The sequence below is a fragment of the Lampris incognitus genome, chromosome 4, assembly GCF_029633865.1.
Source record: "Lampris incognitus isolate fLamInc1 chromosome 4, fLamInc1.hap2, whole genome shotgun sequence".
Classification (NCBI taxonomy): Eukaryota; Metazoa; Chordata; class Actinopteri; order Lampriformes; family Lampridae; genus Lampris; species Lampris incognitus.
In genome coordinates this window covers 52307720-52576306 of record NC_079214.1, presented here as the reverse complement: position 1 = coordinate 52576306, position 268587 = coordinate 52307720, and the positions used below count along the sequence as shown (strand labels likewise).

Below are 268587 nucleotides of genomic sequence, written 5' to 3'. Positions count from 1 at the left end.
CTGTCTGTCTCCCTCTCTAAATCACACATACATACACACACAGTCACACACGTGTGCACACACACACAGTCACACACACACACATACACACGTGTGCTTCAACAGAAATCATGGCAGTAAAATAATAATGATTTAATTTGACAAATTTTGTGTATTTAGACCACAACATAAAGATACTGAACCACAAATACACACAGAACAACTGCAAATCAGTCAAAACACTCTGTGATGTTCTGTGTCTCCTTTTGAGATCATATGCTAATGAGATGTATGCATTAATGCATGACACTATGAGAATAATAAATGAGCCTTGAGGTGCAAAAGCAGGTGCCATTATTAGTTTTGCTGAAAGTGGCAGGGAGAGAAATTAGTGTGCTTCTCTGTTTTTCCAGATGTAATATGAAGATTTTAAAGCCTTTTCTACTTCCCCTGAAATACATCAAGTTGATTAAGTGTTATCTTTTGCTTTGGACACGTAGCTGTGATAATGCGCGATGCCTCTGGGCAGTGAGAGGAGAACAGAGTGTAACTATGACCTCCAGTCAGTCATTATCATACGGCAAGCATTCATCAACATAAAGAAGTATCAATTTTATTTTCAGAAAAGGCCCTTTGCTTTTCCTTAGTGACTTAATTCTCATATAACTTGCTTCAGTGTGTTGCTACTTACTGCTACACGGAAATTGCATGATGAACACTTAACACGATTATATACTAAATATTCGCAGAGGTTTGAGTCAAGCTGAAGAGGTGGCAAACTGCATTATGCAACGTTTGCCATCCACTGCACCCCTGCACCTGAGACAACCCATGGTGGTTGTCTACTCCAGACCAGGCCTTTGTGCAGATGTCATATTTACACTGTTTCCATCACTAAACAAAGCAAGCCACTTCATTTTGTCATTGCACAGTTGTTTGGCCACAGTGAATATGTCTTCTGCATTTAACCCATCCTATTGTATAGGAGCAGTGGGCAGCTGCAGCACCCGGGGACCAACTCCAGCTCTTCTTTCCATTGCCTTGGTGAGGGACACAGAAAGGAGTATTAACCCTAACATGCATGTCTTTTTGATGGCGGGAGGGAAACCCACGTAGACATGGGGAGAACATGCAAACTCCACACAGAAAGGACCTGGGACGGCCTGAGGTTCGAACCCAGGACCTTCTTGCTGGGAGGCAACAATGCTGGGCCATCATGCCGCCAACGAAACTTGTCCAGATTGTGCATTCAAGGGTAGTTGTCATTTAATAGAGTTTTAACTTTTAACAAATCCAGTATCACAACTGGAAAAAAACAGCTCTTTACCGTCGCACGGAAACCCTCCTGAAATCCTGTTAGATGACTCTGAACAGGATTATCTGAGACAGACAGCTGATAGTCATAACATAGTTTATTAAACATCTTAGCAGAGCTTAAAACGTTTTGGTCGTGTGTCCCATGGTGTAATTTTTGGGGCGATGAAACCCCGTATACAACTAGATCAGGGACATCCTTAACACACTGCGATCTCCAGGTCAAAGCGTGGTTGGGGGGGGGGGGGTTAGAGCATAAAAGCATCCCCTGCAAAGAACATATCATTTGTTATATCTTTGGGGGTCAGATATAAATAAACACGGGGTCCTTTATTTGATTCTGTCTCATGACATTTCACCCCCCCTCCCTCCAACTGACAGCATATGTCCTGTATCCACTGTTGTCTGCTGATTTTTTTTTGATGATCCACATTTCCTGTCAGTCTCATCCATCTTCTTCATCAATTTCCGTTTGATTGCTACTCTCGTCAAAGTATTTCGTTTCGCGAAAGAAATGTGCCCATTTGATGTCTTTGCATTGTAGGCTAAATCAACCAGGTCACTTTGGCACTGCATACACACTTGAGGTGAATACAACAATACAGTTGCAAACATCCTGCCAAATGCTGGCATTCGCAAGAACCTCTTTCAAGCACTTCGCATCACATCAACACCCCCTATTTTCCCCCTCCGGCAAATAGAGAAAGTTTGAAAAGAACATTCAGAACTTGGTTTTGGTAATCTGCATGCCTTGTGGAGCCCGATTGCTGTCAATCGCTGCCTTCTCCCAGCCATTTGACATTCTGCTTGATGTCAGCGTGTGTCTGAGGTAGAGCAGTGACAGTTATTGTTCATTATTTCGGAGAGCGAGAGAGAGAGAGAGAGAGAGAGAGCGAGCGAGCGAGAGAGAGAGAGAGAGACAGAGAGAGAGGGAGAGAGAGAGAGAGGGAGGGAGCAGGGTGTCAGTTTATTAATAGAATGTGTGGGGTTGGGTTGCACACAAACACCTAACAAGCACAGCTTCCCCCTCAAGTGTCTTAATGCCAGCAATTAAGTTTTTGAGAGAGCCGAGCACAAAGAAGAGCCTGCACATGTGAGATCCCCCTGTTTTTTTGTTAAAAGTCAATCCCAGTTTGACAGGTACAACCGCTGGGACCCCACCTCGGTCACATTAAGACAATTTGGGTACTGACACAACAGTGATCAAATTCTGCCTCTTTTTTTTCTTCGTTTGAACATGCAGTGGAAATTTGTACACAGGGATATTGTTTTGAACAATAGCCAACTAATCACCAAGATGGGGTAGTTCACACTGGACTGATCCATTTATTGAAATGCGTAGTTTGGAGTCAATCTCCGCTTGATTTCTCACTTTCGCTCCATGAAAATACACCCGAAGATGCTGAGATTTGACTGCAGAATCTGTTTTGCTGCCATCATGTGGTCCGAGGCTCCAATCACAGAACATGTACAAGGCTTAAGCTTATCTCCCACACATACCTGTGTGTAGGACGGCTGGTCTTAGGGAGAAAAAGACCCCTTTCATAGAATGATAGGGGTGCAGCAACGAGCGCTTACCATCGCTGCTCCATGCCGTGTCCAACTCCCAGTCAAAAAGACAGAGCGGACCGTTTTTACATCATTTAAAACACAACTCCACACAGAAATTCAACTTTTTTTTTCATTTTTGTCACGGAGAAAGAGGTGATAACTTAACAGTCTTTGCTTTCTCGTCACTCCCGAACCTCAGAGGCATACCCCCTCGTAAGAACTGGTAACCGCTTTTCCAAACAATGTGACACACTTGCTGCTGGGACCGAAGTGGCCTTACAGACTTCAAATGAAAACGCCTTGAATGTGCGAACAGAGACAGGGGGGGAAAAATGATATTTTGCTGCTGCTGCTGCTACTGTTTGGTTTGCAATAACAACATGAACAGTGTGATGTGTCTCCGATCATATCTGCTGTGCATCACATCCTATTCCCCCTGTTCACATGCCTGCAGGGGAGACCCTGACAGAGAGCACCCACAGTCCTCATTAGAGTGTATGTGTCATGATGGCATCAACCCCCAACCCCGACCTATGCTTTATATGTACGATCATTCGTCTCAACACTGTCATCACAATAGTCGGGATATGCAGATCTTGTCTAGAGCTGTTTGAAGGGATTGCTGAGCTGATCCAGCTTGTGTTTGTACCTTGTGGTGCACGCCGTATCCTTAAGGGCCTGCCTTTGTCTGTAGCTGTGTTGTTGAGACTAGTAATGGCCCTGGACTGGAACCGGAGTCCCTGTCCTTTTGTTGAGCGCAGAGCTCCCTAAAAGCACAGAAAAGGGGCTGGGTTTGATGTGTCTTCTGAAGGGCCTGCTGCTTTGTCAACATTGAGGCCTCCTCACTGACACTGTGGAAGCTGAGCGCCCCGGGGTGTCGGGGAGGGGAGGGGTCACTGCAGCCTGGTAAAAAAAAAGAGACAGAGAGAAGGGCAGAGGCAGGGAGAGATTGAAAAAAAGGGGGGAAGGGTGCCTAGCGAGTGTGGCCACTGCCCAAGGCTAGAGGAGAGTGCTCTGTGCAGCAGACTGCCTGATAGGGACTGAGGCTGCTGGCTGATGACATTTTTGGTCCCACCATGCAATCCTACCAACTTTAGAATGTGAAAACATATCGTATGCAGAGAGGGCTGTGTTTCTGTTTTTTATTTTTTTGTTTTTTTTTGTTTCACCCACACAAAAGCTGACACACTGTTGTATGTCATCATATCTACTTACAGTTTACAGCAACCAGGACACAGGGGTGGTAAAGTCACATCTTAACTCAACACCACGTAGAGGAACGGCATGCTCCTCTTTAAATTACTGTCGCAAGCATGCACCATTAGCAGATAAGTGCTTAGAAAGACAGCACGAGTGGACTGATAAGGGAAGCTTGTCATTTATACTGCTTTGCTTGTGATGTTAGTGAGTTAAGATTTGACGCTTATTTTGGCTGTTGCCTGTGTGCGCGGCTCTAGATACGAGGATCAGCTGAATACGCTGGATGTGAGCGCAATGTGATCTTCGGTGGTTGGTATAGGATTTCGCCTTCATAGGACAATGGCAGATCAGCATCTCTCTGCAGCACAATCGGCGCTAACTACACCCAAAGCCTGGCCTAATTGTTGGCTATGGTGTTTTGACCCCTGCAACCCAGATAGATAGATAGATAGATAGATAGATAGATAGATAGATAGATAGATAGATAGATAGATAGATAGATAGATAGATAGATAGATAGATAGATAGATAGATAGATAGATAGATAGATAGATAGATAGATAGATAGATAGAGTCAGGCTGTGGGGAGTGCAGGTGTAGCAGCTTGTTTCCAGAGGGAAAGATTCAAGTGAAGTTTATTTATAAAGCCCTACATCACAGTTACAGTCTCAGAGGGCTTTATACTCACACAGTGAGAAACAGGTAGCTACAGCAAACGACAGCCTACAACACCCCCTTATCTTTAAACCTTCAATTTGGATGCAGAAAAACGTCCTGCACCAGAAAAATTTTGCCGGGGGTGGGGAAAAGGGGGGTGGGGTGGGGGTGGGGGTGTAAAACTTCATGATGGATAGGTGTACATCAGGTTCAGAATGGACAAGGCAGGCAGTAACAGATTTCCAAGGGTCACAAGCTGTGGTGAAATGAAATGACAGATGGTCTCACGTGAAGTGAATGCAACCAATTTTATTGACTCCATTAGCACATACACCCTGACCATTCACTGGCCGTTATAACAGCTGTTTCTCCGATTGCAAACCAATTCAGGCTTGATTCCAATACTACCTATTGTCATTTGTCTCTATGTCCTGCTGTGCCCAGTGCAAGTCAGGTATCGGTCTCATTGCAGGGAGAAACCTATACAGAGGGTCAATCGTTTACAGTACTCTGCTGTGTATGACTGCTGACCCCCTGCAGGTGTACTATGGATGTGACACGACTACTCCAGGTTCTCCGCCTCTAGCCAACACACAAACCACACCCCTCACACAACTTGATATCCATACAAAACAAAATGCACTTTGGAAAAATAGTCAATCCCGGAATAGCATGCATGCAGATGCACCTGCATTTGGCATCAACATGCTACATTACATAGTCATTAGTTCAAATGATTTCCATTATGTGTGTGACCACATAGTGTGTTAATTTGCCCTGTCATAATGGTCCACTCATTTACGATCTCAGTGTTCCTGTTTCCACTTTGAATTCATGGTATTTCTGGATATACTACTATACTACAGGGCACAACTCTTCTCGGTTTGAAATCCATACAGGCTGAGCAAAAGAGAGTAGAGGGAAGCAGTCACCATTAGTTTCAGCTGAAATATAATAATGGTGGCACTGTGGTTAGCGCGGTCACCTCACAGCAAGAGGGCCCTGGGTTCGAGCCTTGAGGTAATCCAAACTTGGGGGTCATCCCAGGTCGTCCTCTGTGTGGGTTTCCTCTGGGTGCTCCGGTTTCCTCCCACAGTCCAGAGACATGTAGGTCAGGTGAATCGGCCGTACTAAGTTGTCCCTAGGCGTGACTGTGTGTGTGTGTGTGTGTGTGTGGGGGGGGGGGGGGGTTGTGATGGACTGGTGGCCTGTCCAGGGTGTCTCCCCGCCTGCTGCCAAATGACTGCTGGAATAGGCTCCAGCATCCCCACGACCCTGAGAGCAGGATAAGCGGTTCAGATAATGGGTGGATGGATGGATGGATAATGGATGGATGGATGAATTATATACTGGAGTGGTTGATGAAATGCATTAAGTCTACTACAGTTCATCTAGAAATCTAGATTTGACATATGACTTTCCAGTTAGTGTCGTGTCTTATAGACAGTCAATCCCCCCCCCCCCCTGTCTTTCGCTAGGTCTCCTTGAAAGGAAAGGTTTGGACTTTTTCCCATTTTCTGCTAATCACAAAATTTGTGATTAGCAGATCTCATTTTCACTTTCATCCATCCTGATAGTGTACTGCAAGTAAGCAGGGACAATTCATTTCCAAAAAGTCCACATGGTTCACCCAAAGCCAACATAATGCAGAAGTCTATCATGAATTCAAGTGGTTATTTTTAAAGTGTTAGTCATTTTATTGCCAAATCCTTTAGTATTTGCTGGACCTAGTTTCTTTGCTGTGGGTGGCAGAGTAATACTTACTGATGATACCTGTTGGTAGACTGTGTTGCTGGAGGTGTAAAGAGAAGAATATTACAACAAATATTAAGGATTATACTTCATTTGAACTGAATATAACATACATATCCTCTGGGAGAAATGTTGCTGTTTCATAAACATAAATGCTTCTGTATTCAAAAGCATGACATTTTTGCAAGTAGACATCTTTAAATGACTCAACTTCATTAGTAATGGATTACTGAGTTTTACTGTATGGGTTAATGAGTTAATGGGTTAATGAGTTTTACTGTACTTTCATGTTAGCAATCATCAGCACCAATTTCTAAAAGTCAAAACCTATTATTTTTGATCCCTCACCAGAGTCAAATGGATAACATTGCTGCCGTATCCTTTCCTCTGAAATGGACTGTTATGAGTCGGCGTGGTGCACCTGCTTTCCGCCAGGCAGCCGCAGTGCTGCAAAAAAAGCGAGCCAGCCTACAGGCACTCCTAGATAACTCCTGTCTGATTAGCTCCTTAGGAGGACATTGTTCCAAAAGCAATTCACTAGACTCCCAGTATTAATTTAGTCCTGAGAGAAAGGCCCATCCATCCTTGGTAGGATGGGCCGTGCTCAGGGCCTGCCCCACGGCCTGCTAATAGCATGGCACCTCCTGGCCTGTCACTATAAGTGATAGTCTTGGCGAGTTTGTTGCCTTGTTGCGCTTTTTCCCATCAGGCTTTGAACTCCTACCTCCCTCCAATCTCTCTTAGTCTCTCTTCCTCTCTGTTGGCAGTGGTTCAGGGCAGGCATCGTCTCTGTCACTTCCATCACTTACCCCGCTTGACGGAGGGGAGACTGACAATTCAACACATGGTAGGAGTAGGGGGTACATCAATGAAAGCTCACCTCTCTCCTTTAAAGGACACAGAACACTCTTTTGAGTGTTTCTTAGAACTATGAGCTCCTGAAAGGGCTTGTTGAAGCGTCAAGGTTTATTCATAAGTGAATAAAACTTCTCTTAGATGTGAGAGATTACTGCATACTCTGATATGTGACACACTTTGATTGACACAGAATCCAGTCTCTGTTGAAGTGGCAGGAGATTCAATCATGCAGCACCAAAACGCATGTTTGCTGTTTGTGCTTGGGAAGTATTACTGGGAACAAGTGAGGAAGACTGTTGTAGTTTAGTTGTGTTCAGGTTGTGTTGATACGACACATAAAAACTAGAGGCCTTTTAGAGAAGGTGTTGGGTACACATTAGGGACATGAAAATGGATTTGTTTGTATGTTGTATGTGTTATTATCTGTTAATAATCTATATTGTGATGTGTGTGTGTGTGTGTTTATATATATACATATACATATATATACATACACACACAAACATATATATATACATATACATATACATACACACACACACATATATATATAGAGAGAGAGAGAGAGAGAGAGAGAGAGAGAGAGAGAGAGAGAGAGAGAGAGAGAGAGAGAGAGAGAGAGAGAGCCATCCATCCATTATCCAAACCGCTTATCCTTCTCTCAGGGTCGTGAGGATGCTGGAGCGTATCCCAGCAGCCACTGGGCGGCAGGCGGGGAGACACTATGGACAGGCCACCAGGCCATCACACAGGGCCGACACACACACAAACCCACACCCACACACACACCCACACCCGCACCCGCACACGCACACACACACACACACACACACACACACACACACACACACACACACACACACACACACACACACACACACACACACACATTCATACCTAGGGACAATTTAGTATGGCCAATCCACCTAACCTACATGTCACTGGACTGTGGGAGGAAACCGGAGCCCCCGGCGGAAACCCACGCAGACACGGGGAGAACATACAAACTCCACACAGAGGACGACCTGGAATGACCCCCCCCCCCGAAGCTTGGATAACCCCGGGGTTCGAACCCAGGACCTTCTTGCTGTGAGGCGACTGCGCTTACCACTGCACACAATAGCGGCTGATGAGTGCGCAATGCACAAAACAAGTTTGTACTGCTATATATTAAAAGTTTTTTTCCTACATCTATGCACACACACACACACACACACACACACACACACACACACACACACACACACACACACACACACACACAGATGGCTGGTATAAATGGGCTAACAGGGCTAAGCCCCCCCTATCTTTTACAATATAGATGAGAAAATTATTGTTAAAAAAAACTTAGAACAGATTGATTATTTTACATTTTGGTGGAACCTAAGAGCAGCAACAGCACTAAATAGTCACAAGAAACACACAAAATACATCTAAAAGGGCTACTTTTTTACAGCCCAAACACAATTGACCTTTCGCAAAGTACCGCCCCAGAACGGTGCTTGTCCAATCCTACCTTAGCAACAGTTTCTATGTGAGGGAGGTCCGTCAAGCTTTCAAACACACAGCAAAATGCTGAAACGGTGTGCCTATGGGATCTGCAAATCGGATACTAGCTATCTGAAAAGTTTGGAGGGGGTGTCATTTTCTTTCCCTTCCCGGAACCCAGAACGCAAGAAGCGAAATGTCGGCAATAGATTTCGCAGTATAGCAGACCCCATGGCCAGCTTAATCCATCCAAAATCAACAAAAATACCTGCCTGCTCCAAGCTAAGCTGGCTACTAGCTATTATTGATAGCTAATACAGCTAACGTATTATTACTGTTACTTTTACCCACACAATGATTATTACCATTATCAACATATCAACGTATTATTAACAAAATAACATTATTAATGTACCTGATGAACGTAACCAGCTTAGTCTGTGTCCAGAGATACCTAATTTAATGATAGCTAATGATAGCTAGCCCACTAACATAACTTTGTTATGCTAGTCACAGGTTAGCCAGGTTCCACCTTTCATTTCAAAGCATAAAGACCCGCGGGGAGGGTCGGCTGGGATGGTCTCTGGCCAATCTGACCTCCTCATATCCGGCCTATTTTAAACTTTTCTCCCCCTCTGTGAGCTCCAGGTGGGGGCCGGCCGTTCGGAAAAGTAATCCCGCCCGCGGGGGCATCTCGTTTGCCCTATTTTGTTGAAAATACCGGTTCTGGTCCGAAGGTAAAAAAATAAATAATGGGGCGGTTCCCCCGGCCCCGGGGCATGTCCCTGGCCACCCTGCGACCCCCAGGAGCCCATACAGTACCCCCGAAAAAGCCTGGATAAAAGAACGCTATGGGGAACCTTGGCCAAAATCAACACTATAATACGGTGATGTTGACAATGGATTATCAAAACTATACCAATAATAGCTGAAATATGCAACTTACCCTACAGTGCAAGAGCACAATTGGTCCACAATGTGTTTCAGAATTAGTTGATGGGGTTTCTCATTCTTTGATTGTGACCGGTAAGCTTTACTCTCAATTACAGTCGCACCCGGCAGCCCGGAGCCCACGCAAGTCAGTTTTACTTTTAATATTCTGAATGTATCCCGCCACCGCATACTATAGCCCCTTCTGCCTTTCACGGGATGATATTAAGGATGAATTACTCCAAAATACATCACTTATTTTCTCTGAGAATGCGCTGATTTCTTCCTTCATGTGTTGGTGTTTTCCGGCTACTTCCTGGGTGGTTCTGAAATGCTTGAAGGGCATAGCAACAGTAACTAAGGGGGGCGGGACTTTGCGAAAGGTCAATCGCATCAGCTTCCATTCATCTTCGTGTTGCGTGAGTGACAGGTGTCTTGGCACGCCCCCCTCGATTTGCTCTTCATTTGGGCTAAATTCGATCAGCCACAGCCACTGACTTCTGACCAATGACAGCACAGGCAGTACATACAGCGACACGCTACGTGAGAATGGAGAGGGAGTAAAGTGAGCGACTGTGGCAATGGCGGCCGCGGGCGTTAGCATGAACGAGGTGGATTATTTACTTTCTCATCCATTGTCTTTAATGTCTTTGGAGGAAAAATTAGAAGTGAAGAGACTGGGGACACATCGTCCAAACGATGTTCAAATAACACAAAAAGACAAACGACAAAATCACAAGTTTTGTGTTACTTGGTTTCAACGAAAGGACTGGCTAACGGCGAGTGTAGCTAGGAATTCACTTTTCTGTTCCCCATGCGTGCTTTTTAGGGGAGAACCGGCTTGAACCCAACAAGGAATTGTGGATTTGAAGCATTAGTCCGACAAAATTAGGAAACATGAATGCAGCACAAGTCACAATGAAAATAGCGTAAAGCTAGCAATGCTGGCTAAAGTTAACGTCGCCTGTCAACTTGACGAGGGCCGCCGCATTCCTATACAGAGACACAACGAGCTGGTAAAGAAACACAGCCGTTCATCATCACGGATTGTGGACTGTATTACATGTTGCGGGGCACGTGAGCTAGCTCTGCGGGGGTCCGACGAATCTCCGCCTTCACTCCAGCGGGGCGTGTTTCTGGACCTCGTTGACCAGTTCCCTTTTTGGAGAGCCAGCTAGCCGATCACCTGTCAAACACACAGGTTGCCAAGTACACGTCTAAGACGAGCCAAAATGAGTTGACTGAATGTATGTTAGCTGTTTATGGACAAAAATTGGCTGATGAAATATCGCAGGCACCATTTGTGGCCCTGCAATCTGAATAGACAACCGACGTGGCACATGTAAACCAGTGCGTGATTGTGCTCAGGGAACAATCTGAGAACAATCTTCAGAGCACTTTTTCTGCAAAACTGAAATTAACACAACTAGCCACCACAAACCCCCATGACATCCGCAGAGTCAGAGATGTGTTTCAGTACACTTAATAAGAGGATCAAGTTATTCCTCCGAAGTATTATGGGACAGGATAGGCTGAACGCCCTGGCTATGCTGTCTACTGAGCGGGACTTCATCAAAAAAAATCACCGAACTTCAATGACATGGTGATTAACCTGTTTGCATCCCTGAAAGGTCGTCGATGTGAGCGTCTCTTCAAATAAGGTAGGCCCATATACCTCTTAAAAGACCATCAGACACGTCTAGCTTTCCTGTCTACATAATGCTTGACTCTTCTATAATGACCGTCATTTTTGCTGTGCTTACCAAATTGTTTCATTCGGGACACGTTTGACACAATGTGTTGCAAAACAGTTGTGATAAAAACAGTTGCAGTATTTATTGGCAGTCGTTTCAGTTGGGACACGTTTTGTTGTGCATCCTTAGGTGAGCCCTTTTCTGACATTGTAGGCTACATGATTCTGCATCCTGTTCTATCATGTAGCATATCATTCCATCATTGTTGCATATGTCGTTCTTGTTAAAATGGCATGTGCTAATGTGTACAGAGAAAAATAGTCAAATGGTGTGTGTGTGTGTGTGTGTGTGTGTGTGTGTGTGTGTGCGCGTGTGTGAGAGAGAGTTGTTTAGCATCAGGCCATTCTTATACTTCTCTATAGTGTTGTAGAGCACTTGCTATAACAAGGTATATAGTGTTGTTGCTCTAACTTGGTATCTCAGATGTTATGTTGCTGTTGTTGTGTGAATTATAGATGGGTATAGTATATTTATTAGCTCACCCACCCAATATCAACACCAGCCGTCACTGTATGTATATATATATATAGCGTTTTTTTTGGAAACCGTCAGTGGTGTTAATAAAAGTGTGCGCGCACACACACGCGCTATATGGACAAAAGTATTGGGACACAACTCTTGATCATTGAATTCATGTCTTTCATTCAGACCCATTGCCACAGGTGTATAAAATCAAGCAGCCAGCCATGCAGTTTGTATTTACAAACATTTGTGAAAGAATTGGTTGTTCTGAGGAGCTCAGTGAAGTAAAGCTTGGTACTGTCATAGGATGCCACCTTTGCAATACGTCAGTTAGTAAATTTCTTCCCTGCTAGATAGTCCATGGTCAACTGTAAGTGGTATTACTGAAAGGTGAAAGCGTTTAGGAACAACGGCAACTCAGCCACGAAGTGGCAGACCATGTAAAATCACACAGCGGGGTCAACGAGTGCTGACGCGCATAGTGCGTAAAAGTCGCCAATGCTCTGTTGACTCAGTAACTGCAGAGTTCCAAACTTCCTCTGGCATTAAAATCGGCACAAAAACTGTGCGCCAGGAGTTTCATGGAAGGGTTTCCATGGCCGAGCAGCTGCATGCAAGCCTTACATCACCAACCACAATGCCAAGCGCCAGATGGAGTGGTGTAAAGCACGCTGCTACTGGACTCTGGAGCAGTAGAAACATGTTCTGTGGAGTGACGACTCATGCTTCTCTGTCTGGCAGTCTGATGTCTGAGCCTGGGTTTGGTGGATGCCAGGAGAACGTTACCTGTCTGACTGCATTGTGCCAACTGTATAGTTTGGTGGAGGAGGGATAATTGTATGGGGTTGTTTTTCAGGGGTTGGGCTAGGCCTCTTAGTTCCAGTGAAGGGAAATCTTAATGCTTCAGCATACCAAGACATTTTGGATAATTCTATGCTTCCAACTTTGTGGGAACAGTTTGGGGAGGGCCCTTTTCTGTTCCAGCATGACTGTGCTCCAGTGCACAAAGCAAGGTCCATTAAGACATGGTTGGGTGAGTTTGGTGTGGAAGAACCTGACTGGCCTGCACAGAGCCCTGACCTCAACCCCATTGAACACCATTGGGATGAACTAGAAGGGGGATTGTGAGCCAGGTCTTCTCATCCGACATCAGTGCCTGACCTAACAAATGCTCTTCTGGATGAATGGGCACAAATTCCCACAGGCACACTCCAAAATCTTGTGTAAAGCCTTCCAAGAAGAGTGGAAAATTTTTATAGCTGCAGGGGGGGGGGGCACCAACTCCATATTAATGTCTATGGATTTAGAATGGGATGTCATAAAAGCTCCTGTAGGTGGAATAGTCGGGTGTCCTAATACTTTTGTCCATATAGACTATATGGACAAACGTATTGGCACACACCTCTTAATCATTGAACTAAGGTGTTTCATTCAGACCCATTGCCATAGGTGTATAAAATCCAGCAGCTAGCCATGCAGTCTGCATTTACAAACATTTATGAAAGAATGGGTCGTTCTGAAGAGCTCAGTGAATTCAAGTGTGGTACTCACTGTCATAGGATGCCATCTTTGCAATAAGTCAGTTCATGAAATTTCTTCCCTGCTAGATATTCCATGGTCAACTGTAAGTGCTATTATTGAAAAGTGGAAGCGTTTAGGAACAGCAGCAACTCAGCCATGAAGTGGCAGACCACGAAAAGTCACACAGCGGGGTCAATGAGTGCTGAGGCGCATAGTGCATAAAAGTCACCAACTCTCTGTTGATTCAATAACTGCAGAGGTCCAAACTTCCTCTGGCATTAACATCAGCACAAAAACTGTGCACCGGGAGCTTCATGGAATCGGTTTCCATGACCGGGCAGGTGCATGCAAGCCTTACATCACCAAGTGCAATGCCAAGCTTCGGATTGAGTGGTGTAAAGCATGCTGCCACTGGACTCTGGAGAGTGGAAACATTTTCTGTGGAGTGACGAATCATACTTCTCTGTCTGGCAGTCTGATGGATGAGTCTGGGTTTAGCGGGTGCCAGGAGAACGTTACCTAACTGACTGCATTGTGCCAACTGTATAGTTTGGTGGAGGAGGAATAATGGTATGGGGTTGTTTTTCAGGGTTTGGGCTAGGCCCCTTAGTTGCAGCGAAGGGAAATCTTAATGCTTCAGCATACCAAGACATTTTGGACAATTCTATGGTTCCAACTTTTTGGGAACAATTTGGGGAGGGCCTTTTTCTGTTCCAGCATGACTGTGCCCCAGTACACAAAGCAAGGTCCATTAAGACATGGTTGGGTGAGTTTGGTGTGGAAGAACCTGACTGGCCCGCACAGCCCTGACCTCAACCCCATCGAACACCTTTGGGTTGAACTAGAACAGAGACTGCAAGCCAGGTCTTCTTGTCCAACATCAGTGCCTGACCTCACAAATGCTCTTCTGGTTCACCGGTTGTCCTTCCTTGTACCACTTTTGGTAGGTACTGAGCACTGCATACCGGGAACACCCCACAAGTCCTGCCGTTTTGGAGATGCTGTGATCCAGTCATCTAGCCATCATAATTTGGCCAGAACTGGACCATGGAGCAATGGAAGAAAGTGGCCTGGTCTGATGAGTCAGGTTTACATCATGTGGTCAGCCGGGTGCGTGTGCATAGTTTACCTGGGGAAGAGATGGCACCAAGATGCTCTATGGGAAGAGGGCAAGCCAGCGGAGGCAGTATGATGCTTTGGGTAATGTTCTGCAGGGAAACCTTGTCTCCTGGTATTCATGTGTATGTTACTTTGACACACCCCTTCATGGCAAAGGTATTCCCTGATGACAATGCCCTCGGGTGGTTTTAATGTTTTGGCTGATCGGTGTTATGTATGCATGTATGTAAGTTGGTCAATTTGTCAGCGTGTCATTCTGTAATTTTTGTATGTATATATATCTATCTAAATGATAATAACTGATGAGTTTTGAAGGAGGATATAACATATATTTGTGGCATAAAGACATTGCAGAGGGGTGCTTGCCCAAAAACCCAAAAACAAACACATTTATTTGACTGACATGTAAGCTCATCATAAACCGCTGAGACTGAAAATAGAAAAACTGGTAAGTAGCTCAGATGAAGGTTGTGGATCATGAAACCAAATGTTGGGTGGCCTCATAGTTAAATCAGCTAAATGCAAAAAAATAAACACACTATTTAGAATTTCCTTCAGCTATTTTTTCTCACTTCATGGGGACAGGGGCATTATTCTACATATCGATGTCTAGTTTTCCATACTGCAAGTGCAGTACATTATTTACATCACGGTACTTGTCAGAGCTCCTTATGTCAGAAATGGGCCCCATGGTTTCAGCGGGAATTCGCGCTAATTTCAACAGAACTAATTCTAACATGCTAACAGAACTTGCCCTTCAGTGTAACAGGTGTCTCCTAAAGAGAAATTACCAAATAAAACACAAATTTGATAGACATAGCCTCAAGGTCAAAGTACCTCGCCTTTCCGACCAGCTTGCCTGACTAGCTTAACATCTGTGAACAGACTATTGTGGTATCAAAGCTGTGCTCATATAATTACTTTGCACTTCAGTGCACTGCTATATCCTCTTGTTATCTCTTGGGTCTTTATCCACAGACTTCATCTCGATAAACCTCTTCCTTCCTCCTGACCATTCTCATCACAGCACAGATGTTTGCCCCGGTCCTAGATGTTCTTCTACATTAAAAATACATCTCCAATATGCTGTCATTAAGGGAGAAACAAAGATCCTGTAGATATCAAAAGGCAAACTGGAGCATCACTTGAACAGCTTTGTTGGCCCAGTAGAAGACATAGCCTCAAGGTTAAAGCACCGCTCTTTGCCTACCAGCTTGCGTGACTAGCTTAATTATACATCCTGTTTATTGAATCAAGTTCATTAAAGCTGTTGCATAATTTATGTCAGTGCCAGTGTATGGCTTAATTAGAATTGTTGAACACATCTCATGGCCATTTTAGTGTCAAAACAGAGACAGGACAGGCGGTGACAGAAAACTGGGTATCATAGTAAACACAAAGTACTCTGTGTGACAGCAGTGTGGAGCGGTGGTTTTAGAAAACATTTGGCTTTATTCTACTTAGTATGCGGTGCTGCCACCGTGTGGCTATTTGGGATATGTCTCTGAATCCAGGAATATACAGAAGGAGTTTTCCTAATTTTTCCATTTCAAGTCCCTATGGATGAAACACTTTAGACCAAACCCGGCAAAGCTTTTGTCCTCAAGGACGCACTGCAGGGATTTCTGGTTGCCTGTCCTGTAGAAAGGGGAGAAAACAGCCCTTCTGATGAGTGCCACAATAGAAAGCCACAGCACGGCCATGATATACATGTAACACCATGACATAATCACATTTAAACAATCCTAGTGTGGAAAAAAAAAACAAAAAAAAAACCAAATTATGTACAATTGTACGTTTTTGTTTTTTTTTTTGCAATGAAGTTGACTGAGTGAAACATCTGTTTAGAATAAACCTTCTCTCACAGCGCCAATACAATGAAGTTAATAGTGACATGTTCAAATTGTTGATTGTTTTTGGGGGCACCCTTATGAACCCCAGTTTCCCAATGGTAAACAGGACTGTTCCAGTGGAGGTGATGCGGGACTTTGAATATCAGTACTAATATATGTACTAGGGCACAGAGGAAAAAAGAATTGATTATGCTTAATGAAATGCCTTAACGACTTCATTTTTAAAACCTGCCAAATGATTCTCATGATTCAAATGATTCTTTCTTTCTTTCTTTTTTTTTACATAAACAATTATCACTAACTCATCATTTTACTTTGCTTGATGAGTAATGGGGCGCTTGCAGATCCTTTTAATGAGCTCTCTCAAACATCTCAGTGCAGAGTGTCTTGTGTGGGCTCCAACACGTTGCCAAAACAAACAAGAATTTCAGATGAAAGTGAGAAACTCAACCTGGCAGGCCAATGGATCACAGGAGCTCACGGCTATCAACATTTGATGAAATAGCAGCTGGAGTTTGAATTTGGGCCATTAAATTAGAAAAGTCAAAGCCTCAAATTGATTTTGTTATGCTATTAAAAGAGATTGTGTAAAGGCAATATTAATGGGCCTCATTCATCAATTGTTCGTACGTACTAATTTTTTTTTACACACCCATGGGATTTTTTTAGCCCTGAGATTTGTCGTGGAGGTCATATAGAACCTGGGTAACCCCTGAATTTAGACACCAATTGGCTAACACTGATGTCTTTGAAGGCCTGGGGGATTTCTCGTTGTAAGAGGTAGACAATAGATGTTAGGGGGAAGGAATTAAAATAACCATCAGGCTTTGTTACTGTCTGTCAGACAAATTTCAGGGCTAAAAATTTCCATGGCCGTGTAAGAACACATTTGTACATATGAACGATTGACGAACGAGGCCCGTTGACGTAATTCTGGTCCTCGTGGTGTCACACAGCATGTGTGCATGTGCGTGTTGATATTTCACATCAGACCTCTGTCATTAGAGCGGCATCGTATTTCCAGTTATCTTAATGCTGCCTTTGGGGCAAACCAAGATTAGCTTACGAACTTGGATGAATAATACTTGAAACGCAGAGTAGGTACTCTTTTAACAGTTCTCTCAACTTAGGTAAGATTGATTTTCCCTGTAGGAAGATGTCTGCTTGCCACCCTTTGTATGTCTGTTCTGGGCCCTCAAGATGACTTAACTACGCACACTCGTTGGCTTCAAAGCATGTCAGGATTTTCCACACACGCTAATGAGGTAAATGGATGGCTTTTGTTTCCTCCACAGTTTTAACTTCCCCCAAAGTGCTCTCATGACTCATACAAAAGCCATTGTGGAAATAAGCCTTGAGCTTTTAATCAAATTTCTAACTGCAGAGTGATCAATTTAAGCTGTAATATTCGGATGCCACGCACACTCTCGCATACATATATACACACACACACACATGATGGGAAGGGGACTGGTACTACAAAAATAATTTTATATATCTCTATGTATATAAATTGTTACTGAAAATGCTAATAAGACAGAAGAGGTATTTAAAAAAAAGTTTCCCTATTTTAAATGTAGGGAGAGTATTTGGTAATCAAGACCATTTGTTGTGTTTGTGTCCCCCCAGAACACAATTAAAGCCAAATCTCCCCCATGGCAAACCAAACAGGTGGTCAGGTGGTTAGAGATGCCTCCCTGTGACTGTAACAGGAGATGCTAACTCCCCACTACAGCCCGTTTCTTTAGCCATCAATATCCACCTAATGACGCCATCCAGCTTACACATTTCAAGTTGCTCCGGATAAGAACATCAGCTAAACACCGTTAACAATTAGAAGAAGTAGAAGAAAGAAAGCCACTTTATTTTGTCATTGTACAGTTACAATTAATTGGTTCTCTGCATTTAACATATCCTATTGTATAGGAGCAGTGGGCAGCTGGAGTACCCGGGGACCAACTCCAGTTCTTCTTTTCATTGCCTTGCTCAGGGGCACAGACTGTATTAACCCTAACATGCATGTCTTTTTGATGGTGGGAGGAAACCCATGCGGACACGGGGGGAACATGCAAACTCCACACAGAAAGGACCTGGGGCGGCCTGGGGTTTGAACCCAGGACCTTCTTGCTGTGAGGCAACAGTACTAACCACTGGGCCACTGTGCCGCCGCTGTTAGTTAAGGCTGGCTGTGAGATGTATGTTTAGGACAAGTAAGACACAAAATGCCCTCAACTAATTGCAGCGATGACGTGGGTTCAGTGATGAAGAAACTGTTTTTTTATGCATTGATGCAAGCTGGCTTGAATGAGAAATAATCATTTGCTTGTTTTTCGTAGTACTTCTATGTTTGCACCTGCAGGGTTCAACTAGTCGTGGCTTGTTGAATACATGTACATTTAATCATAGGGATTACATCTTCATCTGTGTTGCATTTGTCACCTTTACCAAGGAGAGACGTCTTTCCTGAAACACTCGAAAATAAAGTTAACATATTCAAGTTAGGATATATTCAAGTTAGGATATATTACAAGTGCTGTCCTGGATTTTTCATGCACATTTAGTACAAGTGCTCAGGTAAAGGTGTATTCTGCTATATTTTTGTTAAATGTATTTTACCTGTGACGGTAGTATAGTGAGCATGCGTGCACTTTTTCGGCAAAGCTCATCTTTACTTGCACACAACTAGGAGCTGTCATATACAACCTCTGCCCCAGGTTTTATAAAACGGACAGGATTTTGAATCCTCACCTTCTACAGCGACAGCCTAGAGGCCTGCCTCACTAACCTCTGGGCTACCAGTGCCCACCTGTAATCTGATGAGCGATGTTGTTCCTGCAGTGGAGAATCTGGCTGGTCTAATGATGATTGTTATATACAACGTCTGCAGTTCGTGTTTGTTCTCGTAGTTCTTGGTGTCTGCAGGGTCTTGTTGATGCACTGTGCAGGTGTCTAACAATTTTGAGGGCATTTCCCTGCACCATTGACATCAAGACAATTACTTACCTTACACAAAATCCGCTGTTTTAGTGTTCTTGAGGCTTTGCCCATTTTATTTTTTGTAGCTGTCCTTGGGCTGTGGTCCATGTGCAATTTTGCATAAACAGTTCTTAAAGAGATACTTTCATGCTGTTTCTGAGCACATTTTCAACACGGGTAGTTTGAATTACAACCGAAAGGTAGGTGTGGTTTTACGATTTCATAGCTATAAGGTTGTTTGCATATGACGTCACGAACTAAAGATGGAGGGCAGGGAGTGATTTTCTACATAGGAAGCACTATCATGAACTTTCGAAATGCCTATGTTGGCGTCACTAACTGAGAAACCACAAGGAGTTTTTATTGAGTACCAGAAGTTGTTGCTCATGGGGGGGGGGGGGTGCAAGAAATTGACCGAAAACGCCGGAAAAAATGGCTTGCGAACCGTCGTCTGCGGTCGGGAGGAGCGGAGTCGGATAACGCACGTGTGCAGTGACCACTTCGTCAAAAAACAACTCTTCATAACATAAGGAACATGTCCAACATATCTTACTTTCTGATCATACCTTTCTCTCATAATATCGTCTAATCTAGCGCAGTTCGTGCTAAACTAGCGCCATCTCGTCCATTCTGGTTTTCACTTCCTGCCCTCCATCTGAATCTTGCGCGTCATCTGAATCACGTGACTGCCAGGGCGGCCGTGTGGCACCGACAGCAGCTTGGAGGTTGAGGATGCGGAAGTGAAAGGCGAGTCCTCTCCGTGGAAGTCGACTGCTTGCCTCACGAATAATTTGCTAAGCCATATTCATTCGAGCCAAAAGGGTGCGTCTCCGCTTTTATAGCGCCCGATATGCTAATGATAAGTCGTGACGCGGCAAGGTACCACATTTTCGCCAACTGGAAATCAGTTACTTGGCCGCCGATGTCTCTCGTCTGGCCATACATGTGATTTTAGGGTTACCATTTGTCTCATCGATCACATCCACACTCCTTACATCGATTAACAACAGGAAAAGTCGGATTCTGATGCAAGTATCTCTTGCATCAGAATCCGAAATCTCAAGGACCAGACGTCCTTGAGCAAGGCAACTAACCTCCAATTTCTCAGCTGGAGTTACTCAGTGTCCAAAGGTAGAGGGCAACATTTGTACCAGGTGGCTTCCTTTAGGAATATGTGTACCAGTACACAAATGCAAACATATCTAACACATGGACCAGCAAACAATGAATGCAAAAAAATGCAAGACTTGTACTGCTGACTCACAGATGTTTCAAAAAGTTTGAAATCATATTTGGGGAAAAATTCCCACAATAATAATAAAGGAGGTGGTGCAGTGGTTAGTGCGGTTGCCTCGCAGCAGGAGGGTCCTGGGTTCGAGCCCCTGGGTAGTCCAACCTTGGGGGTCGTTCTGGGTCGTCCTCTATGTGGAGTTTGCATGTTCTGCCCGTGTCTGCATGGGTTTCCTCCCACAGCCCAAACACATGTAGGTCAGGCCAATCGGCCGTACTAAATTGTCCCTAGGTGTGTGTGTGAGTGGGCCCTGTGATGGCCTGGCGGCCTTGTCCAGGGTGTCTCCCCGCCTGCCGCCCAATGACTGCTGGGATAGGCTCCAGCATCCCGCGACCCAGAGAGCAGGATAAGCAGCTTGGATAATGGAATGGAATGGGAACAATAAAAGAAAAAAAGAAGACGGCACAAAGAAAATGCTAAAGACAATTTATTAGTAGACACTTCTCTAAAAGAAAATTACCCACCTGAAGAATATCTTCCTGAAATACACCGTTTGATTGGCAGTGTAAAATAAGGCAAAGGGCTTGAGATCGCATTTTATACACTTTTGCACCAACAATAAAACAGTTATACATTCAATTGTTACTGTAAATATACTTTTTGATATATCTCTGTACTTTCCATACACCCATATACTTAAAAAACAAAACAAAAACTTAATCACGGGGGAGGGACTTGTAGAATTTTGCAAGAGCAACACTCATTACTGTGCTATGGACTTTTGGCCAGAGGCTGGCTACACCTACGTAGATACCGTCATCTGGAGAAGGAGGAGGTCTTCGACCTGCAGAAGCTAACACACCACAGTGACTGGATTTCATACAACTGCAATTACCGTGTAAGCGCAATACTGTCAACACGATCAAATTCTTTCATTTGGAAAAAGAATATAGTGTGTGTATACATAATTTAAATGTGCATTTCTGTTCAGTCACAGACAAATACTTTCCTTTATAATATCTTATGTCATCTAGAGCCGTACTCCAGTGAGCTGCACAGAGGACGACAAATGATTCATCTTTAGAAAAAGTTCATTTTTCATCAACTTGCAATTACACTAAGATGACCTTCCTTCCAACATGCATTTGTATCAGCCAATTTCAGTCAGTTTGAGGTTTCCTCATATTTAAATCTTACTGTGTTGTGTTGTGCTGTGTTGTGTGTAAAGTTTAAAAAGGTTATAGCACATCAAAAACTCGATGCTTTGAAAATGTCTGGCTTTCTGCTGAGAAAGTCAGACAATTGAGCCCAGATGATGGCATAGAATAGGTCCAAGGATTGGACATTCTTGGACTCATCCAAGGACATCATCTAGGCTATGCATTTGTACTCATTGTGGTTAGATCTGCATGAAAAGTATTTTATAACACGTTTTTTAGAGTTTGTTTTAATCTACTGCAATCATATTGAGTCCTATAGTGTTCTAGTAGTGTGCATGTGTACATGCTCCATACCGATCCAACGATCATGGCAGCTCCCCTGATGTTCTCATACACTCCCACTCTCTTTTTTCATCATTTACTTCCTTACTCACATCATCCGCATTGCACATCCCCACACCCACATATAGGTGGTGGACTATGTGGGGCAAGCAGGCGTGTCTTAGCGTGTGTGTGTGTGTGTGTGTGTGTGTACCAGGTTTTTCTATCCTAATAGGGACCAAATGTCTCCATCAGGATACAAAAACCTGAAATCATCTACCTTGTGGGGACATTGTATGGGTCCCCATGAGGAAAAGGGTCTATTTTAGGGTTAGGACTTGGGTTTTAGGGTCAATGTTAGAATCAGGATTAGGTTAAGGTTAAGGTTAGGCATGCAGTTATGATGGTTAAGGTTAAGGTTAAGGGCTAGGGAATGACTGTAGTCAATGAGGGGTCCCCACAAGTCACAAGTATAGAGTGATGTGTGTGTGTGTGTGTGTGTGAGTAACACAGAGACACCAAGGTCAGTATGTGCCCCTTTCCTACCAATGCAGAATTTTCACAAGAGCTGAACAGGTTTGCTATAGATACAAAAGTCTTTAGCCTTGGTTGGGAACTAGGCAAAATGCAGCTCATCTGTACAGGGTCTGTTGTCCTTGTGAGACCAAACAGATCTAAGGATAAGTTACTGAAGAGTTTATTTCAAAAACACTTAATATCCATTCAGGGAAAAAGCTATTACCTGGCATTCATTGTTCACCATCTCTGAGGCACAGAGGACCCAGCATTATTAATATTGTCAACCAATGATTTAAGACGGTCTTAACAAGTGCAATTTGATTTTAATTAAATTTCAACATTTGTGCTATCAATCATTTCATATCAGTAGGTGCCAAGTTTTTTTTTCGTTATTTTTTCCAGATGGTAGATATTGTGTTTTGGAAGAAAACTCTTTAGGATATTACTCAAAGAACAATTAGTGACATCAAAAATGAAAAAGAAAAGAAAAAAAAATTCACAAAAAGCACTAAATATAGCCATTATAGAAATACATAGAAAAATATATATAGTTATCTGAATGCCCATTGAACAGTTTTGCACATTTGTGTCAGAAAAAGCCTCTATGACAGTGCAGAATGGATATGGTTTATATATATATATATATATATATATATATGTGTGTGTGTGTGTGTGTATGTATGCATGTATGTATATAAAGGGTTGTGGGTATTGACAGTGTGACGTGTGAAATGGCCTGATCCACTCAGGAATACTAACTGTCTCTCAGTGTCTGGCCCAGTAGATGAACACAGAGGAGCAAAGCATAGCGGGTGAAACATGCCAGTGGGCAGCCCAATCGTCTGCCGTTTGTAGATTTCCATCCGAATCACACACCTTTAGACAGTCGATAAAGCAAAATCTCGTCATCTATTTTCTCATTTTGTTGAACTGTCTCTCCCGTAAGTACGCTGTTGGGATCGCTAACGGGCGTGAAAAAGACAGCCTTGCAGCAATAGTAATTATACCCCTTTTACAGTGGACCATTAATCTGGGCAATGTGCATGTCAACGGCCGGCGTGAAAGACGGTCTAACTCAGCTCTGCTTTGTGTGACGTTTCAGTGCTTACTGAGATCACTGTGTTTTAGATGCCACGATGAGCACAAAACGGTAAACACACCTGCTTTTGATGGCGTTATAAACTGACAGCCTATAGGAACTTACAGTGTACAAGGTCCAGCGTGAGCCGCCCTCTACAAGGACCAGATCTGCGTACCGTAGTGTTCCTGGGCTGCATGTGTTAAAGGGGTTTGAGTTAGGTTTCCCCTGCACGCACCTAGCTGGCCCATATTTGTCTGCAGTCGCCAAACTACACAATCCTAGGTGTGGGAGACCTAATATGTCAGACTAAAGCTCAGCCTCGTCCGATGTACTATATATTTGGAGGTACTAAAATGCTACTATAAGTGCAATAAAGATTCAAAATAGGCAGCACAAAACATAGTTTCTTAGGTTACTGTTTATGCAGACTGAACTCTTACACTTGAATGAAACTTAACGATGTTTAAATGTGCGTTGATACTAAGAGGTGTAGAGCTACCCAGGCTGAATGATAGTTGTAATGCAAAGAGTTGGTCTCCAAATCACTACGGATCCATTTGAAGGGAAGAACTGTTGCAGTCTGCAAAAATTTGGACAAATTATTTTTTGTTGTTGTCTTGCAGCAGTTTAAATTATTTTCTGTTATTTGAAAAGTATCATGATTATTTCATTTCAGTTGTGTGCTTTCAGTCATTATTAAGAGAGTTCTTTCTTTTTTAATCAAATCATAGTGCTATTCTTTCTCTTAACCCTTCAAATGAAACATCATTCTTAAGTTTTTGTTTCAGCCCGCAGCAGGTTCCAGGTGAGTGGGCTTTATGCCGTCAGAACATTTAAAAAAGTGTCAAACGAGAGGGGAATCACAGAAATAGGCAAACCTAACTCTCGAATCATACATGTGATTCGCCCGTCATTGTGGCACGCTTTTAATTTTTCATACACGGCAACTCCCACCCATATGGCACCCAACACAAAGCTAAAAGAAAGGTATTTGGAAATATTATTCAGCCCACGAGTAAGTCAAAAGCATAAAATTGCTAAGTTTAAAAATCTACTTTTCCTTCAGTAGGCAGTATGTATTAAAGGGCGTATTATACCTTTAGTATGGAACCACATGACACTTTTCACCATACAGTTTTGTACAAAAACAAAGGGAGGATGAAGACACTTGGGATACAATTGAAGACGGGCATTTGTATATCCTTACTATAGATCTGTCTGAGGATCACACACATCTATAGTAAAGATATATAGTCTTCCTTACTATAGATGGATAACAGGATTGTGACTTGATACTCAGATATTTTTTTGACCCGGGTATGATTTCTCTAAAGAAACTCTGCACATTTGTTTAAATGCTTGTGTGATTGTTGGGGGACTGTCATGGTGAAGGTATAGATGAAAGGAATGTTGCTTTAGTTGGAAAATAGTCTTCATAGGAGTCAATACAAATCTTTAAAAGGCTTGGAGTAGTTAAACATCAGATAGTCCATGTAGTAAAAGTCATAGATCCGTTGCTTCTCCCACATGCTGACCTTGGCAAAGTATTTCTGTGTGATCTGCATGGAGGTCCTCTCAGCGCTAGGGTTCCTATCTTTGAAACTGGGCAGCGTGAGGTTACGCGGTGCACCGGCCCGTCGCAGGAGGTAATTGGATTCCTCCTCCATGTTCTCAAACTTGCCAATGAAGTCGTAATCCAACAGACAAGGGTTGCAAAGCTGGTTTGCTGGTTCCCAGTGGATGTCCATTCCCACTGGCCGGTGGACATCCAGCAGGTACTGGATGAACTCCTGGAACGTGACCCCGTTTCCAGTGCTCAGAGCCGCCTTGGAGGCGTTTACTCTATACTTGGAGATAATGGGTTTCCCAAACAGGGAGTGGTAGTAGTTGTTTGGGTTCTCGAATTTGTCCCTGTAGGCCGACACCAGCCTCTGCAGGGGCTCACGGACGAAGACAACTTTGGTGTACGACTCCAGACGGCGCATGATGCCTTGGCGGTCAAAGCTGTCCAGCCTCTTGAGATGGTTGCCGTAGTGGACCGTGTCATGTTTGATGCTCTGGGTGTCTGAGGCCTGACCCGCCAGCACCATCAGTGTCCTCTTCCAGTTTGAGCACCCCGCCTTGGGCACCTGGCAGTACAGCAGCTTGTACTTGTCCTCAACGTAGATGTGGGCCACATGATGACGTGTGATTGTCCTGGAGATGCTGCTTTTGTACTTGGCACACATCTCCTTCATAAGTCGCCGTCGTGCCTCCACAACATGGGCAAGCCTGCTCCAGCTCTGTGTGGGGAGAGAGTGTGAGGTGGCGGAAGAAGAAGCTAAAGAAAATGAAGAAGAAGCAGCGGAAGAAGAAGAAGAAGAAGAAGAAGAAGAAGAAGAAGAAGAAGAAGAAGAAGAAAAGGAAGTTGAAGTGTTGTTGGGGTGGTGGATAACCGGGCTGGTTTTCAACAGCTTCCGGTGCCTTTTGGTGACACGAAGGGAACCTATGTCTTGCTCCCGTGACCCGGGAGTGGCTGTCTGTCTGCTCCTCTCAAAGTCAGGGAACTGCATGGGAGGGATGGGGCTGGATAAAACACCTGTTGACAGCTGCTGGTCCTGATATGGATAAGACCTGGAGCCCTCGCCATCCTGGGTGCATAGAGTCTGTGAAATATACAAGAGACAGAAATATAGAAAGGTACATAGATCTGTCATTTATATAGATAGATAGATAGATAGATAGATAATTTCTCCAATTTTTCCCTGTTGAAGTGTTTAACTCAAATCAGGAGGCTAAGAAAAATAAAACTGTAATAAAATATTTCTCCTCTCCTCTCGCTCTCTCTCAAGATATCAACTGATATCATTTACGCGTTGTTATTATAACAAAGCTTTTTGTTAAACAACTAACGCATGTCCACTATATTTACAGTACAACCAAATGTTGACTGCAGTACTGAAACGAACCACTTGGAGCTGCTGTTTCACCATACCTAAGACGATGCTTTAGCTTTGCTTAACTCAAATGTCACACCCTGCCCAATGACTCTCATGACCTATCAATAAACTGAGCTGTAATATCCTATAAATGTCTTATAAACACTTAATGGCAGATCTAAATTAGAATCATCTACTGCCTGATCGCCATCAGTTGATGCCGAGGGCCATCATGCATTCTGACATTTTATTTCAATTAAAAGCCATTATGGTATCATAAAGCCAATGGACTGGATGTATAATTTTAATTTTACAAGGGAAAAGGTGATGAGACCATCATGAATCTTGGCTCATCCTCCTCCCGACTCAAATAGAGATATTCTCTCATCCTAGGGGACATCTGTGGAAGTATAAAAAAAAGAAGGGAGTTCTTCCTGCCCGACTCTTTCATGTGCTGATGCCAGCACGGAGCAGCCTCCTGCAAATCAGGAGCCGATGTAACTTTGAATTTGCACCAGTGCAGTCTCTCATCTGTATTACCAATCACAACGTAAACGAGAGCAAACTGAGGTCGGCTGAGAGACACGAAGCGGAGTGAAACGTGCTTGACATTGTAACTATGTTTTGTGGTCCCTCACAGGATCTATCGTCCCATTACTCCCACTGTCTGCACCTTGTAGTCAATAGTCTGGCAGCACCAATGCTCTAATCCTCCATGCAGGCTTTACTTCCATGCCTCTGCCCTCACAAAGACACGGGGGGGATTTAGGGCAAGGCTGAGCTCAACAGGGGCTGTTTAGCCAGTCCGTCTTCCTGAGCGCACAGTGGGAGGTCAGCCTACTTACACAGATGCTATCAGAAACACTGAGAGGTACAAGCCTGACAATCACTTTGCGATAGATAACCGGCAGTAGCAGCCTGGGTATCTCCATGTCTTGGGGCGAGTGGAGTCAACACGTACCTCCCTGGACTGTCGTGGAGTCCCTCTGAGCTTCGTGCCAGCGAGCTTTGCACCTGGGGAGGGAAACAAGAAGAGAGTCAGAAAAAATCCCCTCCTAAGGAAACGTCATGTTTTTACCCGAGTAAGGAAGAGAGCTGGAAACCTAGATGCACCAGACCCCCCACCCCATAATTTAGTCGTTTCTATTGAGTAGCACGTATACTGTTGAGCCCTGGCGCCTACGCTGCTCTGCTGGTACATTGAGGGGAGGCAGGGAGCTCCATCTGCGCAATGAGCTGCCACAAGCTGGAAAAGTTGCTAAATGAGTTGTTTTCCCAATAATCAGCACTGGATAAGGGAAAGAGAGAACGAGGGAGTCACCGTTTAATTTGGGCTGGAAGTAAAGAAAGAAAGAAGTGATGCAGAAAAAAAAAGCAGTTTGAAGCCAGAGAGAGAAAGTGAGAACTCGAATAGAGAAAGGGCGAGTTTGGTTTTATTTCGGAATGGGACCAGAAGAGCGATAGTGACAAATGGATTGGTTTTGCAGCATCTTCGGAGATGGGGTCTGGAGGACAGGAGGTGAGTCTATTGGCAGATCTGAGGTAGCAGGAAAGGCTGTGTGTTTAGCAGTCTGTCTCCTGCTGGACATCTTTCCTTAGATCCTCCTGTCCCACTGATGTATAATCTGACTGACAGCTCTGAGCGCGGCTGCATGGGGACTGATGGAGGAGGGGGGGGGGCAGACACCTCTACCTGAGTGGCCTGTCACTTCCAAATTGGGAATGGAAGTGATAGGAACCTGCTGGGGTGGGGTGTAGGGGGGTGGCTAGGGGAACCATGCTGCAACCTAGTCTTAAGTGATGCGATCTACAGGGCCCCATCTCTCATTTAAACATGTCTGGGCAGAGATAGGGAAAAAAAACTAGCGGCTGAGGTACAGTGTTTTTTTTAGATTAGATTAGTATGCAAGTAGAGATTTCTGGCTAAGAGTGTGTCTGGCCCTCTGCATTGATTCTTTACCTGCCTCGATTCTTCTGGAAGAGACTTAAGGGGAGGAGGAGGTGGTGTTTGCGGCCGCGCTGCGTGACATTTTCTAATCTTGTTCGGGTGCTGCTTCGCTATTTGATCTCCTAACCCTAATGATAGCTCATGCTGGATGTGCATCTTTGATGTCAGCTTGCATTGGCGGATGTAATACACATGAATATTTATCGTGACACATCGGTGCCATTGTCAGGCAAACACATCCAAGGACTACAATAACAATGCTTTTTCTTTTTCTGCCACTCTTAGTCAGTGAAGCAGCACAGTCCCCTCCTAGCCAAGGCCATCTTGTCAAGATACATGCTCCGTTATTGAGCCAGGAAACCCCATCAAGGTGGTAATTGGAATCTCCGACGCTCTAATTGGTTCCTGCCGACAGGTGTTTTTGTTAGGTAGTTTCAAGGCTGTTGTCACACATTTATGTTGGGGACTGTCAATATTGTAGCACTTCCCATTCACTTGACACATCCGGGCAGAGTAATTAGCCCTCATTGTGCCTGTCCTGTCAGTATGTCAAGCTATCTGGAGCAATCTGGACAAAACATGTGATGGAGTAGTTGGGTGAGGGGTTGGATTTAAAAAAAAAAAAGAATTTGGCTTTGAATCTGGCTTTAGAAATGAATCCAATTTGACTTGATGCATGCTCAATAATCCAGGTAAGAAAATCAAAGAAGGTTGAATCAGTTCATCTGGACACAACGTTTATTGACAGATACGTTTAATCACTCATCTAAGTGACCTCTTCAGTCTATACTGACTGCAGGTATCCCCACCCTTATAAACAATACAGTTGCATAACGACCGAAACCAACGACCAGTTTCATATGCAGATATGGGCGTGGCCATTACTAGTCATTATGCACCTGTATTGTTTATAAGGGTGGGGATACCTGTAGTCAGTTTAGTCTGAAGAGGTCACTTAGATGAGTGATAAAGCATAATTGTCAATAGACGTTGTACCCAGATGAACTGATTCAACCTTTGACTGAATCCAGTTTGAGTTTATCAAAGCAGTCCAATAAAGTGATTCACACAGGTTTGGCAATCTGGTCCTGAAAATGCAATATTCATTGAAGAAGGGAATCAAAATACCTTCTTTCGGATATTTTTTAAACATAGATGATAAATAAAATATGTTACGTAACAATGTAAGATGAATGTCATTTTGGGAGTTGTGTAAACAACATTTATCGACGTAGTATCTATTGGTCTGAGGCTAGTATTTGTTGTTTGATTGCAATTTCACACTTACTCATTTCCGCTCCAAATAACTATGCAACTGATTTTTATTGCTGTGTGGTGACACAGTGATGAATTGTTAAGATTGAGGTTTTGCCCTGCAAGATTCAGCACCTTCCTCGAAGCAATTTAACATACAGATGTAGCCATAGTAGATCTCCCACTATTAACTGCGTGTTTGTTGGCCTTGTGCTGTGTTTTTTGCAGTCTCCGGCCTTTGGACAGTTATTTTTGTATTCATTTTTTTGCCATTTTAAGTTAGAGGCGCACTAGCGGAAAGTCGATAATAGTGATACACTTGAGTTTTGCATTTAACTTTGGTTGGCAGTGTGTATGGCACGTTTGGTTCTGAATCAGAATCAGAATACTTTATTCATCCCCGAGGGGAAACTGGGTTTGCTGCAGAAACTTCAAGAAAGGATTATCTGTTGTACTTCGTATGACAGTTGCAGGGTGGAAATATGGGAAGACAATGTGCACTACTACATTATCAGGAAAACAGGCATTCAGAAAATGTCTGGTGGGATCTGCCTCAGCTTCTTCTTTTAAATGCCCAAATGCATTCATCTAAACGTGTGCAAATACACAATCCATTATTTGCTGCCAAGCTTTCGATTGAGGGAACAATTATGGGAAGATTTTCTTTGAGTCGCTGGTTTTATATTGTATTTTTACTAACACTGGAATCTAAATGGAAAGCAGAATGAGCTGTCCTCACCTAACCTCAACCCCCAACCTTGAGCTTCCACCTTTCCTTTTGAGACCAAGTGTGTGAATTTCCATGCAGGGGACTCCATGTTATGGCTATAAAAGCAAGGGCCATATCATTAGCAGATCTATTATCATCTCTCCCTCTCAAAGACCCTCATACAACTCTCTCAACATAGAAACATCAAACACAATTTTCCTTGCCTCCGTCGGCGAGAAGGAGCACAGGACAAAAAAAAAACTATGGGAAATAATGAGCTTGTTAAGCGAGGGATTGTAGCCCCCTGCTTTCTGGGAGGACTTGTTCAATGCTTATTCTTACCCGAGGCAGCCCAGATGGGTGCCAGCTGCCAGACAATGCATGTCATCCTCCAAGACAACAACTAACCTTCTTAAGTTAGATAACGGAACGCCAACCAGTTGCATCCCCCTCCTGCTCCCACAACCACCCACACTGGATCCCGCTTGATGGCCCTGAGGGGGACTAACTTGATTCTGTGTGAGAATTATTGTCGGCATTATGGGCGGGCCTTGGGGGTCCAGGCCCGTCCAATAAGGTCACTATACTCCCTCAGCTGAAATCGCTCCCTGACAAAATAAATAAAACTGAAATACTTTTAAGTCAAATTAAGTCATATAATTTCGTCATGGAAGATTTACGCTGTAATGCAAAATAAAGCATAAAACGGTGATAATTTGCATTTAGGAAACAATTTCTTATTAAAAAAAAACACAACCCCCTGCCTTGCCAATTAAAAACAACTATCATATCCACGTTGTGTAACCAGCCAATCAATTATATTACAAGGTTGAACTTATAGTTACATAGAGATGTAGTATAGGTGGGTGGCACTAATTAGGCATTTTTTGGGCGGCACGGTGGCCTAGTGGTTCGAGCTGTCGCCTCACAGCAAGAAGGTCCTGGGATCAAACCTTGGGGTTGTCCAACCTTGGGGATCATCCCAGGTCATCCTCTGTGTAGAGTTTGTGTGTTCTCCCTGTGTCTGGGGTGGGTTTTCTCTGGGTCCTCCGGTTTCCCCCACCATCAAAAAGACATGCATGTTAGGGTTTATACTCCTGTCTGTGCCCCTGACTGAGGCATGGCAAGACGAACTGGAGTTGGTCCCCGGGTGTTGCATGGCGGCTGCCCACTGCTCCTAGCTACACAGCTAGGATGGGTTAAGTGCAGAGAAGAACGTCCACACGGGGATTAATAAAGTATATTCTTGGTGGTAAACAAAGCTAAAACTTAGTGATGTGCAAAACGTGGACTCCAGCTGTTGTCGTGGTGAGTTTATAAATCCACTTATGCACCTTGGGAAAATGTCTCCCCTGCTTTGTACACTGTGCTATTTAAGAGTGGTACTGTTTGCACTTTTGTAATTGTAGCTACGTTTCTGGATGAGCATGCATATGCATGTATAATTATGCACACCAGTTCTTGATGTGGCCTGAAGGATGTTGTTTATCCTTTAAATTGTTGTGTAACCTGTGAAGGTGGTGGCCCAATGTAAAGGTTTATTCATGATGTAGAATTACCTCTTGCAGTACTGTATTAAATGCAAAATATTTCACGGATGTCCCTGTTCATCTTAGTTTATTACCTCTGGTTTTGTGGACGTAGTGCATGCACCTCTGTCATAGTTTATTTCTTTCATGGAACATAATAAAGTTAATTATACACTTAAGAAAAGTGATGCGAGGTGAACAAAATGCCCCCGTCAAAGTTGATTGCCTGTCCATTCCTTATGCTCTGGTGCCGACCCTGGCAAGAATACACAGATTTGGTGTGCTGGTGTGTTTTAGCAGCAGGAAAAAAAAAACAACCCTAAAAAACACAACAGCAGAGTTCACAGTTATTAGGCTTTAAAGTGTGGTCTTATAAAGTTCGACATTATTGTGGAAAGAGATGAGACAACGCTATGGCATACAGGTGTTGGTAGTGAAATGCTTCCATATGGGGAGAGAGGGAGAGATGCAGTCCAGAGGAAACTTGACCATTCGACAATTTTGGGTGTATTCACATATCTTCTAAAGGAGTCTTGATGAATGCTCAGTAAAGGTTGAATCGGTTCATCTGGATACAATGTTTATTGACAGATACGTTTCATCACTCATCTAATGCCCCTTTTCCACTACATGGTACCGGCTCAACTCGACTTGACTTTTTCGTTTTCCATTACTGGAAAGTACCGGCATTTTGGTAACTGTTACCACTTTTCTGGTACCGCCTTTGTCGAGGTTCCAAAAAACTGGTGCGGATACCAAAATCAGTGCAGACTACACTGAGGGGGTGCTGTTACAGTAATGGAAAATGACACTCTGCAAGTCGAGTCGAGCTGGTATCATGTAGTGGAAAAGGGGCATAAGTGACTTCTAAAGTCTCAACTGACTGCAGGTATCCCCACCCTTATAAACAATAGTTGCATAACGACCAATTTCATATGCGAATGTAGGCGTGGCCATTAACTAGAGTTAAGAGGGGATGACCATTTCTGAAGCGGGCGGGGGGGTCTAAGAGTACATCTGTCGCCATCTTACAATGCTGTGATTGCAAACATTCCCAAATCCTCTGTGCATAGTACACATGGCCATTGAAACTCCAGTTAATGGTAACGCCCATATTTGCATTGAAACAGGTCATTGGTTTCGTTCGTTATGAAACTGTATTGTTTATAAGGGTGGGGATACCTGCAGTCAGTTGGGACTGAAGAGGTCACTTAGATGATGATGAAACATTTCTGTCAATAAACGTTGTATCCAGATGAACTGATTCAACCTTCCTTGGATCTTCTGGAGTTCAACTTGCACGTGAGAGGGAAGCTGTGGAACCTCCTCAGTGGATATATGTTGCTGTGCATTTTGTTCCAGGGTCTACGAACACTACAGACACATACAGATTGTACAAGTAAAGCTCATATTTCACTGTCACATGCTTCAAGTATGTGTATAAAAAAAAACTCTGTAAAAAAAAAAATCAAATCACTAGATTAGTGAAGCCAACATTGGGGCAACTTGCTTCAACTGCTCCATACTTCTGGCGACTGTCTTAGAATCTGCTGAAGCATCTTTTAAGCTCATATTTTGCTCATTTTCCATGAGACACACCCATTAATGATGAGGTACTCTAGCCATATAGCACATTATGCAGTCGTAGCACCCCACAGGTTACCTTATCCTCTATATTGTTTTAATGAGTGACTGATAAAGGATTATCGACAGCAGTCATGTCATGATGTGCAGGCGGCGCCGTATGACTTTGCAATCAAAAGATGGATTACCACTGTCAGGCATCAAACCCCCCTCTGAGCCCTTGACACAAAACTCTACCCAAACCCCCTTTATAACATTTATGCGACCTTGTGATGATGCCAGAACAACATTTATATGACCTTGTGAGGACGGCAGTGCACAGTTCCACTTCTAAGCGCATCAGAGGCAACGCATGAGGACAGACACAGTGGGGGGGGGGGGCATAAATCACATCATATTCATGGTGCTGCAGCATATGGGCTTTCCTCCCACCTCTGACCCCATCTGAGGATCTAGCATCAGCTGGACTCATAAACTGTCAGGGTAGCATTGCGTTATTAGTTTAAACTCAAAGGAGAGCGAGGACAATTCCCGCTTCCCTGCCACGAAATTAAATCGGCGTGCCTACATTGCAACATAAACGCTGCAGCACGGTTAATCGCAGTTAATTATTCTCCGCAGCAAACAACAGACCAAGGATACAAAAGCGCCATCAGTGTTTGGAGAGATAGAATCTGAGGGTGGTGATAGCGGTGGGTGATGTGATGCGCGGAGCTGCGTTCCCACCTCAGCACTGTTTTCAGATGGCTCAGCTCTCCTGCTCTGAGGCACGGCGTCTGTTGAGCTTTACGTCACGACGGCGCCCCCGCTTATCGTCGTATAACGGGTGTAAAGATGCTGCATGATAAATGAAGTGATATGCATGCAACGCGTATCTGAAGGGTTTGACAAACTAGGTGGCTGTCCAAATGAATGTGCCAGCGTCTCCCATTGACCGAGATGAGACGACTGCATTCAAGTTATTTTCAAACAGCAAAATTCTGCTTTGTGCTCTTACTCACTGTTAACAGAAATTTAGAGGTTTTTCTTTTCTTTTTTTTTTTCCTGTGAAAGCTTCCAAATCTTCCCTCAAGCTTGGTAAACCTGTCAGGACACACAGGTGGAAATAAAATACAAAAAATATGGAGGCTTTTATAAAAAGGTGGCATTGACTATTAACTCTGCGATTGAGTTTAAAAATGACATGTTCTTGGAGTCAATCCCACATCGGTCACCCTCACAGTGAGAAGATGCAAACATTTCCTTTTCAGCAGATTTCCATGGAAACTGAAATACAGATACAGCGTAAGCGGGGCTGTGATAGGAGGTGGGTTGTTATGATAAAATGCACAAGAAGAAGCCCCGGCGTCTTGTATCTTGTTAACAAATGCTACCTGACAGACATGATCCGGGGGTAAAGTGAATTATTATGAATAAAACAAAGCAGGGGAGATTTTAATTGGCGCATATCTTATATAGATGCTGCAGCACCCGTGAACTAAGGCAGCGCTCACACTGCGGCATTTTTTTTCTACGAGACACCCTCTTGCCGATGACAGCGTTTGACAGGGGCGCTGTGAGGTTGGAATACAAGCCCAGGGTGCAGAGGAGTTTGTGAAAGTTTGGGTGGTTAGAAGTTGGGAGTGTGAAAGAGCCGGCGCTCACAGCGGCGTCTGAGGGTAGAGTGGCTGTCTGGTATTGTGGAGTCTGCAGAGGTGTGCTGCTCAGTAGAGATGAGGACTCAAAGGAACTGATATTGACGCCAGACGATTTATGAGAGAAGCTCATAAGATGTGCTGTGCTGTCACGTGTCGACAGCTGGGGCACTGCATGAATCAGGAGCTCAGAAGCAAAAAAAAAAAGAAGAAAGGAACAAGCCGCAGCAAAGAGTGTCGCAATGCTAACAAACTTTTAAGATACAAGTATGGACAAAGTGCTGTGTGAAATGCCTGCATGTGTAACGATTACAGATGACTAGACTCGCTAGCCCTTGGATAACGGGTCGGACCCTTTAGTTGATTGCTTAGCGCAGTCGCCCGTGGTGCAGGGGACCCAGGTTCGATTCCCGGCTGCCCCCTGAATTCTCGCTACATCGGTGGCAGCGGCGGGGTGAATATGCGCTCAGAGGTGTGAGGGAGCTGGTATGATGAAGCGAAGCAGAGGGGTAGTGTAATGACCACAGATGTGTAGACTTGCTAGCCCTTGGCTAATGGGTTGGGCCGTTTAGTTGACTGGCTAAGCACGGTCGGCCATGGTCTGGGTTACCTGGGTTCGGTTCCCGGCTGCGGCGGATTCCCGGCTGCCCCCTGAATTGCGAATTAGAGTCAGAAGTGGGATGGTGGGAGCGTGTGCGCCCAGAGGCGTGAGGGAGCTGATATGCTGAAGCGCGGGGACGTGCTTCCCAAAGGCGGTGGTGGTGGTGGGGGGGCGGGTTGGTAGTGTAACGACACTGGATGACTGCACTCGCTAGCCCTTGGCTAACAGGTCGGACCCTTTGGTTGACTGGTTAGTGCAGTCGTCCGTGGTGCGGGGAACACAGGTTCGATTCCTGGCTGCCCCCGGAATTCTCGCTACATATGTAAATGTTGATAGATGCTGAAGGTTTGGCAATGGCATACATTTTGGAATTGAATAAAAAAACACACACACACACCCAAAGTGCAAGAAGTTGTAACATTGAGCAGTATCCAAGCAATCCCAAGGCAGAAAAGAAAAGCTGCTGAAGGAACTAAAAGAGATTTAGAGATTGTTTTGCCAGTAATTTCATAAAAGGGCTTTTTGATATTATGTGCAAGTTGATCTGGAGGGATTAAACCGATTGTGTAAGGCCCCCTCCTTCTTTTTTTTTCAACTGATTTTTCATAGTTTTCCCTTTCGGTAAAGATAAAAGGCGCCACCGAATCCTTTTATCAGGACCTGTTGGTGTACTGGGGGTTCACTGGGGTGCTGCGATCGGAGAGATATTCCGCTGCACTACGCCTTCGTTAAGCATCTATGCTGTCCTGTTCACCCCGATTTGCAGGAAGATTGGGGAAATGGAATTCTCCCCTTCGCTGTTTATCCAGGCCTCTCATCCAAGGAAGCTACGTCTTCTCTCACACACTCTTTGTGTTGTTAGCCCGGTTCCACTGATGACAGCGGCGCCTGATGAGCCCAGACGTGTGAGTAAAACATGGCTACCACGGCTGAATGCTAAGTGAATTCTGAGGGGACCGACCACCCCTCACATGCATCTGCATTTGTGGATCAGCGGCGTCAATACTCGGCCATTCGCCAGGTTCGGGTCATTAAACACACGGTAAACACAGAATTGTGGGGGAGCCAAGGGCTGTTTTGGAAGAGGATTGACGAAGGACATTTTCATCTTGCTCCAAACATGGCGGACGAAGAGAGAGAGGGATCTCACTGTAGCGCCGTTTCTGGGCGCCACACATCACTGCAAAGTGCAGCAGTGGGGAAAGTTGATGGGAAAGCTGAAATATATGTCCAACTGCTTTATTTTCTTTAGTTAAAAACATCTAGTGTTCTGGGCGTCTGGGTAGTGTAGTGGTCTAGTTCTTGCCTACCAACACAGCGATCGCCAGTTTGAATCCCTGTGTTAGCTCCGGCTTGGTCGGGCATCTCTACAGACACAATTGGCCGTGTCTGCGGGTGGGGGTATGTGTCCTGGTCGCTGCACTAGCGCCTCCTCTGGTCGGTCAGGGCATCTGTTCAGGGGCGAGGGGGAACTGGGGGGAATACAGAGAGATCCTCCCATGCGCTATGTCCCCCTGGCGAAACTCCTCACTGTCAGGTGAAAAGAAGCGGCTGGCGACTCCACATGTATCGGAGGAGACATGTGGTACTCTTCAGCCTTCCCCCGATCGGCAGAGGGGGTGGAGCAGCGACCGGGATGCCTCGGAAGAGTGGGGTAATTGGCCGGATACAATTGGGGAGAAAAAGGGGGGACCCCCCCCCCAAAAGAAAAATCTAACGCTCATTTGCACCGAGTGACACACCAACCGAGGGTGTTGTGCTGCGGTATGTAAGTGAAGGACAAGAGCCAGCACTTTCCAACTTTAGCATATGCAATTTTTTGGCACAGCATCACCAACTTTTCAACAGAAAATGGATTACGGAGGATGTAAAGCCCAAACCTCAGATCACATTGCTCCTTGACACTGAACTGTGAACCGGAAAGGGTTTAGATTGATTAGCTGTCAAAAGCAAACCTTGGAAGCGGCCTCTATTAGTGCCATGCAAGAGAGAATAACAGGACCGCCGGCTTGAATGGTCCAAACACCATTTGTTGTTTCTCTGCAGATGCTAAGCAATGCATCCACAATATGGCCGGCAGCTGACCTCCGGGCTCCAACTAACCCGCAGACAAGACCACTCCACACGCCCATAGCATCTATTTAATCCTCAAGTTCTTTCTCATTTTCTTCTTCCTTGCCTCTGGACTCACGCCATTTTGCTCTTCATTACCTCTGCCACACCCCCACCCCCGAGCCGCTGGTCTTTTACTCCACCCCCCCCTGAGCATCTTATCTTTCCTCTACTCTCCATTTCTCTCGAGCGCCTCACCTTTCAGCCCTTGGGCTCCAACCTATAATTTCCTTTCATTCCCCTCTGTAACCCCTCCTCCATCCTTGATAAAAAAAACAAACGCAATAAAAATAGCAGAAAAACAATAAAAACAACAGCGGCAATTTCGCTCCCGGTACTGCTCCAGACTCTCTCGTTGCCTTCGTCTTGATGATGACGGAAATAACGGTGAAAGTTTTCTCTTCTCTTCTTTCCGCAGTGCCTGTTATGACTTGGTACTAAAAGGCACTGAAGTGTGTGTGAACGTCTCAGCCGAACAGCGCTTACTCAACCCCTCTGGAACTCTGTGCTAATGAGAGCACGCATGTGTGTGTGTGTGTGTGTGTGTGTGTGTGTGTAACAGAGTGTGTGCACATGTGCATATGCATGTGTGTATGCTATATTCTGTCGTTCTGACTGACACTCCTTTATGCCTGAAATAACTCTCGCACACATCAGGTAGCTGTTGCCCAGAGGTCCCCAGAGCTGTGGTGTCATTTAAGAAACACAGCTTGCTTGTTGTGGTGCCTTGTTTTTGCTGGGGCTTAACTACATGGTTCTGATTGCCAGCCCTCTGCTGAGCTTATTCGGGAGAAAACAAAAACAACTAAACCTAAAAAAAAAAGTGGTAATGCTGTAGCGGATATAGACAGTGAGTATGGGCAAAACCAATCTGCAGCATAGTTCTTGCAACTGTAGTGTCCTTTTGCCCTCCGTGTTATTTATAATGTGTATTTAGCCGGAAAGGTGTTTACAGAGCACACACACTTTTTTTTTAGCACTGCGTCACACCGTATATCCATTCACACCTGGTAACAACACTATGCTACAGATGGCCAATGTGTAGCTCCACTCGAGGAAGTAAGGGTTACATGTCTTGAGCAAAGGGTAGCTTAAGGATTGCATCCATCCATTATCCAAACCGCTTATCCTGCTCTCAGGGTCGCGGGGATGCTGGCGGGGAGACACCCTGGACAGGCCGCCAGGCCATCACAGCCCACCACCACCACCACCACCACCACCACACACCACACACACACACACACACACACACACACACACACACACACATTCACATCTAGGGACAATTTAGTACGGCCGATTCACCTGACCTACATGTCTTTAGACTGTGGGAGGAAACCAGAACCTCCGGAGGAAACCCACACAGACACGGGCAAAACATGCAAACGCCACACAGAGGACGACCCGGGACGAACCCCAAGGTTGGACTACCCCAGGGCTCGAACCCAGGACCTTCTTGCTGTGAGGCGACTGCACTAACCACTGCACCACCGTGCCGCCAACCTTAAGGATTATGTTACACAAAGCAATTTTCACACAACATCGGCTGCAGTAACAAGTTGCATGATGTCATGTTAAGCAACTCCACTGTTACACAGAGTGACTTTGTTGCAATTTTAATCACACTCAGTTACAAATCCAAACGGACTACGTAGTCCCATCCAATATTGTTATACTAGCTAGCAGGACAGATTTTTAATGAAAGGCAACAGTTAACACAAACTATACCAGAATGGCAGTTGTTTAAGGGCGGAGTTGCCGACTCATGATTTTGGCACGAGATTCACAATTGGGTCTCATGTAGTCATGCTCCGCAAACAGATCTCACGCCACTAAATGAGGCTGTAAAACACAGTCTCAACCAACCAATGCTCAGAACATACTTCCAATCAACTGTTCATTTCCCATCTGCATAACAGCATGTGACCGAGTCATTACAAGCTAAACTTTGCTGACACATTCCATTACTGCTCATGTGTTTCTACTTTTTATAAGTGACAGCATCCATAATCATAGTGGAGTGGTGATGGGATGTTGGTGACATTGTGGCGATGTTGATCAGATCATAAAATGCTGAATTATAAACTGGTCTTTAGTCTGTCCATGTCAGTGAAGTCACCCAAAGACTTCTCCAAAACAGCCACAATATTCTGCAGGCTATCAGAGCAATTTTAATATTTGCACTCCGGAAAAATACACAAAAAAAAAGGCCTATACTGTATCCGATAGTGGTCAAAACAAATTTGTGAAAAAGAAATAATTAATGAAACACATAGGTTTCAGTCTGGACGGCACACATTTTTTAGAGTATTACATTTAAATTAAATTGAATTTGATGACAAAGAGTGGGTAATTTGCTGTGTGATTTTTTTTTTTTTTTTGCTGAGCTCATGCTTGCGAAACACAGACACAGCCAATCTGGACGGGATCAGAAATCATCTGTGAGACACATAAAAACCTGACCTTCCCTGGAATAAGGAATCCTGCCCAAACAGGGCTTAGGATAAGGTTTACAGTTTCACATCTTATCATTCTTAATGAGCTGGAGAGATTGTGAGAATGATCCTGGATCAGCACTCCTACTAACTTGATTAATACAGGTCATGTGTGCTCCACATTTTCTGTTTTGCATAAATGCTGCATTGAGCCAATTTTCGAGCGGAATAAAATACTGACTGCATGGAGCAGAGGAGGCCTGGGATGAACAGCCGGGACCTGACAGCCTCTATAAAGTCTTGACTAAAAATAGTTTAGCCTATCAGATAAGATTGCTTGGTAATGCTTTACATTAAGTGTTAGTTAATAGGGAGTAAGGCTCTTATAAGTCCTTATAACATGCTTATTAACATTAGTGAGTATGTAAGTGTTAATAATAGCATCATGTTTCTGGCCACTAGGTGGCCCTTGCAAAATATGTAAAACCTACTTTTTCATCTTTGTCTTGTTATAATCTGCATAAAACTTTGCACGTAGCATATCAATACCCTCGTGATTAAGTTATTGAAAACATTGATAGTCCACAAAATGCAAGTCTTGTAGAGCCGAAGGAACGAAGAAGACCGTAGGTTCACACTTTAGCCGTGTAGGCAACTTTCTTTAATCCACGGTAAATCAGAGAGACAACAAAACCCAGCTCGACTGAGCGGAGGTGGCAAGAATAACCAGAAAACTGGCTGGACAACCATAACTTAACCCTGCGTTAACCTGCCAGGGCAACCATGACTTAACCCTTAGTTCCTGGGTTGAATTCTGTCCCCAATACGTGTCCACCACATGAGCCCCCCCAGAATTCGCCCTAGTAATCGAAGTCAGGCAGGCGCGGGGGGTCGACAGGCCGTCCGCGGCGGCTCCGGATAACAGGGGCCGGAGTGTCTCTGGGAGGCATTGACGCGGGCCTGTGGAGGTCGGCCTGAGGAGCAGAAGAGGCAGCTCGGGCCTCCACGGGGGGAGGAGGCGGAGCCGGGGGACGACCGCGACGAGGAGGTTGGGCTAACTCCAACGGCTGCGTCAAGTCCAGGTGTGCGGGTTTAACTCGGTCCACTGAAACATGCTCGGCCGTGCCCCCAAAATCCACCACCAGGTGCTTAGTTCCCCGTTCCAGGACGCGGAAGGGGCCGTCATAAGGGGGTTGCAGAGGGGGGCGGTGTGCGTCGTGACGGATGAACACGTAGTCCGCTGACGGCAGACCTGGGGGCACCTGGGACACCGGAGCGCCGTGTTGGGCGGTAGGGACGGGTGTGAAAGCTCTGACCCCGTCCAGCAAGGAGGCTCGTTGGTCCACAGCTGACCAGGGACGCATTGCATTGGGCATGAAATCGCCTGGGACTCGCAGCGGCGTGCCGTACACCAGCTCCGCAGAGGAGGCTTGTAGGTCTTCCTTCGGGGCGGTCCGCAGGCCCAGCATGACCCATGGGAGCTTGTCGACCCAGTTGCAGTCCTTGAGAGTAGCCCGAAGCGCAGCCTTCATGGACCGGTGGAAGCGCTCACATAGGCCGTTCGCCTGAGGGTGGTAGGCGGTAGTGCGATGAAGCTTGACGCCCAGAGCCTCACCCACAGCATTCCATAGCTCTGAGGTAAACTGTGGCCCGCGGTCAGATGAAAGGTCGGAAGGCGTACCGAAACGTGAGACCCACGACCCAATAAAAGCCCGGGCCACATCAGCAGACGTCGTGGATGCCAGGGGAACAGCTTCAGGCCAGCGCGTAGTCCTGTCCACCACAGTGAAGAGGTAGGTGAACCCATGGGAGGGGGGTAGGGGACCAACCAGGTCGACGTGGACATGGTCAAATCGTCTCTCCGGCACTGCGAAGCGTTCCAGGGGCGCCTTAATGTGGCGGTGTATCTTAGCCCGCTGACAGGCAACACACGAGTCGGCCCATGCTTTCACGTCTCTCTTAAGTCCCTCCCACACAAACTTAGCAGAGGTCAGGCGCACGGATGGCTTACCGCCTGGATGAGAGAGGCCGTGCACAGCTTCAAATACGGGGCGTCTCCAGCTGTGCGGGACGATGGGCCTGGGCTGTCCTGTGGAGACGTGTCGCTGAAAGGAACGTCCTGCAGGCGGAGCCCCGTGTCGGAGGCCCGGAGACGGAGGATGCTCGGGTCCGTGGCCTGGTCAGCAGCCATCTGTGCATAGTCAAGGCCTAGGTGGACCGCTCCAATCACTGCCCTAGAGAGGCAGTCAGCTACCTGGTTAGACCTACCAGCGACGTGCTGGATGTCGGTAGTGAATTCCGAAATGTAGGAGAGTTGTCGTTGCTGGCGAGCGGACCATGGCTCGGCCGTCTTGGACATGGCAAACGTGAGGGGCTTGTGGTCCACGTACGCAGTAAACTCGCGGCCCTCTAGCAGGAAACGGAAATGCCGGACGGCGAGCCAGAGACCGAGGAGTTCCCTGTCAAAAGTACTATATTTGCGCTCTCGGGGTGTAAGCTGGCGACGGAAAAAGGCCAAAGGCTGCCAAGCCCCCCCCCCCCCCACCCACTGTTCGTGAACCGCACCATCAGCATAGTCCGATGCATCCGTGGTTATGGAAATAGGCGCTGTAGGTGAAGGATGCGCTAGCAGGGTAGCCTGGGAGAGCGCAGCTTTAGTCTCGGTGAACGCACGGTCCCGCTCTGCTGTCCAGTCGACCGCCTGGTTGGGGGACATGCCTTTCAGCGCCTCGTACAGCGGCCGGATGATAAAGGCGGCTCAGGGAATGAAGCGGTGGTAGAATGTCACCATCCCGATGAACTCCCTGAGCGCACGAGCTGTTTGGGGGCGCGGAAAGGCCGCCACCGCTTCCACCTTTGAGGGCAGGGGGACTGCCCCGTCCCCAGTGATGCGGTGCCCGAGGAAATCAATGGCTGTCAGCCCGAACCGGCACTTCGCCGGGTTGACGATCAGCCCATGCTGGCTGAGGCGTGTGAAGAGGGCGTGAAGATGGGACAGGTGTTCTTCCTCGGAGGCGCTGGCGATGAGTATGTCGTCCAAATAGACGAAGATGAAAGGAAGGCCACGGAGCACTGAATCCATCAGCCGCTGAAAGGACTGGGCCGCGTTTTTGAGTCCAAATGGCATTCGTAGGAATTCAAATAGGCCGAATGGGGTAGTCACCGCTGTCTTGGGGATGTCTGAGGGGTGCACGGGAACTTGATGATAACCACGGACCAGGTCGACTTTTGAGAAGACGCATTTGCCAGACAGGTTTGCAGAAAAGTCCTGGATATGCGGGACAGGATAGTGGTCGGGCGTGGTGGCGTCATTTAGTCGGCGGTAGTCCCCGCATGGGCGCCAACCTCCATCAGGCTTAGCGACGATGTGGAGTGGGGACGCCCACGGGCTGTCAGAGCGGCGGATGATCCCCATGCGTTCCAGGTGCTCGAACTCAGACTTGGCAATGGCGAGTTTGGCGGGGTCAAGACGCCTGGCTCTGGCGTAGACCGGGGGCCCCTTCGTAGCAATGTGATGCTCCACCCCATGCTTAGCGGTGGGTGCAGAGAAGGTAGGCTGGGTGAGGTCAGGGAACTCAGCGAGGAGGCGGTTGAACTTGTCTGCCTCTGAGAGAGAGTTGGCTAGACCTGCATAGGCCGCTTCCCTCCGCGTACATGCGAAGGAGGAGAAGGTTAAGGCATCGACCAGACGGCTGTTCTGAATGTCCACTAGCAAACCGTAAGCGCACAAAAAATCAGCTCCGAGGAGGGGAAGCGTTACATTGGCCATGACGAACTCCCACGTGAAACGTTGTCCACCAAAACACAGTTCTACAGACCGCACGCCGTAGGTGTGGATAGGGCTGCCGTCAGCCGTCGCCAACTGGGGGCCCCGCTCCCCGCCCATGATGTCGACGTCAGTAGCAGGGAGCACGCTTCTCTGTGCGCCCGTGTCACAAAGAAATCGCCGACCGGAGATGGTGTCGAGGATGAAGAGTAGCCTGCTCGTATCGCCAACACTCATGGCCACTACTCAGTGTTGGCCCTCTCGTTTCCCGTCGGCCTGTAGTTGCAGGGGGAACGGCACCGTTTAGCTTTCGCACCAAATCGAGCGTGGTACATACAGAGTCCAGAGGGCTTGTAGCGGTCTGATGCTGTGGCGCCACCGTCGGGCCACGCCCGCGATGTCGGCGGGGGGCCAGTGAAGGTAGGAGCCAGCACCCCGGCATGGGAGGAACGTTGTGTAGCGACGAAGAATCGGTCAGCCTCCTTTGCCAGCTCACGGGGATCAGTGATGGTGGAGTTAGCGAGCGCAGTCTGGACGTGGGGCGGCATGTTGCGCAGAAACAGCTCCATAAACAGGAAACGTGGCTTTTCTTGACCCAGTAGGTTTAACATCCTGCTCATTAGCTCCGATGGTTTGCCATCTCCCAAGCCCTGAATTGCGAAGAGGCGACGTTCTCTCTCCGTTGTTGACAGTTCAAAAGTTTCAAGGAGGAGATGTTTAAGTGCGGCGTATTTACCATCGGCCGGTGGGTTGGTTATGAAACCGCTTATCCTGGAAGCCGTAGCGCCCCCCAGCGCTGCCACTACGTAGTAGTACCTAGTCTCGTCTGCTGTTATGTCTCTGAGCGCGAACTGTGCCTCAGCCTGCGCGAACCATGTAGCCGCGGAAGACTCCCAAAACTCCGGCAGTTTAATTGCAACGGCGTTCGTAGCCATAATGTGTGTGGTTTCAGAAAACTTATCCGAAAACCGACGTCGGGGTCACCAGTGTAGAGCCGAAGGAACGGAGAAGACCGTAGGTTCACACTTTAGCCGTGTAGGCAACTTTCTTTAATCCACGGTAAATCAGAGAGACAACAAAACCCAGCTCGACTGAGCGGAGGTGGCAAGAATAACCAGAAAACTGGCTGGACAACCATAACTTAACCCTGCGTTAACCTGCCAGGGCAACCATGACTTAACCCTTAGTTCCTGGGTTGAATTCTGTCCCCAATACGTGTCCACCACAGTCTTATTAACACATAATAATGTTAATAAGTATTTTATAAGGACTTATAAGGGCCTTATTAACTAACACTTATAACATGCACCTAATGTAAAGCGTTACTGATTGTTTTCAACTTGATTGATTGATTGAACTTAAAGAAAAATCATGAGAAAATATTGCAATGGTGAGTTCGGATTTTATTGTGTCAGACCGCTACAGTAAAGTCTATAGAGGGGAAAACAGGTTCACAGATCTAGTTGAGCCATAGCAAAAAGGCTAATTAAATGAATGAGTGGACAAAACAACAACAAAAACTAAACATTATATCACAAAGTTGAATCAGTTCATGAGTGTGCATCTTGAGCATGCATATAAAGACAAAAAACATAACTGGTAAACCGCCAGTTTTTTTTAATGAATGAACAATTCTGTCTGTTCATGACCTCATTCATTTTCTGTATTCTGATTCGTTATTGCACAAAATTGATTGCATGAATAGAACATCTGTTAACTGTGTTGCAAGCAAGCTGCAGAAGATGTCACACCAGGCAATCCAGGAGCAAGTTATAATAATAATAATCATTACATTTATATAGCACTCTTCTAGACACCCAAAGCACTTCACATTGAAGGGTGTAACTCACCTCAACCACCACCAATGTGTAGCACCCACCTGGGTGATGCACAGCAGCCATTTTGCGCCAGAACGCTCACCACACATCAGCTTGAGGTGGAGAGGGAGGATGATTAGGTGGCCAGATGGATAGAGCCAGGTTGGGAATTTTGCCAGGACATCAGGGAACCCCCTACTCTTTGCGATGAGTGCTATAGGATCTTCAATGACCACAGTGAGTCAGGAGCCTGGTTTAACGTCTCATCAGAAGGACGGCATCTCCTACAGCACAATGTCCCTGTCACTGCACTGGAGCATTGGGCTTTGATAGTTGTTTTTAAAAAAAAATTAGGACCAAAGGGAAGACTGCCCCCTACTGGCCCATCAACACCACTTCTGGCAACAACTCAGTTTTCCCGGGAGGTCTCCCAGCCAAGTACTAGCCAAGCCCGTACCTGCTTGGCTTCTGTCATTTGGCAGAGCCAGGGTACATGTTGGTATGGCTGCCGGCGACTTAGTTGCAAACAACAGAAATTGCTTTGTGTAACGGGCTGATTCACGTTACTGATCCACGGCGCAGACCTTCTCATACGAGACAGCATGCAAAAAGGGAATTTGCCTGTTCAGGTCCATGATATAGAATATGGCTACATACAAAAACCAATTTTCCTTCACATGAAAATATGCTAGACATCAACCAGCTGAGGTAAACCTATTGCTGAGTTAACCGTTCAGGCGGCATCAGTCCAGTGTGCATGTATCTTTGTTGTACTTTCTTTTTTTTTTCTTTTCAAGCACTTGGTCAATGTTTTGGATGTTGCATGCACCATCTTCTTTGCAAAACCAGTTGGAAAACATTCTCAACAAAAACTTCTGCCCTTCCACATTTCTCCCAAAGTCTGCCCGAGCCTGTCTGATTACCTGGCTGTAGCATTTAAAATGCTCATTCACCTTGTCTCTCACCAGCCGTAACACAATCACACACGGAGACACACACACACACACACACACACACACACACACACACACACGAACACACACGTACCCTTGTTCTGTTCTCTCCGTCTCAGGCACCTTTCTTTCCCCTGTCAGTGGAAATGCCAGCGAGGTGCGAGGAGAGCCATGCCCCGCTTCAAGCACTGGTAATTTGACAGCAAGCAGAAAGTAGGCAGAATAACTAGAATAGCATTTACCTGTCAATGTCACACCGACCGCGGGAGCTCAACATTTTAGAGAGGAGTGCGTATGACTGGAGGGGGAGAGAGGAAATGCAAATGGGAGATTCTTGGATACGATTTCACGATGTGTCAGGCCAGAAGCAGAAGTGGGTTAATCAGACAAACTCGACATCCGTTTTGACAGAGCGATTTATATCTAAGGCCATGGGAGAAAAGACCGCTGCAGCAACTTTAAATTATGATTTTGTCCACATTGTCGTCTTGTGAAGAGCAAATTGATGTTGGCCAAAGCTGGGGGATGCGAAGGATTTCTAATTGGGGGCTGGCTCCGTTGGTCAAAGGCTTTCAGACACAGTGATGACATGAATGGCTGCTCACAGAAAAAAACAATCATCCTGTCATCAGGAGACACAAGTAGCATCAATCCACCCATTATCCAAACTGCTTATCCTGCGCTCAAAGTCGTGGCGATGCTGGAGCCTATCCCAGTAGTCATTGGGCGGCGAGACACTGTGGACAGGCCACCAAGCCAACACACACACACACGTAGGGACAATTTAGAATGGCCGATTCGCCTGACCTACATGTCTTTGAACTGTGGGAGGAAACCAAAGCACCTGGAGGAAACCCACGCAGACACAGGGAGAACATGCAAACTCCACACAGAGGACGACTCAGCACGACCCCCAAGGTTGGACTACACTGGGGGTTGAACCCAGGACCTTCTTGCTGTGAGGCGACCGCACTAACCACTGCACCACTGCACCAATGTGCTGCTACAAGTACCATAACAACAAGAACAAGAATGAATAGTTTTGTCAAAATATGCGCTTGTCAAAGTGTACTTAATAAAGCATGAAGACGATACGATTTTCCCCTTCAACTGAGCAATTGAAAAAAGTACCCTACTTGACCCTTCAACAGAGGATGCAGTTGTGATGGTTAAAATAGATAGAGAAATGCAATGTCACAGGCAAATACAGCGGCACTGGTATTTCTGCACTGTATCTCAGTGACAGACCAGACCAGAGGAAACAGAGACACGTTTTAACTTATCGGTGCTTGTAATAAGGTGTCAGGCCATGACAGTGGGAACAGTCTGCAGTGAGAGCTGATTGCTAGGCTGAGAGAGCAGGACAATAAAACCACCACTCACAGCCATGTCCCTTTGCTGGCTAGCCAAGCAGAACGGTTTTTTTTTTCTTCCTTCCTTTTCTTGTCTTTCTTCCTTACATTTCCGTTCTCACCAGTGCTGCCAGTCTCAGAAGAGGGACGGCTCTCCATAATGAGCAGGCTTACCGCGGGAGAGTGGCAGGAATACTGAGGTATCAAAGGAAATCCAGTGAGCGAGGGATATTCAGACAGTGGCTCCCATTCTTTTATTCATTGCCTGTGCGCCCAGAGTGACTCAGCTCACTCTCCTGCTGTCAAACCCCGTCATTATCCATTAGTGTGTTACTGCCTCACCTAGGTCAGCCCCACCACCGCTGTTTGTGTGTCACAGTCTGCGATAGCATACACAGTGGTGCATGCGTGCTTTTGTATGTGCTCATGTGCATGGTTGTGTGTGTCCGTGTCCATGTGGGTGTGTATATGTTTGAGTGTGCACACAACTGTCAGTACGTGTGTACGTCGGTCTTTCTGCACACACATCCATCCATGGTTTCACCTGCAGACACATAGTAGTAGAGGGTGGTTACTCTGCCATGACTACTGCAGATGGAGTAATGCGTCCACGCCTTGTTAAGCACTGATGCCGATCTGATTAGCGTAATATCACAGCCTCCATTAAGACACTTAACAAATACGGACAGGCTGAATCATTCGCCTGACCGTTGGCTGGGCTTTCAGAGGTTGGCTCATTGTGTGTGTGTGTGTGTGTGGCTGTGTCTGTTTGTGTGGACAAAAAGAAGGCTAAGGAGGCTGGTGCCTGAGGCATCACTCCTCTCTTCTCTCCTGTGGTCCTGAGGGAGGAAGGCAATGGGCCAGAACTGCTGCCCTGGTTCAGATTCAGATAAGGTTTACAAAGAGACAGAGACAAAGACAGGCAGCGCTAGATCCCAATAGAGGAAACGAGAAGGTGTTGACAGTATGCGCAGGAGACACAGACACAGACTGCAAGAAAAGAGGAGAAGAGACAAGACAAGACAAGACAGAAGTTAAAGTATATAGGAGAAATTCAGAGGAAATGAGGGATACATTTTTTCCCCCCGCTTCCAATTTGGGGAAGATGGTGGCGCGAAATCACATTTGCAGCGGCCTCACCCAGTACCATCCATGCAGCGTCTTTGTCCACATCTGCATCTAAGTTTTGTCTTCGTTTGATGGCCGGGAGAGCTGGCGCTGGATTGGCTGGGAGAGCCTGGCCTGCTGCGTCCTGTGGGCCCAGGGACCACGGCCCTGCCCGGAGCTGTGCCTGAAGACAAAACACCGAGGGCGGTCTGACAGGACGCAGAAGCGGGGCAGGCTAAACTAACTGCTACCCCATGCAGACCAGCAGGTCCGACAGTCATCCTGGCTGGCGTTCGTTCTCCTGGACAGTGATTTTTTTTTTGTTTAGTTTGGATATACTGTGTGTTAGTTTGGATATTGTTCTTGTAGTTTTTGGATGTGTGTTTTTTGTCTTTGTGTTGCACTGCTGTGGGCTGGAAGAAATGATGTGTCGTTTCATTTCGTGTGCGCAGGTGCATGAAATGAAACGACAAATAAAGTGTTCCTGATAAGCAGAGACATAAGGAAAGGATAGAAATCGACAGTAAAGTGGAAAAGAAGAGAAAGCGATGCGGAAGGAGGGAAGCAGAGAAACTGACGGAAAGAGGATCAGCGAGACACATAACAAAAGAAAAACACACAATATGGTAAAAGGCAACGAATGAGAAGAAAAGAGGGCAAAGAGAAATGGAAATACAAAGGAAGTGCTGGAACCAGAGAGCAAAGGAGAAAGAAAGCAATATTGACAGATTGAGAGGAAGGTATATGCAGAGATTAGACACGGACAGACAACAGGAAAGACAAGGAGAAAAGATAGAGAGTTGTGCTGAAGATTCATTTCAGTGGATCTCTGTGAAGGCTTTTAGGCCTCTGTTGGCTGTGTGTGTCTTAGGGGAAACCCTCTCCAGCCATCTGTAACACACAAGCTCCACCAACACACACATGCACATGCACACGCACACACGCGCCTGAGGAGGTCTTATATAATACCTTTAGCACATTACATTGTGTGTCAACATCTCACGTTATTGCATGCTGCATGTCCACAAAACTGGGACAAATAAGTTCCTCAGGTTTGCATAATTCGGCATGAGGCAGAAGCACACCAGCGCGGTAGTCGATTCAGCTTCAATTCCAAATGTAAATTGATATCGAAAGGTTTCCGTCTCACTAAGTAAGCTACTTTTTCGTTTTGCACAAAGCTAAAACACACAAGTAATAAAATAGTGATACACTTACAAAATGAAAAGAAAAAAAAACAGTGATTTAAGAAGACATCAAAACAGGGATTTATAAAAATCTGTAGTCTGAAACTAGATGGAGATGAGACAAACCAAACTAGAATCCGAATGATCAGACCACTTTCAAAATGTTAAAATTCATAAATCTCTTCACTCCACTGCATCTTTTGCACTCTTCCCCTTTGCAGCTGTTGGTTTGTTATTTTCCTGATTTAACTGTTTAAGGCTACTCTTCCCTTGCTCTTAAAAATAAACTAAACCCCACACCACTTTAGTGAGTTTGCTGAAAACTACAGTTTAAAAACCATGTAAAGGTTAAAAACATGCCAGGCTGGTCTTACCATAGAGACATCATAGAGACCTAACCCTGCATTCAGGTGGTATAGAGTTTGTAGTCTGAACAAGTGCCTGACCAGGAAGTGCCGCGGAGTACCTTACTATGTCAAATGATCGAGTCGGAGGAGCGGAACTCGATATTTTTATTTATTTTTATTTTTGGGATCCCCCCCTTTTCTCCCCAGTTGTATCCGGCCAATTGCCCCACTTTTCCCGAGCTGTCCCGGTCGCTGCTCCACCCCCTCTGACGATCTGGGGAGGGCTGCAGACTACCACATGCCTCCTCCGATACATGTGGAGTCGCCAGCCGCTTCTTTTCACCTGACAGTGAGGAGTTTCGCCAGGGGGACGTAGCACGTGGGAGGATCACGCTGTTCCCCCCAGTTCCCCTCCCCCGGTCGCTGCTCCACCCCCTCTGACGATCTGGGGAGGGCTGCAGACTACCACATGCCTCCTCCGATACATGTGGAGTCGCCAGCCGCTTCCTTTCACCTGACAGTGAGGAGTTTCGCCAGGGGGACGTAGCACGTGGGAGGATCACGCTGTTCCCCCCAGTTCCCCTCCCCCCCGAACAGGTGGCCCGATCGACCAGAGGAGGTGCTAGTGCAGCGACCAGGACACATACCCACATCCGGCTTCCCACCTGCAGAAATGGCCATTTGTGGGCAACGGAATAGACCAGGGGTGGGCAATCTCATCCAGAAAGGGCCAGTGTGGGTGAAGGTTTTTGTTCCAACCAAGCAGTTACCTGATCCCACTAATCAACCACCAGAGTCTTTGCTGAGGAACTTGATTAGGAGACACAGGTGTGTAATTGCTTGGTTGGAACAAAAACCTTCACACCCACACTGGCCCTTTTTGGATAAGATTGCCCACCCCTAGAAAAGACCGCCACACTACCCGGACGCTCCGGAACTCTAGATGCAGCTGGAATTGGCTGAGTTGTGACGTAATTGCTCTTCCAATATGGCTGAACGTGGAGTCACACGTGAACAGTGAGAAATATCATACAATAAAGCCGAAAATGAACCAGAGGTAAAAATGCAAAATATGGATGGCTATTCCTTGATAACTACAGTGCTGCAGAAGTTAATATCCAGTGGAAGCCACATACAGCAGACACTCGTCTCCATCTTTTCTTCAATTTTCCGACCATAAAGTGCATGAACGCGAAGCACTCGGATGACATGAATTCCCAACTCGCGACCTGACATTACTTGGAACAAGCCCTGCATGGCATGTTTTTTTTTTTTTTTTAACCTTTACATGGTTTCTAACCTGTAGATGTCAGCAAACTCACCAAAATGATCTTGGGTTTAGTCACTTTCTAATAAGCATGGCTGCAAAATGCCTACAGTAAAAGAAAAGAAAAAGAAAACATTGCTGCTGTCACTAAACGACCTTCAGAATCATATTTTCAAAATGTTTCTAGTTTTTAGCGCTATATTTCAGCATTGTTCTCTTCTTAATTTTCTTTTTCTGATTAATACCGGTATCTTGAGTGTACTATTGAAGTGTTGTGTTGTAGAGAGCGGTTTGTAGTGGGTTTGTTTTTTCTTTGTTTTTTGGAGAGTGTACAAAACAACTTGGCCAGTGTATGGAGAGGCAAAGTCCCTCCCCCTCCGGTGGACCACCACAGGACCTTAGGCCTTCCTCAATCTGCCTTCTTGTCTGTGCTTGCGTTCTTGTGTCCTTGTAAAACGTCATCAGTCGCAGCCCAAGTACTGTCCCAATACACAAGTTTGCATTACGCCAAGAATGGTTAAAATTCCCGGAAGTGTTCTTGACACATCCATTTTACTGAGGATACATTGGTTGGTAACTTGTATGAACTTGTCAACACACATATCCCAGCGTTCCTTTCGGCCGTCAAGCGGTCAGAGGAATACCTCCAAAAATGGATGGGAGTGAGTGTGCCTATTGTGTGTTTGTTAGCCAGGGGTGGTGGTTGATTGCTGTGTTTAGTTTGGTCACACTTGCCAGCCTCTTAGAAAAGTCTGATGCATCAAAAAAGAAAGAAACAAAAATATACTGTAAAGTTCAGAAAGCAAACACTAACCTAGGAATCAAAGAAGTTGTGTAAATTGTAATCTGGTGAATAGATATGACTTAAAGTGGGCTGTAGTGCCATATCAAACAGTGCTAAGTACTAGTGACAGGCAAAAGAAACAGCACAGGTGACATAAAATTATGTAGTTATTAACTTAACACCACTTTTAATACTACTAGCATTATCGATAATAATAACTTATTTGTAGAACTGTCACTCCACTATTCCCTACATATATGTACTGCCATGCACACCAAAAGTACAATACTGCCTACTACATTTCTGCATTGTCGTACAATCTCTGTCAATTTGTGTGTTATTCACAGTAATATTGGCTTGTGATGTACAAAAAATTCACTTTAAAGCAATTTGGGAAAAAATAAACAACAGAAGTAGTATGAACGGGGGCTGATGTTGCTATAAATAGACATTGCATTGTTAGTGTACAGTTGTGGAGTAATCAGCTCAGCTTAGTGTATTGCACATAATAAATTGTTTTGGGTCATAAAGCCCAGCTGTTGATTCGGAGCACTTCTGGCGGCCTCTGTGCTGGGGATAGTGTGCAATACCAGGAAGAACGCATCGTCTCAAATTGTCAGCAGAGTGTTCTGTGTGCTTGTGAACTTGCGAGTTCTTTCTTCCAAGAACAAATAGCAAGAACGTTCTCCCCAAGGACACACGTCTATTCTTTGTGTTCTTTGGCTTGAGAAAGAGTTCTTATTTCGGAAAAAAATGTACGGTAGTCAACAGCGAGAGACAAATAATTTTTTGATCCCGTTTGAATTGTGCCATGAATTACACGTCATTTTTGCCAATTCAAAAGATAAGTTTGCAAGTCACCAACGTCGCAGTTTGTTGTAAAACTGTTGACGTACAGTAAGACTGTGAAAATACTGTAGCAGCCAGCCCTGATGACGCAAAATGAAAGACTACACACCCAGAAGTCACGTAAGTGGCGTCATAACGTTCTCCACAAGCTACCCAGAGCAGCTGAAGCTGGCGTCCTGGTTGTGTAGTGATCTATTCCATTGCCTATCAACACGGGGATTGCCAGTTCGAATCCCCGTGTTACCTCCGGCTTGGTCAGGCATCCCTACAGACACAATTGGCCGTGTCTGTGGGTGGGAAGCCAGATGTGGGTATGTGTCCTGGTCGCTGCGCTAGCACCTCCTCTGGTCGGTCGGGGTGCCCGTTCGGGGGGGAGGGGGAACTGGGGGGGAATAGCATGATCCTCCCACGTGCTACGTCCCTCTGGCGAAACTCCTCACTGTCAGGTGAAAAGAAGCGACTGGCGACTCCACATGTATGGGCGGAGGCATGTGGTAGTCTGCAGCCCTCCCTGGATCGGCAGAGGGGGTGGAGCAACACCTGGGACAGCTCGGAAGAGTGGGGTAATTGGCCGGGTACAATTGGGGAGAAAAAGGGGGAAAAAGCCAAATAAAAAAAGGAGCCACTGAAGCTATGCCTGTGTGTTTTGTACCGGCATGTAGTCACACACGAGCAACGGCTCTTGCTGGTTTTTGTGCTTCCTGGCTGATAAAAGGACCAGGAGTCGCAGGATAAAGCACATCTGGTAAGACAGATTTGTGCGTGGAACGTTACATGACGTGTATTGTGTGAGACCAGAGAAGTAGTTCACCGAGCGGTTTCACAAAAACAGTCTCATACTTCAACAGTTTTACGACAAACTGCGACTTTCTTGTCTTACAAAGTTGTCTTTTGAGTTGAAAAACATCATATGTGTAATTCATGGTAAAACTCAGACGAGATCGAAAATTATTTGTCTCTCGCCGTTGACATTTTTCCCGAAATAAGGGCCCATAGTGGTCCACTGGAAGAGAAGGGACTTCGCCTCTATTTTGTTTGGGTCGATGGACTGAGAGCCTTGTCAGCCGGTGCGTTACAATGGCAGTAGCACTATGTGAGCTGTGTGCTATTGAATGGAACTGCCTCTGAAGGCAGGCCTCACTCGCCGGTCGACAACAGACTTTTAACAACACACCGCTCTGGTATTTGTGCACCGGCGACGGGCAGGACAAGAACCCCTCTGGGATGCAAAACTACATCAGAAGCAAGAGAGTGACAAAGTGAGGGAGAGAAAAAAAAAGAGCGAGAGAGAGAGAGAGAGATGAAGGAAAGAAAGGGACAGAGAGAAAGATCAGTGAGATAGTTCAATAAACAGCAAAAGATGAAGACGGATGAAGGAAAAGAGAAAGGGGGAGTAAGGCCAAAACAGGGAGAAAAAACAGGACAGAGAGAGCGAGAAAGGGAAAGTGATGGAGCAGTAGAGATAAGTATGAGAGGACAAGAAGAGTATATGGGAACAGCATGTGACCCAAATATGACATGCAATAAAACAAAGGGAGAAGTGGATGGCGATGACAGGGTCTCCCTTGACTCTGCCAGTGTAATTATTCATAAATTGGGGTCGGTTACTCTCGTAGCTAGGAGTAGTAATTGTGTAAATACACACTGTTTACTGGCATTAATAACACCTGTGCACCTGCAGTCTTGCACTCTATATTAAATAAATCATCAGTCATTAATTTTTTGTTCATCTTTCATTTTTCAACATTGTCATGTTATTGTAATTTTTCTTTACTTTAATCTTGATTTTCACCCTGTTCAGGTTTTTGTATGGCACTCATCTCCATTATCATTGTTAAGGTTTATTTTCAGGCGCTTACTTTTTTATGGCCTGCGAGTTTACACATTGCTTTTTTATTTAAACTGGAGTCTCGCAATAGCCGAGCCTAACAAACGTAACTAAACACATCCACGTCCCTGTGGTGCGGCCTCCTGCTGTAGGCAGAGGTTCGTGGTAATTTGTAGCGAGCATCTTGTGACGCTACTCTGGCCGTTATCCCTCTAGTGTGTCTCTCTGCCAGGTAAATACCAAGTGGTCCGCGGTGGCCCAAAGTGAACAAGAGAGGACGCGTGGCATCAGCTTCAAGGCGGACGAGCTGTCAGTCGATTGACACGCTCAGTGAGGACTCGCAGTGGTTGCTTTTGATAAGATGGGGGGGAAGAGGGGCCTATTGCCCACTGGGAGGGGAAGAGGAAGGACAGGTAGCCAGCCTAATGGTGCCGGCCCACAAACCCACATACCGGGATAGATAAGGCTTCCACCTTGACAGCACAGCGTTATTAATGACAGCCACTTAAAAGGTGTAATATGGCCCCAGCTTGTGAGCACACTTAATGGCTCGGCGGTACAGCCTGGTGGGGCCCAGGCCACGTAATGAATTAATGTCACGCTTCACTATTACACCAAAATAATGCTGCACCACTCCTTCATACCCCACCTGATGTAATTTATTCTAGCGAAACAGCTACGCTTTCACAGTTTAAGGTTTGTATTCACAGTCGGTTTACAAACAAGAAACGACAGCAGAAAAGTTACAGTAATAGCCGCCAGACAGCAGGTAAGATTGTGAGCGGTTATGCTAATGTTATTCCCCCCCAGCCAGACTTTATGTCTAATTGAGCTCTAGCAGCTGATGTATGTCATAGCTATATTCATAGTCTTAATACCTGTCATTAATCTTATCTGGACTTCACCGGCGAGCCGATAGGGAATTCTCTCCGCTAAGTTAACATGTGAGCCCAGACCAACTGGGTTTCCTTCCTGTCCATTTTACTATTTAGGGTTTTTTTTTTTATTCATCTATTTCCCCCCCCCCCAATTTGCCATTTCCAAGTCCCAATTCTCCTAAGGTCCTGCCACTGCCAGCTGCAGGTTTCTTTGGGGTAAATGTAACACATGTGGAGGCTGAGGCTATTTACCCCCAGTTCCCCTCTGCAGCTGTGCAGGCGTCCCAGCACATGTAGGAGTCGCAAATTGCAATGGTGGTGACACATTACCCTAATGTGCTCCCGGTCCAGGAACACTGCCAACTGTGTTTTCAGACGAGTCATGTTTTTTTTATTCACCCACAATAATGTTTTTATATTGTTTCATTATGTTTTAAGCTGGGCAGCACAGTGGCGCAGTGGTTAGCGCGGTCGCCTCACAGCAATAAGGTCCTGGGTTCCAACCCTGGTCGTCTTCTGTGTGGAGTGCATGTTCTTCCCATGTCTGTGTGGATTTCCTCCGGGTGCTCCGGTTTCCTCCCACAGTCCAAAGACATGCAGGTCAGGTGAATCGGCCATACTAAATTGTCCCTAGGTGTGAATGTGTCGGCCCTGTGATGGACTGGCGGCCTGTCCAGCGTGTCTCCCCACCTGCCGCCCAATGACTGCTGGGATAGGCTCCAGCATCCCGCGACCCTGATAAGGATAAGCGACTTGGATGATGGATGGATGGATGTTTTATGCTGACCTTATATTCTTTTTTACACTCATATTTACATATATTCACACCTAGGAGCAATCCAGCTCAGCTACCCTCTTTTACCGGTGCCATCTGAGCAGCAATATCAGAGCACTAACAGATTATGTTTGTTACTTTACTCAAAGGCACGCACAGCGACAAGAGTTTCTAAGTGTAGGGTAGCCCGTGCCTTTTTCGATTTCATCTGTATTCTCTCCTGCCATGCAATTACAGGGTCATGCAAAAGAGTGGGCCGTTTTACTTAAACGGCGTTCAGAAAGTAGTGATGAGCCAAGCCGTAACCGGTGTGGACTGCACCTTTCACTGTGAGAGCTCAGTAGGTTGCAGCAATTGTGGCACCTGTCAGCTCAGAACAAATGCTTCCCGCCGAGAGTTTCCATCATTCTGAAAGTTACCGCACACTGATGGAAAACCAGTTGTGCTTCATTTGAATACTTAATGTCAGGGCCTCCCTTGAGGTGGTTCTCTGGTGATGTGGTCTTAATCAGGGTATTTTAAAACCACATCATTAATCATCACAGGCGACCCTGTGATTATAGAACACATAATAGTAATTTAATCCAATGTGCACTTTATGTTACGCAAAACGGAATTGCACTTAAGTGCCATTCAGCTCTTAAAGCTACGAGTGTGTAATCTACAGGTCAGGACTAGGTCGAATGCATTTATTTATTCATTTATTTTCTTATTTGACGGGGGCAGTGCTTAATACATACAGTGTGCCAGATATAGTTATAAGCTAATTTCCATCTGCAGTCAGTGGGCAGGAGGCCACCGTACACAATTTGGAATCAGTGTGGAATACAGATTTAAGCAATTTATAAAAAAAATGATTACATTAACCTAAACTGGTAAACAAGATATATATATATATATATATAGATATATATATAGATATATATATATAGATATATAGATAATGTATATAAAGCAAGCGTTGCATTTAAAAAAATATCATAATTGAGTCGAGGCAAGATAGGGTATTTCCATAGCGTATTATTAATCCAATATATACTACACATATTCATCTACACGTACACATACAAGCAGCAAGCCAAAATCAAGTCATTGCAACAGGTTAATGAAAGAATAACTAAAAACTGCAAGACTGCTTTTCTTTAATCCATTTTGAATGCAAGATTCAGATTTTAAAATAGTATTTGAAAAAATAAAACTTAAAATCAAGGTAACACAAACTAGCAAGAGAGAACAATGCACATACTATTTATGTTTTCTTTTCTTTATCCCATTTGACATAGAACAATTAATGGTCCCTTTAAAGGTATAGCTATCGCAGAAAAGTATTTCAAAGTCTTATTTTTTTTCCATTACTGTGACTAAACTGACACTACCTCAATTATCCCAATGCTGTAAACACTTCCCATCTAGTCCTCCAAGCACGATAAAACAAATACACTGAATCTGCCACAGTAACAACGCTCTGCTTTGTCTGGAAAAAGTGTAACTTGTAAAGACGAGAAGTGCAACAGCAGTGCTGGGAGACTGCTGGAAGCTTTGTCTGCAGTAAGTCTGGGAGATCAACCCAAGTAAAGTACCTGAGGGTGCCGCCTTATTGTTCTGAGTGACACATACAAAGACCAGCACAGCTAATTAGGCTTGAGGTGAACACACACACACACACACACACACACACACACACACACACACACACACACACACACACACATGCATGCACAATCAGATGAATACAGCAGGGGATGGTGCAGATGAGCTGAGATGTCTCCCTTTGGTCCAGATATGAAAACTCTATGGCCCCCGAGTGATTGGAAACATTTGGCCTCACTAAACAATGTAGAGACAGAACATAAGCTAATTACTGCAGTCTCCCATTAGCTCACCTCCGATGTGTGTTGAGTACCGGTCCATAGGGTGTCCTCCTATCATAAAGCGGCTCTAAAAACTTTGCATCCAGTGACGAATAAAAGGCGACTGTACATCTGCTAATTAACCAAAATTGCGAATGAAACCTAGGAGGCATCATTCTCCGCATCTGCATTTACTCTGAGGCTCCATTCAGACATTGCAGCTCGTGACAAAAAGCGCGGTGGGGAGGGGCTCTCCTTATTTGTCAACTTTTCCCACAATTTTCTTCCAATTTTCCTCACTTGAAATTTTAAGTTTCAGAGAGGAGATTGGCTCCAGAAAAGTGCAATCTTTTTCTGGTACCTCGGGATAAGGTCATAATGTGGAAAAACCCCAGCCAGAACTTGCAGTACAGCTGTAGTAGGGCCTTTCAAAGTTATGTAGATAAGCTGGGGCTAGGTGGGTGGCGAGAGCCGGTTGTTTTCATAATTGCCAATCTCCAACTTGGCATTATCTGAGTTCACCAAGATGATTTTACCTCAGGGCCGATGGCTTGTTTCACAGCAGCATTTGCCCTCCATTTACTGTTTAGCATGCATCTGGTTATATCATTAGGAGGACAAAAATAGGGCGTCATCCCAAATTTCACTTCAATTAAAAAACACCAACCAGTCTGGCCTGATATGCAGTTTTTTTTAAAAAAGGCAGTCGAGTCACATCCTGGGGTTTCAGACCTGAGCTGAGTGTGTCATGATCAATAGTGGCTCAAAACACCATACGATTTTTTTTCTCTCTCTTTAGCTTTGTCTGGTGAAGCCTGAGACAGATGAGAGGAGAATATTAATATCAGCGAGCCCTCTGTGAGTTGATGGACAGCTTTTGATATTGGCGGTCTTCTATTTTAACCTTTATTGTGGCTACAGTGCGGCCTGTTGGGCATTGTCCTACAACGTTAGATTTTCATCGTAGGGATTGAGTTGATGCTTTTATCCAGAGAGATTTATGAGTGCAAGACCAAAATAACCTTCACTTCCTACATTTCAAACACTGCCGTCCTGTAAGCTAGCACCGGGGGTTCTGATTTAATATGAACAGCCATGAGCAGCCAGAGGAAGTAGGGGTAGGAGGCGAGTGACATGAGTTTTCATACTAATGGAAGTGCAGTTGATAAAGATGCTGACCGCCTATCTGTTCCAGGCTGACCCTTGTCCTCTGACCCAGCCGGCGAAACCTATTCATGCATGTGTGTCTCAGACAGATAGGGACACAAATTTCCAGGGACGTTGAGTGTACTTTGGGGACTGAAGATCTCAAAAAGACTACAAAGCGGGTAATAAAATTCAATGAGAGGGATGCCAAGGCGAGGATCAAAACCTTTTTTCAGAGCCCATATCCTGCAGCTGTAACTGCTGGAAAAGGTCAGCTCTGTTTTCACCAGAGGCGGCTGGGGTTGGATTGACTCCAAAGCAACTGGCGTGGAAAGTGCCAGCAGACGGACAAGCCAGCCTGACCTGGCAGCAACCCCCGCTGTGTGGGCACCTCTTGCTATCACTTGTCTTCTCTTGTTCTCATCCTTCTGCTTCTCCTTACGTCTCTCTTTCGCACACTCACTTGCTGACGCATGCAGACACATGCGCGTGTGCACGAACAAATGTGTGGAAACACACGAGCGAGCATGCACACGTGCACGCTGTCTCTGAGGAAGCCATCTGCTGATGGATTAATCATTGGAGAAATCAAATGCTTTAGTGTTTACCTCCACCTAACCTCCCTTTATTTTGAGACTAAATCTTTTTATAGCTTTTGGCGGAAGACAAATCACAGTGATGCCTGATTATACCATATATTAATCCCGTCCAGGGCTGGACTGGGACAACAATTCAGGCAGGGGGGGTCTTACACACACCCAGGCCATCTTGCCATACATTACAAGCAAAATAACCCCCCCCCCTTTTCTTCGCAATTGTACTTGATCAATTACCCCACTCTTCCGAGCCATCCTGGTCACTGCGCCACTTCCTCTGCCGATCCGGGGAGGGCTGCAGACTACCACATGCCTCTTCCGATACATGTGGAGTCACTAGCCTCTTCTTTTCACCTGATGGTGAGGGGCCAGGAGGATGTAGCGTGTGGGAGGATCACGCCATGCCCCCCAGTTCCCCCTCCCCTCTGAATTGGCGCTCCGACTGACCCAAGGAGGCGCTAGTGCAGCGATCAGGACACATACCCTCATCTGGCTTCCTACCCGCAGACACGGCCAATTGTGTCTGTAGGGACGCCTGATCAAGCCGGAGGTAACACGGGGATTCGAACCACCGATCCCCGTGTTGGTAGGCAACAGAATAGACCGCCCCGCAAAATAACATTATTTGCATGGCTGTTCAGAATGAGGACCACCAAACACTGCAAAAGGGATACCAATATACTCCTTTTATGCTCACCTTTTTCTAAAAGCCTCTGCTATTCTATGTTGTGAATTACAGTCTCAGTTATACAGCCATTGGATATAGCCATTCATAATAACTCTTTTTCATGTCGTCTAAGTCACAACAGCTCTCCAGTCTACACAATAGTCACAACATTACACACATGTAATGTAAGATCAATAGCATGCTGAAAGCCCAGATTGATGTGGGAAGTTTTCCAGGGCTTTCACGTGCATTAACCCACTTTGATCCAAAATAAAGGTGACTTGATGCTCACTGTGATGGACAAGCTAGTTTTACGTGCCAATAGTTCAGAATACACGGCAATAAGAAGTGGAGACACTGTGCATCCTCGGCAATTTGCCGCATGAAGAAGAGACAATAGATGAGCATTGATTGCCTGTTAATACCATTACACATGGGTTACTGTACATGTACCTCCTTGCACCCGCTGTAGCTTCCCAGTCTTTGTCACTCAACTTCTTGGAATAGCAACTATGTTCCAAGCTTGCTCCGCCTTGTAGCCAGTAGACAAATAAATATTACACAGACAGATGCATAAGTCCTGCGAATGGATGGACCAATATGTTGAATTATAGATGATTTTAATGGATTATGAAAATAAGGTGAATGGTGTTGGAAAAAAGAGGATGGTCTGTGAGACAGTCTGTACTAAATAAATAAATCCATGCCATTCTTTGGGCGCCAATGACATTTCATCACAGCAGAGAACCCTCAACAGGCCTTCTCTAAATGGCTTGTAAGACAGCATATTGGAGGGGTGGTAAATGCCACTCTTACAAAGCTACTATTTCCCTTCTTCCTTTCAGGGCATTTTAAAGGGCCTTCAAATATTCATAAACATTTCCATCAATAAATAAGCCCGGTTCTTCGTCTCACCGCAGACAGAGCCCTCTTTGGGTGGTCAATGTTGAAGGCCTAAAAGGCTGTGGTGGTTTGATTGTGCCATATTACCCACAATGTTCAGGAGGTAACGGGCCCTTCAAATAAGTGGTGATTGATTGTCTAGGTCTCTGTGTGAACTATTGTCAGATTCAATGTGCATATTTGCCTTTGCAAATGTATTTCTGTGTAGTGGGGGGGGGGTGTCCCCCTAGGAGCCACCACACTTCGCTTACAGTCTGTTGGCCCCTGTGTAAACCAGCTGACAGAGGAAATGTGATTAAGTGATTAAAGGAGAAAGCCGGGACTTTGACCAATACCTCTCAATCAATCGTTCTTACGGGTCAACGGAATGAGGCATTCCCTAAGCCGTTTGATTGTAAGCCGCCGGACCGTTGGAGTGTGAACGGCGAATAAGGTGTCGGATGTATGTCCTTCAGAGACAACTCAATATTTTGTCAGCCCTCAGATGCACCAACAAACCCCATAAAGGAGTTTGATCTTTGCGTTACAACTAAGAAGAGTGATGCCATTGGCAATGTTCATTTTTTTTGCTAAAACATTTTTTTTTTTACTTTAAGCATATTACTGCAACATTAATACGGCTAAGGGCATGCATATGTAATCACCCCTTAGATAATTGAAGCTCTAGAATGTTTTCATTCTAAGGCAAAAAATGGAATTTGCAAGTGAACACGGTCACGGCGCAGAAAATTAGACATTAATACCAGGATATTAGAGCAGAATTGAATTTCACAGACAAGTATAAAGTTATATCATCTCCCTTTCCCTGGGTTACGCCTGTCAAATGCTGATGGAATCCACAAAGTTAAAACAACCACTAAAGAGATTTTTTTTTGGGGGGGGGGATTCGGCTGATTCCTTGTACATGTAGGTTTTTCCAATAAAAACCACAGTGAGGAAATGTTGGCATTAGGCTGAGCTTGTGATGAGAGAGAAAGAGGGAGAAGAAGGAAGATAGAAATAGAGACTGGGACCAACATGGGGGATGGCTGGTTTGAATCCCCATATCCTCATGTTACCCACCCCTGACTGGGTCGGGCGTCCCTACAGACACAGTTGTGTCCTGGTCGCTGCACTAGTGCCTCCTTTGGTCGGTTGGGGCACCTGGAGGGGGAACTGGGGGGAATAGCGTGAACCTCCTATGTGCTACGTCCCCCTGACGAAACTCCTCACTGTCAGCGGCTGGCGACTCCACATGTATCAGAGGAGGCATGTGGTAGTCTGCAGCCCTCCCTGGATTGGCAGAGGGGGTGGAGCAGCCACCAGGACCAGTCGGAAGGGTGGGGTAATTGGCCAAGTACAATTGGGGGGGGGTTAAATAAACAAATAAATAAATGAATGAATGAAATAGAGACTGTGACACAGGAAGTAGAGGGTGTGTGTGTATATTATGTGGGTGTGTGTTGGGATTTGTGGGCAGATCTTGGCTTGTATGCATACACATGTACATGTACATGCATGTCGGATGGCTGTGCTGTCAAACATGCGGCATGCTGAGGTCTTGTGCAGAGGCAGTCCATGAGAAGCAATGCTTCATTTAGATTCAGTGATGCCCAAACTTAAGGCAGCGCTTCTTCACAGGATATTATTTCTAAACTCTGGGGTTCCTCCCCTACCGTGTAATTTATTCAACACCACATCTAATCTGAATGCTTCATCTAATTTCGACATGTTATCTGTTAATGCGGTGCATCTGTTCTTAGCTGCGGTGGTGTGTTAACACCCAACACGCACAATAAATTGCCACCCCCTGTGAGCAGGAGATGAATTGTAGTGCTTCTGCAGGGGGAAAATCACCTTTATTAGCAACAAGAAAGGGCAACGTCATTGGCAACGACCCATCACTCATGAACAAAAAAAGAAAAAAAAGAAAAGGAAGGGATTTAATCCGGGGGCAGTTTCAGGGAAAAGTGAGTGTGTCTACATGACTATGGCTGCAGTATGTTGATAAAAGGAAACTAAACCAAACACACCTTATGAAAAACATGATTTTTTTTAATAGGTAAGGTTAGGTATAGTCTTGTCTTAATTTCTGGTGTTGATAACAATAATAATAATAATAATTACATTTATATAGCACTTTTCTAGATACCCAAAGTGCTTCACAGTGAAGGAGGTAACTCACCTCAATCACCACCAATGTGTAGCACCCATCTGGGTGATGCCTCTCAGCCATTTTGCACCAGAACGCTCACCACACATCAGCTTGAGGTGGAGAGGGAGGGATCATTGAGCCAATCACATGGGGGCATGATTAGGTAGCCAGATGGAGAGAGCCAAGTTGGGGATTTTGGCAGCACATCAGGGAACCCCCTACTCTTTGTGATAAGTGTCATGGGATCTTTAATGACCACAGTGAGTCAGGAGCCTGGTTTAACGTCTCATCCGAAGGACGGCATCTCCTACAGCAGTGTCCCCATCACTGCACTGGGGCATTGGGATTTGATATGTGTTGTATTTATTAGGATCAGAGGGAAGACTGCCCCCTACTGGCCCACCAGCACCACGTCCTGCAGCAACTCATTTTCCCAAGAGGTCTCCCATCCAAGTACCAGCCAAGCCCATACCTGCTTAGCTTCTGTCATTTGGCAGAGCCAGGGTACATGTTGGTATGGCTGCCAGCTGATTATGGGTTGGCGTGTTCTCACTGAAGGCTAAATGTAGGGACTTGGAAACACCAAAGTCAATGTTGTTATAACATGAACATGAATGCAAGAAGAGAAATCTACGCTGTATGTGTGTATGTGGTGTTTGGGTGCTGCGTGACAACCATGGGCGTGTGTGCGTGATTTCAGCCGTGCATGAAATGTGCATGAAGCATTAGGCGTTATCATTTATTCATTGTGTGTTCGGTTCTCTATACCATATTGGTCAAATCTGCTTTAGAGCAGGTCTGTGTTATCTGGTGCTCGGCTCTGGATCCCCCAGAGAGGAGAGAGGGGTAAGGATGGTCCGAAATTGGGATTGGGAAGCTGTTTCTTTCCTGTCTGTGTTTTTCTTAAACTCTTTCAATGTCCTTTTTCTATAGTCCCGGGTCCTGTCATGGGGTAAATCATATAAAAAGCTCTCTGAAAATGTCTGTCTCGTTCCATATATAGATGCATATAGTAGATGTATTTTTATTTGTGAACAACAAGCAAATAACAAACAATACTGGGATTACAGGTCACCATTTTTCATATTTTCTTTTCCCCACCCCACCCAACCCCTGCACCTCAACAAAAACTCAGTACAAATAAAAAATATATATATAAAGGGGAAGACACCGATAACCAGCCTCCCCCTAACAGCTAACATCAAAAACAACCACAACAACAGCAATAATAATAATAATAATAAATGAGTGAATTAAATAAGCAAAGATAAAGTACAAAATACTTGCGGTGTCATGTGATCTTATCTAACTCGCGATGACCAGAACATTTTTTTTGGATCCCCCTGCCTTTTTCTCCCAAATTGTATCTGGCCAATTACCCTACTCTTCTGAGCCGTCCCGGTCGTTGCTCCACCCCCCTCTGCCGATCCGGGGAGGGCTGCAGACTGCCACATGCCTCTTCCGATACATGTGGAGTTGCCAGCTGCTTCTTTTCACCTGACAGTGAGGAGTTTCACCGGGGGGATGTAGCGCTTGTGGGAGGATCATGCTATTCCCCCCAGTTCCCCCTCCCCGCTGAACAAGCTCCCCGACTGACCAGAGGAGGCGCTAGTGCAGCGACCAGCACACACATCCACATCCGGCTTCCCACCCGCAGACACGGCCATGTGTCTGTAGACCAAGCCGGAGGTAACACGGGGATTTGAACCACCTCCGGCAATCCCCTTGTTGGTAAGCAACGGAATAGACCACTACACTACCTGGACACCGACCAGATGTTTAACCAACCTATGATAAGACGTATAGGGAAAACGTATGGTTTAAGTTGACCAATAAGTAAGCATTTCTATGTTAGAGGAAAGAGGGATAAAAGAGAGAGAACTCCTCTGTTCAGTCAGAAAAGAGGGCGGTGGCCCGACTTGCATTTCTCCTGTTGTATTATACTACTGGTCTTGTCTTGCCTGTATTCTAAATGCACCGATGGTCTTTTATTATCAACCGTCATTGTTTTGTGTAATTATTTCTGAGTCTGGAGTGTTTTGCAGGTAAATTTCCACAACAAGGCGAAGCCATGTTATTACCCAGGTGTCAGCACAGCAGCCTTGCAGGGATTTTTTTTTGTGCCATGGGAGCAGTGGGACAGAGAGAGATTGCCACCACCTGCGGCTCATCTGGAGGCTGGCTGGGGAACGAGAGCAGAAGAGAGGGGGGCAAGGAAGGAGCAGAGAGGAGGCGTGCAGAGGGAGGCGAGAGAGGAGTACATAATTACACGGCAGAGGAGAGGCTCATCCCTGGGTGGCAGAGGACCACCTCCCCCCGTACATCCTCCCCCACCCACCCACCGCCTCCTTCAAGTCTCCATTAGGGAGAAAATATACGCCTAGAAAAAGGTCAGTGTACCTCGTGCCCATCCCCCAAACATCCCCCCCCTCTCGCTCTCTCTCACACACACACACAAACTGTTATTCACGCAATTAGAAAAGCTAGCCTGTGAAAAAGAGATCAAAGTGTTTCTATTTAACTATTGGTAACATATTTTAAAATGAGTTATACTTATATGCAGCACAGTAAAAATCAAAGCGCTAGCCAAATGTCTTGGGGAGGGAGACTTATTGGGGATATTTATTTAATTATTTTTGTTCTTGTTGCAAAGCTGCAGGGTAAATGTTGCCCAAAATAGATACACAGTACATCCAGATATTTGTGAAGACATACACCAATCAGCCAAAACATTAAAACAGCCCACCTAATAGCGTAGGTCCCCCTTGTGCCGCCAAAATAGCTCTGACCCGTCGAGGCATGGACTCCACAAGACCTCTGAAGGTGTCCTCTGGTATCTGGCACCAAGACTTTTGCAGCAGATCCTTTAAGTCCTGGAAGTTGCGAGGTTGGACCTCCATGGATTGGACTTCTTTTTCCAGCACATCCCACAGATGCTCGATCAGATTGAGATCTGGGGAATTTGGAGGCCAAGGTAACGCCTTGAACTCTTTGTCATGTTCATCAAATCATTCCTAAAGAATGTGTGCAGTGTGGCAGGGCGCATTATCCTGCTGAAAGAGCCCACTGCCATCAGGGAATACTGTTGCCATGAAGGAGTGGACCTGGTCTGCAACAATGTTTAGGTAGGTGGTACGTGTCAAAGTAACATCCACATGAATGCCAGGACCCAAGCTGTGTTCTGGGACACCTTGGGTGTCCCAGAACATTGCCCAGAGCATCACACTGCCTTTGCCAGCTTGCCTTCTACCCATAGTGCATCCTGCTGCCATCTCTTCCCCTAGTAAATGACACACATGCATCCATCCATCCACATGATGTAGAAGAAAATGTGTCTATCAGACCAGGCCATCTTCTTCCATTGCTCCATGGTCCAGTGCTGATGCTCACGTGTCCATTGTAGGTGTTTTCGGCAGTGGGCAGGGGTCATCACGGGCACTTTGACTGGTCCGTGGCTACATAGCGCCATACGCAGCAGGGTGTGATGCAGTGTGTGTTCTGACACTTGTCTATCATAGCCAGCATTAACCTTTTCTGCAATTTATGCTGCAGTAGCTCTTCTGTGGGATCGGACCAGACGGGCTAGCTTTTGCACCCCACGTGCATCAATGAGCCTTGGGTGCCCATGAACCTGTTGCTGGTTCACTGATTGTCCTTCCTTGGACCACTTTTGGTAGGTACTGACCACTGCATACCAGTAACACCCATGCCGTGCCGTTTTGGAGATATTCTGACCCAGTCGTCTAGCCATCACTATTTGGCCCTTGTCAAAGTCATTCAGATCCTTACGCTTTCCCATTTTTCCTGCTTCCAACACATCAACTTCAAGAACTGACTGTTCACTTGCTGCCTAATATATCCCAGCCCTTGACAGGTGCCATTGTAACGTTATGTTATTCATTTACCTGTCAGCGGTTTTAATGTTTGGCTTATCGGTGTATACACATTGAATATTGTGGGCAAAGTATGATGATACTACTGAGCAATTTGTATAGAAAGGTAGGTGCTGAATCAGCCTCATCACTGCCAAAGGCCCAATTTTATTAGTAATATCTTAACGCGACATCATATTATTCCAAATCTGAACAGGATAACTGAAGTGGCATTAAACAGTTTAATCCAACAGCCAATTCAGGAAACAGTATTTTTGTGGCAAATGGTGAATAGCTAATGCATTTCTTTATCTGACTAATAACCGTCACATCTGTCAATGGTCACCTTGCACCCCAAAAAAATAAAGAAATAAAAAAATCTAATTATTCGTGTTTCCAACTGACACAGTACAGAAACAAAAATCAACAAAAACAAATAACAGAACTCTTTTGAAAAAGCTTTTCTAACAAATCCTTCAACGTTATCAACATTTAATTTGTTTACAAAATGACCAGTGTTCAAATAATGTCTTATGAAATCATAAACCTTCAAATATTTTGGTATAATTGCCAAGTTTTACTGTGCAGCATTTGAAATAAGCTATCAGCGAGCATCCATCCTGCCAGTCCAGCACTGACCGAGCATGTGAGCCCTTGCATTGAGTGACTCAGATAGATTAAGGGCTTAACATGAATGTAAATCCTCATTCCAGAAACTAAAAAAACTCACTAAAGTTTGATTCTCTGACACATCCTGACTTGAATCTGCTGATTCAACAAAATGAATCAAAACTCTTCCCATCATGCAGTTGGTTGAGAGAGGAGAGAGCAAAAATAAGAGTTAACACAACTACAAATGTTAAGTGGTGTATTTTTACCGAACAAACTGTAGCTCGTAAGTCTTCAAATATATTCAGAACATTAATAATATATTCGCCAAAGATCTTTTTTTTTTGTGGTTGAAAACGCACTTATGGCTCTCCAACGTGCGAGCTTTAGCATGCTTGAGGTGTTTTACTGCCGCGGTCATCCATCTGCTTAATGCTTTGATTGCTGTGGCGTAAACCAGCAACTGGTTTCAAAGTTACATTCAGCTGTAAATGTTAGAATAATGCTATATTCGTATGTGAAGCGACTAAACCTTCCATTAATAATGCTGTAGGTTTCGCTTCTTTTATCTTGGGATCCACAGTGGTATGACTTACATCACAGGTTTACCCAATCTCCTGGCTCTGCTGTCGGTCACTTTAAAGGAGGAAGATGGGAGCTTTCAAGTGCTCCTCACTTTCTGCATCCCTGCTATGGGACCAGGTGTGTCCTCTCTGCCAGCTGAGATGGAGAGACAGTAATTGTTTTTTTTTTCTTCCCCCTTTTTCTCCCCAATTGTATCTGGCCAATTACCCCACTCTTCTGAGCAGTCCCGGTCACTGCTCCACCCCCTCTGTCGATCCGGGAAGGTCTGCAGACTACCACATGCCCCCTCCGATACATGTGGAGTCACCCGCTGCTTCTTTTCACCTGACAGTGAGGAGTTTCGCCAGGGGGACGTAGCGTGTGGGAGGATCACGCTATTCCCCCAGTTCCCCCTCTCCCCTGAACAAGTGTCTCGACTGACCAGAGGAGGCGCTATTGCAGCGACCAGGACACATACCCACATCCGGCTTCTCCCCCGCAGACACAGCCAATTGTGTCTGTAGGGACGCCAGACCAAGCCGGAGGTAATACGGGGATTCAAACCACCGATCCCCGTGTTGGTAGGCAACGGAACAGACCGCCACACCATCCAGATGCCTGAGACAGAAAATTTAATCAGTCATGTCCAAGAGTGTCACGCTGTTCTGGTTGGGTGGTGTACCACATGGTAAACACCATAGGACATGAGGCTAGCCATACCAGGTAGAGTCAAGAGCACAGACATCTGATCCGCACTCAGTGATGCTTGTAATGCTAAACGCATTACAAGCATCTCACTGTAACTCATGCTTTTGTTATCCTACCACAATATCAATTGCAAAACCAACACAGCCAATACACTAATTAACAATGAAACAGAGAGGGGATTTGCTCATTTACATAGAACAACACCACAGAAAACTTAGTATATTTTATTAGTTGCTCAGGAGGCACCAGCGAAATCAGGTTTGTTTTCAGTTTTTATCGGTGGGAGATTACTAACCTCATCTATTTCCTTGTATAGCACTGCTCAATATACTATACCACACGCCCAGACACAAAAGAAGTTAAACTTAATATGTTTGTAAAGTACAATACAATTAAATTCCCATGTTTTTTTTTCTAGATAATTACATGCATGAAATACCACAAATCCTATCTCCACAATGCCATCCCCGAACCACCTTCATAGGGATCTGAGTTGTTTTTAATGAGGGCGGCTAAGTAATGAATACAACAGCAGTCCAGGGACTGAAGCAGTGACAGACGAGGCTTAACGATTATATTGATTGTCTTAAAGGTCATTGGGCCTCATTTAAGAAATGCTCTTACGCATGAATTTCTTCTTACACACCCATGGAATATCATAGCCCTCAAGTATGTTGACACAGAGGGCGGATAACCCCCGAATTTAGACGCTGAGTGGCATGCGTTGATGTCTTGGCAAGCCTAGGAGATTGCTAGTCGCAAGTGTTAAGACGATAGATGTCAGGGGGAAGGATTTCCAAATAACCATCAGGCTTTGCTCCTGTCTGTGAGACAAACTTGAGAGGTAAAAAAAAAATTCCACGAGTGTGTAACAACAAATTTGTGCGAAAGGACATTTCATAAATGAGGCTCATTATTTTTTCATACATGTTTATTTATGCTGGTCGTTTTGTGTGAGATAGATGAGGTTTTAGGATAAAGATGGTAGAATGAGGGCGTCCGGGTAGTGTAGCGGTCTATTCCGTCACCTACCAACACGGGGATCACCAGTTCGAATTCCCAGCTTTGTCAGGCATCCCTACAGACACAATTGGCCGTGTCTGCGGGTGGGAAGCTGAATGTGGGTATGTGTCATGGTCGCTGCGCTGGCGCCTGTCCTGGTTGGTCGGAGCGCCTATTCAGGGGGGAGGGGGAACTGGGGGGAATAGCGTGATCCTCCCATGTGCTACTTCCCCCTGGCGAAATACCTCACTGTCAGGTGAAAAGAAGCGGCTGGTTACTGACTCCACATGTATTGGAGAAGGCATTGAAAGTCTGCAGCCCTCCCTGGATCAGCAGAGGGAGTGGAGCAATGACCGGGACGGCTCAGAAAATAGAGTAATTGGCCAAGTACAATTGGGGAGAAAAAGATAGTAAAATGTCATACATCATGCAAAAAGCAACGCGCTTCAACTTTATTTTTCCTGGTTTCCTAAAGTAGTAAGACAGCTTTTCTCCACATACTGTATAAATAACAGCACCAGTCCTGATAGCTGACTAATGGAGAGAAGCTTGAATTCAAAATGTCGCTGTAATGAGGCAGGGTGAACATGAAACCAATACATAATCCTCAAAATGAGAGACGGTAGGTGGAAAAGATCATGTTGTTTTTATTATGAATATGCACGGCAATATTTTTTTGTTATTAAAATCCTATGGTCCATAGACTTTGAGAAATATCCCCCCAAAGATCTTTTTAATATCCTAATAATTTAATTTTCCCACTGGGTTTCATTTATATCTCTCCATGTCTGACAATACGCTCGTATTTGTTTGGCGACTGCTCTGTCTGTGACGGAACATGTACATGCAGTGTATCCACAAGACACTTGGTATTGATTTCAGGCCGGTGGTGTGAAGATACTTACATTTTCTATCCACAAGGGCGGGTAATGATTCATATTTGAAGTTGAATTGCCATTGGAAATTGCATGGGAAATAGGGGATTTTGCATAATAGTTTTTAAGAGTTAACTGCGTAATTTTCTCGAACAGAGGGGAAGGTCAACGACACATTTTATTTAATGGAATTTTAATTCCTACCCAACAGGATTTATATCCGCCCCCTCCCCCCTAGTTTATTAGTAAAAACCACAATAACATGACCAAGCATGGGATGTCAAGTATGAATATGCTGGTTACTTCAGGAATTATGTACTACAAACCAAACCTCTGTGTGTGTGTGTGTGTGTGTGTGTGTGTGTGTGGGTGTGTGTGGGTGTGTGAGGTGTGAGAGAGCAAGAGGTGGGTGGCGTGCGGGTTGGTGAGTGGGGCTTATCTTGTCTACTTTTGTTTTTGTCCTTCTGACTATTCTCTGTATTCTAGCCATTGATACTCCTGATAAATACAAAGAAATAATGGAAAAGTGATGGACTTGGGGCATCTGGGTGGCGTAGCGGTCTATTCCGCTGCCTACCAACACGGGGATCGCCGGTTTGAATCCCTGTGTTACCTCCGGCTTGGTCAGGCATCCCCACAGACACAATTGGCCGTGTCTGTGGGTGGGAAGTCAGATGTGGGCATGTGTCCTGGTCGCTGTACTAGCGCCTCCTCTGGTCAGTCGGGGCACCTGTTCGGGTTGGGGGAGGTGGAACCGGGGGGAATGGCGTGATCCTCCAACGTGCTACGTCCCCCTGGTGAAACTCCTCACTGTCAGGTGAAAAGAAGTGGCTGGTGACTCCACATGAATCGGAGGAGGCATGTGGTAGAGGACTGGCAGAGGGGGCAGGGCAACAACTGGGACGGCTCAGAGAGTGGGGTGATTGGCCAGGTACAATTGAGGAGAAAAAGGGGGAGAAAAAAAAAGTAATGGACTAATGATCTAGTCTCCCACTCAGTTTGTTGTTGTCTCCTGTATTCAGCTCAAAGTATACGTATTTTTGAGATGGCAAAATAGCTCCTCCTCAATAGCTTAAGTCCACCCTATTGGTGTTCAGGCTAAATCACACATCCCCGAATAATAGGTGCTCCTTTCAAAATTCTTCAGAGGCACTTATCATTCAGCAGATTCGCAGGTGATCTAAACCTAGTACGGATGTGGAGTCAACTTGTCTAGTTAATATGTTTAGTCAGGGAATTTCTCATAGGATAGATTATCAGACTGACAGGTTGGTCTATAACATTGAGACTGCCTCCCTTCCCTGCTGTATTGCTCCCAAGCTCTCCTCTCCTTAATATGTGAATCAAAATAATCTAATATTAGTAGTGGTGAATTGTGCAATGAAGCACCCAGTAATCTACAGAACCAAACAGCTAATGTTATCGAAAGTGTCAGCACACTCGTGCAAAGCGTAGGTTTTCAAAATTGTCAACTAATAATACAAGGTGTCTAATTCCAATTAATATTGCATCGGGCGGTAGCTCTGAAGTTCTGCCTACCACTGTTTACTTCAACAAGATGCTTAAATTTGAGGGGCGGCATGTCTCAGGAGGTAGAGTGGGTCATCTAGTAATAGGAAGGTCGCTGGTTCGATCCCTGGCTCCTGCGGAGAGTGTGTCGAAGTGTCCGTGTGCAAGACTCTGAACCCTTACCTGCTCCTGATGAACAGGTTGGCACCTTGCATGGCAGCATGCATGGCACCTTGCATGGCATGATGGATGTTTAAACCAGGCTCCTGACTCACTGTGGTCATTAAAGATCCCATGGCACGTATCGCAAAGAGTAGGGGGTTCCCTGGTGTCCTGGCAAAATTCCCAACCTGGCTGTCTCCATCTGGCCACCTAATCATCCCCCTGTGTCACTGGCTCAATGATTCCTCTCTCTCCACCTCAAGCTGATGTGTGGTGAGTGTTCTGATGCAAAATGGCTGCCGTGCATCACCCAAGTGGGTGCTAGACATTGGTGGTGGTTGAGGTGAGTTTCCCCCCTTCACTGTGAAGCACTTTGGGTGTCTAGAAAAGTGCTATATAAATGTAATGATGATGATGATGATTATTATTATTAAATTTGGTTTCATAAATATCATCCTTACTAATAAATGATCTGATTCTTGAAAATAGTTTTGATATGATTGGGTTATATGAAACATGGCTGAAACCAAATGTGGTCCTTCCCTTAAATGAAGCTTCCCCACCTGACTATACTTACACCCATGTAGCTCAGGCAAATAAACAAGGTGGGTATGTCGCCTTAATTTTTAAGTCTATTTTTGAGTCTCTTATTCTAAGTCCATCTCCCTCAGTCATGAACAGAATCTGCTCAGTCCACATTGTTATCCCCTATCAACCTTCTGGCCCTTACTCACTATTTCTTAAAGAGTCTGTCTCAGGTCATGTTACTCATTCTAATGAGATTCAATATTAATCTGAATAAGGCTTCTTATCCTCTAAGTAAAGCCTTTCTGGCACTTGTTGTTACTTTTGGGTTCACTCAGTTTGTTCTAGAGTCGATTCATTGCAGTGATAACACCCTTGATTTGGTTTTATCTAAAGGGATAGCTGTGTCTGATCTGACTGTCTTGCCAACCACATCTGCTGTGTCAGATCATTTTCTCATTAATTTTGAAGCATTATTGGCCTGTCCTGTTAATGTCGGCACAGATGTAATTGCCACATGCCACATTGGTCCCTCCACTGTAGCTGCATTCGGCCAGCAGCTGCCTGACGTCTTGGCTCCTTTCACTGTAGAGACAGGCTCTGTTGAAAATCTCATTAGTGACTTAAATGTGGCCCTCTCAAGTCTCCTCGATTCAGTTGCACCTCTCACTACCAGAGCTAGGAGACTAAAGAGGTCTACACCCTGGTTTAATGACGAGACATGCACTCTTACGTGGGCCTGCAGGACACTGGAAAGTAAATGGAGAAAATCAAAATCAGAAGTTTTTTTTACCTATCTTGGCATGAGTGTTTATTGAAATACAGGCATTCTTTTTCTGCTGCAAAAGCAGTGTATCTCTCTCACTTAATCAATATCAATAACTTTAATCTCAGATTTCTCTTTGAGACTGTAGCTAAATGTACTAAAAACAGCCATCTATTAGCTGCTCACCATTCACAGCCCATGAGTTTCTAGGCTTTCTTTTTCCTTCTAGAATTTCTTTTAAGATGTTTTTTTTGTGGCATTTTCAGCCTTTATTTGATAGTGATAGTTGAGAGAGAGAGGAAAGGCAGAGGAGAGAGGGGATGACATGCAGCAACGGGCCCGGGCCCGATTCGAATCCAGGCCACTGCGGTAAGGACTCAGCCTTATGTGGTATGTGCTGTACCAGGTGAGCCACCAGGGCGCCCCTTAGACTTTTCCTGCAATAAGTTTGACGAGATCAAAAACAAACTTAGTTCTTCAACTCCAGCTACTCCTACAGATCCTGTCTTACCAAATTCATATCTATTACAATGAGTCACTGATAGTTCCTGTTATTGCATCTTTTGAGACTATTTCTCTTGATACTTTGACTAAGCTCGTATCAGCTTCTAACCCCAAATACTTGCCTACTTGAGCCTGTGCCAAAACTTTTTAAAGACCTCTGGCTTTTCCTGGGACCTAGAATCCTGGACATTGTTAATTTATCACTGTCTGCTGGCACTGTTCCCAGTAGTTTTAAGACAGCAGAGAAGTCTAGAGAAGGTCAGAAGGAGTTACATTGTGTCTTTGTGGATTTAGAGAAAGCATATGACAGGGTGCCGAGAGAGGAGGTGTGGTAGTGTATGAGGAAGTCGGGAGTGGCAGAGAAGTATGTAAGAGTGGTGCAGGATATGTATGAGGACAGTGTGATGGATGGGTTCAAGGTGGAGGTCGGATTACATCAAGGATCGGCTCTGAACCCAGTCTTTTTTGCAATAGTGATGGACAGGTTGACAGACGAGATCAGGCAGGAGTCTCCGTGGACTATGATGTTCGCGGATGACATTGTGATCTGTAGCGAGAGTAGGGTGTAGGTTGAGGAGAGCCTGGAGAAGTGGAGGTATGCACTGGAGAGAAGAGGAATGAAAGTCAGTAGGAGTAAGACGGAATATATATGCATGAACGAGAGGGAGGACAGTGGTTAGAATGTAAGGAGTAGAGGTGATGAAGGTGTATGAGTTTAAATACTTGGATTCAACTGTTCAGAGTAACGGAGAGTGCGGAAGAGATATGAAGAAGAGAGTGCAGGCAAGGTGGAGTGGGTAGAGAAGAGTTTTCAGGAATGATTTGTGACAGAAGTGTACCAGCAAGAGTGAAAAGGAAGGTTTACACGATGGTAGTGAGACCAGCTATGTTCTATGCTTTGGAGATAGTGGCGCTGACGAAAAGACAGGAGGGGGAGCTTGAGGTGGCAGAGTTGATGCTAAGATTTTCATTGGGTGCGACAAAGATGGACAGGATTAGGAACGAGTTTATCAGAGGGAAAGCTCAGGTCGGATGGTTTGGAGACAAAGCAAGAGAGGCAAGACTGAGCTGGTTTGGACATGTGCGGAGGAGAAATGCTGTGTATATTGGGAAAAGGATGCTGAATATGAAGCAGCCAGGCAAGAGGGAAAGAGGAAGGCCAAAGAGGAGGTTTATGGATGCAGTGAGGGAGGGCATGCAGGTGGTTGGCATGACAGAGGAAGATGCAGAAGACAGGAAGAGATGGAAACAGATGATCCACTGTGACGACCCATAACAGGAGCAGCTGAAAGAGGAATAATTCTGAACTTTGGTACTTTAGAAGGAAGAAGAAATTCTTCATTTATATGAAAAATATGAGCTATAACTCCTATTTAGGGCCATAAACTTAACAGCTGGTTGGTGGTATGACCATTAGCTACCACTAAGCTAATTCCCTGGGGTTTAACAAATTTGAATTAACTGCTGCTCATGGATAGCAACATTAGTCCCAAACTCCTCTGTTCTACCTTCTCCTAACAACTTTTGGGTACAAGCACCATCTATCATTGACTACAATTAGTAATGGCACTATTGTGGTTGTGTTATATTACGCAAAATTATTTCAGTTAGAGAACATAAATGCAAAGCTGCTTGGAAGACGGAGGGGTGGATCTATGATGATGGGTGGAGACACTTTTTTTAGTTTTGCTTTGAGTCCTCATTCATCTGCACCTGCAGGGGGCGACAGTCTAATGTAGCACACCTTTAAAATGGTGGAAAGCCACCATGGCTGTGTGTGTATGGCACTATTCCAAGCTTCTGGTCCCCCAGTACATCAGTAATAATACCTGGCAGACAGATGTGAAGGTACCACCAGCCTAGCGCACACACACACACACACACACACACACAGCAGTCTAAAAGCCTACCAAATAGGACCCAAAACATGGCAACAAGGTCAGTAGAGTGATGCTCCAGAAGTTAGAAAATTCTTTCTCAGTTGTTGCCTTTCTTAAAATGACCTTTTTTCACATATTTTTCTTCTCCAATTTGGCATGTCCAATTTTCTATTCTCGTTGGTCTCAGCATTGAACAACCCCTATGATAGTTAAGGACGAAGACTTTCACATGTATCCCCCGAATTGAAAGCTTTGATACATGTGGTGCTGCCGACTGTTTCTTTTCACCTGCCAGCAGGTTTCTCCAGGGGAGTGTAACTTGTGGAGGCCCACACGCTTTCCCCCAGAGCCACCTGCAGCTGCACAGGCACCCCACCACATGTAGGAGTCACTAATTGCGATGGTGAGGCAGAATATCCCTGCCATCTTCCCACCCATGATTGCTGCCAATTGAGCTTACTGTGGTGCCTGGCCGACCTGGAGGCAAGATTGGGATTCAAACTGAAAACCTAAGTAATGGAAAATTACCCGTTTTAAAAACACCCATTGTTAAGTAGTGGGCACGGGCGTCCAGGTGGCGTGGCAGTCTATTCCGTTGCCTACCAACATGGGGATCGGCGGTTTGAATCTCTGTGTTACCTCCGGCTTGGTCAGGCGTCCCTACAGACACAATTGACCGTGTCTGCAGGTGGGAAGCTGGATGTGGGTGTGTCCTGGTCACTACACTAGCACCTCCTCTGGTCGGTCGGGGTGCCTGTTCGGGGGGGGGGGACTGGGGGGAATAGCATGATCCTCCCATGTGCTACATCCCCCTGGCGAAACTCCTCACTGTCAGGTGAAAAGAAGCGGCTGGCGACTCCACATGTATCGGAGGAGGCGTGTGGTAGTCTGCAGCCCTCCCCCGACTGGCAGAGGGGGTGGAGCAGCGATCGGGATGGCTCGGAAGAGTGGGGTAATTGGACAAGTACAATTGGGAGAAAAAAGGAAGGGGGTGGGAAATCCGCCCCCCCCCCAAAAAAAAACAAAAAAAAACAAAAACAAACCGTGGGCACAGTGGTGCAGTCTCTGGCAAAAACAGACCACGTACAACACTTAATTAGCGATAAATCTTGGCCCCTTTGAGCAGATTTCAGGTAAGTAGGTTGAATTGTGGAGTGCTCATTGCACTTATCACAGCTCAGCATGTTGTCATAGTGTATAAATACAAAACATGTACAACACGTGTCTCTCTGCCTCAACTTAGGGTTTGTGAACATGTCGAGAAAGGAAACATTTTATGACATCCCCCCTCTCATCCGACAAAGTGCTTACTGCCACAGGGCCAAGGCGATGACAAAGAACTGGAGTTGGTCTCCAGGCACCGCTCCATGGCAGCCCACTGCTCCTACTGTACACAGCTGCCTACTGTTTCTAGTGTGTGTATAGAGGTTAAATGCAGAGAATGAATTTCAATGTATGTATGTACAGTGAAAATAAAGAATCTTATTATTCTTATTCTTATTAAGGGATGTTTTGGAAAGATATTTTGGAGAGTACATTTCAATTCTTGACAGCCAGGGGCTTGACTAAGCCAAATCAAACCCAGAAAGAAAAGTAGGGCTGACTGTGATTGTGTACAAACTGCCATCTATTGCTCACTGTGACAGTCACAATGTGAGGAAAATCATCAGACCACATTAGAACAACCTCTCTCCATCAGCCCAAAAGCTGGCTGATTTATTTTACAACCACATCATTTTTTCATGGCAGTATGGGTAGTTTTTTCTCCTTCAAATTCCTGTTGGTGTTTCTGCTGATGTCAACTCAATCAAAGATGACAAGCATACAACCCGGCATTTTTAGCACATGGCAAGAAATTGCCTACCTGCATGTAACCATTTTAAGTCTGGTGTGCTGTGACAGCCTACTGATCAGCGTGTGATTTTTCTACGCTACACACACACTAGCTGTGGTGTAGTTGCACTTAGAAATAGCGGGAAACACATTCAGCCCCGCTCATTAATGTTTCCTTGTTATGAAACAAAATCCCAGCATCTCTCCCTTTTTTTTTTATTAACACTGGTGTGATGTTGGCATTGTAGACTTTGACATGGTTTACAACCTTTCTTGAAAAAAAGTCCGTTATTATTATCAACTCTGTGATGATAATGGACATAAAGAGAGAGAGAGAGAGAGCTAGCAATAGTTGGAGTTTGTGATTCTCCACAAGTCCCTGGGTGGCCTGTGTGTATCTCTCCCCAGTGCATCATTAGGTGCCCAGCTCAGCATCAGGAAGAGCTCCTTTCCCTCACACAGCGTCTGTGTGGCTGGATATCTCATTAGATTACACAACAGTACGCTAAACGGAGCTCTCCACACTGACGGACCAATAAGGTGCTCAGTCAAGCGGGCCATGCACCACTCAACTCGCATCCCAGATGCTGTCCATGTGTCTGTCCGTTGGCTGAAGTCAGTAGCATGTTCAGTGATTAGGCGAGGTAATGGTGAGTGACAACCTCCAGAGGCCGTGGACGTTCGGTTGTAGTGGTGTCTGAGGAAGTTGATGCGGTCTAATCTCGTGTCCATAATATCTGCAACAGAGAGACGATATGGACGTGGCCCCGTGTGTGCGAGTTCCTCCGCCAGGACAGGACTCTCACATCCCTAATCTCTCTGTCTGGCATGTCTAGGTAGTAGTAGGGATTAGAGAAGGAGATTGGGTTTCATTTCCTGACATTTGGTACAGCTTCTTTGCATGCTCCTTGGGGGACTGTAAAGCCTGTATTATAGCGGTGATGCTCACAGAACCCAGCTGCTAATGAAATAAGAACCCCTCGGTGCTTACGTTCACTTCTCGTGCTGGGGGCTGGGGAAAAAACCACCAGCTTGCCACTTCCCCACATCAGTCTGGCCTAAGGGCTTGGAGACTGTCATGAAAGGAGAACTTTATTTCTGGGTATAATACCATGGCACTTTGTCCTGACATTTTAAGAAGAAAGGTGCAATTGGCGGCAGGGACTTGGTTCTCTGGTAACAGCCACACGCAACTTGAGATTTAGGACACTACGTTTGCAGGCCTGAAGGATTTGTGTGCTTTAGCAGAATTAAATGTTTGAAAAGGAAATAATTTGCTGTATGAATATGTTTTAATACATCCAAGGAGCCGCGTTGATAAGCAAGACTTTGTAAGAAAGTGATTATATGTCTATGTAAGAATAAAAACAACCCCTGAAGTGTCTGTTTGAGAAGAAAACATTTGTATTTGTAGATTACTGAGTGAGGCATGCGACTGAAAATATCCCGTCTAATTTGTGTTTTATTTGAAAAGCTTGATTTGTCTGTAATGGTGGCCCAGTGGTTAGTTAGCACTGTTGCCTCACAGCAAGAAGGGTTCGAACCTCAGGCCATCCCAGGTCCTTTCTGTGTGGAGTTTGCATGTTCTCCCTGTGTCTGTGTGGGTTTCCCCCGGGTGCTCCGGTTTCCTCCCACCATCAAAAAGACATGCATGTTAGGGTTAATACTCCTGCCTGTGCCCCTGAGCAAGGCAATGGAAAGAAGAACTGGAGTTGGTTCCCGGGTGCTGCAGCTGCCCACTGCTCCTATACAATAGGATGGCTTAAATATAGAAGATACATTTCATCGTAACCTGTACAATGACAAAATAAAGTGGCTTTCTTCTCTCTTCTTCTGTTAATCTGTCTGCCGGCCAGTGGAGGCATAGGGTTTCACCCTTTGGCCAAGTTGGAGCTTTACATATAGCATCAACCTGGGTCTTTCCCACCACACCTCGGTTTTTTAGTCTCTGAAAAAGCCTTGACCATTGCTTAATTTTAAGTTTATAATGAATACTTCATTTGATTTCATGTAGATTGGCCTACCTGCTATGTTCCACTGCCCTACCCCAACCCCAAATTCTTCCCAAATTCATTTATTTGCACATTTTGTTTAAAAAGACTGGGAGTCAAGGGGACAACAACAACACATTTCTAACTTTTGGCACATTTACCCCTCTAAATCTATAACGGAGTAATATTGCTTATTTGGGGTGGAATAAGATGAACTCAATGAAATGATATGCTATGCTGCGGCAAATGCTATGACTTCTAATTATTTTGTAATGGTAATAATAGTAATAATAATAATGTCTTACATTTAATAGCCGACAAAGCTTTGCTGTGTGATTTGGTAAATCCTGTTGTGCAGGTCTACCAAGTACTGGTTTTAGATCAGTATAATAAGAAAAAAATAAACAATGCTTTCGGTCTTTGTTCAGTTATGTTTGCTCAGGCATGCATTGCCTTCCAGTTCCATGTGTCTACAAACCAAAGTATTCAGAACACTTAGCTGTAGCCCATTTAAAGTGGCACTGTGTAATTTTTCTATTAACATAGCAAAAGAGATGTGGTCTTTTCCTGGTACCCAGAAAATGATGCTCGCAATAAGTCATGGTAAAAATGAACCCAGGATTTTAGATTTTTTTTTTCTTCATCAATGGACCACACATATTTTGCTGCAACCTCTACCACCAACAAGCCATTGCTGAATTTTTTTTCTTTTTCTAAAATCCTGCATTAATTTCTATCATGCCGGCAAGCGACATTTCCAGTGTACGAATAAAGGATCATGTCGCTGGTATTGCAACAACACTGCCCGAGCTTGTTGCACCAGATCACTTGAGACAACAGCAGTAGAATTAAGTGGTGTATTGAAGCACACAGAGGTCTCAATTTGTTGTGCACACCAGATCTGAATAGATAAAAACAAAAAAAAACAAAAAAACCGCAATGACTCTTTAAGGTCATGTTCAATCACATTCCAGTATGCATTAATACACTAGGACAGTGGAGTGAACAGGGAGGTGTGTGCTACAATCCACATCTGAATTGCTGAGGAGAGGGTATGAAATCCCTTCAAGCTCTGTAGACTTTAATCTGTTTCTGCCCTTGCACCCAGACCTTCCTGTGGAGGGGGACAAGTGAGGAGAATCTTACAGGGATGGCTGAAGTATTACATTATTAGTGAGAATTTTGTAGCTATTAATGTGAAAACGGCAAACAACAACTGTAAAGGGGAGAAGGGAAGTATAGACAGGTTGCAGCATCCAGTTAAGATTGCCTTAAATATCTTAACTTTAATATATATATATTTTCTTGGCTTCACCCCTTTTTTCTCCCAAATTGTACTTGGCTCTCCAGCATGCTAGCTTTAGCATGCTTGAGGTATCCCCCCCCCTTTTCTCCCCAATTGTATCCAGCCAATTACCCCACTCTTCCAAGTCGTCCCTGTTGCTGCTCCACCCCCTCTGCCAATTTGGAGAGGGCTGCCGACCCCCACATGTCTCCTCTGATACATGTGGAGTTGCCAGCCGTTTCTTTTCACCTGATAGTGAGGGGTTTCACCAGGGGGACGTAGCGTGTGGGAAGATCACGCTATTCCCCCTCCCCCCTAAACAGGCACCCCGACCAACCAGAGGAGGCGCTAGTGCAGCAATGAGGACATATACCCATATCCGGCTTCCCACCCACAGACACGGCCAATTGTGTATGTAGAGATGCCCGACCAAGCCGGAGGTAACATGGGGATTCAAACCGGCGAGCTCCATGTTGGTAGGCAACGGAACAGAGCGCCACGCCACCCGGACGCCCCGACTTTAATATTTTTCTGAGTACGAATATGAAATTACAGCTCCTAAGGTAAATAGAATACAGCATTTCAATACAACAACTTATAAGAGTCACAAATCTTCAGTATTCCAAATATTACTGGATATTAGAATTGCTGTGCTCCGATAAACACACTCACTGTAGGAGATGCTGAATGCAGAACTCTATGAAAGAGTGACGGTGCGTCTCACTTGCCATGGTGGGTAAAACTCCTATTTATCAGGCCATTATCCACTACAGGAAATGGCCCTCTCTGATAACTCACCTTTCTCTCTCTCAGGGACTCCCTAATAACAGACCTGTCTTCTCCAGCAATGACACGGCAGACTGAAGAGTATACTAGCAATCAACGCACATCATGTTGAGCTCAGAAAATACTCCCTGATGGTTCAATGAGCCTCCATTAGTTTCCATTATCATCTCTGTCTGTGACAGCCATGTGGAGGAGGATGTACGAGACGGTGTAACGTGTCATCTACAACCCCTGTCTACTACTTTTCCTACCTATCCAGTCAGGGATACAAAGACAGCTGAAAAGGAGCTGTCAACATTTTTCCAACAGGACATCTACGACTGCAAGGATTCTATACCATGAGTCACAAGAAATGAGTAAAGCTGGTGATATAAAGATGGCTGAATAATTTATACCACCACTCGTGCCGTTATCTGAAATCCAGTTGTTCAATGCTCTACTTACGGACACTTCCATTACGTGATCCGCTGTTTCTGACTCATTGTCTTGTCAGTCAAGTTATGACTTGGTCAAGAGAGCACGTCCCTCCTGTCCAGCAGGGCCCCAATCTTCAACCTAATCTCATATGTAATCCATTGAGAAAGAGGATATTCATGCAAGAGAGCAAAATCAAATAAAAAAAAAAATGATGCATCAGAATTAAACTCATTACTCATCTAGCACAAAATATATTATCAATGCCAGAAAAATATTTAATTTTCTTTTCACGTTCTTTTAAAATGATGAAAGAATTGTTTGACGAACTAGGTCAGGTATTTTCATTACCTACACGCCAGATCTTCAACAGATTGACCACTGGTTTTGTTTGCTCTGATTCATCATTGTCCAGCCCCCCAGGCCTTCCCTTCTCCCAGGCCTCGCCTTCTGTTCACGAGTACTCTGTGTTTGCTTCCCATTCCAGGCACAGCAATGGGCTGCCAACTGCTTCTCCTCTGCTTGTCTTCTACCCTCCCATACCTTCCTGTGTTGGATGGAGGCCCAGTGTTTCCAAGCTTAAATAATGTGCATCTCTCTCTCTCTCTCTCTCTCTCCCCCCCCCTCTCTAGCACGGAAGGGCAGACTCCTCACCTGGAGACTGTGGAGTCCTTTCAGTCGTCTCCATCCAGGCGTATGCCAGCTCTGTCTGCTGTTTTATTTACTGGCCCCTTGAATTATTCAGGACAATTTAGCCGTGCTTCAGTCAGTGGGAGAAAATGACAAGCTATATTATAAGCCAAGCTGCACTCGACCTTAAAAAACCTGATGAATAATGCACTATTAAAGGAATTAATCTCTTCGAATAAATGTTGGTGTTATTCATTTGTGGCCAGCGGTAACGACCAAAGAAAAAAATGAAATCAGCACGTCCGAGGGTGTCTGCCCTTTGTTTCATTGCAGCTGTGGCACAGTGGAGAAGTGGCATAGCCTGAGGACCTGCGTTGTTTGCTCAGTGAGGAGGCTCACATACCGGTGCAAGACACTGGAGGGAGCTACCAAGTGAAAATGTGAAAAATGGGACTTCTTACTTTTTTATCAGCTAAATTTGTCTCTGTTCATTATGGCTGCTTTATGGCCCTGACTAATTAATATAGCATAAGGAGCGCACACTCACAGAACTAGCTGATCGTCCTGGGTTCATTAGCTTTATTTCATAGCCTTTACTCCTGAAGATGTTACAAATGCATGCGTTGAGATCTGCATAATTCAAACCTGTCCCCTTTATTATTCCAGGTAAAAGATGAATTCTTTATTGCTTGCCTTCTAGCTTTGAGATGAAAGTCTCCTCCTCCAACAGTTGAAATGTATCTCATGGTCCAATTTCCTTTAAAAAAAAACCTGTCTCCCAGGAATGCTCTTCTACAGGCAACCACCCCCCCCCCAACTTTCATCAAACCCGGACAGAGGCAGAGAAATCCCTGGTGGCGATTGCACCTTGACAAATATGTCAACGGTTGTCCATCCGTCCCCGCCTGTCAACTAGTTTATTTCGCCTCTAATTGATTATTCGCTCTTCCGCACCATGTAAGTTTAATATTACACTTTGGGATGTTGCAACACTGTGTGAAACCCCTACTCACTCTCTATTAGCTCACAGCCATGACTCATCAGCAAACAGTCGGAAATGCCACTGACCTCGTTTCCTTATCTCAATAGCCAAATGCAAAGTTTTACACCATCGGTGCAAACGGCACCACTACCACTAACAGCTATACCTTAACCATGAGCTGCTACACTCCTGGAATTCCCTGTAACTAGCCTTGAACTGACAATGTGACTCCAGAGTCAAGAAAGCACCACAGCCAACTTGTGTCACTGACCATTTCATATTGATCGTTGGAAATTACAGCAAACAAACACTCTATGCAGAGGGAAAGTGTGTTTCTTTGCTCTGCATGGAGGTTGACCTCAAACTAAGGCTGTGTGGATAAAGCCGGGCATTGTGGCACAATGGTGTCCTCCGTCCTGATTTGAAGCCATTCCCTTGGATGGATTTACTCTGCTGTAAAACCATGTTCTTCCTTCAGCTGCCCATTGGCTGTCTCTTCTTTATCCCCCCCCATTTTCTCCCCAATTGTACCCGGCCAATTACCCACTCTTCCGAGCCATCCCGGTCATTGCTCCACCCCCTCTGCCGATCCAGGGAGGGCTGCAGACTACCACATGCCTCCTCCGATACATGTGGCGTTGCCAGCCGCGTCTTTTCACCTGACAGTGAGGAGTTTCACCAGGAGGATGTAGCACGTGGGAGGATCACGCTATTCCCCCCCAGTTCCCCCTCCCCCTTGAACAGGCGCCCCAACTGACCAGGGGAGGCGCTAGTGCAGTGACCAGGACACATATCCACATCTGGCTTCCCATGCGCAGACACGGCCAATTGTATCTGTAGGGATGCCTGACCAAGACAGCGGTAACACAGGGATTCGAACTGGCAATCCCCGTGTTGGTAGGCAACGGAACCGCTACGCTAGCCGGACACCCGGCTGTCTCTTCTAACTGCGGAGGGACAGTGGTGCCCCCAGAAATGTTTCATCAGGGTGGCCAAATGGGGCCACTGAAAATCTTGGGGTGGCACACCAAAACCAAAAGCCATGACTGAATTTCGGGAATTCTATGCTGCTGTTGTAGTATACTGTATAGGCTAGTTGAAAACTGTCAATATGAGAGTTAAGAAAAATATACATTATTGATTTAAATGAACAGCACCTAATGTAAGATATCAGATAGAAGCATATTATGCAAAATCAGAAGCATATTCTGCATATGCGACTCGTGGCTGGAGGGGCCAGCGGGGGGGCCAGGGATAGTATCAGGGTGGCCGTGGCCACCCCTTGGGGGCGCCACTGCAGAGGGATGGCTCCATTAGAGGAGGCATTCCCAAGGGCGTGGCGACAGAGAAGATGAAGGCCAGGCTTGAGAAAATTTAACATGTTCAAGTAAAGGGCGTGGGGCTAAGCCGCCAACCGCCTTACCTCTACAGTATCGTGGTGAATCATATTTCTCCAGTTAGTTGTAAAGTGCTGAGCTGGTAAAAACCGCTGAAACACACAGTGGTCCTTTTTGTCTGGCAGTAATAGGATTGTCTGCACTGAATATATCATGGTAATCTGAGAACAGGAAGAGATGTGATTGGAGCAATCTTTTCTTGGTCCTCCTTTAGGTTGAGTAGAAAGGCCCCCTTTGCCACCCAGTGCCATCGAATGCACTTTCCCCTCATGTTTCTTTCATTCTTTTTCCCCTTGACACAAAAGAAAGCCAAACTCCCATGGAGAATTACATGTCCCAGAACCCTCTGAGCTGTTTTGCTCCCGGTAACGCAGGGGAGAAAAAGCATTTTGTTCTTTTCACTGCTATCATTTTTCTGACTTCTGCAGCAGTCTGCTGATGTGGAGCCTGTTGATGTTGGTTGTTTATGGGATTTTTTTTTCTTTTACGTGGGATGTGTGCAGATTTACAACACATTGAAAAATCTAAAATAGATTCACAGATGTGCAGCAAAACCTCTATCTGCATTTTTGGGTTTTTCTACCGTATGGCCAACAATTTAAGGTACAACACTCTTCAAAAGAGCTGAAAACGTGCTTTTATCACTTTTCATTAGGTGATCTGGAAGGCTCTTATGAAATAAGTACTGTGTCGGAAGGTTTGGTAATACGATATGTGGATTTCATTACCATGTGAAAAGATAAAACCATCAATGTGGGGGAGTAACCATAGTTTCTTTGTTTTTGTTTCCCTAACGTTTCCGCAGAGAAGCTAGATCACCCTCCTCACTGTGTTGTTTTTCACCATCCCACATACTATGGATACATTTACATTGTTTGAGACCATCTGCTTCCTCCCCTCTAAGTAGATATCTTCCATTTCTTAATTAATGCAGCTCCTCTTTCACAGTGCAGATTGAAGAACTAGCATCTGTTGTTTGAAGGCTGCTCGGCCACTGGGTTCAATTATGAGTGGATGCAGGTGGGAGACGGAGAGATTTGAACCTTTGTGGAAAATATATGAATCCCCGAGGTATTTAGAAGAAAAGTGCAAAGAAACACCAACTCTTATTTACTGTAAGCTTATCTCCTTCTCTAAGCAGGGGCTGAAGTTGGCCACAGTGAAAGCACGTTAATTTTTTTAAAATGATATTTCAGCAAATGTTGCTGCAGTTAAGGGCATGATGATGGCGGATTTTATTTATTTTTATTTTTTTAAGAAAGGAATAAAGAACTCCACTTTTGGCAGACATTTGGCAGGCAGGAGTATTGAGTAAATCCTCCCTGGCACAGCTTGAGAAACTAAACTCTCTCTTTGCTGTTGTACTCCAAAGAGATATTATTCATAATGATGGTTGCTCAACACAAGAGTCGTCCAAAGGTCAAAAGCCAATTTAAGCAAGGATTGTTCACAGGCTGTGCAGGTTAAGAGGCTGGCTGGAGACAGAGATGTAGAGGAGGGTTTTTTTTGGAAGCTGCAGATGGGAATATGAGAGAACGAGAATGTGTTCGGCGGTTGGAGACATGCTCCAACAAGTGGGCATGAGAAAATCAATGAGAATCTGATGGATTCCTTTATCATACTCTAGCCTTAATGTTGCATGCAAGATCCAAGGGGAAAACCCAAGGGGAATTAATCGAAGTTCAACTGGAAGTGGGAGACATGGGCAGCATCGGAGAAAACAGAGTTTTGGCGGCTCGTGGGGTTTTTATTTTTTTTATAATTTTGCCGGACAAATACCTCAAGTAGACTACATCAAGGATGACTGTCAGAACAATTTCAGAGCACCTATCACTGACAAATTTACTCTCGAACTGTATAAAACACTCACCCCAATGGAGATGCTTAAAGGAAGATTGTCTATTTGGATTGCTGTCTGCACGTTTATATTTGATTTAATGTGCATCCATAAATAAGTTATGGGACAAGTGTGCCATAACATTTCTGACAGTGAATACTGAATCATGCAGAAGACGTTCGAACTGGACATTCGATCCAAATAGAAATGCACTTTAACAAGGTGTGTATGATGTGTGGAGCAGTGGGGCGTGGGAATCAGGGCAGATTATGAAGGTTGCTTGCCTCATCAGCCTGCGTTTAGAAGGAGAGGAGTCATTTCGTATGCTGTCAAAGGGAAAGGCCGGCACTGACAGAGTAGATCAGTAGTCATGGGCCTTGATTTACCATGAAACTACATTATTGACCAGGAGGCTCTGGTAAAGAATAATAATGGCTATAGACATGTCCAGAATACCTATGAGTGACTAGTGGAGCAATGAGAGAGAAACCCCCCCCCCCCCCAAAAAAACCGTTTTTGTCATTCATGCTCTTGTATTACTCTGCAAACTTCCAAGACAGACAATCCCTGTTTTGTGTCCACAGACGAAATGTTGAGGAAAAGTACTCCAGCTGAAACATTTTCACCGAGGACTGAACCCTGCTATCCTTCTCCACTGTGTCTCAACTGCTGTGGCCCGCTCAGCTTTCCTGCCGTCTCCATAAAGATGAAAAATAGTGGGTGAAGTGCACTGCTTGCATTTCTCCTCCTCTCCCTTCAATAAATAAATAAATAAAGAGATGAATAAAACCTTTTTGCAAGTGCTTCCATATATATATGCACTCGAGATTAAGTCATGTTAAGAACTTGCAGCCACTCTAGTTTTGTGATGGATCAATTTGGCATGTGCCCTCGTTCTTGGATGAGCACTGACTGCCAATGGGCCATTGTCAGGGCTAAACTGTGTGTTTGTATTACCGGGCTGTTTGCAACATTACAAAGGCGCAAACTGAAAAGGGCAGTCTTGCCCTCAAGATTCATTGGCCTGATAATAGTGCCATTAGATGCAGAGCGGAGGATATGAAAATGTGGCAGCGTGCTCATGGATGGCATGACACGGTGCATGAGCGTGTTAACACCCATGCACATGCAGTTCTGTGTTCACAGTACACAGGGTTCAGCCCTGCAGGGCATCAGTGAAGTTATGGGTGACGGTGTCAGCGGTAGGGGTGATGAATGTGATTGTGTGCCGCTGTATAACAGCGGAATGAAATCGAGCGCAATGCAACAGGGGTTGCAATCTAAATCATGGGTTTTAGTACAACACTGCAAAAAAATATCCATCTCAACAAGTCATTCAGGTATTGAGTCTTAAAAGTCTCACTTGTCCTATAACACGTGAAAAATCGGACAACGGTGTGGGAAAAATTGTACTCATTTCCGAAGTAACTTGTAACTCAAGAAATGCTTCTTTACTCAGGTGTCATTTGATCAATACTAGTGGGGACATTTTACCCTGCCTTGTTTCAAGATGTTGATATTTGTTTCTAGAAAATTCCAGAAATGAGAGAAACGTTGAATTGCAAACAAACCCCCATTGGCAACGTTTTAATGGCTAAATCTTATTTTAAGATGAAAAAAAAAGATTACTATTTTTTCATCTCAGAAAGAGCTTATGGATAGGATAAAAAATATTTAACTGTAAGCCTATCACTAATGATTTAGTTAATTTTGGTGCATTTTTTTGCATTTCTAATGAATGTCTAACAATAACAGTATTGTAACAACCTTAAACCCAACCACTATTCATTTAAAGGGTTCTGTAGAAAGCTTGGTTCTAGAGGACAGAGATGTGATTGACATGCACTCAATTCATATCGTCCATCCATCCATTATCCAAGCCGCTTATCCGAATTCGGGTCGCAGGATGCTGGAGCCTATCCCAGCAGTCACTGGGCGGCAGGCGGGGAAACACCCTGGACAGGCCGCCAGTCCATCACAGGGCCGACAATTTCACACCGAGGGACAATTTAGCATGGCCGATTCACCTGACCTACATGTCTTTGGACTGTGGGAGGAAACTGGAGGACCCGGAGGAAACCCACGCAGACACGGGGAGAACATGCAAACCCCACACAAAGGATGACCCGGGATGACCCCCAGTGTTGGACAACCCCAGGGTTCGAACCCAGGACCTTCTTGCTGTGCGGTGTCGACACTAACCACTACGCCACCATGCCGCCCCTCATATCATTTCATAAGATTTATAAGAGGTGGTCAAAGGAGACAGGATTTCTTGCAGGTACTGTTGGATTGGGGAGGTGCACACGTGGGAGCACCCAGAAGAGCAAATGATGTGTTGTTGTGAAGGAGACCTTAGTTTATTCTGTGCACAAGATTCATGTGACGGGTGATCTGCATTTATGCCTGGATAATTAATCTGTGAACATGATCAGCTCCTCATTTGGCCTCAAAATTCCCTGTAGTTTCTCATATAATTTGTGGGCTGTTACAGAAGGCTTCAGTGTAGTCGTCTCAGCGGTTCATAATTCTAGCTGGAGTTATTGGTTAACTGGCGCCTTTTGCTGTGTTCGGATTCTCGAAAGTTATCTGAAATGTCTGACTTGCTCCGAGTCTGTAAAGCATTATGAGAAAACTCGTTTCACTTACTATTCCGGGAGACGACTGAGGAGATTTTCTTTTACGGATGGCTTGAGAAACCACTGTGGGATGTTAAATATTTCAACATGTACGTATCACTTGGAGTTTAAAGCAAAGTTTGGAGCTGCTGATTAACCCTGTAGCGCCGCATTATGTAATAATGTAATAAATGTTCACATCATTATGTAATAACGCCACGTTTTTTTCAAATCAAGACATAAATTTTGGTGGTTTATTACATAATGCACCAAATTATTACATTTTCTTCATAAAAAAGTGTAACATCCGCATTTTGTAATAACCGGTGCAATATGTAACAACTTACTACAAAATGCGGATGTTACACTTTTTTATGAGGAAAATGTAATAATTTGGTGCATTATGTAATAAACCACCAAAATGTATGTCTTGATTTGAAAAAAACGTGGCGTTATTACATAATGATGTGAAAATTTATTACATTATTACAGAATGCGGCGTTATTACATAATGCGGCGCTACAACTCTCATTTTCATAATAAGTTGAGGCCCAGCATGTACCATTCTGTTACAGATCCACGGCATGCAAATGAGCCGCAATCAGAGCTCCTCAGTTTATCAGAGCCGTATAGAGAAATGACAGGATCCAATTCCTTACTGCAGAATTAGCTGGAGAGCGTTCTCCCTACTTCTAGCTGAAGCGGAGGGCTGGCAAGAACACATCCTTCTTGAAGTACTCATGTAAGCAGTCTGGGACAAAGCATGCAGGTCTATGAACACAAATCCAGCCCACAGGAGAGGCCTGATGCGATGGCTGTCACGTCAGGAGATGAAGAAATGCAGGAAATATCAACCGTGCATTTCACAATCTGTCTTTGCCTCGCCGAAATTTGACTGCAAACACGGACAAAGGTGAATGAGGCGTGTGCACAAACACATGGAAGCGCAAACGCCTCCATGCTGACACAGAAGAGGAATTTGCTACAACTTTCTACAGGTGTAATGGGTTACGCAATGACAAATGGCAAGAAGGGTTTTCAATTAGCATCCTGTGCATTAACCCAAGGACTACTAAAATGGGGGGGGGGGTTATGAAAGGGTACGACAGTTTCATTGCTGTTCCTTCACATTTAACACCACACCCCTGTACTCAGACTGTGATTAGACAGTTGCTCTAAATTGCCCGGGAGATGTCTCCCATACAATACATGTTCCGTTCAACAGAGATCAATTATGGATTGTCCCAGCTGGGTTCCCTTCCTGTAGTTTCTCTTAATACAAAAGTACACGGTGGTTTTCTGGCAGCAGCAGTGGGCAGACTTGATGCGTAAAGGTCAATATTTATGGCTGTTTTGCTTTGTAAATATAGGTTTGTACATTTGGGCGGCACCGGGGCTCACCGAGTACAGACAGTGTCCTTCAGCTGACAGCGTTTGCCCTGCTGGAGTGTTCTTGAACGAGACAAGCTTCAGGGATGCTGCACTGAAAAACTTCTTGTCCTCTTGGAGGGGGGGGGGGGCAAAAGACAAAAAGTAAAATAAATTTTTGGAACGTGTTTTTCATTGAATGTTTTGGTCACTTTATGAGACATTATTTATTTTTGGACTAGAAGTAAGAAAGGCTGATTAGAAATCTACAAACCAGTCTGATTTGTTATACATGGGACAGATAGCTTTTTGTTGGGGTGGGGGGTCGGCTGGCAAATGCAAACTTCTTTTTTTTTTACATAAGATGTCCGCCATCCCTGTTGAAACACTCTGCACCAAGGCACTAGGAAGCAGACTACCTGCATCCCATCATGTAATCCGTGTTTTTGGCAACCAAAAAGTGTTCACTAAAACAGTCAGAGCTCAAGTCGTGCATTCGGAGTTACGGCTTTACTGCTTTACTTGCAGCATGGTTAAACCAAATCACATCTCTTTCACGAGTTTATTCATGCACTGATGGTTGGTGTACAAGCGGAGCTGTACAACAGGTGCTGAATAAGTATATGAACTCACACACTCAATCAGCGGCAACACTAGCTTGGATCCCATTGCATGAATTGCTCATTTTTCCTTTCACTTGTACCCGCTTGTTAAAAATGCAACCATTTATATTTCATGATTCATGGAACAGGCACGACCGCCTTTAGGGATACTGGGATGATTTTATTTCAATATTTTTCCCTGTCTTTGTTATCTTGCCTGTTTGCCTATGTTCATTGCTGTGTGTAGTTACTGCGTATTGACTATTTGACAAATACACATACGCACACCGTGTGTGTGTGTGCACGATTCTGCAATCTTAAATGTGACCATTGATGGGTGGCTGATTACTTTCAGATTTTGGTCATTAGTAACTACTTATTACTCACTAACAGGCAATCTGTAATTAGCCCAAATCACATTTTCAAAGTGAGCAGTTTGGTGTGGTTCCTGACCCAAGATAAAATCATTATCAACTTGTTACCTGTTGAAGTTTGCATTAGTCAATCGGTTGGATATCACCTCATCACTGAAGCCTTGCTAATTAATGCATGTGCCCCAAATGGTGCCTTGAGTGAACAAGCATAGGGATAACTAACCGCAAAGCCCCACTCCGTAAGTGCAAGAGTCATTTAGCTCAAGTTGTGCTCGGAGAATAGTTATCCAACTATTTCTCCAGCTGGTTCAATCTCTTCTTCGCCTTCAATAATTTGTCATGTTCAACAACTATCTCGTTTGCAGGCGAGAATTGGCATATTGCATGTCAGTTTACTCGGCGGTGCCTTGGCGACCTGTGATTCACTGGTGAGTCATACAGCCTGAGCTTTCAGGCTAATTCAGATGCTGCTAGATGCAATTGAACGCTGAAACTGTCTTGTATTTTCCTCCTCATTAGTATACACAACCGAGGCAATTGAGAAATATACGAAACTGCAGGAGGCCGGGTCTAAGGGGTCAGGGTGTGTGGGCTGAGAGGCAGTGTTTGCTTTTCTAAGTTAGACAAGGAGAAAAAAAGATATCATGTCCAATTTACCAGAGGCACTATAATGATCTAGGTGCAGAGCAGGTCTATCCTTTCTGCAATGGCTAAATATTAACTGTCTTTGGTAGAAGCAGATGGCCTGAGCGGTGAAATCAGGCTACACTGCAGTGAGTGAGTGAGTGAGGGAATATACGGGCGACATCTGGTCCTCGCTGGGCCCAGTGGACCTGGTTGCTACATCAAGCTGCCTCATTAGAACTAGCTGGGGCATTAGGAGCACGCTGCCTCTCAAGCCACTGCTCCAGTGCTCCCAATCAAATCACTCATCTGTGACTGAGCCAAAACCAAAGGACTAAATATTGTGTTGCGTTTGCAAGTTTTGCACATCCATCCGCTTTCTCTCCATTCTGCCGGGGTTATCCACATGCACTCTGGCGGAATTTGTTTACTAGGGACAAATTATGATGGTGACTGCCAACCCAAATGTCTGCTTACGAACACCCCACGCAGTTGGCTTTGAGTAAACGCTCCTCACCACTGGGACGACGCCCATATGATCATAGTTTGAAACAACATGGCACTATAAACGGATTGGGATTCTAAACTGTCATTCTTCGACTGCGGAGGATTGTTAAGAATAGACTTAAGCAATGAACTGGGATGTTCACAGGGTGCGTATCCTCTGATTTCCACTCAACAGTCAGAGAGGAGTAATCTCTTTCTCTGTCGGCTGTTGAGAGGGCTCAGCTTGAGGCCCTATCCTGCTGATGAGAGAGCCGACTGGGATCCAGTTCAACAGCTCAGTTCCCCTCTCCTCAGGGTCACAGTGGTACCATCTACTCTCACAAACCATCACCAAGGGCTGCTGGATGACCACACCACAGCTAATGGCGAGCTACCCTATGATGAATATTAAAACCCCACAGCCACAACACACACTTTGTAACTCCTCACAGAGCCCCTCCTCTTGGCTTCCAAGCCACATACACTCCTCTCCATAGCTCTCTATAAAATATACTAGCGAACATGGACTGAGAAAAGAGGGATGAGAAGGATGATTTTTGTGTTGTTTGTGGAGAAGCTCTCTCTTACATAAAGATGGGGGGGGGTCAGTTTGCAGTACTGTGACGAGAACAGGCAATTTGCATCATATTCCAGTGATTTACAGTGCCCCTGTCAAGGCAAACAAACCAGTTTCTACAGAGGAAATCGATAACAATTGTGGAGAGGTTGTTTCCTGCAGGCCCCTTTCTGGGCAATAACCACAAGTATGCATGTTTTCTGATTCAATATCACATCCGTTCCCACTCATACAATATTACATGTGAATGATTTTCCAAGCTCATGACCTTTAAATCTACCTTTGGCTGTATTGTAAGTTTACGGGACAGTGCTTGGTTCTATAATGAGCTTTCTGTCTTCTCAAATCAATTTCCTCTGTGCATAGTGACAGAAATTCCCATTTGCCATGTCACTGAGAATAAATACCTTGTTCAGCAGTGACCAAAATACCTGTGCTTTTCACTAAATTTGATCACCACTCCCTTGCCATCCCAAGAGGGGCATCAGAGTCCCTCTTGATCTTCCTTCCAACAAACTCCTCACGTCCCCCTCGTCTGCTGTCCTCTCCCAAGCAAGTCACTTTCCCCTCTCCTCTTCTTCTGCCTCTGCTTCCGTTTCTTCCTGGCACTTGATTCATGTGATTTCGACTATAATTTCTACAATTCATTCTGCGTTGGCCTCTCAGTGTAGGCATGTAAAACAGTGTAAAAACAGATGGTGTATATACTGAATGGCCTGTATATCATATTTATATTGTAGCTGTATGAATTCTCTGATGTCAAAGAAAATGCACACCGATATCACACAAACGGACAAGTTTTTTTCAGTGAAAACAGTCAAAGACAGCGAGCCTTAACATTGAAAAGCTGCTGAAAATGTGCTTTACAGGGGCGTCCGGGTGGTGTGGCGGTCTATTCCGTTGCGTACCAACATGGGGATCAGTGGTTCGAATCCCCGTGTTACCTCCGGCTTGGTCAGGTGTCCCTACAGACACAATTGGCCGTGTCTGTGGGTGGGAAGCCGGATGTGGGTATGTGTCCTGGTTGCTGCACTAGCGCCTCCTCTGGTCAGTCGGGGTGCCTGTTCGTGGGGGGAGGGGGAATTGGGGGGATAGCGTGATCCTCCCACATGCAATGTTCCTCTGGCGAAACTCCTCACTGTCAGGCGAAAAGAAGCGGCTGGTGACTCCACATGTATCGGCGGAGGCATGTGGTAGTCTGCAGCCCTCCCCAGACTGGCAGAGGGGATGGAGCAGCGGCCGACAGGGCTCGGAAGAGTGGGGTAATATACATATACATAGATACAACTGGGAGAAAAAGGGGTGAAAAGAAAAAAGAAAATGTGCTTTAGAGAGCATCACTTTCAGGTAAATCATCATCAGTATGGGATGTGAGACAAGGGTGCATAGCTCCCCGATGAGGAATTCATTTTCTTCTTTCACCCCGCAGGCTAGATTTTTATGATGCCGCAGGTTACCTCTCAGGACTGACACACAGGGGGTCCTCGTGAGAATAAAAACAGCATCCTCTCCTACCAGAGACAACTCCTACATTCACAACACGGTGATTAAAATTTACCCAAATCCTCTGTGTGCCTTTAGATTATACGCTGCTTTGAATAAGGAATTCATAAAGGGATGCTGGACTTCATTTTGAAACTGCAAGGTAACAATATAAGTAATGCAAGCATCATCCTATTCGGTGGCTCACGATTGTATTCTCAAAAGTTGGGCAAATGACATCAACAGAAATAGCGCTGCCTTGAGAAGATTCGAGGGTCGTTTAAAGGATTTCTAAAGCTTCAGGAGACTTTGAGAGTCCAAGGCTTTGAGGAGCAGAACTGTTCATAAGATTTGGCTGCTAGAAATAACTTATTCAGGCATACGGTGTCGCACAAACCAATTTTAGAGAAGTAAGCTTCTTACACACAGTTACGCCCCCCCCCCCGGAAAAAAAGAGATCTTGACCATATGGGAAAGACACCTTCTGTGACAAAGTAAATGAGCAACAAAAGGAAAACAACTGCAAACAAGTCAGGGTTGTTTTAAAGAAAGGTAGGTAACCTAAGTCACTGACTGACAAAATGATAACACTATTACAGACTGGATCCATTAAATTGCAGAGAGACTGACAAAACCAATTTTCTGATTTTCTCCAAAATAAATATTGCGTTTTGGGAAGGAAACCTTGAATATAAAACAATCTCAGCTTAGAGTACCAAAACCAAGAGACATGACCAAAAAAAAAAAAAAAAAAAGGTGCACGTTGCATCAAAATTTGACAAGAAAACCTATCGCATACCTGTCAACACACTGACATTGCCAATGGCTATCCATTTAATTCAACATGGTCCCATGAGCCAGGCAGCAAGCCTCTGAGCTGAGACTCTGTCCGAATGTGGTTGGGTTGCTAAGATGTGCCTGGGCACTATATTAACATGGCCAGGACTCTTGGCTGATGGAATATTGATAAAATGCTTTTTGTTTGTTGCACATTGCTCGGAGAGTTGATGGCTCACTGCACTAAATCATAAAGCCCATTTGGGCGTACTCTGGAGTCAATAACCAGTTCTTTTTCTATTCCAGGGTCGCACTCAGCAGCTTCAAGAAGGTCGTCCATTGAAGCAACGCTTGTGCTCAAGACATGCAGTCCATTTCAGAGCACTTCTACTCTATGTTTCACTGTGTAGGGGACCACCGTTGTTTTTGTTTTTTTCTCAGTAAGCTAGAATGATGGCAAATTCCTCCAACAACCAATATGTTTTGAGGACAGGGGCAACAAAGATCTATCTATTCACAATGCAGTAAATGAATATTGAACACACACTTGCAAAGTAAAATCCTAAATTCTCTCCATCGTATTTATTGCACTGACGCTTTGCAATAAATATAAGGCCCAGATGTGCCTGGACCGACAGGACCGAATAGATCAGTGTGTGTTGCGTCATTATAATGATTTTCAACAACTTTCGACTTCCCCCAGGACAAATTCCCCCATATGTTGTGTTACGAATGAAGTTATACTGATTCTGACACATCCTTGCTATGCAAGCTCATGTCTTAATCGACAGGTAAGACTATCTGCAGATATATATCTGTCTTATATAGCTGCAGATAGCCGTCCATCCATCCATTATCCAAACCGCTTATCCTGCTCTCAGGGTCGCGGGGATGCTGCAGCCTATCCCAGCAGTCATTGGGCGAGAGGCGGGGAGACACCCTGGATAGGCTGCCAGGCCATCACAGGGCCCACACACACACACACACACACACACACACACACACACACACACACACACACACACACACACACACACACACACACACACACACACACACACACAGGGACAATTTAGCTACATATATTATATGTTATAATAGCTGCAGATATTTTTCCTCCAAGCTCAGGGATGGGCAGTTGTTGTAAATGCTTGCAATTGTCTGTGAGCGCTGGTGAGATGTATCCTTGGTGTGAATGAATGTTGTTCTCTGCAAAGTGACAGGTGGCGGAGGATCTTGGAGTCCCAGCAGGTTTTGCACCAGCAGTAGCAGCATCAGAGCCAACATTGAGGCAGACAGCAGGATGGCCTGCCAGCGGAGGACACAGTGCCAAGTGCTGCTGTATCATTAGAGCGCTGCTCCTTCCATCATAGATTATAAAACGGGCTTTGGCGCGGTACCTCTAGTGTTTCCAACTGATTTAGATATCAGCCGAGCAAACAGCTGGGCTCATTTTAAAGACGAGCTGTAGAGTTTTTGGCCACTAGTGGCACTACTGAGCAAAGTAGGTACGTGCATCCCATAACGTATGTAATGTAATGAGGGAAAAGTAAGGCCTGTGCACAACTTCCGGTTGTATTTTGTCTCAGTTCATAACAAGATCAGCAGAAAATGAAAAAGCAACTCAGTTCATGAGACCAAAATAAAAAAATGTAAAAAAATTAGAAATTAAATAAAAAAGTGGAGAAAAGTCACAGACAAAAGGAAATACCGGATAAATGTTGGAGGAGACTTTGATCACTGGAGAAAAGGGAAGGTGGAGAAGGGATTTCATACAAATGAGGAAGTAGCATTATTCTTACTGGACTGGTGAGTTGGGTTGCTAACGTTAGCCTATTCTGATGTAAATGATAGCCAACTGTAAATGGGAGCATGTCTAACCTAGTAACTGTAACGAGAGCATACAGTCCACTGTAAATGATAGCATGCAGCACGGTGGCCCAGTGGTTAGTATTGTTGCCTCAAAGCAAGAAGGTCCTGGGTTCAAACCCTGGCCATCCCAGGTAATTTCTGTGTGGAGTTTGCATGTTCTCCCCATGTCTGCGTGGGTTTCCTCTGGGTGCTCCGGTTTCCTCTCACCATCAAATACATGTATGTTAGGGTTCATACTCCTGTCTGTGCCCCTGACCAAGGCAATGGAAAGAAAAACTGGAGTTGGTCCCCTGCCCACTGCTTCTAGTCAGGGGTGCAAGGGGGGGTGAAGAGGGTGTAATGCACACAGGCGCCGCATCAGCAGGGGCGCCAAAAGACTGTACACAAAATTTTTTAAAAAAATATAACATGTAACTATATATTCTAATCCAAAATTCTCATCTAAGTAATAATATTTATAAATATTAAACTTTTAAAAAACAAATAGGCCTATAACCAGAAATTGTTTACTGTACACTGTACTATTGGTGCCCCCGCTGATGTGGCGCCTGTGTGCATTGCACCCTCTGCACCCCCCCCCCCCCCCCGTTGCGCCCCTGCTTCTAGTGTGTGTGTATAGGATGGGTCAAATGCATAGGATCAATTTCCCCACGGGGATCAATAAAGTACTTCTAAATGTTATGGTTGCCAGCTTTGGATTATCGAGCATTAAAGTTTGGATTTTTTAACTAACATGACATGCAAATCCAATTACAGGAAATAATGGCAGCTGAAGCTAGCTTTTTAATGATAGCTTTACTCAAGAGACCCCCTGCAGGTGGAGGTAGTTAAAGCCAGACACATATATCATCAGCAAAGAGGTTTGAAAATGCAAAGGATGACTGAAGACACAAATGTCCTCTGCTGACTTCTTACTGAGGACAGACCATGTTACAAATGTCTCAGCCACAGTCCGCGTTCAAACACCTGCAACACGCAATGCACATGGGTGAAGTAGCCACCGCTGGAACACCTGCAACTTTGGCTGTCACTAAAACGAGGGGGCGGGAACTTCCTCTCCAAGCCAACGCGATGAAATGCAGATGTAAAGATGGTAGACTATAACATAAAGATTAGGATTTTCCAAACATCTGTGAAGGTAATAACTTTTGTTCACTGGGGATTAACAACACACTGTACGCCTACGGCATTTTGAACACAAACAAACTTGTGTTAGTTTACATCGAAAACTCCACAGTGCAGCTTTAATGGGCACACTTTTCATTCTTTGTCAGTTGATGTAAATATCTAAAGATGAACTCATTAAATCTGATGAGCACCTTGGGAAAAACCTTTGTATTGTTATCGACGATGTACATCGGAGCGATTCTCTTATGAAGGTGGGCACTGAGCATTCATTAAGTTACATGGATTATCTAAAGCTTTAATTAATATTCACACAAAAAATGCTTACATTGTTAAAAACGTGAGCCTTATCTCACATCTTTAACGATGGTGTTTTTTGTTTTGTTTTCTTTGTTGTTGGTTTTTTTGTTGTTGTTCTTTTCTGAATATCTTTCAGGATTCGCATCCAAGATAATTGAATTCATAAGTAACAGCGGAGATAATAATGAAAAGTTTCTGGCCTCATTTTGTTTAAAATGGACCTAAATAGAGTTATCAGTGATTTCTCTGGCAAATCAAAGTCTCATGTGGGGTACACTACACCAGAGGGCCCTAATCGATTCGACATTGTTTGCCTGTGTGCCCTGATTGCCTGACTGGAAGCTGAGACAGTATCTTGAGGGAGGAGTGTGAGAAGGCAGTGATGTGTTTATTTATAGAGAATAATGAGCCTAACTGCTAAATTGGTCTGATGATTGATTTACTATTGAGTTTGATGTCGTCAGTCTGCGCTCCATAGTGAGGGATGTTTTTAAGTAGCAGGAGCGACAGCCAGGAGAATGAGAAGCCAATAACGCTCCCAGAGAGCAAGGTCTTCCTATTAACGGCCTGGTCTGTCTGTCGCTCTCCCGAACAGCACAGACCCACTATCAGCAATTAGACCCAGGAAAGTTTTAGCACAGTCTGGGCTGCCACCAGGCTAAATTGCTGTCTGCTCATGAAGACAGGTTCCTCTCTGCATCCTTTGAACACAATCATAAAAACCTTTAGCTTTTCTTTTTTTCCCCTACTACTTTATTAATCCCCGTGGGGATATTCATGCTCTGCATTTAATCCATCCTAGCTGTGTAGCTAGGAGCAGTGGGCAGCCGCCGTGCAGCACCTGGGGACCAACTCCGGTTCGTCTTGCCATGCCTCGGTCAGGGGCACAGACAGGAGTATAAACCCTAACACGCATGTCTTTTTGACGGTGAGGGAAACTGGAGCACCCGGAGAAAACCTGCCGCAGACACAGGGGAGAACATGCAAACACAGAGGACTTCACACTTTTTTTTGTCCGCTTTTCTTTTCACTTCATTATCATGTCCGACATGTTAAGTTCAGGGGTCCAAGTCTGGAGTTCAGTTTTAGGATGCGATGCCAGATCGTGGTCGTAGTGCTGGCTCAAACCCCAATAATCAAAAAGGTATCAGCTTATTAACCATCTCCAGGGCCTGATGAGCCTCTGATGAGATGTAGATGAATCAGATATATTGTTGGATCGCTGTAGTAACAGAGCCGTATTCCGAATTACCTGTGACATCATGACCTAAAAGTGAACCTTAATTTAACAATTAGTGTTGTTTTTGTCCGTTATACCTGTCTATCTTTCTGTCCATTTATCTACCTATTTTTTTTTCGGGGTTTGACCATGTGGTTTCAACAAATGTGGGTTATGGCTCTCCATGTCAGAGAACCTTCATTACATGACTTTAAAGGCACATATAAATCGAGAATTTATGCATAACAGCAGGGGCCTTAGCTGGAAGGCCTATCTACTTCCTGGCTCCAGGTTTAAAATTCAATTACTCACTGCCCTGGGTTGCCGCTTGCAGGAAGCAAATCATGGATCTGAGGTAATGTTTAATGGATTTGAAATACAATTTGGCTCTGGCTCGGCTCCTCAGAGACAGGTCACCATTACCCATAACCACATTAGAGGTAATCAAAGATTCTCCTGAATTTGTTATCTCTGCTCAGCGCGAGCACCTTGAGTGTTTCATTTTATTCCATCCAAGAAGCTTAGGAAGGGCACGTTATGAAAAAAAATAAAAACAACCTACAGACATAAATCATGTATTAAGGTTTCATGGCAGAATTGATACAGAAAATTAAGATGGAGTAGACGATACAGCGTCTCTCCTTTGAGACATTTCCCACCGAGACATCCATCACCAGTGTCAGACAAAAAAAATACTACAATCTTTACCATTATCGGTTACAACATGAATAGTTATCAGAGCTTGATACTATATTTTTCAAACCCCCCCCAAGTCCAACACAATAGGGTATAGAGCTGGGCTGATATGACACAGCAAAATACTCTCAAGGCTAAGGTACCCTTTTTTTTTTCTTCCTTTCATCTAATTGCAGATTGGAGCTTATTGCTTGCCCTTTCTTCCCCAGGAATCACTTTCTCTTTTTTCAGTAGGTAGAGCCTTCCCCTCCCAAGACACCTGTTATTAATTTTCTCCTGTTTAATCAGAGACCTGGGAGGTAGCAGGCACTCTTCAGGCCGTGAGGTTGACAAATGAATTGCTGGGTTCGAAAATGGACTCAAATTCGTCCTCTCTTGGAATTCGTGTTTCACATCCACACATTGTTCTTTCTGCAGGATAATGGATGGGATGGGAGTGCAGAGAGATGGTGCAGAATGCCAATAAATAGTTAATGTGTTGAAATGTCACCTGTAGGAGTCTGGCACTTTGGTGTTGAGTTTAAGGCAGTTTACAGCACCGAGCTTGGGAAGGGTCCAGGCAAATATGGTGGGGGAAAACAGTAGTGGTAAAAACGTAATATAAGATGCCCGCTAATTTGTTCTCATCCATAAGAGGATAAATCAAAAAGAAACCGCTGATAATTCATCAGTCTGACATTGTGTTCCTTTAAGGCCATTTAAAATCTTCCTTTGCATATAAAGTGGCCCTATTATAATCAGTTTTTGAAGCCTTCTGCCTTCCAGTCTCTCCTCAGCCAAGATAACTCCTGTGCGTGGAAATGCCACTGTTGCAGCCTCTCATACAAATCCCATCCTTCACCTTTTTCTGCTGCAAAGAATTGGAACACAGCAGAATCTCACATATCAGATGTCTGCTATAACTTTCCAATAAGAAGTTGATCTCTCAGGAAGATTAATTTCATAGCTCCATTGAGCCCCTTCCTTTCATTTTCACTGTCCATAAACAGACAAAGTTTGGATAGGCCTTGTTATTGCTACATACATGGAAGAATTTAGACTTTTTCAATGGTTTGATATGAACCAATTAAGTCAACATCGGCGATCACCCGGGGTCGAGTATGACCATCTTCCCTCTGGGTCCTCAGTTGGGGAGGAGTGGGAGGACGCCAGCGTGTGACATCTATTTTTACGTGGAGTGGCTGATGCACCTGCAGCCACCACACGGTCCTTGGCAGGGGATGGCCAGAGTCCAACTTGGCATGGAGAACCAAGACGACTGGGGATCACCCTCTGCTGCAGCCTTCATCCACCTTCACTGCCGTTGTGACCTGGAGACATCTTCCGCCAGTTCCACTGTTGAGGTCTTTGTTGGATCGTGCTTCATCTGGAACCTCCCCCTCAACCTATCCGCCTTGGGTGATCCTACCAGGAGCCAAGCTCCAGACGGCATAGCTCTTGGGACCATTGGTACATACAAGCTTCTCCACCACAGCAAGGTGGCGATCCAGCAGAAGAATTAAGTAGTATCAAATCACAAGTTTTTAAATCCATTCATATTGTCATGCATCAGCATGTTCTCAATCCATCATTGAAAATGCTTATTAATACTGTTTGACTATCAAGCTAATATATATTCAAAAGAGACAGTTTGCGACCATGCTTACACAAGTATGGTGAAAAGAAAGTTTTCAATATAGGTTTCTTGGGTGCAAAAGTGTTTATAGAGCATTGCATCATGAAAAAAAAAATGAAAAAAAGATGGTTGGCTAAATCCTTGACCGGTTCCTCTTTAAAGTGTTTGAGAGGGATAGGCATGTTTTTCTCTTGTCAACTGATATTGGATATGGTGCAGAAAGGAGATGACCTTGTCCTGCCAGGCACTCTGAGGGGTTGACTCGTCTTAGATCTACTCCCTGCCGCCTGGTCAGGATTTAGACAGGCTTTGTGAAATGTCGTTAGCTATACATCCGTGGTTTCAAAGACGTTGCTTACATTCACTTTGCCTCTGCGACATGGGACTGTAAAATGATAATAATAATCCACCTGGGTGTAAAATTGGTAGTTTTTGGTATGCCTATTACTGAATCTGATTCATGAGAAACCACTGGCTTAATGTTTGGATGCCCTGTTGAGGTTTACCTCTAGTCTGATCACTTTCACAAACAAAAATCAATTTAACTATGATATAGGAAAAGTTCCCCCTTATAAAAACACCCTGTATTATCATAATTAGTTTGATATTACTTGTAATGAAGTAAATGATGTTGTTACTCTGTTGTGTAAACTCTGTTGTGTAAAGGAAGGGCAACCTGAGATGAAGTACCCTTACCTTGTGGTTCATAATGATCCAAATGATCATTACTATGTAATTTGAAATAATTATCTCCGCCAGGCGATAGCCCGGAGGAGATTATGTGTTTGGTTGCTTGCGCGCGCATGTCTCCGTGGCTAATTTCGCAAACTACCAGACCTGTCAGCCTAAAAAATCTCGTGCAGTTATGGCTATGATGAAGAACCAACATTATGTATTAGGGTATGAGTCTTGAAAGTAAACGAGAATATAATCATATTTTGCCTTGCCAGCAAATAATTCACTGCTGATCTCAGCACAGAATTGGAGGAAAACTGGATGAACCCAAAATAATTCACCTTATTCACCTCAACACCATGTGGAAGTGCCAGTGTCCAGTGTTAAAATGCTGCTATAAAAATACAGTTTCAAGAGTAAGTTTAATCAGTCACAGCTGGAAATCATCTCAGTAGCTACAGTAAAACATTTCCCATGGCTGAGCTATTTTCTTACCGTTAATTTATGAATCAAAGTCAAACAGAGCAGCCACTCACTTCGATTAGTTTTATATCAGAAAAACTGCAACAGTTAAACACATCTGAAGTCTTTAAATAAGGGCTTTGAAATTATGATAGCTTGACCTCTGTCATTTCATGTCAGACTTGGTCATATTCATGGAAGGATCCACCTAGGAGGCTGCACATCCACAGACTGACAGGCGGAACGTTTTTATTAGGTATATTTTTTTTTTATTCATTCCCGATTTTTCCCTTTTTCTCCCAATTTAGTGGCCAATCGATCCCCTATTTAAGTTCAAACACCCACCCTCGTACTGCATGCGTTCGCCAACTGCATCTCTCCGGCCGGCAGTCTCGAAGGAGACGCTTCGCCACTTCTGTGACAAGGCGAATCCAGGCCGAACCACTGCTTTCCCCGACACACACAGAGACGCATTCATGTGGCGAACACAAGCCGACTCTGCCCCCTCCCGAAGACAGCATTGCCAATTATTGCTGCCTGTTCGAGTCCGGCCATAGTCGGATCTGACGAGACCGGGGCGCGAACCCCGGTACCCAGTGGGCAACTGCATCGACACAAAGCCGATGCTTAGACCGCTACACCACCGCGGACAGACAGGGACAGAGACAGAGACAGGAGGAGATGGTAAAACTTGGTTTAATCAACTGAGGCAGGCAGAGGTCAGAACAGCAGGGGATCAGTATAATGTCCGTGCGAACAGACAGGGAGCAGGCAGGCAGGCAGATAAACAGTTTCAGAATACACTTCAAGTTACTGGGAAGTCAGTCTAAAACAAGCAACAGAGCAGGTAAGGGGCAGGCAGCAAACAGAGTCCAAAGTTCAGGCACCAGAGTAAAACGCGGGCAGGTCAGACAAAAAGTTAACGAGGGGAAAACCGCTGGACTACTAGGTGGAAAAACACAGTAGACAATCTGGCAAGGACACAGGGAGACCAGGAGAGTATAAATGCTGGGGAGCTAAACAAGGAATGGGGGACAGGTGTGGAAAACACCTGGTTGACTTGTGGCAAAGGCAGGGGCAGGAACTGAAACGACAAGACAGGTAAGGAATTCAAAATAAAACAGGAAGGCAACAAAATAAAAAAAACAAAACAGGTAAATTGAATGCCGAGCTTCTTTTTTTTTTAATTTCCCATGGGGAAATTCATGCTCTGCATTTAACCCATCCTAGCTGTGTAGCTAGGAGCAATGGACAGTGCGCGGGGACCAACTCCAGTTCTTCTTTCCATTGCCTTGGTCAGGGGCACAGACAGGAGTATCAACCCTAACATGCATGTCTTTTTGCTGGTGGGGGAAACCGGAACACCGGGAGAAAAGCAACGCAGACATGGGGAGAACATGCAAACTCCACACAGAGAACGACCTGGGATGACCCCCAAGGTTGGACAACCCCAAGGTTTGAACCCAGGACCTTCTTGCTGTGAGGTGACAGCGCTAACCACTGGGCCACCGTGCCACCATTGAGTGTACTCTTCTAGTTAAAACATATAATAATGCTACTACTGCTACTACTACTACTACTACTACTAATATGATCAATAGTGATAGTAGTAGTAGTAAAAGTAGCAGTTTTGGTTTGTGGCATTAAGTGTGCATTGCTGTGTGTTGCTACATATCATGACATCTGCTAGACGTTGTATTAACACAATACAAGCTCTGTTGTATACATAGGTTCTGTTTCATGTGAGCTGTGTAGGTTGCCTCAAATATGAAATGAGGTGAGGCAAAAGATATTAGTGATTTATTTGTTTTATAGATGCATTTTTTTCCAACCACAAACAAAAAAAAGGTTTGAGAAAAGCCTTCATTCTGACAACGAATACACATTTCAGAATCAGTAAACACTGGCAGATGATGTAGGAAATATCTTGGTGGGTGTGATGACAAGGCAGCATAGTACCAAAGTTTATAACTGCTTTAATGGGGAATTCTATCAAAACTGACTTCGATTTTTATTTTACAAAAAATAGACACACCTAAAATGTAACCAGATTGCACACGCTACTGTGTAAGCCTTGAATAATCAGTTGTCCAACTTTAGCAAATTGCATTGCTTGAGATGGTTGGAAGACATGGATTTATGGTTTCATGGACATGGACTCCCTCATAGGTAATATGCTTTACACTCACATTTTAACCACAACAACAGGGGTCTCCAGGAGGCTTTTTTAGATCAGCCTGTCACACGAGACATTTTATTCCATCATACCTCTAAGCCATGAAAGTCACTGTACAGCACCTGAGATAATGATTTCCCACAAATCAAGTGTTATTTATTGAGCAATATCTTCGTCAAGGTTTACTCAGTAAGAGTGCCACCCTCCTCAAGAGAAGGTGAATAAGGAATCTAAATCAAAACAAGAACAATACGTGTCTCCATGTGCCCCCCGTCTGCAGACCGCTGAAACCCCTTTTCCATACAGCAAACAGAGAATCACTGTAACGGCTAGAATTTACAGTGCATGACATGCGTTGACCATGCCCTAAACCTGGGAGGTAGAGCACAACAGACAGCTGCTCATCAGCTCAAAACATCCACTGGAAAAATATTCAGGAAAGTCGCGTAGCATTAGCTCTTCAGAACATTGTACACCAAGTCCGATTTGTTCCCCACCCGAAAACTCTTGCACATTAAAAAAAAGTACAACCTTACATTTTGTCCATTAAGTTTACACACAAATGTCATCCTTTATGAATGTTTTCTGAACATTATTGATTTTCCATGTCTTTAATCCCAAGATCTCAAGGTTTTTTTTTTTTTTTAGCTTTTTGGACCACAATGATGGATTTAAAACAATAATTAAAAACTCATGAAAAATTCAGCCATGGTGTACAAAGGCCTTTACCCTCTCCAAGCAGCTGTTGAACTATGGGCGCACACATGCACCAGCATTTGTAAATACTGAAACCTACTTACAAGATATAATTATCCCTTTAAGGATAGACTCATCTGTTAGTTTGTTTTTTTTTTTTTTTTTTTTTTAATAACGATTGATTAAATTCAGGTAGCCCCTCAGACAGATCAGGTTGGAATCAAAACTGTCAAAATACACTCCAAGCAGTTCAACATTCAAAGCACAGCTCATGTGTTTTTGTTGACTACTGCGTGCTATTTACAAGTGCATAATGGTACTGCACTACATGTCATCATGAATAAGACAAGGACTATTTAAATGGATGAACACAAGCACAGTGCATTTTAAATCGTACATGGGTCATGTTGTCTTGTCATCAAAACTGCCTTCCACCGACACCCATTCCATTCCGTTTCATCTTTTTGTCTGTACAGACAATAAGATAGCATAAACTATTTTTTATTTTTTCTGCTGGTGTTGTGTGTGGCTGCCTCTTCTCCCTCTCGTAGCCCCCCTTCCCATCCACTCCTGTATGTCTGTGTTATGTTTATCTGTTGTCTTGTTTCACCCCATTTATTGTAAAGTGACTTTGAGTGTTAGAAAAGCACTATATAAGTTTAATTTATTATTATTATTATAAAGTAATTCTCATTGGGCAATGTACTTTTGCTGATTTTCATGGGCTGTAATGGTCATTCAAAGTCATTCCCATGCTTGAACTGTTCCTTTTAATTAATATTTAATATTATCACCAACAATGATGAAAATGCCTACAGAAGTGAGATTTCATCTCTGGTGGGCTGGTGTAAAGCAAATAACCTGGAATTACATGTTTCTAAAACCAATGAATTAGTAGTGGACTTTCGCAGGAGCCCTGGGGAACACCTACCTGTGGTCTTCAATGACAATGAAGTTCAACAAGTGGATCGCTACAGTGACAATCTCCTCCACCTTGAAATGTGGGCATAACACCGCTACTATTGTGAAGAAAGCACACCAGAGACGTTTCTTTTTAAAAAAACTGAGAAAATGTGATATATCCAGGAATGGTATGGTGCAGTTTTATAGGGCAGCAATGGAGAGCCTTTACCTAGTATGTAATGACTGTGTGGTTTGGCAACATGTCAGCTGAGGGAAGAAGACAACTGGACAAAGTGGTGTGCACTGCATCCAGAATTATCAGATGCAATCACTCACACCAAGCAGAAATGCCAGACTAAGGGCCTAACCTTTTTAATTTCCTGCCTTCTCACAAAAGACTTATTAGGACCTGACCATCCAGATTCCAGAATAGCACATATCCTGAAGCTGTCCGCCTCCTTGATGCTCTGAACTTAGCACGGCAGGCTGCTCGGTAGGTTTAAATAACTGCAATAAAGCAGATGTTTTTATTATGCACTCATGCACTTGTGCATTTGAAGCACTTTTTCTTGTGGTTATTAGATATTGCTGCTGATTCCCCTACAGGCACTAGTGTTTTATCCATGTTCTTATTATGTGTTGGAGTTTATTTTATTCTACCCATGCTTTCATGATCATTTTATTTTATGGCCTGGAGTTCATCCATCTATTTATCTTGGATTAATGTATTATGAGCTTTATAAGAGAGTGGTTTTGGATGAGGTTTATTTATGTGAGGAGGGAAGACATCGAGGTGGCTGGTGTGACAGAGGAAGATGCAGAAGACAGGAAGAAATGGAAATGGATGATCCACTGTGGTGACCCCTAACGGGAGCAGCCGAAAGTAGTAGTAGATAAGAGAGTGGTTTTATATGTTTGTCTGTGTTTAGGTGAGCACATTAAGACAAATTATTGCAGTCAAGTATTGAATCTTGAATCTTTTTTTTTGGGTGGGGGAGGATTTTTCCCCCTTTTTCTCCCCAATAGTATCCAGCCAATTACCCCACTCTTCCAAGCAATCCCGGTCACTGCTCCACCCGCTTGCCGATCTGGGGAGGGCTGCAGACTACCACATGCTTCCTCCCTACATGTGGAGTTGCCCGCCGCTTCTTTTCACCTGGCAGTGAGGAGTTTCACCAGGGGGACGTAGCATGTGGGAGGATCACGCTATTCCCCCCAGTCCCCCCAGCCCCTGAACAGGTGCCCTGACCGACCAGAGGAGGCGCTAGTGCAGCGACCAGGACACACACCCACATCGGGCTTCCCACCTGCAGACATGGCCAATTGTGTCTGTAGGGACGACCGACCAAGCCGGAAGTAACACAGGGATTCAAACCAGCGATCCCCATGTTGGAATAGACTGCTATGCTACCCGGACGGCCCCTTGAATCTTGAATATAATATCCTTCAGAAGCACGAAGGAAGCAACTGCTAAGAGGGTTGTTGTATTTCTAAAAGGTAACTTGGGTAACTAGCATTTTAGTGGAAGGGTACAGTTTTAGCAACATTACTAGCGGGTTACACTTCACATTTCAAAAAACCGAAACATCGACGAGCAACGGGTCGTCCTCCTTTGCTCTTCTGTTGCAGTAGAGCTGAAATGATTGGGTTTCTTTCCCTCTCCCCACGCCAGCCTTTGATGCGACACGTTGTGACAGTAACAGCCAGTCATCCGGTGGAGGAACAAATTCTGATGCTGAAACACTAAAGGTCTTGGCTGTCGACAACAGGAAGGGTATTTTAGACTTCTAACATGGTCTAGTCAGCTGAAGGCACAAATCAGAGCCAGGAGCCCTCATTTCAGAAAGCTAATACCATTATCACTGTTCCTGAAGCAAAGCTGAAAAAACAATTAATTGTTTTTTTGGGGTTTTTTTTTTTAATGAGCTCACACATTAAGTCACTTTTGAGCATCTGGTTGAAACAAGATAAAATTCTGTAATAGAAAAGAAGCTGACTTCCCTCTTTAATAAGACTAAACGCTCGGGAACCTCATTTACCAAGACACATCCAAGAACACAAATACATGATGGAAGGAGGATGGTGAATAAAAAAGGGAGAATGAAATAATGAGTAGGATGTTGTAGTGTGGGCTTTATTTTTTTTTCCATTCAAGATGCCTTCAAAGCCAGCGTTTCCCTTTCGAAACCATCTTGCTTGTGCAAAATCAGCCCACGGCCAGGTGGTAATCTGACTGCAGATAGCTGCCTCTGCCCAAGCTTGTATATAATCATGATGGGCCAGTGGGCCGTTGAGTGAGCGCTGGTGTGGTTCTTCATTCTCTGGTAATTTGCTCACCATAGGAGGACAGCACTAAGGCAGAGCAGGAGGAGTAATCAATGTTGCGAGGCTACAAACAAACAATTACAAGGATGAGGAAACAGTAAGTTTGGGGGGTTTAGCGGAAGGGTGCAATAGGGTGTGCACTGATAAGCGACGCAATGAAAATATGGGAATGCGTGCTTGTCGGTCTTTCCTTTGTCACGAAGCATGCAGACAGAAGCGTAGCGGTCTGATGCGTGACTTCATACGGAGCCGACCGTCGTGGTTTACATGGCTTCCATGTGTCCCATGGTGTCCATCAACAAATGCCTCCCTGCATTTAGCGGCTCAGGCAGAGAGAGGACTAGGAAGGGAGTCCAGCGTCTCGATGTCATTGATAAAATGGTGAAAGTATCCGAGATCAAGCCACTGTGAGTGACACATCTGAGATGAAGTAGCCGCTAATCCATTAAGTTGCCAATGGAACATATGGCCTTGTAGAGCCTCTGCCTCAGCCAATGCCATTTCTTCTCTCTGAAGAATGACTTCAGGCCCGAGTTCCTGAAACCTTTAATACAGTTTGAGAAGCCTGGCAGATTGAAGCAATTTTTCCTAGACTTGTATTGTTTTATGAGGTCAAAGTCAGGCCTTGGATTTGGCTCCGTGCCGATGGGGTTGTTGAGGCATCATGCCAGCAAGGAGACAGATAGACATATCAACCAGCTGCAGCAAGAGACGACACATACAAAAGCTGTCAACAGATGTGGTTTAAAAAGACTGTTCAAGGCAATTCTGATTTGTTTTTTTTCTTTTTGACACTCAAGATGCCGGCTTGGGTTGCAAACAATTAATAATATGAGTCTCAATTGTGGACAAGTGAATGAAAAGTGGGTTGGTGCCATTTTATGCTGCATCGGTGTTCTCTATGATTTGTAATCCCATCCCTCTCTACCAGACTCAAAAATGAAGCTTGTTAATACAAAAGAGATACGAGAGCATGTTAATTTTTAATGGTATATCTTATTATCTGTCTTGATCAAATCCTTCCATCAAGAGACCGCCTCACTGCAGACAAATCAATTCAGAAGATTAGCTTTCATTTTAATCCTTCTGAAAATGCTACTGCGTCACCAGCCATTGATCTGTCACAGAGAGCCACAGCACTTCTGTTTATTCCCATTTCAGTGGTCTGTGCTCATCACCAAGCCGATCCACATAAGCATGCATGCACATGGTTGTGCATACAAACCTACACAAAACAGACTCCCCTCAACCCCCCCCCCCAAAAAAAAACAACACAAAATACACACACACACACACACACTGATGCAATCATACTCGAGTCAGAGCGTGAGCCATGTCCCTGAATGAGATGCTCCATGTGGAGTTGGTAAGAGCAGGATTATAACACGGGTCTGGGCTTTCCAAGGCTGACCCTGATAAGTCTCCACCCAACTGTGTGGCAGCACGGCGGTGTTTTGTAGTGACAAGCTTGTGGTGAGGGGCCCATTTATGTGTGGGGACAGCCCTGCTTGGGAGGCTGTGACAAGAGCCAAGCAGGCGGACCATGCAGCCGCACTGTCTCCGCTGACGAAAGCCGGACTTCTCTGCCATGACAGAGTCATTTCAACAATACACTGGCAGCTGATGTGTCGTGAAGCCTCCCCATGAAAATCAAAGACGGCGCTTCAAATGTGATTAACAAGCTCTGGGTCAGGGTTTGGTGAAACGGTTGTTGTGAGGCGGGAGGGGTTTAAAGGGGCGATGGCATGATTGGACAGAGATAAGAGGAAACTTTGACGCAGACCCAAATCCAGTTTCTGAATCAAGAAGCTTATTCACTGATTGTCCTCTTATCAGACAAGAATCACAATGCAAAAAAAAAGAAAAAAATACAAGAGCCACTTCTATTCCTTTTGAAATGATCTACATGGCATGCTAGTGTGTGTAAACTAGGCCACCAGCCATTGAATTCACTCTAACTCTATTGTGTGCATGGAAAATCCTTTTTGTACAATTTCTGCTCTCTAAACAAGGACTTTTGATTTCCCAAACTGACCTTGTCCCTAATTTGGGACCATGCATCTTGTGTCTCCATTCTACACGTTAGTAAAAACAACACATCTGAATCCACTCACATCCTGCAATTCTTCCTTTCAGCATATGACAGTTCATGCAGTTCAGAGGTCAGTTTAAACCAGAGTTGTGGGGTAAACCGCCTCATTAGCCTGTTGCTGGTCTAACCAACGGTGAAGTTAGAATGACTGGATGTCTTGCAGTAAGGGTGTAGTGGATATGTATGGGGCTGATCAAAAACAGGCATCAATCACAGTGGTGGCGTTGGTTTCAGGAGGTTTAACTTTTTTTTTGTTGGACCCCCCCACCCCCTTTTCTCCCCAGTTGTATCCAGCCAATTACCCCACTCTCCCAAGCCATCCCGATCGCTGCTCCACCCCCTCTACCAATCCAGGGAGGGCTGCAGACTACCACATGCCTCCTCCGATACATGTGGAGTCGCCAGCTGCTTCTTTTCACCTGACAGTGAGGAGTTTCACCAGGCGGACATAGCGCATGGGAGGATCACGCTATTCCCCCCAGTTCCCCCTCCTCCCTGAACAGGCACCCTGACTGACCAGAGGAGGTGCTAGTGCAGCGACTAGGACACATACCCACATCTGGCTTGCCACCTGCAGACACGGCCAATTGTGTCCGACCAAGCCGGAGGTAACATGGGGATTTGAACCGGCAAGCCCCATGTTGGTAGCCAATGAAATAGACTGCCATGCCAGCCAGATGCCCCCAGGTTTGCCTTTTTTGAGGTAATTGTCCAAGCTTGACACAATTAAAATTTACTCCATCGTTGTCCAATGAGGCAAATTTAAGTGTAAAAAAAACCCCACACACACATACCATGCCTAAATGCATCAAGTAAAGAAAACCAGTTAAACAGAGACTTGAAAGGATGTGTTCAGGTCCAGACAGTAAAAAAAAAAAAAAAATACAACCTTCTTTTCTTACAAATGATTATCTTCTAGCTCACAGTGTAGTGCCTCCCAAGTGCCTAGTAGGTGCAGACAAGGATGGATTTGGTCTTCCTCACCACATCTAAGATCAAGATTTAAGCTGGTTGTCCCTCATGCTCAGGTTGAGGAGTACTGATAACATGTAAGTGAATGCAGAGGGAATTGTTCCCAGTAGATTTCCTTGGTACGCACAGTATATCATCTTACACAAGGCATCGATACTGTCAACTGAAAAAAAAAAATCATCAGGATGGCTGACCCTCGGTGCCCGAGTCAAGGGGGCAACTTAATCACTGTCTTCACTGCCGGGGGTTAAATCCTGCGAAGGACTATATGACTTGTTTAATCCGCCGTTTTTGTGGATTGATACCGAAGGAGTGAAGGATTTATGCCATATAAAATGCTTTGAGTTGATGGCTTTTCATCAATCTTTGAACACATATCGGCTGTATTTGTTTACAAAGGTTACTTTTGTGCAACAGCTCATAAATGGATGCAATACATATCTTGTGCAATCACCTCAAAATAGAATACAATCCACAAAGAATGTCCTCCTCTAACAAACCAAATTCCTCCAGGGGAAAAACAATAGCCTTGATGTCTTCAAACGAATGCAAGTATGCAAGCTACGCTGGAATGTTTTCTGCTATGCTGCGCTGTGCATAGGGATGTACTTTGCATATCCATTATGCACTTTCCCCGTGAACAAGCAACCTTGTGGAACTCATTCAAAGTCTACTTTATGTTTCTTTTAAAATCAAAATTCTGCTTGATGAGGTCTTCAGCTGCAGCAAGCCGCTTCAGTGACAACCGCCCATCTATCATAGGGCTCACATCCAAAAGTTCATCACTATAATAATCAATTTACTCCTGGAGAAAGCTCTGTATTTTACTGCTATGTGCTCTTATTGAGGGCAGTTATACAAAAAAAACAGTTTCCCATCATATATTACATTTCAGCCATGGGTAGCACACATGCATTATATGAAATCAGGTGTGAAATCCTAAGCGTGAGCGTGACTGTTAACTGGATTTCATCCATTCAGAATTAGCAGGTGAGCCCCACGAAGCCCCAGTATATTTGTTTTCCTCGCTGGTATTTTGTGATGCGATGAATAATTTTGAATAAAAACTACTGCTTACCTGTTAGATATGCACACGGACAGATGAATGACGGGCCATGTGATAAAAGAGGAGTAGGGGGGTGGAGGAGAGAGAGAGTGAGAAGAGAAAATTAGTTGCTTTTCTCCACACAACCAGTCAAAAGCCCAAACTACACCGAGCACACCAAATATCAAGGCCATCTGCTCTTTACATGAAACAGACAAGTTGAATACAGGTGAATTTCATGTTCCCGTACAAATCTCAGCTATCAGTCATGTAGTCAGTAGTCAAAGGGGCAAATGGGAAACATTTTTAAGCCTTTGTTAAAACACTAAAGTATGAGTCAATACTAAAAAGAAGGCTCCAGTATGACATAGAGTCAGATAGGGCTTGAAGTGGGAAGCAAGTGCAGGTCCTTGTTGACATTGTGGTGTGCATATTGACAAACTGTTGGCATGTAAATTTGGAATTTCTGTAGTGAATAAAAGATGAAAAGATACTGATGATGTTTACAACATGAATCGCTAGAATAAAAAAAACATGAATTTCAATTTTTATGGCAAATGAGATGAAAATCATATGAATAAATCGAAAACTATACAACATAAAAAAAATCTATAAAAGCCGATAATGGGGCAGTACCATAGCGCGCAAAAATCTTGAGCTGAATATCAGGGTGCAGTCTGGGTAATGAAGTCTTTTGGTGTGACATTTAGAGAGGGCTTATTAAAATTAGTCATTATGCAGTACAACAGACCACAGTGACTACTGAGGGAGGAAGTGAGTCAGCGAGAGAAACTGGCATGAACACTATGCACACCTGGAGCTTATGAAAACTGGTGGTATGCAAGAAGAGTCCCAGTACTCCTTAAAGCCAGGGGCTGAGTATCAGCCCACATCTAGCGCTAAGCTCAGTTTGTATCAGAAGTTGGCTTTTGCAACTGAATCCAAGGTGCAAAGACAGTTAGAGTAATATATAGTGTGCATGCATACATGTCGTGTATGTTATGGTATCTTCAACGAGCATAGATGCATGCATATGTTTTTATTTTTTTTAAATTTTCCAATTTTGATTTGCTCTTCTTTTAGCAGGTCATGATGCAGACTGACACATCTCAACATCTCTACTTTCTGTACAATGGGAAAACTGAACCGCGTTGTAATAATAACAGGTGTAACAGTGTGGTGAGAATTCAGGGGACAGGCGGGGTCAAACCCGAATTCCCCGCACCATGGGTGACTACGTTAACCAGTCCACTAAAGGGTCCGACCCGTTAGCAAGCGGGCTAGCGAGTCTACACATCCGTGGTCGTACACCGTTACGGCGTTACACTGGCATGGACACACAGATGGCTTTGTTAGTCAATACTTTCAGTAGTTTCTGAGGTGGCCCGTGTGGATCTATGGCGTGTGTGTGAGATAAATTAATGTGCAGCATGTATGGATTCATGTTTCATCTGTCAGTTCGACAGAAGTATCAGGGAAGTAACTTTGTTTCCATTTAGTTAGCAACCTGCTGACTTTAATTTCCTGCACCCCTGGAACTGTGAAGAGAACACATCTCGAGATCACAGCTGAACATTTTTTTCACAGTCATTGACAAATTATGTACAGTAAGTACCATGTAATTGAAAAATGTGTGTGTGTGTGTGTGTGCGTGCATGCCTCATGCGATCCTGCTTGCTTCATGTGATCATGCTTACACCCATTTCTGCGAGTGTGCACGTGTTGTATGTGTACACGAATGCCCATGCGTGTGTAAATGTGCACACATGTGGGTGGAAACTTCCAGAGGAACAAGGAAAATGCATTAAAACAGTGTACACAGGACACTCAATGCTTTTAGTGTCACCTCGACAGACATTCCTGAAGGAGAGGAGCACCTTGGCACCGAGTCCCTTCAGGAGAAAAAAATAATCTCTGCAGACATTTTTTTTTCTTTTTGGTTTTCCAAAGAGCAATTTCCAACTCGTCCTTCCCTACACGCATACTAATTAATGCAAGTTTAGTGCTCTGTGGGCTCCCATCAGCCTTCTTCTTTCCACTTCTCACCCCAAAGCCGTCAGCCTTGGGGCCTCGGCTTCAACTGGCTCTTGGCCCTCGGCTTCGTGCAGCAAGGTTTTAGAAGTGGGCTCGCAACCAAGGCCTTGCCCGAGGCAGCGTACCCCCGAATCAATGTGAAACTGCAACGGGCTCAGTGAGGGGGTGTTGGGATTAGCGGCTGAGGTGAGACAAAATACAAACAGCTGAGAAATCTCTCTTATTTGCCTAACTGCTTGCTCTACTTCACGCAAAAAATAAAATAAAATAAAAAATAGCGAAAAACTGAGCTGAACTAGTCAGTTCAATGAGAAAGGAGGAATCCAGGTCAGTGTTTTAAACCCGCTACCGTTTCATAATCCTGCTCACCCCCAACAACCTCACTTACCATTTCTTAATGGGCCGCTGGTGATTTAATTATTATACAATGGTGTAAAATAAAGCCACATTAGGGGAATTTCATTTTATTAAATTAAGTGTTCACCTTAGCAATTAATCTACATTTAATATGCATTGGACTGTTGTAATGAGAAAAAGGACTGGCCACGGGCTGTGTGATAAATCTACTATACATAGATAGTCTCCTTTTTAAATATTCTGAAGGGAAAAAGGTAAGGTTCAGTTTATCTTTGAAATGGTTACCATGTCTTAAGGGATGGTGATAAATCAATTGGGGGGGGGGGGGGCAAGGTCAATAGACAAGGCTTCCAGCAGCAGATAAAAGGCCAAAAATCTATTGAGGAGGTTTTCAGGTTAAGAAAAAAAAAGTTTTGATTAAAAGCTACATACAGAGGCAACATGTCGGACAACGTTTTCCCATCAGATTGTCCATAAAGTTGCTTTATGTAATGTGGCCTTTGATATCCTATCATAATAATTAGCTGTGAAGCACGCCGGCTACCAGGGAGCGTGCACGAGAAAGCAACTGACCTTGACTGACCAACCGTTCGCCATATGAATGAGTGTCTGGCTGCAGTTGCTGGTAAATATAATTAGCTTCTTAATTGGTGCTGAAATATAGCCGATCATTTATCTGCTATAATTACCCTCAATAACAGAGATTCCTCTTGAATATTTAATTAACTAGATATTAGAAATGTGGACTGTAGTAATGGATTGTCCCTAAGTACCTCGACCAGGCCTGGCTGAAATACCGTATGCAAATCATGATTAGTGCTTGTTTTGATCTACTTGGAGCACCACATAGGTGGGGTTAACTTCATCATGAGAATTCAGAGTTGTTGGAGTTGTTGATTACAGAAAAAAATCAGATAAAGGAAAGATACTGCATTTAAGTATATTTTTAAGTATAAGTATATTTTTTTGACCCCCCCCCCTTTTCTCCCCAATTGTATCCAGCCAATTACCCCACTCTTCCGAGCCTTCCCAGTCGCTGCTCCACCCCCTCTGCCGATCCGGGGAGGGCTGCAGACTACCACATGCCTCCTCCAATACATGTGGAGTCGCCAGCTGCTTCTTTTCATCCGGCAGTGAGGAGTTTCGCCAGGGGGACGTAGCGCGTGGGAGGATCACGCTATTCCCCCCAGTTCCCCCTCCTCCCCGAACAGGCGCCCGACCGACCAGAAGAGGTGCTAGTGCAGCGACCAGGACACATACCCACATCCGGCTTCCCACCCGCAGACACAGCCAACTGTGTCTGTAGGGATGCCCGACCAAGCCAGAGGTAACACGAGGATTCGAACCAGCGATCCCCATGCTGGTAGGCAACGGAACAGTCAACCACACTACCCGGACGCCCAATATATTATCTTTCTATGTGTAAACACACACACACACACACACACACACACACGGTAGTTTGAGATACACCCATACGGCATGTAAAAATATAACGCAAGTATGAAAGTGTCAGGCATGTTGAATAAAAGTGTCCATCAAATGGCATCTATTGAATATATTGTATCTCTGGCTCATTGCTTTCACCTTGTTTAAATTGGGCATGATAAGCCAAACCTGGTATAAACACACCCAAGAGGCACTAAAGAAGGACCGAAAGATTGCGTTATTCGACTGGGCATAACTGCAGACCAACGCTGAAATTTTAAAAATCCCCCTTCTGAGGTAAGTTTACCTCTGCGTGTCATGACAGCATAGCTTTTCAGAGCAGGTGGGAGTCCCCCTTACTGAGGTTAGTGCTGTGGGACCGTTGACGGTAACATCGACATTTATCAGACTCACCATCAGTCCATAAAACGTACATAGATAATTCAGTGGCCATTTATGAACACGGTATCATCAAAAACGTTGTCGGTCATCGCTGTTGGTAGTATTGCCTATTTGCAAATACTGGAGTATCTCGCAAATCTATGGGAATGCATTTTGACCCTCTCCATTCATTAAAGTAAGCAAAGTCAAACAACTCAGCGGGGGGGGGGAGACCAACAATGAAGCTCATTATTCAATCCTTGCCAGATCCAGGGTTGGCCGGCAAAAATAATTAGATGTCATATTATACAGTGTCATATCTTCTGCGAGACTCAAGCCATCCGATTGGGATCAATTGCACTCAATTTGTGTGCAGAAAAGAAATAAACATAATTATGCCTCTCAGTGATTTCTGATTTGAAGCTGCTCAGCGTGACTGAATGGGCTGCCTACGCGTTTTCGGGCAGAACTCTGCTCCAATTACTGCAAATCACAGTCAGTTAGTTTTCTACCTCTTTTTTAAGGAGGTAACCCCCCCACCCCCACCCCACCCCCACCATTGCTTATCATCATTGAGCATTACCCATTCAATATTTCCATCTAATGTCATGCTTATTAAAATATAAATTGGTTCGTGATTGTGACCTGCGACTCTGCAGCTGGACCAGCAAACAGTGGTCCAGCCAGATGCAGACAGGATAGAGACATAACATAGCTGGGTACCAACATGCAGACATCACATATAAACACACCATTATCACTGAAAATATGTTTCTGTAACCTCAAACTATTCAGTCATATCGCAACCAGCTAAAACAAATATACCAAACTGATACTTGAATGAATTTTCTGCATGTGTTTGTGATTCAATGAACCTGGTCTTATACCGTATGTATGTATGTAGGAACTGTGTTTACCTTCACTGTTAGACTGAACTTTATTATCTGCTGTGAATGTCAGAACAAGTTGTCATTTGATTGATTTCCCCAGCCTGGCTACGCAGTACGGCACAGTGGCCAGCACAGGCAATCGGATGCCAAGTAAACGCAACACAAATTCAAATCCAAACACACATTATCAAATCACATAACAGAAGCGAGCGAAGATGTGCAACACTTGCTCTATCGTGCAAGCGTACGTTTATTTTTTTGAAAATATAACCTCTCGGTGTGATGAAGGCCACTGGGGCAGAAACATTATGATTTAAATTCTTAATACAATAAGACTTATGTTTGCACAATAGAGCGAGTGTCACGCCTCTTTGGCCTCTTCTATGTTAATTTATGAAGGCAGCAGCTTGACTCTGGCTGTTTGAACACAACAGATGTTATCTCAAATCATAAAAGAAATAACAGATACGATGATGTGACATCCAAAGACATTTTTTTGTAGATTATGATAAGATGTTGTGTTGTGATTTATAATCCTTTTGCTTTTTCTGTCTTTGTGGGTTTTGTCTTTATGCTTTACCCTTTTGCATTTATATTTGACTTTTTGTGGTTGTGTTTTTATGTTTGCATTTTTTTATATTTGTTTTTATATTTATGGTTTACTAATATGTTTTCTGATTTGCATTTGTGTACTATTGCTGTGTTGATCAGCTGCCCATACTGGCCTGCCTTGTAGGCCGATGAACTGTCTTTGTCCAAAGTTTGGGATTAGATTGGTAAAGATATAGACATACATACAGTGTGTGTTTTGGAAGGGATTTATGAGCCTGTGATGAGCGTTTACCTCAGTAGCGTGCTTTTCCTCCTCTGCCATGCCTTAACATGTGCACATCCTGCATGTGTAACTCGTGCACATCTTGCATGTGTAACCCGTGTACATCATGCAGGTGTAACCCGTGTACATCATGCATGTGTAACCCGTGTACATCATGCAGGTGTAACCCGTGTACATCATGCATGTGTAACCCATGTACATCATGCAGGTGTAACCCGTGTACATCATGCATGTGTAACCCGTGTACATCATGCAGGTGTAACCCGTGTACATCATGCATGTGTAACCCGTGTATATCATGCAGGTGTAACCCGTGTACATCATGCATGTGTAACCCGTGTATATCATGCAGGTGTAACCCGTGTACATCATGCAGGTGTAACCCGTGTACATCATGCAGGTGTAACCCGTGTACATCATGCATGTGTAACCCATGTACATCATGCAGGTGTAACCCGTGTACATCATGCATGTGTAACCCGTGTACATCATGCAGGTGTAACCCGTGTACATCATGCATGTGTAACCCGTGTACATCATGCAGGTGTAACCCGTGTACATCATGCATGTGTAACCCGTGTACATCATGCAGGTGTAACCCGTGTACATCATGCATGTGTAACCCGTGTATATCATGCAGGTGTAACCCGTGTACATCATGCAGGTGTAACCCGTGTACATCATGCAGGTGTAACCCGTGTACATCATGCATGTGTAACCCGTGTACATCATGCATGTGTAACCCATGTACATCATGCATGTGTAACCCGTGTACATCATGCAGGTGTAACCCGTGTATATCATGCATGTGTAACCCGTGTATATCATGCATGTGTAACCCGTGTACATCATGCAGGTGTAACCCGTGTACATCATGCAGGTGTAACCCGTGTATATCATGCAGGTGTAACCCGTGTATATCATGCATGTGTAACCCGTGTACATCATGCAGGTGTAACCCGTGTACATCATGCAGGTGTAACCCGTGTATATCATGCAGGTGTAACCCGTGTACATCATGCAGGTGTAACCCGTGTACATCATGCATGTGTAACCCGTGTACATCATGCAGGTGTAACCCGTGTACATCATGCAGGTGTAACCCGTGTACATCATGCATGTGTAACCCGTGTACATCATGCAGGTGTAACCCGTGTACATCATGCATGTGTAACCCGTGTACATCATGCAGGTGTAACCTGTGTATATCATGCAGGTGTAACCCGTGTACATCATGCATGTGTAACTCGTGCACATCATGTACGTATATGTAACGTGCACATCATGCATGTGTAACTCATGCACATCATGCATACACAGGTGTGTGTATTGTGTGTACAGACCTCAAACACAACGATGGAGTATAGTAGCCTACATATAGAGCTAGGGTAAATCTGCTTCTCCGATATGAAAAAGCTGTTCTCGAACGTTGTAAGGCAGACAGAAATATTTTCTTATCAGCAATGACGGCCCCATTAAGTAACCATAACAAATCCAGTTTTCCAGTGGTGTCTCAGTGTTGTTAAGAGTGCACGAGGTACTGCTTTGCAATGCCACAGTAACGCCGGGTTGTCAGACACATGCGTGAACGGCTTTAAAACGGAGGCCTGGCACGATGAGCCCCCAGCCCTCCACCCACTAGGATGCAAGAGCAGCCAGCATGTGACACAGACATGCTCATCCCCGTCACGAACGGAGATCCCACAATATTAAAGCCTGATTGATTTCAATATCCTGCCACTCGGAGAGCTTGACATTCATATTGAAAAAAAAAAGAAGTAGGACTTGAATTATTCCACATGCCCGTGTAGCTTAATATTATTCTAATACGTTGAATTTAATCGAGCATGACTCATTGGAAATATAAAGTGAATGTTTGGTTGAAATAAGCATTCTCATAGAGAACAATAAATCTGCCTAATGGACTCAAATACCACAAGGTTTCTGCCGTCGCTGTTGTGCAACACAGGAAACTCCTCTGATTAAAGATCTGCCATCGGTGTAAAGTATAGTAGCAAATTACATTTAATTGGCCGACAGCTATCCAATAAAGAGTGTTGGCTGTAATCCATCCAAAGCTGTCGCTGAAAAACAGCCATACCTCTGGGGAAAAAAGTTTTAAAAAAAATCTACATATTACATATGATTTTTAGAGTGATTGTAGAGATTCAAAAACTGATTTCAGAGCCTCCACATTGTATTAAGGCAGCATTAATGATTTCATACAGTAGGCCCAGTATGGGTGCTAAAGGCTTGTTTTAATAGATTTCTCCCTATCACAGCTTTTATTTCTTCAGCGTAACGATCCAACAGTTGGTGTGGAGAAGAGCTGCCAAGTGAATGAGAGGGAGTCTGGACCGCTTTATCGGTCTCGTCTCTCACACTGTTGACGTGACCAAAAACTAAACAAGCCCATCGTGATTAAAGACTTTCCGTTTTTCAGATTGTGCCATAAAATCAGGGAGCATGACTGAGTAACACTTTCCTGTGGCCAACAGTAAAAAAAAAATAAAAAAAAAAAATTGTAGTTTTGTTCACATATGGGAACATGCGGTACACCACTGCAGGGTGGTGCTGGAAAAAAAAGGCACACATACTTTACACACTAGTGATGTGCGGGTGAAGGTTTTTTAATATGCGTACCCACTTGACTTGTTATGAGAGCCCGACCCGCTACAATATGCGTTAATTAACCACCCAAACCTGACCTGACCCGACCTGCAAACCTCCAAAAATAGCCCAGGTTAGCAAAGTGAGCAGTGTTGCACGATTTTGTTTTTGGGCTGTTTGCCCAACTACATCGATTGCAAGGCATAGCCTGTTGTATATTAGCCTAATAGCATCTGGGTCTAGGCTGCTAAACAAACACACTAATTGTTACAAATGGTGTTTTTATTGTTGAATAGCAGCGAAACAAATAGCCTATCATTAAAGACATGAACTCTGTCTCTCTCTTTCTCTCTTGCTCACACACACACACACGCATGCACACACACACACAAGCCTCTTCTTTCTGACCAAAAAAGAAAAGAGTTTTGGCGGTGTAAACGAAAGCAACCAATACCATCCATCCATCCATCCATCCATCCATCCATCCATCCATCCATCCATCCATCCATTATCCAAACCACTTATCCTGCTCTCAGGGTTGCGGGGATGCTGGAGCCTATCCCAGCAATCATTGGGCAGCAGGCGGGGAGACACCCTGGACAGGCCGCCAGGCCTTCACAGGGCAACGGATACCACTTAGGTAAAAAAAAAAAACAACAAAAAACTCGTAAGTGAAGCCTCAACACTTGACCAAAACCACAATTGCAAATTGATGATGAAGCTGTGTGCATGTGTGTGTGTGTGTGTGTGTGTGTTTGAGAGAGAGAGAGAGAGAGAGAGAGACAGAGACAGAGACAGGGACAGAGAAAGGGGAAGAGAAGGCTGACTAGTAATGTACAGTCTAGTCTATTGCACACAGTGTTTCTGTAAGTTATTGATAACTTAACTCGGAGCGCCGCTTTGTCACTTTTTGACCCACCCACCCGAACCCGTGATATTTTCCAGTAAGCTTACCCGAACCCGCCCGACCCTCGGGTCGACCCGTGCGTCACAGTACTTGGATACAAACAGTGAATGAAGGCAAAAAAAAAAAAGGAAAACTAGAAATCAAAATGAAAACACCCACTGCTTTTGCTACAGTATTCATTCTTTCCTGTTGTCAAGGGATCACAATAGTCCTATTAAAACCAGATGCGCCTATTAAAAATGCCTGCTGCTCTGCAGCACCAAAGAATAAGGAGCGTTAACATACACCGATGCTATAGGAGATAGCCGTTGTTCTTCCAAGGTTAGTCTACCGTTCATGCTATTGGATGATGGCTAGAGAACCCTTGAGGTTGTTGCTGATCTACTTTACACAATGAATCAATTCTTCATTTACCACAGGGAAAAAAAAAAAGGTTTTGTCTTCTGTCAAGAGAACGCTTGGGCTCCGAGTGCTTCCCGTGTGTCAGTGCATTTAATGTCTCTCAGTTAAGCCTCCGCGTTACCTTGATAGTTATTCTGTTTGTGTCTGGCGTTTGCCGTCTTCCATACACCAACGCCTGTATCTATTAGACGGTACACATTTTCCATATTTCATTATGTATAATGCATGCAATGAAGAATAATCTAGTTTTGCGTCTCCTGTTAATTCCCAACATTATTCACGGAGAACACAGCGTGCCGTTTTCCCCCAAGAACCGCTACGTACAATTTTTTTTTTCTTGACACGGCTTCGTGAAAGTGGCTTTGATGAGCTTTTTACAGCAACCAAAACAAACCAAAAAGAAACACCAGAAGGCTGACTAGACAGTGGAAGAAAGTAAATAAACAATTGCCGCTTACAAACATTAGTCTCCCTAGTCGGTACTGTACTTTCATTTGCAGCAGTACACCAAACGCTCCGGCGAGACTGGCAGCTAAATCCGAGGAGGCATTTCAGGGAGACTGACAAGTTACGGATCAAAAGCAGCAGGGTGAAGACGTAATGAAATGTATTGATGGAAGCAGTCCACAGGGGCTATGGGGTTATCACAATCTGCAGATTTCCTAAATCAGGGCTGGTAACCTTTACGACCAACTAATTTTTGGCCAAAAAAAACAAAAAACAAACCTGGAGCCACAGAACACATTTGAGCCTAATAATGAAGGTAACACTGCCTATTGGGTCTAAATTAGCCCATCAATATTTCTAACAGGTCTAAATTATTCATTCATTAAGTTTTACCACATGTGGCCACTCCTGCAGTAGGCTATTTCTGATTATTTCGTACTTCAATTTTGCATTTCCATTACAAAAATACTATGTTTTGTTGCATTTGTGAAATTATAGAACCACAATAGAGAAAGCTGTTTACATTTTTTTTGTTGTTGTTATTTTTATTGAGGGGTGCTTTCACAAATAAAACACAAAACTGAACAGAAGACCAGTTCAGTTTTCCTCAGCCACGTACAGCATGACCCATCGGGCCTGAGCAGAGAACACAGCAGCTAAGGCTCGTTCAATTCATTTACAAAAGCCCAACGTTGTGAGACAGATACATTGTTGCAAAATAACAGCCGATTAACGGACAGTGATTTCTGTTTCTGAACATCACTGCAGATCTTGTCGATAACAGGGCTGTACTGCAAACTCTGCTCTGTGAGGCAGGAGCCATATTTGGATTATGTAGTTCGTGGCTGAGGTAGGGAGACTCGAGACTAGCTGCTAGGGGTGGGCGGATCGATCCCAAATATCGATACCACATCTCGTTTTTGAAGATCAATTCTAGCATTAATAGGATCGATACCAGTTTAAGATTTAGTTTCTCTCTTGTATGTCGTACCCACTACATCAAAGACCAGAACTGTCTGTGAAAACAGCGTCCCATTGTCGGTAACACCTTCACTGTTGTTGTCATGTCCTATGCACTCAAACAATGAACATACGTGTCCCACATGTGCGGCAGTGCGCACGCTGACTACCGGCGCCAGTTGGTGGGTTTCAGTCACGTGACTTTCGTCCTGTGGTTTTACTTCCAGTAAGTGTTACCGGGAGTATCGGGAGTAAAACTTTTTTCATGTTTGCACATTCATCCATCCATCTATCCATCCATTATTCAAACCCATTATCCAAACCGCCTATCCTGCTCTCAGGGTTGCGGGGATGCTGGAGCCTATCCCAGCAGTCATTGGGCGGCGGGTGGGGAGACACCCTGGACAGGCTGCCAGTCCATCACAGGTTTGCACATTCAATTTACAATAATAAAAAAATATTTTTGTTATTTGCCTTTAAAAACTGTTCTGTGCTTTAACATGCATGTGATTACATGCAAGTGATTAAAATAACCGTTATTAATTTCTATACAAATTTTTGTCAGAGCCATTGGAGAGACCTGCATGCAGTTTCGGAGCCACAGGATGCCAAATTCCATTCTAAACCAATCGCTGAGACCACCATTTAGAAAACAGAAGTAGTGGTAAGACAAATACTGTCAGTCTCTGTAGTTTGAAGACCAAAAGAAGAAGAAGAAGAAGGGAAAAAAAAGACAGGATATACACCAGTCGGGCCAAAACATTGCAACCACTACCAGGTAACAGTGATTATCTGGTTATGATGGTACTTGTCAGGGGGTGGGACATATAGGCAGCAAGTCAATAGTCAGTTCTTGAAGTTGATGTGTTGGAAGCAGGAAAAATGGGCAAGCATAAGGATCTGAGCAATGTTGACAAGGGCCTGTTGCTGGTATGCAGTGGTCAGTGCCTACCAAAAGTGGTCCAAGGAAGGACAACCGGTGAACCGGCGACAGGGTCATGGGTGCCCAAGGCTCACTGATGCGTGTGGGGAGTGAAGGCTAGCCTGTCTTGTCTGATCCCACAGAAGAGCTACTGTAGCTCAAATTGCTGAAAACGTTATTGATGGCTATGATTGACAGGTGTCAGAACACATAGTGCATCATAGCTTTCTGAGAATGGGGCTGCGTAGCCGCAGATTGATCAGAGTGCCCACGATGACCCCTGTCCACTGTCAAAAGCACCTACAATGGGCACTTGAGCGTCAGCACTGGACCATGGAGCAGTGGAAGCAGCCTGGTCTGATGAATCACTTTACATCATGTGAACGGCCGGGTGCATGTGTATCATTTACTTGGGGAAGAGATGGCACCAGGATGCACTATGGGAAGAAGGCAAGCTGGTGGAGACAATGTGATGCTCTGGGCAATGTTCTGCTAGGAAACCTTGGGTCTTGGCATTCATGTGGATGTTACTTTGATACAATCCAACTACTTAAATATCGTTGCAGACCAGGTGCAACCCTTCATGGCAACGGTAATACCTGATGGCAGTGGCCTCTTTCAGCAGGATAATGCACCCCGCCACACTGCACACATTGTTCAGGAATGGTTTGAGGAACATGACAAAGAGTTCAAGGTGTTGCTTTAGCCTCTAAATTCCCCTGATCTCAATCTGATTGAGCATCTGTAGGATGTGCTGGAAAAACAAGTCTGATCCATGGAGGCCTCACCTCGCAACTTACAGGACTTAAAGGATCTGCTGCTAACGTCTTGGTGTCAGATATCAGAGGACACCTTCAGAGGTCTTGTGGAGTCCATGCCTCAACAGGTCAGAGCTATTTTTTGGCGGCATAAGATGGACCTACAAAATGTCAGATGGGTGGTTTTAATGTTTTGGCTATATCAAACATTGTATTGCTGTTGACTCTCCAGCACAGCACAGCATCGGTAGCGTCAGTAGCTATAGAGGGTAGTAAAAAGTGATTAGTAGTCCATTGGTCCAATAGACCATGGGGAAATCAGACTCAATAAAATTAAATGCATCGACCCAATGATGTCACGATATATGAATAAAATGTGCCAGAAGCGCATGAACAAAGGCCTGCAGTCTGCAATCACAGCAACATTCATGTTGTGGTGAGAAGAATGGCATTGCCCCCCTTTTTGCTTTGTGAAGAATCTGCTATAAAGTAAACATGGCTTCTGGCTGTGCCTCATAAACCTCCCTAGCTGTGACAATGGACCTTTTGACACAAATGCCCAATCAAGGCGGCTATGGGTCAGTGTAGAGATGGTCCCACAGTGTGAGTTACAGCTGGGGTCAGACTGTTATTTTTTTTTTTTAACGGGGCTCCATATATTGGCTGTAAAACATTTGCGCGGGAGTATGTGTCTCTCCAGTATAAACCTTATATGAGCTCTGTAATGTGGTGGCCCAACCCAGGGACCCTAACTTTTCTATATCGAAGTTGGATAATGACTTGAAGACATGCTGCGAGCAGAGATAACACAGACTCACTGACAGTGTAGGAACTCTGAAGTTATGGCCTAACATAATGGTCTAAACTGCACCCTATGCATTCCACGTCTCCATATAAGGGTTTTGAAAAGATGACAGATCTGACATGATTTTCAGACAATATCAACTTCAACTGTCCCTAGATGGAGTAGGAACAAGGCACATGACAAAGCTTTAGTCCTCCTGTTATCAGTGAGACACATCATTTGGATTTTGATTTATCAGCTACCCAGTCCCACTGCTCCTCTCACACCCACAACATGCTGCTATATGAATTATACTTGACACTCCTCTCCACGTTATTTCTTCTTTCCAGATGGCACCCTGCCCAACCATCACAACTGACGGGGAAAAAAATATCCTGACACATTATTTTTTTATCCTTGAATGGAAATGAATAAGGGTAAGTAGCAATATGGGAGAACAGTTTATATAATGCCTTTTCCCTGACCCTCAAAAGCACCACCTATTATTCCACAGGGAGTTTGCACCCATGCTGCTTTCTCCTGTCCGCCGTCACTAGCCGCTCATCACAACCTCCGTTCAAAAAAGGCTTTCAGTATTCACTGAAGGTAAAGGCTTCATCTTCATCATGGGATAATGTGCTGTATGTGTATTCTGCCCAGTTTGAAAATGAATTCATCACAGTGATGTCCTCACACTGATTCTCTCCTAGCTGCCTCATTTCATCATCCAGAAGCCTGCATTGAATCAGCTACCAAATAAAGCAAAAAATAAAAAATAAATAAACACACTAGATGCACAGCTTATAAGCGTGGCTGCAATGGCGTGCAAGCACACAGATTCATGCACAAAGGCACATGCATATTAAAGGCATACTGAGTAGCATTCTGCTGCTTGTGCCTTCTAAGCACAACCTGAAAAGTTGGCCCCTTCCCTCTAACTCAACAAGATATGAAGCCCACAATGCCGCATCGCTTTTCATCCCCATCCTCTCTTGATGCTCGCCAGCCGATGGAAGGCCAACTCCAAATCCACTCTTCTTTTGGAGCGAACCCTGTCTGCTTGGCTTTTCAACTTGCTGTAATTTCATTTTGTAGATGCTTGGCCCGCCATTATGCATCATTTCGGCTGTAATGGCTGTCTACTGCAAATTCAAAGAATCACGCCCTCACAAGCAGCGGTAACGGGTTGCATGCCTTGACTGACGGACTGACTGCCAAAAGGTTGAAGTTCAGAAATGTCCTGAACATTAAGAAAACAAAAATTATGACCATCTCTGCACACCAGTGGAAATGTTTTGTTATTCATAAAGTTTGTAACTGTTGGTTAAAATTAATAGAATTGTGATAGTATTGGACCTTTTAAATTTTATTTTAAGTGTTCATACTTTTTTCAAAATGGTTTTACTGGTCAAAGGCAAAGTAAATTTGAAAAATCCTAATTGAAATCAAAATTTGGCATGGTGGCCCAGTGGTTAGCACTGTTGTCTCACAGCAAGAAGCTCCTGGGTTCAAACCCCAGGCCATCCCTGTTCCTTTCTGTGTGGCGTTTGCATGTTCTCCCAATGTCTGTGTGGGTTTCCTCTGGGTGCTCCGGTTTCCTCCCACCATCAAAAAAACATGCATGTTAGCGTTAATACTCCTGCCTGTGCCCCTGAGCAAGGCAATGGAAAGAAGAACTGCAGTTGGTCCCTGGGCGCTGCAGCTGCCCACTGCTCCTTTACAGTAGGATGGGTTAAATGCAGAGAACAATTCATTGTAAGAATAAAACTCGTTGTAAGAATACAATGTCAAATAAAGTGGCTTTCATTTTCAGGTGGGGAAATCCAGCTCAGTGTCACTTTAAAGCACAGAAACATTAATATGCGCTTCTCATCTCATCTCATCTCATCATCAGCCGCTTCTCCAGGGTCGGGTTGCGGTGGCGGCAACTTTAAAAGCAGGTCACTCCAGATGTCCCTCTCCCCTGCAATGCCCTCCAGCTCCTCCTGGGGGATCCTAAGGCATTCCCAGGCCAGATTGGACATGTAGTCCCTCCAGCGAGTTCTGGGTCTACCCCAGGGTCTCCCCCCAGTTGGATGTGCTCGGGAAATCTCCACAGGAAGGCGCCCAGGAGGCATCCTAATCAGATGCCTGAACCACCTCAACTGGCTCCTTTCGATGCGAAGGTACCCCCCACAGAGTGCTCTGGGGTACACGGTCATAAGCTTTCTCCAAGTCCACAAAACACATATAGACTGGCTGGTCAAACTCCTATGACTCCCTCAGCCCTTCCGCAAGGGTAAAGAGTTGGTCCGTTGTTCCACAGCCAGGACAGAATCCACACTGTTCCTCCTGGATCCGAGATTCGACAATTGGTCAGAGCCTCCTTTCCAGCACCTTAGAGTACACTTTCCTAGGGAGGCTGAGCAATGTGATGCCACGATAATTGGAGCACACTCTCCAGTGTGCTTAAGCAGACAAAAAAACCAATACAAAACAAAAAACAACAAACAACACTCAAACAGGCACATGTGAACACTGAGGGCCCTATTTTAAATGATCTAGAGCTACACTTTGTGTTAGTGCATTTAGGATGTGTCCAAATCCACTTTTGCTAGTTAATCAACACATAATCTGTGTGCAAAGTAAGGTGCAAGGGGTTATTTTTTAAATACCATGATGTGCACAATAATAATCTTAACATTGCAATGTTTTTAGTTGTTATCCTTTGCATGTTTGTGTGCTGCTGCGCACCTGCAGGCACATCTTGCTATCTGAATAATGCACCCTTTTAATAACAGGAAGATACTGCACCATGACTTTAGACCAGGTTTTTGTTGGTCAATAGCGATTGTGGGGGAGACACTCTGGCTGGGGTGTCCCCCCACCTGCTGCCCAATGACTGCTGGGATAGGCTCCAGCATCCCCGCAATCCTGAACAGGATAAGCGGTCTGGATAATGGATGGATGGGTGACTTTAGACCAGGTTTTTGTTGTTCAATGGTGCAATCACTTCCCGCTGCCTCAATATTGCACTGCACCAACAATGCGCCTAACCATATCTCATTTTAAGACCAGCAAACCCATGAGCACACAGATGGGCACAAGTACATTTGTTGTTTAAACAATGTGGGCGCTGGACGGGAAAATGACAACTGCGTCAGTCTGAAACTAGCAACAGCATTTGCCCTGCATTTTGCGCTGGGTGTAAGATAGGGCCTTGAAAGTCTACACAGGCAAAAAACAATGGCTGCTTTCAATTTTGCATTCTTTTGTTAATGTAATTCCTTTCAATTTGTTCATCACCTTAATGTCATGAAATGATTCAATTACTGAGGGCAATTGCAGTTCACACACAAAAAAAAGTTCTCTTGACGATGAAGAAGTGCTGTAATTATAGTGAGAAATGTTCCGCGGGTACCGCTGAAATGCGGCATAACACAGAGAGTTCATGCAGGCAGAGGGAATGTAAGTGTACATGTCAATGCCCTCAATAGCTGTTAGAGTAATAGACTGGTGAATAAGACTAGGGCACTCCCCAGTCATTTCACATGCAAATTGAATATATAGTAATAGCTATCGGCGAGGAATTCACTAGAGATCATGATCTACAATTACCTGTCTGTAATAGGACCAATACCCAAACACAGATTGCTATTGGTCTGCACACACATCTGTAATTCAATGTAATTTCCCACATGGTTCACATGATTGTATTCTCAACCCGAGGAAATTAGAAATCGGATTCAGTGATACTGCCCTGGCTGCGTATGGGATGGCATGATCGTTGTGCTTGATACAAACGGAGAGAAAGAAGTTAGACGGTGGCCCCAAATGTTTGCATCAAAAACACTTCCTTCTCTTAATTCCTCATTGGGAAGAAGGGAAGGAGACACATGGGACAGACTGACAGAAGGGCTGGGTGATATCTCTAAAAATAATATTATGTAAGCATTTGAAAATATAGGATAAGAGATTACATATAGTTGACCCCCTTCACCCTCAACTCCTCCTCAGAAAGCTGAATTGATATTAGATAGATACTTTATTGTCCTATGAGAGGAAAAGCCATACAATCCTTTTGTGAATTCGCCAGTGAGTGTTTTGTCAGAGTGATTGTTATTTGGGGTTCTTTAACTGTGCACTCTCCCTCATGCCTCTCGGCGCTTGGCTGAGCAATTGTGTAACTTCAGTGACATTGTTGGTCACCTGATCCAGTGTCCCAATCATGTCAAATATGATCACCGAGTCAGTCAGTCAGCGACATTCAAGTTTGTAGGGCACCCTTTTTCAGGTGGTGTATGTCTTCCTCAAGCTTGGGTCCTCTACCAGAGGCCTGGGAGTCTGAGGGTTTTGCGTAGTATCATAGCTGTTAGGACTAGGACTGCACTTTTCGGCACAGACACCTCAGAAGTTGTTCCTGAAATGTGTTGGAGCCACTCTCCCAGTTTCAGGGTCACAGCCCCTAGTGCTCCTATTACCACTGGGACTACTGTGGATTTCATCTTCCATATCAGATCTAGTTCTTCCCTCAGCCCTTGGAATTTCTCCAACTTCTCATGCTCTTTCTTCCTGATGTTGCCATCACTCGGGATTGCTACACTGATCACTACTGCTGTGTTCTGTTCCTTGTCAACCACCACAATGTCTAGTTGGTTAGCCAGCATCTGCTTGACAGTCTGGAACTTGAAGTCCCACCGGATCTTAGCTCTGCCATTCTCAACCACCTTTGGGGGTGTCTCCCATTTGGATTTGGGGACATCCAGTCTGTATTCAGTACAGATGTTCCTGTGCACTATCACAGCCACTTGGTTATGCCTTTCAGTGTACACTTTCCCAGCTCGCATTTTACACCTTTCGTATAGGCCTTCTCCTGGGGTCTGCTGTTATAGTAGTATTCCATCGGTCCCAGGTTCTCGGCCCTTGTCCATGAATGTCTTGTTCTGGTAGCCCATTTCTCATCAGGTTGTACTGGTTCCCCAACACCTGACACAGACCTCGTTAACCCAGATAAGGTCCACGCCTGTATGACTCTGTGTGTGTTACTCTCACTCATGTCTGAACTAGTTGGCTTGTATAGCATTGAGAATCTAAGCCACAGACTCTTACTGGAAACTCATCCCACCCAGGGTTTGAACCCCCGATCTTCAGCGGGAAGCCGGTGTTTTTTTAAATTTATATATATATATGTATGTATCGAACATAGACAAAATAAGCAAAATACAAGATATACATCTTAAACCAATAAGGCAAATAATAGTGAGGCAACCAGAGCACTTTGGGAATATCTCCAACACACCAACCCCCCACTGAATCAAATAAATCTAATATTTTAAACACAGATAGGCAAGACAAAAAATAGTGAGGTAACCTGCAGGGTTTTAGCATAGGCTCCAACCTGCAGGCCCCCCAGCAAATCAAAGAAATCCTATAATACACAAGACTATATATATAAAATCCAGTGAGTCAAGTAAATTCTTTATGAAACAGGCTTGTACTTTCTCAAAAATAGTTTACTTGACTCACTGGATTTTATATATTTTGTAATTGATGTCTGTACACCATCCAACTATTGCATGTCATGTTACGTATACATACAGTAACAGAGGACATCAGTGCCAAACTTGCCATAAACCCAAACAACGCAGTGCATCAAACCAGTTTCTGACTAGTTTATACTATATAACACATACTAGACTTGCATAGGCGGCACTGTGACGCAGTGGTTAGCGTAGTCACCTCACAGCAAGAAGGTCCTGGGTTCGAAGCCCCCGGGTAGGCCAACCTTGGTGGATCATCCCGGGTCATCCTCTGTGTGGATTTTGCATGTTCTCCCCGTGTCTGCGTGGGGTTCCTCCGGGGGCTCTGGTTTCCTCCCACAGTTCAAAAACATGTAAGTTAGGTGAATTGGCCGTACTAAAATACCCCTAGGTATGAATGTGTGTGTGTGTGTGTGTGTGTGTGTGTGTGTGTGTGTGTGTGTGTGTGTGTGTGTGTGTGTGTGTGTGTGTGTGTGTGTGTGTGTGTGTGTGTAGGCCCTGTGATGGACTGGCAGCCTGTCCAGGGTATCTCCCCGCCTGCTGCCCAATGACTGCTGGAATAGGCTCCAGCATCCCCGTGACCCTGAGAGCAGGATAAGTGGTTCAGATAATGGATGGCTGGATGGATAGACTTGCATAGGGTATTTGGCTTTCACACATGAGTGCACACAAATCAAGTGCACTAGCAACGATGTCAAAAGTGAAATATTAATTTGTTTATATTATAGGTTTTAATTTTCCATGTACCCTTTTAAAATATTTAGTGTACACATGCGCACACAATTAGAAAACATTTTTTTGGACCTATTTTAGACTCAATGCAGTGACATACACTGCTCAAAAAAATAAAGGGAACACATAAGCAATGCAATGTAGCTCCAAGTCAATCACACTTTTGAGATATCAACCTGTCCAGTTAGGAAGCAACACTGATTTGTGAATCAATTTCACCTGTTGGTAAATTGTCTAATTTCCACCAGGTGGAAATTAGACAATTTGCAAGACAACCCCTATAGAAGGAATGGATTTGCAGGTGGTGGCCACAGACCATTTGCCTGTCCTCATCTTTTCTGGCCGATCTTTGGTTAGTTTTTCATTTTGCTAGTGCCCTCACCACTAGAGGTGGCATGAAGCAGTATCTGCAACCTACAGAAGTTGCTCAGGTAGTGCAGCTCATCCAGGATGGCACATCAATGCGTGCTGTGGCAAGAAGATTTGATGTGTCTCCCAGCACAGTGTCCAGAGCATGGAGGAGGTACCAGGAGACAGGCCAGTACACCAGGAGACATGGAGGGGGCTGCAGGAGGACAACAACCCCGCAGCAGGACCGCTATCTGGTCCTTTGTGCAAGGAGGAACAGGAGGAGCACTGCCGGAGCCCTACAAAACGACCTTCAACAGGCCACTAATATGCAGGTTTCTGCTCAAACAGTGAGAAACAGAATGCATGAGGATGGTATGAGGGCCCGATGTCCACAATTGGGGCCTGTGCTCACAGCCCAACACCGTGCAGCCCGATTGACCTTTGCCAGAGAACATCTTGGTTGGCAGATTCGCCATTGGTGCCCTGTGCTCTTCACAGATGAGAGCAGGTTCACACTGAACACATGTGACAGACGTGAGAGAGTCTGGAGACGCTGTGGAGAACGTTCTGCTGCCTGCAACATCCTCCAGCATGACCGGTTTGGCGGTGGGTCAGTGATGGTCTGGGGAGGCATATCCTTGGAGGGCCGCACAGACCTCTACGTGCTAGCCAGAGGTACCATGACTGCTATTAGGTACCGGGATGAGATCCTCAGACCCATTGTCAGACCATATGCTGGTGCAGTGGGCCCTGGGTTCCTGCTCATGCATGACCATGCTCGTCCTCATGTGGCCAGAGTGTGTCAGCAGTTCCTGTATGTCGAGGGCATTGATGCTATGGACTGGCCTGCACGTTCCCCAGACCTGAAACCAATCGAGCACCTCTGGGACATCATGTCTCGTACCATCCGCCAACGCGATGTTGCACCACAGACTGTCCAGGAGTTGACCGATGCCCTGATCCAGGTCTGGGAGGAGATCCCTCAGGAGACCATCCGTCGTCTCATCAGGAGCATGCCCAGACGTTGTAGGGAGTGCATACAGGCACGTGGAGGCCACACACACTACTGAGCCTCATTTTGAATCGTCTTGAAGAATTTCCACAGAAGTTGGATCAGCCTATGTTCTCATTTTCCACTTTGATTTTGAGTATGATTCTGAATCCAGACCTTAATGGGCTAATGATTTTGATTTCCATTGATCATTCTTAGGTTATTTTGCTCTAAACACATTCCTCTGTCTAATAAATAAAGATTTTCAGCTGAAATATTTCATTCATCGAGGTCTATATTGTGTTTTTAGGTGTTCCCTTTATTTTTTTGAGCAGTGTATTTTAGCTGCTGGGGGGAAAATCCCCCCCCAACTCCACATATGATATACTTATAGTACAGAAATACATCAACATTTACCTTTGTAACAAGTCTTAATGTCTCAATCCAAGCCATTGATAAAAATTATGACTAGTCTAGACTACTACATAAGGCACTTGAAAGAACTACCCTCTTTGTACTGTGTCCGCACTACAGGAACTGGAACGATCCTAGTTCTAGGAACACCATTCAGACGGATTTTTGTTTTCGCTCCTACTTCAAGGTAGGTACTATCCCAGCACAAGAGGAACCTTAAGTGACAAGTCTACGGTGATTGGTCCAGATGTAAGTGTACATTGATTGGTCGAACACGAGCCAATTTAGCACCAGCAACCGCCATTTTTAAAAATGTGTAAAAGGTTATCCATGTGCACAACAACTCTTAACATTAACTTTTAAAAATGGATGAAACACTAACAAATCAACCAACAGTGAAGCCCAGGCTTTACTGAGCCTATGCAAATTCATAAAATGTTTTCCCCCCTTTTTCTCTCCAATTGTACTTGACCAATTACCCCACTCTTCCGAGCCGTCCCGGTCGCTGCTCCACCCCCTCTGCCGATCTAAGGAGGACTGCAGCCTACCACATGCCTCCTCCGATGCATGTGGAGTCGGCAACCATTTCTTTTCACCTGATAATGAGGAGTTTCACCAGGGGGACGTAGCGCGTGGGAGGATCACACTATTCCCCCCAGTTGCCTTTCCTCCTGAACAGATGCCCTAAACAACCAGAGCAGGCGTTAGTGCAGTGACCAGGACACATACCCACTTCGGCTTCCCACCCGCAGACACGGCCAATTGTGCTTGTAAGGATGCCCAACCAAGCCGAAGGCAACATGGGGATTCAAACCGTGTTGGTAGGCAACGGAATAGACCACTATGCTACCCAGACGCCCTGCATAGTTTAAATTTGTATGTCTCCTTTCCAGCTCCGTTATTATGATGAAACCCATGACGAAACACAAACACATGACAAACACAGCTCCGATCACGGAGTCCTCCATCTTGTTGTTGTTGTTGTTGTTGTTGTTGTTGCTGTATCTTCTCCTGGATCACCATCTTGCCATGGTGGAGAAGATTGTAATGATCCCAAGAGCAATGCTGGGTCACCCAAGGCGGATAGGTCAAGAGGGAGGTTCCAGACGAAGCACCACCCATCAATGAACTTAATGGCGGAAGACAATGCCAGTGTAGACGGATGAAGGCTACAACAAAGGGCGGTCCCCAGTCATCTTGGTTCTCCATGCCATTTGACTCTGGCGATCCCCTGCCAAAGACTGTGTGGTGGCTGCAAGCGCATCAGCCACTCCACGTAAAAAGCTGTCACGCACAAGCATCCTCCCCCAAGGACCTACAGGGAGGACAGTCATATTCGACCCCGACTAACTGACGATTGTGCACAGAAAGACATAAAAATGTATATTCATACACATTTGATGTTGGTATACTAACTGTGCAGAAATGACGTTGGTATACTAACCGTCGGCTTACATCACTTCAGCATTCATGGCGGTGCAAATGCAAACAGAATAAAAGCCCATGAAGATTTTTGCAGTTCATGGGGAACCTCCTCAGGGGGAAGTTCCTCTCAAACGTCCCCAGAACTGTCTGGTCCAAAAGTGCCTATTGTGGATGTGCTGATGGGAACTGCGACTACCTCAAAGTGAATAAAAGATATCAATAATTTAAACTGGCTTCAGTAATTAAATGTCAAAACAGCTCACCATACTTCCATCACCCTCCCCCACAGAGGGACGTCTCTCTGTTCACCCTGTCTCACTGAAAATGCAAATGGGAGCTCTTCCATGGTCAACATCAAACAGCCACCGAGAAAAAACCGGAGACGTGGGAATATGAGGCGACACAAGCCATTTAGGGCCTATCTGCAGGAGTCAAAGAAGACAACAGTAGCACTGGATAATACAACAGCAGCACACTTTGGTATCCTTACCGCTTTTGGGTCTACCTATTCAGAATATACTGCTCGCTGAGTTCACGAAAGTGCCAGGGTATAAACTCAGATGAACTGTGAATTACTGGAAAGTAAACAGCGCCCTGTGACCTGGTTTTAGATGATATGAGATGAAAAAAGCTTGTTTCAAAGCTCTGCACAGTAAAGTGATCAATAACTACGCTGTAAGGCCCAGCCTCACTTGTTCAGGGCTTTGACAGATGATCCAGATAATAATGTCTTTGCTAAATGAATTGCTAAATGGAATTTTAGTTCAATTATTATCAATATGTGATTGAATTAATGGGTGGCACAGTGGTTATTGCGGTCGCCTCACAGCAAGAAGGTCCTGGGTTCGAGCCCCGGGGTAGTCCAACCTTGGGGGTCGTTCCGGGTCATCCTGTGTGGAGTTTGCATGTTTTCCCCGTGTCTGGGTGGGTTTCCTCGGGGGGCTCCGGTTTCCTCCCACAGTCCAAAGACATGTAGGTCAGGTGAATCGGCTACACTAAATTGCCCCTAGCTGTGAATGTGTGTGGGTGTGTGTATGTATGTCGGCCCTGTGTGATAGTCTGGCGGCCTGTCCAGGGTGTCTCCCCGCCTGCCACCCAATGACTACTAGGGTAGGCTCCAGCATCCCCGCAACCCTGAGAGCAGGATAAGCGGTCCGGATAATGGATGGATTGAATTAATCACAAAACTGCATCAGTTTGGGAATGCATCTTTACCCTTGTAAAAATGGAGATTTATTTGAAAACTCGAGATCCATTCTGACAGTAAACCTGGTAAGTATTTTTCATCCTGAAAAAAAAAACAAAAAACATGTCTTGGCCTGTTTTGACTTAATTAGAACAGCAGACAGCAAACATTACATGTGCTACATAAAAGATTATCAGCAAGCTGCTCTTTCCAAGCACTCAGAATAATCAGGGAGGGTTTGGGGCGTGAATTTCGAACAATCAATGTGTTCAAAGCAGCTCTGGGGTTACTGCATAAGTAATCGGCACTGAATATCTAGGCACACGTTTGCAAGTGAAGAAGGAAACAAATAATTTTGTCTCGTCAGTCTTCAATAATTTGATTAATGGCTGCTCCTGTCGTTTTGCGAGTTTCTTGATGCCTACCAACCTTGATGGGTGTACATTTTTCTCATAGCATGTTACATGGAGATCACAGGTGTGTGCAAAAAAAGCCTATTCACATTAACATACTAACAGAGACCACTGCTGCATGTATCTTACATCTCTCCTGCATGCTGACGGTAAAGAATCACAAAGCAAAGGCACGTTCCCACCAAATCCCGGAGATGATGGAAATGAATTGCGTTCTGCATATGGCACATTGATAAACTCACTTCATGCCATTAATCAGCAGCAGAGGGAAATGGTTGCGTCTTGGGAATGTGCCGTGATTGACAGATTAATTTAGTGAGAGGAACAGCTTTTCTTGAGATGAATACGGATCTGCTGGCATCGGCTAATTAAAGGTGGCCAGTGTGTGGGGGACCTTGGAGAAGGCTCAGACAGAAGTGGGCTGTACAGTATCTTGTTGCACAGGGGTGCATGCCTCTATGTGTGCATTAAAGTATTTGCTTGAGTGTGAGTGAGTCTGTGTGCAGATCTGTGTGTGCTCTTGCATGTGTGTATATGTACATATATGTGCCTGTGAGAAGTTGGTAAAATTGAGAGCCGCCTCAGGGCCTGTGTGCGTCTCTAAAGCCGATACAACACTACTGGTCAGTGGCAGGTGAAGGCCAACTGGCTAGCTCCAAGGATGCCAACAATGATACTGTTGGGATTGGAGGGCATTGCCTCCATAAAAAGTCAACTCTGCCTTGTGATTATCTCACTTTGAGTCTCATCTTCCTTTCGCAGTAGCAGAGCAGGGATGGCAACAGAAAACAGCTTTGCCCTCAGTCTCAAAACATCTCTCTCGCATCGCCTCCCTGCGGAATTACTTCCGAGAGCAATTCTTCTTTTCTATTAGCATCTCATCTGGCCTTACACACCGAGTTTTCTCATTTTACATTTGTGTGCCAAGCAGAACTTCTGCTTGAATGGCAGAATAATCCAATCAGGGAAGAGTGCCATTGACCCAAGACATCTGACCCCCTCTGAGGATGGAATCTGGTCAAAAAGAGCCCCTATTGTTCCCGAAAACATGGCTCCTTCTGCTTTGTTTCTAGCTTTTCAATTCTGCTTTATGATATGAGCCAATTCATGTTTTCAGCTGCACCATTTTATACAGCCGGAGTTCCCAGCTAAACTCTATGGTGAAGCAATCTTCGAGTGTGGTATCTTATATTGTAGTACACTGCATCATGACAAACAAAATCCTTTAAACTTGGCTGGCAATTTTTGAAATAGTCTTATTTTGAAATCTGTAGTATTTCTTTCAGATAGAACACCAAAAATAATCCCCTGGAAAGTCATATTTGTTTATATCAAATTAATATGTTGAGTTAATACCAGACTTGTTCTCACACACACACACAGACACAGACACACACACACACACTCAAAGCACCCCTGTACAGTATAATCATTGTAGGAGTACCTTGCTCAGGCCTTGGGTGCTGTCTCTTGAATTTCCTGCAGACCCAAAATAGGTATAGAGCCAGTCCTAATCTTTGTATGTTATGTGTGTGCATGCATGTATGTGTGCATATATGGTTGACTCAATGGTTAAATGTGACCAGAGGGTTAATGTGATGCAAGCGCAACTAGATTTAGCACGTTTGGCTAACTTACGTTTACATGACCATCCAAATCAAAATATTTAGTTTGACAACCTTAGCCTATAATACCTTTCATGTAGTTTCTGTGTGGACTCACATGACCAAGCATGCTCTAAAACAATAGCTCTCTCATCTCTGTGGTGTCCACTGCAAGAGATAACTATTTTCCTTTTTTACCCTCTCACTCCAGTAATGTAATTAACAATTGGCCCCCTTACAATGTATTTCATTCTATAGAGTAATTTTGGAAAGTGCTAGATGAAATGGATAATGATTATTAGTGTTAGTATTAGGGATGCTGTTTTTTTTTTCTCTCGAAAATATCGTGATAGAATTCCTGACGGTTATCATACCATGTCAAATTTTCATAATCTCATTTACCATGGTTTTATTATCACTTAAACATAATTTGTGTAGTCACACAGGCGCAGCATGCCATGTTGCTATGACCTGCAACCAGGACACATACCCACATGCAGCTTCCCACCCGCAGACACGGCCAATTGTGTCTGTAGGGACACCCAACCAAGCCAGAGGTAACGCGGTGATTCGAATCGGCGATCTCCGTGTTGGTAGGCAACAGAATAGACTGCTATGCTACCTGGACGCCCTTATCACTCAGTTTTAAGTAAGACTTTTGGCTATATCTGTATGTCTAAACATGGAACGTGCTCAAGTAAATACTTAAAAAAAAAACATAAAGTGCAGTAAGTACAGTAGTTGAAACTTATTATTTCACCTTCTGCCTGCGTCTGCAACCCACAACATGGAACCGAAGAGGTTCTGCTGCTGCGAAGAATTGTCTACGGTTGTTAAATCGCATTATGCTTGTGAAAAATTATTTAAGGAGTTGTTGACGAGTAGCTGCATTGGGCCACGTGGTCTGCGCTGCCGTGATGCGAGTGTCTTTTATTGTTAATTCACATTATGCTTATGAAACATTATGCAAATAATCCTGTGATGGTGGAATATTAATGAGATGTAATTTTTGACTCCTCGTGAGAACGATGCAAAGCACGAGGGAAAACACTAATTAGAAAGTTATGGTTTAATGGCTTTCTCAGCCCCCCACAGAGCTTGCTAGCCTTATCTACACCACTCTCCCTCCTTCAGATGCGCACACATCTTTGGCTCTGAATACAGTATAGAATTGAAGTGTGCTTTTACTGCATGTAGTCCTGCGTGTTGTCTTCATGTTGTTGTTTTGCCCTGTATTTCATTTGTCAACCCATTTTTTTTACAACTTTCTTGTAGTGTCAAGAAATTCCCTGTTCACCCACTTTAGTAAATGTAAGGTCATTTTGATTCTGAACATAAGAGTCACACATTTATGGCAGAGGAGGAGAGAGGGAGAGAGAGGGAGAGAGAGAGAGTGAGAGTGAGAGAGAGGGGGGGGTACGGAAAGCAACTGAATGATATTCACAGCATGCGACATCACTCACTAGCTTTTGGGAAACCTCCACCCTAATAACGTCACCCTCATCCAAGGACTTCAATTTATTTTAATGTGGGAAAGGGACGTGGAGCCTGAATCTTTCATTAAATGAGGGCTTATTTCATTATTTAGAAGGTGTTATTTTCTGCTTCAGTTCACAGGCTAGACGCCAACTGGCAACTCAAAGACCTATTTAAATGAGTCGGATTTCGGTCCCATCTGCCTTGCTGGTTCTTGGGCTGTTTGCTGCGAGTGGGTGGGCAGACTGGATAATGCAATCAGCCCGTGAGATGCAGACTGGCTTCTGCTGTGTCATCTGCCTTCCCACTAAGCAGCTCACTCACCTGTGCCAAAGCCACGACCTCATCAACATGCAGGCCACACAGCTACAGGTACCGTAATCTTTTTCACTTCAACACTTCAATTGCTAAACTACAAACAGTGGAATATGGCAACTGTTTTCCATATGAAAAAAACAAAACAAACTAACAAATAAACAAATTAGTACCCAGTATCAGTCTTATTTAAGTTATCACCGGTGACGATGATGGACAGCTGCAGTTTGATGTGCATGATTTGAGTCTGGAGCACATCCACCACTCTGGCCATGCTTACGCTAGTCATGAGAAAGTGCTGGCTCCATCTCATATCGTTCTGACCACATTAAAAAATAAAAAGGGTATCACATGAATCACACACTTTTTCTGTTACTATACATCGAGCTGCAGTGGCAGTCACAATTATAAAAAAAAGGAACACTTGCAAGAAACTTCTTTAACACTTGCAAGAAACTTCTGCAACACAACCAATGTGTTGTAGATGCCAGAAAGTTGGATCAGTTCATCTGGGCACGTTTAGTGGGAGAAACATTTCATCACTCATCTAACTGACTTTGTCGGTCTCACCTGACTGCAGGTATCCCCCAACCTTATAAACAGCACACGTGCATCACAACCGAAACCAGCGATTGGTTTCATATGCAAACTGCCATAGAGTGAATTGTACACATGATTCAACAGCAGTGCCCCAATGACCTTTCGAGAGGTTACGGGATAGGTGAGGTGAGAGGTACTATTCACAGAGGGTTGGGGAATGTTCTTGCCCCCCCCCCTCCGGTTCAGGGATGGTCATTCCCTCTTCAAATAGATGGTCTCTTTGACTCCCCGTTCAAACCAGTGTTCCTCCCTATCAAGGATGTGCACATACATCCTCATCCTTGAAAGAATGACCACTGCCTGTAGATGGGTGTAGACTGTTTAGTCCTGGCCTGGTGAGGTAGCTCTTCTGTGTTGTGCCATCCTCTTGGCCAGCGTCTGTTTAGTTTCCCCAATGTGCAAGTCATGGCAATCCTCTAGGCACTTAACAGCGTACAATATATTGCTCCGTTTGTGCCAGGGGACCCAATCCTTGGGATGGACCAATTTCTGGCGCAGCATCTTTTGGGGTTTGAAAGCAACCGAGACGTGGAAAATATGCATTTGGAAGATATGTTTGGAAAATACGCATCTCAACTGTTCCGACACTCCCGCCACATACAGAATCACCACTGGTTTACACTTAGGCAGCTGTTGTCCTTCTCCTCTCTTCGATCAGCTGGTGCACTGTTTGGGCGTCTTCCTGGCTTTGACAAACATCTGGTTAGGATAACCACACTCATCCAGGGCCTGTTTAATGTGGGATTTCTCCTCTTTCCCAGCTGCTGTGTCAGTGGGGGCATTGTCAGCTTGGTGGTACAGCGTCCTGATGACTCCTAGTTCGTGCTCCGGTGGATAATGAGAGTCAACCAACCAGTCAAAATTGAGCATGCATCAAGACAATGTTGTTGTAGACTTCAGTGGATGTAGATTTACTCTACATGTGTTTTCTGCATATTCATTCTCATTGCTATTTTAAACGGAAGCTTCTTAAATAGCATGAACTCAGTGGTGATTTGTCAGCTCAGAGAAGAAGAGGTTGATGCCTTGTACCTTCCTCTGAAAACCTGCATGTTTTTCAGCTTTAGAAAGAACGCTCAAGGTGAAAAGCACCTACTGAGCACTCGGCCTGATTTCAATGTGGCGGCTCTGCATAAATTCTTATCTAGCTCAGAATATATCTGGATAAATGAGGGTCACTATCTGTGGTTACATGGACAATATTTCTTCAACCCAATTGAAATCATTCTGATTAGATTTCAACTTAATTGTTTACATGAACACTAAATAAAGGGATCTGAGAAGATGTGCGTTTACATGCCCCAAAGCATTCAATCAGAATATAACTTTTTTGACATGTGCAAAGTGGTTCCGCCCACTGTGAAGCATCTAATCTGCCTGAAATAAAACAGAAGAAGAAGAGGAAGAAGTGTTTCCGCCTGTTAATACAATTTTAATTCCGACCTCTGGCTTTGTTCTGTTTTTCCAAACACTTTGTTTGAACAACTCATTGTTTCGAGCCTTTCGACCATCGAGGGGTTCACAATCCTTAAATCTTTGAAGGTCTCCTAACAAAAAAGTTGTACCAGCCACAGACCAGTATTGTTTTGCTACCACCATGTTTCTGTCCCTCCCGGAAACTCGTTCATGTCACCTAATGGTACCCTCATGTAGGGCAAACATGCACTAGAAGAATATATTTATTCAGCCCAGAGAGAGACAATCGGATTAAGCGTTTACATGGTTATTAGTCGCTAATATTTTCCTATTGATTGATAGGGTTGAATAATTTCCTAATCAATTCCTATTTGATAATTACTAAAGGCGAACACCACCCTTCTCAACCAGAATGAAAATTCCTTCCGATTGAGCTGGATTGGGCCGGTCTCTTTGGTTAAGGTGGCTACATGAGGCATTTTTATTCTGATTGGGCTATTATTCCGATTATTGGGGGAATATTACGGTCTGTGTAAACCCAGCTACTGTTAGACCAAAGTGTTTTATTCATTATTATCTTTCAAAACCCATTTCTGATGGTTTTAATAGTTCTTTTGATAACTGTAATGGTTTTTGATGGTATGGAATGGTTTGTACTGGTATGTGGAAACCATCAGAGCATGTTGTGCTCTATAAGAAACCATAAAATTTCTTTAATGGTTTCTGATGGAAATCATTAAAACCACTAGTTCAGTGTCCAAAAACACATTCCAATGCTTTCTAATGGGGTTTTTTTTGCTTGTGTTTTTCAGTAGGGTGTATCACCCAAATGACTTTCTAAGATACACAATGCAAGTCCACAATTTGTGTCCATATTGTGCCAAAATATTTTCAGCTGTATTTATTTTAGTTGTGGCTATGTAGGTGGAAATCTAGAAATCTATTTCACTTTTATTCATCAATCACTTTTCAGCCAGTTTTAGCCTAGACGTGCCACCTAGATTAAGCTAAACCATTTAAAGGGAAAATTTAGTAGATGTCAACATAAGAAAGACAAGCGCTGTATAAATGTAATAATAATAATGATTATTAATATTGTTATTAATATAATAACACGTCAACCTAAATAGCTCCTACTAAAACAAAAACAAAAGTATTCTAGCACAATATGTGGAATTGTGGTGTGCATATTTGACAATTAAACGTGTTGATGTGATACATAATTATAATTAATTAAACAGACCATTCAAGTCTATTACTCAGAGTGAAGCATGTGGTCTACAGTCTACCATTTTTCCCCCTGTACTGCTACTGCGCTGCTCTAATATCCATATCATGGGTGTCTGTATGTAACAGGTTATACTTTAAGCAGTAAAATTGCCAATGTATCAGTTTTATCTTTGAAAAAAAATACCTGTAAAGTTATTCCAATTCTCAGTGGAGATGCAAGAGCAAAAAGTGACTTTCTATAAGCCGTACAAATGGCGTGTGCAGCCATGTCCTTTGTCCTCTCCCAATGACACGGACAAGCATGTATAATCAGATTGTGTACTTCAGGAGTTTCTTGGCCCTGTGAATTAACCCCCCCCGCCTTTTCTTTTTTTTTTGCTGCAGTCTCACAAGATGCCTCACAGAGAACACAGACACGCAACCCTGATTTTTAAAAGATCAGTTGAATAACATGTTCGAGCGTTATTATGAACTTCATTCATTACCAGCTGCCAGGGAGGCTGTGTTCCCATTAATGATGGATAGCACTTCACTTTATGAAACCTATCATGTGCAGCGCTCTGTTTGGCATAATGCTATGCCTTGTCTCAAAGGAAACCTTTATCTGCAGCACGGAAATCCTCTCTCCACCCAAAGTCTTCAGCTTCGCAGCCAATATAAACAGGCTTTCTTTCTCTTACTTAATTTTCCAAATGACTTAGTAAGTAAATCTCTACTGGGGAACAGAGAAGCCCTCTGTGCTACTTATTAGGGGATTTGTGTAGCACAGAGCACTAAGTAGTACACAAAGCTAGAGGAAATAAAAGAGCCGGCATGACCCCATAATAACCAACATCTGCTGGCACCACCGCTGTTAAGTGAAATATGACCAAAACACGTAGCTTCATTAAATAGAGGGGGGGGGGATAAATTAAAAAAAAACCCCAAAACTTTTTCGTTGTTTCCAAACCAATTTGATTATCTGCAGCGTGCTATCATGGCATCATGATATCTGAGTTAATTTGGAGGATTTGGCTCCCCAATAGTCTCTTTTGCCTGGTGAGCAATATGCTCTCTTGTTACATGGATGCACAGATAATATCACCACTTAGCCAGATGTCATGTCATTCCCTGATTTAAGTTCATTATCTGATATTCTGCATTGTGCACCTTCTGTCACCCACACAAGCTGATACTGGCCATGAAGCGTCTAATGGTAAGATCCGTTAGGATCTACTTTGGGATTTTTTTGCGAAACGTTATAGGTCACCAAGGAGGGGTTAGAGTACCAAGCAAGCTAGAGATCAGTGTGAGACGGTAACTACGAAATCATGATGTAGGGCTGCACAAATGAACTTGACTCGTCTATGGACCTGGTAGAGATTCATTGTCTTCTCTGATTCAGCTCAAGGACAGCTCCAACATCTATGGTCAATACTTGGACAACCACTTGACTGTTTTGTGCGCGGTAGTTTGAGCATATGAGAAAAGAAATGGAGTTAATAGCTTTACACTTACACTCTGTGATTCACTAAATGCGATTAAAATTAATAACTTTCAACTTTATGGCATAAGCTCATGACGGCAAAATAAAACATCCAGTAGAAGGAGGGACAAGCACAAAGACAAATTAAATGTGGGCTTATAGTCTTGTGGTTGTCTATATATACACTACCGTTCAAAAGTTTGGGATCACATTGAAATGTCCATATTTTTGAAGGAAAAGCACTGTACTTTTCAATGAAGATAACTTTAAACTAGTCTTAACTTTAAAGAAATGCACTCTATACATTGCTAATGTGGTAAATGACTATTCTAGCTGCAAATGTCTGTTTTTTGGTGCAATATCTACATAGGTGTATAGAGGCCCATTTCAAGCAACTATCACTCCAGTGTTCTAATGGTACAATGTGTTTGCTCATTGGCTCAGAAGGCTAATTGATGATTAGAAAACCCTTGTGCAATCATGTTCACACATCTGAAAACAGTTTAGCTCGTTGCAGAAGCTACAAAACTGACCTTCCTTTGAGCAGATTGAGTTTCTGGAGCATCACATTTGTGGGGTCAATTAAACGCTCAAAATGGCCAGAAAAAGAGAACTTTCATCTGAAACTCGACAGTCTATTCTTGTTCTTAGAAATGAAGGCTATTCCATGCGAGAAATTGCTAAGAAATTGAAGATTTCCTACACCGGTGTGTACTACTCCCTTCAGAGGACAGCACAAACAGGCTCTAACCAGAGTAGAAAAAGAAGTGGGAGGCCGCGTTGCACAACTGAGCAAGAAGATAAGTACATTAGAGTCTCTAGTTTGAGAAACAGACGCCTCACAGGTCCCCAACTGGCATCTTCATTAAATAGTACCCGCAAAACACCAGTGTCAACATCTACAGTGAAGAGGCGGCTGCGGGATTCTGGGCTTCAGGGCAGAGTGGCGAAGAAAAAGCCATATCTGAGACTGACCAATAAAAGAAAAAGATTAAGATGGGCAAAAGAACACAGACATTGGACAGAGGAAGACTGGAAAAAAGTGTTGTGGACAGATGAATCCAAGTTTGAGGTGTTTGGATCACAAAGAAGAACGTTTGTGAGACGCAGAACAAATGAAAAGATGCTGGAAGAATGCCTGACGCCATCTGTTAAGCATGGTGGAGGTAATGTGATGGTCTGGGGTTGCTTTGGTGCTGGTAAGGTGGGAGATTTGTACAGGGTAAAAGGGATTCTGAATAAGGAAGGCTATCACTCCATTTTGCAACGCCATGCCATACCCAGTGGACAGCGCTTGATTGGAGCCAATTTCATCCTACAACAGGACAATGACCCTAAACACACCTCCAAATTGTGCAAGAACTATTTAGAGCAGAAGCAGGCAGCTGGTATTCTATCGGTAATGGAGTGGCCAGCGCAGTCACCAGATCTGAACCCCATTGAGCTGTTGTGGGAGCAGCTTGACCGTATGGTACGCAAGAAGTGCCCATCCAACCAATCCAACTTGTGGGAGCTGCTTCTGGAAGCGTGGGGTGCAATTTCTCCAGATTACCTCAACAAATTAACAGCTAGAATGCCAAAGGTCTGCAATGCTGTAATTGCTGCAAATGGAGGATTCTTTGACGAAAGCAAAGTTTGATGTAAAAAAAATCTTATTTCAAATACAAATCATTATTTCTAACCTTGTCAATGTCTTGACTCTATTTTCTATTCATTTCACAACATATGGTGGTGAATAAGTGTGACTTTTCATGGAAAACACAAAATTGTTTGGGTGATCCCAAACTTTTGAACGGTAGTGTATATATATATATATATATATATATATATATATATATATATATATATATATATATGTATGTATTTGTGTGTGTGTGTGTGTATATATATATATATATATATATATATATATATATATATATACACACACACACGCTCAAACAAAAATCAGTCTTTTTTTTTTGTTTTTTGGATTTTTCTCCCCAATTGTACCCGTCCAATTACCCCACTCTTCCGAGCCATCCCGGTCGCTGCTCCACCCACCTCTGCCAATCCGGGAGGGCCTCTGATACATGGGGAGTCACCAGCCGCTTCTTTTCACCTGATAGTGAGGAGTTTCGCCAGGGGGACGTAGCGCGTGGGAGGATCACGCTATTCCCCCCAGTTGCCCCCCTGAAACAGGCACCCCAACTGACCAGAGGAGGTGCTAGTGCAGTGACCAGGACACACACCCGGCTTCCCACCCACAGATACAGCCAACTGTGTCTGTAGGGACACCTGACCAAGCCGGAGGTAACATGGGGATTCGAACCGGCGATCCCCATGTTGGTAGGCAACGGAATAGACCGCCACACCACCTGGATGCCTCAATGTCAGTGTTAAGCATGCAATCAGGATATTGTGTAATGTTAGCTTCTCTGTTGAAAATGTGCTGTCAATACTAGGCCGACTTCCAATTACAAACTCAAAACAACGGTCCTGAATCAATCTGTTCACTATGAGGTCACACAACAGTTACACTTCACATCCGTGACATTGTATGCCCTCGTTCCACATGCATCCATGCATCCTAGCCTTAGAAAGAATCATCCACTTGTAAATACAGGACTCAAACTGCATTGTACTTGGTCAAGGATTAACAAAGACCTTGAGGACTTTTCCCTGACACTCTGCTTACATATCCACTGTCTTTTTCTCAGGAAGTAATCAGAAGTTAAGCAACCAAATGAATAAATAAATAATTAGAGTAATTAAGAAAGCTAAGGACAAGGAGTGTTTTTGATCAGCTGGCAGTTTCTAAATGCAATCCCTGGTTGGTAATTACATAGAAGCAAAACCAGCCGGAGCTTTGTTTTTGCCTCTTCAACTTGAATCCATATAATATCTCACTCACATCGTGCAAGTAAACCAGGGAAGCGGAGGTCATGTTTCAGCATGGGAGGGTCAGGGCTGAGAGCCTGTCGAACTCTGCTTGCTCGGTGTGAAAGTGAAGTGCTTAACAAGCCTTGCTCCATTTTGGGAATGTTATGTCTTCTGCCATGTTGAACACAGCATGTAAACGCGTCTGGATTCGATGAGGTCTTACAAGGCACAGTGTGGACTGCCCCGAGATATGCTGGACCCAGATCAGCATACACCGATATGACTGGGTCATGCGCAAAAAGGAGTTAAACGTAGGATGTCTACACATGAAGAAGTCATCGATTGATGACATGAAAGCAAGATGGTTTGATGGACACAGCAATCCACATACTGAGACAATTTGGTGATGGACCGCCCTGTGAGACAATCTAGAAACTTCTGAATTCATATTCCGTCCACACTGAATGAAATAAATAATTTAGAGGAACTACACATGCATGCCGAGTCAATGGAAGGTGGTGAATAGAGGAAAATACAACAGGCTTCACTCTAGACAGCAGGAATTTTTTTTTTCAGTTTGAGCAAATGATTCATCTGACAAAATAAATAAAAAGCTAATCCGTTCTATGCAGGGATCTGTTCAGGGCTTCATGCAGGTACCTACAAATGCCTTTTCCAAAAATGGATGACTAGCTCATTGATTTATGGCTTTGAAAATGATGTCTCCAATGTCAATTCGTGATGCGATGCATGACCCTTTCCCCATTTAGTATTTGCCATGGGACAAACCATGGGTATTTGTGACTAACAACATTGCTGATATGACACAAGTAAGGTTCATGAAAACCAGTTGTCCTTGACGTGAACACCAGGTATGCTGACTGCCGAGCTCGGTGCACAAAAAAAATGAAAATACAAGTGTGATGGATTAAAAAAATATGCCAAAATATACTTTACTTCTACATTGTCCCATCATTTTTAACCTTTACAAGTAAAGAAGTGGTAACAGGTAAACGCCGTGACAGGCAACTTTTCTGCTATGGTGTCACCAAAAATACTTGCATGTCATTATGCAAAGGGAAATGTTGCCTCCCTTTCTTTGGGAACACACGGTCCAGTCAGGCAAATAAAACAAGTTGATATTTATTTCCTCAGCTCATTTCAAAATGCACAGCTAGACTCCAACCCGTGATGGAGCGAGTGGCATTTTTCACATATGTGTTAATGAGAGAAACTTTAAAGAAGGCTTACGATTTGTCAGCACTGGTATTACTAAAGGGTGGGATTTTTTTTTCTTTCTTTATGAGCAGAGCGAGTTCAGTCCAGAATTTCTTGCTGACAGTCGAAGCAGTGGGCCTCAGCCTCGCCGTGCAGCAGCCGCAGCTGCTCCTGCTAAAGGGCAGGCTATCTCACCGGAGACACCGCCGGGCTGTGCTGCATATTGATGCCTGAGCTGCTGCTGCTGCTGCTGCTGCTGTAACACTTGCTTGGCGGCTGCTCGCCATCCTCCATCCCACCTGCCACCTGTTTGGATCTGCCTCTGTATACCGTGTGGAGGGATATGTGTTCTAGATGAACACAGTACATCTCTCGGAGCAGTCTGTATGGACAAGCTGGCTCATTCATCTCCGAAGCTTGAAGTCAAGTTGTCATTCAATGCAGTTGAATATACTTTTTCACTGTCACTTTATTGAATTGACTTGCTGTATTTTTTTCTCTCTCAATTTTGTGGGGGGTTTTTTCAGAAAGGGTTTGCTCATTTTAGTTAGTATACTTGTTTATAGTTAGTATAGTTTTTATTATTGTTATTGTCATCATTACCTTTCCTAGTCTTTATATAGGACATCAACAAATATATCTCTGTGGAATATGTTTGTGATACCAGCGCACATACTGCAATGACAAACATTAGTCTTGTCAAGGTCAAACTATTTATTTACTCCCCCCCTTTTCTAATCGATTTTTTTTTTGCCAATTACCCCACTCTACCGAGCCATCCTGGTCGCTGCTCTAGCCCCTCTGCTGATCCGGGGAGGGCTGCATACTACTACATGCCTCCTCCGACACATGTGGAGTCGCCAGCCGCTTCTTTTCACCTGACAGTGAGGCGTTTCGCCAGGGGGTACGTAGCGCACGGGAGGATCATGCTATTCTCCCCAGTCCCCCCCCCCCTCACCTGAACAGACTCCCCGACCAACCAGAGGAGGCACTAGTGCAGCAGCCAGGACACCCATATCCGGCTTCCCACCTGCAGACACGGCCAATCGTGTCTGTCGGGACACCCGACCAAGCCAGAGGTAACACGGGGATTCGTTCTGGCGATCCCTGTGTTGGTGGGCAATGGACTCGATCGCCATGCCACCCGGACACCCAAATACTATTTAGTCAACAATCACACAATAGCCAAAAGACTACAGGATAACACTGGTTTATATCAATTTCACAGCACTACAATATATGACTCCAAAAAAAAACAAAAAACAAAATACTGACAGTTTTAGTTGTATTTTTTTCAAGGTTGTTTTTGTTTAAATCTTAATTTGCAGTCATTAAAGTCTATCATTAATTTGGTTAGAAGATGACATAGTATCCATCTCGTGCATGTGATTGGCAGTTATTTCAATTATGGTCACTGACTGGGAGAAGTGACGTTGGCAAACATTTTTACCAACAGGGCTAATAAATACAAGCAGTTACAAATCTGTGCTGCTCTCATTCTATCTACAGTTGAGGTGAATTTACTGCTGATACAAGGCGGATTTTCTCTACCCGACCTCGCCGTGACTCTGCAATAAGCGGCCGCTTATATTTCTGTGATAGTGTTAAACCCGGCAGCACACCGATAACAGATCACGGAACCGATCTCAGATCTCTGCAGATCTGTGGTTCAGCATCACTGCTCCAAACTTGGCCAAGCTGGTGACACTTGGCAAAGCGATATTCTTACACAACCGTTTACATTTTCCCCAAGCTATTCTGCTTTCTTCTGTCCCATAGATCATCTGCCAGGAGGGACCTAAAAACCACACATTAGGTAAGAAGGCATTCGCTCCCTCTCTCTCAATTAAATGGCCTGTCTTACCACTGTAAATCAGACTTGTGACGCACATCAAATTTTAAGTGCAGCTCTCACAAAGTAAATGCCAGTGATGGTTGTGTTTAAAAATTGCAAATTGCCTCGTTGACTTTTTATGGGCTGTGAGGGAAGCAGGGCAAAGACAATGGGCCTCATCCATCAATTGTTCATACATACAAATTTGTTCTTACACACCCATGGAATTTTTTAGCTCTCACGATTGTCTGACAGTCAGCGGCAAAGCATGATGGTTACTTGTAATTCATTCCCCCTAACATCTATTGTCTACCTCTTGCAACAAGCAATCGCCCAGGTTTGCAAAGACATCAGTGTTAGCCAATTGGTGTCTAAATTCAGGGATTAGCCAGGTTCTATACTGGCCTCTGAGACAAACCTCAGGGCTTAAAAATCCCATGGGTGTGTAAGAACAAATCGGTACATATGAATGATTCATGAAGGAGGCCCAGTGAATATTTAAATGCTTCTTATTATTTCAATTGATAAAGTCTAGATATAAGATGTAACCTCTGCTCCAGCAGTTTCACAATATAGCTGTGTAACGATATATAAACATTTCTCTATATACTTTCTAAAAAAAAAACCTCTTTCACTGTCTTGTCAGATTAATATTGCATAGGAAGCTCCTTTTCTCTTTTGAATTGGGCACCTGTGGGATATACAGTGCTGCTTGAAAGTTTGTGAACCCTCCAGACATGGTCACTGTTTTTGTAAAAAACATTAAAATAAGCTTATTACACATACATCCAAATCCCAATTTGTAAAGCACACCTTCCAAATAATGGACACACACAAAAAAAGCGATATATTTTCATTATTTAATTCAACAAAGGTGGTTTATTTCACAAAAACTGAAAATTTAACATGTGCAAAAGTATGTGAACCCTTGTATTAGTAGCTTGTGGCTCCTCCTTTTGCAGCCATTACTTCAACCAAACGTCTTCTGTAACCACTAAGCAGTCTCTCGCATCTGCTTATGGGGCTTTTTGCCCACTCCTCCTTGCAGAACTCAGCCAGTTGAGAGAGGTTGGAGGGACATCTGGTATGTACCAACTTCTTCAGGTCTCGCCACAACATTTCAATTGGATTAAGATCCGGACTTTGACTGGGCCAATCCAGAGTACGAATCCTCTTTCTCTGAAGCCATTCCTTTGTAGTTTTGCTGGAATGCTTTGGGTCATTGTCTTGTTGCATAATCCATTTTCGTCCCAGCTTCAACTCCCTGACTGATGGCAGGAGATTCTGGTCAAGAATTTGTTGATATGCCTGAGAATTCATGGTTCCTTGGATAATATGGAGTCGTCGAGGTCCAGAAGCAGAAAAGCAGCCCCAGACCTTCACATTTCCACCACCATGCTTCACTGTTGGGAAGAGGTTCTTTTCTTCATATGCAGTGTTGGTTTTTCTCCAAACATGTTGGTTTTGATTGTGACCAAATAATTCTATTTTGGACTCGTCTGTCCAGAGAATGGACTTCCAGAAGGTCTCTGGTTTGTCCAAGTGCTCTCTGGCAAAGTTGAAATGGGCAGCTTTGTTCTTTTTTGAGAGCAAATGCTTCCTTCTAGCAACCCTCCCATGAATGTCATGGCTATTCAATTTTCATCTGATTGTAGACGCATGCACATTTGTCCCAGATGCTACCAGAGAGGTCTGCAACTCTCTAAAGGTGATGTGTGGGTTGGCCTTTACCTGATTTATTATTTTTCTGGTGCTTCTGGGTGATAGTTTTGATGGGTGTCCACTTCTATGCAGAGTTGCTGTCATGTTGAAGGCCCTCCATTTGTAAATTATTTGTCTTACAGTGGATGGATGGAGCTGGAATCTTTTGGAGATGGTCTTATATCCCTCCCCAGACTGATGGGCTATCACTACCCTCTTCTTCATGTCCTCAGATATCTCCTTTGCTGTCGGCATTGTTGATTTGTATGGGACCACAGTGGTTTGGTTGGTTTCCTCTCTCTTTTAATTAGTGCAGGCCAAACCCTTTCCCAAGGATGTCTCATTTCATTGGCCTGCTTAAATGATTAATTAAGCACCCAAATGTGTTTCACCCGAGTCTGTTACCTGCTTGACTTAACCAATGCAGCTGGGGGTTCACTTACTTTTGCACATACACTAATTCCATGTTTCATGTAGTTTTTGGGCTACTTAAACAAGTCCCACTAAACAAGTACATGCAACGGATAAACATCTATCTGACATTTCATACATAAAAACTGGTGATGATAGAATAAGAAAATCATGGTAAAACAACAGAAAAATCTAAACTGCTCAAGGGGTTCACATACTTTCAAGCAGCACTGTACATACTTTCCAAAGTGAAAGAGAAGAACCTCTCTTTTTCTATTTTTCTGTTTGTTTTTGGGTTTTTTTTGGACTGTCAGATGTGGATAATAAAACATTTAATCTGTTTTCTGAGGGTTTGGTATGAGCCGAGCACTTCCGTCTGGTGATTTACAGCTACAGCTGGAACTGAAGTGTATTGCTCTGTCGATAACCAATATTTCTGTCTCAACAGGGAAGGCTTAGTTTGAAGGTGGCACTTAATCAAATCAATTCAAAGTTAATTTGTCAAATGCATGATGACAGTACAGCACAGTGGCAGTATTTGCTGATTATTTCCACAGTGATCTGTTTTAATGGTATAATTAAGAGCTATGGATGAGAAAGGTTTCCATTCCCATTTCAAAATTCTGTGCTTATAGCACCTTCACAATAAAAATCTGTTTTAAAGGGAGAAGAACCACGTGGGGGTGGGGGGCATCTAAGCTCTTAACGCTGGGGGTCCATCACTCGTCCTTTGGCCCAGTGCTCCACTAAACCGTCTACCAAGGTCAAATTCATTTGTGCATAACTTCAGAAGGTTTGCTTACCTAATTTGATAATGTTTTTTTTTCCTCCATTGAGCCTCTAATTAGCAGGCGTTGCCAAAGTCTGTACCAGGGATTTCATTAAAAGGCAATCTCAATAAAGCAATGTAAATCTGTCTTCCTTTGAGCCTAACGAGCTCCTTTGGTGATGTGGCATGCTTTAATAGCAGTTTTCACTGGACATCATTCTTAAACGTTACCTAGAGAAATCTCATTAACTCCCACTTAATTACCATCCCATTCCTATTGGTGGGCGACGGGGGAAGTAGCTGGGATACATGCAGATAGTATCAATACTGGATTTGTATTCTGTCAGGTTCCTCATCTGCCTAACAAGCGAATGAGCCTGATGTATTCTGAGTAATTAATCATTTATATACTCCCAGTGTCACCTGATAGGTCATCTTGCTGTGCCCCCCCCTCACTCCCCTTATTAAAATGCTAATCTAAATGGCTGACCCATGCTGTTGTTGAGGAAAACTCTTTATAATGAGGGCCTCAACGCTCCGAAGACGCTCCTTCTCTCTTTTTCTCTTGGCCCCTATAGACCTCTGTCCATAACAGGAGGTGCGAAGGGCCGAAGAACTGAATTCTCCCACAGAGAGGTATATTTAAAGTAGATATTCATTTATTCTGATACCCTCCCTTGGAAATGGGAATGGAAATGTAGGGCTCATTAACCAAATGTGATTTTTGAAACAGCTCTTGCTATGCTTTTAGCCTAGTTTATATACAGCACGCTGTGGGTGGCTGCAGGTGTGTTGTGTTTGGGGAGGGATAGTGACTTACTACGAGATAATGAACTGCTGATGACACATCTGTCAGTCACAGTCCAGAGATATGCTTGGTGATACTTGCTGGAGAAACAAGGCCCATGGACGAGTCAAAGCACTGGATTGACTACTTTTAACAGCAGAGCAATTCAAAGCTCCCTAATTTTCTTTTAACCTTTAGTCTTTGTACTAAGATCTTACAGGTATTACAAATAGTCTTACATGACAGATCAGTCCCACAAAGCCGGATAATGATGGCTAAAAGTACTAAACAAACATCCAGCAATATGCTGTTCAAATACAGCCAAAAACACCGAGGGATAAGTGTGAAGCCAAGTTTGCTTAATGACGGCTCCAAAGGCAGCAGTCCAATAGCAGGGCCAAGATCTTTGATACACAAAGACTTAGAAACGAAGTAAGTTTGCACAACAAAAAAAAAGAAAAAAGATTTTGTTGTCATGGGCTGTTGGCATAGATCATGTTTATAACAGGACAGAATTATAAAGTAGCACATACAACTAGTAAATAAGTGAATAAATAACAAATAAATGAACATTAGGAAATGGTTAAATAGAAGCCTGGTGTGTTTGAATACTGTGTACAGGTAGTGTACCTTCCACATGAAGGTAGACCAGGGCTTCTCAAAGTGTGGACCTCAGTCCACATCCGGACCAAGCGGCAAGTCAATCCAGACCCAGCCCATACCTCGTGTTATGAATACAATACGTTATGAAATGTTACGTTTTCTGTTTTGTGTGTCTTGCTTGTCCACCACCACTGGAGCCATAAGCAGGTGGGAGAACTTGTACCCCGAGGCCATTTCAATTGTGGCGCAGGACTTTAACCACTGTAATCTGAAATCTGTGCCAACAAAATTTTACCAACTTGTCACCTGCCCAATCAGAGGCAATAAGACTCTCGACCACTGTTACTCCACGGTCAAAGCAGTGTACAGGTCTATCCCACGACCTCACTTTGGGAAATCCGACCACCTGTCAGTGCTCCTGCTTCCTGCCTACAAGCAGGAAGTGAAGTGTATGCAGCCCACTAAGGACAGTACAGTGCTGGACTACAGAACACGAATCCAAACTTCAGGGATGTTTTGAATCAACAGACTGGCCAATCTTTAAGGATCCAACCATGAGTTTGGATAAGTATGCTAAATCGGTCACTGGCTATGTTAGATTCTGTGTGGATAAATGTATCCCAGTACGGTGTATTCACACCTACCCTAGCCAGAATCCCTGGATTAACAGCGACATTTGTCTAAGGTTGAGGGAGCGTACCACTGCTTTTAAATTGCGGGACAAGGAATGCTACAAAAAAATCCAGGTATATAAGGAGGGCCATCAAAGCCACTAAAAGCCTATATATAGGACAAACTAGAAAACTGAAAAATGACTACAGTGGCTGTGACTCAAGGTGCATGTGGAGCGGGCTGCAGGCGATTACAGACTGTAAATCTAAACCCAGTGTGGCTATCAACACCTCTGCCCCTCTCCCGGATGAGCTTAACAACTTTTCTGCCCGCTTTGAATCTCCCAACTTGGACCCAGTGACAGCAGCACAGTGACCACTCGACGAAGTCGATCTACAGGTGACAGAGGCTGATGTGAGTAAAGTTTTTAAAAGGGTTAAGGTTCATAAAGATACAGGCCCAGATGGCATCCCTTCCTGGGTTCTCAAGGCATGGTACACTCAGCTATCTCAGGTTTTTATTGACATTTTTAACCTGCCCCTGTCATTGTGTGTGGTTCCACTGAGTTTTAGGAAAACCACAATTGTGCCATACATGCGAAAACCTGTCTCTTGCATTAATGATTACCGACCTATTGTTTTGACCTCTGTTATGATGAAGTGCCTGGAAAGATTAGTTATACCAAATATAAAATGTAACATTCCTGCTACCCTTGACCCATTACAGTTTGCCTACTGTTCCAATAGATCTGTAGATGACGCTATCTCACTTGCTCTGCATACTACTTTAGTACACCTTGAGAAGAAAAATGCCTATGTCAGCATGTTGTTTATTGATTACAGCTCTGATTTTAATAAAGTTGTATCATCCAAACTAGTGTTGAAACTCAGAGGTCTTGGTCTGGGCAACACGATCTGTAATTGGCTATTTGATTTCCTGACGGGCAGGCCCCAGACTGTGAGAACAGGTACAACATACTCATCCACATTAGTTCTTAGGACCGGCACACCTCAGGGCTGCTGTCTCAGTCCCCTATTGTACAGTCTGTTTATACGCAACTGTGTTGCCAAATATGACAACAACAGCATCATTAAATTCACAGATGACGCCACAGTGGTTGGACTGATAAGCAACAGTGATGAGAGGGCCTATAGGAGGGAGGTGGAAGACTGAACCATATGGTGCCATGATAATAACCTCTCTCTAAGTGCCAATAAGACAAAATAAACCATTGTTGACTTTAGAAAAATCAAGGAAAATCACATTCCTATTTCCATCAATGGGTCATCCGTTGAAATTGTGGACAGTTTTAGATTTCTCGGTTTACACATCACAGACGCCCTCACATGGTCTCTCAACACAAATTGCATCCTCAAGAAGGCACAGCAGAGACTGTACTTTCTGAGGCATCTCAAGAGTTTTGGTATGAGTACCAAAACATATATGAACTTTTATGGCAGTACCATCAAGAGTGTCTTGACAGAGTGTATCACAGCGTGGTTTGGTAACCTGACTGCTCAGGACTGCTTGAAAGGACTGGGAAGACAGCAGCAAAACTCACTGGCATGGAAGTACCACAACTTCATAATATTTACACCACTCGCTGCAACAGGGAAGGTCAAAACATCATTAAGGACACCAGCCAACCCGCTCATGTTCTGTTCTCGCTCCTTCCATCTAAAAAAAGTTACAGCAGCATCAAATCACACACCACCCGTCTCGGTAATAGTTTCTTTCCACAGGCAGTCAGGTTTCTGAACAGCTGATGCACCCATATGCACCTTACATTGTTGTCTCATGTACTTTTCTATATTGTGTATATAGTGTATGAATTCTATGTACATAGTCTATGTAGGTCTGGTGTAGCGACAGTGTGCCCTTGTGTCCTTTGTGTTAAGGCAGAGAGAGCCAAAGCATAAGCATTTCATTGTATTCCAATACACAATGATAATAAAGTTGAACTTGAACTTGACTTGAACTGTTGCTGCCGAGTTCACGCATTAACTTTACACTGGAGAATTCGCTTTGGGGGTGGTGCGAAGCTTTTATTGCACTTACAGTAACGTTGTGAGTGTAGCTGTCGTCAACTTGAGTAACGCTATCTTTACTTCACCTGGTTCACTGTCTCTCTTCTGCTCCGCTCCTTGTGTGCGTGTGTGTGTGTGTGTGTGTGCGCGTATGTATGTGTGTGCGTGTGTGTGTGTCTGTGTGTGATTGGAGGGGCTGAGCCCTGCCCTCGTTGAAACACAGAACAGAGGAGAGAAAATAGAGTGACCATAAATGACAGTATGGAGTAGCCTACCGGTACGTGAGTTTTCGTTAGGTTTAGAGCCAATCAGAGGCAGAGTAGGACGTGTTGTCACAGAACATTCCGTCGCCATCCTAGGACATAAAAATCCGGTACTTCTGACTTGATCAATTAGCTAATGAGGTGAAGATGTCGTCAAAATGTATTTTAATTTATGGTTGCCTAAAAGTTACCAGTGAGTTGATTAAATGTTATTTTGTTATCACCAATTGTTTCGGACCTGCGACCTTGAATAAAAATCAGACGTGGATCTTTTGAGTAACAAGTTTGAGAACGCTTGGTGTAGATTATGTATAGATTAAAGGCAATGTAGATAAGAGTCAGTATACAAAAAAGACAATAACTTGTATTTCATGAATAGATGCAGAGGAATACACAGATAACGAGAATTATTTAGTACTTTGTTCTGAGATGTACACATAATTTTGAGCATCATCAACAATACATCTTGTATCATTTTGAGTATGAAAAAAAACATCTGACTACAAATACTCCAAAACTACTAACAAATATGTTAGTAGTTATTAGTGTTGGATACTAGAAGGACAAAAAGTGTTAATTTCTGTTGTGTTGCAAGTGGGTTTTGTCAAAGACAGAGGATTATAAGAGAGAGTGTGTATAGGGAGCCCATTCTCATCCTGCAGCATCATATATTACTACTTTTGCCAAAGCCTTGATAAATGATGAGCATGGTACTCACTCAGCATCTGTATGAGACGTGCCGGGTTAACCACTACCTGACCTGAACCCAAAACTTCAACACTGCCTAACCTGTATGTCATTAATATTCAGATATATGACTGGAAGTTTGAGTCTACGGAATATCTGCCATGTTTCCATACAGATGCTGAAGGGTACTTTGCACATCATATATTGATGCTTTGCCAAAGCCTAAGAACCTCATCAATTATTGATGAGGGTCAAACCTCGAGGAAAGAAGCCGTCCGTGTGCCTGGCTGTTTTAGTTTTAATTGTGTGGAAGTTCTTCCCCAGATTGGTGAACTCTGAATGTGTGATGGCCAGAGTAAACTGATGATGACGACGTCAGCGCCTCCCTAAACTTGGGAGACATGGAAGCCCTGGAGGGGTGGGCAGGCTGCATCCGATTATCTCCGCTGATTGGATGATGTGCTGTGGTCTGGCTCTGCCCTGTGAGGTGACTTGCCCTAACAAGACAACTCCAGGAAAAAGTGAGAATGGATGCCACATTTTGGCTGTTGGGAATAGGACCATTATTGTCAGTAGCTTTTTAAATGACCTCATCTGCAGTAGCTGCAGAGGATGTGGCCTCGGTACATGCTCTGCTGAGCCTTTTTGATGACCAAGTTGGTTTTATTCTTCTTCTTGGGGTCCTGACAAATTGTGGTTAACAAGAATTTTAACAGCTCCACACCAAGGATTGCTGATTCATTCATGTTTATGGAAAGGATGGTCTGGTGTGGTGGACTTAAGTCTACCAACGTCTCTGCTGTCGCCAGAGCACTGATCTCCAGGTTGTTTGTGGCTGCAGCGGGGAGCGAACCATTCACCTTCCTGTCTGTGAGCTCCCTCATCACTGCTGGCTACAAAATGAGGCAAATCAGTATTGTATCACTAGTATGCTTCGGTGGCTCTACACGGAGGACGACTTTAGCAATGGGCCAAAAAGTTTTGTAACCCTATGATCTGGCTGATCCCCATGAATACCAAGCAATGAGGCTTTGTGGAGAAAGAGATAGAGATCGGTTCAATCGCTATAACAGTTAACATGCCCATCAGACATATTGTACCCTCTCCAGGCCAGGGCCTCTTGTATCAATTGTTACTATGGGCAAGTTTCTTAGCCCTGAAGTTTGTCTCAGAGACCAGTGTAGAATCTGGGTAACTCCTGAATTTAGACACCGATTGGCTAACACTGATGTCTTCACAGGCCTGGGTGATTGCTCATTGCAAGAGGTAGACAATAGATGTTAGGAGGAAGGAATTACAAATAACCATCATGCTTTGCTGCTGACTGTCAGACAATCTTGAGGGCTAAAAAATTCCATGGGTGTGTACGCACAAATTTGCCCATAGTAACAATTGATACATGAGGCCCCAGGGGTGCCACTACTTGCTGCCCCTGTGCTCTTTATGCTTCTGTTTGAATATCTACAGTGGCAGATGCAAATGAGCAAATTTTAAATTACTGTGGCGACGGGAGTGCTCCAAACAAAACAGAAAAGAAATCTTGTTCTCTCAATTTCAAGTATTTGACTTTCTGTTCTTATGTTCTGCAATACAACTTGCAACCCATGTCTTGAAATGGCCGATGATGTTTAAGTCCATTAGGCAGGGATTGGTCTGTGTACCCCACTGATTGCCAGCATGAGATGTTTTATACCACCCAACGGGTAGGATAAAATGGATGAAATGATGAAATAGTGTGGTTACTTCGACTTCCAGTAAGGAGGGCATGTAAACACATAAATGGGTCGCTACACAGTTAACCATGGATGCTTGCACCACAAGCCAAGCATCGGACCATACTGACCGGTAAGATCAAGGTCACACAGGGTGGACATGGTTCGCCGACAACTTCCAGTTCAGCACACACCTTAATAAACACATGTTCTGATGCGTTTCAAATAACGTGAAAATCTCACATCTCCCTATTTGAAACAAAATTGAATTTGTTTTAAAGTGTGATCCACATTTTAGAAAAGTATAATGATTAAACAATACACAAGTAGAACAAAGTGTGACGAAGTGCACCTTGCACATTAATTGACCAAAATAAAAAACAAGCAAACACAAGTTAACATAAAACATAATCATGTAATCCATCCATCCATCCATCATCTTTCTTTTTTTTTTAGCTCCCCCCTTTTTTTCCCCTCCTCAATTGTACTTGGCCAATTACCCCACTCTCCCAAATCATCCTGGTCGCTGCTCCACCCCCTCTGTCAATCCGGGGAGGGCTGCAGACTACCACGTCTCCTCCGATACATGTGGAGTCACCAGCTGCTTCTTTTCACCTGACAGTGAGGAGTTTCACCAGGGGGACGTAGCGGGTGGGAGGATCACACTATCCCCCCCAGTTCCCTCTCCCCCCAAACAGGCGCCCTGACAGACCAGAGGAGGTGCTAGTGCAGCGATCAGGACACATACCCACATCATGCGCCTTCTCACCCACAGACACGGCCAATTGTGTCTGTAGGTATGCCCAACCAAGCCGGAGGTAACATGGGGATTCAAACTGGCGATCCCTGTGTTGGTAGGCAACAGAATAGACCACTACACTACCTGGATGCCTCGTCCATCCATCATCTTTACCCACTAAATCCAGTTCAGGGTCACTGGAGGGACCGAACATATACATATAAGAGAGTCTGCAAAAACAAATCAGTTGTTTGAGTCTTGTAACAGTATTTGCAGTTGCAGGAACACATTGCCGTACCAAAGGCGAAAATACTTTATGCAGTTCCTTCCCCGTTGCTTGAATTTATGGGGAATGAAGAGCCGTAATACTCACTCATGTGCCATGGAGAGCCATTATACGGTAGTTTTCTTTCCAACACAACACTACAGCTGATTTTATTTATTAACACAGCTTCAACCAGACAGCAGAGGACTAATCAGTGAAATTAGTTGGTGTGGTGATGGGTTGTTACGAAAACCTGCAGACACATCGCTCTCCATGGCACATGGTTGAGGACCACTGCTCTGCAGTGATGGTGGTGAAAATTATTTGATGTGCTCAAGATATTGCCATGAAAAAAAAAACAACAACAACAACATTTGCACGACATCCACCTGACCAGCATGCTCTCAAACAACAAATGTAGACTGAGGATTTCAGCTACAGAAACGGCTGCTGCCTAGTCTGCCATGTATCGTCCAAATCTGGGCTGTTTTTATGGCAAAAGATTAAAAAAATAAAAAAAAACACACACACACAAAAAAGGTAAGACAGCTTTGTCATTCCCCATTTTTTGTTGAGCTGAAATCTTACATGGCTGTGTACTGCTTTATGTGAGTCAAGTGCACTTTATTCATAATGGCTTCTTTTTTTCATATAGTGCTCTACAGAAGACTAAAGACAAAACATGGGACACAGAGAAATGGGTACAAAGCGCTAATGGTTTAGCATGCAAGTAAGTAAGGACTTGGTCAATTTGCGTCAGTGGTCTACATAGAAAATCTGAGTTTTAACACACTACATCTTACATTTTAATCAAGAAATCACAACAAAAAAACGCAGGAGTGTGACAAAGTAGTCCCTAGCAATGGTTGAAATTGAATATGTGGCTGGCATAGATATCAAACAATTGTTATGCTGAATAATCCATAATATACTCCACAGATGAGTACTATAGCATAGTAACAGCTGAATAATATGGAAGCCATTGCTTAAGAAAGCCGATAACAGATCTGCACAAGACCAATGCCAATTTCTGAAATGTTATGTCTAAAATCTGTTAGAAAAACAAATCACCATTTGAATTTTGTTTTTGTTTTTCAATATTTGATTTGGTTTTGTGTTTTTCAGTTTTCTTGTTTCTGAAATGGAAAATGATGGACAACAAAGAACACGGTTCAGTCCATCTGAAGGGGGCCTGCAGGGAGCTGGACACTGAGTCATTATGTTCTACCATGTACTTGAAATTGTAAAAGTTTTTCATGTAATTTGTTTTTATTTTCAAGCCCCTTAAGACTGAACAGATTTTAACTTTAGAGCCCTGCTACCAATTTTCCCATACAGATGGACTCTTATGGGAATGAGTGAGTGAGTTAATTCATTTCCAAGTCCACTAGTTGAAACACAGAAACAAGTACATTAAAAAAACTGGAAACTGGACAAAAGCCCAAGTGCGTGTCTTTGAAAACGCTGTTGAAATATTTGAAAAAAATGTGTATGTCACTTGGAAATGAGATTCCTTTTCCTAATCCCTTTGCAAATATGCAACTTTTTTTGGGCGACAGCAGCACTATGGGATTATGAGGACTGAGTATCGTGGTTCCCTCTGAGCTTGGCTGGGACTTTTCTTTTGTTATAGTATTGCATGTGGATATTGGCAGGTGAGCATTTTCTTCAACAGAATGAAATTAAAGTGTATTGTTTTTTCTTGGTAGCCTGGAGAGTGAGCAATAATATAATGTACCTGTTATTTCTTCCTTTGTACTTTGTGGAAAACAGCAACAAAAAGCCTGAGTGGTTTATTATTGTTTTGTTTTTTTTTCCTTCATTTTTCCCCCCTGTTTTTTAATCACGGCAGTATTAAGCCAAATGCCATTTGGTTCACAATGGGCTCAGAAGCGAGGTGGGCAAACCAAGCAGTTGATTTTTTACCATTCTGCCCCTAATAGCTGTTGATTTGCTGTGGTTTGCTCCATTAGGGTGGAAGAAATGTGGACAGCAGGATACATTTGGTTTATAAGTTGCCAAATCTAACGGAACCACAGGCATGTGTTCAATCACACACGCACAAATATACAAACACTCACAGACACACATAAACACACAAACACATAAGCATGCCAAGCATGTGTGTAGACGTGCGTGCATGCAAGCAATGTATTTATACACAAGAGTCTATGCATGAATATAAACGCGCGCGCACACACACACACACACACACACACACACACTGAAACAGAGACAAAGTAGAGGCGAGCACTCAGTACAGCTCTCCGCCAGCCGTATGTATCTCCCCTTCTCCAGTGTCTGTACTTGGCGGCAAACCCTTTTTTCGCCTACTGGGAGAAGGGAACTACACGCACACATGGACAGAAAATATGCAGTGCTCAAGCTAAAAAAACAAAAAAACAACAAAACGTTTTTCCTGTCAAGTCTTTGGATGTGCAGCCTCATTTGTGGACCCCCCCCCCGCACACACACACACACACACAAAAGTGACCAAGCGTGACATGAAATGACAGAGATCAGACTATCATAATTTCAGAGCCCTTATTAAAAAACTTCAAATGCGTATAACCGTCGTGGTTTTCGTGATATAAAATGAATCAAGGTGAATGGCTGCTCTGCTGATGGACTTTTATTCATAAAACAATGGTAAGAAAACATAGCTCAGAAATGGGAAATGTTTTACTGTAGCTACAAGATGTTTTTAAATTTTGATTGTGATTAATCCTACTCTTGAGACTGCATTTAGTGGAGTTTTAACATTGGAGACCATGGCATGGCAGTGATTCGCGCATATGCACGGTTGACTGAGCGGGCAGCAATGGAAAGCAGAGTTGGTCGAGCGAACTAGAGAGTCAATGAGAAGAGGGAGCGGCGATAACAAGAACAAACTTTTTTCGATGGTTTTGAATCACTGCCACCAGGCTCAGGGTTGCCAACTGTCCCGTATTAGCCAGGATGTCCCTTATAATGGGCCAAATTGATGGCCTGGCAGCCTGTCCAGGGTGTCTCCCCGCCTGCCGCCCAATGACTGCTGGGATGGACTCCGGCATCCCGCGACCCTGAGAGCAGGATAAGCGGTTTGAATAATGGATGGATGGATGATTTGTCCCATACATGACCTCCTTTGTCCCATTCATTGACTGATACTCTAACCACTAGAGGGCACTCTCACAATTGTATCAAATCTGATACAACAGCAGCAGTGGCAGTGCTGATCACGACGGGTGAGAATGATCACATGTCATCATCCAATCACAGCCCCCCTCAAGGGCGTCAGTTGTACATGTACAGTAAATGCGCCAATTCCTTCAAAAACAGAAAAAGTTCCGGCAATGTCCGTTGCTGTTCAGTCAGTTTGGCATGTGGAAATATGGATTAACCTGCAAATATGGATAAACCTGCAAAAAAGAAAATACTGTACAGCTACAATAAGCAATGACCAGTAAAAAAGATGTGGGTTAAGCCCGTCAGCGGTGACTCAATGAAAGCCTTCTGTACTTAATGTCGCAGGGGATTTTCAGTTGGCCATGGAGGTGAGAATGACCTTACTCAGCATGCTTCCTTAGAAATGCACAAGAAGGCCACACTAGCTAATGGTGCAAGCAATATTGGTGCATTCTTTGTGTTATCTGCTGTGGAAAATGACAAAATTGTGGCAAGTGAAGCCTCGTACGTGTATCATACTGTTAAACATGGACTCAGCTACAACAGCACCGACCGTCGTGTTACGCTCAACGGTGCATTGTTTCATGACTCAAATGTTGTGAAGAAGATGCACTTGGGAAGAACAAAAGCTGAGATGATCACAATGAATGTTTTAGGACCAAAGGCTGTGCGGGATAGTCTGGATGATCTGTCCCCGACTGAAGATGAGCCTGTGTTTAACTCGGTTGCCACCGATGCCTCAAACAAGGGAAATAGAAAAATGTTTCCAGTGTGTGTGAGATATTTTTCTGTGTCTGATGGAGTGCAGTGCAAGTTACTTGACTTTTATTAAGACAGTGATGACAGTGATGCCCTCAAAATGACAGAGACAGTCAGTATGGACCAACTCTGTGAAGAGTTTTGTGCTAGCAGGGAGGAAATACAGAAAGCCAGACAGGATACCACAAAATCCACCAATGAGAAATGGGTGGCAGTTTTCCAAAACATAGGGAAAATCAACTTGATTAACATGTTCAGGATGGTCTCATTTGTCCTCAGAGTGCCAGCCTAAAATGCCTTTGTAGAGAGGATTTCTCTCTGATGACCATTAAATAGTCAGACTCAAGAAACATGCAGCACAGAGCTGATCAAAAATGAACTTCAAATATCTGTGAACTGTGACTTGTCATTTAAGGACTTTTCTCTGGCTGCACAAAAGGACAAAAGACTGCTTGAATCGGTCAAGAGCAGCAAACAATATCCATGGAAAAAGTAGACTTGGTGAGCAGAGGCATGCCCCTCTTTTCCTCTATTGCATTTAAATGTTTTTTTTTGTGAGGGTCCAAGTTGTGATTTCCAACTTATATAGTTTTAGCGAATAAGAATATGAAGCATTAATTCCCCACCATTGTTTGTGTACACAGAGGGTGTGCCTTCTGTGAGTCTCTGCTGTTTGATTCCTCTGCAAAACTACAGCATACAGAAGCTATTGTTACTTCTAGTTTGTCACTTGCAGGATTAAAAAGAAGGGGATAACTTTTTCTAACCTATAGTGCAAGAGTCACAAGTGATTTGACCTAGACTAATAGTAAAGGCAATAGGTAATGGTTCAAATAAAGGACTGTTAAAGGTACCTGCTGTAAATTAACACACTATTATTAACCCTACCGTATGTTACCAAGGCATGAGAGTTGTGTATTGGTCTTTAAATTGACTGTAAGAGATTAGCTATCATTATGACAAATGGCTAAAAACAACACACTGTATATTCACACAACACCATACCCACACCGCTGGGGCACGCTACCTTTTGTCCCTTATTTGGTAGTGAAAAAGTTGGTAACCCTATCAGCTGTCTCCTGGTGGAGGTGACAAATGCAGAGAGACATGCACAAGTACACGCACCATAGTACCATTCAGTGATCACACATAATGATTACTGCTTTTTGGATGAACGCCGGAGAAAGCCCAAACAGCATCATAGTAGGGGATTATGCATTTAATCGTGCACACGCGCGTGTGTGTGGGGGTGTCTGTGGCTAATCTTACAAACTGCTGGACCTATCAACCTAAAATCTTTTGCGCATAGTTATGATTTTATGATGAGGAACTTCTCATGGTTATGGGGATTAAAAACCTTCTAGCTTGCTTGACCAACGCTGCTTTCTGTCGCTGTCCAAACTGTCAACTGTAAGCATGCGTGACTCACATCTATGGTCGAGTCAAATCGGGCAATGATAGTGTCAAAACGAAAACATTATGTATTTGGGTGAGAGTCTTGAAAGTAAAGTAGAAGTTGATCATATTTTTCAAGCCAGCAAATCATTCACTGCTGATCTCGGCACAGGAGAACTGGAGGAACACTGGATCTCATCTCATTTCATCATCAGCTGCTTCTCCGGGGTCGGGTCGTGGTGGCAGCAAGCTAAGTAGGGGACTCCAGACGTCCCTCTCCCCTGCAACACCCTCCAGCTCCTCCTGGGGGATCCCAAGGTGTTCCCAGGCTAAATTGGACATGTAGTCCCTCCAGCGAGTTCTTGGTCTACTCTGGGGTCTCCTCCCAGTTGGATGTGCCTGGAAAACCTCCAAAGGAAGGCGCCCAGGTGGCATCCTAATCAGATGCCCGAACCATCTCAACTGGCTCCTTTCAAGACGAAGGAGCAGCGGCTCTACTCTGAGCTCCCTCCGGATGTCTGAGCTCCTCACCCTATTTCTAATGCTTAGCCCAGACACCCTACGGCGGAAACTCATTTCAGCCACTTGTATCCACGATCTCACCCTTTCAGTTACTACCCAAAGCTCATGACCATAGGTGAGGGTTGGAACGACGATTGACTGGTAAATTGAGAGCTTTGCCTTACGGCTCAGCTCCCTCTTCACCACAATGGTCTGGTACGGCGTCTGCATTACTGCTGATGCTGCACCAATCTGCCTGTCAATCTCCTGCTCCATCCTACCCTGACTCGTGATCAATACCCTGAGGTACTTGAACTTCTCCACTTGAGGCAACAACTCACCCCCAAACTGGAGGGAGCAATTTACCATTTTCCGGCAGAGAACCATGGCCTTAGACTTGGAGGTGCTGACTCTCGTCCCGGCCATTTCATGCTCAGCTGCAAACCACCCCAGTGCATGCTGGAGATCGTCTTCTTAGGAAGCCAACAAAACCACATGATCTGCGAAGATCAGATATGCAATTCCAAGGTTCCCAAAATGGACACTCCTTACCTTGGCTGCGCCTTGAGATCCTGTCCAGGAATATCACAAATAGAATCAGAGACAAGGGACAACCTAGGTGGAGTCCGACACCCACCGAAAACATGTTTGACTTTATGCTGAGAATACGGACACAGCTCTCACTTTGGTTATACAAGGACTGGATGGCTTGTAGCAACTGCCCCAGTACCCCATACTCCAGCAGTACCCCCCACAGAGTGCCCCATGGTATACGGTCATATGCCTTCTACAAGTCCACAAAACACATGTAGACTGGATGGTCAAACTCCCATGCCCGCTCAGCACTTCCGCAAGGGTAAAGAGTTGATCTGTTGTTCCAGGACCAGGATGGAATCTGCATTGTTCCTCCTTGATCAGAGGTTCTACAATCGGTCAGAGCCTCCTTTCCAGTACCCTAGAGTAGGCTTTCCCAGGGAAGCTGAGCAGTGTGATAATTGGAGCACACCCTACGGTTGCCTTTTTTAAATATGGGAACCAACACCCCAGTCTGCCACTCCACAGATACTGTTCTCGACCTCCACGTGTCACTGAAGAAGCATGTCAGCCAAGACAGCCCAACAATGTCCAGAGCCTTCAGCATCTCAGGGTGAATCTCATCCACACGCAGCGCCTTGCCACCGAGGAGATTTTTAACTACCTCAGAGACCTCTGCCAGGGATATGGGTGGGGCTTCTCCTGAGTCTTCAGACTCTACCTCCTCCACTGAGGACATGCTAGCCGTGCTCATGAGCTCCTCAAAGTGTTCTTTCCACCGCCCGACAATATCCCTAGTCCGGGTCAGCAGTTCCCCTCCCTGGCTGAACACAGCCTGAGTCAAGCCCTGCTTTCCCTTCCTGAGTCGCCAGATGGCTTACCAGAACTTCCTTGATGCCAACCTAAAGTCTTCCTCCATAGCCTCACCGAACTCCTCCCACACCCGAGTTTTTGCTTCCGCGACCACAGAAGCGACAGCCCTTCTGGCCTCCCGGTACCTGTCTGCTGCTTCCGGAGACCCCTGGGCCAACCAAGCCCGAAAGGCGTCTTTCTTCAGCCTGATGTCTTCCCTCACCCAGTGGGTTCTTAGGTTGCCACCTCATCACTCACCAATGACCTTTTGACCACAGCTCCTACCTGCCACATCTGCAATAAAGGCTTTGAACATGGCCCACTCAGACTCTATGTCCCCAGCCTCCCTTGGGATACATGATACCTTCTTTCAGAGGTGGGAGTTGAAGACCTCACAGACAGGGGCCTCCACCAGATGTTCCCAGTTCCCCCTCACTACACGTTTGGGTTTGCCAGGTCAGTCTGGCAGCCTTCCCCACCATCTGATCCAACTCACCATTAGGTGGTGATCAGTTGACAGCTCTGCTCCTCTCTTCACCAGAGTGTCCAAAACATACGGCTGCAGATCTGATGATATGACCACAAGTCTATCATCAATCTTCGGCCTAAGGTGTTCTGGTACCAAGTACAATTATGAACTACCTTATGTTCGAACATGGTGTTTGTTATGGCCAATCCATGACTCGCACACAAGTCCAATAACAAGGTACTGCTCAGGTTCCAGTCGGGGAGGCTGTTCCTCCCAATCACACCCCACCAGGTTTCTCCATCGTTGCCCACGTGAGCGTGAAGTCCCCCAGCAGAACTATAGAGTCTGCTGGGGGAACACTGGATGAACCAAAAATAATTTGCCTTATTCACCTCGCCGCCACACGGAAGTGCCATATTCTTATAATGGCAGGAAATCACTGATTTTTCTGTTCATTTGTGCGTATATTTCCCTTCTTCCGGTAGGCAAAATGGGGTGGTTTGTCGGCAAGTTCGAACATTGGAGAAGGGTAGATAAAGCCTGGGAACCAGATGAATTTGCAAATGCTAATTATTCTGGCTCCACTCAGTTCATTTTCGATTTCCAAGGGGCATTATCAATGGGCGCAGACCAAAATGCCTCCAGATGCAATTGGATAGACTCACAACCAGTCAGAGTAACGAAACGTCTGACGCACTTAAACTTTTACCAAATCCTGTCGGAGGTATAGCAAATGGTGCAGTTGTGTGTTATTCTTCTTCTGTTTAGAGAAAATTTACAGTCCAGTTCATTTAATACTGTTGCGATAGTGGATTCAACAGACCATTCCACATCAGCAGCAGCCAACGGTGCTTCTCTGTACGTCAGTGTTATTTTTTCCCACCCGCATTCCATGAAGACCCACCACTACTCTTCTTCTGATTGGCTAACCCTATTTAACCCCACTCTAACCTTAACCAACCTAAACAATGGAGGCAAAGAGTACTAGCCAATCAGAGACAGAGTTCCTGGAATGTGAGTGGAGAAAAAAATAAGGCGGACATCATCGTATCAAACCCACCCCATATTAGGTAAACGGTTGCAATTGGCCCAACCTGGACTAGGTTGGCTGGAAATTTGTCTTAACAGGAGGAGGTCCAGACGTACGTATATGCCAGAGCAAATATAAAACATGAGCCTGCAGATTCGTCTGGCTCCAAGGCTTGGGGAGATACCTCCGCCTAGTGGAGATCTGCTCCTCAAGTTAGCTGGCGAATTCCCATGAATTTTGCTCTCATACATAGAGCCTCAGAAGCCCCTGCACTGTCACAGCAGAGCATGAATCAAACTGCAATCACTTTACATGCCAAATGCAATAAATACATGTACTAAAATGAACTCTCCCATCAATTACAATCCAACTGATCTGTTATGATCAGTTGCACTGCAACATTATTCTTTATCTTCAATGCTTATGATGCTGATGATGATCTTCATATTCTTTTGTCTTTGATCAGTATTTTTTTTGTTGGTATCTTAAGTTCTCTTATTCTTATCTTTGAATCAAATAGTGTAAAGTCGTACTGATAATAGTCACCATGGGCTAAAGCGCAATAGGAATATTTCACTGATTCAGAAAGACAATTATAACAAAAGGCTTTGAGTTGGTTTTCCTCCTCACCCATTCCACGATGTAGTACCCTAAAATTGCTTAATTTAAATATAGACATGCCAAAACAAGAAAACATGAGCTGGGAAATTATTAGAGAAGTCATTAAATATTTATGAAAACTTCCATGTCTTTTTTTGATACATGGACCAGATGCTCACCATATATGTTGCCGCTTGAGAAAACGGTCGTTCTGTTAGGGTTTAAAAATATCCTTTTATTAATATTGTCCATGACAATATTAATCACGTCAAACTTTCAACAGAGCAGAGGAAAAGGGACTGAAGCAGCCAGTTGCATTCAGAAATCTTGCTCCTCTAAAGCTTCTCCCTGTATCAAGTGACTCACCACCAAACAAATGGCTGTAATAACTCCAGGCCTCAAACAAAATAGAGGCTTTCCAGAGAGAGGACTCAAATAAATGGAACAAACTGGCTGGAAGTAATATGTCACTATATTCGATGCCGTTATGCCTATTAGATGCTACTGTACCTACTACAGCCTCCAGGGCAGATTTAGACAGTGTTGGGGTTAACCGCTTCCCTGCAGTGAGGTGCAGATTTACTCTGAGAGGGATACGAGGGTCTACAGGGGGTTCAGAGGTAGGTGTGGTTAAAGTGCCAATTCATGCATTTATCTTGCACTGGTATGTTAGAATATGATAGAGTACAGCCAAATCTCTATTGTGGCATAGCTGTAGTGTCTGCCAACCAACATGCAATAGGACCTACACCAAAAGATACTTGCAGCAAAGCTGTGCCACAACCGGTGGTCTGGGGTGCAGAGACACAAACAGTGATGGTAGGTAAGAGTGTTTTCATTTGGGTGCAGGTGCCCTTTAACTTTTTGTCTCCAGCCAACTGGACTGGTTTCAACTGCACCCCACTCCACCGTATTTCCACAAAATAAAGAGCTAAAAAGCAGGCTCAACCACGTTTTATTTGTTTGGCGGTGGAAAACATGCCTGTTTAACAGCACTGGTGATTGTTTCATTTCAAATGGATCGCTGGGCTTTGGCTTGCTCAAACACCGCTACAACTTCTGGACAAGTATCACCACAAGTAGCAGTAAGTTAAGTAAAAGTAACAATCATTAGCACTGTACCCTGAACTACTGTATAATCCAAACTGAGGGTAAAATATTTCTGAGATGGAGGTGAACATTTCAAGGCACAAATGAAATAAACTAAAATAAAATAGAATAAAATGAAACATTACCATCTAGGTTTAAAGGTTAACCGAAATGAAGCTGCATAAAGTCTAATTTGTCATGGAGAATTTCTCAGTAGAAGGTAATGGTTGCCCTGTAGCTAGCGCACCAAATAGTTGTTATGATGTATGAAAGTTTTTTTGTTTTGTTGGTTTTTTTGGGGGGGGGGGGGTTGAATTTTTTTTCTTTTTCTCCCTTTTTCTACCCAATTGTATCCAGCCAATTACCCCACTCTTCCGAGCTGTCCCGGTCACCGCTCTCTGCCAATCCTGGGAGGGCTGCAAACTACCACATGCTTCCTTCAATACATGCGGAGTCGCCAGCCACTTCTTTTCACCTGACAGAGGAGTTTTGCCAGGGTGACGCAGCACGTGGGAGATTAACACGCTCCGTATGTGCGCTTGCAACACTGTGTGTCAGACACCAGTGACACCTGTCTCCATCCAGGGGGTCAGTGTGGACACTGTGGAATACTACAAGTACCTGGGGGTGTATAGTATAGACAATAAACTGGGCTGGGCTAAGAACACTGATGCCCTCTACAAGAAGGGACAGAGCTATCTCTACTTTCGAGGAGGCTGAAGTCCTTCAAAATCTGCCAGACAATGCTCAGGATGTGGTACGAGTCTGTGGTGGCCAGTGCTCTCCTGTTTGCTGTTGTGTGTTGGGGCAGCAAATTGAGGGATGCAAACAGGCTCACTAAACTGATCCGCAAGGCCAGTGACGTTGTGGGGGTGAAACTGGATTCTCTGGCGGCGGTTTCTGAGAGGAGGACACTGTTGAAATGATGTGCCATCATGGACAATGTCTCCCACCCACTCCATGATGTGCTGGTTGGGCACAAGGAGTACTTTTAGTAATAGACTCATTCTGCCGAAATGCACTACGGAGCGCCACAGGAGGTCATTCCTGCCTGTGGCCATCAAACTTTACAACTCCTCCCTCAGAGTGTCAGACACTTGGAGTTAATGGTCATTGGACTGGCCCTTCAACTTGTTTTACCCTGTCAGGTTTTGTTTGAGCTGTTTGTTGTGTGCTGCAGTAGTGCAGTATAGATAGGGTGTTATGTGCGTCATGCTTGTTGATGTATTTTATTCTTATTTCTATTTATTTTATCTTTTGTTTCTATTTGTTACTGTTTTTCTTGTTTCTATTTTCTTGTTATCTTGTCAGTTTTTTAGTGTTTTCTTACTAGAGCGCGAGTGTCTGTAATAGAACCCAATTTCCCCTCGGGGATGAATAAAGTATTCTGAATCGGAATCTGATTCATACTTGAAAGTTATTGATAGCTGACTTATTAACTTATTACAATAGTTCAAGTATGAAAGTTAATGATAGTTGGGCTGAAAAAGATTTTGTATATTGTCATGAACTATAAATAAGTAATTTCAATCCAACAAATCAAATTCCAACCTGAGGAAAGGTGGCTTTTTTCAGTCGACGTAATGATTCGCATTGCTATACACCTTGCTGCACGATGGCATCAAACCAGTCTCTGTGAGGTTGAACAAAATTTGAAGCGGCCGAGAGGTGCAAATCAGGCAGAGAATGAATCAAATTAGAAACCTAAGCCAACACAGGACGAAAGAATGGGAATCAATAATCCAAAATGTCAAGATAGAGCCCAGTGGATTCAAAGATCCCCTCCACCGCCAATGGAAATTTTTCATTGTCTCTCTGGCACTTTACTTATCATCCTCTTACCTTTGCAGAAACGATAATGTGGTTGTGATTTATCACTGGTCAGCGTAGAAGCCACTGATCCCTGAATGGGGCTTGTGTCCATGCATTATTCAAACATTTTTTTTATCCGCCTGTTTAAGATTGGGAAGGGAAATGCTTGTGATTTGTATTTCTTCTGCAAAGACCTTCCAAAACTGTGTTTTTTTTACCCTTTCCAATTGGTTTGAACATTGTAATTATATGTGATTAGAAGGCAGAGGGGAGACCAGTGGTTTAGTAATAAATTATGTGTTAAAGTGACATTTAAGTTATTAGATTGTAAGTAGCCTTATTGATTTTTTTCCTTCATTAAATTTTTTGACAGTTCGTAAACACAGTTTGATGGCATCCCTAGCAATATGTATTTTCCTTCTCTATACCTGCTGAACCCAATTCAGGGTCACTTGGGGCTGGTCCTTAGCCTACCAAGCAGTAAGCACAAAGTGAAAAGACACTGCATGGCCAAAAGTATGTGGACACCGAACATCATATTCATATGTGCTTGTTGAACATCTCATTCCAAAACCATGGGCATAATAAATAAAAAATAATAAAAAAATAAAATAATAATAATAATAATAATGGATTACATTTATATAGCACTTGATCTCGATACCCAAAGCGCTTCACAGTGAAGATTGGGAAACTCACCTCAACCACCACCAATGAGTAGCACCCACCTGGTGCTACACACGTCAGCATTAACTGCCCATATCAGCATTAACATGGAGCTGATCCCCCCCTGGCTGCTATAACAGCCTCCAGTCTTCTGGGAAGGCTTTCCACTAGATGTTGGAACATGGCTGTGAGGATTCACTCCCATTCAGCCACAACAGCATTAGTGAGATGACCTGGCTCACAGTCAGAGGTCCAGTTCATCCCAAAGATGTTGGATGGGGTTGAGTTCAGGGCTCTGTACAGGCCAGTCAAGTTCTTCAACACCAAACTCAGCAAACCATGTCTTTATGGACCTTGCTTTGTCCATGGGGGCATGCTGAAACAGGAAAGGGCCTTGCCCAAACTGTTGCCACAAAGTTGGAAACACACATTTCTCTAAACTGTCATTGTATGCTGTGGCTTTAAAGAACCCCTCCAATGAAAATCAAGTTTTTAACCTTGCTACCATGTCCATGTGGTGTTGGGGTTACATTACAAGACATATTGGGAGCAAAATAAGCAGTCAACACCATGGCTGGGCATATCTGTTTTGAAACTGCAGTGTACCAAGGATAGCTTAAAAAAAATCAGATTCAGTCAGGCAGGACTTCATACATCACACACCTGAGGAACCAATCCCATTAATGGACGGGGTGGCGCTTTACATCTTATTAGCTGCACCCACTTTGGCGATGCAAGCCAGAGAAGTCGGGTGTAGCTGCTTATCATAATTTTGCCAGCTTTATGTCTTTTTTTTTTTAACGATGGCGGAGAGGGGTTTTGTTTTCAGCTTCACATTTACAATAGAAACAGTGAGCCTTCATTTATTACCCAAGGATCCGAAAAGCCCAAAGAAATTACTACAGTTTATTGGGAAAAATCGTAATATCCCCGCCAAACTTCCAGAGAAAACGCGGGTTTGCAGTAGCCATTTTCACCAGCACCATTTTGAAAATCTATCACAAAAACAGACGGATTTTGCCACAAAACGTGTACTGAAGCCTGACGCTGTGCCATCCATGAATCCTGGGGACACAGCGAGTACGAGTTGACATGTTGGTCAGCCGGTAAGTTTATTTTTCTTGTGTTTTATCTGTTGATTGTATCCAACAAATTTACCGTGTGCTAACTTCATGTTAGCCAACGTTAGCCTGTCAAATGACATGACCATCACTGTCTCCGCTGTTTATGTGTCTCCTCGGTGTAGTCCAAATACGATGGTATACCTGTAGTATTTCCCAGCAACACTTTCTTTTTCTCCTCTGTGGGCATTGTAACACAGTGAGGACACGAACACCAGGAGGTGTATGATATGATATTAGTTATGAACTAGATGCCTTTCTCCAGAGACTTCCTTTGGTGTTCAAAGCGTTTCTTCCTAACGGTACATCTGAGTGCTTATCTTTACAAGGTAGATATCTTGTCAGAGCAGGTGAGTGGGATCAAGGTTTATCCAACAGTAGCAACACATTATTAACTGACTGATAATGTAGACAAGCCGAAGGCTCACGTTATCTATTACCGTCGCAAATTCTAATGTTGTAGAGAGCGACATATAAGATACATTACCATTCTGATATGGCTGCTTGTACGTGACCCTGTCCAAGTTGCTCTTATTTGGAAACGGTTTCCGGTTCGAACGTGTGACTGAATTACTCCTATATTACCACTTGCCATGTGTAGCGTACACTAGCAAGCAAAACAAAAACTGAGCAGAGGTTACCGTGTTTGATGAGCAGAGTCGACAGTAAGCAGGTAAATGCACTGCGGGTGAGTGGCTGAGGGGGGATTTGAATTGAGGACGGGGATAGTTTGCCTATTCACAGATTTTGGATTTTATAATGAAGGAGGAGTAGATTTGATTTTAACAAGATAATTGAGCTATTTTTGGAGAGAAAAAAAACACATCAGACAATTTATCATATCACAGAGCCATTTTATGTGTCTTAAAAGATGACTAGAGGGGGATTTTAAGATTTTCCTTCACTGGAACTAAGGGACCTATCCCAAACCATGAAAAACAGCCCCAGACCATTATCCCCCCCCCCCACCAAACTTAACAGTTGGCGCTATGTATTCAGGCAGGAAATGTTCTCCTGGCATCCACCAAACCCAGATTGCTCCGTCAGACTGCCAGATAGTGAAGCATGATTCATCACTTGACTAAAATGAGAGAATGATTTAGACATGCATGTGGGTGTATGTATGTAGGTATGTGTATGTATGTAAGTACGGTATGTATGCAGATAGGTATGTGTGCTCGGAGGATACTTTGTTGAATGTGCCTAATGAAGTGGCCACACTGAAAGATGGGAGTGGTCAAGGGGTGGGCTATATTAGGCAGCAAGTGAACAGTCAGTTCTTGTAGTTGATGTGTTGGGAAGCAGGAAAAACCGGCAAGCGTAAGGATCTGAGCGACTTTGACAAGGGCCAAGTTGTGATGGCTAGATGACTGGGTCAGAGCATCCCAAAAAAGGCAGGTCCTGGGAGGTGTTCCCAGTTAAGCAGTGGTCAGTTCCTACCAAAAGTGGTCCAAGGAAGACAACCAGTGAATCAATCAATCAATCAATCAATCAAGTTGCATTACCAGCGGCAAGGTCACGGGTGCCCAAGGCTCATTGATGTTAGTGGGGAGCAAAAGCTTGCCCGTCTGATCCAATCCCACAGAAGAGCTACTGTAGCTCAAATTGTTGAAAAAGTTAAGGCTGGCTGTGATAAGACAGGTGTCAGAACACACAGTGCATTCTACTGCCAGTGTTTGTCTATAGAGATTACATGGCTGGGTGATTGATTTTATGCACCTGTTAACAATGGGTGTGGCTGAAATAGCCTGATCCAGTAATTAGTGTATTTGCTGGACAGGTTACCAATACATCATGGGAAACACACAAAGACATTCATTAGCATGTGCAGTTTAGGGTCTCCAGTCCTGAAACTACAAACATTAGGAATCTGCGCAAACATAGCAGGAAAAATACAAACTCCACACAGAAGCCCTAGACCCAACCTAGGACACTTTTGCTGTGAGGCAACACAGTAAGTCTCTGCCATGGCGCCACATCTGGGAACTCGCAGCTCATTAACTTTGTGGAATTTTTTTCCCAAAAATTTGCACTCAGCCTAGAAGTCCAATATTACTGACATGCTTTAGTTTTATTCCTCAATATTTTATTTTCACTCAAGTCACTGTGCTTGTGTCAATATTGTTAACAACTGTTACAAGAGCAAGCTCAATTGATTGGGTTGTGTTATGAGTGGCTGCTTGCCATTGCTGGTAAGTACTCATTGAGCAGAGATGCTGATCTGGACTCCACAGAGCTGTTTGTTAATGAGGTGAGTAATTAAGGAGGGCAATATTGAGCCTGGTGACCCCCTCTGGCCCTGCTGGGCAGGGGACCAGGGAGAGGCAGATCATGGGGCCAAATTACACTCAGACGATTCATTAGTTGAGCTCAGTGGTGCCTGCAGAAAATATTTAGTTGGGGGGGGGGGGCAGATGGGGCCAATGAAAATCTTGGAGTGGCACACTAAAAAGGCTATACAGCATAGAGGAATTTCAGGGTATGCAAGTTAATAAAAATATAAAGACACTATATTATAGTGTATAATAAATTGCATACCATTTAATTCCTTGGCTGAGCTTATGTGAATGATATTAACATGAGATCATTAGGACATTATGACATTAACATGAGATCAGCCAAGGAATCATTAATCGGCCTATCAAATTCCAATTTGAATGCATCATCACCAATAAATCAAAGGTGTGGGTTGCTTAAACATAAATATCAATAATTAGCCGATAACAAATGTGTCATTTATGTCCAGCACATCACATTTTATATAATCCACAAGTATCTGCCATACTTTGAATCATAGCCTCAAACAGAAATAGTATTTCAAATGTCAAAGTTCTAGGTGGCCAAAAAGTCTACAAGTGGCTATAATTCTAGGTGTATCTGTATTCTGTAGAATAAAATAATGGATTATGGACGCAGAAAATGTCTGACCTAAAGTTCTGATGCAATTATAAAACACGACACATCAGACTTCCTACTCAATTTCTTCATTACTTTTATCGTTTCGATGATTTTTATAATTTACTGATAACCAACACGGTATTCCATTTCCATAGTTTTATCTCTAAAAAAAAAAAAAAAAGATTAGAATGACTGGGGCCTGTCAGTTGGGGAGGGGGGGGGGGGTGGCCAGTAATTTAGCATGGTGGCCACAGCCCCCCCCCCCGCCACCTCCTTGACGACATCATTGGTTGAGTTTGGCTATGCAGGGAGACATGGCCCATCCTTCCCTTTGCCTCTTTCCATCTCCTCTTCCTGCCCATCTTAAAATGAAACAAGTTTCTTTTTTTTCATGATATCTTATGCTTTTTATTTGTGAAGACAAGGGCATCATTGTGGTTTTAGAAGCAGTTGTCTTTTCAATTAGCCTATTTCTGGAAACAAAAGACACTAGTGCAAATAAATAACCTCACTATGGCACCGCTCGCGCTAGTTTTTGTCCCCATTTTAGTGCTTAATCCCATCAAATTCCCACTCAGTCCAGTTATTAATGGGAGTGACAATGTGTAGTTAATGAGCAGTACTTAACCTCATGTTTCATTCTCCTTAAAAACAATGGCTCAACTTGGGCAGACGCCGAGATGAAATTTGCTTTAAGTTTATGGACACCTCCTATTCTGCTGCATCCGCTGCCAGAGAAGACGAGAACACACTCTTCTCTTGGCAGTACCCTCACAGCTGTGGCACCGCTGAGAAATCCTTGCAGAGACTTTTTCAAATTGGTGAGTGCTACCCTGCATCCTTGGATGTGGTTTTTGAATCCTTGCAGAGGTTCCCAAACTTTTGAGACCATGTACCACTATGTACCAAACCAAATTTCCCAAGTACCACTTTCCACCGCAAAGACCAACAATGTAACAATGAAAGAGCCACATCGCGATGTGTAAATCCACCCCTGACTACTACCGCTACTACTACTACTACTGCTACTACTACTAACACTAATAATTAATAATTATAATAATAATGCACATGCCATTTCAGTGAGATGGATGAGCCAGTTTGCATTTGCATCTTCGCAGAATATCAGTTGTGAGTGCAGTCAACATAAGCTGCAGATCTGGCTCTGACTGCATTGATTCGGTTGCGGTACTTAATCACAACAGGCTAATAATGTTACAATCAACAACTGAGGAGTCCGAATCCAACTGCATCAAGGTTAAGGTCTGCTTTACCAGTTCCTGCTATGTTGGACGTGACATGACGTTAACCTACATGGCGAGCACAGGCAACTTTTAGTTCTGAAATATTTAAATGATAACAACTAATTTTTACATAATTGTGATGCAATGGGGTGGGCACAGTGGCGCAGTGGCTAGCGCAGTCACCTCACAGCAAGCTGGGTTCGAGCCCCAGGGCTGTCCAACCTTGGGGCTCATCCCAGGTCGCCCTCTGGGTGGAGTTTGCATATTCTCCCTGTGTCTGCATGGGTTTCCTCCGGGTGCTCCTGTTTCCTCCCACAGTCCAAAGACATGTAGGTCAGGTGAATCGACCATACTCAATTGTCTCTAGGTGAGACTGTGTGTGTCAGCCATGTGATGGCCTGGCGGCCTGTCCAGGGTGTCTCCCCGCCTGCTGCTCAATGACTGCTGGGATAGGCTCCAGCATCCCTGTGACCCTGAGAGCAGGATAAGCGGTTTGGATAATGGATGGATGGATGTAATGCGATGTATATATGTAATAACTGTTTTAAAATGAAATTAATGAGATTTTTTTTGGGGGGGGTTTTAAGTTAAGGACTTGGGCCAGTTGGAGTGCAATTGTTCGGACTTTCAGCAAGGCTGTTAGATATCCCCGGGTGGAACCAGTTTGGGAATCACTGCTTTAAAGAATGACGAGATGTCTAGAGAAAGAGCTGGGACACAACCTCTTCTTATAAACACAAAGCTAATTCACAGCCACCCTTCCTCCACATTTTTTTTTTTACTGACAGATTGATATAAAAAGAAAAACAATATTCCACTCTCTGGCAGAATCTAATTTTCTGCAATATCATTCCTTTTGAATGCACTAAGCCATAATAACCTAGCTACATTATCATAGAAAGTCTGTGTTTGCCAGTGTGTATTTCTGTGTGTACATGTGTGAGTTTTTAAATCTTTTTCCCCGTCTAGTTGCATCAGAAGAAAATTAAGCATCAGCTAAAAAAAGAATTCCATAGGACTAATCTATGAATAACTAGGCCCGAATGCCCCCTCCCTCCTGGAACGCATCATTTCATTGGTTTGCAGCAAGAAGAAAAAAAACTACATCAACACCTTTGTGCTGACAACACAAAGTAAATCAATGCACAATTTCCCCTCCCACACTCAAACTATTTCTGGAAAGAGTGGATAATCTGTAGCATGGGCAAGCATCCAGGGAACGGCCTTGTAATGTAATATGATTGGTCTTGTATGAGAGGGACAATAATAGACAAGGTTGACCCCCTCATTGACACCTTCACACCGTTGTCTGTCATGTGTCTTTTTTGCTTGTTTGCACAGAGGTAAAGTGACCCCCCCCCCTCCCATGGGTGTTACCGTGAAGACAGCCGAGGCAGGCGCTACGCCTCCATATGCACCAGCTGTTCGGGTTTTCCTGAGTTCAGTGGATCGGCTGCCGTTGATGAAGCTGATGATGCCTTTGAACTTTACACAGTCAACACAGCCTCCTTGTTCCAACTCCCTGCAGTGTCATGCTACCAAAACCCAAGCACTCCACACGCACTGCCGACGTCAGGATCAGCCCTCCCACAGCCCTCGCCTTCTCCTTCCTGCTTCCTGGATAAGAAGGGCCTGGCGCTCTCATCAGGAGACACAGCGCGACAGGGTCTCTTTCCACAAACATCCCACGCTCGTTTTCAGGCAGAGATGGCCTTAAACTGACAGAGACGCCGGGTGCCTCATTAATCTTCATAGCATAGAGAGTCAAAGAGTTGGCTCCTTCTCTGGAGAATTCTATTCAGCTTCTCGGTGATGCGTCACATTGTCAAACCCAAAGATGGCATGCATGGTGAGAAACAAACGAAAGGCAAATTACACCATCTATTTGAATAGAACTACCGTTACAATATGTATAGAATCAACATTTTAAGCGGCTCTACGAGCTTCTCTTTTTATTGCCGGCACCTGTGTCCATGACTCTGCATACTGCAACGCAGCTTTAGGCAGAGGCGGTGAGTCTGCCATTGACTCGCAGACAATGTATGCAAGGTACACATGGGAGCCGGCCTCATGTGGATAGCTGGACTCATACATGCAAGTAAAGGAAGAAAAAAAAGGTCTGTATTTATTACCGTCATCTTTTTCTTTTTTTCATTGCGACATAGCCTCTCATTGTTTAAGGAGATATTAAGCACACACAAAAGGGCACTGAGAAGGTATAATCGAGGCGATGCCCCAATTCTGTCAAAATGTTCCCTCACTGAGTCTTCCTGTGTTGTCTCTGTGGTGCTTTGTTGCCTGGCTCTGCTGTGAGAATCAATCAGCTCTGTAAACCCGAGTTATAACGGCCCCCACTCGCCTCTGAAGGGCGGCGTGATAGAGGAGGCAGAGCCCCGCTTGTCTCGAGCCGGCTGCTGGGCGCTGACGATTCTCTCTCTGCAAGACCAATGTCTTTGACACTGGTTGATGTTGAGCCGCACAGTGGCACACTAAGGCCCGGTGAAAGGCGAGTTTTTCTTTTTGCAAAGGAAATGGATCCGATGATGTCTCTGCATCGAAACGTATATCTACTGTGCCGTGTGTGGGAACAAAAATGATTCAAGGTCAGAATTAAAAAACAAAACTTCAACTCATTTTGAGGGAGAGGCACATAACTTGAAAGATGAGAGCGTTTTGCCGAACATCTTTCCAACTGAGCTCTCTGTAATTTATAGACAATGAACGCTAAACCTCATTTTAAATGACTTTATACAAAAAAAAAATACCCCCAAGGTTTTGTTTAAATTTCCAAGTGGTTTTCATTCAGCTGTTATTGTTTTTCGAGCTAATTTACCACATACAGTAGGACCCACAAGGTTGAGTCCAAGATCTTTTTTTCATCACTCATCAAAAACGAACACATTTTTACCCACTTGATATATTTGCAGCAAGATCACATCATTTGTTACTCACACAAGTTAAAATGTTTGGCCAATACTAACGGAAAGTCAACATCTCCCAATATTTGGCACCATTTGCCTGTATCATCTATCTATCTATTTATCTATCTATCTATCTATCTATCTATCTATCTATCTATCTATCTATCTATCTATCTATCTATCTATCTGTCTGTCCTTCTATCTATCTATCTATCTATCTATCTATCTATCTATCTATCTATCTATCTATCTATCTATCTATCTATCTATCTATCTATCTATCTATCTATCTGTCTGTCCTTCTATCTATTTATGTATCTGTCTGTCCTTCTATCTATCTATGTATCTGTCTGTCCTTCTATCTATCTATCTATCTATCTATCTATCTGAATGTTAATCTTGTTGATACAATTTATGCACAGCCTTTCGTCATCTCAAAGTGTTTTCAAGTTTGTCATTGGCCTTTTTCAAAAGGTCTTAAGGAACATGGCACATGATTGCCCATGACAGCGTTGCTGCTATAGTTCACCAAGACAAAACACGGTTATGTCATTTTGGAAAATAGATCACATTAACAACTAAACAGTCAGTTTCCAGGCCAATTTGGTTGCTTTGGTGAGGCGTCGCCGCGTTCTGATCACTTCACGAGGTATAAATAAAGATTACTGAAAGCGATTCACAGATAAGGAAAACGCTTCAGCGGAACACGTGTGACTCCATGTTCTTACAAACGGCACGTAGACCATGCCTTTTTTTTGCCGAGGCAAATTACCGCCGGTTTCCTACACAAGCGTGAGCAGAATTCATATTGTCAGCTAAGGGTCAAGAGCTGTGACCTGGTTCCAGTCTTGGTGGCAGATCCAAATGTCTCCCGGAGAAAACAACAAAGATTAACCAGTGCTGGGAGCCTGAAGGACTCATAATTAATGCTGCCTCACTTCCCTCTGTGCCTCCGCTGGCAGGAAGACTGACACACAATTGATAGATTTGCCATTTAGGGGCAGTTGTACCATCACGAGCAGACAGCGCTGTGCACATATTTGTCAGTTTTAAGCCTACATTGATCTGTTAGCAGAATTTTTGAAATTACCCCCCCCCCCCCAACACCACCACCATCACTGCCTCGTCACACATGCGCATACATGCGCGCGCGTGCGCACACACACACACACACACACAAAATGAAAACCCCTTTTCATCGTAACATTTGGATGACCCTCAGCAAGATTGTTGCCTCAACAAAAAGGGATATATTGTGCACAGCTGGCAATGCATAGATATGATATTTGTTTTTTGTGTAGAATTTTTCCACCCTTTTTCTCCCCCTTTCTACTTGGCCAATTACCCTACTCTTCCGAGCCGTCCCGGTCACTGCCCCCCCCCCCTCTGCCGATCCGGGGGGGGCTGCAGACTACCACGTCTCCTCCGATACATGTGGAGTCACCAGCTGCTTCTTTTCACCTGACAGTGAGGAGTTTTGCCAGGGGGATGTAGCACGTGGGAGGAACATGCTAGTCCCCCCAGTTATCCCTCCTCCCTGAACAGGCACCCTGACCGACCAGAGGAGGCGCTAGTGCAGCAACCAGGACACATACTCACATCTGGCTTCCCACCCGCAGACACGGCCAGTTGTGTCTGTAGAGACACCCGACCAAGCCAGAGGTAACACGGGGATTCAAACTGGTGATCCCCATGTTGGTAGGCAACGGAATAGACTGCTACGCTACCAAGACATCCATGAAAACCCGTTTTGATCGTAACATTTGGATGACCCTCAGCAATATCGTTGCCTCAATAAAAACGGATCTATTGTGCAAAACTGGAAAAGCATAGATATGGCATTTGTACCCTAAAATAATAACGCCCAAATTACTGGATGTCTGACATATTGGTCCAGGAGATGCAGATTTCTAAAGAAGGTTTTGGACTGGTTTAGGCTACATTGAAGAAACGCAGGAGTGGCTGAGCTCCACAGGGTTTGGCAGTTTCTTTAGCAAAGCATTCAGTTTTCAATATGGCCTTGAATGTGCTGGCTGTAGCTAAAGTGAACATGCTGAGTGATGCCAGTCACAATGTGTGGAGTACAGTGTTCTGAAAGAGCTCAGGAATAGGGCTGGCTTTGAAAGGCACCCTCCCACCTCCGAGTGGGCTCTGCAAATCCCTCCATTGAAGTGGGCTTATTTCTTAACTGCGCTCCTACCGTTTCTTATGGATCCTCCGGAATCCTCTTTGCACATAAACACCCACAATGAAGTTCCCAGAAAATAGGAAAAAAATGTTCTGTCATGAAATATACTCTGACTCATAATCAATAGGTAGTGGGCAGGGGTACCGTTTCCTGTGTCGTGGGTTTATGAAGATCTCAATAAGCAACAAGGCCATCAACACACATAGTGTGGTCAGAATATCCATTACAAAGAAGAGTGGACTGAAATGGAAGTGGAAATATATGACACTCCCATTGACCCCTGCCCCCTGTCATTCACTTCTCATACCATAAAATGCATTGCCATGGTTTACAGCAAACACATATAAAACAAAGGCACTTCTAGGATAGAGGACAGAGGAAGGGGATCTGTCTCTAATACTGCTGCATGTCAATATCATAGAAAATTGGAAATGGGTAGTGAACAGTTCAACTGGTCTTCATTTAATTCAAGGGCCTTGTGAGCTCAGTCAAATGCCATCAGACATGGTGAGCAAATTCACTTTTAGAAAAAGGCTGCAACTGCCTGAAAGCTATTCAGTTTACTTTGGGTATAGTGTTGAAATGAAATACCCTTACATGATTGCCTCCATAACACAATTATGCAAGCAAGTAAAAAAAAACAAAAAAAACAATATGTCAAAAAAAACAAAAACAAAAACAAACAGCATGTTCCGCTAATGATATTAGCAAAGGGAATTTTGCTGCTGTGGTGGAAATACACATAACAGCAACTTAAGCATTATTATTTTCTTTAAAGAAAAGGTCAGATACAAGCGTCAAGTGAATTCCATTGGCCTTCGGCTCATTAAAACTCCCAGAAACCTATTGCATACCCTTAATGCATGGCTGTTAGTGCAAAATGAAGCACTATTTTCTTGTTTTTCTTTTTAAAATATTCTCTTTTGCATACATGTGGTTCTTAAACAATGACAGCAATAAAGTGAGAAATTAGGTTTGAGATGTTCAGACGCATTTTTGCAGCAGACAGTAATAGGCTCTTTTGGAAAGTTGTCCTCTGCCATAAGCTTGAAAGGAAATGGCCTTGGACAGCTGAGACATTACATTAGTAGGAAGATGTAGTGTATAATGTTTGAGAGTTGAAGGGAAGTGGTCTCCTGTGGGCACTACGATGTATACGTGTGGGATAATAACTGATGTAAAACATATGCTCCCTAATTGCAAAGTTGCACCTGAATGGATTTATAGCAGATGCCCCTGCCAGTTCTTGTGCATGGTTAGCAGCAAGTGAGAGAATGAGAGAGAGAGAGAGAGAGAGAGAGAGAGAGAGAGAGAGAGAGAGAGAGAGAGAGAGAGAGAGAGACAGAGAGAGAGAGAGAGAGAGAGGGAGAGAGAGAGGGAGAGAGAGAGGGAGAACGAGAGAGAGAGAGAGAGAGAGAGAGAGAGAGAGAGAGAGAGAGAGAGAGAGAGAGAGAGAGAGAGAGAGAGAGAGAGAGAGAGAGAGAGAGAGAGAGAATATTGGGTAGATAAATACAGAATGAAAAACAAGAGGAGAGATGGTAAATGGAAGACAGATTTAAAAAGTGTGTGTGTGTGTGTGTGGGGGGGGGGCATAATTTTTCCAGCTCATGAATTAATGGTCAGTTTATTTTTATCTTTAATTGAAAAGTTATATCTGATGTGATCTCTTTTGGGTTTTCTATCATCATCAATCATACTGCTGCTTTCCTGCAGCCGATAACTTCACCTTAAACTTGGCACTCGGCGGCCTAGCAGGATGTCGTTGTACCGGGCAGGTATAAGGTGAGAAGCTGGATAATATGAAGCAGGGCAGCGCTGAAAATCTGTGTGACATCTGGTCAGTTTAAGTCATCTCAATGCTCTCTCCAGCCAGCTTTTTGATAAATCATTCCATTGGTGCAGACATACAGCATCCCACCAGCAGGTTAGCTCAAATGAAAATAACTCTTTTGACTTAAGTGGCTTGTGGTCTCCCAAAATTTACCAACCTCTTTCAAGGTTCGGTGAGCCCCATTTGATTTTGAGGACTGAAATGCATTGTGGCCCATTTGTGCTGTTGATTAATTAATTGATGAGTCATTAATCAATTATATTCATCAATTAATGAATGTGCAAACTGAAGGACAAATAGATAAAAAATAGCTAAATGAATCAATAATTTAATAATCAAAAAATGAATTAATAATTTGAAACAAAAATAAATGAACTGAGAACAGAATCGCAAGTTGATAGATTTATAAATAGAAATAATAATGAAATTAAAAATAAATCTTATCATGTAATAATGAAGGGCTCGATAATTACCTTTTTGTATGTTAATTGCTTTTTATATTACGCATCTTATTTTCAATGTTTTTCCCCACAGTCCCACATGGTGCTGCCAATCTTTCCTGGATGTTACAGAAGCTATCATTGGTCAAAACTACTCGTGCTCACCGATCAAGCCAGTGTGGCAGTTCATCAAATGAAAATGTCTGACTTGTCTTGGCTGTTCACAGAAGCAGCCGATCGACTGGAAAGTCAAGTGGAGTCTAGACCGGCTGTCAGGTCTGAGCTGTGTGACTTCAACGTTATGGAAATAAACCCAATAGAGACAGTAAGGCACCTTGCTAACATCAGCCAACTGTCTAACTCCCACGCACCGTATTTTCTCCTCACGCGCTTTCGGGAAGCCTGCCATACTTCAGATTTTCGAAGAGAAGGTCGGGGCAAGTTTCATCTCAATCTTTTGCCATTTCCTCTCCACTGGATTCCAGCGGCAGCGTTTTTACTGGCTGTCCAATCGCTGGCACTTTGAAATCTTGTCACGGGATTTCAAACCGCGGAACTACCCACAGCCCACCTCGTGCACGATTTTGATTTGTCAACTTCTCTTGTTTTTCCCCTCCTTCTGTCTGAAACAAGTACTAGAGAAGTTCACCGTGGTGTTAACACTTAGTTACAAACGCTCAGTAGAGGTTGACTGGCAAAAGGGTTTTCCCCGACACCAGTCCGCCTTTGTCAGCATAACCAGGAACACTAGGCGGTTTCCCAGAAAGTAGAATCGGTTCATCTGGACACAACGTTTATTGGGAGAAATGTTTCATCACTCATCCAAGTGACGTCATCAGTGTCAGCTGACTGCACATATCCCCATCTTATAAACGATACAGTTGCATAACGACCGAATCCAGCGATCAGTTTCATATGCAAATTGCTGTGACTATTAATTAGTTACAATGGCCACGTGTACTATTCACTGAGGATTAAGGAATAGTTGCAATCACAGCGGGGATGCTGGACCCTATCCCAGCACTCATTGGGTGGCAGGTGGGGAGACACCCTGGACAGGCTGCCAAGCCATCACAGGCCTGGTGGCCTGTCATCCCCACAACCCTGAGAGTAGGATAAGCAGTTTGGGTAATGGATGGATGGTTGGATGGAAGAATGCAATCACAGCATTGTAAAATGGCGACACATGTACTCCTAGCCCCTCCCCTGATACATCTGTTGCCATACGTCATCATAGTAAGTGAGTGACAGGCATTGTGACACGCCCCCTTGGATTTGCCAATCATTTGGGCTAAATTCATTAAGCCCTCAGGCCACCGACTTTTGACCAATGACAGTGGATGTATAGAGTGGGGAGGGGAAGACGACTGGGGAGGGAAGATGAGTGCTGGTGTTAGCATGAACGAGGTGGATTATTTAATTTATCATCCATTTTCTTCCATGTCTTTGGAGGAAACATTGGAAGTGAAGAGACTGGTGACACATCGTCCTGACAATGTTCAAATAACACAAAAGGACAAACGACAAAATCGTCAGTTTGTGTTAATTGGTTTCAACGAAAGGAATGGCAAACGGCAAGTGTAGCTAAGAATTCTCTTTTCTGTTTCCCATGCTTACTTTTTGGCGGAGACACGGCTTGTACCCAATAAGGAATTGTGGATTTGAAACATTTATCCCCCATAATTAGGAAACATGTGTGTGTGAGAGAGAGACAGAAAGAGTGAGAGAGAGACAGAGAGAGAGAGGATACAGTTTTTTGGCATCAAGCCATTGTTGTGAGTACTCTGTAGTGTTGTTGTACAGCACTTGCTATGAAAAGTTACATGGTGTCATTGCTGTAGCCTGGTATCTCGGATGTGTTGCTGCTGCTGTTGCTGCAGCGTGAACTATTGATGGGTATAATGCATTTGTTACCCCACCCACCCAATATCACCACCAGCCGTCACTGAGGATATGACTAATCCCTGGAATGTAATCGCTATTTACTGGTCCCACGCCTTTCTCATTGACCACTGACTGCCTTGCTCCACCTACACGCGCAGCACAGGTGCGCCGTGGATCTGGATGGTTTCATGCTTGTTTACATTTGGAAGCCTGTGCCTCTAATGCCTGCTTCCTCTTTTCGCTTATTTTTTCCAGCCCCTCCTTTACTTTTTGACATTTTCTTGTCCATGGCTTTCATTGGCCATCTCATTGCTTCGCACTACTGTTGCAGAATGTTAACGCGCATTGATTAACTTGTGTAACCGGTGGTGTTTCGTGTGCATTGTGTTTCATGAATTGGCCCAGACCAGAATATATTTGGAGGCAATCTCCGTTTATTCCCTGATTAAGTTAAAAAAAAAAGAACCAAAATCCTCTGGTCAATAGTGACATATATGCTTCAGCCCCTCTCTCATGTACAACACCAAAGGTGCGAGATGAAGGCGGGAGGTATACTTTATAGAGGGGGACCCATAGAAGTGACTGTGAGGGAACAGGAATTGAACAAATGTTCTGTATATTGACACCGGAGGCATAGCATGTCAGGTTAACGACAGCTTAGTAACTATATACGCTACTACTATTTTCGGCTGCTCCCGTTAGGGGTCACCACAGCGGATCATCCGTTTCCATTTCTTCCTGTCTTCTGCATCTTCCTCTGTCACACCAGCCACCTGCATGTCCTCCCTCACCAAATCCATAAACCTCCTCTTTGGCCTTCCTCTTTTCCTCTTCCCTGGCAGCTCCATATTCAGCATCCTTCTCCCAATATACCCAGCATCTCTCCTCCACAAATGTCCAAGCCATCTCGATCTTGCCTCTCTTGCTGTGTCTCCAAACCATTCAACTTGAGCGGTCCCTCTAATATAATCATTCCTAATCCTGTCCTTCTTCGTTACTCCCAGTGAAAATCTTAGCATCTTGAACTCTGCCACCTCCAGCTCCGCCTCCTGTCTTTTCGTCAGTGCCACTGTCTCCAAACCATATAACATAGCTGGTCTCACAACCATCTTGTCAACCTTCCCTTTAACTCTTGCTGGTACCCTTCTGTCGCAAATCACTCCTGACACACTTCTCCACCCACTCCACCCTGCCTGCACTCTCTTCTTCACCTTTCTTCTGCACTCCCCGTTACTTTAGACAGTTGACCTCCCCAAGTATTTAAACTCATTTAGTAACTATATACAGATTTTGTGTGATTATAATTCCACATATCACGACGGTACACATGACTCTGTTACACTTGGTTGTGATTGGCCAGTGATTCCAGCCATGGAACACCGCAGCATGCTCTCATGCGCTCCCCAGCCCACCACTGCGGCAGCCCATGGGGATTTGTCCTGGTATGCTCGATGGCCAGTACACCGCTGGCCCCATGTAGGTCCCTTGTTAGGTAGATGACCACCACCTAGGGTTAATCCTACAAAAGGTGAGTTTCTCCCCCACATTCTTCTGTGCCACGCATCTTTAACAGGTCCCCTGGTACTATTTTAGCTTATTTGCTTTATTTTTTTTAATTTTGTTTCTTCTTCTTTTTTTTCTTTTTTTTTTTTCCTGCACCCAACAACACCTCTTCACCATACACCATGGTCGACTACTTCATCAAAAACCGGCCTCACACACTGATGTGCTCATTTCACTCTCTATCTGGTCAGTTTTCATTGCAACATTCAAAAGTTTGGTTAAATGTACTTTGCTGCTTAGACTCTTGTTATGACAACTGGTCATGACACCATCCAAATACTGGTTAAATTCAAAGTAAAGTTTTTAAAAGTGAAAAAAAAATGGTCAATTGCATTTCAATAAGTGTGTTTAAGCTGATTTTGTCTACAACTTCAAAATTTCCATTAAAAAAAAAACACCTGAAGGTAACTCGGCTCCAGTCACCTGTCAGAGGTAATCTGAAACCAGAGACTGCTGACTATAGTCAACATTCTCTGTAAGCGATTACATCACACCAGTCAGAGGGCTTTAGTATTTCGACTGCACAGGCAAACACGTGGCACAGTATGTGCTGCTTATCCTGAATGCCGTTAAAGGTTTTTTTTTTTTTGTTCTGTTTATTTGGCACCATAGGAACTGTTTTTTTTTTCCATTTCATTTAACCACCAAATAATTTTTAAAAACAAATTTTGGCTACTCCCTTCGTTTTGCTCAGAGAGAAGAATTAGCTCAGTAACATCAGCGTAGTAGCAACCTAATGTCAGCACAGTATTGTAGCGTAAAAACAAAAAAATTCAACATAGAAAGACATCTAGCTAATAACTCTAGTGACAAAATTCCTGCCACATTCATAGGTACATCTGATCTCTGGGTCCAAAGATCAGCATTCCTCTTCTCAGCGACTGCTTTGTTTTTCTTAGGAGCGCAAACATGTAAACCTGCACCTTTATGTTAGTTGGCTGTGCAGCCCACTAAGCAGCAGCATAAGCATTTTTACTTTTGGTAAGAACATCCAGGTTCAGCCACAAAAAGTGAACGGAGAGTGATGAAGTGTTTCCCCCCACAATGGCCATGCAGCTTTTTTCCAGGTGTGATGCGTTCTGCAGTGTCTCATGAGATGTCTCATGAGATGTCTCCTGCTCGTGCGTTGCGATTTGTGCATTCTCATTGCACAGGGAACAAGGCACCATCTGCCTAATGCATTTCCTATGAGACATAGAGAATGCATTTCCCCCATTTACTGGGGAGAAAAATCCCTACATACAGAAGCAGAAACTGCTAGTCATGCTTAAGACATAAGATAAAATCAGAGCGCCCTGGTGGTTCACCTGGTAGCATGCATAGCACATGAGGCTGAGTCCTGACCGTAGCGGCCGGAGTTCAAATCCGGCCTGGGCCTTTTTGCTGCATGTCATCTTTCCCATCTCTCTGCTATCATTGTCTATAAAGCGAGAATGCCGAAAAAATAATCTTAAAAGAAATAAGACACAATATGGACGGCACACGGTACATGCAAGCTTCTACACCACGGCAAGGTGGTGATCCAGCAGAAGACTTTACGATAACTCGGCTACAGTGACCTGTCAGAGGGCAGCACAGTAGTGCAGTGGTTAGCACTGTCGCCTCACAGCAAGAAGGTCCTGGATTTGAACCCTGGGGTTGTCCAACCTTGGGGTCATACCAGGTCGTCCTCTGTGTGGAGTTTGCATGTTCTCCCTGTGTCTGTGGTGGGTTTTCTCCGGGTGCTCCGGTTTCCCCCACCATCAAAAAAAGACATGCATGTTAGGGTTAATACTTCTGTCTGTGCCCCTGACCGAGGCATGGCAAGACACTGCCCCTAGCTTCACAGCTAGGATGGCTCAAATGCAAAGCATAATTTCCCTTCGGGGATCATTAAAGTATATCAAATCAAATCAAATAAGATACAATATACTTTGGACATAGTTTCTGTCGAAAGTCAAACCTGCAACCTGACCAAAATCAGCTGTGTTTGAACTGAGTTAAAAGTAAACCGCACAAACTTGGTGTGTGCTTGTTTATGTGCCCATTATCCATCTGCACTGTTTAGAGGCCATTCCTTATCAAACCATCCCTGCACTACAATCAAGTCCAACACCTCCAGAATAGCACTAGTTACAAGTCTCACTCTCACCGGGCTGCGAGGAAAACAACTAAAGCTGTCCATTCCATATCATATGACTAGTGTGTAAGGATCAATAGCCCCCCCCCCACCCCCCACCCCTTCCACAGGGGAAAACCCCCTTGCTCTGGTCTAAAACCAAATTGTAAACAGCCTGGCCTGAAATAGCCTCTGTGTGTGACTAATTCCTTCTCTGTGCCATGACTGCTGAGACTCTAAGTGGCTTTTTTATCTGGACCAGAAAATTAGATTCTTTACCCAATTAGAGACATAACCTCACAGGGCTCTGACACACACACACAGACACAAAAAACTGGATTGTCAATTTTGCTAGTTAATATGATCAAAGATGGCTCTACACACTTTATTGGCCATCTGCTGGGTAATTTACAAGCAATTCTGGCCTGCTGCCATTTAAGAGCAACAAAGAGGTTTGGTGTATGTGTGTGTGTATGGCGGGGGGGGGGGCTAGAGTTTGGAGAGAAAGGTGAGGTCAATTAACCACATGACAATTCCCTTGTTAAAAGGCTGGATAATGCCAAGGCTGTATTGACTTACTGGCTACAGCCTCATGACAGCTCCCATACCACAGCCTCACTGTCCACTGAAGTGTGCATTAGGATTTGATGTTGGCAGCAATATGGCTTTTACATATATTAATCTGCACCCAGATGGAATGGGAGAGCTGGGGAGTCGTGCCGATAGAGGAGAGCCTCACATCACTCATCACTATTGTTGTAGGTGATGCCTTATTATCTCCAGTCTATTTTCTTCCATTCTTGTCATTCATCATCCTGTCACGTATTTCTTTCTGACCCATCACTGGAGGAGACATGGTCAGATGGAGGAGATACATGTATATTAATACATTCAAAATGGGCGGGAATGGATTCCTCTGCTCTGACAGACCTCTTTGTTTGGTGGCAGATGGAGACTGGTTTTCTTATTTGCCAGCAGGGTGAGAACTCTCTCCATCACAAGAGTGCCATTCAAAAGATAAGCATCAGGTGAAGGCCCACTCCACCGACACTGCCACTTCCTCCCGGAGTCAGCAGATTACATTTTCGAAGTTGACAGCTTGTTATCACTCAGGATAGTAGGAGGGCTTAATCTTTTGTTCTTTTCTGGTGGGGCAGAGGGCTGAAGAATCCCAGGATTAGGCCACCGACTCCCCTCCTTGTGCCCTCCACATTGACACACGCGGTGAATAGGTCGCTCTCTGCTCCGCTCTTTTCATCTTTTTCTAAGAGCGCCGGCACTTTGTAGAGGGATTACAGTGATGGAAGTCACAGCAGTGCAGAGCGATATCCCTTCTTTATTTCTCCCTTCCCTTGCAGACGGGGGAGTTCAAGCCTGATTAGATGATGGGTATACTGGCGTCGTGTCTGTGGGGATGTTTACAGCTCCGGAGGTAGGTCTTGCCCACAGTTACAATCATATGAGCACACACTTTTGAATCCAGCGTAAAATGGTCTCCAGGAGAGTACTGCGACAAGCTGATGTAAAATGCAAAATGGGTGGGAAAAAAAAAAAAAACTCCGACTGTCCTGCCTCAGTCACGTATTCACTGTATACCAATCACAAATGTCCCTGCTGAAGGGCAGGTGATCCAACTGAAGCACTATTGTTTTGTGGACCTCATTGTTAAGACTCAACATACTGGTTCATACGGCGTTTTTCCTAGCACGCAGGCAGGGCTGCGCGCCACAGCTTCTGCACTCTCCCTCAGTGAATTCAGCAATTTTGGGGCATCTTTGTAGTCAATGCACGATGAGTCAAACAAATCTACACCAGTCCATAGGTGTAAAGGTGGAAGTAGCTGAGCGAAGGGTGAACGGCACAGAATAAGCAAACCACTTGCAAGCCTGACGATTTTCAAACCTAAGCATTCAAAGCAGGGCTAGACTTCAGAATGTCTCAGAAATTTAGAAAAAAAGTTTAGGATTCTAAGCACTCCAATCAGGCCTTGAAACGAAGTTTTTTTTAAAGCCGGCTGACACCATCTCATATTCTGAACACGACTGAGTTTGTCTTGCGCCTCCGCTGATCTTTTTCATGCATGGCTGCTGCGTAACCGCCTCCACTTCACCTGCCACCTGTTTCGAGCCGCTTCTGTGAACTGTATCACAGATCTGTGCTCTGCGTTTTCCATAGATATTGTGCATGTAGATAGCGTGCACAGCCAATCCATTACTTAATATGTGAAGTGTGATATGAAATTGTCACCCTTCTTAAAAAAAAAAATCAAACAATTGAGTTGTCACCAAAATGCTATTCTTGTTAATTGCCTAGGAAGAATATTCAAAGGACTCTTGGAACTGTAATATATTCAGTATGCCGATTTAAACAGTGGGGGGACGTGTAGACAATTTATCACCAGTCAACAAGTCCTAATGGTCACACTTCTAATTAAATATATTCATCATAGGTTGCCATGTGAGCTAGCATTAGCGCCTAGTCCTAGAGCAATTGGTTACCTTCCGCCCAGGAGTTCATACGTACCCATGACTATTTTGGGTATGGGAATGTGAACACTATTTGGCAATATATATTTATCAAAATAAGCTTATAATATATGCAGTATGTATTTATATTTGATTTTCATTTTAAGGATTTAAGGCATTCTAATTATCGCTTCAGCTTGTCTCTCAATGTCACTGACATAACCGATGTGGTCCTTGCTGTCAAATGATCTTTTATAGAGCGAGTCAAACCATCAGATACCCACGAATGAAAACAAAACCTGTTTCAGGGTGGGCTTCTGTTGTACACACATTGCACAACGTCTTCCTGTTAAGCAGCGAGAAAAGACAACTCAGGGAAAGTTTCAACAATGGTTTTCATTATCACCGCTTAGCTTTTCAAGCCATAAGATTCCTCTTCGGTAAGATCTGCGTTATGTAAATGCTCTCTCTTTCCTCCTACTCTCTCTCTCTCTCTCTCTCTCTCCTTGTGTGACTCTCACTCTGTCTTTGACTGGCTTTTACAGCCTCTATCAAGCCTGCGAGAGGGCGCTACAAGGCTCGAGACTCGCGAGCCTGTTTTTGACAGAGAACTCTGGACACGTTCTGCTTTCTGCAAAGACGAGTGTTTCTGCCTCTCTGAAGTTCGTGCGATGGAGAGGACGAGCTTTTCTGACAGGGTTTCAGAGTTTGACAAGAACAGACTCAAGCAGAGATGGTGACATCAGAGAAATCATGCTGCTTATGCAACAAGCTCGCCCTGTCTTATGAAATCAATTCTGGGGGGGGGGGGGTTTCTTTCTGTGGGACTGCCGGGAGCCTGCGTACTACTCCCCAGCCCACACTTCACCTGCTGCCATGCCCTTTATCAAAACTATGTTTCAATGAAACATACTACTATCAAATGATCCAATCTACACTGAGAAACTCATTTGAACTCTCTTTGAAATTGTCCAACATTTTGTTAATGAGAAAAGGAGAAGAATGAACATGAGAAAGACCCCCCTCCCCCGTCAACAAATAGAAAATGTAAAAAAAAAATGGTTGGCGACAAAGAAGAGATGTAAGTTTTGGCTCCATATTAGACATTCATGTTGTTGCTCATTATGTTGTTTTTGATAACCAATCCAGTCCTAATTAACATGTGCCCCCATGGTGAGTTGTCTTGTTTGCAGAGACAGCTGAGGACTTGGTGTCCGACAGATAGTGGAATGTTGTGGAACATTGATGGCTAGGAAGATGACACTGCGAACAAAAGGCCAAGTGCTGACTTTAATGAGTGTTAGCTAGGCTCTGTCACTCTGTGGTAGACCTGTTCCTATTAATTACAAAGGACGCACGGCTCCAAAACATGCACTGTGAAGGGAGGCACCAAAGATCCCTCGCCCATCCATATTAAGTTGCAATGATTTTGACAAAGACTCACTACTGAATTCACAAAAGGATTGTGCGGCTTTTGCGGCCACTGAACCGGCACAATTACGACAAAAAGAAACCGTGTAATTCTCAAAAGCACCCACAAAGGGTGAAATGCACCCCTAACTGTACTGCTAAGCAAATAGCGTCTTGGTGCTCTTTGCACATATTTAAACTAGGTAATATGTGGTCTCATGATACCAGACAATCAGAGATCTCTGCCTACCAAAGTCTTGAGCCCTCTAAATGCAAGATAGTTGCTACAACAGTGGCCAGAATGGCTGCTAACAAACCTATGCCTATCCAGCCATCCATCCATTATCCAAACCACTTATTATGCTTTCAGGGTCGCAGGGATGCTGGAGCCTATCCCAGCAGTCATTGGGCGGCAGGCAGGGAGACATCCTGGACAGGCTGCCAGGCCATCACAGGGCTTTGGAAACTTGCCTTACCGGAAATGACGCTCTCCCGCCATCCTCCTCCGTAGTGAAACAGACTGGAGATATCGCGACCCACTTTGTAATACGGAGAGAGCTTATTTAAAACATTGAAAATGGATGTCCTGGGCAACATTAGATTATGTATTTCTGTTTTATCAAATGTGTGGTACAATTAAGAATTTACGGCGACTTTGTTTAAAACTTTTAACCCAGGACAAGAAAAACTATGTTGTATGGTTTGGAGACGGTGGCACTGACGAAAAGACAGGAGGCGGAGCTGGAGGTGGCAGAATTGAAGATGCTAAGATTTTCATTGGGAGTGACGAAGAAGGACGGGATTAGGAACGAGTATATTTGAGGGATAGCTCAGGTTGGACGGTTTGGAGACAAAGCAAGCGAGGCAAGATTGAGATGGTTTGGACATGTGTGGAGGAGAGATGCTGGGTATATTGGGAGAAGGATGCTGAATATGGAGCTGCCAGGGAAGAGGAGAAGCGGAAGGCCAAAGAGAAGGTTTAAGGATGTGGTGAGGGAAGACATGCAGGTGGCTGGTGTGACAGAGGAAGACGCAGAAGACAGGAAGAAATGGAAACGGATGATCCGCTGTGGCGACCCCTAATGGGAGCAGCCGAAAGTAGTAGTAGTAGTCTCTCAATGTCACTCATTACGTAATGTCCCCCAAAGCAGATGTGTAGTCCGGCCGGACAGATAAATCATGACCTGATAAAAGATTGTTTCTTTTTAACTGATTAATATGTTTCGTCACAAATGCAACAAACATTAAAAAAAACTTTGAAGGAGTTTTTGTCTGTCTGCAGCTGAGCCATCCTATAAAGCACGTGTTGCTGGCACGACAGTGTTTACAAGCGCACGACTTCTGCAAGTCACCTCCCCAATATGGCCGCACTAAAGACTTTGGATTGGTTCTGCAATGCAGTTTCTTTTTATTTTAAACACTAATTTCTACTCAGTTTAGCAACAAAAGCTGGGAGATGGTGAGTCAATGTAATATGTGTAACGGGGTTAAATGTGTTTCCCTGAATTTCTCTACTAAAGCTGCGTTTCTCCTTGCAAGGTTGTGCAATTTCTGTGGGGTGCATTTTTATTTTCACACATCTCTGTAATTCTGGGGTACAGTAGTTTGTGGCCCTGTGATGGCCTGGCGGCCTGTCCAGGGTGTCTCCTCGCCTGCTGCCCAGTGGCTGCTGGGATAGGCTCCAGCATCCCTGCGACCCTGAGTAAGGATAAGCAGTTTGGATAATGGATGGATGGAGTAGTAAGGGGGTAGGGGGCTGGGGCATGGGTTGGCCCTCGCACAAGGAACGCATAAGTCTTGACGTTAGTTCCTCCTCGGTCTCTTTTTTGCTGCTGTCTCACGACGGATGAGCAGCATGTATCTGACTCGCTCATTGCCTGAGCTTGTCTTTTCATTGAATTCAGGAGCTGTGTGTGTCTGGCTCGCTCCTTGCCTGACTTTTTGTTTCTTTCCTTTGAATCCAGGTAGAACAGCACATTAACAGCAGAGAGACCCAGGGCTGGTTGGGGCGTCAGTTAATTTAAACACAACACAAAGGGAGGACAAACACTCCTGTTACATACATTTGGTGCAAAATTTACCCCTTTCTATGCAACTCACAAACACCAGCGCTAATAGCCACATGCAGTTAGAGTGAAAATTATTAACGTCTTAGGAGAGTTGGTGGTAACTGAAGCACATTTATTGCCATCCCATCCTTCAGATGGGTCGTTAAACTGAGGTCCTGACTCACTGTGGTCATTAAAGATCCCATGGCACTTATAACAAAAAGTAGGTGGTTCCCTGGTGTCCTTGCAAAATTCCCAGCATGGCTCTCTCCCTCATCCCCATGTGCAATTGGCTCAATGATTCCTCCCTCTCCACATCAAGCTGATGTGTGGTGAGCGTTCTGGTGCAAAATGGCTGCCGTGCATCACCCAGGTGGTGCTACGCACTGGTGGTGTTTGAGGTGAGTTTCTCCCCCTTCGCTGTGAAGCGCTTTGGGTATCGAGATAAAGTGCTATATAAACATAATCCATTATTATTATTATCTATAAGGGGGGTCACGCCCAGACTTTCCAATGATCATGGCAGCAGTGATGTTGCCAGGTGAAGGCATCGTCATGCCCGGCATGCTCGTGAGCGGATATTTCGAAGAATACCACTTATTGACTTAACTGAGACCAAAATCATTCACAGATACAGGTTGCCAGGTCTAACAATTCTTGCTTATACTTGATGACTTCAAGGATGATATTGAACCTGCCTACTGTGTTCTTGGTGCAAAGCCATCAGTTATACTTTGCTTCATGGATAATTGCAATCAGATGCAAAATGAGGGCAAATCGCACTCAGCTGCAAAACTGTGTGTGCTGTAATAACATTAGTGCAATATCTTGCGTGAATCGGACCTTGAGACGGGGCAGCTAGCAGTTGTAAGTGACGCGCAATTGCTATCAGCAGCCGCAATCCATCCTTCGTGAATTCACCTGTCATTTTTTCCGAGGCACTACTGTATGCAGTCTCTCAATTTGATTTAAGGTAAGAGAAATCCAACCCTTGGCTCAAAGTAGCTTCAGAAGCTGCCAGTCTGTGTCTGTGCATTCCTGTTTGTGATAATACACATACAGTAATTGTGCAGAGCTGTCCGTGTGTTTATGTGATGCTTCCAATAACAGAACCTGTGTGGATGTACTCTTTTGTGTTCACAGTCGTCGTCAGCATACTTAGCCTTGGCAGGAAAAAAGCATGGGGCAGATTGGCAGCATTGAGAGGCATGATCCCTAATCAAAGCCAAATAGAATAGAGCCAACAGAAGAGACTCTGTGTTATTCTTCTTGTGCTCTCCCTATGCTCTATTTTATTTCCTTTTAAAAAATTTTTTAACAGGCACCCAGGGTGGCATTATGGAAAATGTCTACCTGACAACAACTCTTCACTGCCGGCTGGCTGGTCAAGCCCTGCCCCCTGCCTCAGTCATCTAACCCCGCCTGCTGCGAGAGCCTGAGACACGATGCACCGTCGACTCTGCACTAAGTCAGAAGGGACGACCAGAGAGTGTGCTTTAATTTCCCTTATTTCTTTTATTTCAATTGTTGTTGGTAAACGTAGCTGCTTCCTTCTCTTCCTGTCATCCCTCTTAGACTGTAAAGTTGCTTTCATAGCCGTATTTCATATTTCATGGTTTTATGGATTGCACCAGATCAGCTGTTTTTGAAGTTTTATTTATTATTTATTTAGTTTTATTTCATGTCCAAAAGTGAAGAATAGTTCTGGGTAGTAACGCTGGCTGAGCTTCAGCTCTGCACTAACATGATTTGCTGGCTGTGCCCAATGAATTCTCCCACACACAGTATGTCTTGAAAGTCTAGAAAAAGAAAAATGGATAAAGTTTTAAAGGCTTTTACTTGGAAACTGTATTTCTCTGAACATCTAATGCTCCTTCTTTTTTTTTGGGCCCCTGCCCCCCTCCCCGCTTTTTCTCCCCAATTGTATCCAGCCAATTACCCCACTCTTCCGAGCCATCCCGGTCGCCGCTCCACCCCCTCTGGCGAGCCGGAGAGGGCTGCAGACTACCACATGCCTCCTCCGATACATGTGGAGTCGCCGGCCGCGTCTTTTCGCCTGACAGTGAGGAGTTTCACCAGGGGGACGTAGCACGTGGGAGGATCACACTATTCCCCCCAGTTCCCCCTCCATCCCAAACAGGCGCCCCGACTGACCAGAGGAGGCGCTAGTGCTAATTTTTTTTGTGTTTAGATGTATTCAAATTCTCATTAACAGCTTGCACAATAAATTGCATTGTTCTGAACTTAACTCTTCAAGCGCTAATGATTTATTTTATCTATATATCAGTTTATCAAATGCGTCTTCTCGTTGAGTACATTTTAACACCCATAAGAGATTTTTTTTATACTGGTATTGGCTGTGAGGATGATGGAGTGAAAATCCAGGAAGTAAGCAAGAAATAACATCTATTTACATAGACTGGCATACAGCATCCACTAGTGGGCAGGATCAGATGGGGAGGAAAAACAGATTACGCTGCAAGGGCCCATGGCATAACCCCAGGCATTAATGTTAATGGAAACCCACATGACCTTGCAGTTGCCAGCGACTGTCTCCGTTTTAAATCCATCTGCATTTGCTTTGCTCTAGAAAAGGCCAGAGGGAAAGTGATATAGGCACCTGATGCCAATGCAGGAAAATCCAAGCGATCCCTGAGGCCCTCACTAATGTCTTCTCCCCCTGAGGCTTATGAAGGCTATCGGAGCTGACTGTCGAATGGCGGTTGACATTATGGTTGCTGGTATAATTGTCCAGGTAGTCACTTTATTTGAGCACTAAGCATGCAGGTAAAAGCCTCGATTTACGCTGTTTCAGTGATCAACCCTCCGATAGTGCTCTCCCTTGTTTTCAGATGGCATATTGCATTTACGGTTGCGTAAAACCACCATGCCACAGATGGCCAGTCCAAGTATTGCTTTCCACTGATCTTCCTGGTCACAGAGAAACAGGGAGGCTAGTGCCAGCACAAGTTTTAACAGGCAAGCTTTTTCAAAGGACCTTTGCAAGCCCTGTTGAAAAGGGTGGAAAAAAAAAAGAAAACAGCAAAAGGAACACTCCTTTTTTTCCACAAACATTTGATGGTGGATTTGCATAGAAATATGGTCCAGTTCCTCTGCTCCGGGGTCATCGGCACAATTTAATTACATTAAGAGACAACTAAATTAGACTTTGCAAACATACAGGGCTTAAGGGATTACTGGACCTCTGACTGGGAGATCAAATTTTACCTTCCAGCATGAAACAATATTGCCTGGTCCCTGGCAGAGGCTGTGTGCGAAGAGGTGAGGGGATTGAAGGATGAAGGGATAAAGGGATGGAGGGCGACTAGTAGTGGACAGCCAGATGATAGATTAGAATGGCAGACGGATCAGAGTACTGCTCTCACTGTATTTCACCTAATTTTAATTTTTGGGGCTTTTTTTTAATTTGTTTTTATGACTCTCCAGATTGATTTAAGGCAGCCCTGAAAAAGTTTCATTGTATTTTCATGCTGTGGTTTTAGGCCTAATACATTTGATAGTAATACTTTTTGTGAATCTAATCCTGTCACTTGCCTTGATTCATTCGCCTCACTTGCCTGGATGCGTTTCCCACTCTCCTGTTGCACTTTCCTGTACAGCACTGTGTGTGCGTCATGTTTCATCTGTACATCACCCAAATTTCATCCTATTGAGAATTACTGAATCACGGTACGCTGGTTCAGCATAACGACTGTACTGGATAGCTAGAACGGGAACAAGTGCTTCAATGCACATATACATAGTAACACTTGATGCTTGTTTGTGGGACTGTATGTGTATATATCACTGTCTAATGTCATTTCTTCCACTTCGTCTTACACTGTATGTACAGCAACATAGTGGCATACAAATACTGTGACGGGGCAGGGACAAAATAGCAAAAGGGCACCTGCTGATAAATGTGTGTCTGGGGTGGGAATAGCTGAAAAAAGCAACTTTGCTTTTTTGTGAGTTAAGCTAAATGCAGTCACAGCCTCTCAAGGGAAATAAAGTGTAGTATTTTTGACCTCTGGCTGAAGCTAAGCCACATTAGAAAAAAAAAAAGAAGAATATTGAAATTGGATCAGCATAAATACCAGAATACGTACAGTCAAAGGTCTGAAAAAAGACAGCTGTTTAGAGTTTAGATATACATCTGGGTTTAAGACTGTTTACGGACTAGCCCTAATACTCTCAACACTTTAGTCTGATGGTGGCTTTTTTTGCTAATGGATAAAAGGCAAGGGTCTTACGATTTCATGGAGAGACTAAAAGCAACCTTGAGTCCTTAAATGCTCGGTGGTTTTCCTTGTGAGAGAAAAACATGCGCTACCTTCCATGCCTTAATAAACACATAGGCATAAAGTCTAAATCATTTTTTTGTGTACTATGTCTTTTTAAGATAGAAAGTTAGTGTTTAATGTATACAATCCAAACACTGCTCTGCCGATATAGATTGCAGGGTGTTGACTAGGGAATGTCTATGTACTGTTTTAAGAAGTACTGTTGCATTTTAAATATTACTGGTATGATGAAAGCTGGGACAGTGGCTTTGTGGTTTGCACTTTTAGATCCCAGCAAGTGGGTCCTGGGTAGATCTCAGCCCATTTTTGGGTAGTTTGCATGCTTTCCCCAAGTTCAACTGACTTTCCTGCAGGTTCTCCAGGTGACCCACCCAAGGTGAATTGGGGACTCTTGATTGCCAATTGCATAGGTGTGTGTGTGTGTGTGTGTGTGTGTGTGTGTGTGTGTGTGTGTGTGTGTGTGTGTGTGTGTGTGTGTGTGTGTCTTCCTGCCTTCTATCCAAAATAAATGGGATAGGCTCATAGGCTACAGCCCCCTGCAGTTTTGAAGTGAATTAAACGGGTATATTCGATGAATGAGTGGCGTGCTGCATGGGGAGAATCTCTTTGGGCACGCCAGGGTTAATTAACTTTCATACAGAAGAAATACTGCAGTATAAATGCCCTTCAGACAGGTTATATGCTCCTTTCAGCAAGCTCATCAAAAGATCTTTATTAGCAATGTCCTTTGACAGTTTGTACAAGATTAAACTGTGAAGAGTGATGAGACTGTCAACCCAAACTGGCCAATTTTAATTACATGCCTTCGAAATACCATCATACCCACTGGCATCTGAGTTTTTAAAACTTAAAATTGTTTGAAATTCTCACATATTTTGAATTCACATTGTTTGAAATGTATTTTTAGAGATTACACATAGCGTAAATGTTCTGTCATTTTCAAGTGGAATGCACTCTTGTGTTGCACAAAATACACTGGACAGTGTTTCAGACACCGTATAACTCAGTCATTCCACCATAATCAAATATCCTTTCCCTTTGTTGTGATAACCTCATGTATGAAAATATTTTGTGCACTGACCACATCTAATCTAATCGGGAATTCAAGAATGCGGGAACTCTCTATACTGTGATGGCCTGGCGGCTTGTCCAGGGTGTCTCCCCGCCTGCCGCCCAATGACTGCTGGGAAAGGCTCCAGCATCCCCACAACCCAGAGAGCAGGATAAGAGGTTCAGATAATAGATGGACGGATGGATGGATGGAGGGAGGAACTCTCTATGACCCAGTGGATAGATCATGGCCCAGACACAACCAGAAATAAGTGTCATTATGGAAAGCGGTTTTAACTTTAAATCATATTTATTGATATTAAATTCAGTGACATTTGATATCAGGTTTTTGGAAATTGATATCAACTTTTGTGAAACTTGATACCAGATTTCCATATTTCGATATCAGCTTTCATAAATTTGATATCAAGTTTCTGAATTTTGATATCGGTTTTCAGAATTTTGGCATCAAAATTTGGGAAATTGATATCAAACTTCTGTTTCTGGACGAGGAGGAACAAAAAAATAAATAAATGGCGGAGCTCTAGATGTCCTGTTACAGGTGCAAAGAAGATGTATGGCTGTTCAGAGGGCCGTTTATCAAGGATTTGCTGCTGAACTTGAAATACATGTCCTTACTTCGATAATTAGAAATGTGGAGTGAAAGGGAAAATGAAAGGGGACGCCCCTTCCTTGGAAGAATCCAATTCCCGTTGTACACGTTCAATGGTATTAACAACCCATATTAAAACATCTCAAGAACTTGATATCAGGTTTTCTAAATTTGATATCAAACTTGTGAAACCTGTGTTGATATCAAAATTTAAAAGCTTTATATCCAATTTCCCAAACTTGATATCAAATTAATCGAAACTTGATATCAGATTTCAAAAATTTGATTTCAAATTTCCCAAATTTGAAATCAAATTTCAAAAGCACCGATGTCAGTATTTTGCTTTACTCACATTCCCTGTTGGTGTTGGTAGCTAGCTTAGCTAATGTTATCTCCATTATCATTGCTTAGCTATAATAGCCGGCTATTGTGCCGAGCTAGTTGTTTGTTAAAGTAGGCTGCTACGTCACATGTTGTCACTCTCGAGCTACTTTAATATGGGTCATTAATGCCATTGAACACGTACAACAGGAGTTGGCTTCTTCCGAGGGAATGGCGTCCCTTCTGTTTTCCCTTTCGCCTCACATTTCTAATGAGCAAATTAAGAAAACGTATTTCTCGTTCATCAGCAAATCCTCGATAAACGGCCCTCTGAACAGCCGTACGTTTTCTTTGCACCTGTAACAGGACATCTCGAGCGCCACCATTGTTTGTCCCTCCTCGTCCAGAAACGGAAGTTTGATATCAATTTCCTGAAATTTGATATCAAAATTCCAAAAACTGATATCAAAATTCGGGAAATCTGATATCAAGTTTCAAAAACCTGATATCAAATTTCAACGAATTTTGATATAAAAAAAATATTCAATGTTAAAACGGCTTGCCATATGTCATTAGCTGTGGAGCGAGGTAAATATCACATGGCACTAACTCTGCAGGATTATGGGGTTCACTTCCCGCTGGGACCACCAATTCTAAAAACACATGCAGTCCAATCACTGAGAGGGAATAAGTTATTGTACCACCTGTACCACCTTGTACCACCTCTAAATGCACTTAAAGCCCACATAGGTACACACACACACACACACACACACACACACACACACACACACACACACTCTAACTTAGGCTAGAAACACTCACCCCCTTCTCTTCCAACATGGCCACTCAACAGCAGGCATCAAGATGAGGGACACATGCAGTGTCTCCCAGTTAAGTGAAGAATAGTTAGACCCCACTCACCACAAACAGTCGGTTTCCTGCTGTGAAAAATGGTCAGGCAGGTAAATTTGAGCAGCCAGTTCATGTAAACCGGTTGCCTTTGTTGGTGTCTCCATTCTTTGAGAGACAGACAGGTTGTGGCTTCTCCAGTTGTCCTCAAACAATTACTTGGTCGAGATCAAGGGGAGGCTGATGCCAGTTAAACCGCAGTTTTCTAAGCTGCCATTGTGTGTGTTATCTAAACCATGGGGTAGCAAAGCTCTCCACAGCACAGCTAGCCAAATAAAGAGGAGGAGAAAAAGAGAGTGGCAGATAAAAGCTGACACCCAATGTATTAAAACTCAACACCATTAGATATGAGCCTCTGCAAGGGTGAGGCACCATGGCTCAAGGCAATGATACTGCTTGCTAGCTGTGCCTTTTTTTTCTCTTTTTTTTTGTTGCAGGGGTTGGTAGGATTTTGTAGCAACTAGCAACTGCATCCTCTACCCCCCCCCACCACCACCACCACCACTACCACTGCCACACACCTCCTCCATTCTCTCCTCCTCTCTCTCCCCCATTCTCTATTTCCCCCACTTTCTTTCTCATACATGATTCAATAAATGGACACTCTTCCTTTTTTCCAACATTTCAAGTAAAAAGATGGAGCAGGCTGGATGAAAGGATGTGCTTATCTTGCAGAAAAGCTGTCCTACAAACATGCTTCACTGCAAAATGGCTAGTAATCACAAGAGTGAGAAATCTTCAGTAAAATACTACTAATTTCACCATTTATGTGTCTTTGACTTTTTAATGGATTGTGATATCTGTTTTTATGTGTGGGTGATCTATCTATCTATCTATCTATCTACCTACCTGTCTGTCTGTATATCTATCTATCTATCTATCTATCTATCTATCTATCTATCTATCTATCTATCTATCTATCTACCTACCTACCTACCTGTCTATATATCAGTCTGTATATCTATCTATCTATCTATCTATCTATCTATCTATCTATCTGTCTGTCTGTCTGTCTGTCTGTCTGTCTATCTTTGCTGATGCTTAGCGTAGTGATGCTGCAGCAGAAGCACATTGTAAGGGATGTACAGGCCTGTGTTTATACTGTATGTCTGTGTAGTATGTGTGTGTGTGTGTGTGTGTGTGTGTGTGTGTGTGTGTGTGTGTGTGTGTGTGTGTGTAATCAGCTTGCACTGCAGAGGAATGGGTCTGTGTGTGACAAGATCCCTGAGAGCATCTGACAATCAGAGGAATATTAGAGGTGTGGAGAGAATGTTCTCTCCAGTGTAAGTGGCTCTCCCAGATAAGGGGGCTGACAGCACGCTGATATTGGTGATGACTGGTGATGCTGGTTACATACAATAATCCCACTGTATGGTGAATTGGGGGGCTGACCCGCTTCAACTCCCATAGTGAGGGTCTTGGCCCTTGAAAGCTGTGGCCCTACCGGGACGGGTGTTAACCACCAGTGTCCTCTGAGAAGACAAGGACACGACGGCTCATGTAAATATGACTCGCTGCTTCTGTCCTGCAACAACTCACAAGCAACACAATTTTTTAGAAAGGGCTTGAGGTGAGAGGTCTCAGGGGTGACAGGCAAGGGATTTTTCTTGTAAATTCTTGATACTGATGCTGTCGGGATACATCTGTGTGTCTTATTTTGATTTTATTGTTGGCAATGAGTTTTTGAAATTCTGCCATAGGTTTACATGTCACAGGCCCAGCCTAAACATGGCCTACAGCGTCTATTAGTGACAGCAGTGATATATAGCCAATGGATCCAAAATTTAAGGAAGACTGGTTAGAGTAACGTAAAGCCCTCAGCCATGTGTGTACCAATGTGGACTATAAGAGATGATCTGTCAATGAGGGCTACTGCTAAACTATCCCCTATATTCATACTAAACACATCACAAACCTAATAGAAGTTCTCCACGTGACCGTGCATGCTACTGCTTGGCACTGTACTATTGTGTGTGTCCATGTACGCATGTGTATGTGTGTGCAGGCCCATTTACATGCTTGTGTTTATTTTGATTTTCCATGTGGAAATCTGAATGTGAGCAAATTGTGTGTTCCTGCATGCAACTTTTGAATGTTTTGTGTGCATCAGGATGGTATGCTATGCACATAGGCAAAAATGAATGTTTAAGTGTTTTGTTTTGTTTTTTTGCATTTGCATCAGCACTAATTTTTTTAACGAAAAATGTTTGCAATCACCCTGACAGGTATGACACAAAAACATAATCAAAACTCACCTTTAAGAAAAACAACTATAATGGAAATGCAACTGTCAGTAAGTTTCATCATATGTGAATTTTGTGTTCATCGTTGACACATTGTGTAGAAAAAAAAGCCATTGATAAACGTTCGTCATTATAGTTTTTGTCATCGAGCGCAAAAAAATGGTTTCTATTTACTAGTTTGTCCGTGTGCAGTATGCGTGTCCTTGTCTGGTGACTTAATCCGGGAGCCACGGGGACACTAACCTGGGCCCTGTTGCTGAACCATCTCAGACAAGTCCTGCAGGTGGATGAAGAGAACCAGGCCTCCAGCGGCGAACAAGAGGAGGAACCAGAAGGAGCAGGGAAGCATCCTCCTCCGGCCGCGCAGGGAATCCAACACCATCCTCCACTCCATCCACAGCACAGACAGGAATTTATGAGGAGAGGTCTGCAGAAAATCCAAGAGGTCGAGGAAAGGAGAAAGACAGGAGAGAAACAGGATAGGATGAGAGAGAGGGAAAGAAATGACACGAGAAAGGAAAAAAAGAGGCCGGCGAGGGGGAGGAGGATCAGAGGGAGGAAGAAGGAAGAAGGAACGGGGAAATGGATGGGAACAGCAGAAAGGAGTAGACAAAAGACAGAGGGGAGAAATAGTGACAGGGACAAAGTGAGAGAGAGGGAAGAGGAGAAGAAATAGGAGACCAGGTCAGTTGGTTAAAAAGGTCACTGCAGGATGAGACTGGGACAGAGCGCTTATTTGAATGCCGTGTGATGCGCAATATTATCAACATGTTATATCTGGATTTATACATCGCAGTTCTTGGGAGAGGCTGCAGGACTGACGCAGGGATTTGAAAAACGGCAGTGAGCTGCGGCCGCTTCACTCACCGACTAGACGGATCTGCGCAGACAGAGCCGGCTTTACTGAACACGTAATCATAATCACACTCGTGCGAGGTGGGGAGGAGGACATCAATAATGCTAGGAGCCACTTTCAAGCCGGAGGTAGAACGAAGGAACGCATAAACACAATTATAATATAAGTCCTGTAATAATAAACGCCCTTTGGTGGCCGGCCAGCGCACCATTCATTTTCAGAAAAATCATTGCATTCCGGGACGCTACATCAAGGCTGTTATTATTCTGTATCAGTCGCGGCACAAATAGTAATGTTTACAGTGTATTTTGAATGTGAGTCTGCAGTATAAGTATAGTGACAGAAGTAATAAGAGCAGTAGCAATACTAATAAGAGATAATGGCGGGTCTCGGTTTATCATGAGCACACAGGCCCCGATCGATCAATGCAACACAGGGCCCCATGATGCCCTAAAATGAAACGGCGCTCATTTCCTTGCAAAGCCTGCATTCATGCTAAACTCCCCTGCTGCAACGAGGCCAGTATCCCGCCTGCTGTACTGGTGTAGGCTACTGCAGTTGACCACAGGCTATTTACGATGAATATATATATACAATTGCAATCATGACGCCCCTGACGTATCGCGCCTCAACAGAATTCAAATGCAGAAATGTGTTGTGCTGATGCTTCACTGCGGAAATGTCTGCAAATCATTCCCATCCCCCCCACCCCCCACCCCCGGTCTGGGCTTTTTGTTTGTGATAGAGAGGGTGAGTACAGACCAACTCTGGGCTCTGTTCATAACAGCAGAGCGGCCGTGAAGCAGCTCCCTTCCAATTACTATGCAAATCAGCCTGTGTGACAACTTAAGCAAGCGCAGGTCTATGTTCAACATGTGCACCGGGGGGGGGGGATTTCTAAATTTGGGTGTGTTTTGGTGATGTCTAGAACGTGCTTACGTGCCTCCCCCCCCCCAGATTCTCTGCCAAACCCCAAAGCTATAAAGAAGTGACATAAATCAGATAGGACAGGTTTCTGGGAGCCAAACTCATGACTAAAGTAAGAAATATTACAGCGTTTTTATATCTTCATCTTGGTCTATTCAACCTTTTTTCTTTTTTTGGGGGGGGGGTCTGGTTAAAAAAAAAGTTGAAAAGAGAAAGAGGAATGAATAAACATGCATGTGAATAACTTGTAAGGGAATGCCGCCGCAAACGGAAAACAGACAAAAATAATGTGAATACTTAAGGAGAATAATGCAAAAACAGCAAAACACATCAATAACAAGGAAGAGAAATTAAATTAATTGAGTATAGAGTATTTATGAGTGGGGACTGTAGGTCCTTGTGGTGTGTATCTGTTGTTCCTAAAAGTGAGTGTATATATATTCATTCATCCATCCATTATGCAAACCACTTATCCTTACTCAGGGTCGCAGGGATGCTGGAGCCTATGCCAGCAGTCATTGGGTGGCAGGCGGGGAGACATCCTGGACAGGCCACCAGGCCATCACAGGGCCGACACACACACACACACACACACACACACACACACACACACACACACACACACACACACACACACACACACATACCTAGGGACAATTTAGTACAGCCGATTCACCTGACCTACATGTCTTTGGACTGTGAGAGGAAAGCGGAGCACCCGGAGGAAACCCACACAGACATGGGGAGAACATGCAAACTCCACACAGTGGATGACCCCAAAGGTTGGACTACCCCGGGGCTCGAACCCAGGACCGTTTTGCTGTGAGGCGACCACACTAACCACTGCACCACTGTGGCGTGTGTGTGTGTACATGTGTGTGGTTGTCTGTGTGTGTGTGACACAGAGAGAGAGAGAGAGAGAGAGAGAGAGAGAGAGAGAGAGAGAGAGAGAGAGAGAGAGAGAGAGAGAGAGAGAGAGAAGAAAGAGAAAGAAAGAGAGAGAGAGAGAGAACTAGAGAGCGATACAAGACAGAGCTATAGAAATTCAAAAAAATAAGAATAAAAAAAGAGAATAACTGTGTTGAGGGCCCTGGTGAATAAGCACGGAAGTGAAAAACATCCATGTGGCCTTAAAGCAGTGCAGAGTACAGGGTTAGCCATTGCAGAAATCCACTTCTTAGTGCCCACTCTTCACCTTCAGTGCTGCCTCATCCTAAGTTTTATCGTTTATAAAATCAGACTTGACTGACAGGAGAGAAACAGCATATTATCTTTTTTTTACAATCACAACTAAAAATGCAAACAAAAGTCTTGTCAAAAGCCAGCTCTGTGTTTGTGATGGAGGACTTTTTCCAACAGCTATCGCAGTAGTGTGGTGGGATGACAACAGGCTGCATATGAAAGATATTTGTTTGACTGATAGTTGCACACATATCAATATGTCGCGATGGGGAAGTCACAGCAATACAGAAATGAGTAAAAGCCCCCACACTCCATTCCTATACTTACTGACACCATTTCATTTGGGTTGAATCCTCATCTGGTTATCGAGCGGAAAGCTGAACATTACTCACATCTTATACGGAAACACTGACGGTAAAGAGACAGACCCTCATGTGATCCAGGGAGCAGCTAAGAACAGCATACTAAAGAGATAGAAAGCTTTTTAAAATCTAAACGTCTCCCCTGTTGGTGCCCATTTCTCACTTCTGGGGACTTCCCTGTTATGTCTGTCATTCCACTGAATTGAGCTTAATGTCATAATTTAATTCAAATCAGGCCCTTGTGTTATATTTTAATTTCCATAGCTTATCCCTGAATGACTTTTATGCCACAAAATCCCTCAAATACAATTACATATATCTCATACCCCATTAATGTTTGCGGGGGGAAAAAAGTGTTTAAACATGAAATTTAAAGTGGTTCCTGTGCAAATGGTCGCCCTCATATTCCTTCGTTTCCAGTATACTATCCTGTCACTTAGCCCTGTGGTTCAATACCACACCAACCCAACCAATATGTACCATACATGTTGGTTGGTACATTAGTACATACATTGGGCGGCACAGTGGCGCAGTGGTTAGCGCTATCACCTTACAGCAAGAAGATCCTGGGTTCGAACCCCGGGGTTGTCCAACCTTCGGGATCATCCCAGGTCATCCTCTGTGTGAAGTTTGCATGTTCTCCCCGTGTCTGCGGTGGGTTTTCTGCGGGTGCTATGGTTTCCCCCACCATCAGAAAAGACATGCATATTAGGGTTAATACTCCTGTCTGTGCCCTTAACCAAGGCATGGCAAGACGAACTGGAGCTGGTCCCCGGGTGCTGCACGGTGGCTGCCCACTAGTCTTATTTACACAGCTAGGATGGGTTAAAATGCAGAGCGTAATTTCCCTATGGGGATCAATTGAGTATATCCAAAAAAAAAAAAAAAAAAAAATCTAAAATCTAAATCATACCAACATGTACCCTGGATCTGCTGAATGACAGAAGCTAAGCAGGTGTGGACTTGGCTAGCACTTGGATGGGAGACCTCCTGGGAAAATGCATTGCTGCTGGAAGTGGTGGGCCAGTAGGGTGCAGTATTCCCTCTGGTCCTACTGTACAACAAAAATCCCAATGCCCCAGTGCAGTGACAGGGACACTGTGCTTTCGGAGATACTGTCCTTCAAATGAGACGCTAAACCGACGTCCTGACTCACTGTGGTCATTAAAGATCCCATGGCACGCGTCTGGGTAGCATAGCGGTCTATTCTGTTGCCTACCAACACGGGGATCAGTCAATCGCAGGATTGAATCCCTGTGTTACCTCTGGCTTCGTCGGTAGTCCCTAAAGACACAATCGGCCGTGTCTGCGGGTGGGAAGCTGGATGTGGTTATGAGTCCTGGTCGCTGCACTAGCGCCTCCTCCGGTCGGTCGGGGTGCCTGCTGGGGGGAGGGGGAATAGCGTGATCCTCCCATGTGCTACGTCCCCCTGACAAAACTTCGGAATGTCAGGTGAAACAAAGCAGCTGGCGACTCCACATGTATCGGAGGAGGCATGTGGTAGTCTGCAGCCCTCCCCTATCGGCAGAGGGGGTGGAGCAGCGACTGGGATGGCTCAAGAGTGGGGTAATTGGCCAGGTACAATTGGGAAAAAGGGGGGGGGAATCCCCCCCAAAAAATAAAGATCCCATGGCACTTATCACAAAGAGTAGGGGGTTCCCTGGTGTCCTGGCAAAATTCCCAACCTTGCTCTCTCCATCTGACCACCTAATCATCCTCCCATGTGATTGGCTCAATGATTCTTCCCTCTCCACCTCAAATTGATGTGTGGTGAGCATTCTGGTTCAAAATGGCTGCCATGCATCATCCAGGTTAGTGCTACATATTGGTGGTGGTTGAGGCGAGTTACCCCCATCTCTGTGAAGCACTGTGGGTATCTAGATAAAGTGCCATATAAATGTAATCCATTAATAGACGAACATGAGTACAAACATCTGTGTGGGTTTTAGTTTAGCTTTAAAGCACAACGTCACATGCCTCTGTCTCTCTTCCTTGCCATCATCCTCTTCTGTTTCTGCCACAAAAGAGGGAAAGCTTGTGAAGGGCCAGTGGGGACATGAGATGTTCAAATTTTTTTTAATATATATATATATATATATATATATATATATATATAATTGAAAAATGTCCCTTCTGGTCCTCAGAAGAAGTTTAAAGCTTAATCATGAATTATGCAATGTGGTTTTGAATTAATCTTACAGAGCCGGTTACTTCATATTCTAACCATGTCAATAACTTCTAAAGCAGGCCTGGCTCCACTTATTGTTATGGTAGCAATAGTGTTGCCCAGAGACGACGTCTCTCTTGTTTCCTGCATTTTTTAAATGCATGTATTTATTTACATCTTTATCTGCATAAACTGCTCTGAAAAGAGCCCACCATTTAATTTAATTTAATTTATTTATTTATCTATCGTGACTCTTTAAATGTATGAAGGAGCCACACCCAGACCTTGGTACGTGAAAATACTTAATTTAAGGTAATTATTTTTTGCCTACTCTACTACACATGCATTTTAACTTCTAGTCGTATCACTCGAGACACTTGGTTGGTTTTCTTGGTTTTACTCCTTGTTTACAGCAGCAAAATAGTCCGCCACTCTTGAAACATCTAAAACATGTCGTCATCCTGCCTGTAGGCCTTATTCTACCTCGCTTCAAAATGCTGTTGTTTCAATGAAATAGATTCAACGAGTAACACAGCATTTGCAAATGTTTTTACATAATCTACAAAAAAAAAAGTGAGACTAAATAGGAGACTTCAAGCCAGTTAAGATGGACATTAATTGTAAAGGTGACTTGTCTGTGATTGACAGCTGACATGTTTCTGTGTGCAAAGAGCAAACCCCTCTGGTACTTCATGCCCAGTCACACAAGTGGGAAGAGCTAGTCTATACTTCAGCCTGCACAGAGCACTACAGCATCTATTTCAGTGATACTTTTAATATTTCATATAGTTTGAAGGTGACCTTTTCAATCAAACTCGCTTGTTACCGGTTTCGAATTTGTCAGATTTGCAATCTTCCTTAAACAAGTGGAATTCTCTCTTTCTCACTCCCGTGGTTTGCATTCATGTTAAAGTCTGCTGATGTAAAATCAGAATAACCTTACATCAAGTTCAGCTTCATCAATGAGCATGTGGCAATGATGATACAAGATGGCAATTCTAACAGGGAAATAAACAAGGAAATAAGGAAATAAACAACACACTTCACACACACATTGTACAGTATGTCTACTGAACATACATTAGACTGACTGCAGCAGTCAGGCAATGCAGTTACTGTCTGGTAGTGTGGTGGTGCACTGGCCATGATACTGCCCACAGTAAAATGACAGTCACTCTTTTAAAGGTGGAACAAGTAGTGTTGAAAGCTGTGGGGTTGTAGTCCATCATCTACCGAATCAACGTGAAGGATGCATTTCGAAACCCTGCACAAGCTGAGGGAGTGTCTTTGAGGAGGTGAATCAGGCACAGCCTCCTCTCCCTCATGAGTATCCACATGCTGTTGAGCAAGGCACATGCTCCCTTTGCCCCAGAGGAAATGCTCACTGGCCCACAGCTGATACGAATATGAGAATACATATGAGAACAAATGCAGCTTCAGATGGGAATGAGCAGAGGCACTCAGTCAACCTTCACTAGTTTTTAAAAAAAAAAGAGAAAGAAAATGGGACAGCATGTGTCACAATATCATTTCATCCATGATCAAACAAGATCTCACTCTTTGCTCTCCGATTCTAACCCAAAATAAACACATGTAAATGTGATGAAAAATAACATCAAGATGCCGAGTCTTATTTTATCTGTTTCTTTGTGTTGGAAAAGAAGGCTTCGGTACTAGTGTGGTAATGGGAACCCAGGCTGTTTGATGTACACGTATGACCGACACCAAAGCTCATCAGTTCAGATGTTATCAGTATATTCTTGGGCACTTCAGATGAGATGCACTAGCTGGGGGTTTTGATTGTTCAACCAAAGTGAATTAGCTGTTGGCAAGGATGTTTAGATGAAAACCGGCAGCAGTCAGTCAAAGTGCAAAATGCTACGCTGTTTCGTCTACCGGTGACACACGGTATTTATTTCAGCAGTATTTTATCGAGCCTTCATGCAGCTGCTCGAAGGGTGCAACATTTCTCAGAGGACAAGCCTCGGTCCTGGCTAGATGGTATGATAAAACCTTCACAGAATGAAACGTTGAAGGATAAAAACACATTATTTGGAAAATGGGATCAACTGAAAGGCACATTTCTTTCATTGGATCCTTCTCGGTACCTACTGAGCTCCTCCAAATCGGTACACTTTTGGTTAGATATTAGAGTTCTTTGCATATAATGTGGTCTCCCAGTGCATAAACAGTACAGCTGGCATGAAGCTGAAACTGAACAAACAGTGTGGGCTGAGAGTCTCCGGACATGGAACAAATCCAATGCACTTTCATTTTCTTGATGCATACACACGCAATGACCTGGGTTAATTTTGCATTTGTGAACCTCAGTAAAAGTGAACAATGTTCGCGAGTCAAGACAGTGGCCCATTCTTGTGGCCCATTTCAACTGATTAATGCTTAAATGCAAAGAATAAGTCACAGGTAAAATGACAGCTATTACAATCACGTTAAGGGCACGGCTAATTGTCTTTATTTATCACAGCCGCTGATCTCTGGTATGAATTACGGCATTCTCCACACTGCTGTGATGGAGATAAGCCATCAGAAAGGGAGATGAGCCATCACACTGGTTAACAGCTTGCCATCCCCGAGGGAAAGGACTATAGAGTTATGGAAAAAAAAATCTTGAAAGATATTCACCTTCTCTGCAACAAGGATTGTTTTGACCGGGTGATTTATGCAAAATACAAAATAACAATTCAAGCAAAAAAACAATAAACAATCTCTTGAATTAAACCAATATACAGAATTTGCAGACTAAGTGCAAATCTCTGTGCAAGCTTCCCACGGCTCCGCTTCCTCAAATTAAACTAAACAAGTACGGTAATTGATTACATTATTTCAGCATAAATTTAATTGTTTTATTCACTAACAAAATGATAACATCCTGAAAGAACCAAGAAGAAATTGTAGTAAAAAATTGCAGTGAAAAATTGCGGTAACATTTGTTTTTAATTTACACCTGTTCAATAAAACCAATGCATGTGGCACCTGCATCAAAATGCAATGCATCTGCAGCAGGGATCCAGCCCCTCATTTGAAATGAAAGCTCTTCCATCAAGCAGCTGAGACTGTGATCAAGGGATTGAGAGGTTATATATTCAGGATGTGTATGCCTGACAAATGCTACCTGAGGTCAGACCGAAGAAAAGAGTCATTGTGTGGGTACCTTGTATTTTCAATTTCAAGTTGCAAGATGTATTATTACCAGGGATGCAGCACAAGAGTAGCGGCAGAAGAATAACCGTATAACCACTCTCTAACGCAGACTTGTTGAAACTGTTATTGCACATGCACTCCATTCCTAACGGGAGCAGTTCGTAAAACTCTGAAGTCTTTTTCTCTTTTCAACTGCTTGAATTTTACAAAAAAATGGTTTTAAAATCGATTGGTTCAGAGTCAGTGTTTTTTTATGGGACAATAAACAGCACTAATTTGGGTCACCTTGAAAATACTCCGTATTATTATTTGCGGTGTTCATGCGGGACAGATAACTGCATAAACAGGCTTTTGCAAGGACGACAAAGCACCTTGTCCCCCAAACCCTCTCATACAAGTCATAGCTGTGACCTGGCACAGTGTCCTCAAGATAGCTACCGGCCTTAAACAGGAAAGGTGATGAAAGCCTCAACACAATCAGCCATGCTCACAAACAATAGGTTCAGACCATATCATCTCAGCCCAATACCAGCCACAGGCCACACTGTGCCCTGCACAACAGGCCACCTCTCAGATGAGGTCCCGGATAGGTTTCTATTTATATGCTAGGGCCTGTCACAGTGGCTCCATCATTGGTGAGAAAGGAAAGATAAATTATGTGTGTGCCTGCACAATAGTATGCAGGCATTCCACAACTTTTTGGGTTTTCACCAAAATAAAAAAAATATATAGTATTTCTAAATTAGAAAACTATTTTCCCTTTCTCCCTCTCTCAATTTAGCTTTCAAATTTAATGTTGGTTGCTTATTATGTTGGCGATCAAGCAAGTTTACGCCTAATAGATTGTTCAATTGATGCACTGCCCTCTGGAGAGATTAGCTGAATGCCTGGAATGTAAAATGTGAATAGAGGCATGAAACCCACACACCGGACTGAAGCATCCACCCCAAAAAATGGGTTTGATGAGAGAAGAAATGTTGAGCTGATCATTTTCTAATTCAGTGGTTTTCAAACTATGGGTCGGGACACACAAATGGGTCGCAGCAGGGGGCCAGGTGGGTCGCAGGATGTCCACAATAAACGCATTCTGTTTGGAAACAGTTGGGGAAAAGGCATATTTATTTTCTTTTTTTGTGATGAAATTGTTTATTTTATTCAAATAATGAAAAAATAAAACATTTACTTCCATACTTCTGAGTCAGTGCAAACAATGCAATGATTTCATTGTATTCCCAAAATATCACTTTGATAATATGTGATGCTGACACGTCTTGTCTGTTATTTGATCATTAGTAGGCCATGACTTGATGACTGAAACAGGGAATACTGTCATCTATGAACAATATAGAGAGGATTGTTCATGATCTTGGTTTGACGGGTAATGAGAAATTATTGGTTATTTTAATGCACAAAACATTTGTTGGGTCCTGGGCCAAAAGGTATCTCCACAAGTAGGTCATGGCATGAAAAAAAGTTTGGGGTACCTTCATCTTAATAACAGATTATTTCACTGTTTGCACCAGACTATTTCTATGGCACATTCAAGATGAAAAGTGTGCAAGCCAGGAATGTGTGTGTGTGTGTGTGTGTGTGTGTGTGTGTATGCGTGTGTGTGTGTGTGTGTGTGTGTGTGGGGGGGGGGGGGGGGTTGGTGGGAGAACGTTGCATGAGGAAGCCCTGCTGGTTGGCCATCTCCTAATTTAAAAACTGATGCTCGGGCTATAGTGGTGCACAGTGACTCGAGGGGGAGAGCGAGTCAGTGAGACGAGCTGAAGGGGGCATCGGCCCTGTGACTACATATCCAGAGCTTATGAGAAGTGGCGGCACACAAGAAAAAGTCCCTGTGCTCCTGAGAGCAAAACATAGAAGTGCCGGTGTTCTGACGATTTATGCTGCCTTGTCGAAAAATGCTACCGTAGCAAGAATCGATAGCAGTCCAACCCCAACCTCCCCTAACCATGCACAGAACTGCTAAGTGCCACATCTCGATAGGTAGCACATATCGACAGAACACCGGCACAATTTACTGTGTTGGCCCACTTAAGGCACTGGTGACAAACAAAGCCTAAATATCCATGCATGAAATTTGAAATGTTGGAAACCACAAACCACAGCAGAGGAGCTAATACTGTACTTCTTACTGCCGTAGGTATGGTGTCAGCCAGGGGCGGACTGGGAATGAAAAATGGCCCTGGACTTTTTGACTCAGGCCAAGAGAGCGGCACAACACAGGACAATTAACGTGTCAAGGACTCCTCAGTCTACACCCATCTACAGGCCAGTGGCCACTCTTTCAAGGGTGAGTATGTGCACATCCTTGATAGGGAGGAACACTGGTTTGAACAGGGAGTCAAAGAGACCATCTATGTGAAGAGGGAACGACCATCCCTGAACCGGGGTGGGGGCTAAGAATACATCTGTCACCATCTTACAATGCTGTGATTGCAAACATTCCCCAATCCTCTGTTCATAGTACACATGCCCATTGTAACTCTAGTTAATGGTCACACCCATATGAAACTGGTTGTTGGTTTTGGTCATTATGCAACTGTATTGTACTGTATTGTTTATAAGGGTGGGGACACCTGCAGTCAGTTTAGACTGAAGATGTCGCTTAATTGAGTGATGAAACATATCTGTCAATGAACGTTGTATCAAGATGAACTGATTCAACTTTCTTTGAAGAACTGATTCAACTTTCTTGGAAGATGATGTGCACATCCTTGATAGGGAGGAACGCTGGTTTGAACGGGGAGTCAAAGAGACCATCTACATGAAGAGGGAACGACCATCCCTGAATCGGGGGAGGGGGGGGGCTAAGAGTACGTCTGTCACCATCTTACAATGCTGTGATTGCCACTATTCTCCAATCCTCTGTGAACAGTACACATGGGACACGGCCACTGTAACTCTAGTGTTAGTGTTAGTGAACTCTAGTGTTAATGGTCACACCAATTTGCATATGAAACCGATCATTGATTTTAGTTGTTATGCCACTGTATTGTTTATAAGGGTGTTGCACTCTCCCATACCTGCACTCTCCACCTCCCTACGCTCGTATTTTGAGTGTAATTCATTTGCCAAACAAAGAGACAAAACGCACACTAAAAAAGTTAAAGATGAATTTGACTGATAGCATTATTATTATTATCATTATTTCAGATGTTCTATAGATATCGCAATAATATCATTATCATGAACACATTTGGCCATGATAATTGTGAGAGTCCTACTCAGCACCACCCACTCGTTAAAAAGGGGTTGAACTTGTATCACTGTGAAAATGTTACTACCAGAATCTATTTTACATCTTAGCTGTGCATCCATTCATAATAAATCAAGTCGCAATCCTCTTTTTTGTATTCGGGGGGAATTGTACATGTCGCCATGAATGCACGCTGGGACGATGAACAATTGTTTCTCGCCTTAATTTGCTCAGGAATGTCTCAGGGGACTGCAGTTTAATTTGAGGTAACCCTAGATAGGCTGCCAACCCCAGGGCTGGCTTTGACTTCACTAGCATACACATAGCCCCGAGATTAAACCAATACCTTTTGACAAGGCACTGATAGGCCAGACAAATTACTCATTTAGCCAACAGCCAGACTAGACAATGACTGCTGATCGGTTTCATTAAAGTCTACATACACATGAATTTATTTAATGGGCTTATCTGGCTAATAGGTAACTGCGGACCTCAACACATAATGCGGACACGTAATACATGTCTTTTTTGATATGATTTTTTTTTAAATCATCATAATTCATCTTTTATAGTTTCTAAATAAACGACGCTGACGCCGAGTTGGTTGGGCTATTTTTCTAGATAACTGCATGAGGTTTCATCCCATTGAAATAGGACATATGTAAATACAGCCGTGGACAAAGCCATCAGCTGCAATGCAGGGATGTCACACGGCTCTACAGGTTTCACATGTCTAGCCTTTCAAGTGTTACATCCACTTCAGCCTTCAATCATACAGGGCAAAGGAGGAGGAGAGACAGGTTGAAGATTTTTTTTTCCGCTTTAACAGCGACCGAGAGATGGATGGTGCAATGGGAATGCAACTCAATGTTCGGGAAGGTAGTCCTAATATTTTGTGCACATTTCCTTTCAGAGGATGAGCTGATAATTAACTGAGGAGAGAAGTTGGATTGCCCTGGCAGGAAATCAATGGGCCTATGTATCCAAAAAGCTGTTTGCTGAGTTATCAGTCTGTGCATTGGAGAGTAAGAGTCAGGCTTTTTTGGGGAGGTGTTTGGAGGGTGAATTTCAGAGACACACACACAGTTCATCTCCCTCACACGCACACACACACAAGGATAAATTTCCACTGGAATGTAATGAAACTGTAAGTGAAATAACTTTTTAAGACCTGATCATATCTGTGCAGTGTCTCAGGTAAGCCAAGACACATGCATCCAAGTAATTGCCTGTTCAAAAATACACACACATGCACACACGTTGGTACTTCTGAGGTTGTGAGGAACCCTCATTGACTACATTCATTCCCTTGCCGTTAAACCTTAAACCGTCAGCACTACATGATTAACCATTACCCTTACTTTATGTAGCCCCCCCTTACACACACATAAAGTTGGCATGATGAACACCAATGTTTATTGCATATTTTATTTCACATTTATTTCCATTCTATTTTAATTTATTCAGTGTTCCATTACTTCTCACAAAATTCAAATTAGGTTCTTAGGTCGTTTGTGATGGGGAGGCTCTTTCCCACCTTATACATAAACATATCATTTTCATCACTGAGATAGTATGTTTTTTATTATTATTATTGGTGCTCAAGATGCAGGGAGCATAAAAAGAGAATTATCGGTCTAGAATCTGGAGATAGTGGCGGAGCATCTCTAAATAAGCAGGGTGTAACAGAGCTCACTCACTCACTCACGCACGCACACACACACATACACACAGACTCACAAAGAGGTAGCAGACACAGAGAAGATCAGTTATGATTCATATTTATAGCACAGTCGGCACTTGGCAATCACACTGAGTTTTTTTTTTAATATGTGCTCCTCCCTGAGGTACACTGTGGTTGAAAACAATTGGGCGGGCGCCGGAAGCGTTTTTATCTAATAAGCATGGACTATAGGTTAGGTTCACAGCATATGGTTTTGGATTTGCATTTGTGCCGTGTTAATTTGTACTTCGGCTGCCTGTACGAGCGGCCACGGGAGAACAGGTGACGGGTAAAATGACAGCTCATGCTCAGAGCACAGCTAATTGTCTTTATTTATCACAGCCACACATCTCTGGTATGAGTTGCTGCAGTTTCGGTGCTGCTGTGATGGAGATAAGCTGTCAGAAAGAGAGATCAGCCATCAAGCCGGTTATCAGCTTGCCATCCCGTATAGCTTAGGTCTTCTTTTGCTCGTGAATGAACCTTAGAGATGTTGTGCCTACCTGGAAGCTTGTCTTTCGACTTAAGATTAGATCAGGTGAATTTCACGATCTCATTGGGGTCATTGCAGTAGTAAATGTGTAAAACAATTGATATGTGATGACGTGAAGTAAAACATTTTAAGAATAGCAATCTGGGACTCTAAGGTTTACATGTGCAGGCAAGGCTTGCAAAAATAACACTAGAGCATGCTGAAACAAAACAAAGACGAGTAGAAATACACAATATTTGTATGAGAATCTGCCATATAAAACTGAAAATATGAGGATATTGTAACATGTCTGTGAATGTTCTCATTCATCCAGGTCATGGTTATCCAAAGGAGTTGAATCAAGTGCGACTGGACTTGGTATATATCTGTGAAAATATATCACAGATATATACCAAGTCCAGTTGCAGTTGATCCAACTCCTTTGGATAAGGATATTGTAACGTGTAATTGTAAAGTGGGATGGTGAGACCGTGAGGCCATCGGAAGCGCGTGTGCCCAGAGGTGTGAGGGAGCCGATATGCTGAAGAGCAAGGACGCGCTTCCTGAAGAAGGGGGGTAGTGTAACATGCAGGGATAAATAGACTTGCTAGCCCTTGGCTAACGGGTCGGACCCTTTAGTCGACTAGTTAACATTGTCGCCCATGGTGCAGGAGATCCGGGTTCGCATCCTGGCTGTGGCGGTTCCCTTGCTGGCTGCCCCCCCCCCTCCTGAACTCGCTACAATATATTTGATAGAGAATAGGAAAAAGTGGATAGACAGGGCGTCTGGGTAGCGTAGCGGTCTATTCCGTTGCCTACCAATACGGAGATTGTCCCCATGTTACCTCTGGCTTGGTTGGGGTGGGAAGCCAGATGTGGGTATGTGTCCTGGTCGCTGCACTAGCGCCTCCTCTGGTCGGTTGGGGCACCTGTCTGGGGGAGGAGGAACTGGGGGAATACTGTGATCCTATCACGCGCTACCTCCCCCCGGCGAAACTCCTCACTGTCAGGTGAAAAGAAGTGGCTGGTGACTCCACATGTATCAGAGGAGGCATGTGGTAGTCTGCAGCCCTCCCCAGATTGGCAGAGGGTTGTGAAGTAGCGACCGGGATGGCTCGGAAGAGTGGGGTAATTGGTCGGATACAATTGGGGAGAAAAAGGGGGAAAAATCCTATAAAAACAAATAAGTGGATATATGTATAGCACCTATACAGTACCCAAGTGGAACAAATATTTGCATCTTTAGCAAAAGAGATACAACATGGCTTCTGAATTAGAATACATTCAAGTCTTTTTTTTTTCTTTGCCGTTTCTTCTTTTGATGCTGTTGTTGCAAAAGTCCTCGTCTCATTCAAACACCCTCAAAACCTTGGACTCTTTTTGGATTTAGCTATGCTGTCTCTCTCTGGGCTCGTGGCCAAGTCCTCCAACCTGATGAACACGAATACAAGTCATCGCCATCACTACGCCGACCTCACATCCCGCTCCCGCCTTTTTTTTTTCTTTATTGTGAACAGGTTTTCAGGCTGCCATGACAGCAGCCATTGCTCACCCTTCCACAGGATCGCATTAGATATGTGTCCACTTTATTTCCACCACAGAGATTGTCTTTAGTTGATTATTTATTTGCAAATTCAGTTCAGAGACCAAGGCAACTTGGATACGACAGTCTCTTCATATTCATTTGAGTTTCATTATTTTTTGTGCCTCCTATTCATGAGAAGGATAAAGGCCAGGAAAAAAGAAAATCGCTGGTTATCACTTTGAAAGGATCGCCAAAAATAAATAAATAAACGAGCGCATTACAACAGCCTCTCTGATTATCTTCCTGTTGTGAAATGCACGTTAAACCCAAATGTAAAGCGCGTCTGCATCCTGTGAGCACCCGCGCCCATTTCACTGCAACAAGAGTTTCTTTTCGTCCTTGAAGACAAACTCAATCCAATCCACACACAAGTGCTAGCATACAAACAGCACTTCAGAGATCCTAATTATTCAGTGAGAATAGCAGTTCGTCAAATCAATGGCCGCTATACGTTACAAAGAGCCTGTTTTCATCTTTTGCGTATACGTACTAATTACAAGGGAATTGCCTGAGCTGTGCTTGTTTGCTCCATCCTCCGCTGGATTTCATTTTCTCCATTTCAGTGAATTAATTGCAGCATTAAATGTCATAATGCCAATTTGAATTTAATTAAGTTGAAAGCCGTATTCCCCCTCGCTGTTACATTAGCACAACTTGTGATTAATGTAAACATGTTATCCTATAGAAGTGGAGCCACGTTCATTACAAAATTCAAATGCACATTTCTCTTTTGGATTGGTTTTAAAGTAGGTCTGCAATCAAACTGGAGGACCTTGGCAGCTGCTGCATTACACAATATATGAAGGGTGGTGTCCTTCATTTAACAAATGCAGAGGATGAAATTCACAAGTAGTTAATGAGCAAGGCCAAAAAAACAAAAAAGCCCTTAGAAATATCTTTTTATTTGTTTGATGTTGTAATAAATTAAGTCTGTTTAGTTGTTGTGTAAGACATGTAAGACTCTCAGGCATCAGTACCAAACACTATATTTCCAGTTGTGCAGTGGTTTGGCATCACAACAAAATGACGCCTTGCTTCATGACTACAATAAAGAGATTACACATTTGTCTAGAGTCTGACAAAAAAAAAACAACCTACAGTCTGTACACAGCAAACACAGGCACCCTTACACCTTGAGGAATAAGGAACAGCAAGACAGAGGAAAGGAGCTAGTTTATGATGCAGGGTGGAGGCAAAGCAAGAGATTTCATTTTAGGGCTTATCCCAAAAACCTTACTTCTCCCTACAACTGTTCCCTGATGGAACCTACAATGAAACCATTCTTCAAATATTTCAATTTCCTGCAAGGGGCCATGGCTTTTGGTACTTTTAATATTTTTTGCACAATAAACATGACTTGTGAAGTGCTACTGTACAGATAGCTCTTCAAGAATTTACAAAAAAAAACATGTCATGTGAACGGAAACGTTGGTGGGTCACATTTATATTAAGTTTTCTTTATTAATCCCCTTGGTGAAATTAATTCACTGCAAATTAACCAATCTTAGCTGTGATCTATGTAGCTAGAAGCAGTGGGCTGCCGCTTTCATGCTGCGCCCAGGGACCAACTCCAGTTCTTTTCTCATTGCCTTGGTCAGGGGCACAGATTGGAATATAAACCCTAACATGCATGTTTCTTTTGATGGTGGGAGGAAACCGGAGCACCCAGAGAAAACCCACCGCAGACACAGGAAGAACATGCAAACTCCACACAGAGGACAACCCCCAAGGTTGGACTACCCTGAGGCTCGAATCCAGGACCTTCTTGCTGCGAGGCGACAGCGCTAACCACTGGGCCACCATGCCACCCAATTACACTGTCTTATTTACGCTACGCGTTTTGACTTGTTTTCACATTTGTTAGTGGATGATATATTTTAATTTAGTTGCATGCAGAAACATTATGTAATGGTTTGACAACTCTTGACAAGAAATTAAGAAATTTACAAAGTGCGTGCGTGTGAATTTATGTGTGTGTAGGTGTGGGTCTACCATTTGCTTCAGCAAGCCTCAGAAGCAAAGAATCAAGGCTAATGTTTATCTCTGCCTCCTTAACTTACCATGCCATGTAAAGCAGAGTTGGGGATTGTGCTATCTTTTCAGAGATGAAATCCCATCCAGACAGATAAGAATCAGTCTGAATGCGACAGATTTTCTTCATGCCCTGCACAGCACATATAGCACCAGACCGACAAAGACAATCTACGAAGAGAATCGCAAATCAGCACAAGTTTTCTGACAATTAGCTGTGATTGCAGCGGCCAATTTAATGCAGTAACTAGTAAAACTGGGTGGGACAATGAACACAGGCGCAGTCTTGTTGATCTAAATGTGACCCGCACATGTTTTGCGCTTAAGTCCCTTCAATTGCTTCAAGCACATTCAGGAACTCTGCTCAGGAGTAAAACACCAGTTTGGTTGCATTGAAAGCATCATGGTGATTTGGGAACCGTATATGACTCTGCATGGACTTGTGACCACATGGGTGATAACGCTTATCAGTTCAATTTCTTATTTTTAACTGATAACGGAAAATTATAACACTGGATCTAATATTTCAAAACCTCAATTACTTGCTACTTCTCAACTAAATGAATAATTTGAATTCTGGGTTCATTTTTCTAATTAAATTTTTTTTTATAGTTTGAACAATGGAAAATTGCAATACTCCGAGATGTCACCCTTCACTGGAAGAACTAGAGGAAATTAAATGAAGAGTGGCAAGGAGTTTCTTTGCTGGGATTCATAGGCAGTGCTAGGGCATCAGGTATTAGGAAGCTAAATTTCCTAGGATTTTCATACAATAAAATTAAATGCAACAGCTAGACTGGCACGTAAAAATAATTAAGTCCTCATCTTGCTAAAATACGACTCAATGAACCTTATCCAACTGTGAAAATCTGACTCAAAATTACAATCAAATTCCCTATTTGGCCTATACATTATCATCGATGGTGTCATCAAACTGAGAGGTTGCAGCAGAATAATTCCATTCATTCTTCACACAGATTGACATTCATTTATCCTGAGGTCAATTTGCCTTTATCAATCAGAGATATTTGTTTTGTCATTGTTGAAGAGGATCACAGTCATACATCTCAGAATGAAAAACGGTTTGTGTGCACCTATAAGCTGTGACGGGTAGACAGAGGATCTCAAACCCATATTTATTGTAACCCTTTTTTCCCCATGGCACTGCACAACTGCCGCTGTGGGCTATGTGTCATAAGTTGTGGTCACTCACTCACTCATCATCGGCAGTCACTCAGGCTCGAGTATGACTGTCCTCCTTCTACGTCTTTGTGGGTATCCTTGCGAGAGGATGCCTGCGTGTGACAGCTTTTTACGTGGAGTGGCTGGTGCGCCTACAGCCACCACACTGTCTTTGGCAGGGGATGCCCAGAGTCAAATGGCATGGAGAACCAAGACGATTAGAGACCACCCTCTGTTGCAGCCTTCATCCGCCTTCATTGGCATTGTGACCTAGAGATATCTTCCACCAGTTCTGCCACTGAGGTCTTTGTTGGATCACGCTTCGTCTGGAAACTCCCCCTTGACCTATCCACCTTGAATGACCCTACCAGGAGCCAAGCTCTGGACAGCATAGCTCTTGGGATCATTAGTACACGCAAGCTTCTCCACCACGGCAAGGTGGCGACCCAGGAGAAGACTCCCTCACCCACTCAGTCACTCACTCAGTTATGGACAACCTGAGAGGGACATTTAGTAGGACGTGCTCGCAACCTACATCAGGTAAGCCATGGATCCGGACGGTTTTGTGCATGTTATTTTACCAACACATTATAGTCATATTTCATAGCGAGTTGAAAATGAAAATGATCATAGCTTTTTCAGCTTCAACAACCAGGGTAATACAAGTATGTAGCAGTACACCAGATATACGAAACAAAATTAACAGCTATACAAGCGTAAGCACATATTATTGTATGCTAGGATAGTCTACATTGGTTGGTATTGAATTAGTACGAGCAGAAATAAAGTTCATAACAACAGCATTGAAAAAACAATATTTATGAATTTTGAAATAATAATAATAATGTCCCTCCTTCTGGACCTCCATCCTACGTCTTTCCCTGATATAAGTTAGGCTATTATTAATAGGTTTAATGTTTGTCAGTCATTGCCCAAAAAAAAAATCATGATTTTTAAGGGGCGTCCCGACAGCATAGTGGTCTATTCCATTGCCTAACAACAAGGGGATCGCTGGTTTGAATCCCCATGTTATCTCTGGCTTGGTCAAGCATCCCAACAGACACAACTGGCCATGTCTGCAGGAGGGAAGCCAGATGTCGGTAGCCTATGTGTCCTGGTCACTGCACTAGCGCCTCCTCTGGTCGGTCAGGGCGCCTGTTGGGGGGATTGGGAACTGGGGGGAATAGCGTGATCCTCCCACGCGCTACGTCACCCTGGTGAAACTCCTCACTGTCAGGTGAAAAGCAGCGGCTGGCGGAGCAACAACAGAGCTTTGCTGATATTGAAAGCATCTTCACTCTGTTTTGTGCAAATACTACTCAATATCCAAGTTAAATTCAATTTAAGTTTCCTCTCACGAGTTGCTGAGGGTAGGGGGAGAGTAACCTATTCTCTATCTGCCTTATCTGAACAGACCTGTGACCCACTTTTGGTTACAACTCACATGCCAAGAACTGCTCTATGCCCTTTGCACAAAGTGAAAGGTGTATATTGTCGACAGCATAAGTCAATATCACACGGGCAGCACACATCATGCAAGCACAAGTCCCCGGAGAGTCAAATCTCAGCAAGTCCTCTGGAAGCCCGACGCTACACAGCAATGTTGTCACACCCTGCCTGCACTCATATAGACATTCAGGCATCACATGTTTTCCCCAAGCAAAAAAACCCCAAAACAAAACACACTAATATGGTTCACACCCACCCCTTCATTTCCACAAACTCTCATTTTTACAATCTTCTACGAACAAAATCAAAAATGTTCCAAAAAAAAAAAACAGACTTTGGCGCAAACCAACAAAATGAAGCTGCAAATGGGCATAAAAAGAGTAACTGCATGGTGGCTGTGTTAGAGGGCTAATTGCAAGTTTGTGAGTGTGAGTTTTGCGAATTACCTTATTTACCCTAATTGGGGGGCAGTGTTTAAAAAGGAAATTCAGTTTTAAAATACAGACAGTGGTGTGCATAAAACAACTCTGAGTAGTTAAAAAAGGGGCTTTTTAAAAAATAAACAAAACATCTCAAATTGAAAAAAAAGCAAAGAAAAAAAATGACAGACAAGCACAGAAAACTAATCATTAAGCAAAAATGTATGTAAATTGGATAACAGAAACTAGATGACAATGAAATGCTGGGACTAAAATTAATTAAACAGTTTCTCTCTGTGACTTCGGTGCATTGAAATATGGATACCTCGTATGCTGTGCCAAGCACATTTTGACACAGATGGTACATGGACCACGAGAAGACCTCACACAAAATGCAAGACAGCCATGTGGGACACACAACAGAGAGCCGATTATACACACGCTATATACATTCACCTCTCTCTCACCGGGGGCAAATAAACCAACAGTAAGCTTTCATCACTCTTACTTTGGACGATATCCGGCACGAGAGAGGCACCACTTTAATGTGGATTACTATGACTGATGGAGGAGATGATGCAAAATCGATAGTCCTGTAATCTTTAAAGAGAGGGAAAGAAAACACTTTTTTTTCTGCAAACAATAATCGGATTATTTTTGATCATTTTAATCTATGAGAATGATTAACTATTTATGTGCAATAGCAAAAGAAGGCCGTATCAATAATCCTTGTCTGGTGCAGTTATGCATAGCTTTGCCATGCCCCATGTTTATTATTGATTGAATGTACCTTTTACCAGATAGGCTACAACCCATGTCACTCATCTATCCCTCATCATAGACAGCAGTCATGTGTCCTCCTGCAGGCCCACAGCCTGTGGCCTCTTTCAGTTTTAAATGCCTCCTTCTTCAACTGGAGCTGACAGCGGGCTGGACTCCCTCTCCGTTTCTACTTTTCTTAGGTAGCTGTCCTGTAATTAAGTCTCACATAAGAAGGCTAGCTTTAAATAATGACCTCAGTTCTGAAAATGAATTACTTCACCCTAGTATGTCATGATAACCGTTCCTTTCCTGTACCTTGATTAAAAAAATCTAGAATTCTGAGGCATCCAGCTAGCGTGGCGGTCTATTCCGTTGCCTACCAACACGGGGATCGCCGGTTCGAATCCCCGTGTTACTTCCGGCTTTGTCAGGCGTCAACAGACACAATTGGCCATGTCTGCGTGTGGGAAGCCGGATGTGGGTATGTGTCCTGGTCGCTGTACTAGCGCCTCCTCTGGTCGGTTGGGGCGCCTGCTCGGGAGGGGGGGGGCAGGGGGAACTGGGGGAATAGCATGATCCTCCCATGCACTACGTCCCCCTGGAGAAACTCCTCACTGTCAGGTGAAAAGAAGCAGCTGGCGACTCCACATGTATCGGAGGAGGCATGTGGTAGTCTGCAGCCCTCCTTGGATCAGTAGAGGGGGTGGAACAGTGACTGGGGTGGCTCAGAAAAGTGGGGTAATTGGCCGGATACAACTGGGGAGAAAACGGGGGGAAAAAAATCCACAAAAAAATTCTTCTTAATCAGGCATTATGCATCCCTAGTCTAAATGTAAAAACACCTGGTAAGTGCCAAATATTTGAAATCAAGAGCCTCATTCATATTACAGTATTGTCTACTGACTGGTTATTGTAATCTGTCCATTTAACAGGCACAGATAGGTAGCCTAAAACTTGGCAAAAACATGCATCATTTCTAATTTCAACACTTGCCTCACCGACACCTTGTCAATGCATTTGCAGGAAATGAAGTCAGACTCTATATTTCCCCAAACAGAATTCCTAGCCGTGTCTGGACAATACATACACAACACATTTTATTATCAGGTGCAATAAAATGCTGAATGAACAATACTTATAGATATGTCAAAAATATAACAGCTCGTGTCGGGCCAATGCAGCAGCGTTAGGTTTTCTGGTGAGGTATAAGAAGCTTGCTGAGTCAGGATGACTGGGCTTCTTATTCCACAAGCACAAATGGCTAATAATTGACAAGACAGATGCAAGAAAATATAAAATGATGTGTATACTCAAATTCTATAAGAATACTACACATTGCAGTCACCTTCCTAATATTGTGTTGCACTACCTTTCGCCATCACAATATAGCCTCAATTCTTCTCAACATGCATGGTGTTGGTGGCATTCAAACGCAATGCTGGCCCATGCTGTCTTCCATGCCTCCCACAACCTTGATGATAGGGCTTAAAGTTGATCTGTCCTGCCAACAGCTTGTTGCATCTCATCCCACAGATGTTCAATTGGATTGAGATTTGTTCACTGCCCAGGCCACTGCATTAAGCTCATTTAGTGTCATGTTTGTGGAACTGTTCCTGGACAATTTTTGCCTTTTTTTGCCATGGGGGCATTATGCTACTGAAAAATCCATTTACAGATGGATACAAGATTTCCATGACAGGACACATCTGTTCGGCAGGGGGGCGGGGGTGTTACATTTACTGTGGTAGTTATTGTAGCTCCATTTTGGGGCCCAATGTGCACAAAGAAAACACAACCCACATACCATTCAATCAATGTAACAATGACATACTGCATGATGGATGCATGGACTTGTGACCGTCTCCACACCCTAGTTCTCACACCAGCGTGAAACTGCAGCAACAGAGATTCATTAAACCAGATAATGTTCATCAGACCCTTTAATGTCCCCAACCCCGTCTTTTGCTGTAAGAAGTGGAACTCTGCCATACCCCATTTATGTCAAGATCTGATGGGTCCTTTGTAATCAGTATTGTGCTGGACTATCAGTCGACCAACTTTAGACTGTTGCTGTGCACATGTCATCTCAGCCTTTCCTCAATAAATGGTTTTCAACCGTCGGCCCGCTGGCTTTTGGTGGTAGATCATTTCAGATAACGCACAAAACACTCAAGCACAAAATAAACCCCATCAATGCTGCAATTCTTGAACCGAATTAGTTCAAGAATTGGTTCAAGCCTGTCTTGCACCTGCAATCATATTCACTTAAAAGGCACTTAAATATTTTGTCTTGCCCATTCTTTCACCAAATAACTATTCATGTCACAAGCAATAACACACGCTTCATGAACCTGTCCTCTTCACTCCATCTGGACAGATTAAAGTGGATTTAACAGTAAAACCAACTGGAGATCACAACTTTCAACTCATCTCACCTGGTCAGCCTATGTCAAAGAAAAGTAGACATCTTTAATGTTTAGTGCGTGTATTTTCAGTGGCTTCCATCATTTATCATACAATTTCCTCGATAGTCTTCCACAGAAGCCTACACATTCAGACACACAGAAAAGTGGAAAAAAAAAACGAACCAATTGTATATCCAACATGAACCATACTCATATATATTCATATGCATTCTTGGCAGTTTGGAAAATTCAATGAGGGTTGAGTAAATGTGTAATATAAATCTCTCATTGGCCATCCAATTTGATTTAAATAAATAGGGGACCGTAGACCCTTCGTTCACGGATGGCACTTAGTGAAGGGGCCGTTAAAAAATTGCTGGACTGCAGCCAATCCCATTGCTAGCCACATTCCTACTCCCATCACACCGAGTGGAGGTGCGACACTGTTCCTCCTTCCTGACAGAATTTGAATAGGATCAGAGCATTCCCTGTGATTGGTTTGGCAGATGGGGCTGTGGGTAGTAAAAACTTCGTTGCCTCTAACGGGTCTGAGATGGTGAATGTGGAAAGACTGCATGGCATATTTATGAGACAAAAAAAAAAGTCTTTTCCTGCCAACCATGAATCACTGAGTCAAAATCCATGCAAACAGAGAACAAGCAATGGAGAGAGAGGGTGAGAGAGGGAATGACATGGAGAGAGAGAAAGAGAGAGTGCGAGAAAGAAGAGAATGGCTCAGGGTGATGTGCTTCACTCAAATACATAACAGCTGTAAAATGTCTTTCGTCTCAGTCAGAGAGTGATAGGAAAACATTGTATAATGTGTTGCTTGATCACATGACTGAACAATTTTTTTGCCCTGAGTTTTGTTCAGTCATCAACACTGGCTGACTGGTATCTTAATGAAAATTATTATATATAAAATGCAACTTGGTTGATTGATTGGTTGATTGATATAATAGACTACTATTTATATAATATTTCTGTAGCTGCTACTACGGAATGCAACACTTGCATCCTTACTTTTACCTGATGCTCCGACTGGAGGGTTGGAGATGATAGTCCAATTCAAGAGGGGAAATAGGGATTTCATCATCTTGTACAAGGCATGGGTACCAATGGACACATGTAGTAAAAGGCAGGTATGGCATCTCTTGTTTCAGGATGGTGTTTCTAACCATTAGGCCTGCCAGCAACGTACCCAGAGGTAACAATGGGCTGTAACTGAGAGTTTTGTTTGTTTTGTTTTGTTTTTTTAACTCTCTGTAGTGTCTTCATTTTCAAAGCCTTGGAACAAAATGTTGGCCTTTGGCCCAATCCCAATCCCCCTTCCGGCCGTACCCCTGGTTTTGGAGGGCCCTCTACTGGGTAGTGGCCCTTCAGAGAAGAGCTACAAGGAGTAGGGGTTTGAAATCCTTACCTAGGAAATGGGATGCCACTCGCTACGTCATCACCATCACCATTAACGTTTGCTGCTCGGGTATTTTATTAGTTTGCCTGGTTTACTCAGGAGTCCCTGGAATGTTACAACATGGTGGTAACATCATAGTACTACACATTTTATATTAAAGCCTGTTGCTTGCTACCATTATCAACTATTATAGTGGAAAAATCTGACAGAACAAGACAGATTCATCTATTGACAATAGCCAGGAACCATGTTTACACATTGAATATTTCAGTGTAGTCCTGCCCATAGACATTTCTGCTCTGTTCTGATATCAGATGAGCAGGTTAGTGCAGAAAATTTGCTGCTGGATCATTTTTCAAGCTTCGTATACGGGACATGGAAGTAACTGTACAGTCACTCATAAATCGTCATTCACATGAAGTTCTACTGACATCGTGAATAGCGATTTTTAAAAAAAAAATGCTTGTGTAACCTACAAAAAGACTCACTGGCCGATCGCTAGGGGGTCAGCTCTCTTTAGTCGAGCGGTTAGCAATGTCGCCTCGTGGCGCAGTACAACCCTGGATCGAATTCCGCAGCGGGCAGAAATATGTTCAGTTACATTGGTGGCAGTGGTGGGATCCGGAAATTTGCAGAGGCGCGCTCCCTGGAGAGGGTAACTACTGTAACCTACAAAAGACTCACTGGCTGATCGCCAGAGGGTCGACCTCTTTCAGTCGACCGATTAGTGATGTCACCTTGTGGTTCGCAGTACAACCCGTTAAATCGAGCGGTTAGCGATGTCGCCTTGTGGTACAGTCCAACCCTGGATTGAATCCCGCAGCGGGCGGAAATATGCTCGGTTACACTTGTTATCAGTGGCGCCCCCAAGGGGCGGCCACGGCCACCTTGATACTATCCCTGGCCCCCCCGCTGGCCTCCCCAGCCACGAGTCGCATATGCAGAATATGCTTCTGATTATGCAAAATATGCTTCTATCTGATATTTTACATAAGGTGCTGTTCATTTAGATCAATAATGTATATTTCTAATAATAATTAATTTCAAAGAAAATAACAAATGCATAGCCAGGCAGCTAGCCGGTTTTGATCGTCCGTCACACTCCCTCCCTCGTGCACAGTCTGCCTCTGACAGCAGCTGTTTCTAGCCAACTATAGGGGTGCACGACTCTCAAGTTTTTGGAATCGACTCCAACTCTGGTTTAAAATATGAGAATCGATGGAATCGACTCCATAAATTACATCATATAGGAAGTGCTTTTTGGGTCTGCTATATGTGCCATGGCTCACATATACGTACCTTGTAATGTTTTGTGAGGCAATAAAGCTTATCCAATCAATTATCCAGTCCACTCATATTCTAAATACTAAAATGATCTATGTTCAATAATGTGTATACATACATGAATCGTCTAACACATTGCAATATACACAGATACATGACACATTAAAACAGAATTGTTGTAGAACTCAAAATGTTAACTGTACCGGTATTAGTCTATGCACATCAGACATTAGTAACATGAACTGTAAAAAAATAAGAAACCAAAGTATTTCAGTATGTGATTCCTTAACTCTCATATTGACAGTTTTCAACTAGCCTATACAGTATACTACAACAGCATAATAGAATTCCTGAAATTCAGTCATGGCTTTTGGTTTTGGTGTGCCACCCCAAGATTTTCAGTGGCCCCATTTCTGGGGGCGCCACTGCTTGTTATGACGATCCAATTACACATTGCTTTGCATCTCCATTAAACTAAGATATGCCAACGGATTTTTAAAGTTTTACAATATGATTATTTGTGAAGATATACACATTTATGGGCTTCTTTCCCTGCACCAGGAGCCATGTTCCATGTTACACTTCATGGAAGAAGACTCAAGACGGCTAAGATGGCGTCAGTGTAATACGCCCTTTTATACAGCAGACCATCACTTAGTGCAAAACTTGGATTAAGTCAACCCTTTGAAGTTAAAACGACTGAAAAGAGCTGTCTAATGAAGAAGCAGCTTCATGAGAACTTTTTAATATGCTTCTGACCAATTTTTGCAATTTTATTTGGGAAAACCGTGCTTGCTAACACAGCTCACTCTTGCTAGTTTAATGTTACGTCCGCCTGGGAAGATACTCGCAATGGATAACACGGTAAATAAGGAGGAAGATATGGAGACTGTAGTGGAGAGAGTAAAACGTGTAAATGACTAAACGAAACAGCCCGCCGGCAACAACTCAGCCGAATATCAGTCTGTTGCAGAGACATCTGTTAACAGTCCACGTAAGAAACTTATCCGGAGAGAGGCCCCAGAGTCCATAACAAACGCCACCCTACTCACTGCAATCAACAAGATCGCTGAAAATCAAGACTCCTTTCTTGAGAAACTAAACTGTATTGAGAAATGGGTCAACAAGAACACCAACGCCATCCGCACTCTGTCCACTTCTGTTGGAGTTGCGAAGGAGCAGGTGAGGGGTCTTACTACTAGCATGACAGAGCAAGAGCAGAGGGTCCAAACTCTAACAAGAGAGAACAATGTGCTACGAGACCGGATAAATGAAATTGATGCCTACAAGAGAAGATGAAACTTGAAGATATCTGGTGCCCCTGAACGAGAAAGCGAAAATGTTAAGATGACCATGATTGATCTACTGTCCAGAGTCTCACCGGGAATCAGGATCCCCTCCAAAACTCTGTGGATGTGGCACATCTAATTGGGCCCAAGAAGGTTAAGAGCAACAGGAGTGGTACTAACGTGCAACCATGCCGTGTTATTGTACAGTTTCTGTCTCGCACACACTGTGATCGTGTATGGGCAGATGCTAAACACTCTAAAGTATTGAAGCAAAAAAAAAAAAAAATCAAGATCACAGAGGGCTTAACGCAACATGTGAAAAATGCAAGAGCCAAGCTGTGGCCACTTGTGGACCAAGCAAGAAAAGAAGGGAATTTGGCTGGCTACAGTGGTCCATTCACTATCATTGCTGGAAGAAAGATCTCTGCACAAGATGTCACCACATTAACAGATGGTTCAGCCTTATCCCATGCCAAGGTTTCTACTTGATATATTCTCTCCATTGAGGTTTCTGGGTGATTTCTTTTATTAAGTTAAACATAAATGGTATTTAACTTTATCTTAAAGGAAATTATGTTTAGTTGTTAGTTTGTGAAGGCTGAGGTTATTGTCAGTTTGTGATCATATGAAACCTCAATGGACTCAAGAACATTAAATTTTTTTACAGTTTAGACAGTATGCCTGGGGATGTTTTAGAAGGGTCAGGTATGCTTTCTATTTCATTTTCTATTTATATATGTTGTTTATTTTTATTATTAGCAGGGGGCACCAGTCTCCTTTCTATACATAATTTGTCTCCTTGCCTGCACCTCCCTTCTTACAAGATGACTTTATTTTATTTTCTAATGAAACTCTTTATGTACAGTCCCTATTTTTTACCCATTGATTGAAGATTCTGAATTATTTCCTCTTTATTAAGGCTAAGCCATTGAAAGATACTTAACTCCTTGTTCCATTATCTGTTTTTGTTGAGGGGCAATGCTCATTAAGTTAAGCACTTTCTACTTTGCCTTTCCTTTTCTGCATTCAGGAACTTTCGCCCCTTATTTTCTTTCACAATTTTGGAGAAAATGTATCTCTTTCAGTTTTGCAATATCATCCTTGAGTCTGCAGTACAGTTTAACATAGGGGTATATCATAGTTCTCAGTTTTGCACGTTTTTCCTGTTTCCGGTTACACACTTTCAAGACTCTACCTATAAGGTACGGTTATTCAAATTGACGATTCGTTAATTATTTTAGCCATTGTTTATGGTTATATTTATTTTATTTTCTACTTTATTGATCTGCGTGGGGAAATTCTTCCTCTGCATTTAATCCATCTTAGCTGTGTAGCTAGGAGCAGTGGGCAGCTGCCGTGCAGTGCTCGGGGACCAACACCGGTTCGTCTTGACATGCCTCGGTCAGGGGCACAGACAGGAGTCTTAACCCAGGAGTATAACTGGACCACTCTAAATAACATACTCCTTCAAGAATTGTCTACCAATATACTCACTCTAAAACATAATTTCCTTCAGCCACACTCATTATTGGCGGTGACTTCAATGAGGGCCCCAGAATTGTATGTTGACAGACCCCCCCCCCCAAGAGGCAGAACAAGTAACTTACTTAGTTAATCATGTAGTCGTCTAATCATTATTAGATGCTTTTAGATTTGTACATCCAAACTCATCTGATTCATTTACATGGTTCAAGGCTGACTTATCTTAGAAATCTCACATCGATCTTTGGCTTATCTCTGGTTCTCTGGCACCCTCCTTATGCTCAAGCAATATATCACATGCTCCCCTAACGCACCATGCTGGAATGGATCTTGTCCTATCCATTGCAAAACCCAGTAAACAAAGAATTCCAGCATACTGGAAACTGAGTTCTTCTTTCCTTCAACAGTCCTCACATTGTTTAGGCATTAAAAAAATATATATAAATAGCTTCATTACCAGGAATGACATCCCCTCTATTTCTAAATTACATCACGAAGCGACTTTCAATAAGTGTATTTAATGTAGGAAATCAGGAGAACTACTAGTCATCAGAGGTCATAAGTGCATCTTCTCTCTAAACAAGCATCTAAGAGCAAAACCAGTGCTAAAGTAAAACCGTGAGATTTTTTTTTTAATGAGTGAATACAATAAGTGCTAAGAGCAAGTAACAACAGGGTAGTAGTTCTTGAATAGGTGAGTTTTCAACCCTGCGCTGAAAGATGGGCAGTGACTCCGCTGCCCTGACATCAGTGGGGAGTTCATTCCACCACTGTGGGGCCAGGACAGAAAAGAGCCGTGACCGGGTCGATCGGCAGCAGGGGCCTCTGAGCGACAGGGCAACCAGGCGTCCTGAGGTGGCAGAGCGAAGCGGTTGGGCGGAGATGTAGGGCTTGACCATGCCCTGGAGATAGGAAGGAGCTGTTCCTTTCACTGCCCTGTAGGCTAGCACCAGAGTCTTAAACTGGATGCGAGCAGCAACTGGGAGCCAGTGTAGGGACATGAGAAGGGGAGCTGTGTGGAAGAACTTTGGGCAGTTGAACACCAGACGAGCTGCAGCTTTCTAACAAGCTCCAGAGGTCTAATGGGTGACGCCGGGACGCCAGCAAGGGGGGAGTTGCCGTAGTCCAGCCGGGAGATGACCAGAGCCTGGATGAGCACCTGCGCCGTCTCGTTGGTGAGGAATGGGCAAATCCCCCTGATGTTATAGAGGAGAAATCTGCAGGAGCGAGCAACTGATACAATGTTTGCAGCAAACGACAGTTGGTCATCCAGGATCACACCCAGATTCCTCGCAGTCCGAGTTGGCGTCACCACGGGGTTGTCAATGGTGATGGCCAGGTCTCAGTGCAGGCAACCTTTCCCCGGGAGGAACATCAGCTCTGTCTCGTCCAGATTGAGCTTCAGGTGGTGTGTCACCATCCACTCCGAGATGCCAGTCAAGCACGCAGCAATGCGTGTCTCTACTTATGTGTCAGAGGGAGGGAAAGACAAGATCAGCTGGGTGTCATCAGCATAACAATGGTAAGAGAAGTCCGGCGAGTGAATAACAGAACCCAGGGATGTCATGTACAGGGAGAACAGGAGAGGACCCAGAACCGAACCCTGTGGAACATCTGTAGTTAGTCTGCGAGACTCTGACACAGATCCCCTCCATGTCACCTGGTTGTGTAAATTAGAATGTAGGAAATGTTCCATCAAATTTGGCAAACAATATACTAAAATGACAGGAAATGCGAACATTTTAAAGGAAATAAATTATATTTTAAATATACCACTTCCTAATGATGAAGATAAAATAAAAATTACATTCAAGAGGAGCTGAATATGCTTTATACTGAAAAAGCAAAAGGGGCATTTATCAGACCAAGGTCAAAATGGCTGGAATTTGGGGGAAAAAATCATTGTATTTTTCAAGTTTGGAAAAAAGACATGGGGAAACTAAAAGACTTCATTATATGTCAATAATACTCTTACTACTGACGAGGAAACAGTCTCTACTTTTATTTCTAATTTTTATCAAAAATTATATACTTCTTCTGACCCTCAATCTTGCAGCTTCTTTGATAAAGCTTGCTCATTTATTCATAAAACAACTCAAGAAAGTATTGAACGTTGTAAAAAATCCTTTAACTGATGATGAACTTGATGCTGTTATCAAGAATGCTGATGATGAACTTGATGCAGTTATCAAGAATGCTGATGATGAACTTGATGCTGTTATCAAGAATGCCCCCTGGGTGGGTAAAGTCAGTTTAATGTACGGTCCATTTAATTTGGACATTTGCGTTCTAGCATACAGTTCCACCGGGTAATGTCTAGATAACGTCAGGTTTGCGTCTGAATACAGCTATCCCCCCCCCCCCCAATATGGCACGGCGTTTCAGATGTACCACAAAATCAACCAATTTGAGAATTTGAGAAGGTAAATTCTGATTGGCTGTTTCATCCCCAATTAGATCGCTGTCACAAGTAGAACTATCCAGGAGGCATTATGAAAAAATGACAATTGACTAGAGTGGAGTAGAGTTGCTGGACTACAACTGGATTAAAACACATTTTCGGTCAGTATTTTTTATATTAACTTATATTACATAAATGCCTCGTTAGTCCTGTGTATTATAGTGCTGATGGGTTGCGTTGTTAGGATTCACTTTATATCCAGTGTTGGCCAAGCAACATGGTAAGTGTAGTGAGCTAAGCTACACTGAAGCTACCCCAAGAGAAATGTAGTGAGCTAAGCTACAGCAACATGGCAAAAATAGTTTAATACATCGAAGCTGTTTTTTTCTTTTTTACATTGAACCACCTTCATTCCAAGTCAATGCTATCTCAGTTATAAATAAAACTGTCAGTCAAACAGATAGGCAGGCAAAAAATTTTCAGTTCAATTCATTTTTAAACAATAAGCTGTGCTCTCTGCTCTCACTGCTCCCAAACCAAATTGGTATACAAACAAATAAACAAACAAACAACAAACAAAAAACAAGTGCTCCATGTAATAACAAAAAGCAGGTGTCAAGTGTGTGGTGTGTGTATGTTCGCTCATCTGTGTGTGTGTGTGTGTGTGCGCGCGCGCGTGTGCGTGAAGTCAAGTCAATTTTATTTGTATAGCCCAATATCACAGATTACAAATTTGCCTCAGGGGGCTTTACAGCAACACAACATCCTGTCCTTAGGCCCTCGCATCAGATAAGGAACAACTCCCTAAAAAAAAAAACCTTTTCATAGGAAAATATAATGGGAAGAAATCTCAGGGAGAGCAAAAGAGGAGGGATCTCTCTTCCAAGACCGACATATGTGCAATGGATGTTGTGTTTACAGAATAAAACAATTTTCAGAACACAACATTGAAAGACAATAACAAAATTATAATGGAATTATAAAATATATGAATAATATGATGAGGACACCAAGCTGTGTCCAGATGCCACCGGAACAGCCTAGGACCTGAGCCATGTAACCACCATCACTATAACCTGGCAGGACAGACTACACATGCACACAGGGGAGACTCACATCACACCATTCACATACACGGGAGAAGAGACAAGAAAAAAACAGTCACACATTGGAGTGAGAGATGGATATAACACTAAAACAGAATAAAAAAAATTATACGGATTTATATATAAGCTATATAAAGAATTGGATGCAGAGGACGCCAAGCAGGGTCAAGGTGGCAACCACCATCACCATGGAGACCTGGGAGGACAGACTACATGTGCACGGACAGACTACATGTGCACACGGGGAAGACTGACATCACACCATTCACATACATGGGAGAAGAGAAAGGAGAAGACATCATTCAGAGAAAAAGTAAGACATGTGAGAGAAGAGAACAATTTGCAATAGTCAATAATCTATATTCTATAATCTCATCAGCAGAACAGTGCTTGGTAAATTCATCAAGACAGAAACCAACCCACCATGCAGTACAGGTCGTGAAGTACTCATTTTAAAGGCAACTAATTGTGGGTTAAAGCAAAAAGATGAGTTTTAAGTTTGGATTTAAAAGACTCAGCAGACTCTTATTGTCTGACGGCAGCAGGCAGATTATTCCACAAGAACGGGGCCTGATAGGAAAAGGCCCTCCCACCAGCTGACTTCTTTTTACCTTTGGGTACACAGAAGAAGCCCTGTATTTTGAGAGCGAAGTGCTCGAGATGGAATATATGATTTAAGGAGATCAGTCAGGTATGATGGTGCAAACCCATTTAGGATTTTATAAGTCAGCAGAAGCGCCTTGAAGTCTGATTTAACATGCATAGGAAGCCAATGAAGGGAGGCAAGAATTAGTGTAATATGGTGAAATTTCCTAGTTTTAGTTAGGATTCTAGATGCAGAAATTTGAACCATCTGAAGATTTTTAGTACTAGCATGTGGCAGACCTGAAATGAGAACATTACAGTAATCGAGTCTGGATGAAAAAAATGCATGGATTAGTCTCTGCATCAGCCATGAAAAGAAAAGACTGAATTTTAGCTATGTCATGTCAGTAAAAAAAAGGCAGTTTTGGTGATTTCTTTAATGTGCTTATCAAAGGAAAGGCTGGGATCAAACGTAATACCAAGATTTTTGGCTGCCACACTTCATGAAATCAGAGTTGTTGATTGTTATTGTTACTTGATCGAAATTGGTGTCTGTGTCTAGCAGGGCCGATGACCAGCCTCTCAGTTTTATCCGAATTTATAAACAGGAAAAATATTGACATCCAGTTTTTCATAGCAGCCAAGCAGGTCTCTAAATTAATCATTTGAGTATGATCAACAGCCCTTGTAGGCACATACAGCTGAGTATCATCTGCATAGCAATGGAAATTTATTCTATGACTGCGTATAACTTGGCTAAGAGTAGAAATATAGAGAGAAAAGCAAAGGGCCAAGAATGGAGCCCTGAGGTACGCTATAACTAACGCCAGAGAATATCCATCTGATATTATAGCAGATACACTGTGTTATTCCAGATAAACAGGACTTAATCCGAGAGCTAAACCAGAGACAACAAAACTACAATTTATTCTGTCTAATAGTATACAGTGATCAATGGTGTTAAAGGCTGCACTGAGGTCCAGTGGTAGAAGCACAGAGATGGAAATCAGAGTCCATAGCAAGTAGAATATAATATACCACTCTAGTCAGAGCAGTTTCAGTGGAGTGACAGGCCCCAAAAGCCGATTGAGATAGTTTTCTTCTTTAAGGGCTGAAAGTTGTTGATACAACTCTCTCTAGCAGTTTAAAAAAGAATGGAAGATTAGAGACTGGAATATAGTTATTAAGATACCCTTGATCAAGGTGTGGTTTCTTAAGTAGAGGTTTGACCACAGCTGTCTTAAAACTGCTGGGAACAGTGCCAGTAGTAAGTGATAAATTAACAATGTCTAGCATTATAGATGCCGGGAAAGACCAGAGTGCTTTAAAAACGTTTGCTGGTAAAGGGTCAAGTAGTCAAGTAGTTGGTTTAGAAGCTGACATGAGCTTAGTCAAAGTATTAAAAGAGATACTCTCAAAAGCTGTAAAAGCAGTGATTCATTGTATATACACTCACTGGCCACTTTATTAGGTACACCTTGCTAGTACCGGGTTGGACCCCCTTTTGCCTTCAGAACTGCCTTAATCCTTCGTGGCATAGATTCAACAAGGTACTGGAAACATTCCTCAGAGAGTTTGGTCCATATTGACATGATAGCATCACGCAGTTGCTGCAGATTTGTCGGCTGCACATCCATGATGTGAATCTCCCGGTCCACCACATCCCAAAGGTGCTCTATTGGATTGAGATCTGGTGACTGTGGAGGCCATTTGAGTACAGTGAACTCATTGTCATGTTCCAAGAAACCAGTCTGAGATGATTCGAGCTTTATGACATGGCGCGTTATCCTGCTGGAAGTAGCCATCAGAAGATGGGAACACTGTGGTCATAAAGGGATGGACATGGTCAGCAACAATACTCAGGTAGGCTGTGGCGTTGACACGATGCTCAATTGGTACTAAGGGGCCCAAAGTGTGCCAAGAAAATATCCCCCACACCATTACACCACCACCAGCAGCCTGAACCGTTGATACAAGGCAGGATGGATCCATGCTTTCATGTTGTTGACGCCAAATTCTGACCCTACCATCCGAATGTCGCAGCAGAAATCGAGACTCATCAGACCAGTCAACGTTTTTCCAATCTTCTATTGTCCAATTTTGGTGAGCCTGTGCGAATTGTAGCCTCAGTTTCCTGTTCTTAGCTGACATGAGTGGCACCCGGTGTGGTCTTCTGCTGCTGTAGCCCATCTGCCTCAAGGTTCGACGTGTTGTGCGTTCAGAGATGCTCTTCTGCATACCTCGGTTGTAATGAGTGGTATTTTGAGTTACTGTTGCCTTTCTATCAGCTCGAACCAGTCTGGCCATTCTCCTCTGACCTCTGGCATCAACAAGGCATTTTCGCCCACAGAACTGCCGCTCACTGGATATTTTCTCTTTTTCGGACCATTCTCTGTAAACCCTAGAGATGGTTGTGCGTGAAAATCCCAGTAGATCAGCAGTTTCTGAAATACTCAGACCAGCCCGTCTGGCACCAACAACCATGCCACGTTCAAAGTCACTTAAATCACCTTTCTCCCCCATTCTGATGCTCGGTTTGAACTGCAGCAGATCGTCTTGACCATGTCTACATGCCTAAATGCATTGAGTTGCTGCCATGTGATTGGCTGATTAGAAATTTGCGTTAACGAGCAGTTGGACAGGTGTGCCTAATAAAGTGGCCGGTGAGTGTATATATTAATTTGGTAAGGCAGGATTTACAGGAGTAGCTGGAGTTTAAGAACTTATTTTGTTTCTGATCTCATCAACCTTATTGCAGAAAAAGTCTAGAAACTCATGGGCCGTGAATGGTGAGCAGCTAATAGATGGTTGCTTTTTTAGTACATTTAGATACAGCATCAAAGAGAAATCTGGGCTTATGTTTGTTAATATTGATTAAGCAAGACAGATAGGCTGCTTTTGCAGCAGATATAGCACGCTTGTATTTCAATAAACACTCATGCCAAGACAGTTAAAATACTTCCAATTTTGATTTTTGCCAATTACGTTCCAGTCTCCTGCAGGCCCGCTTAAGAGCATATCTCATCCTTAAACCAGGGTGTAGACCTCTTTAGTCGCCTAGCTCTGGTAGTGAGAGGTGCAACTGAATCGAGGCGACTAGAGAGGGCCACATTTAATTCACTAGTGAGATTTTCAACAGAGTCTGTCTCAACAGTAAAAGAAGCCAAGACTTCAGGCAGCTGCTGGACAAATGCAGCTACATTGGAGGGGCCAATGTGGCAAGTGGCAATTACATCTGTGCCAACATCAACAGGACAGGCCAATGATGCGTCACATTTGATGAGAAAATTATCTGACACAGCAGATGTGGTTGGCAAGACAGATCAGAAACAGCTATCCCTTTAGATAAAACAAAATCAAGGGTGTTACCACTGCAATGAGTTGACTCGAACAAACTGAGCAAACCCAAAAGTATCAACAAGCGCCAGAAAGGCTTTACTTAGAGGATCAGCAACCTTATTCAAATGAATATTGAAATCACCAAGAATTAAAATCTCATCAGAGTGAGTTACAAGACCTGAGATAATTTCTCCAAATTATTCAAGAAATAGTGAATAAGAGCCAGGAGGTTGATAGGGTATCACAATGTGGACTGAGCAGTCTGTTCGTGGTGGAGGGAGATGGACTTAGAATAAGAGCCTCAAAAGATTCGATTTTAGATTCAAGTTTAGAAGTTAAATTGAAAATAGACTTAAATATTAAGGCAACATCCCCACCTTGTTTATTTACTTGAGCTACATGGGCTTAAGTATAGTCAGGTGAGGAGGCTTCATTTAAGGGAAGGAAAACATTTTGGTTTCAGCCATGTTTCACATAATCCAATCATATCAAAATTATGTTCAAGAATCAGATCATTTATTAGCAAGGCTTTAATAGACAGTGATCTGATATTTATGAAACCAAATTTAAGCATCTTGTTGAAGTGATCAGTAGTAGGCAGAACTTTAGAGCTACAATAGATGAAAATTTAACTGGAATTAGACACCTTGTATTATTAGTTGACAATTTTGAAGACTTACGCTTTGGAAAATATATGCTCACACTTTTGATAAAATCAGACGGTTTTTTTTTAAGCCCCCACCCCACTAGCCCCATCTACAAGTCGGGATGCACTATGTAAGAGGGTATTTCATCCCTGGATTGAGACAGGAAATTGCTGGAAATTGGGTTTAGGATTTAGATAAGAAAGAAAAATAGGTAAGTCAGTAAAGAGAAGATGGGGGGTTTAGAAATTGGTAGACCTTCACAGGTTATATTAATGACATAAATCAACAAAAACAAAAAGCAGAAGAGAATGGGGCAATAATTCTTCAGTTTGGCTGGGGATTCTTAAAGTATTCCAGGAAAGGTCCGCTCATCTTTTGAAACTTGTGCTTGGAGTTACAGACTGAGTAGCGGATCTTTTCGAGGTTTAGACAGGACATGATATCATTCAGCCACTGAGCGTCGGGGGGCGGGGCAGAATCCTTTCATCTCAGCAATATTGCATGCCTGGCCAACAGAGGGCGAAGGGCAATATGCGGCATTTGGATGGGGTCAAGTGTGCATTATCCTTGCCAGCGGTGTCAAACAAGGGTGACCAGAGGGTTCGATTCTAGTTTAAGATTAAGGGTTAGGGATAAGGTGTAGAAGACATTTTTCAAGTCTAGGACATGCCCAGAACATGTGGATAAGGGAAGCCCCCCCCCCCCCAAGACATTTGATTCTGTAGATTATTAGGTGCTTCATTGCACATTTCACCTCCACCAGTGGTAGGAATGATTATTAGATTATTGTGATTCACACCTTTAGGAGAGGATAGCTTGGGAGCAATACAACAGGGTAGGGAGACGGTCTCAATGTTATAGACCAAACTGTCAATCTGATAATCTACACTATGAGAAATTCCCCGACTAAACATATTAATTAAACTAGTTGACTCCACATCCGCACTAGGTTTAAATCTAGCAGGCTCTCTAATCACCTACGGCCTGCAGAGTGATGAGTCCCTAGTGTCAAACTAAATCTAAACAGCTATCTAAAGACCTGGCCATCACCATTGACAACACTGTGGTGTGCCAAATCGGACTGTGAGGAATCTGGGTGGGATCCTGGACGACCAATTGCCGTTTGCTGAAAACGTTGCATCGGTTGCTCGCTCCTGCAGATTTCTCCTCTATAACATCAGGAAGATTCGCCCATTCCTCACCGACGAGATGGCACAGGTGCTCATCCAGGCTCTGGTCATCCCCCGGCTGGACTACGGCAACTTCCTCCTTAATGGCGCCCCGGCGTCGGCCATCAGACCTCTGGAGCTTGTTCAGAAAGCTGCAGCTCGTCTGGTGTTCAACCGCCCTAAGTTCTACCACACAACTCCCCTTCTCATGTCCCTACACTGGCTCCCAGTAGCTGCTCGCATCCAGTTTAAGACTCTGGTGCTACCCTACAGGGCAGTGAAAGGAACAGCGCCCTCCTATCTCCAGGCCATGGTCAAGCCCTACAACCCCGCCCGACCACTTCGCTCAGCCACCTTGGGACGCCTGGTTGCCCTGTCGCTCAGAAGCCTTTGCTGCCAATCGACCCGGTCACGGCTCTTTTCTGTCCTGGCCCCACAGTGGTGGAATGAACTCCCCACTGATGTCAGGACAGCGGAGTCGCTGCCCATCTTTCGGCGCAGGTTGAAAACTCACCTCTTTAAGAACTACTACCCCGTTACTTGTTCTTAGCACTTATTGTATTCACTCATTAAAAAAAAATATCTTTCTTGCACTTTTACTTTAGCACTGGTTTTGCTTTTAGATGCTTGTTTAGATGCACTTATGACCTCTGATGACTAGTAGTTCTCCTGATTTCCTATGTTAAATGCATTTATTGTAAGTCGCTTTGGATAAAAGCGTCGGCTAAATGACTGTAATGCAATGTAATGTAATATCTACATCACTAGAAAAAAGAGCAGCACCGTCCCAAGTGGGGTGAATGCTGTCCTCTTTCAGCAGGTAAGGGCGGCCCCAGAAAGCCGGCCAGTTATCAACACAACCAAATCCCTGCTCATTACAGTAATGAGCCAGCAAGCGGTTCATTGAGGTGAGCCTACTGTACATCTCATCACCCCTCACGGGTAAGGATCGTGTGTGTGTGTGTGTGTGTGTGTGTGTATTCCAGGCATCTGCCAGATCACTGATTACTGATCCTTAGCAGGTTTATTTCAGACTGCAGCAGAAAGCTCCACTGCGTTTGAGCTTCAGAAAAGTTTGGGAAAATGTAGGATGTATTGACGCTACCACACTACTTATCAATAAAAGTGTCACTACTGAAAAGCTATTTGATTCGGAAAACAGCGATGCTACCACCATGCTACTGAGAAATATATTTAAACTAGTAAGCGGCGCTACTGCCCAACAATGGTTATATCTCCATGTATCTTGAGACATGGCTGTTATGTGACTAGTTTGACTCATCCTTCTCTAGAGGCATTGTGGTCGGAGACGAAACATTCATTCATTCATTCATTCATTCATCATCAGCCACTTTTCCAGGGGTTGGGTGGCGGTGGCAGCAAGCTAAGTAGGGCACTCCAGACGTCCCTCTCCCCAGCAATGCCCTCCAGCTCCTCCTGGGGGATCCCAAGGCGTTCCCAGGACAGATTGGACATGTAGTCCTTCAAGCAAGTTCTGGGTCTACCCCGGGGTCTCCTCCCAGTTGGCCGTGACTGGTAAACCTCCAAAGGAAGGAGCCCAGGAGGCATCCTAATCAGATGCCCGAACCATCTCAACTGGCTCCTTTCGATGCGAAGGAGCAGCGGCTCTACTCCAAACTCCCTCCGGTTGTCCAAGCTCCTCACCCTATCTCTAAGGCTGAGCCCAGACACCCTACGGAGGAAACTAATTTCAGCTGCTTGTATCCGCGATCTCACCCTTTCGGTCACTACCCAAAGCTCATGACCATAGGTGAAGGTTGGAAGGAAGATTGACATGTAAATTGAGAGCTTTGCCTTCCGGCTCAGCTTCTTCTTCACCACAACGGTCCGGTACAACGTCCGCATTACTGCTGGTGCTGCACCAATCCGCCTGTCAATCTCCCGCTCCATCCTACCCTCACTCGTGGACAAGACCCCGAGATACTTGAACTGCTTCACTTGAGGCAACAACTTATCCCCAATCCACCATTTTCCAGTAGAGAACCATGGCCTCAGACTTGGAGGTGCTGACTCTCATCCCAGCCATTTCACGCTGCAAAGCACCCCAGTGTGCGCTGGCGGTCGCGTTCTGATGAAGCCAACAAAACCACATTGTCTACGAAGAGCAGAGATGCAATCCTGAGGTTCCCAAATGGACACACTCCTCACCTTGGCTGTGCCTTGCGATCCTGTCCATGAATATCAGAAATAGAATCGGAGACAAGGGACAACCTTGGTGGAGTCCGACACCCACCGAAAACATGTTTGACTTTGTGCCAAGAATACGGACACAGCTCTCACTTTGTTTATACAAGGACCACATACGAAACAGCCAACCAGAATTGACCTTTTCCTGACCTGTAGATATTTTTAAATATTTTGTGCTCTTGCTTTTTTTTACTTATTTTTAGCTTTTGGTCTTCATGTGTGTATATCTTATACTGTGTTTGCTGTATTTGACTGTGTCTGTATTGCACTGTTTGGTGAGGCCACAGCCCTCATTTCATTTTTAACATGTGCCTGCACATTGTTTTTAATGACAATAAATTGAATTGAATTGAATTTTCCAGTGCGTCGATTGGTTGATAGTGTGGCACATTTGTAACGCTGTGCCAGGTTGAGCAAGTGTGCAGGCAAAGTTGAGCGAGAGAGACACAATATGAGCAAGTGTGCAGCAGTCTGACAGTGCACCAAGCAAGAGTTTGTGAGAGGGGTTATTAATGTACATTAATATGGATGATAGCAAACATGCAAATACATTTATTGAGCACAGAATAGATTTTTGCTCAAACGAAATTACTTTTTGCTTGTGTATTATTTCTCTTCAAAATATAATTTAAGTGCATACAAAATGTATTTTTCCTGTGCTCAAATCTCCCATTGCTTGCTCAGGATTGAGGCACAAATATAATGCATAACTTTGGAGGGCTAAATGACCAATACTCCTCGATCCCCAAGAGAAGCGGAACACCCTACTCTATGCGGCCACACACAAAATGGAGGGGTAGGGCCAATGGGGGGGGGGGGGGCTTTGTGCAACCTCTGGGCATGATGAAATCTGGAGCACGTTTTATCATATCTGAGACATGGCAATGACAAGTCCGTTAACAAGATTATTCATTAAGCTCTGTACAAGGAGCACTACAGTACAGGGCTGTGGCATTTAAAAGATGAGATGTAAAGGGAAGACACAGCACTGTGTGTTTACTGTTGGCCCACCTAACTCTGTATACATGCAGTATTTAGCCACATATTAGTTTAGTTTATTTAGTTTGCTTGCATAGTGATGATAAACTGCTAAAGTGCTTAAAACTGAGGAAAAAAAGATTAAAACTAATTTATGCAGATGACATACAAATAAAAAGGGTTTATGAAAACATTAAAAATCAAAGCCACAAAAAAAAAAGAAAGAAATCAACAATGAAAAAAGCAGAGGCATAGATATATTGGATAACAGAATCTAAATAACAAATCACAACATAACAACCAAACAATTTTGTATAAGACACTGTGGGTAAGATGAAGATCATATTTGCCAGATGAAAAGAATAAGAAGATTAAATTTGACAAAAAAACAAATCCTCAAGCAAGATCAATATATTTTCTTTTTCATTATGTTCTCTTTTTATTTATTTGTTTTTCACAAGGCAGTCCTTACAATTGCATTTTGGCTGGGTATACCTTCTTTTACAAAGAATCACACTTGAAACCTACTGAATCTGAATACTTGGGACTAGTAAGTAGCTAATGAGTACTGGATTGTACTTGATAGCAATTCTCCTGACAAGGTTTTCTAAGTGAGTTTCAGCACTACAAAGTGGGAAGGAGCCAGCGGTGCTGTTTTCTTTGTGCCAGAGACAAGCGATTAAAACAGTGAGCAGGTTGGTAATAGCTAAATTAGCGAGAGAGCAACTTCATGCTGGGTAGCGTGCAAAACCATTTTGTCTCTGCAGTCGCTACCCTTTGCTCCCAGTATTTCCTATCTCGACTTGCAGTTAGTCACAACACAAAACACGCTGCTAGTCGACAGGAAGGCTATTGTAACTCAAAGGCTCTATAAGCAAAGTGCTTTAAGCCTCTGATATAAAGCCTGGTTTTAGATCCACAACGCACAATCACAAGACTGCTGCATATCTTTGATACTACATTAACAGATGTTTTATCCCTTTGTTTGACGTTGCCACACAGTTTTTCTTCTTTTCTAGTTTTCTTTCTTTTCTGTTCAATCAATTCACGATTACTCTATGGCTCACTGGACTATGTACTAAATATTTAAAAAGGTGGTAAACCTTTGATTACACTAATTTGAGTTGCAAACATGTTGGTGTTTCCAGTATTGCCCTGGTGACAAATTCAACAACAAAAACACAACAAAACAAAATACGGACTGGATCATCGAGTTGCTTTGACAGAGAAAATCAAATCTGTCTCTTTTGTTCCAAGGTAAAATGTTCATTATTACACTCCTTTGCCACACACCCAACTTTTGCCATCATTTGCGGACATCTCATTGAGTCCCTCATATTGCATAGCCAACACATCCAGCCTGAGTAGAAAGGCAACACGCCGACATTAGACAACTCTCCGGGTAGACTTGTGAGAAGCTGGTGTGTGTTGTACTACTACAACTTTGCCTTCAGTCTAACCCACACCACCATCACCGTCTTCCTCATCTACACCCATTGATCTATCATGAACTCTGGATTGATAATGGCATGATAGCCATATTTGTATTCCGTAAAAGGTTAATTGCATCTGGGGTTTCTGCCATCTTGTTATTATGGCTAGATGTGCAGCATATGGTGGCAAGAAGAGGATGCGGTAAAAGCTATACACAGGTGATAGAGGAGTTAGAAGAAATAGCGATTTATCATATGCCTATGGTTGTAACATTATTTTTAACGTTAATAGTTGTTAACTGCATGTTTTGAAATCTAATGGTATAAACAACACATGGTATGAAGCTCATTCTTAATCATAACTTACAACAAACATCATCATGGGCGACATAAATGCTGACAGTGGGAATCAAGTTGCTGGTGATGTCTGTCCACATATCTGTGTCCGCCACTACAACACTGATGTAAGGCATACCAAGATGGCATTGCAGTGGCTTCACAGATTTAACATCACTGTCATTTCAGAGGTTATTATAGATAAGTGTCTACACCTCTTCTTCAAAATGTAGGTGGGAGGAGACAGGCCAAAAAAAAGCCTTCTACATTGGCGTAATACCTGGGTTTTGAATTCATAGTTTTAATATAATGATTTAATAAAGTAAAATAAATAATTTAATAAATAATATAATTTAATATAATTTAATAAAGGGCGGCATGGTGGCACAGTGGTTAGCGCAGTTACCTCACAGCAAAAAGGTCCTCGGTTCGAGCCATGGGGTAATCCAACCTTAGGGGTCATCATGTGTGGAGTTCGCATGTTCTCCCCGTGTCTGTGTGGGTTTCCTCCGGGTCCTCCCACAGTCCACAGACATGTAGGTCAGGTGAATCGGCCGTATTACATTGTCTCTAGGTGTGAATGTGTCTGTGTGTGTGACGGCTCTGTGATGGCCTGGCGGCCTGTCCAGGGTGTCTCCCCGCCTGCCGCCCAATGACTGCTGGGATAGGCTCCAGCATCCCCGCGATCCTGACAGCAGGATAAGTGGTTTGGATAATGAATGGATGAAATATGTTTGCATTTGGTCTGCCATCATATAATAATAATAATAATAATAATGTTTATTTACAAAGCACTTTTCTAAAACAATGCTACAAAGTGCTTTACAAAGATATAAACCCAGACAAGGAAAAAATAAGAATAAGATCAAACAAATAGGAGTAAAAATAAAAATAGTATACATTTTTTTTAAATCAAAAATTTGCAAAAGCTTTCACAAAGATGAGATTTAAAAGAAGCTATAGACTTGGTTTGTCTTAGTTCAATGGGAAGAGAGGTCCATAGTGTGGGGGCTCTAACAGCAAAAGCCCGCTCACCCTTTGCAACAAACCGAGACCAGTAACAAACCAGCAAGGCTCAATATGTGGATCTTAATGGTCGAGAGGGCATATACCAGGTCAATAAATCTGAAATGCATGTAGGAGCAAGACCATTTAAGGCCTTAAAAGTGAGCAATGAAATTTGAAAATCAATTTGAAATCTAACAGAGCCAGTGTAGGGAGACAAGCACAAGAGTGATATAGTCATGCTTCTTTGTCCTGGTAATGAGTCAAGAAGGGGCATTTTGCACCAACTGCAGACGGTGGAGTGATACTCAAGTAAAATGTGTTGCAATAATCAAGCCGAAAATAGATAAAAGCATGTTCAACATTTTGTAGATCAGCAATTGATAAAAATGACCTAATTTTAAGGATTACATTGTGCTGGAGAAAACATGACTGAACAAGAAAGAGAAAGAAAGCCACTATGTCCGTGTACGGTTACAACAAAATTTGTTTTCTGCATTTAACCTATACTATTGTATAGAAGCAGTTGGCAGCTGTGGCGCAGTGCCTGGGACCAACTCCAGTTCTTTTTCCTATTGCCTTGGTCAGGGGCACAGGCAGGCGTATTAACCCTAACATGAATGTCTTTTTGATGGTGGGAGGAAACCGTAGAGCCCAGAGGAAACCCACACAGACATGGGGAGAACATGCAAACTCCACAAAGAATGGGCCTGAGATGGCCTGGAGTTCGAACTCAGGACCTTCTTGCTGTGAAGCAACAGTGCTAACCACTGGGCCACCGTGTTACCAAAACCGAGGTTAGCACCAAATTTTACCTCAAGATTCCTAGCAGCCTGCTTAAGACTATTTGACAGACCACCAGGATTAGTACCAAAAGGGCTGATGGAATTTGGGGGACTGAACAGAATGACCTCAGACTTATAATCATTAAATTTAAGAACATTTTGGGACTTCCAGGATTTAATGTCAGAGAGGCAAGTTGTGAGATTTGCTAGGCCGCTAGGATCTGTGGGTTTTAGTGGCATGTATAACTGACTGTCATCAGCGTAAAAATGGTAAAACACATCATGATTTTGAATAACTGGCCAAGAGGCAGCATATACATAGAAAATAGAGGGAGGCCAAAAACTGAGCCTTGAGGGACACCACAACTCAAGTGAACCATTGAGGAAGTATAGTTACCCAGAACAACAGGAAAAGTTCTGCTGGAGAAGTAAGAGCTTAATAAACTAAGAGCCGAGCCCTTGATGACTACCCAAGTCTCTAAGTGATGTAAGAGGATACTGTGATCGACCGTGTCAAAGACAGCACTTAAGTCTAAAAAAAAAAAATTGAGCTGACCCCTCTGCATGCAGTCAGCAGTAGGTCATTAGTAACTTTAACTAGACCTGTCTCAGTACTTTGAAGTGCTCTAAAACCAGACTGGAAACTGTTAGTGTTCATAAAAGATATCAATTGAGATAAAATTACTTTCTCCAGAACCTTGAATAAAAAAGAAAATTTGGAGATTTGGTCTGTAGTTACATAAGGACAGGGGATCCAAATTAGGTTTCTTTAGCAATGGGTGAACAATGGCATGCTTTAAACTGTCTGGAAAAGAACCAGAGGCCAGAGAATTATTAAGAATTTGCAGAATAATGGGGCTAACAATGGAAAATACCCCCTTGAGCAGCTTAGTAGGGATGATGTCTAAGATGCAGGAGGGGGAGTTCATATTGGAGATGATACTCTCTAACACTGAAATTGTAACTGCTTGAAACTGGGTAAAGAGGCAGAATTAACATGGGGAATGGAAAGAATACAAGGGCCAGGCTGGATTTGGGACCTGATATTCTCCACCTTATTTACAAAATGAGTGAGAAATTTTTCAGACAGTTCAACATCAGGTTCAAAAAAAGAAATGGAGGGACCATTAGTAACAGAATCAATTACCCTAAAGAGAACTTTAGGATTGTGGTTATTTCTAGATATCAATTCAGAGAGGTAAATTGATCCCGCATCCTTAACTGCCTTCTGGTAAATTAACATTTGGTTTTTAAGGGTGTGATGTGCTATTTCGGACTTGTTGACTTTCCATTGTCATACAGATTTTCTACAGTCTTCTAGGGGCTTGAGTGTGATCATTCAGACAGGGGAGGTTATTTGATTTTTGTTTCCTAGTTTTAAATGGTATAATTTAGTCAAGGGTGGATAGGCACTGATCATTGAATTAATTTAACAGTGCATCTGGATTGAGAGGGGATATAGTGGAATTAAAGGATGATGATGACTCATTCAATTTCATATGATGTCTTGCCTGCCCATCTGACGAAAAAGGAGACCAAATTGGTAACAATCATTACAGAGTCTAAACACTCCCATAAATCATGATAAAGGAGATAGAGGTTTGGGATATGAGCATTGCAGAAGTCCAACATAGTATATATACCGCTGAAGCCTAAGCTGGCATGATAAGCAATGGTCCACCTCATTATGGCCAACTTGACCTCAAACCCTGGATAAAAAGCCTGCTGGTACAATTCAAAGCTTTTTTGAAGAGAAGTGCAGTGTCAGCTTTAACATCATAGAAGTTAACGGTCCACGTTGTGTATTGGGTTTTGGCTGCTGCTCTGACTAGAGTCAGACACCTTTTCAATCACCCTTAAATATGACTCAGCAAGAAAGTAAGTCTAACAAACGAATAAGGCACCTTTCAATTATTCTGACAGTAAATTATTAAAAATCTTAAGGTGGATGAGACAAAGTAAAGCTTGATTAAAAAAAAACTTTTAACGAAACTGAATAAGTGCAAAAATTAATACTTCACCAGTCAATTGCCCTGTGCAGACGGTTAATGGTGGCAAATAGCTCAAGGTCAAACTTGTACCAAAAATAAGTGCAGTACCCACCAAAATTAAAGTCTTTGAGCTATGCATGGCATGCTACGTTGAATATCATTAGTTACTTTTAAAAGACAATTATTATTCCTATCTTAAACTACAGGCTGTGAATTAGGATCTATGTTGTTATTAAGAGCTCAAAGAAAGCTGGAATTGCTTTAGCCTTGATCAAAAGACAATAATGTTCTTAATAGAAAAGGGCAGTGGATATGTCAGCCTGATTATACCTTTCTGAATTGGACCTATATTTAACTGTAAATCAAAGGATTAGTGCACATAATTGTACGCACCATCTCCACCTTTTCCCCTTTGGACGTTTGACAGAATTATAGTCTCTTTCAATGTGCCATGACTACATTGATCATCTCCAAATTATAGTAAGACATGATTTACAAATTCTCAGATTTTTGCAAGAGTAATTTCATGATTACAATGATAATAATGTTTATTATATGTTAGGTCCCTCTATTAACCATTTACTGCAAGGATAAATACCTCACACCTTCTTTTCTTGTTGCAAAAGGGATTATTTAGGGGAGTGCGCACTAATTTATTAAGAGTCTCAAAACTTTTCAAAATGTAGATTTTTAAACAACTAAACTTGAATTCCCTCATCACCAGATTATTAAATAATATTCCTGCTTCCCCAGAGGAATCGTGCATGACAGAGAAATGTTAGATATAGAAATAAGAGGAATGGAGAATTTTCTTTCTTTTCTTTTTTTTGGGGGGGGGCGTAAAAATAAGAAAGATTTTCTACAAAAATAGAGGACAGTAAGACCCAAGGTGGCCTATTAGAAGTAATGATACAGGGGGTTTTCTGATCATAATTATAAAATGATAGATATCACAGAAAACCAACCCATTTTTCTACGTGGGACCAAATTGAGTGGTTTGGTCTAAACATCCGGAGGTCTATCACCAACCCATGTCAGCTGCCTTTTTTGAACTGCACAATAAGTTCCTCTGACAAGAGACAATTTCAACACAATAGATAAAAATGCTGCACATAAAATCACTGGTGGTGTGTTGAGGGGGTCTACATGTTGATTTTTGGAGCGCGAGAAGTGGCGATACCCATTTTTCACTAAGCAATTGCTTCCCCTCAGTTTGTGGTGTTGTAGTTGTATGTGCTCAACATATGATAAATAATGGGACATAAAGAGCTAATCTCTTGAAAACAACTTGCTTCGTAGCTCTTATTTTTAAGAGCAAAGTTGCCTTAGCAATGGGTGTGATTAAAGAGGCCAGATATGGTAACTTTTTTTGGCTCCATTTTGTAATGCAAAGCAAATAAACTGGAAACCCCCATTAAGCTTTAATTAGGACATTGTGGCAGGAATGAGGAAAAACAGCGAGTTTGATGTTTATTCCTCAACTCCAAAAACCAACTGCAGCCGGAACAACCCTGCACCGGCGAGCCCGGGAACATAAACCACGCCCCCAGCTCACAGTCCTGCTGGGTGAGAGACATAGCCCCTGGTGTCCGCCACACAGCCCCCCCCCCCCCGGACACCCAGAAGGGACTCCTGGAAAGAAAATTAGTGTCTCACTGGAGGCTTAAGCAGCCTGCCATAACGGCTGCGCCGTCCCTCAGCAGAAACAGTAGGTGAAACACAGTCCAAAGCCGGCTGAGAAGCAGAACGCTGAACCCGTGAAGACACTGCCGGGGTCCTGGAAGGAGGACGACCCCGACGGGGAACCTGGGCCGGAAACACAACTTCGCCTGCCACCCTGTGCGCCGGTTTAAGCCTATCAAGCGTGACACGCTCCCTACGCCCACCCATATCTAGCACAAAACCCTTAGGACCCGTCTCAAGAACCCGAAATGGGCCATCATACAGGGGTTGGAGGGGCGAGCGTTGAGCATCATGCCGTACAAAAACAAAACGAGCCGACATGAGCTCCGCAGGCACGAAAGACCGCGGAAAACAGTGGTGAACGGGGCCTGGAACCCGAGTGCTGTCAGAAAAGGATAAACGGCCGGACGGGGTCGAGAAGCGGAACTCCCAGGCAAAAATTCCCCAGGGACGCGGAGCGGCTGACCGAGCACCAGCTCAGCGGGTGACGCGTCGAGGTCCTCCTTAGGAGCCGAACGCAACCCGAGCATAACCCAAGGTAAACGATCCACCCAGTTACCATCCGAGAGCGCAGCGCACAGCGCTGCCTTGAGCAACCGGTGAAAACGTTCACACAACCCGTTAGCCTGAGGGTGATACGCGGTAGTGCGGTGTACCTGCACACCCAAGGATCGCGCAAGTGCCAACCAGAGCTCTGACACGAACTGGGGGCCCCTGTCTGAGGTGATATCTGACGGAGTGCCGAAACGGGCGACCCAGGAGGAAAGAAAAGCGCGTGCAACATCCGAGGATGTTGTGGAGGATAGAGGGACAGCCTCTGGCCACCTGGTGGTCCGATCTACCATTGTGGTCCACATGCACGTGGTCGAAACGTCTGGCCGGGATCGGAAACGGTTCGAGGGGCGATTTAGTGTGCTGGTGGACCTTAGCGCGCTGGCACGCTACACATGCAGCTGCCCACCCCTTGACGTCCTTGCGGAGGCCAGGCGAACTTGGAACCGACCAACTTCACCGACGCCCGAACTCCAGGGTGTGAGAGGGAGTGAATCGAATCGAAAACTCGACGGCGCCAGGCCACTGGAACAACGGGGCGGGGACGGCTGGTGGAGACATCGCAGAGGAGGGCAGGACTGCCTTCCTGCATCACAGCGTCCTCTAGCTTGAGACCGGTACGCGTTGACCTAAGGGCAAGGACGTCCGGGTCGCTGGGCTGGTCGGCAGCCATAGCGGAGAAATCCACACCAAGGTGCACAGGACACACAAGCACACGCAACAGACAATCAGCAACAGGGTTGGACTTCCCGGCCACATGCTGAATGTCCGTTGTGAACTCGGAGATCGCCGCTAGGTGGCGCTGTTGATGAGCAGACCACGGCTCAGTCACCTTGGACATGGCAAAAGTCAGCAGCTTATGATCCACATAAACCGTGAATGGGCGACCCTCCAGCAGGAAGCGGAAATGCCGGGTTGCAAGGTGCAGTGCCAGCAACTCCCGGTCAAAAACGCTGTACTTGCGCTCGCTATCCCACAGTTTGCGGCTAAAAAATGCGAGTGGCTGCCACGCATTCGCCACACGCTGTTCAACCACAGCCCCCACGGCTATGTCAGACACATCGGTTGTTAAAGCTATGGACGCCGTGGGTGTGGGATTGGCGAGGAGGGCAGCGTTAGCCAGGGCGCACTTAGCTCCGTCAAAGGCCTGGACCTGTTCGGGAGTCCAGTCGACAGGGTCGTTAGCCTTCTTAAGCCGCAGGGCTTCGTAAAGTGGCTGAAGGAGGTGGGCAGCGCGAGGGAGGAAACGGTTATAGAAGTTCACCATTCCCAAGAATTCCTGCAATGCCTTAACAGAGACTGGGCGGGGAAATTCCGCCACCGCTTGCACCTTAGAAGGCAACGGGACCGCGCCTTGCGGCGAAATGCGGTGACCCAAGAAGTCAATCACCGGCAGTCCAAACTGACACTTGGCCGGGTTGACTATCAGGCCGTGTTCGTCCAGACGACGGAAAACCTGTTTCAGGTGCGCCAGGTGCTCTTCAGCTGACGGACTGGCCACTAATATGTCGTCGAGATAAACGAACACGAAAGCAAGGTCACGCAACACCGAGTCCATCAGCCTCTCTGAAAGGTTTGCGCTGCCCCCTTCAAGCCAAAAGGCATGCGCATGAACTCAAAAAGCCCAAACGGGGTGATCACTGCGGTCTTGGGCACGTCCTCTGCGCGCACGGGAACCTGATGATAGCCGCGCACCAGGTCCACCTTAGAGAAAATAGTGGTACCTGCCAGGCGTATGGAAAAGTCCTGTATGTGTGGGATGGGATAGCGGTCATTGGCGGTGACGTTGTTCAGGCGGCGAAAATCGCTGCAAGGCCGCCACGACCCATCTGCCTTGGGCACCATGTGAAGCGGCGAGGCCCACGGGCTGTTGGAACGCCTCACTATACCCAGACTCTCCATGATGGCGAACTCCTCCATAGCTATAGCCAGTTTTACCGCGTCGAGGCGCCGCGCGCGCAAAAACTGGCGGTCCCAGAGTGGGAATGAAATGTTCTACCCCGTGTTTAGTAACCGCGGTGGAAAAGGCAGGCGTAGTCACCGATGGAAAATCCACCAGCAAACGCTGAAAAACATCTCCTAATGCTAAAAAGTTAGCGTGTGTTAACGGCCCGGCTCCCCCTGTCTCGCACGGAACAGTGGCGAAAGACACAGCATCAATTAAACGGCGGTTTGCAACATCAACCAGCAGACCATTAGCACACAGAAAATCCGCGCCGATAATAGGAACAGTAATGGCGGCCACTACAAAGTCCCACTCAAAATGGCGCCCGTGGAACCAAACAGTCACCAACCTTGTGCCAAACGTCACAATGGACGAACCGTTAGCTGCACTTAACTGTGGGCCGCCGCCTTCGGCCGACCTGTCTGTCTTAGCAGGAGGGAGTAGGCTCTTTTGCGAGCCTGAGTCCACCAGAAACCGTCTTCCTGACATCGTGTCCTTAATGAAGAGCAGCTCACTACGTCCGCCAGCGCCCACAGCTGCTACTGAGCGCTGGCCCGGGAGTTTCCCGCCGCCTCAAACGTGCACGGAGGGACGCAGCGCCTCGCCTTGCCGCCGAACCGCTGGTGGAAGAAACAGAGGCCTCTCCCGCGCCGTCTCCGGGCAGTCAGTTCAGCCACCACTGCCGGGTCCGCGTCCTCCAACGTCGGCTGCAGAGGCTCCGGAGAGAACCGAACCGTCTGGTAGCCAGCAGGACCCGATCGGCCTCCTCAGCCAAACCTCGGCAGTCACCAGCGGCCAGACACGGGGAGTTAGCCAAAGCCGCGCGCACAGGAGACGAGAGCTGGCGCAGGAAAATGTGCGGGAAAAGGAACCCACCTTCGTCTGAGCCTAGCAGCGACAGCATATTGTCCATGAGATCCACAGCCGTCCCGTCGCCCAAACCGGATAGGGAAAGGATTCTATCTGCCCTCTCTGCGGCAGATAGGCTGTACCTCTGGAGCAGAAGATGTTTGAGGGCGACGTATTTATCGTGTTACGGAGGGGCGCGCAACAGCTGCATGGCCCGGCGTGTGGACTGCTGGTCCAGCGCAGCGACGACCAGATAGTATCTGGAGTCGTGCGCGGAGATTCCACGCAGGTGGAACAGCGCCTCGACATGCTGGAACCACGAGGCCGGGTCGCTCTGCCAGAACTCTGGGAGTTTCACAGCCGCGGCGAGAACGGCCGGCTGTGAGAGTTGGGGCGGCGTGGCCGAAGTGGATTCACACTCCTCTTCTGCTCCAAACATGTTCAATTCGGGGTCACCAATGTGCTAGGAATGAGGAAAAACACAGGAGACCAAGGCGAGTTTGATGTTTATTCCTCAACTCCGAAAACCAACTGTAGCAGGAACAACCCTGCACCGGCGAGCCCGGAAACATAAACCACGCCCCCAGCTCACAGTCCTGCTGGGTGAGAGGCATAGCCCCTAGTGTCCGCCACAAGTTCATAATATTTAAAACTTCATGGTTATATGACATTAAAGAAAACATCAAAAGAACATTTTGTTTTCTGAGGGAAAAAGACTAGTTAATGTCCAAAAGTTAACCCCCTGGCCGCTATAATGTCGTATCCAACAGAAAAGCATTCTTATCGTGTATGTTTGCGTGACGTCACGTATGTTTTCAATACCAGGACACTGCCACGTTGGAGGCGAGTGACGATGTAAACACGAAACTAATGCTATCGGCATATGCAGTTAAACTCGAAGGAGATGTGAAAAGTCGCTACCAAGCAAAGATAAAAAGATTGGAATAGATCCACTGCTCATTCCTGCTCAGAAGTTCAGTCCAGAATGTCTACCACCAATTGAATCTTGTGGCATTCTTTCTTATTGTGGGAGTGCAGTAATGAGGAGACGGAGAGGTCGAGTTAATTCCGTTTACTCGCCACACAAAACAACACCGATACAGCACCAACTCTCGTGGCAACAAGCTAACGGCTAGGCTGCCCAAAACATGGTTCCACCTCCTAGGAAACGCTAAACCGTGCCTACGTCATAACTGTGAACGTCTTCCTTAAAGGAGGAGCAGCCCCTGGTGACTATCCTCCATTGTGCATCACCACAATATCTTGTTTTGGACACAAGCTTTTACACAAAAAAATCGGTTCAAATCATTTCGAAGCCTTCAAGCCTACAATCACATGGTTTCTGGATTTATTAAGAGTGTTCTTGGTTGTATTATAAACAAGACATATGTTTTGGTTCCGAAAATTAGGCATTCTCATCGGATGAATGATCCTCTTGTCCAGCTGTGGATCATAATAACTAAAGATGGTGTAGTTTTTTCTGCTCACTGTACTGGTTGTATGGCCGGATTGGGCGAATGTTGCTGACACATAGCAAGTGACTTGTTTTATGAAGTGTGGATATGACTTAATGGCAAACTATCATGCACTCAAGTGAAATGTATATGGCTTTTGCCATCATATGTCAAGCACGTTGATTATGCAGAGGTAAATGCCATTCGTTTTAAATCTGCGAAAAAAAACTGAAGGAAGATATGGAGCACTCATTAAAGACAATGAACATCAATGAAGCTGCAACTATGGAGAAGAGCTCTAAGAAGGCAACAGAAATTAAAGAGCCAAGTAAAGCTGAACTCGAAGAGTTTTACAGCTCTCTGAATCAATGCAAGGTAAAGCCCTGTGTCTTTCAGTCATTTCACCTTATTCACAGTCATTTCTGTCAAAATCAAGAAATGTAAAATCAATCAGAGACCTTTTCGATGAAAGGTTTACTACTCTGGAATATAACGAGCTTCTCAAGGAGTGCCACAAAGTAGAGCTAAACATCACAGACGAGGAAGTGAAAATTGAAACAACTGGCCTTGATGCAGAAAATCGATAAGCAAATTCCTGATGTGAGACATTCAAGCGGAACTTCATTAGGACCATCATAAATTCCTGAAATTTTGTGAAAATTGCTGATTGACGTAAAACATGTGGTGCCACAAAATCAAAGGTTTTATTTAAAACCTCAAAAAAAATGAAGACCAGTGTAGAATTTAACTTTAGCATCATCCTTAGAAAATTCTTCTTCTCCTTCAGTAATCCTAACTGGTGCTCTCTGATTTTGAAACAATAAGCTAAATTCATCTGTAGACGTGGCTGCATCTTTTGTAAGGGATAGCTCTTCCAGAAGTTCAGGTATTTCACCCGATTGTTCGGAAATATCATCCTGCTTAAAGATGTCTCTAATTGGAAACTTGTTTCACTTAGTTTTGAAGCCTTTGCTTCCTCTCTTTTCCACATTTTCTTTCTCAGCAGCCCGCTTTCGTCGTTCAGTTGCTCTATCACTTTGGGCCTGCATTTCAGAGACGCATTGTTGCTGTTTGGCCAAAGTTTGGAGAGATTCTTTTTTTCACACAGAGGGTTATTTGTACTTTTCTAAAATTGTATCACAGTGAAGATATACTGCGGAAGAAGTCCGTGCACTTATTCTTGAAAGTGAGGATGATGGGGAGTCTGGAGCAGAAAGTTTTCTCATGGATGATGAGCTAGCTTACCAAGACGGCCTTGATCCAGCTGAAGAGTAAAGTGGTCTACATTCATTCTCAGTATATGTGAAATTAAAAAACCGTTGTATACATATAGTAGGTGACTGGTGGGCCCAGGGACCACGGCCCTGCTTGGAGCTGCGCCCAAGGAGGAAACACCTAGGGGGGTCTGATAGGACGTGGAAGCTAGACAAGCTAAGCTAACTTCTAGCCCATGCAGACCAGCAGTTCCCGACAGTTATCCTGGCGTTTGCTTTCTTGGACAGGGTTTTTTTTGTTGATATGTTGAATGTATGTGTTCTTGTAGTTTGTATGTTTTTTTGTCTTTGTGTTGCACTGCTGTGGGCTATGGGAAACAATATTTCGTTTCATTTCATGGACAAATAAATGTTCCTGATTCCTTATATACAGTATACAGCCTGTTCAACAGTAGTAAGTAAAATGTATTGTGCATTCGTATTTTAGACTGAAATTACTATATGTGAATTGTAGGTACAGTGAGTGGATATAGTGCTCCAAGGTTATTGCACAGTGCCACAGACACCTCACACCTTGGACACAACCTGTTCCAACTTCTCATCTCTGGTACGCACTATCGAACACTATACACCAAAACCACCAAACACAGGGACAGTTTCTTCCCCCTCACCATCACACTTATGTATATGGGTAGATTACCGAACAGGCCTACAGGGCCCAGGCCCAGCAGTCAAAGGGTTCAGGGGGGCCCTAAGCCAGAGCCTCTGCATGAAGTTGCTGTTATTATCTTTGCATTTCTTGATGCATAGTCAAAGGGCTTAGTCATCCATCTCAATAACAGAGCCCCAAAAGTCCAACTGAAAAACTGAAAGAAACTGCAGGTGACTTTATGTCTTAGTTAATCTGCTGTTGGAGTTAATTGTGTATATATGTGCTGTAAATCCTGTTGAGGTACAGGTGAATTTAGTTCTTGTGATGTTGGCTGCAAGTCAGTGTACCTGTCGTGAGGGAGCTTTTACGCGTCTGTGCCCAGGGGCCAATTTTCTCGTAATCCTCCTATGCTTATGAACAGTTAACTCACTGAGGCAATGTGCAATAACCCTGGATCACTATAATACCCACTGCACCTACAAATCGTATAAATATTTTTTTTCACACTTACTCACTACTGTATACCTGAAGAGGCTGTATACTGTACATAACAGCCTATTATATGTAAATAGAGTAACTTTTTTCAATATTCATCTCAGCACTCCTTGCACGCTTCACTTCTTTGCACTATTTGTATCCTGTTTACATTTCACAGAAACAGTTTCAACTGTACATAGTCCACCCATTCCATCCATCCATTATCCAAACCGCTTATCCTGCTCTCAGGGTCGAGGGGATGCTGGAGCCTATCCCAGTAGTCATTGGGCGGCAGGCGGGGAGACACCCTGGACAGGCCGCCAGCCCTGTATATAGTCATTCCTTGTATATTCCTGAAGAATATTCCTGAAGATAAAATAAGAATATTTTGTTTTATATTGTATAATTGTATAATACTAATATGAATGAATGACTTACATTATATTAACTATATATATATATATATATATATATATATATATATATAGATGTAAGAAAAAACTTTTAATACATAGCAGTACAAGCTTGTTTTGTGTGTCGTGCACTCATCAGCTGCTAAAATGCATTAGCAGCAATCTTCAGCTGTCACAGCTGATGATTGCTTATGGCATGAAACAGGCTTGTACTGTCTCATAAAGAATTTACTTGACTCACTGGATTATTTTGCTCCTTATTTTTTGAGCACTTTCCCTACTGCTGAGTGTTTCTTTTAACAAAGTGATATATATATATAAATAAATAAAAAGTTTATTTCTGAGGATAGAAGGATATTCCTGAAGATTGT

At 44.0% G+C, this 268587-nt stretch overlaps 1 protein-coding gene across 1 annotated transcript; it reads right to left on the bottom strand.

Annotated features, from left to right (window-relative positions):
* Window positions 1–25168: 25168 nt before the first annotated feature.
* LOC130112070 (carbohydrate sulfotransferase 8-like) lies at window positions 25169–214940 on the bottom strand. The gene is made up of 6 exons (XM_056279371.1): window positions 214932–214940; window positions 211883–212066; window positions 206476–206483; window positions 27606–27635; window positions 26072–26371; window positions 25169–26008 (listed from the first exon to the last, which is right to left on the bottom strand). The coding sequence occupies exons 1-6, from the start codon at window positions 214938–214940 to the stop codon at window positions 25169–25171; spliced, it is 1371 nt and encodes a 456-aa protein (XP_056135346.1).
* Window positions 214941–268587: the final 53647 nt, after the last annotated feature.

Coding starts and splice junctions, on each gene's coding strand:
- LOC130112070 (XM_056279371.1), bottom strand. Junction 26,372..27,605: donor CTCCACGACAGTCCAGGGAG/GTACGTGTTGAC, acceptor TATATTTCACAG/ACTCTATGCACCCAGGATGG. Junction 26,009..26,071: donor CTTCTTCTTCTTCTTCTTCC/GCTGCTTCTTCT, acceptor CTCCCCACACAG/AGCTGGAGCAGGCTTGCCCA.